The 282476-nt window shown below is 46.8% G+C and overlaps 8 protein-coding genes and 1 non-coding gene across 27 annotated transcripts; 4 read left to right on the top strand and 5 right to left on the bottom strand.

Annotated features, from left to right (window-relative positions):
- Positions 1-6857: 6857 nt before the first annotated feature.
- KCTD19 (potassium channel tetramerization domain containing 19) lies at positions 6858-26400 on the bottom strand. 4 transcript variants are annotated; one of them, XM_077309928.1, is made up of 16 exons: positions 26284-26400; positions 24217-24516; positions 22358-22508; positions 21138-21329; positions 20626-20748; positions 20092-20305; positions 18202-18362; positions 15838-15941; positions 14356-14498; positions 12669-12752; positions 11947-12058; positions 9535-10153; positions 8763-8957; positions 8250-8404; positions 7334-7435; positions 6858-6987 (listed from the first exon to the last, which is right to left on the bottom strand). In XM_077309928.1, exons 1-16 carry the CDS (start codon positions 26284-26286, stop codon positions 6874-6876), a joined length of 2772 nt encoding a protein of 923 aa, XP_077166043.1. In that variant the 5' UTR covers positions 26287-26400; the 3' UTR covers positions 6858-6873. The 4 variants fall into 4 exon arrangements, with proteins under 4 accessions (XP_077166043.1, XP_077166044.1, XP_077166041.1 ...); XM_077309929.1 differs by having other exon boundaries at positions 20617-20748; positions 21156-21329; XM_077309926.1 differs by having other exon boundaries at positions 20617-20748; positions 26284-26399.
- On the top strand, positions 26316-46644 carry LRRC36 (leucine rich repeat containing 36). Its single transcript, XM_077309931.1, has 14 exons — positions 26316-26476; positions 27819-27946; positions 28776-28968; positions 29661-29754; positions 34322-34407; positions 35060-35196; positions 36322-36373; positions 38612-39082; positions 42298-42533; positions 42994-43153; positions 43541-43710; positions 44522-44621; positions 45529-45643; positions 46339-46644. The coding sequence occupies exons 1-14, from the start codon at positions 26407-26409 to the stop codon at positions 46547-46549; spliced, it is 2223 nt and encodes a 740-aa protein (XP_077166046.1). The 5' UTR covers positions 26316-26406; the 3' UTR covers positions 46550-46644.
- A 5027-nt stretch (positions 46645-51671) lies between these two features.
- On the bottom strand, positions 51672-64144 carry LOC143823696 (C-signal-like). The gene is made up of 6 exons (XM_077310239.1): positions 63871-64144; positions 61984-62035; positions 57279-57466; positions 55459-55620; positions 54519-54629; positions 51672-51904 (listed from the first exon to the last, which is right to left on the bottom strand). The coding sequence occupies exons 1-6, from the start codon at positions 64015-64017 to the stop codon at positions 51791-51793; spliced, it is 774 nt and encodes a 257-aa protein (XP_077166354.1). The 5' UTR covers positions 64018-64144; the 3' UTR covers positions 51672-51790.
- Positions 64145-71686: 7542 nt separating this feature from the next.
- Positions 71687-123064, bottom strand: ST3GAL2 (ST3 beta-galactoside alpha-2,3-sialyltransferase 2). Of its 4 annotated transcripts, none has more exons than XM_077310673.1 (7): positions 122740-123064; positions 98952-100284; positions 87393-87586; positions 83757-83936; positions 81278-81323; positions 79551-79670; positions 71687-77090 (listed from the first exon to the last, which is right to left on the bottom strand). In XM_077310673.1, the coding sequence occupies exons 2-7, from the start codon at positions 99288-99290 to the stop codon at positions 76917-76919; spliced, it is 1053 nt and encodes a 350-aa protein (XP_077166788.1). In that variant the 5' UTR covers positions 99291-100284; positions 122740-123064; the 3' UTR covers positions 71687-76916. The 4 variants fall into 4 exon arrangements, with proteins under 4 accessions (XP_077166788.1, XP_077166789.1, XP_077166790.1 ...); XM_077310674.1 differs by lacking the exon at positions 122740-123064 and adding an exon at positions 122508-122656; XM_077310675.1 differs by lacking the exon at positions 122740-123064 and adding an exon at positions 115131-115721.
- Positions 123065-132375: 9311 nt separating this feature from the next.
- On the top strand, positions 132376-153882 carry FCSK (fucose kinase). Of its 5 annotated transcripts, XM_077309719.1 has the most exons (25): positions 132472-132509; positions 133672-133796; positions 134619-134728; positions 136068-136219; positions 136591-136641; positions 136878-137015; positions 137604-137676; positions 137876-137973; positions 139321-139401; positions 140342-140461; positions 141109-141280; positions 141616-141743; positions 142256-142357; positions 144087-144257; positions 144540-144610; positions 145697-146061; positions 146299-146509; positions 146633-146799; positions 147713-147940; positions 148500-148643; positions 149831-149950; positions 150837-151024; positions 151924-152023; positions 152348-152571; positions 153213-153882. In XM_077309719.1, the coding sequence occupies exons 2-25, from the start codon at positions 133765-133767 to the stop codon at positions 153306-153308; spliced, it is 3342 nt and encodes a 1113-aa protein (XP_077165834.1). In that variant the 5' UTR covers positions 132472-132509; positions 133672-133764; the 3' UTR covers positions 153309-153882. The 5 variants fall into 5 exon arrangements, with proteins under 5 accessions (XP_077165836.1, XP_077165835.1, XP_077165834.1 ...); XM_077309721.1 differs by lacking the exon at positions 133672-133796 and having other exon boundaries at positions 132376-132509; positions 134616-134728; XM_077309720.1 differs by lacking the exon at positions 133672-133796 and having other exon boundaries at positions 132387-132509.
- A 702-nt stretch (positions 153883-154584) lies between these two features.
- On the bottom strand, positions 154585-170330 carry COG4 (component of oligomeric golgi complex 4). 2 transcript variants are annotated; one of them, XM_077309723.1, is made up of 19 exons: positions 170168-170330; positions 168435-168517; positions 168206-168320; positions 167813-167987; positions 166876-167069; positions 166014-166119; positions 165706-165863; positions 164609-164667; positions 163424-163557; positions 162902-163020; positions 161952-162118; positions 160663-160828; positions 159985-160047; positions 159309-159425; positions 159052-159144; positions 157196-157279; positions 156827-156928; positions 155392-155520; positions 154585-154952 (listed from the first exon to the last, which is right to left on the bottom strand). In XM_077309723.1, exons 1-19 carry the CDS (start codon positions 170309-170311, stop codon positions 154818-154820), a joined length of 2343 nt encoding a protein of 780 aa, XP_077165838.1. In that variant the 5' UTR covers positions 170312-170330; the 3' UTR covers positions 154585-154817. The 2 variants fall into 2 exon arrangements, with proteins under 2 accessions (XP_077165838.1, XP_077165839.1); XM_077309724.1 differs by lacking the exon at positions 170168-170330 and adding an exon at positions 169914-170115.
- On the top strand, positions 170255-202940 carry SF3B3 (splicing factor 3b subunit 3). Of its 3 annotated transcripts, none has more exons than XM_077309715.1 (26): positions 170255-170463; positions 172044-172152; positions 172751-173077; positions 173953-174125; positions 175549-175690; positions 176163-176275; positions 177526-177663; positions 177773-177876; positions 178943-179108; positions 180408-180503; positions 181164-181236; positions 188361-188512; positions 189471-189626; positions 190119-190274; positions 191765-191908; positions 192709-192831; positions 194095-194249; positions 196733-196907; positions 197265-197470; positions 197897-198053; positions 198873-198998; positions 199640-199852; positions 200096-200194; positions 200551-200694; positions 201914-202018; positions 202230-202940. In XM_077309715.1, the coding sequence occupies exons 2-26, from the start codon at positions 172083-172085 to the stop codon at positions 202368-202370; spliced, it is 3654 nt and encodes a 1217-aa protein (XP_077165830.1). In that variant the 5' UTR covers positions 170255-170463; positions 172044-172082; the 3' UTR covers positions 202371-202940. The 3 variants fall into 3 exon arrangements, with proteins under 3 accessions (XP_077165830.1, XP_077165829.1, XP_077165832.1); XM_077309714.1 differs by lacking the exon at positions 170255-170463 and adding an exon at positions 170500-170821; XM_077309717.1 differs by lacking the exon at positions 170255-170463 and adding an exon at positions 170503-170663.
- On the top strand, positions 173430-173511 carry LOC143824115 (small nucleolar RNA SNORD111). Its single transcript, XR_013226699.1, has one exon. It is a non-coding gene; the product is annotated as a small nucleolar RNA SNORD111 (small nucleolar RNA).
- A 1161-nt stretch (positions 202941-204101) lies between the features above and the next one.
- MTSS2 (MTSS I-BAR domain containing 2) lies at positions 204102-281731 on the bottom strand. 6 transcript variants are annotated; one of them, XM_077309725.1, is made up of 15 exons: positions 280894-281727; positions 255855-255916; positions 248561-248634; positions 236279-236363; positions 233217-233308; positions 230539-230613; positions 223488-223645; positions 221043-221150; positions 220062-220159; positions 217752-217962; positions 215350-215424; positions 214838-214903; positions 212219-212395; positions 209628-209793; positions 204102-208616 (listed from the first exon to the last, which is right to left on the bottom strand). In XM_077309725.1, the coding sequence occupies exons 1-15, from the start codon at positions 280960-280962 to the stop codon at positions 207847-207849; spliced, it is 2286 nt and encodes a 761-aa protein (XP_077165840.1). In that variant the 5' UTR covers positions 280963-281727; the 3' UTR covers positions 204102-207846. The 6 variants fall into 6 exon arrangements, with proteins under 6 accessions (XP_077165840.1, XP_077165843.1, XP_077165842.1 ...); XM_077309728.1 differs by having other exon boundaries at positions 217752-217878; positions 280894-281711; XM_077309727.1 differs by lacking the exon at positions 215350-215424 and having other exon boundaries at positions 280894-281731.
- Positions 281732-282476: the final 745 nt, after the last annotated feature.

The raw sequence follows: 282476 nt of genomic DNA, 5'->3' as shown, positions 1-282476 counted from the left end.
ACTGATTAGACCCAACCAGCTCGCAAGCCCGCCATCGAGCCTCTTGGTTCTATTGGCTCCAGGGACAGAAGTACTGGATTCGGTCACCCATTAGTTCATCTGAACATTACACGTCAGTACCCCAGCCTAAGAAAGCCCATTCCAAGATCAAACACAAAGAGAAGCATCATGCCAAGATCCTCCCGGAATCGGTTAACTCTTTGGTTCCAGCCAGATCAGCTTTGATTCTGATGGAACAGAGGGGAGTCTCCTCACCATGATTGCCTTCCCTACGCTTTCCTGGCTCATTCTTTCTTGAGGAAATAGAGCCTGGACTGTGCGCTTTGGGGATTCCAGCAGCTGTTTGACCATTGGAACCATCCTCCCCAGTACTATGGCAGAGTTGTATGACTTTGCCTCCTTGGCAAGGCTACCCTTATTACTTTACTTCTCTGAGACCTCAAGAATGGGGCAACTGGCAATCATGAAAAACACCTCCAGAACCGAGGTGTCCATTTTCACAGAACCATGATGCTGTGGGCCCACCAGTTTGGAATCCTCCTGTAGTCTCTCCTCAACTTTGAGGGCTGACTCCCCTTTCTGATCTGGGCTCAGGCTTACCAACAGGCCCTTCCTCTGATGACACCATAAAGGATCCTGATCCAACATCACCTAATGAAGATCTGAATCTCTAGACGAAGCAAAAGATGTCAGTGGTCAAATTGTTGGATGTAGAGGAGGCCCCCAGCAACCCAAGATCTTGAGCAAGCTCTGTGTAGAGTCACCTGGTATAATCGCCTTCCCTATTCTTGGAGGGTATTGCTGACATCTTCAAGGCCCTGTGGCACAAACCAGCTGGCATAGCTGTCATGTGCAAAAAGGTAGAAAATGTATACAGAGTGCAGCATTCCTATTTATTATGCCATCCTCCAGCTTCATCCCTTATAGCCAAGGAGATGCAGGCAAAACAGCAGCCAGGTGTTCATTCCTTACTAGCTGCTAGAAAAGGATGAACAATCAGTGCGGTTGGCAGAAAAGTTTAGTCTTCTGCTACACTCAACCTGTACATTGTATAGTAGAGTCATGGGAGGATATCAGTTGTTCCTCTGGAAAAATACGGTTGCAAGAAGCCTCTGGCCAAACTCCTTCAAGTGGAAGCATTGTTCAGGCAGACACTCCACCGACTCCTCCAAGGCCATGGCTTCAGCACTTGTACTGAGAAGGCATGCCCGATTGTAATCCACAGTCCCCCCTCCTTACACCCGGCAGAAGGTGGAAGACCGCCTTTTGAGGGAGGTTCCAAATCCATTTATTTGTTCCATGGTAGACAAAGCAAATAGTGTTGTTCTCTCAAAAGGGAGGTCTTATTGATTTCTTAATCCATAGGCAATTATGTATTCCTTCTTTAATACCAATTATTTACAATTTAATATTTCTTTGACTTAAATTTGTATTCCACTCTGACACCAAAACTAGTGCAGCTGCAATACAAGTTTGATATTTCTGAATGTTAGAAAGTTTAAAATGTTGTCTTTGGGGTTAGTCCTATAATTGTTAACATTAAACTGCTGGTTTTGTGTACTTAACCTTCAGGATGCTTATTTCCATATAGCTATCCACCCCTGTAATCACAGATTCCTGCACTTTATATCATAATTCTTAACAACGTATTGTCATTCTGTTTGGGCTGGTGACAACCCCATGGGTATTTTCTAAATAGATTGAGATCTACATATGGGTAAAGAGAACAACAACAACCTTTAGATCCGAGCTTCCAATTAGGCTTGTGCACCAGGGCCCGATCTGGACCGATTCAGCTTCCATGCCCTTTAAACTCAATGGTGCTATTGACTTTAATGGGAATTTCAGCGTTCCTGCTGGGGGGGGGTCCAGCCTCCAAACTTTCAGGGTTGCTCTGGGAGGCTCTTCTCTGCCACCCCTCCAAATTTCACAACGATTGCACCATGGGGTCCACGCCCAGGGGTTTCAAAAGAGGGTGGCCCCATCCGTTTCATTCTGTCAATAGGGACGGACTCTTCTCTGGAGCTTCTATCCAGGCACACATTCCTTCCCTCCTCCCTGTTGTGAGTTCACACTAGACACTTGCAGTTTGTTAAAATGACCGAGGAAAAGGGGGATCTCCTCCCTGAAGAACATGTCAATGTTAGGTGGGAAAACAGCCTCTAATGAGCTCTGCATGGAAGGGGTTCCCCTTGGAATTGTAAAAATACTAGAGTAGATGTAAGAGAGCATTCGGTGACAGGGCAACTCAAGTGCAGTCGCAGTGTATGCCTGCCCAGAAGACACCTCGATGAACAGTAGTTAGTGCAGGGGGGTATTCCAGCCAGTTCAATTCATATGTAAATTGTTGCTGATAGAATCACCTCTGGCTATTGGTTGTTCCTGCCAGTCTAGTTGAGAATGGTTTGGTGGACACCATTTGAAAAGCATTCAGGGGTCCCACTTTGAGCTGTTAGCAATATCTGCAGAATCTCTCAGCAGTGCAGGAATTTGCCTATCACACCTGACTCAAGGATGCCATAACTTCCTGGCTAATAAAATCAGAGTCCAGTAGCACCTTTAAGACCAACAAAGATTTAATCAAGGCATGAGCTTTCGAGTGCAAGCACTCTGGTGCTTGCACTCGAAAGCTCACGCCTTGATTAATTCTTTGTTGGTCTTAAAGGTGCTACTGGACTCTGATTTTATTGTGCTACTTCAGACCAACACGGCTACTCATTTGAATCCTTCCTGGCTAATGTTATGGTTCTGTTCCTCTACTCTTCCTTTAAGGCTTTGAATGCACTTCTGCTACCTCTTGCATATTAACCAGATCCCATTTTCTTTCTGAAAATCCATGCGCTAAATATGACTCTTATTTTATACATTTATTTAATAAGCTGGATTTTTTTCAGCCTTTTTAAATTCTAAAAATGGAATTACAGAACCATTTGCCATTTTTGGTAGGATATTGGCCTATTATGCACACACAGTTTAATTTGGATTTTTACTGAAGTCGCCAGTAGGGCACTACTTCAAATGCCATGCCTGCATTCCAGACTTTTTTTGTTGTTCAGTTTTTATCATGGGATTTGCGGAGCACATATTCTGCTTACCAGTGAGGAAAAAATTGATAGTGCCACAGCGCCAAAATTTCCTTTTTGTGTTTGGCATGGTTGGTCTCTTAATTGGTTGGTTTCATGCTGGGCATGGTTTTTGAAATAGGAACTATTCTCCAAGCTGCATTTACTCTCAGTGGCCATCTTAGCAGAATGTTAGTGGTTCTCCCCCCTTCGTCATTGTACAAGCTCCACTATTGCTTATGCAGTTAAAGTTATGGGAGGTTTTTCTTTACAAGCAGGGAGAGTCTATCAATATGGGTTTATCACTAATTTTGGATCACTGGGGAGAAATTAGTTTCTCTGCATGTTTGTGGGCATGCAGTTTAAAGTTTGAAAAGATGTGTACCCTCAGGAGGAGATGCCAAACAGGTGACTGAGAAGCAGCTGCAGGTGTGCCAGGAAGGAAGCGAGCAAGCAAACAGCTGGGTATGTGTTGTGTTAGTATCCCCCCCCCAGAGCCTCTTGTGGCACAGAGTGGTAAGGCAGCAGACATGCAGCCTGAAAGCTCTGCCCATGAGGCTGGGAGTTCGATCCCAGCAGCCGGCTCAAGGTTGACTCAGTCTTCCATCCTTCCGAGGTCGGGAAAATGAGTACCCAGCTTGCTGCTGGGGGGTCAACGGTAATGACTGGATGCCATTTGTGACTGGGGAAGGCACTGACAAACCACCCCGTATTGAGTCTGCCATGAAAACGCTGGAGGGCATCACCCCAAGGGTCAGACATAACCCGGTGCTTGCACAGGGGATACCTTTACCTTTAGTATCCCCCCCAGCATGCAAATGAATGCCCAAGCCTGTCCTCTCACCAGCCCCATGCCAGAACTTGGTAGCTGCCCACCTTCAGACCAGGCTCCCACTTGGTACTTCTGGCCAGGTAATAGGGGGAGAGCTTTCCGGAGCTGCTGCAGCCAGGGAGATTTGCTAGCAGAACAGGAGGAGGCTTAGTGCCAGGATGCAGAGGATGAAAGACATATTGTGGTTATGCCCTGCAGGGGCAGGGACATGAAAGTTTTCAGTCTGGTTGAACAAGCGGTGACCAGGAACAGGAAAACAATCACCAAGCTGCCTTTTGAAACATTAGTGGTTGGTGAATTGACTGTAACTAACCCTGAGCCTCCTCTTGCCCTGCTAGTTAACCCACCTGACTGAGGGTGGAGCTTGTACATCGTTGAAGGGGGAGGGTGTCAGAAAGTGCGAAATGGCAGGAACAACCTTAATGTGGGCAGAGAAGTGGCCTCCAAGGGGCAAAAAAGAGCCAGGGGGAAATCCAAGGGAATCTATATGTTTTTGAATTACCTTTGGCTTGGAAACTAATCAAGGGGGGAAACCGCCACAAAACCACTCTCAGAAAACCCGAGGGAACAGCAACTGGAAAGCAAACTACGTGCTGAAGGGATGAAAATCAATCCAGAGCAAAAAAGAAAACTCTACAGACAAGTGTGGTGAAAGCGAGGGAAAATACAGAATGAAAAAGAAAATCCAGTGGATATGCACAATGAAAGTGAAGGAAAACCCTAGTGCACAATATGCCGTTATCTGGAAAACAGCTGGATGAGGACAAATCTAGACACTTCCAAACTCTTTATTAGTCTAACCTTTGCCTTTAGAGAGGAAGAGAGTTGAACAGAAAACTGGAGGAAATACGAAGAACTTTCACATTAACCATTTTCTGACCAATATCTGGAATTCCTCAAGTAAGGCACGTTTTTTCATTGCTCAGGGGAAATGCCTTAATGTCCTGTTAACATCAATATTGTTTTTTTTTTAAAGATTTGACTGAATTACTTAATAAAAGTTATTTCTTCCAGTACATTTTGGTTTGATTGCATCTTCCTATCTAAAAAAAATAGGTTATAAGTCACTGCAACACTGTTTCCATCTTGGCCTCAATACAGTCCCACATTGGGAGACTACCAAAGGAGGAGAGCTTGAGGCTCTTAAGAAAACAAGCCGTACGGCTCTGCCGTGTTTGTGAAGGTGCATATCTGTCATTGATCAGATTCTATGCACTGTACCAGATGCATCCCAGCCCGCTTGTGATAAGAATTTAAGTGCTCAAGCACAACTCTACTCACCATGCTGTCTTTTACCCCACTGGCTCAGTCATAGTTCATGAGTTCTTCCAAAGGCCCAACAACTTTCTGACTCCTCTCATAGGACAATACCCTGGCAAAACAGTTCTGTAAGACTTTTGTCTTCAGCTTCCTAAATGGAATACTTCTGCAGGAGATGTGCCATTACAAGCTCTGAATGCTGCAAGTGGCCTATGTCACGTCCTTATCTTGTTCCTCCTTAATGCAAAACCATCCCTGATACATTACATGGGAAGCAATTTTAGACTTTTCCAAATATACCGGCAGATGGGGCTGCTGATTCTTTTGGGTTCCTTCCTGAGACATACACTCCGACCCACTCACCAAACCTCCCGAAGAGCAAAAATGTGTTTCCCATACTTCAGGCAGGAACCAAATCTGCCCCTCCTGACTATGCTGTAATTTTATGTCTTGTTTTAATTTTACTGGGGTTTTAAATTGTGGACAATTGTAACCCTCCACGAGCCGGCCTCGGGAGTGGCAAGAAATAAAAATCTAAATAAATAAACAAATAAAATATCACCTACCAACTGATTCTTGTACCTGGAGATGATGTGGATTCAACATGGGACCTGACGCATAAAAACAGGCTCTTTCATTGAGCCATGGTCCCTCCCACTCCATCATCTTCATTATTGCTGACTTTAGTCCTGAGATTGGTGGCCAGTGATAATCAAGTAGGAAGACACATGGCAAGGATGCATCAGAGAAGAGTAGGTGCAGTTTGGAATTGCACATCATCATTCTGAAGCTTGGCATGCCTGAGCCAGTGCTTCTGCCAATAGGCCACATTACCCGTCGATACTTTTGCTGCCAATGTCAGAGTCCAGCCTTACCTGAAACAATATCCAGGAACCTGAAAGTTGGGCGATGCTGAGATGCAATTTTATCATACTTATCCGTCTTCGTGGCTGCTGTGCAGTCCCACACTGAATGTGCATCTTGACTCAGGGCTTGCAACAGAGAAGAACCCAGTAAGAGCTCCATGCAGCTAAGATGGTGTGGGAAAGCAGGCAAGTGAGAGGGCCAGGCTTTGGAACAGCCTGCCAGGCTCCTGGAATGCCTGCTACTCCCACAGCAGACGACATCCAGCAGAAGGCCTGCTTGAAGTTGACACGGTCTGATGGAGCAGCTGGCAGCAGAAGGCAAATGTATCCCAGTGAAAGGGCAGCAGATTAGAAGGTGATTCCCCACCCTGTGCAGACACCCATTTTGAGAAAGAAGGGAGAATACCTGTGAGCTTCTGCCAAACCTTCTGCTAATGGCAGGAAGGAGAGGATATTCGCATTGTGATTTTTCTGTTGTGTTCGTTCTCCAAATATCCCAGTAAGAGCCCTTCCTCACATTCTACAGAGTGTGGTAGAATTCTGGATGGGCTACCAGACTGCAGGTGGGAAACCTTTGAATGCTCTGAAATTGTTTCTCCCTGCTGCATACAGGGAGCTTTTTAAATGTGGGGGGGGGGAGCACTCAAGCTCCCAGCATGCAGGAGAGGGAACCCGTTTAGCACAGCCCTGACCCAACTACCATGGAGACTGCTTTTTAAACATAAGTGCACTCAAAGATAGGATCCCTCTTATTGTTTGAAGTAGAATAATACATGGCCTCTGTAGTCACTGAAACGGAGGCAAGAAGCTGCCAAGGTTTCCAAAGACGAGCAAATCGAAGGCTTAGGCTTTATTAAGACTTTTGTAAATATTTCCCTAAAACAACACGAGAGAGAGATTTAAAGTACCCTTTTCTTATTAGCTGGTCAATGCAGCAACTGTACTTCCAGGCAAATGGCAGCGTAAACTGAAAGAGAAAAAGAAACACACAAATAGCTGGAAGAGTAACTGCTCTGTTACTCCTCTGAACCCAAGGCCAAAAGGCTGGGAGTTAGCTGCATTCCATGTCATAACAGCACAAATTACATCCAGGAGCACCAGCATCATTTTGTCTGGGGCGTGTATGGGTTTGCGGGGGTGTTAATTTTTTGAGAGGGAAGGAAAGAAAGAGGAGGGACGCAATCAAAAGGCACAGGTGGGTTCGAGCCCAAATATTTGAAGTCAGCTAAAATAAGCCTTTCCATACATAAGAAAAAAGCCACAAAAGGGATAATCCGGTCCTTTTCATAAATGAAGCAGTAGCTCATCCTTACCTCAAGCCATTTCAACAACATCTCACGGGTATGACTCTTGGATTTAAAAGGAGCCATGCTCAGCAAGTCGGCCACAAACTCCCTCACTGTGATCTGTAGGGTCTGCAAGAAACGAAGCCACTCAAATGCTTGCAGAGGAAAGCCCACAGCCGCCTGGGTCCCCACTTGCCTTATCCCTCCAGGGATCCTCTAAGGGCCAGCTGACTGTCAGAGGGGCTTTGAAGAACAAGCCACCCTGCAGGAGAGAGGGGTGTGTGAGGGGCAGCCTCCCCAGTTTAGCTAATCAACCCTCCCCCCCCCCCAAAGAAAACATATCAGTCAAATAAGTGCTTCAGAGTGGTAAGGATGGGGATGTTCTTGTGATCTGTAATTTGGACTAGGGTTCAGCCTTCCCATCTCCTCTATACATTTATTTGATTTTATAGTGCTGCTCCCTAAAAGTGGGTTTGGGGCAGTTTACAACTAATAATAACAATAAAATGAAAACCAGTATCCACCACCATCCTAAGTTGTCCTCCACTGAGTTACCCAGATTGGGAGAATCTTAAACACGGAGTGGGGAGCCAGGGGAAGGGAGGGTGGCCCATATAATTCTCACTAACCAGCCTGGCCGAAGAATACTGTTTTGCAGGACCCGCAGAACTTGGACAGCTATGTCAGGGCCCTGATTTCAGCGGACAGCTAATTCCACCAGGTCCCAGCAGTGGGGGAAAAAAGAACCAGCACTGTGCTGATTAATCAAAATGCTCTCCAGAATCAATTCTCAAGATGCCAGAATCTAGACTAAGAGGCTGGGGAAAGCTCTGGCTGGCAGTCGTGCATCAGAATGTAAAGGGGCCAGCAGAGCTTGAGTTAAAGTCAAAAAAGGGCCAGGGTCTGTGTTATGCACCCACCCCAAAGATCTCCATACGCTTACCCACAACCTCTGTACAAACAGCTCCACCTGGGCAGTAATTTCCTTGGGGTCCTTCTGTCTTATAGAGTCCAAGATGACATCCGTGAGAAAGCAGTGGCACATCCGAGCATAAAAGATCTCTTCTTGAGACAATGGGAAGCTCAGGAAGACAATATCTAAGAGGGGAAAGAATTAGAGCTAAGGTGGGTGGCAGCCATCTCTGCCTCGTCACATTGAAACATTTGGGAGTGCCTCCAGGGCTACTGTGAGTCAGGGGAAAAAGGCACTAAAACCCCTCTTCCCCACCACTATCCCAATCCACACTGGTCAATGAGTGCAAGGAAGATTTTATTCCAAAAGTTTATTCTAGCATCAGCTCTCATGAGTAAAAACACACTTCTTCAAATGCCTGGGATTAATAATCTTTTACAAATATTTTTATAATAGATCACAGAAAGTGGAGCAGATTTTTTAAAAAAATATTTTTGGGTTAAGTATATGCACCCAAGGCCCATCTCAGTTTGCAAGATATACCTTTGGCCACCAGTCGTGTCTGTGCACTGGCCAGCAAGATACCTTCCTGGCATGTACTGTAGAGGGTGCTGTCTTCATGAGACATGCATGAACCATCGCCGGCCACAATGGGAGGGTGTTCTACTTTAAGAATCAACCCAGCGTTGCTGTCGCATAGCTCATCAATGACTTTCTTGAGTGGTTCACAGATTGTTGCTGTGGAGAGAAATATGATGCCGTTAAAACAAACCGTTTTGTAACTGGTGGTATTTTGCATCCCCTCAGTTAGAAAAACAGCATAAAAACAGCTTAAAAGAACAAAAATTTGAGTTGACAGGGTCCCAAACCCCTGCATTCTTGGGAAGAAGAAGAAGAAGAAGAAGAAGAAGAAGAAGAAGAAGAAGAAGAAGAAGAAGAAGAAGAAGAAGAAGAAGAAGAAGAAGAAGAAGAAGAAAGTTGCTTCTTAGATGCCGCTTTTCTCTACCCGAAGGAGACTCAAAGCGGCTTACAGTTGACTGCCCTTTCCTCTCCCCACAACAGACGCCCTGTGAGGTGGTGAGAGCCCTGATATCACTGCTCGGTCTGAACAGCTTTATCAGCACCATGGCGAGCCCAAGGTCTCCCAGCTGGCTGCATGTGGGGGAATGCAGAATCAAACCCAGCTCACCAGTCTGCACTCCTAACCACTACACCAAATTGGGGGCAGAAGAGAAACCCCTTCTTTCTGACATAGGCTGACCTCATCACCAAGTACCTGATACACAAGCAGCAAACACAGCCCCTTCACCCTCACCTTCCTCTCTCTGTGCCTGGCTACTCAGCTTCTTGCCTGGACAGTTCTCTTCCAGAATGCTTGGTCCACCAGCCTTGACCAGCCAGGCCCCTGTAGCTGGAGCGCCCAGCAAGCACTGCTGAACTCCTGGTACAGTTCCAAGAACAAAGCCATTCCCAGGTTGTTCAGGAGCAGTAGTCCTTGTGGCACTGGCTGGCAGCAGCTTGCAGGGAGCCATCCTTTCAGAATCTTTACCAAGAGGCCCTCCATCAGCCCGGAGTGCATCAGATGTAGGCACCTGTGGGGCTTCGTAGTGTTTGCGATTTGCCATATCCCAGCCTTGCACTAGGGAAATGAGCCTCTGGATAGGAGTGTCTTTGCATTCAGTCTTCTTTGGTAAGTTGCCTTTTGTCCCTTTTTTCCTTGGGGGGCTCCCCGGCTGTGTGTGCCCACAGGAATTTTCCCCCACGTCTGTGGCTTGGCTGTATCCTTCCCAGCTGTTTCTTCGTTTTGCCCCCTTGACTGGAGAAATCCGTGTGTATCTGTCCTTGTCCTGGTCGCTCTCTCCTGCATCTTCTGCTTCTCTAGTTCTGCTCCAATTATTAACATGTTGGTTTACATTCATGGCAATACAGGAGTTCTCCAAAAGAAAAAGAAAAAAGAGGGCAACGGTTTAAAAAGGAAAAGGTACATTTATTCATTCCAAGTGCACTGCTGGTTTTTAATTGGTTCTCTCAGCCAGAGTTCCACCAAGAAATACTAGGAATTGTACAATTTTGGTTTGGGTTGTTTTTTTTTTGTTTGTTTGTTTTGCTTTTTTGTTTTGTTTACTGTCCTGCAGAGCTCACAGAACTGCAGCTGCTGGATTTTTTTTTTTTTTTGAGTGGGGGGGGGAAACTATGGGGCTTTTTGCACGCCTTCAAAATCGCACAATGGTTGCTAATTGAAAACGCTACTGATTTGCCATAACGCACGACGTCGTCGACAATCTGCCACACACCTGAAACCAATCTGCAAAAAGCGCTTCCTTGTAGCGCTTTCAGGGAAATCCCCAAAAGTGGATTCACCCTCCGGAAAGCAATACACTCCTGCAACCAATCTGCAACACTAGCGAAAAAGACCTGTGCGTTAACATTGTTGCGGTTTCTACAAAGTCCCTCCCCCTGGCTCTCTTCTCTGATCTTCCGGCGAAGCGATCGCCATTTTTTTTTCTCCGAGCGAGCGGGGATAAATGCACCAGCGAGCCTCTTTCTGTTTAGAGGCTTCCCTGGCTTCAGTCCTTCCCCTTTAGTCACTAAGCACAAACCACAGAAAAGCCCGTTTGCTGATGTATTTTCCCATTAATTTTTACACATTCATTCAGCCGAAAATCGGGCCCGTGAGGGGGGGGGGATTTTTTTTTTCACTCGGAGGCAGCGTGGCAACGATCAAACGATCAAACGACAGCTCAAACACACCAGGCAGCTGGATGGGTCTCTCCGTTGCAACGAATCTACCCAGATTCGTTGCTATGGGTCTGTTTTTTTTTAAAAAAAACCTTTCTTAAAGGGAAAGGGCCTGTTTGGGAGCATGCTAACGGCTGCCCATTGGCTGCTTGACGGCCAGGGGCGGGACAGCTCGGCAATAGCGCTTCCTTTCTAGCGATTTCTGCCGAGACCGGAAGCCTGTGGGAAACGCTACAAAACGCAACTGGATTCCACCACAAAGGCAGGTATGCATAACGACGAATTCCACTACTTTAAATGGCGATTTTTCATTCAGTGACCAATTTGCAACAAAGATCCCGGTGCGTAAAGCCCCTATGAGTTGAATAATTTAGATTTTCATGGCAGACCTGCTATAAGCTAGTTAAGCACCAAGGAGACATACTCTGCATTTTCACATGACATAACAGAACAGCATCCTGTTAAGAAACTTCTACAAAGTCACACCCATTCTCATGTTTCCAAACTCCAGGCTTTACCTAACCAGTTTCCCAATCTCCCTGTTCCCCGGTCAAACATGCAGAGATGTATCAAGGGACACTTTCCCCAATCAGAAGCATCAAGGAGAGAAGCTTCCTCTAGACTGGTCCATGGCAGGCAGTGAATAGGCAAACCATTTTGTTGAGAACACCTTGCAGCTAGAAAGCTAGCCTGCTAGTGGAAAGACCAGTGTCAGTGCTGGGAATTTCTTTGGGAGATCACTCATCAGCCTTATCTCCAGCAGCCTGCAATGCATCAGTCCAGGAAACACTTTGCCGTTTGATAGTCCTGATTGGCCCAAATTGTTTCTCAAGTCAGGGCACTGTGAATATGCTCTCTGTTTGGAGAATACAAACCTGTATCTCTACCAAAGGAGGATAATGATATAGACAGGGACTTACCCACAAGAATTATATCTGGACGGCAGCAGTCTTTTCCTACATACATAGGGCTACTGAAAGGGAAGTACCTGTACATCTTGAGGGTCATTACCAGATCCTTTCTCCTTCTCTGGCACCGCAGGTTCAAGATTTCTAAATGGGAAACCTTCGCTGTGAGTTTCTTGTTGTTTTAGCCATATTCTGCAAAGCAATACATTTCACATACTCAGCAACATGCAGCAGGGTATCTTGTGCTGCCGTTCCTCCAAATATTGTCAGCACCATAAAGGTTGATCTTTTCCTATTGATGAGTCAATGGAGGAGAGGTGGGTGGTTATCCCTGTGCCAGCAAAAGCAGACATTTCACATGACAAGCAAGAACCGAAGGAGGAGATTGTGTTATTAGTTCCCCACCAGAAACTGTCTAATACTGGTATGGAATACCATGGGCTGTCCAAGGGCAAATCAATGGGTGCCTTATGAATGGGTGACCTTAGGTAAACCATTCTCAATAATACTTTTCAGGGTTGTTGCACTGGGGGAAAGTATGGAAGCATAACTAAGTGCCCTATAAAGAAGAATGGGGGTGAGTGGACCCTTTCTTATTGTAGGGGTGCCATTGTGAGGATTCTGCTCTGGATGTACATGGTTTGATGTAGGCCAGAAACTGCTCTTTTTGGCAAATCTGTTTCCTATCTCCTCATTTCTTCCTTCCTGTTCCTGAGCATCCCTTTTGGAAACGTTTTCCTATCCACTATCCGATGTATTGGTGGCTGAAGGAGGGGGAAAACAGGAAAACAGGTTTATTTACCTGTATGTGTCACACTGGGAAAGGGCTTCCACAAGAGACGGGATCTGGTATTCTACCACTTCCTGGCACAGAAGAGGCCATTCTCTATGAAACAGAATTCAAAGGCTATTCAGATCAGTTGTACATAAACTCTCTGTTAAACTGTACCCCAAAAGAATGCATTTTATATCTTGGTTATAAAAGTGCTTTAAAAAATATACAAATGCATGACTGAAGTTGAGTGTTGCTAGTCCCATCTTCTGGTTAGAGAATCTTTCAAGAGCTAGGGAGATGGTCTAGGAAGCCTCCAGTGAAAACACTCCTGTAGTGTGTAAGAAAGGATGAGGAAGGACCTTGCAGGGGTTATGGGCAGCTAGATCCAAACGAAGCCTGGAATCAAGAGAATGCTCGTACTAGCAAAACAGTAAGTGTGGCAAGGACAGATGGCCAACCAGCCTTTGTGTGTTCATACCAGGGTTGACCAATTCTAAGGCTTCATACTACTGCTGTGCTCGATGCGGCTTGAACTGAGCACAGAGGCCACAGTGGCTTGTCAAGGCCAAAGGGATGTGAGGCTCAAAGGCAAGGGTGTGCCTTGTTCGGAGAAAAACTTGTTTCTTTTCAGATTTCTCTCATGAACCTAGCCTTCCTTTGACAACTAAGACAACATTTCCTACAGCATAACTCATTATCTTTTCTGGAGGTTTTGCACCAGAGACAACTACAGTTGCTTTTTCACTCAGTCTGGCTCTCTGAGCAGTCTTCACTCCATATTGCTTTTGAATATACAGGTCCCATGACAGCCTTTTTTGGTGGCCAATGGAACCCACCCCCCTTCTTTTTCACCAGCAGAAAAATCCAATTCTATTCCTAAGAATTTTGTCCCCCAAGATTGTTCTGTCTTATATTTATACAATATGAAATAAAATCAGAATTTTCCTTCAAACATCTGTCTTTTCATCTTCATTCAAAATATTAATTTTATAACAATATGAATTAAGGAGGCGGGGAATCTATAGTTCAGTAGATGTGAAAAAAATAACATCCCCCCCCCAAAAAAAAACTACTCTAATTTTCCAAGTTTACCCTGCTTAATATATTCTGAGGTTTCCAAATGTTTGTACAGAGTCTAGTAGCTTGTTCATATTCTGAGAGGGAAAAGCATGATGAGTAACAGAGAAAGGACACATAGTACCCCAAATTATATTACATTTGAAGACCACTTACCAAACAGGCCAGTGCCATGAGAGTCCCAGTGCACATGGCCAAGAATGGCTTCTCCAGTAATACATACCCAAGCAATCATTTGAAGTGTTCTTTGCAGAACCATTAGATGAGAAGGCCTAGTGTCAGACAAGGATTCTTAGGAGTTCAGTGCAAAGCACTATTGTGCTGTTTGGCCAGTTGACCTTTGGCTGGATTCGGCAGCCCCAGCAAATGCCTGACCTCACCACCTAGGTGATCTCATCTGGATCATCAAGAATTTTTCTAGTGATGGCAGGTAAATACTTTATGGGTCCTCGCCATGGAGGCTAAGATTGCTGCACTACTTGACCCCATAAAATCCAGCAGCAACTCTTGTTTTGTCATCTTAGCCTGTGAGTCTCTGGAAAGAACTTATGATTTGATTCTGGGCCAACAAATGCCTGAGCAAAGAAATGCTCTGTCAATATACTGGAAAACAGCCCAAGGGATCATTTCCACTCACTTAAATTCTGAGGGCAAGAAGAGCTTGCCAAGCCTAAGGAAGTTGAGGATGTGTCGAAACATTTGTCCATCTCCATGGATGAAGAGACTTTGACCATGGACAATCCAGTAGACTTTATTGTAATTCAACAGCAGCTCTGGAAACTGGTGGGAAACAAAAACAGGACCTTGAGGAAGAAACTGTTGGAAAGCAGAGTCCTTTCCAATAATCCACTTTCCCACCAATTCTCCTCCTCACCCCCCATGAAGCCAGGGAAGTTAACGGTAGCTGAGGGATTCAAGCATTCCGATTTGGGGCTCTCTTTCTCCCCACACCCAAAAAAAATCCATGTTCCTCCAAAATGTCCACCAAGAAGGACAGAGTTCTTCCTTTGAACCCTCTTGGACTTCTTTCATCTTACCTCAGGGAATCTAACCAAACCACAGAATATCATTTGTTCACAAGATGACTCTGGGTTTTCTGAACCCGACGTGTTTTCCCTGCAATCACACATTCACTGCCACAATGCCATTTTAAAGATCAGAAGGAGCCTTTTGAGGTTTGAACTGCTGCTTGGAAGGAGAAAGGAGAAGATTCTGCCTTCCCCCATGCACTTTTCAGACAATAACACACACACCCCCACACACACCCACGCACACACTCCAGGTGTTTTATATAACATAATCCATGTGCCGCTCCAACTGTAAATAATTCCTTGGGGGGGAGTATTTCAGTGTCCAAAAACAACCTATAGGAGTCCCCCACTCACAGTAGTTCAAACCAGACATTCCTGCATCTGATGTGACTACAGTAAAAATAGGTCGTGTTCAGAAAACCCAGAGTCATTTAGTAAAGTCACAAATTTTACTGATTCCACGAAGAGTCTGGTGTCACAGGAGAAACCCTTTTGCTCTCTTGCCTACTACATTAACACACACACATGCTGGTATCCTGGGGGCCTGGCATATTAAAGGCCATTTTTTAAAATTCCATTGGCAACCTTTTGCCTGTTCTTCAAGGGAGTGCTCTATAAGAATTTATCAGACCAAACTGTAGCTCTTTTTTAAACACAGATACCTGTAGATTCATTTATGCAACAAGGGCTATGAGGAAAGCTATAAGGATCAATGCCTGATCCAAGACAAATGCTCCTTAGAATGCACAGTAGGAGAGGAGTATTAGATTGTCTCTCACCTAAAAAAAATAAAAAAGAGTTCCAGAGGGTAGTTGAGTTGATCTGCAGTATAAAAGGCCAGTTCGAGTCCAATAGCACTTCAGAAACCTTTTTCAGGTTATGTACTTTCGAAAGTCAAAGGTCCATTCATCTGATACTAGACACACTCAAAAACCCCATCGCTGCAAACTAAGAGGAATGCTTTTCTGCAATATGCTGGTTTTCAGAGCACATGACATTTTTGACGTGGGACAAGTGAACAGGCTATGAAGGTCACGTGCATGAGGCAAGCTGCAAAAAGATTCTGTGAACTTACTGAAGAACGGTACCTTCAATAACGTTTGCAAGTATGTCGCATACCAGTGGCTTCCCACATACACTTTGACAATGTGGTGGAGTGAAAAGACCTCAATCTCTGCCGTCCAATCTGCATCTACGAGACACAATTCCAAATTGTGCAGATCAGAATGTGACATGCATTGAAGCTTTGACAACACAGAGGTATGGGTTCATGGGCTAGGATGGAGGAGTATTGTCAACAACCTGATCCAAAGAACTTCTTGCTGCTGGAATTTTGGGGACAATAATTTTGCCCACCTTAGGGAAGCCACAGACTAGCAGAACCAACCCCCTGCTCTTGCCTCTGTTGTCCCTCCATCTTTGGCCTTTTCATTATCACTCCTAGGACTGAGGTCAATCAGTTCATGAGGGATTTATATACCGCTTGGATCGATTGAGGGCAAAAGAAGAGGGGGACGACAGAGAATGAGGTAGCTGGATGGAGTCACTGAAACAGTCAGTGTGAGCTTAAATGGACTCTGGGGAATTGTAGAGGACAGGAAGGCCTGGAGGATCATTGTCCATGGGGTCGCGATGGGTTGGACATGACTTCACAACAACAACAACAAAATATACCGCCATCCCTTTCAGCTCAGGGTGGTTTATAGTGAAAATAGAGAATTGTCAGTACAGTACAAGTTTTTTGCATAATAGATAAGCATTCATAAACCCATAACATATGTATAACTTGCAACTTAGAACGGTTTTGACATTAAAGGCATAACTTTACAGTTTTGTAGCTGGCTTGGAGCCGTATTTCAATAAATGTCATCTTACAGATTCTGCATTTGTGTAACGACTAACTGCAGTAACTAAAATTTACCAGACTTTGGAAGTGTTTTCCAAATTTCACTGAGTGCAACCTAGTAGTGGGAGGGTCTCACGTTTTGTTTTCATTGGCCCTGACCTTGAAAGGCTTGAGAGCAGGTACACTGTTTGTGTACATGCCGCTATCACATGCTGAAAAATATAACCCTTTGGAACCACTACTATACATGCTGGGAAAAGTGGCATTTGCAAAGCCAGGCTGATATCCAACCCAGGCTGAATGTACAGTAGCAGCAGATTCAGCTAAAAAGGCTGAAAATTTATACAAGTTGAATCCACAGTAACTTGAGAGAGATGCCATCCCCAAGTAAGTGGATTTTTGGCAGGCTGCATCTGTACATTGCTTGTATACAACCTTACCTCAACAAAACAGAATACCATGCATTCTTAATGGCAGCTTTTAATGATGTGAGACCCTTTGTTTTTTCTTTTTTTTTAAGGTGCCGGTAAACCAACTTTTATTGAAGTTTATATAGAACAGAAAAAAGAGAAAATAAGAAAAGATGCATAAAACATAGATGGCAATCCATTATGCCTTGCCATCCATTCCTTAACTAACTACCTAGATAGTCGATATAATAGCTCCAGAGTTCCTGGAATTCATCTGCAGAGCGATTGTTCATTAGGCTTGTAAGCTTCCCCCTTGGTTTGTTCAGTGCTTCTTGGTGGTCATGAAAAGTGCCATGGAGAAGCAGCTGACTTCTAGCAATCCTTTGGGGGTTTTCAAGGCATTCATAGGTGGTTTGCTATTGCCTGCCTTCACATCATGACCCTGGACTTCTTTGATGGTCTCTCACCAAAGTATTAACCAGGGTTGACTTTGCTTAGCTTCCATGATCTGACAAGACAGGGCTAGCTGACCCCATCCAGATCAGAACAAGCCTCTGCTGCAACATGCAATCTATCTGGGAGCTTGTACATCTGACTAAGGAGGAAAGCATGACGGTTCCACTTCAGGTAATATGGAGAAATACAGAAGTTTAAGGAAGGTCTTTTCTCTTCCCTATAAATGACCAAGTTCACTTTAAGAAAGCCACTTTTGTTGAGAGTGGGGAGTACGGGTATGTTTGTGTGTGCACTGGCATAGCCTTGCAAATATTTTAGAGTGGAAAACCAACCACTTTAAATTAAAAGTTTGCTCTATGCATCCCAGCGGAGTTTAGTAACTGCTGGTTTATTAAGCGCAAGAATGCAGAAGCAGCAGAATGTGTCTCCCTGTAGTCCCATAAGCACTTTCCATATTCTTGTGGAATTCTGCAGTGAATCTAATGCTAGGGCATTCTGAACATAACGTCTTATTATCTAGAATTGCAGTGGTATTCCTTACACAGTCACTGGAAACTTTTGTACCAATGCAGCAATTGGGGGCAAACAGTAGTTTGTAAAAGCCCTGATTCAAACAGACATGTCCTTACTTGACCCTTTATCTAAAACTGGCAGTCAGAACTCAATATTGTCCAGGACTCATCTCACAGAGCTCATACTGCTAAAAGTCAATGGGAAAAGGCTCAGGGCAACTGGCTTACCTTTCCCCATGGTATCTGTGGATGTCTTTTGTTTTAGATATGTTTTCAAAGCATCCTTCATGGGTTGATAAGTGATGTCCATTTGATCCAGATAGGAGCAGAGTTCAAGAAGTTCAGACATACTTCGTGTCAGAGGGAGCTTGGAAGTGCCTAACCAATTCCTTTGTACGCAAAGAGAAAAGAATTTTCAAGAAATCAATTATTCTGTATATTTATCGAAGATTCCTTCTGAAAGCACCCTTTTCTACATGGATTATTTCAGAGAAGAGCCTTGCTAGATTGGACCAGTGGTCCATCTAGTCCAGAATTCTGTCTCACACAGTGGCTAACCAGTTTATCTGGAGGGCCAAAATGGTAAAGAGACCATGTTTTTACTAGAAGCACCCCTCATGCTTGAGAATCAGGGTGATGGATTAGAATGTTGGATTAGGACCTCAGTCAAGTTTCTGTTCCTACCAGCCCACCTAACCTTTTATACCTTATGATAATCTGCTTGATAAATCACTTACTGCACAATCCTTAAAGTGTCTGTGAGTTTAGAAGGGCTTCACTGTGCTTCAGAGGGCACTCTTAGTAACTTTTCTGTTGTTCTTCTCTTCATTTTTAAAGGCTAATGATCATTCTATTCTTCTTGCCTGGATGGGCTAAAGAACATTTGTGCCTAATAGCTAGATTAAGAAGCTTGCAAATTGAACTTGCGCACAGGCACAGAGCCCTTCAGTGCAATACAAAGAGACTGCAAATGACTAGAAGCAGTTCAAGGTATTGGTATTAACCTTTAAGACTTCACACGGCCTGGGTTCTACTTATGTGCGGGACTACTTAATTACTTATGCCCCACACAGGACTCTTCGCTTTGTGGGTATGAACTTACTGGTTGTCCCGGGCCCCCGGGACATTCGTCTAGCCTCAACCAGGGCCAGGGTCCTTTCAGTCCTCGCCCCAACCTGGTGGAATGAGCTCCCAGAGGAGCTGAAGGCCCTGCCAGAGTTTCCAGCTTTCTGCAGGGCCTGTAAGATGGAGCTCTTCCGCCAGGCATATGGTTGAGGCCAGGGTGTCATCCTGGTGTTATCATCGGAGGATCCCCCCCCCCCCCATTGTCTGATTAGATCTGCTCCCTCGCTTCTAGTGTAAGAGCACTGACCTTTGTGCTGAACAGAGGGGAATAAGAATTAGGGCTCTTATAGGATTTAAATCGCCATCTGATCAATTGTGATTAATTTGTATTTGCTTGTTATAGGGTGTTTTCATGGGGTTTTATTGTATTTTTTACTATTGTTGTAAACCACCATGAGTCTTGTAGAGAGCGGCAATACAGAAATTTAAAAACAAAATAAAGAAAGAAAATAAGTAGCAAAGCTATTGGCATACCAGCAGGCAAAAGCAGGGAACCTTGGTCAGGTACAGGGAAGAAGTAGCAAAAGAGAGACCATTACGCATGAGCTGAGTGCATAAGCAACCTCTCTTTAACACAGGAAGTCCTGCTCAGCAGCAGTCTGGAGCCACACAGGGTCTTGTACAGCCCATTGCCCATTTTAAGATTACAGCAATTATATCCTGCTCAGGATCAAGATGTAAACTGTTCCACTCAGTAGGGAAAAAAATTAAGAGGGAATCTTGAAAAGGACTCTGCATTTGCTGACCGGGGGACAACATTGAGTCCAACATTTCATGTTTATTTCATGTTCACCTAGGTTCTTCAGTCAAACCTAACAAGAATCACACTCTGTGGCTTGGCTCAGTACAAGCTTACTGGAAAGACTATTCTCCCAGCCGTGAGATTTTGTTGTCTTAATGAAATGTTGTGTCCTACCAACATCTAAGAGGGAAGGGGAGGATGAACTAATATCCTAAAAATCGGTGCAACCTAATATGCAAATAAAGACATACATGACATGTTGAAAGAGAACTCCATTTCCTGATATATAGAGCCTATTCCCATCCAGGGTGTTCTCCATATGGAGCTGCCCCAAAGCCGAATCGGGATATTTGACTAGGAGACCAAGCACCATTGGATACAAGGGGAGGCTGGTTGCCTTCTGCTGCTTGTGTACTGTGCTTTTCACAAAGCCTTGCAAACCAGGCGTTCCCTCTGGGTAGGCCTCTGGAAGACAAAGGCAGGAGGAATCATCAACAACAAACAATACAGAATTCTGATCAGAAAAGAGATGACATTCCTCCTCCCACTGCACTGCATTTTTCTACTGCCAGAAGTGGGGTGAGATGGAAACTGGAAGCTTCTTCTCTCCTCTCCCAAGGCTCTTTTGCAGGGCTGAGCAACTGAACACTTTTCAGGGGAGTTTCCCCAATTTGTGTCTGACTGTGAGTTTAGTCATATACCCATAACTCAGCATGTCAGGAGTATCATGTAGTTTGGTAAGGTGGTTTACACTGAAAATGTAAAAAGATCTGCACCAGGCTGACTCTTATAGATCTTCATGGCTTCCATAAGTTCCGGGATTCCCAATGCTTCAGCTTCAGCTTCCAGGACATCCATGTTGGAGAAGTTGTCAGGCAAAAAAATCTTCCCTGAGCGTAGAAAATTAGCTGGAGGGGGGAGGTGTAAAAGAGAGAGAAAAATAATCATAATGAAACAACGAAGAAGAAGAGCTGGATTTTATTCCCCACATTTCTCTACCCTAAGGACCTAAAATCAGCTAACAGTCACCCTATGAAGTAGGTCGGGCTGAGAGAGTTCTGAGAGAACTGTGACTGGCCCAAGGTCACCCACCAGGCTACATATGGAAGAGCAGAGAATCAAACCCAGTTCTCCAGATTAGAGTCCATCACTCTTAACCACTACACCATGCTGGCACTCAAACCAGCTAACAAGGTAGTGTGGTTACTGCCATTTTATTTCATGTTAACATATTGATCTCAGATAGTTTCAGTGGTATTCTTCAATATTTGATATGGCTTCCCAAGGAAAAGTTTACCTATGAAACGGAACTCACTGCCTTCACATTCTATCAGAACGGAATTGTCAGAAAGCCACAATAAATTGTCATCGTTAACCAGGGAAGGGTATTTTTCCACCAAGCTGAGTGGCAGAAAACAGTAATGCACTTCTTCTTCAGTATCCAGCAATGGCGTGTCCATTAATCCAAGAGGAGCTTTCTCATGTAAACCTAACAGGAAGAAAAAGAAGATGTTAGCGTCTCTCTCCGATGGTTATCTGTGCCCACAGCTAACTGTGAGGCAGGATTACTCTCATAAAGCTCTGATAAGGTTTTCTTTGCATTGGTTGCATGGAAAACAACACTCAGCGACTATGGGTCAGTGGTGGGAGCCTTTTCCAAGATGCCAACATGTCATCCTATCGTTCACTTCTCTAGGTATTTTGTTATAAATCGCCTTTCCCCTAAAGCATACGAGATTATTTACAAATCTAAAATCAAGCTAGCAACAGCAATGTATTTAGTTTATCAGCGACGTTGAATTTGTTTCACGATTGTGCAAATTTTCATTAGGGATTTGTCAGATACCGTGTCAGGCCTGCTCACTTCTCTCCGGGGGACTTTTTAAAAGATTGTGCAAGAAGTATGTGCTGCTCTACAGGGACTGGGGGCAGGGCAGGGCATGACTCCCTGCTTTTCACTGCCCAAGGAGTCTCATAGACGCTTACAATCGCCTTCCCTTCCTCTCTGCACAACAGACACCCTGGGAGAGAGGTGAGGCTGAGAGAGATTCTGACAGGACTGCTCTGTGAAACAGCACTATCAGGCCTGCAAGAAGAAGGTGGACCATTCCAGAAATACAACAAAAGAAAGAAAGAATCTGTCCAGTGGCTTAATTAAAGATCAATAGTTTAAGAGTCTGTTATCTCTTTTATTTACGCTATCAGGCCTGCAACATGCTCAAGGCCACCCAGCTGGGCTGCATGTGGAGGAATGGGGAATCAAACCCAGCTTGCCAGATTAGAAGCCCCCCCCCCCCCCCCCCCTGAGGCTTAAGGAAAGCAAGCGGCCTTGATCTATACAAAAAGCTGTTAACTGACTGACACTGAATTGGAACTCCACCTCAGGATTTTGTCCATTAGATACAATTGACTGAGTGGAGCTAATGGCAGTTTTCAAAAGCAATTGGACATTTTGACGAATGGTAGGAAATGTGCAGTTTTGATCCTGAGCACAGGTAGTTCCTTCAATGCATTTACCAGTAAAGGCTGGGCTTTTCAGAGGAAACTCGGGTGGCTTGCTTATGCATTTCCGAGTTCTCCAGTAATTCATCGACGCTCTTTCGGCTATTGGTATATCAGCAGGTCGGATGCGCAGGTTGTGTTTTCCTTCCTTCAAATTGTCTAAAGTCTGTTAGGACAGATAAGCGTTTCTTTAGCGCATGTAAGGCTCTTATCAAGAATATATATATGCCGTTTTACCAGTGCTTTGGTCGTACTTATGCAACACAGAATCCCTGGAAGCAGAGGTATCCTATACAGCCAGTAAAGAAAATATTGGTCATTAAAGAATAAATGGATAGTCTGAGTTCAAAGCCTTTGTATTCGCACTTTGGTGATGTGCTTGAACTTTTGGAACTCTTGATCGTAATCTAGGGTCTATTTTATTGTAAACTGCAGTGAGCCCAAGGGGAATGGCGGTATAGAAGTGCAATAAATAAATAAATAAATAAGTAAGTAAGTAAGTAAGTAAGTAAGTAAGTAAGTAAGTAAATAAATAAATAAATAAATAAATAAATAAATAAATAAATAAATAAATAAAATAGGGTGACCAGCTCCCTGCTGGGAAATACCTTGTTGTTTGGGGGAGGATGAAGTCTGAGATGGGGCATGATTTGAGGAGGGGAGGAATGGGGTATGATGCCATACAGTCCACATTCCAAAGCAGCCATTTTCTCCAGGTGAACTGATCACTGTCACCTGGAGATGAGTTGTATCTTTGGGGACCTTCAGCCCCAATCTGTATGCTCTGTAATGTGTGAAAAGGAATGGTCAAGCTATGACTAGTGCTAACCTCCAAACCATGGCTTGCAAGTCAGGGTTGCACTGTGGTTTGGGGATGGGCACTAACCATGATTTGCCAGACCAGAAATTATGGTTAACAAATGCCAGGAAGTAGAAGAGGGAACTCTTCTGTGTCAAGGGAAGGAGGGAAAGGGGGAAGCAGGTGACCTTATAGGCATGCTCCTGATCACTGCACCACAGCTATGTCCGAATTGAGCTTCGGTGTCCAATTTGGGCTGTGTTTTCTCCTAATTTGCTCCATGCCTGAATTTCTTTCCCAGCCAGATGCTTAGCCTTTGCTCCTGACAGAATGACTCCAAGTAGGACTTCTGTGTGAAAACAGTTGTCCCTTTAACAGGTATGATATTCTGTTGCCATGTGGGAAAAATGGCTATTTGCGCAGCCCAAACTATAGCAAAGCAGATTTGGGAAAGTTTGAAGAAAAGCCACAGAAATACCAGGAAGTACACAAATGGACTAAGATGCTATGGGGAAACAGATAAAAACAACCCCCTTCTCAAACCCATTAAACCTAGAAGAGATAACCTATGTGGAAATTAGAGGATTGTACCTCTTAATATGGAGATAAATATCATCTTCTGGCTGTAGATCATATTTGCAGTGGAAGAGTGAGCTAAAGGTTGGCCACACTAACTGGGAAAGACAGCAGTCAGGAAAGAAAATACTGAATTGCCCTTACCAAGATACCCCTGGCAAGTCTGTTCTTGTCAGATCTCAGAAGCTAAGCAGGGCCAACCCTGCCTAGTATTTGGATGGGAGACCTCCAAGGATTTGGGTGGTAGTTCCTCCAAGGAACATTAGGGGTCATGATGCAGAGACAGGAAATGGCAAACCACCTTCAGTGTCCCTTGCCTGGTTGCCAGGCAATTCTCGGATCTCCTGGCTTCAATACACACACCATATGATAAATAAATAAATATTGAATGGTGCCATGTGTGGGTTTAGCATATCCCCCCTGGGTTTCTGCCAGACTTTGCCACTTCTCTATATTTCGTACTTATTATTGGAGAGAAAGCAACAAATTGGGGCGGTACCTGCAAGAGTGGCAAAAGCTGTAAGAACAGGGCCTGCTCGTACAGGAGGTTCAGTTCCGCACAGCTAGAGAAAGACAGTTTGGACGTGTGCAAATAATAATGGACGTGTCTGAAGGTGTATCCATCCCGGTCGATAAACAGCCTTGGGTTTTCGTTCTCAGTCAAGGTGGAGGCCTCTTTCCAGAGAAGGGAATCTGGAAACTGGGCCACTTTGCTTTTAGGGACTGAGAAACACCAGCCCCCGACATTAAAATGAACAATCTCTTCCTCAGAGAATTCAGGAATGATTTCTGGCTCTTCCTAATAGGGGGAAAAAGAGAAACAAAGCAAGTCAAGGATGTATACGGTAAAGATTCCCTTTCAAAAACACCCCCGAGCCCTGTTACTGTAGGTTTAGTCCAGCAGAGCACCAGTCCAGGCAACACCTGCGGAGTGTCACATTCAGTCCAGCCAGTTTGGTGTAGTGGTTAAGAGTGTGGACTTCTAATCTGGCATGCTGGGTTTTATTCTACGCTCCCCCACATGCAACCAGCTGGGTGACATTGGGCTCACCACGGCACTGATAAAACTGTTCTGACCGAGCAGTGATATCAGGGCTCTCTCAGCCTCACCCACCCCACAGGGTGCCTGTTGTGGGGAGAGGAAAGGGAAGGCGACTGTAAGCCACTTTGAGCGGCATATAAGAACCAACTCTTCTTCTTCTTCTATGGAGGAGCCTCTTTTTCAGTCCTCTGTTTTGGAAGGCTGCTGTCTGTGACATCTGGGTTCTGCTCCTATCCAGAAAAACTGGTTATAGAGGCTCAGTTCATCAGCAACTGCCCACAGACAGAAGAAGAGGTGCCCATGATAACTAGTCTTTTTGTGGTAAATTAAAGAAGATGCTTGTAAGAATGGAGAGTAGGAGGGCTCCAGAAAAGTCCATAGCTAGCACTTATCTAGCAGACAAGCAGCCACCGTAGCTTGTATGTTTATTTTATTTATTTAGATCATGCTTTTCTCCCAAAGGGGACCCAAAGCGCCTTATACGTGTTCCCTCCTCCCTTTTATTCTCACTTGCAATGTGATTTAGGCTGAACCAGGTCACCTAGCCGCCTTTCTTGGCCCATTCATAAATGTCAATTACATTGTGTCAATATCATCTTCTCCCCCTTGTAGGGTTGCTTGCTACCTTCAGGTTGTGAAATTCCTGGAGATTTGGGGGTGAAGATTGGGGTCTGGGGAAGGGGAGGACGTCAGCAGCATATAATGCCATGGAGTCCACTCTCCAAAGTAGCCGTATTCTCCAGGGGAGCTGATCTCTGCAGTGTGGATAGAGACTTCCTTCCTTCCTTCCATTACTCCTCTGACCCGGGTCTTGAGTAGTATCCAACAGAACCAGCTGGTAATAAGAGGAAGAAAGGAAGAATTCCAGCCAGGGAGAACAAGGGCATGCCCTACAGGGGAGGATATTCTATCACAGGCTGCTTGAGTCCTCATGGCCGGAACAAGGCATTTAGCTAAAAGACTAATGTTTTCTAATCTAGAATCTATTAAAAATTTAGTAGCTAAAATATCTGACGGAGAATCGTTCTCCTGATGCCTAAGGGACTTCATTTCTCTCCAGCCTCATTAGACCAGGGGCATTCAAACAGAACGCGGGTCACCGCTTCTCCATCTCGCCTGAACCGAAGCTGCGACATCGAACTGCCAGGGGCGTCCCTAACACGTGTCCTTCAGGCATTGCAGGCGGCAGCGTTTCATCTTGCGAGCACAACTGCTCGTCTGCACCTGGACACTGTGAGATATTTCAGCATGCCGAAAAGTGGTGGGATCCCCAGTGCCGAGAGATCTTCACGCCCCTGCCTGGAGGCTGGCAACCCTAGAGGCGGTCGCACTGCATGCTCAGAGGCACTCTTGTTCATTCACTCCCAACGGCTGAGGAGGCGGCAGGATCTGGCTTTGCCCTGTCCCCCACCCTACACCCCCTTGACAGGGGCTGCTTGTTCTCTCCCCCCTTCTCTGGCCAGGGGGGCGGGGAGGAGGGCTGGCGCCTTCCTTTGCCCAGAGCCCTCTCCGCGCTGCCATTACCATGCTGGCCAAGGGCGCATTCTGGGGGGAGGGGCGGCCGGGCAACGGCCGGGCAACGGCTCAACGGCCTCCCAGCGACCGACCTCGCCCGCTTTCGGGGGTTGCCTGGCAACGCGCGGCCCGATGGCGCCGGAGTTGGAGCTGAGCGAGGCCTGGTTGCGGGACCAGCCGGCCCTGCGAGGGCTCCAGCCAGGTAACCGGGCTCGAGGGCGGGGTGGGAGGGGAGGAAAGCGACGCCGAGAGAGAAAAGCCGCTGGCAGGCAGGGAGGGAGCGTCGCTCTGCACGCGCTCAGAGGCACTCACGCAGCCGGTCCCGGAGAGGCGGGACGAGAGGCTTAGGAAGCGTCTGAGCCTTTCTGCTGGAGCGGAAGAGTAGGGAATCACCCGTCCCCAGGGGTTGATCTGCAATATGCCCCTTCTGCTTCGCCTCCAGCCCTGGCCAGCGGTGGACAGAGCAGCCGCAGAAGTCATGTTTTGCAGCCCTGGTCTGCCAAAGTGGCTGCCAGCAGTCGAAAGGTTGCCTAAAAATACAAGGGAGGAAGGGAGAGGAAAAGCAAAGGGAGGAAGTCAGAAGCCTGTGAAATTATACACAAGTTGGAGAAAATGTGCAAAGAGAACTTTTTCGCCTTCTCCCATGTGAATGGCCATTAGATCAAGACCGACAAAAGGAAATGCTTGCTTTATTCCGTGAGCGATTAAATTGTGGGATCCACTGCTGGGTGGGGATGGATTTGTGGAGGAGAGGTCCATCAGTATCTACCGGCCGTGGTCCCTGCAGGTGGACCTCCACATTCAGCAGCAAGAAACCTCTGAAGACCAGCATCTAGGAAGCCGCGTCTCTTTTGTTTGTCTTCAGGGAAGACAGGTTGACTGCTCTGTAGGGCAAGGATAGTCAACCTGTGGTTCTCCAGACGTCCATGGACTACAGTTCCCATGAGCCCCTGCCAACATAGATGGGCCGCTGAACTGATCCAGTAGGGTGGTTTTTGTAAGATCCGTACATGTCATGTTCCCCCTTCCCTGATTAATTTATTCATTAAAACATCGAAACCAGTGGTTCTCAACCTGGGGATCGGGACCCCTTTGGGGGGGTCAAACAACCATTTCACAGGGGTTGCGGCAGGGCAAGCAGCTTGGATGGGGGGGCGCCATCCACACAACAGCCTTGCGGGGTAGATCGAGATAGAGCATTCGTCTGTCTGGAGCAGTGGAAAAGAGCAAGATTGGCATGGCGGGACAAGAGGCAGAACTGAACTGAGAAACCCCGGGGACAAAAACCAATTTATATACAATCATGAACAAGGGATCTTCACGCCATCGGTCAGTTTCGGTTTAATTTCTGTGAAAGAACATTTGCACAGTTTTATGGTTGGGGATCCCAACAACACGAACAACTGTATTAAAGGGTCGCAGCATTAGGAAGGTTGAGAACCACTGATCTAAAAGTTGCCAAAATGAAAGTGAATGAAAACTGTTGAGCGGAACAGCTATACAAAGAACTTAAAATACATTTACAAGTCCTCGTTTTTTTCCAGAACAGGTGGATTCCCTCTCACTGCAGGGAACCTATGCAGGCAAAATAGTCTCCGTGGCAGATGGTCTTAAATCTTTTAAAAAACTCAAGACTTTAGATTTGTCAAAGAACCTGCTTGAAAGCTTGGAGGTGAGTTCTGCATTTTGAGTACTGACCAGTACTGGTCAGACCACACCTGGAGTACTGTGTGCAGTTCTGGAGGCCTCACTTCAAGAAGGACGTAGATAAAATAGGGTACAGAGGAGAGTGACGAAGATGATCTGGGGCCAAGGGACCAAGCCCTATGAAGATAGGTTGAGGGACTTGGGAATGTTCAGCCTGGAGAAAAGGATGTTGAAAGGGGACATGATAGCCCTCTTTAAGTATTTGAAAGGTTGTCACTTGGAGGAGGGCAGGATGCTGTTTCCATTGGCTGCAGAGGAGAGGACACGCAGTAATGGATTTAAACTACAAGTACAACGATATAGGCTAGATATCAGGAAAAAAATTTCACAGTCAAGAGTAGTTCAGCAGTAGAATAGGCTGCCTAAGGAGGTGGTGAGCTCCCCCTCACTGGCAGTCTTCAAGCAAAGGTTGGATAAACACTTTTCTTGAATGCTTTAGGATGTTTAGGGCTGATCCTGCATTGAGCAGGGGATTGGACTAGATGGCCTGTATGGCCCCTTCGAACTCTATGATTCTATGATCTATCCGCCTGCAGTTCACAGGCCTGAAAAAGCTGGAAGAATCCACAGAAGAATCCTTAGTGGATGTTGACTCCTTAAAAGAGAACATTAAAATGTCTACGAATTATAGGAGCAAGGACTAGGTGATCACGTTTACTCTTTACCCTTGAGAGTAGAACAGAGAAGAGAGGCTGTGCTGAGTTAGAGAGAACCAGGAGAAACTTGCCTTTGAATTTGTTGCATAAAGCACTGCTCCCTTTGAAAACTATACTGCTGCCTTTTTCTCTGTGCAGGGTCTTGAGTCTTTACAGTTATTGGAGCGCCTGAATTTGTATTATAACCGCATTTCATCCTTGCTGGAGGTAGCCCGCCTCCAGACTTTGCCTCGCCTGAGAGAGCTAGACCTTCGCCTCAACCCAGTCACCAGGAACGAGTCTGATTATCGGCTCTTCACAGTGAGCAAATTACAAGCTCTGGCAAAACTAGGTAAGATAAAGAGCAAAGAAGACTATGTCACACAGCGCCACACTGGGATTTTGGGTGCTTCTCTTAAAGTGGCTGTTTGCATCTGCCATTCAATTTAACTAGAGGCTTCCTGTGGGGCTAAATTGCCTTGGGAGTTGTGTTTGCTATTTTGAGACCTGTAATTTCTCATGGAGTGGCATGCCGTTGACTCACTGTTCCAGCCTCCTACAGAAATAGGCAACAATTTTACACACTGCAGCGGTGTGCTTCGTTGACACCACCCTGCCTCCACTCATATAGAAACCTGAACAAGTGAAGATGCAAAGCTATGCCCTGTAGGAATCCTATCCATTCTAACCCGCTGAGAGCTCTACAAATGAGCCTTCAAGCCCCTTCTGCAAACATGCGCCCTTTTGACAGAGGAACATGCGGGGAAGGAAGCAGGGAAAACCCATATGGAAAGCACAAAGGTGTGGGTCTTGAGGGAAGATTATTACGAGGAACAAGGGATGGAGAAACACTAAGCCAGCAGCAAGAATAGAAAACTGCATTCATAAAAGACATTCTTGCCATCTCCCCAATAACTTCCATGAGTTAATACCAGCATAGGAGAATATTACCACTACAGAGGACCTTTTTGCTCTTTCCAGTGTGTGAATAGGACCTTTCTCTGCAGTACTGTCAAACTGTGAATTCATTCCTGTCCCCTTTAGATGACAGAACTATCAGGGAGAATGAAAGAAAAGCTGCCCACCTGCAATTCAGCCGTGAGAACAAAGAGAATTTGTCTCATGAAGAGGCATCAAGGTATTCATGTTGCTAGGTTTAGTTTTTGTTTCTGGGTTGTGAATTCCACTCGGTGTACACTCTTTGTTACGAGAGATGAAAAACACATAAGAATCCTATACTTTGGTTAGGTATATAGCAGCACAAGTCTGCATTATGCAGTGCAAAAATGTGCATTCTTGTACCGCAGGGTTTTGTGAAATATTGAGGTTTCTTGGTGGCCCTGGAAAGGTTTCCTAAATGGGTGGGAGTTAATTATCTTTTAGATATATGTTTTACATTTGTTAAACATTTATCAAAGAATATGACCATATATGGTCATATCGATTCACCTTCCCCCCCCCTCCAAAGTGGCCAACGATGGGCCTGGAGGGGCTGGGAAGGGGAGGGGCCCCGGGTGGGCATGTCCACAGCTATGCTTCCCAACCATATTCTGCAAAATGGCACCACTCCTGGGGCTTGTCGAAGCCTGAAGAATGTTTCAGGGGTTTCTCAACAGTAAAAAGTTGAGAAGGGTTGTTGTACAGTAAAGAAGGCCAAATGGTAGCAAGGTTATTTCAGACGTGTTGTCTGGGGAAGGCGTCTCTATTTTTTGTTGAAGGCTTTCATGGCCGTATTCAACTGGTTGTGGGTTTTCCGGGCTGTGTGGCTGTGGTCTGATAGTTTTAGTCCATGACCTTTTATCAGTAATTGTGGTTGGCATCTTCAGAGTGACTAAAACACAGACACACAGCCTGGAAAACCCACCAACACCCAGCCTTTGTATGGCTTGGTAGGTAGTACACGACTGGCAGGAGTTGATTTTGTAGAAATCCCTTCCTTTTTTTCATTCATAGCCACAATTCCTGAAGCAGACAATGTTCCCTGGGAAGGTATAGTCAAACCAAAAAGTATAAAGAAAAAGTGAAAATATCAAAAAAACAAATAGGTCTGTGTGCAAATGGTAATGACTCTGTAAATAAATACAATAAAATAAATAAACAGATCTACTATGAAATGAAACACTATATACGTAGTTTGTTCATTGCTCGTAGAAATATTTACAGACATTTTTACATACTGTAACAAAAATACTCGACAGGGTTTCGGTATTTAAAACCTGTTTTCAGTTCTCTTCCGTCAGTAACCAAAGCAAATTTAAATTGGATAACCCATCCCATAGGTAATTACCTCAAGCCAGGGTAAATTTCATATTCTATTATCAGCAACCATTGGAGTTATTCCTAGGCAGCTATCTGACCCCCCTGGTTGTTCCTAAACACTAGATTTGTTCTGAGTCATTACTATTTACACACAGACCTGTTTGGCTTTGGATACTTACCCTGTGAAGCTATGGCATCTCCGTCCTTTTGTACTAATGGCTACGTCTTGTGATGCCACTGTAAGGACACTACACTATGTTGCCCAATGCTTCTGGTGCAGCAGATTGTGGGGGCAATTTAAGAAGTATCTAACATTTTCAAACTGGCTTGGCCAGAAGTGTCTTTGTCATTGGTAAGCATCAGACTTGACTATAGTCTGACTTGCATCTCTGGCCTTATACTCTCTGTTCCCTTCTGCAAGCCTTAAATACATTGAGATAAATGGCTCCTGCAAACCCCTCTGTTCTACCACAGCAGATGAGAAAAATTGAGCATGTGTCCCAAACTACCAGATCTTAGTGAGAGGAATTTTCTAGCCTTATTCTGCCTCTTTCCCCCTTTTTACAATTTCCAGAAGCTTGTAAAGGTATACTGATTTAGTCCCTCTAAAAGTCAGAACCTCTTTTCTTTGTCTCTTTACAATTCTTATTTAAAATTTGGAGTTCCTGGCCTTTCCTGGCCCCCTTCCTTGAGACCATGTTGAGACCCGGTGTGGGGATGCTACATGACCACAATAGCTGGCCATCTGCTGCTGCAGAAAGAAACCTATTTTGTTCCCCTGGCTACTGGAGGGAATCTTCCTCCCTGTGGCAGGCTGAAAGCTAGGCTGGTGCTATGACTTTTATTCATCTGGGAAGGCTGCAGCCCTATACATGCAGCAGTGAATGTGGGCCTGTCTGTTCACCAGGAAAAGTCAACACCCACTTGCGTTTAAAAAATAAAACTGAGGATCAGCACCTGGATAAATTGGTGGGTCAAATTGTACATTCTGCCTTAGTATGCTCAGTGTAAGAAGAATCATTCACTTTGCCTACAGGAGAAGTTCACATTTACACAGGTTGTGGTGCTGGGCTTGAGCTGAAAAAACACTGTGCAGTTGTTGGGCTTGTACCTTCCCCTTCCTTATCAGGAGCTGCAGTGGAATTCTGCTGGGTTGCTCATTGAGCCCCCCCCCCCCTTTGAGATTATGGGAATCCAAAGTGCATGCCCAGCAATAGCAGTAGTTGGGGGTGCTGGCAGTCCCTCAGCAATACACTGGTGTGTGAGGTAAGACCTGCATGACGTCACAGTGGTGTCCTGCCTGCAACTCTCCAGAGGGACTACTTTGTCTGTACTCTGGTTACTTCTCCTGTGTCCCCTGGGAGGGAAGCCCTGCTACCAACTCTTGAGGAGGAAAGGCACTTGAGCTAATAACACAGTAGGTATCTTTATGGGAGAGAGAGATAGGTGCAGCAATCTAAGATTGAGGCAGGGACCTCCCTCCTTTGCTTACCTGGACTGAGTCCTTGCATCCCCAGCTGGGGGTTCCCCTGCTTCCTTTTTGTGCAAGTGCCTCTTCTTTAGAATGCTCCTTCCCAAAAACCTCCTCCAGGATGTGTATCTATGTATATTCCCAAGTAAGATTTCACACACTGAGTCAACATTTTCATCAAACTTTCCACTACAGCCCCAGGATTGCTTTCTTTCCACCACTGTATGTTTTGCATGACAATTCTTTATTTCAGTCTGCATCACCTTGAAAATTTGCCACACTGTTGCCAACTAACTTGGTTTAGAAGAAGAAGAGCTGGTTCTTATAAGCTGTTTTTCTCTACCCGAAGGAGTCTCAAAGCAGCTTACAATCGCCTTCCCTCTCCTCTCCCCGCAACAGACGCCCTGTGAGGGAGGTGAGGCTGAGAAAGCCCTGATATTATTGAAGAAGAACAGTTGGTTCTTGAAGAAGAAGAAGAAGAAGAAGAAGAAGAAGAAGAAGAAGAAGAAGAAGAAGAAGAAGAAGAAGAAGAAGAAGAAGAAGAAGAAGAAGAAGTTGCTTCTTAGATGCCGCTTTTCTCTACCCAAAGGAGTCTCAAAGCAGCTTACAATCACCTTCCCTTTCCTCTCCCCACAACAGACACCCTGTGAGGGAGGTGAGGCTGAGAGAGCCCTGATATTACTGCTCCATCAGAACAGCTTTATCAGTGCTGTGTGGAGCCCAAGGTCACCCAGCTAGCTGCATTGGGGGGAGGAGCGGAGAATCAAACCCGGCTCACCAGATTAGAAGTCGGCGCTCCTAATCACTACACCAAGCTGAGATCATCCTGTAGTTCTTCACAAACTACCATTGTGAAAACTGGCATCACCCACAGTCTTGGCAACTGGATTGCTAGACTGCTCCCTCTTGCTCCCTGCCACTCCAAATTATTTATATACAAATTAAACAACTTCCATCCCAATACTGCTAGTTGTTAGATTTCACTGCTCACTCCCATCCATTGCAAGAACTATCTATGCTCTGTTTACTTTCATTTAACCATGTTAAATTCACCAATGGGCCCATTCTGGGCCTCACATCTGGTCATCTATGCTCTGCTTGGGATTTCTGCAGTGCTTGGAAGAGCTGTGGTGGGCTGAGCTGCTCTCCTAAGATGAACCATGACAGTGCCGGCATGGCCACAGGGCAGTTGTCCTTTCACCTGCACTGTATCTTGTGCAAATGGTTATTCTTATGCCAGCGTTTTCACCACCATGATGTTATCCCAGCGCTGGGGCCACAACATGAGCAGAGGGGGATTTTATGATGCTGCTGTCTTGGGGAGCCTGGCAATCACCAATACAGAAGCCAAGCAAGCCAGTGCTATGTAAGTCTCACAGTAGATCCACATACCCTTGGGCATGTTTCAGCCATAAGGAAGTGAATAGACACTGCAGATGTATTTCATGTTTGGCACTATACATCAACAGTCTATTTCGGGCCTCAGTCTAAAATAAAAACCGAAAGGGATTGTGAACAAATGGAGAAAGGTCAGAGTGAGTGCCTAAGTAACCAGGGTTAGGATGGAAGTACTCCTTTTAAAATGAGATACATACTTTCACAATAAGTTTTGGGTGTGTAACCATGTTGGTCTGCAACAGAAAAGGAAGGAAGCTTTAATACTCAATAGTTTATACTCTGGAAATCTTAGCGGTCTCCAGTGCCCTAGTGCAGGGGTAGTCAACCTATGGTCCTCCAGATGTTCATGGACTACAATTCCCATGAGCCTCTGCCAGCAGTTGCTGGAAGGAGCTCATGGGAATTGTAGTCCATGAACATCTGGAGGACCACAGATTGACTACCCCTGCCCTAGTGGACTCAAATCTTGCATATCCACAGTCAGCAGAAGATGTATATTTGTATAGTTAAAGAGAGCCCAGTGCTCAAAAATATTTGAATTCTAACAATGCGCTGTTTTTGTGTCTTGCTGCTCTAGTGAACATACAATGAGGAGCCAGATACGAGACCAGGAGATCTTTGCAATGTCCGATTTGGATACAGAAAACGTTAGAACGGTTATGGGTAGGAATCATTGTTACTGAGTGTGATCTAGGACAGAAGTGTCAAATAGGTTTGTGCACTAAGGGCCCAATGTAGCCAATTTGGCTTCAGCGCCCATTAAAGTCTATGGCACCATTGACTACAATGGGAATTTCAGCGTTTCTGCCTTTCCTGGGGCCTGGGGTGGGGGTGGGGGGTTAAGTTACAGCATCCAAGCTATCAAGGTAGCTCCAGGAATCTCTTCCCTGACTCCCCTCCACATTTCAAAATGATTGGTCCAAGGGGTCTACTTTTAGGGGCTCCCAAAGAGGGTCTCCCCATCCCTCCATTATATCCTATATACTGCTGTTTTGAAGGAAGCCCTAAACTCCACCCCCCTCCCCCTGTATTAGTTGTAGCCAGAGCTGTCACATGGTAGTTCTGGCTGCTGTTAGTGTGCCATTTCCATTTTAAGTGAAAAAGGAAGGGTCCCCCTCTCTTAGGAAAAGCCCTGGGAGCTCAATGAGTCACAACTGGAAAATATGATATCCATATGCAAGCTCCCTGATAAATACAGGGGCATGCTGTGCTCCACCTTGGAAAAAAATCAACATGTAGAAGCAGTCATGACTAAACTTCCTTCTAGTTATTGTTATGCTGGAAAATCAGCAGTCTCTTTCTCCTTTGAGCACAGAACCAAACCTTTGCCACTCGCCTCACCACCATATGTCATACCATGACGGGAAGAACTCTGTAAAGGTTCCAGCTGCTTCCATGCTGCAATCCTGCAAGTCAACTAAAGAGCACATGCCACATAGCCTCCATATGCAGGTACCAGCAGGTGTATGCTCAGATTTTGTTGTATGTAACTAAAAGAAGGCAGATGAGTCTGGGCCAGAAAGTCATATGGCTGGAATTACAAAATGACAGTGACAAACCACATTTGATCATCTCTTGCCTTGGAAGTCCCATGGGGCTACTTTACATCAACTGTGAGACAGTAAAAAAAAAAAATAACCATAACATAATTTTAGAAATCACCAACATCAAAACATCAGCCCTTGTATCTTCAGATGGACAAACCCCCTAATTCTTAAGAAAATATCAGCTCTGAATGTGTGGTAGGGATGCCAGTTTCCAGGTGGGACCTGGGGATCCCCTGGAATTACAGTTCATCTCAGAGATCAGTCCCCCTGGGGAAAATGAATGCTTGGGAGGGTGAACTTTATGATATTGTACCCATTGAGGTCCCTGTCCTCCCCAGGCTCTGCTGCCAGATAATTTCCAGTCGTTCCTTCCAGAAGAAAGATAAAGCAATCTCAGCTTCTCATATGCATCAGAAATTTGTCACAACGCAATAATCTGTGAGTGCAGAACCAAGGGTTAGAAAGATGTGTGGCTGCCTTTGAGAAAAGCAGCCTCTTTCTATCTTTTTGTTCCAAAGCAAAGATGCACCCCAAACTGTCATTGTGTCTGCAGTTCCTTAGCCCTGCACGTGACAACCAATTAAATTGAGCTGGAAAGGGGAAACTTGATGGTGTCACGTCACAAGTTTTACTCACTAATTACTTTGGAGGGATTCAAATGGGTAGCTGTGACAATGTATCTGAGGGAGCGTGCGTGCCCACGAAAGCTCACACCCTGCATAATATTTTGTTGGTCCTAAAAGTGTCTCTGGACGCTAAATTTGCTCTGCTACATCATAGGGAGAGGGCTATGCTTTTCCAAGGGAGCAGTTGTGAGCTTCTACTCTGATATCCACCACCTTTCCTTTGGTCGGATTCTGCTTCAGGGAAGTACCATATTGAGCTAAACTTGTTAAAATAATGGCAACATTTGCTACGATGTATGATAAACTATTAATATTTATTCAAATCTTTTGACTCAGATTAGAAAGTAAATCAGTAAATATGTAACTGTGGCCTTTTTCATATGCTAAAGTCTAATATTTTCTAGGCAGATGATATAAAGGGAAGACATTTTCTGGGTCATCAGCCCTTGGACAGTGGTGAGTGTTTCAGTCAGTTACTCTCCCAGTTTGAGGGGAAATTACATGCATCCTGACCACGAGGAAATAAGAGCTCTTAAGATCCTAATGCTGATCTGTTATCTCAGGCTTATAATTCTTATAAACAGCAAATGAAGTGTCTGGATCATACCACTTCAGATTCACTTAACTGAATGCTGCTTCATACAAAAAGTATCCCTATGCATAGAAAACTAAATGTAAAGGAAAATATGATTTCTCCTTGATGAACAAGTTTTCAGGGTATAGGGATCTACGTTCAGAGAATGCAGTCCTCCACGTGAGACTTCTCCTGAAAGCTGAAGTAATATAGATCACTTGCACATGGGTGCTTGCCCATTTGGATGTTTTGGGAAATCAGTTTTTGTTTCCTCCTTCCCCTACCCTCCATGTTGTGGTGGTTCCATGCACCTCATAGGTTTCACCCTGTCATTTATGCAGTCTTTTCCAAATATGGAAAAGAGAGCAGTGAAGTTTGGGCAGCATCTATGTGGGTGGGAACATCCAAATCTTCCAGGTCCCATTTGCCCTGCGGTGCACCCATTTCCCCTCGCAATTGACATATTGTAATATGTTAGAATATTATAACACTGTCTGCCAGATCCTCTAAATTCTGAGCTTTAATTGAAATAAAGTAAATCTTTTTGGTGCAGAGCAATGCAGCAAAAAAGGGCTACATATTTACATTGTGAGATGAAAACTGGGGATGTTGCAGATTGTTGTAACACTTATATAACATGATAATGATCTGCCTATTCCAAGTTTTCTTCAAAATCTTTTTAAAAGGTTCCCAGTGGTGGAATAAGAGGGCAAGCATGGCTACTGGGAGAGACGTAGAGGAACTGCCTTGCGAAAGCCCTGCCACCACTGTGTTGTATCGGCAGCTGGAACCATAGCAGGTAACCACACTATCCCATCCCTGTTCATAGCCCACTTCAGTTAAGACACATATCCCAGGATGCCTCATCTCCTTTTTGTAAGGATGACGCTGTGACGTTTTCACGATTTATGAGAGAGAGATGTTTCAGTATGTGTGTGAGAGATTCTCACTCCTGTTACTGGATGCTACTGTCTCTGGGAAGAAGGGAACTTTCGGGACTCTGCTTTAACTTGTTAATAAAAGGTTTATTCATTTCGTTCAGCATAAAGATTTAGAAATTCATTCATAGATCTTTTACAGACTGTTACTTTGTGTAAGATATATTCACACTGGAGGCTTGTGTCACAAAACCAAATATGAGCATTCAGCTTCAACTGTCAGTTCTGTCAGAGACATGGGGCCTCCTTAAGCCCATAAGTTGTCTGTATTAGCTGTGAATTCTGAGGCAGCTGCAGTCCCCAGTCTCTATGAAACTTGCCACCTTGATGGCCCAGAGAATCTCCTGTATCCTCTCTCTTCCACCAAACCTTCTCAGGTCTCTCCCCAATACCAAATCTCTGACTTCCTATGTCCCGCTTTGACTTATTAACTCCCACTCTCTGACTGTAGCTGCCAGTGGATTTCTCTTCCTTAGAACCCTCCAAGTCCACTCCCCCTTTAGGAATGTCTCCTCCCACTAGGAATTCCTTGGCTCTTTGGCTCCTAGCTATGTGGGGAGACACCTACATCTAAAAAACATGGTCACAATCCAAGAAGCACATGCTAAAATTGGACTACTTGAATGCCCTATTATTCTCATTTAAAATGACTGGACATGTGCCTTGAGATTTTGTTTCATCCTCACCTCATTTTGAGACCTCTATAATGCCTTCTGAGTGGTTTCCTCTTGCAGCCATTGTAGTGTTTGCCACCTTGCAACTAATAAGCCAGTTTTGTGGCTGTTCGTCCTCGCTGCACATAATATCCTCCTCATCTTATGCTTCAGGAGATCAAACATGCATCTGTCACACATATAATCACGTTTAGAAATGGAACCTATGTATAAATACAATCTGATTAAGCATCTACTTCTTTATAACGAGCGTCTCTGTTCCAGAAAAGTTGATGGGCCAGAAGCATCTTGTGACAGAGACAAGCAAGGGCAGGGGCAGCACCGAAATAATTCTAAAAGGTTTTTTTTTTTTTCAAATGCAGTGAACGAGTCTGTGATGCATAGCACTGCTAAAAGCAAAGTAGGAGTGGATCTAATTATTTTCATAGAGGGGAGTCCCTATGAGAAAGGGGCTATGCCTTGAACAGAGTTTTAAAATGCATGTCCTCTCCCGGGTTGTTTTTTGCAGAGCACAAGCTCCTTTCCTCATCCCCTCAAGGCAGAACCTCCTTGCACTCCCAAGTAAGAAACAGAGCCGGGTCGGGTAAGGGAAGACTTCACGTGTCCTTTTCCGAAGACTGCTCTTCAGACTTCTCTCATGGCGAAAAAGAAACAGGGCGAAAACTGGACCTGCTTGACTTTGGCCAGGATGCTTCTCCAAGCAGGAGTCTGAATGATGGAGGGAAGCTTAACCCTCACGGGTTGACCAGAGACCTCCGGCCGAGTAGCTATGAGTGTCTGTGCTTCACATCCTCCACTACTCACAAGGAGCTGCTTAAGAGGCTTGCAGATGACAGGAAAGCAGCAGACAATATCCTTAATTATAACTCCAAGGTTGCTAAGGAAGCCCTGGCTGCTACCCGCTCCTCTTGCGGGGATTTCCGAGGACAGTACTTGGAAATAGACTCGGATCCCGAAAGTTCCCTGAAATACAGTTCAGGTGAAAATTTGTTGTTTTTTTAATTTGTTGGTTTGCTTATTTGTTTAGTGGTCTTCTTTCTTGCTTCTTAACTTCTTGAGGTTCTGCATACACGTGTCTTTGTGGTTTCTGTGCAGTCCCACCTGGGTCTGTGATTTCCCCAGGCCTGCCACCAAGAAAGAGCCAACAAGCTATATAACAATTTCTAGAAGCTCCCAAGAGTGCTCCCCCCTCCCTTCACAGAGGGTGACTTTCCAGCCCGACTTCTTATGGCTTTTTGGACTTCTCCTCAACAGAAATACAATCAGTCAGCAGCTGCTAATAAATTTCACGTGCATAGACTGGAGGAGAGAGAAGGCACAAAAAAAAAATGCTCTAGAAGCAAAACAAATCAACCCAGATACTTAGAAAGAGACTAGAACTGATACTTGCAACCAGTTTGGATAGAGTGGTCAATTCATGTAGGACAGACTTGCTTGGGATCTCCTTTCCCACAGTGTCCTCCAGGCTTGTTGCAACAGGAGGGGAGATTGTAGCTCCCTGTGCTCTGGTTAGCCTACTAATTAGAAGCTTTTTTCCAGAAGTAGTTGTGGATTTGCTACATGTCAGAGCAGTCAGAAGGCTGTTTTGCTGCACCAGAATTGTAGAAAAAGTCCCATTATGCTGACTACATCATCAAAAGAATAAGCCCTGGCTTTCAGGAAAACTTTTAAATACGTGGCGAGTGAATGAGCTCATTGTAAATGGCCAAATAGCGATGCTCAATGATACACATAATTAATTATGTGCTCCTAAGAGACAACAACAAACGTCTGTGAAGGGATGCTCGCTCTGGAAAGGAAGCAGAATTAAGTTTGAGCTTCTTGGTCTGTCCTCTTTCCCCTTTATGTCTTGTAATACTTTCCTTGTTGTCTGATTTTGATGTAAATAGCAGGGGGGTCCATGAAGAAGTTACGGGGTGGAGTGGGAGCAGGCTAATGATGAGGAAGGGAAATGCTGGTTTGGCCTTTCCTTTTTCATTACCCTTCAAATGCCTTGACCAGCAAGAGACTTTGGACTGGCTGATGTGTTCTATGAGCTCTCCTAAGAGCTCCCTTGCCCAGCGTTTCATGGAAGCTGGAGGCCCAGAAGACCCTGGGAAAGCTTGGTCTTGGGTCCTCCTCACAGTCTCTTGGCCTGGCCTATGTGATAACTTCAGAGGGGCAACATGAGGCAAGCTTGTTTCTGTGCCCCTGACATAATTGAGCTCGCCTTGGGCATAAAGAATGAATATGGCAGATTAGGTTGATCCCTGAACCCAAGGCATTCTAACTCCTACAGTGAGTTTGGGGATGAAGGGCAAATACCCCTCACTTTTGGGCTGAAAGGAGATCTGCAATGAGCTTCTTGCTTCTCTTCATCTATCCCACCTCCTGCTAGTTTATGGGATTTTCCTTGATACCCTCACTAACCTTTCAGAACTTCCAAGCTCCTCATGTGAGGACTTTTAGATTGATAGAGATCAATGCCCTTTTTGCATTTTGATTGGGCTGGGATCTTATGGATCTTCTCCCTCCCTGTATCCTTCATGCAACATGTGAGATGTGGTCAGTGCATCCCAAGACCACATCACCTTAATAATAAAATAAATTGTTAAATGTTGCCAAACAAGAAAAAATTATTCTGTAATATCCCAACTTTCTCTCCAATGAGGATCCAAATTAGCTTATGCCTACATTATGTCAAAACAACCCTGCAAGGTAGGTTAAATTAAGAGTGTTTGACTGTTTGAAGGTCATCCATCAAGCTTCAGTGACAGAGTGGAGATTTGAACCTGGGTCTCCTAGATCCTGTTCTGACACTCTAACATTACATCACCGTGACTCAAATAAATGTGAGGAAATTTGATCTCTGTTTTTGAAATATTTTGCTGATCAAAACACCAGAGCAAGTAGCCTGTCTACTCATAAAATTTTTATCCTCAATAGTTTCTGCACCCAATGGCCCCATCCCCTGCCATTTAACCGTGATTGGAAGACCAGGTACTCGTTACATGCCAGTGCATAAGACTATTGTGGTGTGCTTTAAAAACTGAAAATACATTTAGAAGAGAAAGAATTTAGAACAGAGAAGCAGCAGGAAAAAGGCTGTTTGGAAACAGGTTTGGAACCACTTAAGCTGCAGGGAAACTGGATGGTGATTTGGAACAGAGCAACAATGGGTGAGGAAAAAGTTAAGCACTTCCTCCCTCCCCCACTATAAATCCTCCTATAGCTTTTCCCCTCCTCAGTAAACAGCACTGAGTTACACCTAATGTGTAGTTTTGAGAGTTCCTTAGCTTGAGAAAGAAACCTCCAAAGTTCCTTTAGTCAGGAGTTAGCGCTGGCTGAATTCCAAAGTATGGCTGAGTACAATATTACACTGCAAACGATTTAATAATTGATGAAATATTTGCTTTCCCATCGGCTTCGGATGCCTTGTCCTTGTTGTCTCCTTATTGCTTTTCCTCTGGAAAGTCCAGGGTTTGAGGACAAAAGCCATTTCCCCAGCAACATCACTATTGGTGTCAGTAGCTGATGAATCTGCCTGTCTTTTGAACGCTGTAAGGCCCTTCCTTGGTTCCACAAGGAAGCTTTTTGAATAGACCTTATTCTGAGAGTCTGCCCTTGTGGCCTCAATAAGGCTGACACATCTTGAATATTAGGGATTACTATATTAAGCCACTTATTATGGACCAGGCACGCCCCTCTACTTTAGAATCTCTGTTTCATTTCCTTAGGGACCATCATCCTAAAATGACTTTGTTGATAGAGAAAAATGTTCAGTCCTTTTATCCCAACAAGTGAAGACATGTTCCCCCCTGCCACTCAATATTCATAAATGAATGAGCTTCTAAGGGAATAAAAAGAAAGGAAGGTCGGAGGGCCTGTGTTCATGTTTTCTCCATTGCATTCTTTGCTGTATGCAACACACAGACTCGAACCGGGAATTAAAGATCAGCAGGGGCTGTGGCTCAGTGGCAGAGCATCTGCTTGGCATTCAGAAGGCCCCAGGTTCAATCCCTGCTCTCTCTGCTTAAAGGATCTGGCAGTAGGTAATATGAAAGGCCTTTGTCTGAGACCTTGGAGAGCCGCTGCCAGTCTGAGCAAACAATACTGACTTTGATGGATCAAGAGTCTAATTCAGTATAAGGCAGCGGCATGCGTTCATGCCTCCTGTAGAAGGTAACTTTTGCTTCTTGTGTCCTCTTTCCCTAGATGCAAAGCTGAACAGTCACTTTCTTCCATTATCCATCCCTCCTTCTTCAAGCTTAGGGGACTTCCAGCCAAAGTACCGATCTTTATTGGATGAGATGCCGCTTGAGGATTCACAGCTGGTTTCAGGGCCATTATCCGTGGCCCACAGAGGGCAAGAGCCTCCAGTCAGCCGCTCGCTCAGCCCGTCCAGAATGAACCTTAAACACAGCCGAAGCCCTACACATTGCTTTAAAGAGGCAAATAAGTGCTTTGTTCTGTACAGCGGAGCAGATTGGTGGGAAATGGAACGTGTCTTCTAGGCTGTTCCACATGATGATGGGTCTCTGGGGTTTGCTTGTTGTCACAGCAGCAGCTGCTGATGCTACACGGCAGCAACTGGGCATTCACATGGCAGGTTTCCTTCTGTTTCCCCTGCCCAGGTCCTCAGAGCAGACCTCCCTCCTCCCCATGTCACAAGAGGGGGGGGGGGGTCCTGTTGTCTTTTTCTAATTTTTTTTTAAGCTGGTAATTGATGTACTGATATATACAGTTTTATCAGCATCTTGATACATCCGTTACTGATTTAAAAATAAATGTCAAAAACATATGATGATGATTGTTTCCCATTAGATATCCCTTTAAGTGAGATGTTTGCAAAGATCTGGGACGAGTTTGACTTTGTGTGTGTGTGCGTGTCTCTCTCTCTCTCTCCTGTAGTTTCAATGCAATGAGCAGAGGGATGGCCATTATCGGACAGAAAGTCCCCATAGCGCAGAGAAAAGTTCTCCTGTCATTGTTGTCCTGCGACAGCTCCTGGACCTTGTCGATCATTATTGGGATGGTTCGGGCTCCCTGCTCCTCAATAAGGATTTTCTCGGTAGGTGGCCTCTCCAGAACTCCTGCCAGCTCTTGCATTTGGGAGACAGGGACAAAGAGCTCTGCTTCCCTTTGCCCATGGGCTTGTGCCAACTTGCTGTGGGATGACTTGCTTGCTGCGCTTGCTGGCTTTTCAGCATACCTTCGTTTCTGATGGCCTTCACCAGATCTTCCCTTTGGAAAACAGAACCTGTTTTCAATGCAGGGTCCCACCCAGGAAACCCTATACCCAGGCCGACACCCACTGGCCTTGGGAAAAGAATTCCCAGAGTAAAAAGGAGTCTCCTGGGCAAGATCGAGCACAGGCACGCGCCATCAGTATTTTCGGAATTCCTAAAATGTGCCAGTTCCCAAATGAGACCCTCTTTGTATTGCTGTTGTTCTGTAGCTCCAGCCCGTGACTTGCTGATGTGTCTGATGACTGCTGCCCCCTCGCAACAGGACGGCCCCTCCACTGCTGTAGCCACACCAAGTTCAAACTCCACAGGCATCCATTATAGGATCCCGAAGGACCTGCCAAAGTGTCCTCAGCACTTCCTGGGTGTCGACAAGCCAAGGGTCTGTGCCTTTGTCTCTGATAAAACAGAAGCAACATCTGTTGGTTATATTTTTATCATGTTCTTTTCCCAAAGGATTCAGGGCAATCTGAAGGCATCTCCTTTTCTCCATTTTGGCCTCCCAGTAGTTCTGTGAAGTAGGTTAAGCGGAGAAGAAAAGCCAGGAGGGGGCAAGTTGGGTCAGGAGCATGGCACCCATCGTCTATTTGCCCCCCTTGCTGATTTTGCTATTGCCCCTTCGCAGGCTGTTTCCTCCAACAGGAGAAACATAGATAACAAACAAATATTTAAAGGGATTAAGGATCATGTATCTGTAAAGGTCAGATCAGAAATTTCATAAAGGGGTGCCACGGACAAAGATATTACAATATTTTAAAATGTGTGGGTTAGCCACCACCACCCCAGTAGCTAGTGATTTCTGTGCATATGCTTATTTTACCCCCAAAAAATCCAGCTGACATTTTGGGTTGCCTAGCAAACCAAGATGTCCCTTGAAAAAAAAGTCAAAAAAAGTTATGGATTGATCATGAAAGAGACAACACAGATGGGTGAGAAGGAGAAATCAGGTGATTGGAGGATGCTGAAAAGGGAAGGTAGGGCTGGGCTGGGGTGGGGGAGCAGAGGCAGAAGAAGGAAGGAAGTGGGGGTGGAAAGAGGGTGAAATTTCCCTTCCAATGTGAGTCCTGTTTTCTTTCTGTATTGCAAGGATCTTCTTGCCCTTTATCCTACCAAAGGAAGGTCCTTTCTGTCACAACTACTTCTATGAACAGCCTAGTCGAGCCCTAACTCTCTTGCCGCATCTTCCTCAGCAGAAACCAGAGGAGAGCCAGGTAGCATCCTTCAAGGGTCTTAGCGGGGAAGCAAGTGCTGCTTTGAATTACGATCCCCAAGGAAAATTTTCAGTCTCTTATGGTAAGTCTCAGCAGAGGAATCAGGTACTAGGGAAGGGGAGGACAGAAATACTTTAATAACAAAGGCTGAAGTTCCAGAGGGGTAGCTGTATGTTGGCCTGTCCTAGCCTGATCTTGTCAGGTCTCAGGAGCTCAGAAGACCAGACATCTGGTCTTACAAACTGATATGTTCCATGTATTATTGTTTAAACATAAATGTGCCAACCTCTAATCTGGCAAGCTGAGTTTGATTCCCCACTCCTCCTCCACATGCAGCCAGCTGGGTGACCTTGAGCTCGCCACAGCACTGATAAAGATGTTCTGACCGAGCAGTAATATCAGAGCTCTCTCAGCCTCATCTACCTGACGTGTCTGTTGTGTGGAGAGGAAAGTGAAGGCAACTGTAAGCTGCTTTGAGACTCCTTTGGGTAGAGAAAAGCGGCATATAAGAACCAGTTCTTCAGTTCCTAGCTTGTCTAGCCGGGTTGGGTTTTTGTTTCCCTTTTTGATTCTTTAGTGGATTCAGTGGGGACCAAGCCTGATTTGAAGGTTTATTAACTTGATTCAGATTCATCTTACTTCACTAATTCATCAATAGTTAGGAATGGTACCTTGTGGAACATCCATTCCTTTCGCTGGATCTTGTTTTCATCACTATGGTCTAGTATACTATAACCCAGCTATATCCTAGTAAACTGAGCCTTCTAAACTCTCTTTACAATAACTCTTCCCCTGCCTTTCTGCTGTCCATAGCTTGGAGTTGTCTGTGCGTGTATTTGCCAGTCTTTATCGTGTCACAGCTTTTGGTGGTTTTAATAGCTGTAATCTTTTGGAAAACAGGTCCCTTGGATCTATGTCTTTTACTCTCCGTGTTTGATCTGTGCCTTTTGTTCTCCTAGCTATGTTTGTCCTTTGATCTTACCTTGTAGATGAATTGCTAAGTCAAAATGAGCATCTGAGTGCTCAAGTGGATGTCTTAACTTCAGAATTAAAACAGCTTAAAAATCAACAGGATACCATCAACTTACTGCGGGAGAGTCAAAAGTAAGTTCCAACTAGCCATTTCCCGTGAGGCAAACAATGGTACAGAAGCGGTCTGCTTACACAAGCCCTTAGTGCCAACTCAGCGCACTTTTTCAGCCCAGTCTCTGCTCACAGAGCAAGGCCTGGTTCAGACAGTCTGTAGTGACAGTTTTATATGGCTGAGTCCTTGCCGACAAGGGTGGACTGCAGTACAGGTATTTCCTAACCTTACTTGGTATTCAAAGCATAATTCAAACCAGGGCCCATTCTACACATGCTAGATAATGTGCTTTCAATGCACTTTTGAAGTAGATTTTCCTGTTCTGCACAGGAAAATCCAGCTGCAAAAGCACACTGAAAGTGCATTATCCAGTGCATGCGGAATAGGCCCAGGAAAGAGATCAGCATCAAATGCAAGGAGAGGTGTCACGCAAACCCCCAGTCTGGATTGCCTACTTATCTGCTGGTGTCGGTATTTTCAGTATTTTATTACATACATTCTTGTAGGTAATGTTTTATTACTGTTGCTAAAACTGTTTTAATCTCCACCTGGGAATGGGGAAGATGAGCATACAAAACTTAGAATGGCAAGCAAGTTGTATAATGTCTAGTCCTTCTGTGCCAGTTTGAAGGAAAAGGGCCCTCCTGGTTTGGACAGCCAGGCTGTGTTTTGTCAAAAGTGGCATCATTTTACCCTTTCTGTCCATCTTGTCCAGGTCTCTGGTTTCCACAAACAGCTTTCTCCTGCAGCAGCTGAACAGAGAACAGGGCCCTTCCCCAGCCAAAGGAGCCCTATTTTCGGAGAAGACCACGACTTCCGCAAAGGCACCTTTCTTTGAGAGAACATTCCACCATTCTCCACCTTCTTCTGCCTTTGGCTCCAGCCATCTGTGTAGTTCACAGCAGCTCAGCAGCTGTCCTCTCTGACAGGGAGCCCAGAATCACCTTCCCGTGCAGAAGATCTCATGAATTATGGTTCGTTTAACATAAGAATAGCAAGAAATGATGCGTCTGCAGTTTGAGGCTTGTACTGATGTGATTTCTTTGACCTGGCAGAGGGAGGGCCTAGTGGATCCTCCATTCCAAGCTCCAACTCTGAGGGCAGAAAGAGATATTAAACCTGGTTGGTTCCCCACAAATTAAGGAAAGAAGAGACTCTGCCATCTCCACCAGAATTGGCCTCAGTTTTCCAGGATACTGAAACTCAGCCCACATTGCTGTATTTATCTTGTGTGTTTTCTCTTCAGCCCAGCTTTCCAAAGATCTGCTATAGTCAGTCCTAGAGCTCCATACTAGGATCAGATTGGCAACTGGTCTGGGCATTTTAGTATTGGTCTTTCCCTCCCTTCTCCTTCAAACAGCAGAAAGGGCCAAAGTTCCTCTCCAAGACAGGAATGGCAGCGGGGGAAAGATCCTTCCCCAGCAAAAGCAGATCTCCCCTGCTTTTCATTTATCACCTTTTTGATTTCTGTGGCTGAAGGTCTCCACTGTGAGCAACAGCTCTCACAGCCCAAACTGGAAACAGGCACCCAGGGAATGTGAATGCTGTTTGTCTCTCTGTGTGTGCTGATGACCAGCCCACTAGCCTGGTCTCAGCATACTGGTTTATATTTATCATTGGTTTATTTATATATAAAATTTGTATCCTGCCTTTCTGCCCCCTCAACGGCCAACAAGGCAGCTAAGGAATTAAAACGGATATAATAAAGTCACATTTTAAAAGCACCCTCCACTTCAAGCACAAATCATTAAAACAATTAAAAAAACAGGATTAAAAGGCATAAAAACACCAATTAAAATATTGGGCAGGAAGGAGAGATCCCTAGGGAAAAACTAAACAAAAGTTCACCCACTGGTGAAAGATGGCAACAGGAGGGGACAAATGAGTATCCCAGGGTGTTGTTGCCAAAATTGAGAGCACCCCAAGAACAACCTCCAAAGATTACTGTAATGGATGGGAAGGTTCATACGGGAGTTGACAGCCCTTCAGATACATTAGTTCCAAATTATACAGGGCTTTGAAGGTCAAGACCAGCACCTTGAATTGTGCTTGGAAGCAAACTAAGAGCTTGTGTAGATTAGCCAAACCTGGAGCAATGTGGTCCCTGCCACCCACTCCAGTCAGTATCTTGGATACAGCATTCTGCATCAACTGAAGTTTCTGAATGCTTTTCAAGGGCAGCCCCACACAGAGCATATTGCAGAAATCCAACCCTGAAGTAAGCAGGGCATGCACCCACAGTGGTTAGATAAAGGCTGCAGTCAAAACTGGTAACAGGCACTGCTGCCCACAGCTGCCACCTGCTTATCCAGTCCAAGAACACCCCTAGGCTAAGGACCTGTTCCTGCAAAGGAACCATTAGCAATTTATTGTGGCATATACAGCTAAGAGGTTCAGAACAGGCAGTTAAAAAGAAATTCTAAGTGTCAGCCTGTCTTACCTATATCTTTGAGTCTCAGGCATGCATTACATTCTGCAGAGATAATTCGAGAAACCGGCTGAGAGGCAGCCATCTTTCCTCCCAGTAAGTTGGCAGATTGTAAAAGGTTAAACAGGCTGTTCAGAGATGTGAATCCTAGGAAGAGCTGAAGCACCTCCTTAGTCCAATCACTTCCCAGGAGACACAGATGTTCCCTCTAGTAATTGGTAGGACCCCACAGGGGAAGATTTCCCACGGTTGGGCAACCAAAGTAGGTAGCATCTGTGAAGATAGATGTTATGTACATGGGGAGGGGGACAATAAGGGGGGCTTTCTGGGGTTTATGAGCTCAGTCATGACCTCTGGCTTGGTGTGACTCTTTCCTGTCATTTGGAAGGAAATTTTAATTACTCAAGTTAATTACAAATTCCTGCAAGTTGCCATGTTAGTCTGTCATAGCGCAGACAACAGTTGCCCTGTGGAATCTTAAAGCGCATTTCTTCCATGAGGAAGCGCAGCAGCATGCCTAGAGCTCCTAGAGGCCTCCCGTCATACCCCCCCCCCCCGTATCCTTGGAGGAGGAATGGTTCCCCCCCTCCCAGGACTGCAGGGGTTTCCCTCTGGCTGAGTGACGTTTCCCTTCGTTTGGAGAAAAAGTTAGTTTGACTCCGCTCCACAAAGCCTTGCCTGTTTGGTTTTTAAATGAGAAAGTCTACAACTTGGTTTGCTGGCCTAGATAGATTGCCTTTTAGATGACGCATTAGATAGCAGTGAAGGACCATATGCATTCCCCTCTTGTATGTATTCCCTTGTATATATACACATGCACGTGTCTACTTTGAAAATACACATTTATAAAGTGTTCTGCTTCCTGCCCTCAAAACCTCTTTATCTGTCCAGTAAGTACCCTGCCAGCATGGTGTAGAGGTTAAGAGAGGCAGCTTCTAATTTGGCAAGCCTCCTCCAGATGCAGCCAGCTGGGTGACCTTGGGCTCATCACAACCCTGATAGTGCTGTTCTGGCCAAGCAGTCCTGTCAGAGCTCTCTCAGCCCCCCACCCACTTCACAGGGTGCCTGTTGTGGGGAGAGGAAGGGAAGGCGGTTGTAAGCTGCTTAGAGACTCCTTCAGGCGGTGAAAAGTGGGACATAAAAACCAACTCTTCTTTCTCTAAAGAATTTAGGGCGCCTTAAATAATTATCTTCTGTTATCCTCACAACCACCCTGAAAGGCACAATGGTGAGATAAATGACCTGGCCCAAAGTTACTTGGAAGAAGGGATTCGAACCCAGATCTCACTAGTCCAAGTCCAACATGCCAGCCACTACCTCATACTGGCTGCCCAGGGTTTTTTTTTCCAATTTTTAAACATACACATTTTTCTTTCTAATATCAATCAATGATGGGGGAAATTGTAAAATTTATATTCACTGTCCATTCTGATGATTATAAACTTTGTTTTTTATATATGAAACCAATAAAGCTGTTTTTTTTTAGCATAAAGAGGCTTGGCTTCTTTTCTTCTCCCCCACTAAACACTTTTCTGTATGGTGTTTGCTTGAGGACTGATATGGCTGAGGTGTGTTTTGTTTTCAGAAGATACCTATTTGTCCAGCACATGTGATAATATGGTCTAAAGGTGTTGCCCTACCAAAACAGGATGGGCTGAGAAACACCACAAGCTCACCCGTCCATGCAGCACTACAAGAACCAAGTCCTGATGCAGGGGTTGCAGTTGTGTGCTTAGCCTGTGCCCCAGTTGCAGACTATGTCTTGTTCAAAAATTTCCAGGCAGCAAGGCCATCCAGAAACATGGACCTGAAAGCCAGATATCTTGCATTAGAATCAGAGAGAATTAGAATCAGAGAGTTGGAAGAGACTTCCAGGGTCATCTAGTCCAATCCCCCTCAGAATGCAGCAAACTCACAACTATCTGCCTGATCCCAGTGGCCAAAAATCCATGCCAAGAAGTTGCCCTCCCCCAAAAAACCCAGACTGGACTGGAAGAAATTTGCCTCCTGATCTCAAAGTGATGATCGCCATTTCCCTTTGCATGCAAGAAAGGTCCAGGCACCGTCACAATCCCTTCTGCCCACCCGCTCAATATCTGAGTTAAATTTTGTTGGTGTTTGGAGCAGACCATTTATTTGTCATGGAAGTTCAGAGCCACTACCAGATGCTTGATGGGAGGCGGGTTTGATAAGGTTCTGCTTTGGAACCATAGCCAACCATTCAACCCAACCATCTTCCCCCTTCCCTTTATAATACACTCTGACCTCAAAGATTGGGATTGGTGTAGGATTGGAGAAATCAGGCTGTCGTTCTTAGAATGGAGACTAGTTTAGGTCCAGTTCCATTTACCATAAGCATTTGGGATTTTCGCTTGACTTCAGCCTTCAGCGGAAATAGGGTAGTGCAAGGAACTGTGCACAAGCAGGCTACGTCTTGTTCGAAAGATTCCAAGCAGCGCGGCCAGCCAGAAACATGGACACGAAAGCCAGATATCCTTGAATTGGAATCAGAGAGCTGGAAGGGATTTCCAGGGTTATCTAGTCCAATCGCTGGAATCTGTTACAGCATAGGTCATGTGTGTTTAACTCAGCTAGTTCAACAGTATCATTTTTCATTTGAACCTTGCTGTGCTGTGTTCCTTTTCCCATATTATATTTTCTGCCTTTCCCCCACTTTTTGTAAACCAGCCACCTTTTTGTTCCCCCTCTGATAAAACTTTAAAATATAAAATTTATTTGGCTTCACAAAACTTCATCCTCTGGGATATTTCTCTTAATGTCTTCCTCACATGCTAGACTGTACAGGTGCTAGCGTGTTGGTTATAAGGCATTTTCTCAACTTTCGGCCTTGTCCATGTATTATTACTCTCAAACTGTGCTGGGAGTATGAGTGGGTCAGTTTATATATTCTCAGGAGGTCCTGAGTAGTGGTGGCAGGAATCCCTTGGTCTAAGGGTGTTTCCCCCAAGGAAAGACCCCATTTCCCTCTTCCAACTAGAACCCTCTGCTGTGAAGAACTACTGAATGCCTTGGACAGCTACTGATGAAATCCAGTGAGTCTTCTGATGCAATATTGCCTCTGGTGTCCAGTTGCCAGGTCTAAGAATTAGAAGAGGTTACACAAGTCTTCTTGAAGCATCCAAAATGCCCAGAGAGTGCCAAAGTATCTGATGGGTTATAAGACAATTCTCCAGGCAAGAGGAAGTTCAGGCTCCTTGACCCCCAAAATTACTGTGTTACGCTTGACAATGGTCTCTCTGTCTCTTCCATCACTGGGATTGGCTATTTATTGTGTGTGTGACATGCTATCAAGTCCCAGCTGAGACTAACATGTGGTTTGCCAGATCCTGGATTTCCTTGGTGGTCTCCCATCCAAATACTAATCAGGGTAGACTCTGCTTAGCTCTCAAGATCTGACAAGATTGGGTCAGCCTGGGCCATCCAGGTCAGGACAGCTGAATATTACACCTAAGTAATTACCTTGCAATTATTATGAGAGCAATCAGGCCTGAATGATTAAGGAAGCTTCCTTCAAGGGAATGATAGGGTAAGCTCAGGGGGATACAGATTTCAGTGTGTTTTCTTGACCGTGTCCAGAGACAGAAGGACTCGAGACCAAGACACCAAGATTTTATTTTATTTATTTTGAGAAGCCTCATTGTGCCGACAGACAGAAGTGCAGAGGTCCTTGTGTGTTACCAGCTGCATCTTTGATCCTTCCTGCTGGGCTCTGGGGCTCTCACCATGGCAGAACCTTCCCTTCCCAGGTGATCAGAACTCCGTGCTGTTTTTCACAGAGGTTGCAAAGTACTTTCATAATGCCATTCACGCTCTCCTCCACGGTAAGGTCAGCCTGCAACGTTCAGCAGATTGTCAGAAAATAGGAAAGGCAGCAAAAGTAAGGGGGGGGGGGAGTACCTTGATTGACATGCCTTGCTAAAGATATGCCAGTGTATTCCCTAGCCTGCTGGTGAACCACTTGCTTTCCCTGGAAGTCTAACATCAACAAAGAAGACATCACAGCCTCAAACAAACACCACCATGAAGATGTGGGGGGTAAACTGGAGAAATGTCAGGGTGGTGCCAAAAATAGACCACATTCTTCACCATCATTATACTCGCACTCTGATATCTTGCAGAAAGGATCTGCTGCCACACAGTGAATTTATCCTGGCCATCTTATTTTAGTTTCAACCTCTGGAAAGAGCTGGGGGAAAGGGAATAAATGATGGGGGCAGGAATGGTCACGTCTATGGCATAAAGGTAAAGGTATCCCCTGTGCAAGCACCGAGTCATGTCTGACCCTTGGGGTGACGCCCTCTAGCGTTTTCATGGCAGACTCAATACGGGGTGGTTTGCCAGTGCCTTCCCCAGTCATTACCGTTTACCCCCCAGCAAGCTGGGTACTCATTTTACCGACCTCGTAAGGATGGAAGGCTGAGTCAACCTTGAGCCAGCTGCTGGGATTGAACTCCCAGCCTCATGGGCAAAGCTTTCGGACGGCTGCCTTATCACTCTGCGCCACAAGAGGCTCTGTCTATGGCATGCCTCACTTCAAATTCTTTGTCTTACACAATCCAGTGTAATGTAGCGTACTGCTTAAAAGGATTAAACTAATATCTGGGAGATGAGTTCAAATTTCCACTTGTGCCTTGGAAGCTCTCTGGGTAACTATGGGCAAGTCACAAACTCTCCGCCTGACCTATCTCACAGGTGTTGCAATGGTAAAATGGAGGCACAGAGAATGATGCAAGCTGCTTTGGAGAAAAGCAGAGCGTAAATTAATTCAATAACTAAACAAACAAAGAGGCAAAAATGAACATTTGGATGCAAAGTCAACTGACTCAGACTTCCTGGGTTCATTTATGAATCACCTGTAGTTCGCCCTAACGGTGAATCGGGACCCCTTCCCACAATGTATTTGTTTTGCTTGCTTGCTTGTTCAAATTGTATGGCTTGAATAGGCTGTTTTCTATTTTGGAAGCTGCTGTAAGCCCCTTGGGGGGGAACCCCAGAAAAACAATAAATAATTAAATAAACCTGGTTGACAAAACAACACATGGTCTGTTATTCTCAGATTCCTGTCCAGCAGGTGTGCTCTGGAGGTTCCTGGGTAAGCATTGATTCCTAGGTGAGCAGGAGCCCAATTTGGATCAGAACCATGACTTGAAGAGAGAAGGGACTCAAGCCTTCCCTCTGCACCATTCTCTCAAATTGAAACAGCCTTGGTGATGTTGTCCTCTATAGAGGGCACCTTGCATGTTAGTGAGTTACATGTTTATGTCTCTAACGGGGCAACTAGCAGAACCATCAGATCAGGAAAATGGTGCAAAGGGGAGATTTATGGTTCTTCTCTCTACTCAGCTGAACAGATCCAAATCAGGTCCCTGCAGACTGGGGAATCTGAGATTTACTTTGGAACCCTCAATGCACATCTGCTTTTCACTTCCCCGAGCAGACTGCAGGAGATGGATTCTGGAACAATGTCTTATGCAGGTTGGCAGAAACAAGATCTCGCATGTATGGAGGTCTCTTAAAGCCTGCTTGAAATGTTATAATCAATGCATCTGAGAAAAGAATGCCATGCCCTTAAGGACAGCATTGCTGAGATGACTTGGCAGGCAAACGGAAGTGAATCACCTATGGAATGAGAGACAAGTGGACATGCTGAGAGAAAAGGCATAGACAGGTACATGTTTGTGCTGAAAAACCCAAGGAACAGAGAGACTCTCAGACATGCTTGTACTTACCTGGAGAGATCATGTGAATGGGTTGCTGTTTTTTGTTTTTTTTTTGCATAATTAAATAATAATAATAGTGTGTTATCAAATTGCGACTGACTCATGGCAACCTCGAACGGTCTAAATGGATATGTATTAATTCTGACACTGAAAACATGCACCAGCAGGGGAGAAAATAATCTACCTACTTAAGACAGGCAGTGTAAAAAGCATGGAGTTCTTTACTTCCTGTGGCAAGTATATCTCCTTCTTTTGAACCCATTATTTACAGGTGATCTGAGAAAACACCAATGCCGCCAGAAACCATTAGCTTTGTTGGACGTCAGGTTTATGCAAATATCCTCTGTCTGAAAGGGTATATCTTTGAGGAAGTAATATTGTAGAATCTGTTCTGGATGTGTTATTGTAGCCTTTATTCAGGGCCTCAGTCTGAATTGCTGGTGCCTTGAATTTCTAAACTTTCCAGTAAATCAGCCAAATGTGTGGTTTCAAATTTTCTTTTTGGGGAAAGATTATACTACCATTGGCCAAATCCCTGTTTATTGCAGTTAGAAGGCACTTTAAAAGAGTCAAGTCGATGTATTATGTTAAATTCTAAGGTCTGTTCAGTTTGGTTTGTGCTCTGTGAAGACAAGGAGATGGTATTCTGCAGAAATTCATGCTAGCGCTTGTGGCATGGCAGAACCCAAGCCCCCACTGCATGCAAGAGGCCATGGAGAAATCTACCTGATCACTTCCCAAGTCAGTTTTCACCCAGCCAGGATGCACTGCTGTGCACAAGATCCCATCGTCTTTGTAACCCATTGACTGGCACTTGGTGAGCATGTTCAGAGCAGCCTGGAAAAGAGACCAACACATGAATGAAATCAATGAAATTAAGTAAGAGATCAAATCGTAAAGCAGGAGGAGGGGTCAATTAACTCAGTCATTTAGATTACTGGCCAAAACCAGTTTAGTATCTTAAGAGTGGCATTGAAGATTTGCCTTTCCCAGGATATGGACCCAACTATCCCCTCCCACCTCCATGAATAAAACTGGGAGATGGCAATTCTTGCATGAATTGCGGAGCTTCATCTCGTAGGATGCAGGTCCACGAAGACACTTGGGCTGCTTGCCTGTGAAGTTTTCTTGCCATACAGAACACATCATGACTCTTCTTTGGGGAGCAACTTCCACACATGACTTCACTCTTTCTAAGTACAACTTGTGGAACTTCAAGAATTCCCCCCTTTAATCTAGTGTGAACTTAATTGGGTCTGACTTAAAGGGGAAAGAGCAGAGTAGCTATAGGTAGAACCTCTTGCTCCCAGCTGATCTGATGAGTGAGTGGAAAGAAAGATTTGCCTTCAATGGGACAGAGCTAAATTCTGCTTTTCTCCCACCCCCTCAATTTCAGCCTTGTGAAGGGAGAAAGGGAAGGGGTGTTGCCATCAGTGATTTTGCACTGGCATTATGAAGGAGAGAGTTGGGACAGCAGTGGTCACTTTGGGGACAAGGGGTACAGATCCCATCTGCCAGAACCACACCTGTGTGGAAATGGCCTTTACCTTATGATGACAACTCTAGATCATTGGCCACTTGAGATCAAGTCTATGTACTCTTCTATCATGGAGCCTAATTAACAGAAAGGCAAGAGTTGGTCCACCTTCCACAGAGGGCTGTTTACCTTACTGCAGCGATAGGAGACCACAGGCATGAAGTGATAGGTTTCAGGGGTCTTCTCAATCGATCCCAGGACGGTGGACATATTGATGATGGCGGCTTTCACACAGCACATGCCTTTCTGCTGGGATGCATTGGCAGCCTTCTTCAGTAAAGGCAAGAAGGCCTAGAGGGAGAAGGAAGAACCATGGATGCAGTAGCAAAATGGCTTTCCATATCCAACTGGTTTGCCCAACAACTGTGGGACATGCAGGCACTTCAGACAAAATTACAGACTCTTAAGAAGAGGATCGGCCACCCTGGTCCTGCCCGTTCCTAGAGTTACCAGCACTAGGTTGGGAAGTAACTGGAGAATGGGAGGAATAGTTAGGAAGATCAAAGTTTGCGTGGGAAGGAGCTCAGTGGGGATGCAATCACATCCTCCGAAGTTTCTATTTTTTTTCTGGGGAAGCTAATCTCTGTTGTTAGAGATTAGTTGTAATTCTGGGAGGACTCTAGGAGTCTCACCAGGAGGTTGTTCTTCACAGAATCCTTGAAAGAGTAACTTCACCTTAGTGATGACAATTGTTTTCCTTGAGAAAGTAACAAAAGAACTTAAAAAGTTCCTCATGGAATGCTTGCAAAAGTAACTTGATACTTTTGTGAGGCAATTACTTCTCTTGAAAAAATAAGCACTTGAATAAGGTTACTGGCTCTGCCCCGATTTTCAATCCTTTCCTCAGAAGTACGTTATTGGCTGTGCCATTTCAAATTCAGTTCTGTGCCCCAGCAAATAATGTACTTCTGAGGAAAGGATTGAAAATAGATGTATGGTGGCATATAGCCGGCAACCTATTCCTATGTGAAGAAAATACTCAAGAAACTGCATCCAGTTGCTAAGTAAAGAAGCTTGTTGCTTATACGTTAAGAAATAAATTAATTTTTGCCTCACACAGGATTGTTTATTAATTTCCATGTGACCGCATGGCCAACTTTATCTAATCTCTCCGCATGGCCAACTTTATCTAATCTGGCAGCCCTACTTTTTACACACCACCGTTTCTACACAGCCTGCTTTCACTGGCTCCTTCAAAAGAGAAGGGAGTAAGTTGACACAGCTTGCTATATCAGCCAAGGATTCAAAGGCATGGGAGGTACAGTTCCAAGGCCAGTCCATATAGTGCTTAGGACAGGGGTAGTCAAACTGCGGCCCTCCAGATGTCCATGGACTACAATTCCCAGGAGCCCCCCGCTGGCAGGGGGCTCCTGGGAATTGTAGTCCATGGACATCTGGAGGGCCGCAGTTTGACTACCCCTGGCTTAGGATATTGGAACTGGGCGACATGCCAGCATAGTGCCCTGCCTCTGCTGACACCACACCAGTGTAAACCTCACACAGAAGTGCTGGCTGGGAGTCAGAAATGGGCAGCACCACTGGCAGGCCAGGAGAGGAGCTGGGCTTAGTCAGTACCCCAAGCAAAAGTATAAAGTTGGGGAATGAAGAAAGGGGAAACTGCTGTTTCCGCACAAGGTACTTCTCCCCACAAGGCTAGTTAGTGTGGTGCAGTGGTTAATATTAGTACGCTCTAATCTGGAGAACTGGGCTTGATTCCCCATTCCTCCTCCACATGAAACTTGCTGGATGATCTTGGAGCAGGCACTGTTCGCTCAGAACTCTCTCAACCCCACCTGCCTCACAAGTCCCCTGCGGTGGCAAGAGGAAGGGAAGGACATTGTAAGCCACTTTGAGACAACTCAGGGTAGAAAAAAAGTGGGGTATAAAAACCAACTCCTCTTTTTCATCTCCTTTCCCCACAACTTTTACCCAAGAGTGGGGACACTGACCTTGGTGACTAACATCGGACCAACCACGTTGGTGTTGTAGACGTCCAGCATGTCTTTACTGGTGGCCGACTCCAGGGAACAAGCTGGCATGATACCGGCATTGTTGATGAGGAAGTTCAGGCCACAGCCTCCCAGGTGGACCTCAGCCTTCTTGGCAGCAGCCTCGACGCTTGCTGGATCCGTGGCTTCTAGAAAGGGAAAAGTGACTTCCTTTTGAGTAAGGCTCAGCGGGGCTAAAAGAAGAAGTCATTTCAGCCCTCCCCTGGCTGGTTGCCACCATGGGAGGAGGAAGTTAGTTAGGTCCATTTTTATTGTATTTCATGTTTTTAAAAATGAATTTATTAGGTTTATGTTCTAAAGGGAGAGAAGCATTGTTTCCAGTGAGTGTGGTTGAGACTAGGCAGAATGTGGTTTCTTGCAGCCGCTTATCTGCAGGTTTCTGAGCCCAATCTAGTTGGTTGGGGGGGGGTTCCCCTGACCCAACTCACCTTCCTTGCAGCCCATTGGTAGTGGTGAGGCACTCTCATTCACTTCACCATTTGTCCAAATCCTGCGCATGTAGCCAATTGGGCTGCGAATTGGGCTGCGAGAGCCCCGATCTAACATTTGCAAAAAACATTTTACCTAGTTTGGGCCACAGTATTTGTACTGTGGATGGTGAAAACTCATTTTCTGGGTCTGATGTGACTGGCCAAAAAGAGTTAGTCTTTCTGCCAATACAAAGGAGGAAAGAGAAAAGGCAATCAAAATGGAAACACATGAAGCAAACAAAACGACTGGTCCTTCTCTTCCCAAAGGAATCAACTCAAGCAGCTCCTGAAATTCTTTCTGCTTAGGGATGAGAGGAGGACATCCTTAGCAGAGACATCTCTAAGTAGAACTATGTAAAGCATCAGCTGGTCAGAATGAGAGCTGGAAAAGGTAAAGGACTTTTATTTCGGAACTTGGATGTCTGGAATGGGTGGTCTGCATGTTCTGTTTAGTCAATGTCATCGTGGGCCTTTTGCCAGCCCCAAGGGCACTCCCTGATACTGTCTAGAGTTGCACAATGTTCTTAAAAGCTGAAAAGCTAATCTCTTGCCTCCGGCACACTGCTCCCTGAATACCAATTTGATTAGGAATCCACAAGGGGAGCCAAGTTTGCCTTTAGCTTAGCTACAACCGACCGTTTACATTATGGACTCCAGTGGAAGAGAATGCCATCAATTTTTTAAAACAGAAGAAGAGGGAGGGGTCATCTTTCACATACAAGCGACAGAGCCAGTAAAAATATTTTGGTGTATACTTAAAAAAAAAAAACAAACAAGGTAGTTTTTTCATGTCAACTCAATGCCTTCCATTGAGTAAGATTATTTTAAGTGCCAAGAAATGCTGTCCTGTTCCCCAGACTATTATGGGAAAACATATCCCATCCCAGTCCCCTCATCCTTTACTCTGCATGCCCAGGTTTCCTTGCACTGCTGTTACCTGCTCACCCATGCAGGTGAAAGGGTCATATTGGCAAGACTTTGCAACTGTCAGTTTGTTCAGGCAGGTGTGTGAGTGTGGGTGGGGGAGAAGGATGAGCAGGGGTTATGTTTCCCATGTGATCTGAGCATGTTGCTAGTTCAAAAACAAAAAAAATCAGAAGATACTGGAAGCTCAGTTCAACATTTGCAAGCGGTGGAGACTTGTCAGGGCTTGGGAAAGAGGCCCCCTGAATGGCCTAGTTGCCTGCAGTGCAGTCCTGAAATTAGTTACACCCTTCTCTGTACATTGAACTGCTAATCTCTGTTGACTGATCCCTTGTAAGATCCAGCCTTTCAAAGAGTCAGCAATGTACAGTTGCCACGGTAGCCACACCCCATCCTTTTGAGTGCGAGGTAAGAAAGATACCCAACCAAGCCCACTGGCCTCAACGGATGATGCATTTGGCCCTTGGAGAAGGTTGGGTGACTGCCAGGCTGCCTTTCTCCTTTCCTGACTCAAATACAATTCTGTTTCTGTTTGCTTCTGCGGTAAATTGATTAAGTACACTTTAGCAAGAACATCACTGAGGAGATTCCTAACTACTGTGCTTCTTAGAAAGCAATGCTAAGTGCTGGCTTTATGAAAAAAATGTCGGGGGGGGGGTCACACAAAATCCAGGACATAATCCAAATAATACTTTTTAACTAGGGGCAAAGCCTGTTGCACCCAGGAAGACAATGGGTGCTAGCACATACACCTGCACTGTGCCTTTCCTGAGCTCTGCTCCCCACTCAGTCTTGGGATCCAGTGCGGTGAAGTGGTCAAAGAGTAGCAGACTCTAATCTCAAGAGCTGGGTTTATTCCCTGACTCCACCTCCATATGCAGCCAGCTGGGTTGCCAAATTCCAGGTGGGGGCCTGGAAGCCTTCAGGAAGATGAAAGAGAAAGAAAGAGTGGGGAAGGAAGGAATCAGCTCTCCTGAAGAAAACAGCTGCTTTGCAGGGACAATGGCCCTCCTACCCCCACTTCCATATAACAGTGTCTATATAGCTCACCACTGTCCCCACCTTCCCCCATCCAACCCCAGCAAAGGCCAGCTGGGCAGGCCATGGAAGGGTGGGCTGACACCTTCCCACCTCCACCTCCCCCCACCATCTTCCAAAGGCTGGGCCAGAAAGGCTGCTAATCTAAAAGGCACTACACCATGTTAGCAAGACAGTTGCTGATTGCAGAAGATTTTGAGTCATCACAGAGTGAGGACTGAGAGGCTGCTGATAGCCTATATTAACTTGAGGTTGGGACACAATCTGTGACCTGATCCTTTTGCTGATGCCCTTGAACGGCCTAATGGAACCTGAGTTAAGGTTGGAACATTCATTGCATTCTGTCTGTCCATTTTTTTTTTTTGAAATACTGATTATCTTTGACTCCCTTGCAGCTCATCTGTGTTTTCTTCCAGCAGAGAGCTGAAACCAACACAGGAGGCAAAGGAAGCAGCTGGCTTCCCTCCCTTGCCTGGGAGAGATGGAGGTTGGGAAGAGGCTGAGAATGGAGCAACTTACCAGCAGCAGGGCCTTTCAGAGAGACCAGCACCTTTTCTACCCAGCAAGAAACAAGAAGAGAAGCCCCACAATTGGCCCACATTGGAAGAGTGCTCTCTTCCTATTGGTGGCACGCCGGGAAGGGCCAGTCAGGTAGGGAGGGCATTGTCTGCATGCAATTTGACCCTCATTGGCAGATTTTCACTGCTTTGTCCTTATTGAAAGAGTGCAATTTCTACTGATTGACCCTCACTGGCAGAGCAGTATCTGCCTATTGGCAGCACACTCCAAGTGAAGGCCAATCAGGTAGGGATTAAGTTAAAGGTAAAGGTAGAGGCATCCCCTATGCAAGCACCGGGTCATGCCTGACCCTTGGGGTGACACCCTCTAGCGTTTTCATGGCAGACTCAATATGGGGTGGTTTGCCAGTGGCTTCCCCAGTCATTACCGTTTACCCCCCAGCAAGCTGGGTACTCATTTTACCAACCTCAGAAGGATGGAAGGCTGAGTCAACCTTGAGCCGGCTGTTGGGATTGAACTCCCAGCCTCATGGGCAGACAGCATTTCTGCTGCCTTACCACCCTGCGCCACAAGAGTTATCTGCATGCAATTTGAACTGATTGGCCCTCATTGACAGAGTGCAATTTGCTCTGATTGCCCCTCATTGAAAGAGTGCAATTTGAACTGATTGGCCTTCATTAGCAGAGTGTTATCTTCCTGTTGGCTGCACACTCATGGGGAGGGTTAATCAGGTAGGAATTGAGTTGTCAACATGAAATTTGAACTGATTGGCCCTCATTAACAGAGTGCAATTTGCATTGCATGGCCCTAATCATCAATTTGAACTGATGAGCCCTCATCGGTAGAGTGGTATCTCCCTATTGGCAGCACCCCCCCCCTTCAGGACCAATCAGGTAGGGAATGAGTTGGCTGCACACAACTTCAACTTTATAATGCTTAGTAGTGATGATGATGAGTCCACCCAAATGAAAACTTAACAGCATGTGAGCTTTCAGGTTCTCCAGAACTCTTCTTCAGGTAGGATGTTGCAGTAAAATAAAATACAATAGGTAAAAAAAATTCTCTAGGACATTCTCATTTAGGGGTATTATCCTTTCCTGTTTCTTTAAAACTGGAATATTAAACCTGAAGAAGAGTTCTGGAGAAGTTTGCACATTGTTATATGTCATTCAGGTATTAACAAAAGATATTATGCGGATTGTGATCTGGGCTTTTGGATGTTTAAGAAAAGCTATTATATGGATTGCATTGGGGGCTTTTGCATGGTTAAGAAAAAGTATTAGGTGGATTGTGTTCTGGGTTTTTGATAATAAAAGGTACTATATGGAATGAGTTCTAGTTCTGCGGATATTTCTATAAAGCTTTTTTATTCTATAAAGTTCTTCCTACAAAGTTTCTATAAACTTTCTATAAAGCTTTTTTGTACTTTCTACAAAATCAGTACTCAGTAAATTGCTATAGACTTGTCTACTAGTACCTTTGAATTCCAAGATTTTATGTGTCTGCCTTGTCCAAACTGTGAATTATGTTGACACTCAAGTAAAAAATAGAAGGAGCAACAGCTCCTAGAGGGCATTCAACACATTTCCTTCAGATATAGAAGCATATGAATGAGAGGGGAGGGAGATAAAGTCTTTGGTATGAATGAAGGGTCTTTTGGTAGAAAGGAGAGAAAGGAGAACTGGAGGACTTACCAAGTTGCAGAATTTTCAGGTTGGAGTGCTTGGAAGCCATATTTCTCAGTTCCTGTAAGGAAAAAAAATGTAATTTATAAAATGTTTAAGAGTGTTCTGTGCAGTTCACATACATCATTTTCTCAGGCAGGACAGAATCACTATCCTCATATCATAGATGTGTGTGTGGGGGGGGTCTCTTTCCATATGGCAATGATTCTCTGCATAACTTCCATTGATGACAGATATTTGCAGAGCGATGGAATCTGTCTATGGCAGTTCCACCCATACTTTCCTTGTTTCAGCTGCCAATGACTGCCATTTCTCCACACACAGAGCCAACACCACCGCTGGAGAGCTTACTTTCCACAAATCCCAGTACTTAATATATTGTTATAGCATTATAACGACTTGCCTACTAGTACTTTTGAATTCCAAGCTTATATGTTTTAGTGTGTATGCTTTTTTGTTGATATACAACAAAATGTGCTAGAAACTTACTCTTTTTAAAAATGATAGCTGGGGATTCAGAGGAAATTGTAGATAGTCATAATGCTATAGCAATATAGCAAGCATCACTTTTTGTGAAGTCAAAAAAGGAGATTGGGTGGGATGGTGTCTATTGGAGCTGAAGCAAAGTTAATGGTGTCCATGTGGGTGGAGCCTCCAAAAATGTGCACTCTCCTACCCACACAGCATGCAAAAGTTGGGATAAGACTATAGTCTGTCAGCAGTATAGCAATAACCCAACTATCTGTATTTCTATTAAAAGGTAGAAAGTTCCTTGGGGCGGGGGAGCAGATGGAGAAATGGCACTAGCTGTATGACCCACCCCCACTTTCTCCATGCTGATGCTGGATGTGATCTTTTGAGAAAGATCATAAAAAGGCGGTTTGGGAAAAACTCTGGTGGGGCTGGAGAAAACCCAAGGGGGGGCAATCAATGTCACCCAGAACCCCTGCCCCCATAAAACACAGACGTTTGGACAGCAAAGATAGTCATGTGTTCCATTGAAAGCAATCACAGGGGATATTAAATCATTTGTTGCCTTTGAATCTAGAAGGTTTTGCAAAACTACACAGTATCAACATTACTTCCCTTAGATCTTAGAATCATGCAAGTAAATTGACTGATAGTGGCCAGGATCTAACCACACAATTGTTAAGTGTTTTTAAGAGAGGGTCCAAGGTTTGCAGGTTCCTTCCGGCCACTGCAACCCTCTTAAACCCCTGAACTTTTGTTCTGGGAAGCCGGTGAACCATTGGGAATAATATAGTGGGGGGTGTGCAGTGGGAAACAAGCCAACACTGCTGCCACTTCTTAATAAAACCTAAGGGCATAAGTTTTCTTAATGCAGTTGGATTCAGGACACGTGCTTCAGCAGAGGCTATTTTCTTGCATATATGATTTACTTTCAGAATTCATTACAATAAGATGCTCAGACTTTAATAGAGAGATTTGACATATTAAAAGGAATAGGATAGCCATGATGGCTAAACCAAACCTCCTTACCCATGCCAAAGAATAGTAGTTGCAGGGGGTGGAGAGAGGACAATAGATGGGGAGGGCTGTTGACATTTTGCTTTACTTGTGGGCTTCCAGGAGGTATGTGGTAGATCACCGAGAGAAACTGGACTACTGCTTTGCTCCAGTTTCATAAGCAGGCAGCCTTTAGCACATTCTCTTTTAAAAAATGAAAACCTGCAATCCACTTTGAGTGCAGAAGCCAGAGTTACATAAGTTTCAGTCCTGGAGCTTATGAGACATTTGCACTGTTGAAATAGCTGGCTGCTGGGACTGGCCAGAGGGAACAGCAATAAGCCAAACTCCCAGCAGTGCCCAAGGAGCTCTTTTTGTCCCACTGCTCTTTCTGCCTTACAGGTTTGTTAAGCAAGAGCCACAACTCACCTGTCCTCTCGTCCCTTCTGGGTCACGGCAGGTTGCCAACACCATCTTGGGGGGGTTTGGTTTCCTAAGCCATTGTTTCACCAACTCCAGGCCGATGCCGCGGTTGGCCCCTGTCACCAGGACAGTGTAGCATTGAGATCCCTCCATGCCTTCTTTGAAAGCCGTGCCCTGTGGCTGGTGCTCTTGCCGATCCCGCTGACTCTCACGCAAAGATTCCTTTCAAGCGGGGCTGCAGGCACTTCCTCGCTGGGCTTGGCTGAAGCTCCCGCCTTCTTTTCTACTCGTGGTACAGAAATATGTTCTTTGTTATGAAAGCTCAAGCTACCCTTGCTAGGAAACAGCTGGGAAGATTGGCAGCTCAAAATAAATAGCCAGCTCTCTTACTCAGAGGGCAGAACTTGAGTTTTCCATGCTGAACTGCCAAGCAAGTGGATAAAGACGCCTTTGTGAATTGGGGGGGATCACCAGCCTTTAGGGATTATCACAGGCCGTGGCTTCCTTCAAGGTGTCCGATGAGGGTGTTTGTAAGTGTGTTGCATGTTCTTGGCTAGATATAGTGAAGCAAGACGAGGAGCCTAAATCTCTGCATCTGTTAAAGAGCAGTGCATTTAACTGAATGTGCCCAAAATTTCCTGTGTGTGTGCGCGCACGTTCGTGTGTGACATGTTCCTGGCACTTGTACATCATTCTCTCCTCCAAACAGGAAATTGGAATTTACAGAGCCGAGTGTCTATTCAGCAAGGGGACTGTCCTTAGCCTCTATCAACCTGGGCCTATTTAAATACCATTTTAAATTTTTTGTTTGTTTCGGCTATCTATAGTCTGCCTTTCTCACTGGGGTTCAAGGCAGATTCCACAGGATGAGTCAATATGATCAACAGGATACACAATTAAATACAACAAGGCTTGTAGACATTTGGAACGAACCAGAAATCTAAAAAATAGAACTGAAGCAGAGTATTAACATGGTGCATTAAACAATGCAACGATTACATAGTGGGTTCCTATTTAGAGCAAGCTAGACAGAGTAGTCCCTAGTAATTTATTCAAGTCATGTTGTAAATCACTTTGCCCAGTGCAACCCTATTACCTGTATAGTAATGTCCTACTGAATAAATCAGGTGTGCATCATTTGTGGAAAGCCAGGAGATTGTCAAAACCATGTCTACATTTGCCATTTGTTCTTTTATTGCCTTGCTCTGTTCTCTGTCCATGTAAGTGATTACCTGAGATGTCTTAGGTATAAATTATAGCAAGCTAACAGAAGGATGGCAATGGCATCTTGAAATCTTCACACCTAAATAAGACTGGTAGAGGGAGCAGGGGGGACTTGGAGGGCAACAACAGAGAAAGCATATGTATAGGCAATTGTTGGTTTTGTCCATTTGCAGGCTGGCACCTGTAGAAGAGCCTTCTCCAATGAGCAAAGCTGTCATGGTGGAGCATACAGGGAGAGGTGCTATGAGGGACCAAGATCATGAAGCAAAGCAAAAGATTGGCTTGCTGGATGAGCCAGAAGTCCAAGAGTAGACAATCAGATGCTACAAAGAAGAGCATGGCAAGGGCATACCTCATAATGGCACCTGGAAACTGGAGATGATATTTTTAGAGGATTGAAGGCAGGTTGAAAGAAGGCTCTGCTGTTTCAAAAGCCTACAAAGCCTCTCCAACTAGAGACCACATGAGGAGAAAAGAAATATTTGCCGGCACATGACACTTCTCTCAGATCATATTCAGCAGGTCTTCAAAAAACCCTATTATCTGGCTCCATCTCTTTCTTACAGCAATGTCAGCCTGAAGATCTACTTCTATTCCAACAAGGCATTGTCAGAAGGTGATGGGAACACAACTGAACTGCAGTTGCTCAGATGAATGTCAGTTATGATGATACTTCATTGCAGGAGATTGCCGAGGTTGGTCAAGGTGATAGTGAGCACTTCCTTACGGAAAAGGGACATTTCAGACGCCTTGAAGGGAACTGTCATGAGGTCCCTTCTGGAAGAAGAAATTCTTTAATCTGGTGTCTGGAGACAGGAGAACCCTTGGATTTATTGTGGCTACTGTGAGGAGAAAGTCCACTGCTGGAATATTTTGTGGCAATTGATTACATATGTTGGTGAGGTGTTAAGTGAAGGGTTTACATTTGTCTGTTGTATCCCTCCTTAACACATGGGGTAGTTTATTTTCTGTGTAAAATGAACCCACAACAGCATAAGCAATTTTTCCAAAGGATCCATTCATGCATCCAAACTAAATTTTCCATCATCTGAACTAGTTTTTTCCTGACTGCCCTTTCCCACTGGAGTCCACTGATCTCCATCAAATGCAGCTTCTGGGTTGATGGCGGACCTTGTAGAACATCATTGGGGGGGGGGTCTACAGCAGGAAGATGAAATTGATGGAAAATGCCAATCTATTGAATCCAACCCAAAGTGTATGATGGTATTTTTTTTATAATAACTTGACTGAAGAAAAGCAAACACTTTGGACTACTCATGGAAATGATTTTCCTGAGATATCTTTTAAAAGTGGTGGCCAGTAGGCACATACACAACCTTTTAGTAATTTTTATTAAATTTATTTTTACCTAATATTTTAGGTATTTGATTTGATTTTGTTTCCATTGGTTTTTATACCCTGCTTTTCACTACCTGAAGGAGTCTCACAGCACTTTACGATAGCTTTCCCTTCCTCTCCCCACCTACCTCTCTCTGTGAGGTAGGTGAGGCTAAGAGCTCTTAGAGAAATTGCTCTATGAAAACAGCTCTAACAGGACTATAATTAGCCCAAGGTCACCCAGCTGGCTGAATGTGAAAAAGTGGAGAATTAGACCCTGCTCTCCAAATTAGAAACCGCTGCTCTTAAGAAGAGTTGGTTTTTATACCCCGCTTTTCACTATCAGGAGGACTCTCAGAGCGGTTTACAGACGACTTCCCTTCCTCCCCCTCACAACAGACATCCTGTGAGGTAGATGAGGCTGAGAGAGCTCTGCATGAACAGCTCTGACAGGACTGTGACCCCCCTTCCACTGAGTAAGAGTACTTGCACTTGAGATCTCACACCTGGAATAAATCTTTGTTGGTCTTAAAGGTGCCATTGGCCTCTGATTTCATTGTGCTGCTTCAGACAGACCAACAGGGCTACCCACTTGAATCTATCCTTCCATTGCAATTCATTGATTTCCATCAAATGCTGTGTCATGTGCCATGTCAATCCTCCCTGGGGTGGAGTTGGGTCCCCACATTCCACCTCTCCCCTCTCCAATCTGTGTCTTCTCTCAGGCACTGCTTCTGCTCTGTGAAATGCAAATCTGCTATCTTAGTGTCCTTGCTGTGAGATGTAAACATCTGGGCCAGCTGCTAGATGCCACTGGGGTAATCTCAACACAATGGCAGACAGATTTTCTCCAAATTTCACACATACATTGACTGATCAAACGGTTTTGATCCTGGGAACTGGTTTCCCACCCATTATTTGGGGGCAGGAGCCTGAGTCTATATAAACCCCCCATGTTTCCTTTGTCCCCTGTCTTTGCCAATTCCTTGTTCTGTGTGTACCTAACTGTTTGTTCCTGCAAAGTGTCATCAATAAATACTAAGGGCCATTCCGCACCAGAGAAACTGAAATGCTTACCTTATGTAGACACCATATTTTTGGCGTTTTACACGACATCACCAACATCCAGCAAACCGGAATTACTCTAACTTTTGCTACAGTTCCCCTAACTCGGGCTCTGCTCTGTGGGTTTTGGGGGCTGGCTGCAAGACTGCCTGCTGTGGATCATGACATATTGTCTCTGGGGTGCCATGGGGTCTGCAGCAGGAAGAGGAAATTAGTGAAAGCGGCCAATCTACTGGATCCAGCACCAAAGTGTATGATGGTATCTTATTATAACAACTTGACTGAAGAAAAGAGGACACTCTGAGATGACTCACGGGAATGATTTTCCTGAGGTATCTTTTATAAGTGGTGGCCAGTAGGGACATACACAGCTTTTTAGTTTTCATTAAATTAATTTTTACCTAATTTTTGAAAATATAGTTTTTAAACACCAAATATATTTAATTTTCGTTTGTTTCCATTGGTGGGAATCTAATACTCAGGGAGTTGTACCCTTCACCCATGGATTCCTCCTAGTAAAAGTTCAGATGGGAGAAGCATCCTTTTACTACCCAAAGGAGTCTCAGAGTAGCTTACAATTGCCTACCCACAACAGGCACGCTGTGAGGTAGATGGAACTGAGAGAGCTCTGAGAGAAACTGCTCTGTGAGAACAGCTCTGACTGGAGTGTGACTAGCCCAAGGTCACCCAGCCAACTGCATGTGGAAGAGCAGAGAATCAAACCCGCTCCTCCAGATTAGAGGCCACTACTCCTAACCACTATCCCATGCTGGCTCTCAAAGGCTCACTTGTAGAGGAGACAAAAGGGTTTTTAAGACAAGAAGATGAACCAAGGTGGTTTCCCATTGTGTAGCACCCCAAGACTTCCTTGGTGGTCTCCCATCCAAATACCTTCCAGATGTGATAAGATTGCGCTATCCTGGGCCATTCAGGTCTCGGTGAACACAAGTAATAAATAACAATAAAAAGGGGGGGATCCTTGTGTGCTTACACCCATCTGCTTATTCCTGTGTAAAAAAACAAGGGCTTCTCTTTTCATTTATTCTACTGATTGGCTTCTATTTTCCTCCCTTTGATTTTTTGAATTGATACATCTTGTGGGTTTTTTTACCCCACTTTTTATTGAACTCAGAATTACCTCTTCCCTATTTTCCCCTGTTTGTATTTTCCCTTTACTGGCCAGTGAGCTGCACAGCTGGAACTTCCCTTTTAACTTGCATGTGGCGTCCAAAAGCCTCAGGCACTTTATAAATATTTTAAGCATGCAAAAATAATCACAACATGCATACTAGCTAAGAAGGCAGTTTAAGAAGAGGGGGAGGGGGAGCGGGATTCATATATCTAATAGCTGCTGAAGACCGATATTGGTCCGTTTCCTCCATAAGCAGAACTTCTCTGGAGGCAGGAGGCCAACCGCAAACACTGCTTATTAACCTTGCAGGGATCATCGCTTGGAGCCTATGAAAACTGGCCAGCACAAGCAGGGGATAGACTCCTTCCCTGTCATGCTTTCCCTGTGTAAGCAAAGAGTGGAGCCCTAGCTCCTGTCTCATGAGTAGACGGCTGCTGCTCTGTATCAGCAGGAAAACACAGTGGGATGCAACAGGGCAAATGTTGGGGTTTTGCATCCTTGCATACTGGTACTCTATATCTTGGAGGGAGGGGCAGTGCATGCTGGGATAATTCTGTTACATTTTGTCAGTTAAAGTCAGTTAACAGAATTTCTCTGCCAGCCAGTGTGCCACGGCATCTATGTACTTGTGTTAATTCAAGGGGGTAACCGTGTTGGTCTGAAGAATAACATATTTATTTGAGGTGTGAGCTTTTGTGAGCATGCACACTTCCTCCGACAATGGAACAGGGATCATAAGAGTACAGATATAAGGAGAAAGTAAATTAGTAGCAAATTATTAGTAAATTAGTAGCAAAGCTCACACCTCGAATAAATCTTTCTTGGTCTTAAAGATGCCATTGGCCTCAATAAGTTACTGAAACAAGTGTGTTATGAACAAAGTTTACCTCAGTAAGAATCTAGATTGAACCTGTGTCTTGGTGTTAGTTAACTGTGCATATAAGTAAACATGTTTAACAGTTACTGAAAAACATATGATTATTTCAAGAAAAAGAAAAGCTGCCCAGGTGAAAAAACAAGCTGATCTCAACTGACACAGCAACATTGTCCCAAAACAAACTTCCCCACTTACTCTGCCTGGGTTTCTGTGAAGTCTAAAGGCTTTATTTATTCTTATATTCAACAAGGATATTAGTTTAAATCACAAAACACAGGCAGGATAAGCTTTCTCCTCCAGTTCCTGGAAATGATCCACATGATAATGTTTATTTTTTAAAATCTAAATTGTTGTTTTTAATGATGTCACCAACCCTGAGCTGTACTGGAAGGGCAGACTAGAAAAATAAAGCATTATTTGCTTAATTTGATGGGTCACAAAACCAAGAGAGAGGAAAACAGAGAGGCAGAACATAGAGACTTTTGGTGGTAGATTTCGATTTGCTTCTGCATATTGTGTGAGATGGCCATGAATAGTAGCCTCTTGCTCAGTGACGCAGTCTATTTATGAATATTAAAAGGTGAGACATAAAATATAAACTCGTATGGTGTCAGGTTGATTTGAACTTCTTGCATTTTACCTTGCAGAGGAGAGAAACACTGGGATTGCTTTGCAGGTGGGCCCTGAAAATAACCTTTAAAAAAAGGCACTGCAGCCTAAGCCTATAAGTGCTGAAAGAGCTTTCCCCCCCTCATCCTCTTGAAACAATGTTTGCTCTAATTAGTCATAATTTCACTTGGGTGATGATGCAAATTATCCTAGGATTGTTTTCCATTTTTCTGCATAGTCACCCTCAACTTGAACAGAAATGTTTCCTGAAAAGCAGGGCATCACTGCTTCCAATCAATAAAATTAAATCTATGTGCACCAAGGGTGTGTCCTGGCAAGTAACTGATAGCAAATAGCTGATAGCTGGATGATGGAAATTTTTTATGAAGTGCACACTGTTTCACAAAGGTGAGCATGCTGCTCTTGCAGCTAATTTCTGGTAGTTTTGCAACCATGAAGTGAGCACTGGCTGCCTGTCAACGTCTCCTATGGTCACACTAAATAATCCATCCGACCGGACATGTTATTATGTTTACTCCTGCTGGGATGCTAATAGGGGTGTCAGCTCCCAGGTGTCGCCTGTGGATCTCCTGGAATATCATCTCCAGACTAGAGATCACTCTCCTTGGAAAAATGGCTGCTTTGGAGGGTGGACTCTTTGGCTGCTTTGGAGGGTGGCATCATACTTCCACTGAAGTCCCTGTCCTCTCCTGACTCCATCCCCAAATCTCCAGGAGTTTCTCAACACATATCTAGCAACCCTATCGCCCAGAAGCTGATTCTGTGGATTCAAGGGGGTGGCAGGTTACAGTTGATGAGCGATAGGGTTGTGAGTGTCCTGTATAGTGCAGGGGGTTGGACTAGTTGACCGAGGAGGTCCCTTCCAACTCTATTATTCTATGATTCATCCCTTGTTAGTGGCCAAGGGAGATCTGACAAATCTAGGTGCTAACCATGAAGATGAATAGAGAGAGAGAAGAGTTGATTTTTTTCATAGGCCAACTTTCACAGCCTTAAGTGGATATTGGAAATATGAGAGATCTAACTAATCTACATTTGGTAGTCAGGTTTAAGTCCTTGCTTTTCCACGTTCGGTTCAAGCTCATCATTGCTGAGCAACCCAGAGCAATTTGACATTTTATTTCCATACTGCAATCGCCGCACTCATTTTGTTTTCCAAGGAAAGAATACAACCTTAGTGCACTCCTAATCTTTGGCTGAGGCCAGGATAAGGAAGATCTGGGCCCCTCACCAAGGTCATCAGGCTCCCCCCTAGGAAGATAACTCCTGAGATTTGGTTTTCAGACATTCTGTAGACTGAGGGGGCAGGGAGTTTTTTCTCCGTCAAGAGGATTTGATATTGGGATTTTTATCATGTTTTATGGGTTTTATTTTTATGTGCTATAAACCGCCTCAAGACTTTCTTAAAGGGAGTGGTGGTATATAAACTTAAGTATAAATAAATAAGCTGATAGCTTTTTATTATTATTATTATTGGCCTACGCAGACCCACCATCCCCTCTTGGCAAGCTTGTTTTCAAGCCTCTAGAAACAAAACAGCAGAAATCAGCGTGAGAGATTGGGTACGGATTTTTATTTTGTACAACAGAAGGCAAAATAAATCCAGTCTCTTCCAACTATCATGTGAATTTTTTTTTTAAAAAATGGAAAAATGGAAGGCAGCACAGTTACATGTAATATTGGTACTGAAGAGTAAGCAAACAGAACGAGGAAAAAATAAAATATTTTTTTAAAAAAAAGTTTGGAGGCAGGGTTTCCCTAGCTTATAAACTGTTGATTTATAAGAGACTTTAATATGGAAGTAACAAGATGCAGAGGCAACGGGCAAGAATGTCATTCAGGCAAGCAGTGGCAGGGGAACAAACCCCTGTGTGGGTTTGACAAGGCCCCAAGCCTTCAAAGACCTCACCCCACAGGGTGGTGCTTACAGAGTCGCTACAGCCATTCAGTGGGGAGTTCTAGAATGCCAGAACTGGCCCCAGTTACTCAGGACTTTACCCTCTACCGATGAGTGCGCCCCTTCACTCTTCTCGGTCCACGCTGTGGCCTCTTATGATGGCAAGCTCAGTTCGGTTCAGAGCCAGCCATTTGGCTACCATGAGAAACCATGTTGGGGTATACTGGGAAGCACAGGGTGCATTTTCATCCTGAGACAGCCCTGAGGCCCAAAGAGCACTGAAGTACCCTTCTAGGTGGTCTTAAAACAACTTTTCACTCATGCAGCCGTCTGTACTCTTGTAACCCACAGAATGGCCAACAGGAGACAGAATCAGAGCTGAAAAGGGAGAGAGGGGGTCTCAACAGTGGCTTGTCTGGCAGGAAGCAGTGCAGTATTGTGCCTGGGATGTGTCTCCATCCTGACATACAGGCATGCTGGCTACTCTTTGAGGCTGTAGCTCGGCACGCTCTGATTTTCTGATGGGTGAGGTTCTCCACAGAACTCTGAAGCAAAGCCATCTGGGTAATACTTATTCAGCTAGTGGAGGAGCAGCCTAGTCTGAGTGGCAGGAGTGTGCAAACACCACCAGGATCCTTTAGTCATGCATTGGGAGGGTGGAGTAAGGAGGGAGGGCACAAGGTATGCAGGATGCAGCTGGTGGCAAAATCAAGATGGGATCTGGGAGATCCATGTTTAGGATTCCTTGTGGGATCCTGACCACTAATGAGTAGCCCGGCATGGAAGTCTTGAAGATGGGGGATAGAAGCTGAGCCTTTACTGCTCATGCTGCTAGTTGATGTAAACTCCAAGATGCAATCAAGCTTCATGAAGAGGGGACAGGGTCTGTTGCTTCCCTCTCCTCATGAAGTGATGCAAACAGGAGGGAATTTACATTGAGAAAACAGGCATGAGATGGGAGGGTTAACTCTCCTCCTTCCCTGATCTTCAAACCAAACAGGTGAAGTTGCTAGGCTTATCTCCCTGCCACCCCACCTGTCCAACCCTCTCACCGGATATTCCCATCACAGCTCACCTGAATTGATCCTTGCATGCCCTCAAGACTCCCTTGGGCCTTTTATGCTTTTTTCTTGGCAGTTCATCTCCTTGGGCATGCTGGAATGGGATGGGGAACCAATCACCTCCCCTGCAGCATTCCTACCTGTTGCCTCTGCAGACAAGTTTCCTCAAATGCAATCCAGTTCTTTTGGATACACCCACCCGCTCCCCACAGTCTTGTCTCCACTGGCCCCTTTGTTTCTGCATGCTGCTAGCAAGGATTAAATGACAAGGCAGAGCCTGGCTCTCCATGAAAAAGGATAAACCACTTCTTGTTTGCCTAAGAGGGTAAATAGGAAGAAGGGGGAAATGGTTTCCAGCTCCAGTGGACACAGGGAGATGACAAACTTGCGCTGGGTGCATGGCCTCAACAATGAATGGTCTGGAATGTCTTCTGTAGCTTACTCCCTGATTCTCCTGCTGAGAAGCCAGGCAGGGTCTGCTTGACAGAAGCTCTACTCTCCTTCTGAGGACTGGAAACTTAAAACCATCACAAGGGAATACAGGAGACCTTGGACAGCCAACCCCAACAAACCCCCCCCCCCATAAAGAGACCCCCCCCACATGGAAAAAAAAAAGGAGCAGCTGTCAAAATAGTCAACGTGTGTGTATGCGTGCGTGGGGGGAAATCACAGAGACTCCTGTGCGGCAAACAACTTCCAGGTCTGGTGCAAGAATCTAATGTAGCAGACAGCGCAAGTCAAGGCACTCTTTGTTGCTTGGGATTGGCTGGCCCCTGAACACCCACCCCACCCCCAAAACAGCCCATTTTGGAAACTTATTGGCAAAAAAAGATAAAGAGGTGTCGGTCTCTTTGTCTGATTTATGGGAAGGAAGCGTGAAAAGCACATTCCCGTTCATGCAAATCGAGGAAAGGGGCTTGCTTGTTTTGTAAATACGAGAAGAAGTTGCAGCTGAGACGCAGGGTGTCTGTGTGACCACCTGCAAAGTTACTCTGGTCAACCCTGACCCTCCCCAGTTGGCTTCTTGCACATAGTCATGCAGGACTGCCTTATAGGCATTAGCCAAATATTTCTAACCTTTTCTGCTATATTTAAAAATTCTTACAGATCTTGATCATCTTGCTCTGGCCTTAATGGAGAGGCAAAAAACAAAACAAAAAAACTGGAAAGATTTTGCCCAACCACCAGGATGGTCCTAATCTCTTAGGAGTTCAGTGCTGCCAAAGAAGCCCCAAAAGATGAGGTCTGATAGAAATTGGGGCTAACGTTAGCACATACGCTCTTCCAAGAGGTTTAAGTCCCTGTTGTGGCAAGCAGCCAGCGGGTTCCCTTTGGACCAATGATGTGCTCCAAACAACCAAAAAAAGGGAAAGAAAAAATCCAACCTGAAATAGAGTTGAGAACCTGAGTAGGTTGAGAAAACCGCCGCTTTATATAATAAAAACTGATTTCTTTTTAATTTTATTTATGGCGCTCAACTATGTAAAAGCATAAAAAACAATAAAAACAGCAGGGAGTGACACGTCACACATATATGTTAGTTACATCCTCATATCCAAAGCCCTGACGCTTTTCGATTCTTACAGGTCTTCCTCAGAGGTCAATATTAAGTACACACAATAATTTTAGAAACTCACACAGATATACATAAAATATGGTTTTATATCATTTTGCAACCACCAGGGTGGTAAACCAATTTCTATATTCAAGTGGAGGTCCCTTTTACACTGGATGATTTAACACTGGATGTTAAATGTTTTTATACAAATTTCAAGGGCCTGTCTTCAATGACCTCTCCTGGTTTTGAACAAAATCTGCTGTGCTCTTGTGTGCCTAGCACATGAATACAGAATATATACAGAATACAGAACCTCCACGTATTTTATGTATATCTGTGTGTTTTTTCTAAAATAATTGTATGTACTTATTATTGACCTCAGAGGAAGACCAATAGAGGTCAAAAAGGATTAGGGCTTTGGATGTAAGGACATAATTAACTTATATATGTGTGTCATTCCCTGCTGTTTTAATTGGATTTTTAAATGCTTTTATATATTTCAGCTCCATAAATAAAATTCAAACAAAATACGTTTTTATTATATAAAGTAGCAGTTTTCACAACCGTTTCAGGTTCCCAGTAATGTGCTCCTCCTGGCCTCCTCAGTTCAGCTGCGTTTCTTACAAAAGGAATACTTATTTAATACTGTTTGGCATGATTGCACTTCAAAATATTCATTGAATTCTTCTGGCTCTTGCCTTCAATTAAAAACAAAACAACCACTGGGAGAACCTAACCTTTTCCTGTTTTTTTCGGCTCCACCGTGTGTCCACATTGAAGGGACAAGCGAAGCCCTCCCCACCCTAAAGTCAAACTGACTTCCTCTCATGTCTTCTCCAGGTCGAAAATAAGGAGTTTCACCCCAAATTCATCCCCACCCCCAAATAAATGTGGATGAGCTGAAGACAGCTCTCAATGCAAAGGGAAGAAGGGACTGAAATAGAAATGCCACAACACAGTTCAAGGAAGAATCGCTAGCGCCCCTCAGCAATCCTGCCACTAAGAGTCTCTGAGGAGGGAAACAGCTCCTTGGCTGGGCCCCAAAGAGGGTTCTTGAGATACTGGAAAGCAGCTGACTGCAGCCCACTTTCCTTATTAAATGCCAACGCCACCTCAGGACCAATCTGAGCCAAAGTGCAGGGCAAAACAAGGTAGAGGTAGAGGAGGAAAATAAACCCTGCTTTGATGATGGGTTAAACACAAAGAAACTATTTGCCAAGAGAGAGAGAAATCCCCTGCTCACTCAAACCCAGGAAGATGGCAATCTTGAAAGTGGATGGGAATGGGAGAAGGGTTCAAAAGTCACAGGATCTACCAATTTCAGTGCCTTTGGCATGGTGTCTTCTTCAGTCCAAGGCGGGGCACCCTCTTCTTTCTCACCGCCAGTGGCCAGCATTGCTACCTGCGTGTGGCCACTCAGCTCATCCAAGACAGAGTCCTTCCGCTCCCGTCTCTCCCTAGAGCCCGCCCCAAAGAATCTTCCAATATGCAGAATACTTGGCTCTTGCAAGCAAGATTCTTCTGAAAGTTCATGATTGTAACCACAAATATGATCAAATCTGTCCTGCGTTTTAAACCTGATTGTTACAAAATAAATTCCCTGGGCGAAAGTGGGAACCAATTGTCAGTTTATCAAAGGAACGCTGATTGTGTGTGTTTGTTTTTTAAAAAAAGAGAGTCTGTCAACGTTTTAAATGCTTCTTCTGGCAGTTCTGATTGAAGCTTCCAAGACAGCCAAAAAAAAAAAAAAAAGCCTCACTCTTGGTGATTAGTCTGTGCTCAAGCATGCTGGCAAAGGGAGGATGAATGGCAGCCCTTGGAGACTTCAAGAAAAGAGGAGAAAAATCTGATTGACAGCTGGCTAATCTTTCTCTCCCACCTCTTTGGCTGCTTTGCATGTTTCTGCTTGTATCCTCATTCAAAGACCAAAAAAGTGCAGCATTTGGTTTTAATTCATGATGTTGGGGGGGGGACTGGAATCTCGCAACTTGATTGCAAAACTCAATTCGTTTGTAAATCCATTAGATTTAGGAAAAAAGAAAAAAAGTTCTGTTTTTCATCCTCTTATGAAAAGCTCCCTCGCTATGATTGCTTTTAGGAGCAAAATATCCCAGTTTGCTCCTTGGGGTCATCTTATTGGACTGGGGAGGAGGTGATGCAGCAGACAGCTCACCCCTCCCCCCCCCAAAGAAAGCATGCTATCCCAACTGGCCCATCCATTGAAGGCCAACCTCAAAGCAAAGCCAGAAGATGCAACCCCGAGGCGGGGGTCAGTTGCCGCGATAAACATCAATCTTGTTTGTCTTCTCCAGCATGTCAATGATACTTGCTTCGAAATCGGCGTTGTGCACTCCGGTTTTCCGAAACTCCCCTGCGTAGCGGTTGTTCTCCCAGTAATGGTGCCAGTTGCCACGACTGTCTGCCCCAAATCCAAAGACATTCACCTGTAACCGGTGACAGAGAACAATTCTGTGAGGACATCAGAAGATCCCTGCTGAATCTGACCACCTAGTCCAGCATCCTGCTTTACACAGCAGCCAAAACAGTTGCCCTGGAGGGCCAATGACAGCACAGCAGTTCTTTCCAGAGCACTGGGATTTCAGAGGTGCAATGCCTCTGAATATGGATGTTTCCTTTATTTACTATAGCTAGTGATGGATCTCTCCTCCATGAATCTCTCTAACCCCCTTCTAAAGCTCATGTCTCCTGCCCCTGAATTCCTCAGTTTGGTACATGAGACGTGATAATACATGTCTATCATCTTGAAAGCTGAAGTTTTACCGCTGAAGTAAAACACACTTCCTAGTTTGCAAGGTTTTGCCTATACTCACCAACAATGGCCATTCCTTAATTAGGCATTGCCTTGCAATTATTTGCCTCTGATACATTCTCACGCTTCTACCAAGCTGCTCAGGGTAGCTTACAGGCACCTCACATTGTCGAAAACCTGCTTCCCCACCCCACGAGGAAGAAGTCACTAAATGCAACCATCTGCACATTGGAGCCTGACCAACTCTGAAGCACAGAAGTTGGGGAAAAGCTATGAAACCTCAACTTCATGCCCCCCCCCCCACACCCACACACTTTAACCCAGGCCCCTTACAGAAGCAAAATGTGGACTGAAAATAGAAAATTAAGGACTTCATGTGATTTCTGTTTCCAGCCTGTGATGTTCCAAGATGACATTTTAAAAGATAAGACTGGGAATGTGGTACTATCTTATAATCAATTATACTGGTTGCTAAGGGTATTCCCAAACACCCCTTTCCCTGGGCATTCTAAATGGGATTTCCTTCTGATTTAGAATTTCTCCTACCAGACCTAGCTCACCAGTGATTTGCCCTTCAGTTAAACTGAGTTCAGTCAAATTATCTGAAATCTTTGCTTCAATGTCAGCTGTCACTCCTAAATCCTCTAGAGTCTGGCCATTTAAATCTAGAAGCTTATGTGAAATGTTTTTATCTGATTCTGTGAACTTAGGCAGGTTGTGAGTGGGTGGCCAGGAAGGGCTGTGTCAGTGCTTGGCCCTTTCTTGCATGCCCAGGGAAATGCCAATTGCCACTTTGGGATCGGGAGGCCATCATCTGGGCATTTATTTATTTGTATTTATATTCTGCTTCCCTTATGGAGGTCCCTGTGGGTGGGCAGGTAATGAATTTCCTGCATTCTGCAGGGAGTTGGACTAGATGACTCTGGAGGTTCCTTCCAACTCAATGATTCCATAATATGCCTGCCTTGCATTATTGTTCCCCCCTTCTAGGAAGACCCGAGTCAGCAAGAATTCCCTCGGAGTTAAACATACACTCTTTAGTAGCCAGATCTATAATGCCTCTGACAACCACAACAATGATGCTTGGATTTTCTCCCGGACATAAGTGATGTTGAACGAGGAGAAAGCAGCAAGGGAGCTCAAGAAGCAAGGGCAAGCAGCAATAAACAGCATGAAAGCGAGATTACTTAAGCACATTCCAGGTGTGACAGGAGAATCATCGTACTTAAATATACATCATATTTTCATTCAACAACATACATCACAAGATCTGTATCTAGGTTGATTAATGGAACTAAGTCCGCTTTTGCCTGCTTATTTGGTTTTACAGGCTGTAGTTGAAATTAACTTCCAACTTCATGGTATTTCTAAACAAGTCTGTAGCCACATTGCACTGTGGACTGACATCTCTATGTAAGGTGGCACCATTCTATGTGATACTCTGATGGATGTTATAAGATCTCGATCGATATTGCTTTCAGCCCTGCGGCTTCTAATCTGGCAAGCCGGGTTTGATTCCCTGCTCCTCCACATGATGCCCAGTTCGCTGATCGCTGACTCCCTTGGGCAGTGAAAAGCAGGGTATAAAAAGCAACTCTTCTTCTTCAGTCCATTTGATTAAGGGAGTAACACTGTTGTCCTTACCTGCTCTCACTAGGAAAATACCACATCCCCTAAATTGCCCTGCCAGTTTCCATAAAATATCGGACAATTTCCTCATTTGAAATGTTAATGACGATCTATTAAAAACTTATTTCCCTGGCAAAACCCCATAGGAATTTTGCCATAATTGATCTGCATTCGTTTGCAAAGTCCTTCTTTAATTTGATGCCTGATCTTTCCTCTAAGGGACCAGTCAGAAATGCTCCTTTTCGACTGTAGCTTGGGATACATCAGAGGCCGCGATCAGCAACATTCTTCTTATCTCCCTGCCTGGCTAAACTACTTAATGCTTCTGTTAGAAGGATAACTTAAGAGGACAAGCCATTACTTTTCATGTTACTTTTTGTTACTTTTCATTTCTGTTACTTTTCATTTCAGTTATCTTCCTGCTGTGGGTACTGTGGGACAGCCTAGGGCCTCAAACCAAAGAAAACCATTCTCGGGTACTTCTTGGGGGTATTTTAACGCTTACCTCGTCACAAACGTGTAATGCAAAGAAAAGCACCAGCATTCCCGTGGACGGGTAGCGTCCATGGTGTTCAGTCCATCGGTCATGGATGTATTTGAAGAAAGCTGGATTGTAGATCTGAACCTAAAGACACAAGATAGACAAAAGAGGTAACTCTTTAAAACACCCTCTCTCAAGGTTTTTACCACTGAGAAACCCCTGAAACATTCTTCAGGCTTTGAGAAACCCCAGAAGTGGAGCGATCCCGCAGCATACGGTTGGAAAGCATAGCTGTGGACACGCCCACCTGGGGGCCCTCCCCTTTCCTCCCTCATCGTTGGCCATTTGGGGAGGAGGGGGTAGGTCATCGCAACCATATATAGTCATATCGTCCAATAAAGGTTTAACAAATATATTAAAAAAATTAACTCCCACCCATTTGGGAAACCCTTCCAGGGCTCTCAAGAAACCCCAGGGTTTCATGAAATCTTGGCTGAGAAAGCCTATTTAACACAATGGTTGACCAACATATGTGTGTGTGAGGGTGGGTAGATGAAACTATCAGTGGAATGAATTCATGGCAGGAGTCAACTGTGGGTTTTCCAGGTGGTGTGAACATGGTCTGCTAGTTTTATGAATGAATATTTATTCACGGTCATTTAGAACAAAACAGCACGTAAAATATCAGGTTGGTACAGTAAACTGTTTAAATTGATGAAATACAAAATGGTCGATAAACATTTAAAATCCATCATAATCATAAACTGTAAAGATGGTACAGACAAAAAACGAACAAACACGTTACTCTATAAAAGAGCTACACAACTTAATGGTAGCAGCACAAAAACTGGCAATACAGTTATTTCGCTGTTTTCATCCACTTAAGGAGTTTTACTCCTTGACGTTTCACCAGTAACTGTGGCTGGTATCTTCAGAGGTAGGACACGGCAAGATGGGAATCTCTTTGCGCCTAAGTGTGGAGCATATGAACAGTTGCTGAGTATTTTATTTACTTCTGGGGATGGGGGGAGGGAAGGTGATGTGAATCATAATCTTATCTGCAAGTCTCCCAGGGGCTGAGCTGGAACTAGAAAATGCTTTTCCTGTGCTTGAGTGGACATAAGCATACACATGCACAGCCTTATATTGGGCCAGGTCATTGGTTTATCAACATCAATGCGACCAACTCTGAATGGCAGTGGCTCTCCAGGGTCTCAGGCCAAGGCCTTTCACAATATCTATTGCTTGATCCTTTGAACTGGAGATGTTGGGAACTAAATCTGTGACCTTCTGTGTGCCAAGCAGATGCTCTACTACCGAGTCATGGCCTCGCCCCTTAAGAGTGAACACATGAGCCTCCTTCATTCTAACTTAGGCCCTTAGTCCGTCAAGGCCAATGCTGCCTACTCAAGACTGGCCTTTGGTTCTTTGTGGCCGGAGGTCTTTCACATCACCTACTACCTCTGACCCTTTTAACTGGAGCTGCCAGGATTTGGACCACAGTGCACATTTAAACAGCTTACAGCGACTGTATAAACCAGGGGTAGTAAACCTGTGGTCCTCCAGATGTCCATGGACTACAATTCCCATGAGACCCTGCCAGCGTTTGCTGGCAGGGGCTCATGGGAATTGTAATCCATGAACATCTGGAGGACCACAGGTTGACTACCCCTGGTATAAACAACAGAGGAATCTATAATCCGTGAAACATTTACAGTTTTACATATCGGTGGCAAGGAAGCCAGCCTTACCTTCTCCTTGTCCACACGAAGGAAGGGCTTCACAGGTGCGTAGGTGCTGTAAAAAGAAGGGGAGAGATGTTTGCTTACCACTCTCACAGGGGAATCTCCTCAAAGAGGGACCCCCCCCAGGAAGCAATGGGCATGTTCAGCCACTTTTCCTGGGCTTCCTTCTACCCCTCCATGGGCCTGCTCCTCTTTGCCCTTTCCAGCACACCTACAAAAGTGGATGGGGGACTGCAACATAGGCAGCCATCACTGGAGAGAAGGTTGGGGATAGCTGGGCCATGCCCAAAATTGCAGTGCGGTGGTGTAGCAGTCATTATGCATTCAGGGCAGAAGAAATAGGACCATTTTCACCTCCTTTTTAAAAGCCCTTTAAGCAATATGTCCAGAATGAAACAAAACAAGCAAACAAACAAACAAAAACCATCGTGGAACCCCTGCTGAAGATCCTTAAGGCTGGTTAATCACCATTACTGTGTGGCATTCTTGCAGATAGTAACTATTCTGACCTGAAAGAGAGACTACAGGGGTGCAATTTCAGGAAAAGGGAAACGGGGAAGCAGCAACCACAAGGGGCTGTGGAGAGCCAGTGTGGTTAGAGTGCTAGGATCTGGGAGACCCAGATCCCCACTCTGCCATGGAAGCTCCCTGGGTGACCTTGGGCCAAGGACATGCTCCTGACTTCATCTAGAATCAGAGAACCATAGAGTTGAAAGGGGCCATATAGGCCATCAGTGCAGGATCAGCCGAAAGCATCCAGGATAAATATCTGTCCAACCGCTGCATGAAGACTGTCAGTGAGGGGGAGCTCACCACCTCCTTAGGCAGCCTATTCCACTGCTGGACTACTCTGACTGTGAATCCCCCCCCCCGATATCTAACCGTTATAGTTCTATACATAGTTTAAAACCATTACTGAGGGTTCTATTCAGTGCTGCCAACAGGAACCACTTCCAGTCCTCCTTCAAGTGACAACCTTTCAAATACTTAAATAGAGCAGTTATGTTCCTCTCAGCCTCCTCTTCTTCAGGCTGAACATTCCCAAGTCTCTCACAGCCTTTCCACGTAGGGCTTGGTCCCCAGGCCCCAATTCAAGACAGGAGAATAATGTAAGCCACTTTGGGACCCCTCAGGGAAGAAAGGCAGATTATTAATGAAATAAATAAGAGCCAGGCTGGATCTTCTGCACACTTGTAAACTCTGAAGGCTCTCAAAGGGGCTGCAAACCAACAAGCAAATTCCGTGGGGCAGGTGCCTCTTGACCTCGATGGCAAATTTCCTGCTTCCTCGGACAATCTGTTGGGTAGACAAGGCTGCCTGGAAAAGCCCCTGCCAGGCAGCCTCCTGAATAAGAACTGAAAAATCCCAACCCCGGAGGAACCTGCAACTTTATCTAAGCAACAGAGAAGAATGGTGAGAAAATAGCTGGCAAACTGTGAGTTCATTTATTTTTAACTCTTGTATCCCACCATTCCCCATGAAAAAGGACATGGAGCAGCTTAAATCAACTTGCCAGGAAGGTAGACCCTTTGGGAAGGGTACAGGATGATGTGAAGACTCAAACACAGTTTGCAGTCAGTCAGGCGGCTTTTGTGGCAGCTTCGTTAAGTTGCTTTTTCTTGAAATGAGACCACCGGTTTCTCATGTTGATGGGAGGGTCTCTGCAAGGCCTCAGGTAGGGACCTTTCTTATCATGTGATCCTTTTAACTAGACGGCCAGCTTGATGTAGTGGATAAGAGTGGTAGTGTCTAATCTGGTGAGCTGGGTGATCTTCGGCTTGTCACAGCCCTGATACTGCTGTTCTGACCAAGCAGTCCTATCAGAGCTCATTCATTCTCACCAGCCTCACAAGCTGTTTGTTGTGGGGAGAGGAAGGGAAGGTGATTGTAAGCCACTTTGGGACTTCTTCAGGTAATGAAAAGTGGGTATAAAGACGAATACTTCCTCTTCTTCTAGGCATGGCAGAGATTGAACCTGGGCCTTTCTACAACCAAGACAGAAGCTCTATCACTGAGCCATGGCTCCAGAGTCCAGGCCCTTCAGTTTTACTTCTATTGAATCAACACATCCACTAGATCAAGGATAGCCAGGACTCTATGTCCTTGGAGACCACTGTATTCTCCAGAGATTGACATGGGGCCAAAAGTGCAATTTTCTCAACAAGAACCAGTCCCGGGACATGCTGCGCTCATGTGCTTTCATAAAACTGGCACTGTCTAGCAAAAGCCTGTTTCAAACGTCATGATGTACGCAAACATGCTTTTCTGTACACGATGCACCTCTCTGGTTTTGGATATAGACTATGAAATAGCTCTAACTCCCCTCTCCTCTTTTTCTCGCACGAAAACTGTAGATTATTATCTAGCAGGATTATCAAAGGCTCTAGCTAGGAAAACCCAGTAAAGGACTTTGAACGCAACCATGTAGAATCAGCACAGCCTCCAAGGGCAACACGGGGGAAAAGCCTGCCTTTTGGATACATACAATCGGATCTGTCCCGTCGACAGGGCGCTCGCAATCCACAGCAGGTCCAGAGCTTTGAAGGGCACGAGGACAAAGCTGACATTGGCTGGCAAATTCTTGGCGCTCTCTGGGTACATGAAGTGATGGGTTGTCCTGCTCCCAACGTCTGCTTCAAAGCCCACTGTGGGGGCCTGGTTCATTCTGCGGGGAAGGAAATATGAGTGTTGAGACAAAGCTACCTAGATAGTTTCACTGCTGCAGAAAAAGGGCTTGTGGTTCATCTCCATAGCCCAGTCAGTAGGACGTTCCAGGGTCAGCCCACTGCAGGATTTATTTCCTTGTGATGAGATCACGTGGTAAAGATTTACAATGCTAGCATAATATCTGTTTAGTTATAAATACACAAAGCAGAGCATATGGATAGAGTGAGCATCCAAAGCAGGCAGTACAACTACTAATCCAGTTTATCCTGTTTTGCTGAGATCTTACCCAATCCTGTTCTCCTATGGTCTTTTCGGAAAGATGACATTCAAAGTGCCCTTGGCCACCAAGGAAAAGGACCCCCTTGCTTCTCCTTGCTTTAGCAGCCCCTTTGGCTGCCATAAACTCACTGGATAGAATTAAAAACAACAGCAACAGGGATTCCTATAACATTATTCTATGTGTTGCCCCACTCTTCTAAGTCCCAACTTCCATCTCTTAAAGAGTAAAATATTTCTAGTTATAATGTGAAAGGGGCAGGTGATACAATACAATAACATTTATTGTATATAGCCAAAGGCCCTGTCAGGATAACCCAAACCATGGACCCCTACTAGGGTTGTGTGCTCTGGTGAGCTCCAAAGCCCGAGGCGGCCAGCGCCGTGGCGCGAAGGGCCGTTGCCTGCACACAGGCACAGAGCTCTGCACCTGCATGCGGACACTGGCTGGCGTACTGCCAGTGCCCCTCCCCTCTGCGCCACTGGCTGCCTTGGGCTGCCTTGGGCTTTGGTGCTTGCTGAAGCGGCTGGAGCAGGCTGGAGCGCACAACCCTAACCCTACTGTTGGACAGCAAAATCCTGCTACGCCAAGATGGCTTCAGGACTCAAGATAAGACACCAAGTCTCCTAGGCTGCAATGGGAGGCAAACTCCCTCATGTGGCCCTTGGTGCAGGGTCGGAACAAGAACCAGAAACCCTCAGCAAAGCAGCTGTAAGAGAAGCTGCACGGGTTGAGTCCTAAAGTGGAAGTCACTCTGACCAAGATGAGATGAGCCCTGTCCTCTTCCAAAGAAACAATCTTTTCCTGTGCAGGTGGAGAAATGTCAGCCTGGGCTGCAGTGGAGTGAATAAGAATCTCCTGTGTGTTTGTAAAGTGCCATCTCATCGGCGTTTCTAGGCAAGAGACAGATGTAAGTGGTTTGGCCTGCCTGTCCCTAGACTTCCGTGGTGGCCTCCCATCAAGGTATGGACCTGGGCTGACCTTGCTTGGCTTCTGTGACCTGACAAAACTGAGGTAGCCTGGACCATCCAAGGCCAGGGCTCTATTCCTGTAGCTCTCCAGAAAAGAGCCTTGTTCTGAATGCTTCCATTCAAACTGTGTTTTATGAATCCGCCACTAGAGAGCAGAAACCAACATGGAACCTTTCAAGAATGCTACAGAGTAAAGAGACCCAGCAGGTACTTGTGTTTTATCTACTCCTAGTACTTAGATGACTAGCGGTGCAGGATACCTCCCCGCCTTCTCAATCTAATTTAAAGCCTTTGCCCTGTCACTGCACCAGAAGCTGTGCAAACCAAGAAAGCTCATGATTTAGCTAGACTGAAGAATTCTGGTTTTCTTAGCAAAGAATGGGCAAATTAGGCAAAGAGATAAATACATCCTGAACACAGCGGTATTGTCCACAGTGCCTTTTCTTTTATAAAGCGCCTTTCTGCAGCCGTCTTGCCATAGCATAGCCCTATGTCATCATGACCCCCTTATAGGGTCATGCCATCAGGCCTGCACATATGTGGGTGAATCTTCTCATGCCTTTGAGGAACACCCTGGTTGTTGGGAAGGCCTTCTGATAGCTCCCAAGATGGGCCCTTGCACAGCTGATGTGATAAGGGCCTGGAGTTTGCCTTGTGATCCAGTCTCATGCCAAGTTGTGTGATTATGGATTGCTTTGAAGTTGCAAGCTGAACGGTATTCTTTATCTGTGTGTCTAAAAAGGGAGAAACTTGTGATTCATGTTGTATCTTTTAACGGTTATAAATTACATCCTGGGTACAATTTGGTGTGGGTGTGTTTGTGTAAGCTGGCCCTTTGAGAAGGGCCCTGGGAAGGGGGGAGGCTGCTTTACTGACCTGCTAAGTGATGGAGCTGGCTCTGGCCTTTTGAAGTGGCCAGCTGGAAAATGTCAAGACAGCCCCATGGTGGACTGTCAACTTATTTACTCTAGAACAGAAGCCCTGTTGAGGTCTTGCAACTTAAAGCGGACAGCTGATCACAGCAGCCAGTGCCTGGGAAGTGTAACCTGATTTATTTAATCAGAGTCCAGTAGCACCTTTAAGACCAACAAAGATTTAATCAAGGCGTGAGCTTTAGAGTGCAAGCACCCTTTGTCAGACTTCGCCATGAATAAATCTTTGTTGGTCTTAAAGGTGCTACTGGACTCTGATTTTATTGTGCTACTTTGTTTAGATTCAAGTGGGTAGCCGTGTTGGTCTGAAGTAGCACAACAAAATCAGAGTCCAGTAGCACCTTTAAGACCAACAAAGATTTATTCATGGCGAAGTCTGACGAAGGGTGCTTGCACTCGAAAGCTCACACCATGAATAAATCTTTGTTGGTCTTAAAGGTGCTACTAGACTGGGGCAGGGGGGGGGAGAGAGAGAGAGAGAGAGAGAGAGAGAGAGAGAGAGAGAGAGAGAGAGAGAGAGAGAGAGAGAGAGAGACTGACTTCCTTCTGATTTCCCCCCTCCTGGCCCAAACTCAACATCATGCTGTTCTAGAGAATGTCAGGTTTCCTCAGAGCAACATTTCAAGGAGACCAACACAAACACACACAAAACCCAAAAAGAAAAGAGGAAGAGGAGGTAGAAAAGTTCCATCCTGATGATGGAAGGGCCTTACCCTCACAGAAGAATTTGCCTAGATCCAACTAAATAATTCCTCAGTCGATGGCTAGATTACCCAAAACAGCCAATCACTTGGCAGCGAAAGAGAAGCTGGGAATCAAGTTCCCTCTAGCAGGAGGCCAGAAACCCAATTTAAAGATTTAATCAGGAACATGTTCATGATTTTTTTGTCAAGCTAGCAATGCTTGGATATGAGAGCTGGCCTAGTGGTGGGGGAACTGGGTTCACAGGCTGTCATCGCACACGCAGAAGAAGAAGAGTTGGTTCTTATATGCCGCTTTTCCCTACCCAAAGGAGGCTCAAAGCGGCTTACAGTCGCTTTCCCATTCCTCTCCCCACAACAGACACCCTGTGAGGGAGGTGAGGCGGAGAGAGCCCTGATATCACTGCCCGGTCAGAGCAGTTTTCTCAGTGCTGTGGCGAGCCCAAGGTCACCCAGCTGGCTGCATGTGGGGGAGCGCAGAATCGAACCTGGCATGCCAGATTAGAAGTCCGCACTCCTAACCACTACACCAAACTGGCACACACATACACAAACACCACTGCAGCCACTTACCTCATGATGAAGTCATGGCCATTGATTTCCCTGCCATAGCCGGAGCCTCTCAAGTTGCCAGAGTTGCCCACCACTGCACAGCGGCGGCACTTCTGGGAGTCTCGGGAGCCGTACGGGTTCTCCCCGGGGACAATCTGAAAAAGCTTGGTCAGGACTTCGTTAAGGTTGTGGGACTTGAACTGGGGCTGTAACATCTGGGGAAACAAAGGAGAAGTTGGTTTTTATACCCTGCTTTTCCATGTTCCATGGGAAGGAATCCAGCACTTCAGCCGCTTTGGCGATCATGCTGCACTGCCCCTCCCCTCTGTGCTGCGGTGCTGGCTGCCTCGGGCTCCCATGATCGTCAAAGTGGCCAACCCTAAATCCGGACTTTTAGTCTTTTCTTGATCTGGCAGAAGCCTCCTCTTCTGACAATAGCCGGATCGTATGTCGTGTAATTGCATTGATTATAAAGCACAGCAGTCATTGTTGCAATACAATTGTGTTTGTTATAAAACACAGTAGTCTTCACCGTTTGTTTGTCTACTTCAGTGTTATTAGAGCAACAAGAGAGGGATGAGGTCAATAGGTAGCTCTTGCTTCCACTCCACCCCCCCCCCCCCACACACACTCCACCTTCCACTTAAATTCTATGGAGCTGTTCCATCTCTAGATCAGGCCAATTGTGCTTGTGGTCCAGCATGCAGTTTCCCACAGTGGCCAGGCAGTTGCCCTGGAGCAGGGGTAGTCAAACTGCGGCCCTCCATATGTCCATGGACTGCAATTCCCATGAGCCCCTGCCAGCGAATGCTGGCAGGGGCCCATGGGAATTGTAGTTCATGGACATCTGGAGGCCCACAGTTTGACTACCCCTACACTGGAGGGTCAAACAAGGCAGGGGTATCAAGGATTTCCTCCTCATATGGCCACTGGAGTTCAGAGGCTTCCTGATTCATTCTTTCTCAGACCCACTTGTCCCACATCCTCTATCCCTTTGGGCTTTTTTCCCTTCCCCATACCAGGACCTATTCTGCACACATTGGATAATGCACTTTCCATGTGCTTTTGCAGCTGGATTTTCCTGTGCAGAACAGGAAAATCTGCTTCTAAAGTGCATGGAAAGCACATTATCTAAAGCAGCTGTCCCCAACCCCCGGTCCGGGGACCGGGACCGATCAGTGGATCAGTCAGTATCGGGCCACGGTGGCTCCTCGTCCTCCTCCCTGGCTGCTGCCTCGGTGGCTGCCCTGCCACTCTGCTGCCGGCTCACCTTTGGTGCTCCCCAGCGGCTGCCATGGCTGGGGCTCCCCCTCGGCATGACACTGCGCAGCTGCTGCTGGCAGCGCCCCTCAGCGAGTGGTCATAAGTCAGGGGCGCCGGCAGGAAAGCAAGTGGAGCAGGGGCTCAGGTGGCTGCAACGTCCCTCGGCAAAAGACTACCCCCACAGGCCTCAGGAAAAGCGTTGACCAGTCCCCACTGATAAAAAGGTTGGGGACCACTGATCTAAAGTGTGCAGAATGGGCCCAGGATTCACTTTCACAGTAAATTCACTGTCTAGCATGCAGACAACCAGAGGTATGGTCTCTTGCAAGTTTGCCCCCCTTCAGCAAAGGGGGAAGGGAGGAGGCTCTTCTGCCTCCCCTGCCCCAATGCCTGCTTGCATATGGCACAATCCATGTGATTGTGGTTTCTGTCGACACCCTCCTTGTATAAGGGGGCCGATAAGAGCCTCTAACATTTCCTCCAATTTATACGCAGATTGCTTGCCAGACAGTCCCCAGGAGAGTAAAATATTAAAAGGGAGAGGTATTTGTTTTAGGCTTTTATCACCACATTTAAATACACACAGAGAACATGCCACTTTAGATCGCTGGCAGGCAAATCGAGTCAGGGCAATTAAACTCCATAGCAACCGGTCCTTTTAAGGCCTTTAATTACCACATAACCCACTGGTAATTAATAATACTTGGGTGCTTTCAAGTTGCAACTGACTCCTATCCACCCCAGGATCATGGGGGGTTTTCAAAGTAAGCGATAAGGAAGGGTGGGTGGCCGCTGCCTGTCTTTGCACAGCGTCCCTGGATTTCTGACATGGTTTTCCGTCCAAATACTGACCATGGCTGACTCTGCTTAGCTTCCAAGCTCTGATGCAATCAGACTAGGCTGTAGGATTGCCAACCTCCAGGTGGTGGCTGGAGGTCTCCCACTCCGGCAACTGATCTCCACGCAACAGAGATCATTTCACTGGGTGAAAAAAATGGCCACTTTGGAACATGGACTCTATGGCATTATACCCCACTGAAGTCCCTCCCCTCCCAAAATCCTGCTTTCCTTGGGCTCCACCCCAAAACTCTCCAGGTATTTCCTGGCCTGGAGCTGGCAACCCTAGTAGGCTGGGTTATCTGGCTGTTTCGAGGTAGTTAAAACGATGCCTCCACCCACTGGCTGCCATTCAGTTAAATAAAACATGTCCAGGGGTACTTAAAAGACTCACAATATTTATCTCAGTTGCACCTTTAAGCCCAGTTGCACCTTTAAGTCTAACAAAGTTTTATTCGAGGCTTGAGCTTTTGTGTGCATGCACACTTTATCTCAACAATAGTCTTTAAAGGACACGAGTCTTGTATTTTGCAAGGCAGACTGACGTGGCTACCCCTGGGCAGCTAACACTCAGTTGTCGCAGACACACGCACAGGTGCATTACATTCCAGTTCTTAAAAACTGGAAGCCGTCTGTGGGCCCAGGAGCTGTTAACACCGTTAAGGCAAGCATGAGAGAAATGTGTCATGTGAAATGTGGCCTTTGGCCATCCGCTAACTCTCAATCCAGGGCTGGATCACCCATAGAGCTTCCGCTGCACAAGTAGGCGACCTTCCCCTCCATTCCAAGCTGCTCTCACCCAAAGCAAACTCCATGGTTATAAAACATTACATCCACCTAGCCTTCAGCCATGCCCCAGAAAGTACACCGGCAGTGCAGTGATATGTCCCAGCCTCTGAGCAACACTCTTGGGATGTGGAGAGAAGAAATAGGGCAGAGATGGGGAAGCTGCACCTTTGTTTGCATCCTGGGCGCAAAGGCAGTTGTGGATGGGGGCGGGGGGCAGCAGACACATTAATAACAGCACCAATCCGGGCCTTCTGAGAGAGGTTAGAAGTTCAGGCCCTGCAGCAAATCCAGCCTCATTTCTGCTCTGCGGAAAAGCCTCTGCAGCTTTGACGAAACAGATGGAGCTTCGGGAAAGAGAGCCCTTTCTGACTTTGGTAGGAATTAGCAGTGGTTTCCCAGGCAGCACGTTCCGAGCTGGGCACATCTGGATGCCCAGTGCTTAACAGGCTGCAAGCGCCCCGTGTGCAGATGGGCAGAGGTAGGGCTGCTACCTGAGGTTGGAGATTTGGGGAGTGGGGCATGGGGATGGTGGGAGTTTAGGGAAGGAACAGACCTCAGCGGGGTATAACGCCCTGGTGTCTACACTCCAAAGCAGCCATTTTCTCCAGGGACCCTGATTTCTGTAGCCTGGGGATGGCCAGGTCCCACCTGGAGGCTGGCAACCCCAGGCAGAGGAAAGAGCCCTGTACAGGAAAACCACAGAGGAGTGGCCGTCACAAAGTCTAGCAACGGAAGGGAAGGACTGGAATTTCTGGCAGGCTCCCTTGCTTCTGTTTCCTCCAGATTCAGCAAAGAATTCCTCCAGCAGCAAAGAATTCAAATCAAAGCAGCTTTGGAATTGCGCTGTTAGCTGGCCTTTCCAAAGTTCTACAATTGGTTGCACAGGTGTGGGAAATTCTCCTCCGAGAGGTTACAGATTCCAACTATATTCAAATGTACAGCCAACCTTATATGCCTGGCCCCTACCGAATAACCAGTTTGTGTTCGCCAAAACACTGGGGAATAACAACAGACTATAGAGTAGTGGTTCTCAACCCTGGGGTCTTTCAAGAAAAGCTTTTGTGCTACCCAGAATGAACATCTTTCCTAATTTAATGAAAGGCAGATATAATAAGATCCTTGTTTCTAAAGGGCTATGTCTGTATGGGTGCCCCACTCCAGATACACTGGATCATTTAATCCAGGGGTAGTCAAACTGCGTCCCTCCAGATGTCCGTGGACTACAATTCCCAGGACCCCCTGCCAGCATTCGCTGGCAGGGGGTCCTGGGAATTGTAGTCCACAGACATCTGGAGGGACGCAGTTTGACTACCCCTGATTTAATCTGAGACTGCCCTCACTTTGAAAGTTGTCATCCAGTTTTAAGAGTATCCTTATGCAAGGCTAACATTGTCCATCTAGATAGGAAACACTGCATTGGGATAGCACTGAATGAGAAGGACCCTACTAAGATGTGTACGATTGCACTGATCTTAGTCCAGGTTGTAGTTGCCAATTTGGGACGGATGAACGCTACAACTGCTGTAACCGAAGATGATTGTCTGTAATGGTTTTGTTTTGCAAACCTGGTTCAGACAATGTTTGTACCAGACTTTGTTTCTGTTTATTCTTTCCTTCTGTTACGCCAATAAAGGCTTTGTTCTTGTTGTTGAACCAGCTCCTTAAGGAGAGCCTGAAAAATTTCAGCCTCAGCCAAACACACCAAGAATGGCCTGCAAATGCTGTTTTTCCTGGGCCTTCAGCCAGAACTTTTGAACACTCTCCAAGGGCCGCTCCACACAGAAGGCAATACCACAATCTATTCAAGGAGCAGTGGTGGCCAACAAAGTGCATTAGCCTGCAATTTCCACAGTGATCGATGTTCTACCACACATAATAAACTTCATTTCCTTAGGATAGTTTTCTAGCGGAAGAGAAAGATTGGAGTCCAGTGGCAACAGATCTTTCTGGTCCCTAAGGTGCTACTGGACTCAAATCTTTCACTCCCACAATACATGTTAGTGGCCACTAAATTAGATACTCACTGAAAAGGATCAGGAAAAGGATATGGGAAATTCCATTCTCCTTCTTGTTTTGAGTGCATTTCCTTGTGAATCGGCAACACGTGCAAATATCTGCATTAAATTTCTTGGAGGATCTCTTGATCAAATGCTATTGTGGAACCTCCATGAGCAGAGGTGGTATGCCTCTGAATACCAGGGCTGGGAACACACAGCAGAGGAGAACTGGCATCTTCCTGCCTGGGGGGCTTGATTCTAAAGGCATCTTGTGGCAACCCGCTGGAAACAAAACAAGTGGAACAAAGGGACCCTTGCTCTGATAATGAATTTTCCCCAGGCTAGTCATTAGCATCAGCTACTTATCTGGTGGAAGCCTTGTCCAAGGGCTGATCACTGTTGCAAGGAGAAACAGCTGCAACTCCGAGAACTATCACAGTTCGGAGCGTCATAATTACAAGTCAGCTGCCAAAATGTTCCCCTTGCCCACACTGAGCCATCTTGTTTTGTGCAAGATTGAGAAATCCAAGGAGTCTGGCATCCGTGTCTGTCAAATGAGGAAAAGGGACAGAACAGCAGAAGAAGGGTGGTTGCCAGGAACCAAAGGTCATCTTTTGACTTTGACTATTAAAACCCCCAGGTGCATTGTCCTCCCCTCCTTTTTGCCCTTGGTTTAATTCAGGCTAGTAGAGAAAAAACAGGACACCCATTTATGCACCACACCCATCTTAGGAACTCACTTTAGGACAGGCCATAGAATTCCTTAAACAAATTCAAAGAGTGGTGCCTGGATGGAGACATGTTACGTATCCCTTTCATTCGGGCAGATCTTTGGGTCTCTGAGCAAAGCAAAGCTGTGAAATGGAAAGCTCAAAACCAAAATCTAACCTTTATTTAAGACAGAAGAAAAATCAGAGCAAGCTGCGGGCAAGCGGGGCTGGATTGTTGCTGGATGGGTAATAAACCGGCAGCTTGTGCAGCTTATAAAACAAAACAAAAAATGACACACTTCCCTCACTACCCACTTTGGCACACAGGAATACACTATCGCAGTCTAAATGTCCCTTTCTTGGCCTTATGCAGAAGACCCTGCAGAAGTCTTATAGCATGGGAGTGTGTATGGCCAATGGTGCTTAGTTTCCCTCCACAGGTGATAGGGATAAAGCACACAGGTAATTCAGTCCAGGGACTACTCGGGTGATCCCACTAGAAAGGAGTAAGTCTAACCCTCCTGTGGAAACAGAAGGTAATGAGGCTGCAAGAATCCCAGAAGGGAAGAAGTAAGAAAACAAGAGTCTTGCAGCATCCAGAAGGCTAACCAGATGTCACTCCAGCAGAAGTTTTTGTGGATTGGAGCCTATGTCCTCAGATACACGCAGCCGGCAGAAATTTTATGTATAAAGTGTATTTAAAAATACCAGATAGCAGTTGTAAGGTATTATGAACTGCAAGAACAGGTAACTACACAAAATTCAAATTCAAAATTCAAATAAAGAGATAATTCACAGTGGTGGTAATTGGCAGTCACCCTAGTTTTGCCGAAGTTTACACAATAGAACTTTAACTTTTACCATCAGGCATAATTAGTGCTTAAGTCTGCACACAGCAATTTTGTTGTCTTTTGCAAGTGTTCAAATGCCACGGGAGAAGCATTGTGCTTAACAAATCACGACAAGCAAGTCAGCACAGAGGAACAAAAAGTCCACGCTGTCTTGTTGCCCACAAATTACTACATATCAAAAAGTTTATTTTGGTGCCAAGCACAATGCAGTCCTTAAAAAAAAAGTTTTGTGAGCAGACAACCTCAGCCTCCACCTCAAGACAAAAATGCACCAGCAAACAACTCAGAGCTTCTACGGAATTTCAGTACATCACTTGCTTGGGAAGAGAATTGGCATTCAACTTTTCCAGCATGATATGCAAGCACATGACAGGAAGTCATGGGGTATCACCTCCATGTGACTCAGGATTAGGAACCCTCCCCCCCACACACACACACACACAAGCATACAAATAGCACTAACTGTGGTGGGAGTTTCAGCAAGAACATGTGGGAGAGTTTTCTGCTGGGGAATGGGGAAAATCTCTGAATAGGTCTGTGTTAGAAGAGAATTCTTTAAATTCATGAGCAATTTCATGCTGTTGGTCTGCTGCACATCTCAGCACATGGCCAAGAGAGGCAGGCCTGGTGGCCTCGCTTTCTGTGCACACTCAGTGCCAGCAATAAAATATGGAGGGTCCCTTTAAGTTGCCAGAGCACAAGTTGAAGACAACTGCTTTGAAACATGCATTGACTTGAAAAGTTTGCTTGTGGGGGATTCCGTGCATAAAATTCTTTGACCTCTGGTATGTAAGACCTGGGTTAACATTTTTGAAAAGCAAAATAATTTAAGAAGAGGATGTATTTTCCAACTGGCTACTTCAAACAAGTGATCACTAGGACAAATCTTATTTTCAACAGCCCTACTGTTTAAGCCATGAGCCTCTTGTGGCACAGAGTGGTAAGGCAGCCGTCTGAAAGCTCTGCCCATGAGGCTGGGAGTTCAATCCCAGCAGCCGGCTCAAGGTTGACTCAGCCTTCCATCCTTCCAAGGTCGGTAAAATGAGTACCCAGCTTGCTGGGGGGTAAACGCTAATTGACTGGGGAAGGCACTGGCAAACTACCCCGTATTGAGTCTGCCATGAAAACGCTAGAGGGAGTCACCCCAAGAGTCAGACATGACCCGGTGCTTGCACAGGGGATGCCTTTACCTTTAGTGTTTAAGCCATGATAATTGCTACTAACTAGGAATATTCCTAAACTTCCAACCCCCCAAAAGAACATTTTTAACACTTTTAAAAATAGAGCCCAAAAGAGCGCAGACACACAAAAAAAGAGGACATGTCCACTAAAAAGACGACATCTGGTAACCCTAGTGTGGTATGTGGACACCCCAGAATACAAGGGAAGACCTGCTGAATTAAAATGGGGGTGATGGTGGTCTCTTTCCTTGCCCGTGATCCTATTTCCTAAAGAAATCAGTCGACAGGTGCTACCAAAACATCATAAGAACCCACGAAGGTAACAGAATCCTCTTTTGTGCCCACAGCAACTGATAAATGGGAATATACTGCCTCTGCATCCTGAGTTTCTCTTTTGCTGTCCTGGCTAACACCCATTGACAAATGTGTTACCTTATATAACTATGTCAAATCCATTAAAAAAACATCCAAGCTAACATACAGGCATAGATAAGATAGCAAAGGCGTTTTTATGAAGCACTTCCTTGTCAACTGTCCCAACCTTACCATTAATCCTTTTAAGTGAGTGACTATAAATTCAATCCCAAGAACAATTACACCCTTTTATGTTGGGGGGAAAGGAACGGGCTTATATATCGGCTTCATTTATACGTTGCCCTTCTCCCCAGTAGGGACACGAAGCAACTTACCCCGTTCTTTTCTCCTCCACTTTATCTTCTGTGGTTGCTAGGCTGAGAGACGGACTGGCCAAAGATCGTGTAGCAATGTTCCATGGCCAAGAGGGGAAATGAACCTGGTTGCACCAATTCCTAATTCAACGCTTTAGCAACCACTGCCCCACACGAATTCTCCACACTTTTAGGGTTCATGATGGACAATTATCACTGTGTATTGCAAGGGTGGCCAAACTGTGGCTCTCCAGATGTCTGTGGACTACAATTCCCATGAGCCTCTGCCAGCCTGTGTTAGCAGGACCTCATGGGAATTGTAATCCATGGACATCTGAAGAGCCATTGTTTGGCCAAAGGACATATGTAGAACATTACTGCATGCAGGTTTGGCCACTGCTGGAGTACTGAAAACCCTTTATTGGGCCTTTACTTTCTTACAGATGACCCCTGTCCTTGAGGGTTCCAGACCCTACAACCAACCAGATGTCCTCCCCCCCCCCCTTCCATATCCACTCAGACAGTGCCTCTTGCTACAGGCCCTAACAATGTCAGCTACAACTACAGGAGCTCATTTGTGTGCTCATCCTCCAGTGTAATCCATGCCATCATGCATCAAAAATGCTCTTCTGCCCACACAGGTCAGCACCACGCGAAAGAATAAATGGACCTAAATCTGACTTAAAAAATGACAACACAGAGAAACCAGTGGGAGGACATTTCAGACTACCAAGAGATGTTCTTGCTGACCTAGAAGGTACCGCTGACCAGCAAAAGGGAAACTCCAGCATGAAACTCCTTAATTATAATTTACCAGGAAGTTTGATCCTATCTCTTTCAACGCCTTAACAAGGATTCAAGGCTTCTCAGCCAATCCAGATATTCATCTGCCTGCTTTATTTATTTCATACATCCTCTCCCGTTCCAGCCTCAGGAAGCTCAGGGCAGCATCTCCTCCATTTTGTCTTCACAGCCACCCTGTGACCTAAGACAGAGGGCCAAACTAGCCAAGGCAATCACATCTCTGAGAATGCACCTCCATTGTGCAGAAGGGGAGCACATACATTTCTCCCATGTCGTTTCTCTGACCTGAAATGGAAGTGGAGCGTAAAACAGCACAGCGTGGAGACAGGAGCTTCCTCACACACACCCCACAATCACAAGCAAGGCCAGGGCCTCCCAGCGTTTTTAAAGCAAGAGAATTCCTCCAGTAAAATACTAGAGCCATCCCCACTTTGTACCAGGGTACGTATGTCATCTAGTTATGTCCCGAGTTTCATGAATAGTGGTAGATTTGAAGTCGGACACTGTAACCATTACACCAGTGGTTCTCAACCCTTTGGGGGTCGAATGACCCTTTCAAAGAGCTCATGACAGGGCAAGCAGCTTGGCCGGGGGGGGGGGGGGGGCACCATCCACACAACAGCCTTGCGGGGTAGATCGGGATAGAGCGTTCGTCTGTCCGGAGCAGCGGGAAAAAAGAGCGAGCAGCATGGTGGGACAAGAGGCAGAACTGAACTGAGAAACCCCAGAAAAAACCAATTTATATACAATCACGAACAATGGATCTTCACGCCATTGGTCAGTTTCAGTTATTGTCTGTGAAAGAACACTTGCATAATTTTATGGTTGGGGGTCACCACAACATGAGAAACTGTATTAAAGGGTCGTGGCATAAGGAAGGTTGAGAACCACTGCACTACACCATACTGGATTCACAGAACTAGGAAGAGTTAAAATACTACATGCATCTCATGAAGTGGGCTCTAGTTCACAACAGCTTATGGAAAAGAAAACTATAGTGTTAGCTTGTCTCTCCACACCACTCCTTTATAGAACCTCAATTTTGCCTCCCACCTTCTACCCCTCAAAAAAGCCCTAAAATGCCTCACTTTCCTTGTGGAGAAAGAGCTCCACATCCGGATTGCTCCGGCTGCCCTTACAGAGTGAGTTTTCCAACAGCAGTGCATCCTTTTTTAGAGGCATCAACCACAAAGGCAGCAGAATTGTTATTAGGGAAACTGTCAGATGATATCACAAAACGTGACAGACAGGAGCTGGATCGCATTTCTTGAGCGGAATTTGAAGGACTGTTTCCTTGAAGGAGTTGGAAAGGAATTAATCATCAACAGAATACATAATATCCCAGCTAAAGGGTTTTCTTTCTTTTTTAACGGCAATCATTTCGAAATATACAACTAATCTAATGGGGCGGGGGGAAACAATTTTCTTGAAAAAGGGTGAACCTTTTATGATGGTACCATGGACGGCCAAAGTTACCAATAAGAGTTTTAGAGAGGAGCAAACCAACTCTGTCATTAGAAGGCAAGATATTATGACTAAAGCTTTGGACACATCATGCGATCAAATTCGTTAGAAAAATCATTAATGCTTGGCGTGGTCAGCGGCAAAAGGAAACGTGGTCACCAAAGGATCCGCTGGCTCGGCACAATCAAAGCCGATACAGGGATGACCATGAACCAACTCAAAGAAGCGGTCATTGACAGAAATATATAGTGAAAACTTTCTTATAGAACTGCCAAGGGTTGGACACGATCGATCGGATAACATCAGCATTTATGATGGTGGATGTACACTTTTGCAAGCTGGAATCTACAGGAGCTAGTATGAAATATCTAAGAGTAGCCTCAATAGCAAAGCCCAGCCAAATCTCTATTTATTTATTTAGATTTTTATGCCACAACTCCTGGGGTCACAGGCTTGTGGCGGCTTACAACATATTAAAATGCAATAAAATCCAACATTAAAACCATAATTAACCCCGCAGCGTCATCACACGGAATATGACCTACTATAAATCATAATTCTAGCTGCGGTCTTCTATCAGAATATGGCATCAAGGTTTCAAGGAGGGGCCCGAGATGAAATATGTCGCCATCCTGGCCTCAACCAAACACCTGGCAGAAGAGCTCCGTCTTACAGGCCCCGCAGAACTCTGAAAGTTCCGTCAGGGCCCTCGGCTCTTCCGGGCTCTCATTCCACCAGGTGGAAGCTAAGCAGCATCAGCCCCAGTTGGTACTTGTATGGGAGACCAGCTGCTCTGCAGAGGAAAGCAACGGCAAACCCCCTCTGCTCATCTCTTGCCTTAAAAAACCCATGACGGGTTACTGTAAGTTGGCTGCAACGTGACAGCACTTACCTGGAGGAGCATGAGAGTCCAAAAGGCTGACTAGCTTGGCTTGCACAGCCTCTTGTCAAGTTCCTCGCTACTCCAAACCCCTCAGCTTGGTCACAACCTCAAGGGAAGAAATCCTAGGACTCACCATCCACCACTGCTGCACATCCAGCGGCAAGTCCATGTTCTCCTTGGTCCACACCGGAGATATGCGTTTGTCGTAGCGGCTGTCGAACCACTCGGAATTGGCTGGCTCCACCATGCACCTGCGGCAGAAGCAGCTCCTCAGGAACAGCCCTTCCTTGCTGAGGCGTTGCATGCCGGCGTAGCCGGGCACCAGCTTCACCCGATGGAGGTCGTTGAACCCGTTGGGGTCCAGGTAGGCGATGCTGTGGTGGGAGTACGTGAAGAGGAGGGACATGATGAAGACTAGTAGAAAAGCGGTGGACAGGAACCAGAAACGCAGGGAAAACTTCATGGTGGGCATGAGAGGAAAGGGGAGGTGGGAAGGGTCACCGGGGCAACGGCGGCTGCTCCTCCACAGCTGGCCTGCCTGCCTGGTTGGTACTGACAGTACACTGTCCACAGTCTCTATTACGGCAGAGAGAGAGCATAGAGCACGCTCCAAGCGAAGAGGTCACAGACGGCAAGTGGTTCAGCTCCTCCTCAAAGCTTCGACAGGGCACGGCCAGAGTTCTCTGGAGGCTGCAGAGACTCGCTTTGCTGCAATAACTCGACAGTTAAGGATAGTGGTGCAACACAGAACTTCCAGTCCCTTTGGGCTTTTCCTGCATCCACAACCCCAAACCCCAGCTTTTTGGGAACTCCAAAGCTTTGGCTGTAGAACAAAAGCAGTCCATGACTGTCACAATCAAAGACTCCCTCTCTGTTTAAGGTTTCTTTCTTTTTTTTTCTTCCACAGGAAATTAGGCTGTCATCGCTGCCCTAGTAGCTTCCCTTCGGGGAGGTTGGGGAAGAGGGGAGAGGAAAGGGACATAAAACAGGAAGCAGAACATCATGTCCTCCTTGACTCCTTAGCATGAATTCCACCCGCTTTATGTCAGGAGGAGGAGAAAAGATCCTATATCAAAGCGAGGCCATCCTTGGAGGTAAGGAGCCACGTTCCCTCACTACCTTGCCAGCATCCAGAAAGGTGCTGCTTCCCATCCTGGGGCTCCTCTCTAAGAAGGCCTTCTTGCAGTTGCCAAGGAGACGGCTGCACATCTGTAGCAAGGCCCAGGGACCGCTGCAGCTTGGGTGGCCCACGCGCTCTCTCGCTCCCCGCTGTGCACGCACGCCACAGTCCGTGTACGCAGCTCCCACTCGGCCCTTCGGTGGCTTTGTCCACTCGGCGCCCAGCGAGGCACGGAGCCGCGTCCTCCCCCCTCTTCCTCGGCTTAGGCTTTTAAATAATCTCTTGGCAACTTTCCCTTCTCCGCTCGCTTGCCCAGAGACGATGCTGCTGCAACCGAGCCCTGAAACTGGGGAGAGAAGAGAAAGCATTTCAATGTTTTATTGTGACGGCGATGATTTATTTAGTATGTTTTTACCCTGCCATATTGCCAAGGAGCTCCGGGCGCCGTACACTCACGCTCCCTTCCTCCACTTTATTCACGTGACAATCCTAAGGAGGTACGTTTGGTTGAGAAGGAGTGTCGGGACCAAGGCTATCCACAGCAGAGCACGGATTTGAACCTGGGTCCTCACAGATTCCAGCCTGGCACACTAACCACTAAAACACACTGTCTCTTTCCTGAGTGTAAACTATCAGCCATGAGGAGCCAGGTACAATGAGGACAAGACCATCCGCTCCGCCTCTTTCTGGAAGTGCAGTTTTGCTGATGCAAGAGGGAGAACAGGAAATTTCACCCATTTCCTCACTGCGGCCCTCCCCAGCCCTTATGAACACACCCTGGGAATTTCAGCCAACACCTTCCTCCCTGCTACCCAAGTTGCATAAGCCCGGCAACCCAGGATACCCCGTTGTCTCAGGCGTAATTGCTGTAGGGGTGTCTGGTTATGTACACTCTACACTTTTGTGCTATGGCATCAGCATGCCCAGTTCCTTGGTCAGTACTAATGACTTCCTTACACTGAATCAGAATTTTTGGTCCACCAGGATCAGTACTGTCTCCTCAAACTAGCTCTCCAGTCCTCAGCAGAGGTCTTTCACATTGCTTACTGCCTGGTCCCTTTAACTGAAGATGCCAGGGATGAACGTGGGATGCTGAACAGATGATCTGCAACTGAACCACAGCCCCCCCCCCCCCAATCCATTTAGGCCATTATGGATGCCAGGTCCCCATATACCAACATCCCCCTTACCCAAATAGTCTACAAGCCAAGAGCTGTCAGAATATGCAAGACCTGTGGTGTGCATGATTTAATACGGGGTATCTGAGGAGATATGTAGCAGATTTAGATAAGATAAGGAACTTCCTGATATTTTCAAAAAAAAATCCTCCTGTGTCTTGTTTGGCTTCTAGATCCTTTGAGTATGCTTCCTTCCCTCCACAACAGTTAGTCAGGTGGACAGTTAGAACTCTCTCTCTCTTCTCTTTTTTACAAAGTTGTTTCTCTCGCAAATAAAAATATTTTTAAGCAGATGGAGCTCTGCTCCTCCTTTGCATATTTAAACCTTACCACCCAAAGCCCCCCCATCACTCGTGCATTTATTCTAAACCTTCTGCCAGGGACTCTTCCTCTGAACCATTCACAACGAACATTCTTAGGATTACAATAAACACCCAATGGAATAAAGAAACTGATCAACGGAACCAGAACAATACCCAGGAAGAGCCTAAAGGATAAACCCAAAGGACATAAGAGCAGATTACTACCTGGTCTCATCTACAGCTTGCCCCTCCAGCCAGCCTAAAACATTAATAACCAGCAGACCTTCCTGGACAGTGGCGTTTCTCTTCCTAGGCCTTGGGTGGAAGAACCTTCTGACATAAACATTTCTCAATGACAAAGGCAAACCACTCAACGGAGGCACAAATTCAGGATGCAGATCGCTGCAACAAACCTAGATGCCAATTTTGTTCTTGTATACACCTGAGCGAGATCACTGCAATACCTCCTACTATCTGGTAGGCCATCTGGGGCTTGTCTGCTCACTTATCTTCTGATGTAATATGGGTCATCAGGTGTCAACAATGCCCATCTGCTCTACAGGTTAGACAAAGAGGTCAGACCTCAGGCAAAAGAAACCCAAATCCCACAATTTTCATAAATTAGTGGATGAACATTTTCAGTTTTCCAGGGCACTCTGTGTTGATATAAAAGCTGCTGTTCTCTAACAAGCAAACTTTTAGCCACCTTGTGATGGATTCTCCCCTTTGAAGGAGGATTTGTGACTAGGTTTCAAGGCTATCTGTTCTCCAGGTCTTCAGAGGGATCTGGGGTGGCTTACTCCATACAGGTACTCATATCTTGGATTGTCTACTGTGAATTCCAGTTTATTTTGGCTAGTCACAGTCCTGTTAGAGCAGTTCTCACAGAGCAGTTTCTCTTGGAGCTCTCCCAGCCCCACCTATCTCACAAGGTGTCTATTGTAGGGAGAGGAAGGGAAGGCGATTGTAAGCTGCTTTTAGACTCCTTCAGGCAGTGAAAAGCGGGGGAATGAAAACCAACTCTTCTTCCTCTTGATCTAAAATGAGGCAACAGGTGGTTAGAAGCTCCAGCTCGGAGACTGATTTTTTTGGAGGGGTGGGATCTAAGATGTAACACGTGTATGAATACCAATCCAAAGGACACCGTAGCAGAAGCTTTGCTTTACTGCTAGGCTTGTCCTGCTGACTGTAGGGCTCAGGGTGGGAAAGGGTCTTTCCTCTGACCCTCGGTAACAAAGGACAACATCATGAAGTCAGAGAGGCAAGCCACCACCTGCCCAGCAAGGCATTCTTGGCCTCAGGAAATAGATTTAGAATAACTGTGCTCAAATAACTGGAAGTCGACAGACAATATTTGCAAAGTACTTTTTATTGACTGCCTGCGGCATGCCAGATTCTTGGGCTAAAGCCTGCCTCAGCTGCAGTTAAGAGATGCTTTTACATGGAGGTTTTAGAGCAGCCTTTCTCAGCTTTTTTACCCTTGAGGAACCCCTGAAACATCCTTCAGGCTTCAAGAAACCCCAGAAGTGGTGCAATGGTGCAGAATATGGTTGGGAAGCTTAGCTGTGGACATGCCCACCAGGGCCCTTCCCCTTCCCACCCACTCCAGGCCCATCATTGGCCATTGGGGGGGGGATCAACAAGAACATATATGGTCATATCACTCGATAACTGTTTAGCATATTAAAAATATATTAAAAATTAACTAGCTCTCACCTTTTCTGGAAACTTTCCAGGGCCGTCAAGAAACCCTGGGGTTTCACGAAATGCTGTTTTAGGGACTGGATTGAAGCCAGGGCAGTTTAGAGACAAGAGGGAAGCAACGGGACACAAAAAAAAAAAAAAGGAAGGCAAAAATAGACTGGAGTTGAATGGAGGGAAACAGTGGATCCCTGAAGAATCTTTACTCCAAGACCAATGCTATTTAACATTTGTAAGTGATCTGGAATCCAGAGCGAGAGGTTAAGCAGCCAAGTCTTTGGAAGCGAGAGCAGATACTGAAGTGCCCCAAGAGAAACTCTGAAAACTGGGAAAAACATAAAGCAAGGGGGTTAAGAGTCAGGAACCATGCATATACCTGGATGTGGTCTGGACTAGCAGTGGCTAACCGAGGAAGGAATCTTGGCAGCCTTGGCAGGTTAACTTGATGAAAACGCAGACTCTCTGTACGTACTCTTTGTAATTATTAGGAAACCGACACTATTGCAACACGTTTGCACAGACTTCCAGGGAAGCTGCATCTCGTGTACTGCAGTACAGTTCCTGGGGGCCAGATCTCAGAAAGGACCTTGCACAACTGTTAAAGATGCAGGGAAAAGGCAACCGAGATGGATAAGGGGTGCGGCATCTTTGCTTTAAGGAAAAGCTCCTCCTCCCAATTGCTGCTTCCCAGTCTGAAGGACAGAGGACCGTGTGGAGATCTACAGAGGCTTATATGACCGTAACACCAGAAGCTCAGAACAGCCAATGAAGTTGATGGGCAATATATTCAGGGCTTCTCCCGTAACAATCCACTTAAAAGAATCCTCTGCCACAAGATGCATATCGATCATTGCGAAAAAAGAGATGGGGATACTTTTACAAGCTGCCGACATTTTGCTGATTGTACTCTCCTAGACATGCTCTGCAATTATTCTCCAGCCCATTTAATCCAAGATCCCCCCCCACCTGCCGCTAAAGTCCTTGACGCAACATAAATCCCGCAAGACAGACTTCTCAAGTGTGCAATAATGTAAAGAATCACCAGGATTTATCGTTTTTGCAGTTTTAATCTGCAAAGTGCTTTGCAGTGTTCCATGCTCTCAAAAAGCCAAAGGCATAAATTATTCCCATTTTAAAGGTAAGTCCACTGAGGCTGCAGCTGATTTTTCTAACCCGTGGAAATTGCATTTCCAGGGAAGCAGACTACCAGTTATGCAGTCTATATATGCATCCTATATATATCTGGCGTAGAGTGGTAAGGCAGAGACATGCTGTCTGAAAGCTCTGTCCATGAGGTTGGGAGTTCGATCCCAACAGCCGGCTCAAGGTTGACTCAGCCTTCCAGGCTTCCATCCTTCCGAGGTCGGTAAAATGAGTACCCAGTTTGCTGGAGGGTAAACGGTAATGACTGGGGAAGGCACTGGCAAACCATCTCATATTGAGTCTGCCATGAAAACGCTGGAGGGTATCACCCCAAGGGTCAGACATGACCCGGTGCTTGCTCAGGGGATACCTTTACCTTTACTTTTATATATCCTATAGTCCATCATGAATCTCACTGAGAAAGGTGGAATGCAAAGTAAATAAAAATAAATTAAATAAACATTTATGCCACTCCTGAGCCCACTGATTTCAATGAAAAGTTAGTTTTTATACCCAACTTTTCACTGCCCAAAGGAGTCTCAAAGTGGCTTATAATCGCCTTCCCTTCCTCTCCCCACAACAGACACCCTATGAGATAGATGAGGCTGAGAGAGCTCTGAGAGAACTGGCCTGAGATAACAGCTCTAAGAGAACTGTGACTGGCCCAAGGTTGCCCAGCTGGCTACATGTGCAGGAGTGGGGATTCAAACCAGCTTAGAAGCCGCCACTCTTAACCATAACACCAAGCTGGCTCTAGACTTAGATGGGTGCACCCATGGCAGCTCTGTCTACAATGTCAGTGCTTTTCATCCCCTCTGGCTCTCAAGAGTTCAGAGCAGGTACTGACAACATGCAAAAGCCAGAAAGGGAAAGTCCAGCATTTAGATGGGACTGCAATGCAGGAAGCACCAGAGCCTCGTTCCTTTACGCCTGTTGGGAGGGAGAGAAAGCCTGTTTATTTGGGCCATAAATCACTTCCTTGCAAATTCCTCCTACTCCCCATTCAGAGGCAACATGACAGGTTCTTCCTATCAGCTCATCTCTCTTGAAAAGAGGTTCGTGCGGGTCTTTTGTACAAGCAGATTCAAAGCAGTTTTTGCCCAGACAAGGCAGCCGGCTATAACCTACACCCACTCGTTCATATCCAAAAGGAGAGGCGAGGCATTTGGAGAAGAAAGAGCTGCCATTTGCAGTTTCAGCCGCAGCAGAGACAACCCCAGAACTCCCTCTGAGAGGCAGAGGGGGAGAAAGCCAGAAATTGGATGCAGTGCAGCAGCAAAAATTTAAATGGAAGAATACATCAGATGGGAAAGCCCTTTTTTAGAATGGGGAAAATACTTTCTAAGAGTAGGCTTTATTGACCCAAAATCTTTTCTAAGACTGTGTCATGCAAAGATTGCTGTGTGAGTCAGTCTTCGGTATTAATCAATCAATTGCATTTATATATCACTCTCCCCCTAAGGCTCAGGGCAGTTCACATGGAATGTAAACAAAGAACAATACATCGAACTCCGAGACTATATCGAATAATGGTAACAGTAATAATAATAGCAATAAACAGAGAAAATAAAATTCTAACTGTTCTTGATTATTGCATAGGTATACGTATTTTCCAAAGCTGTGCTTGTTTCAATGTGGTTAATTTTGCCTGATGCCCCAGGCTAGTTCAACCTCATCAGATCTCAAGGGCCAAGGAGCTTCAGCCCTCCTTAGTATTTGGATGGCAGGCTACCAGGTATGCAGAAGCAGGAAATGATAAGCCACCTGTATTAATCTTTTGCCATGAAAGCCCTACAGGGTTGCCCCAGATATATATATAGCTGAGAAACCAAGAGGAAGTTTTAAAAGCCCAAACACTTCAACTGCAGTTTGGATTTATGGTGGATATCAGAAGACTGTCAGAAATCATACATCAGAAAATAGCCTTTCTTTAATTTTTGTTTTTAAATACAGAGATGAGATATGAATGCTACTAGTACCAGATCATGGTTGCCGGCATGAGAGAGAGGGCCTTTATAATAACAAGAAGAGACAAAGTGATGAGTGGGAGCTCGAATTAATAGCTTGATGCACTTGGAATAAGTGGAGACACCGAGCCAAGAATGCTGAATGAACAAGCGCTGACATGGTAGAACAGTTAGAGCAGCCTTTCTCAATTTTTTATCATTGAGAACCCCCTGAAATATTCTTCAGGCTTTGAGAATCCCATAAGTGGCACAATCATGAAGAATATAGTTGGGAAGCATAGCTGTGAACGCACCCACCCGGGGCTCCTCCCCTTTCTACCCCCTCCAGGCCCATCATTGGCCATTTTGGGAGGGGAGGGGAGGGGAGGGCAGGTCAGTGCAACCATATATGGTCATATCATCCAATAAATGTTTAACAAATTAAAAAAACGTATCAAAAATAATCAGCTCCCACCTATTCAAGAAACTCAGGGCCAGGGCCATCAAGGACTTATTGGCTAACCTGAACCAATTCTGAGGCAGCTGCATCATTTTACTGGGACCCTACTAGAGGAACACTGTCAAAGAATGTTCAGCTTCACTAACCGCTACAGTAACTTAACGAAGGTTATTTGTGTTTGTCTAAAGAAAAAGTACATCTTCCTTGGTTATGAAGATGACTCGCAAATCAACCAACAAGGTTAAAAAGTATCCTAGTACTCACACACTCTCTCTTATAGAAACCATCTTAATGGAAAGAAAAGGACTCAGCAAATCCAGGTATATCCTAGCTGCCAAAAGAGCTTCATCCAGGTTGATGCTTGGGATTTCTCAGATGAGGTTCTAAAACAACATGAGACTGGGAAGAGATAATTGAGAACTGTGCAAAAAAGTGCACAGATCACAGACGTCGCCCATTTTTCCATCCGTGCCAGGCATGGCAACTTGCGACCTCTCTCTCAGTAGCAGACCTGGCCCGGGTAATCCACGCAATGGTCACATCTAGACTAGACTTCTACAACCCATTCTACACAGGCCTTCCCTTGAGACAGCTCTGGAAGCTCCCGCTGGTAGAAAACACAGAGGCTTAGGGTCCTTGTGGGGAGGGCACACATGACCCCAACACTCTCCCAACTGCATTGGCTCCAGACTGGAGGCCAGATCAAGGTTTTAGTATTAACCTTTAAAGTCGTAAATGGTCTAGGATCTGTGTATCTGTGGGACTGCCTATTCCATCATGTCCCCCTCCAAGATCACTGAGGTCAGCTGAATAAAATATGTTTAGGATCCCCAGCCCAAAAGAGGTGAGACCAGCCTTGGGCCCGGCCTGGTGGAATGATCTGCTGAAGGAAAGCAGGGCCTGTGGGACCTCAATTAGTTCCCCAGGACCTGTAAGACAGCTGTTCCACCAGGCCTACAGCTGAGGCCAGACGAAACACCAGATACATCAAGAAGAACTGACCTAATCGCCAATAGAATAGAAGGAATATTGACACACACACCCCCCGAAAAAACTGGAACCCCCAAATTTTATTGAAGTGGGGCCGTAGAATGTTTTAAATAATATTTATATTACATTTATATTAGTACATTGAAACCCACCCTGAGCTACCAGGAAGGTCAGGAGATAAGAATAAAGATTTGTATTATATTATTTTTACTATATTATATTATTAAACAGAGAAAATGGCCTTAACCTAAAACAGACAACTGGGTATCCTAGCATCCTCCTGTCTTCGGCCTTCAATGTGGAAAGGGCTTTCCCTCCATCTGGTCTCACCACCACTCCAGAACTTGGTACTCTGAGTATGGCATCATTTCACGCTGCAGAAACACATGCGTGTGAAGAGGAGAGAGAGAGAGAGAGAGAGAGAGAGAGACAGAAGTTCTGACTGTTGCAATATCTAGGAATAAATGCTCCTGATTTTAAACCCAGCAATAACAAAGTTCCTTGACTATTAGAAATTTGGGGAAACTCCGAGCAAGGCACCGGGTTTTTTTAGCATGCCCACCGTCTTGCTGTGTTCTCTCCAGAGTCCATATTTCACTGTTAATTTGTTCCACTGTCACTTAAAATGAGATTGCTCACACTGCAGCCAGATCTTTGCCTGTGCCTCAATTGGCAAGTTTTCAGGAAAGCTTCCGGAATTTCCCCTGCTGCACTGCACCAGGAAGAGGTGATCATGCAGGCATTCAAGCGTTCCCTGCCAGATCAGTGACAGCCGCTGCCTTGGGCTGGGAGGAAAGTGCCAACCTGGAGCAGGTTTCAGCCCTGGCAGACAAATTGCTGACCTGGCAGCAATTTGATCCTGAGTGTAGCTGGAATGCATCTAAGTTCATTTTTATAAACACAGGCATACACTCACTCATGGGTAGAGATGTCCGGACCAGGAACCCACCCACCCCTTCCCGGAAAAAAACGGATTCTTCTCCCTCTTATACAAGGGTGGTTGTTTTTTCAATTTATCCCATGGAAGAATTTTGGGAAGAACTGAAAGTAACTCCGATGAAATATTTTTTTTGTCTCTTTTGGATTAAATAAAATGTTTTATATAACAAGGCTCGGTCACAATGGAACAGTTTTATTCAAGACAATCTATAGCATTAAATAACAATTCCTATATGGATTGTAGGCAGATACAAACCTATTCTTTAAAATGTTGTCTGTTTTAATGTTTTAATTTAAACGTAAGTACAATTTGCCAGATGCCCCCAGATGTCCCTCCAAAAGTGGGACAATCTGGTCACCTTACTTGAATGATATATGCACAAATAAAAATGTTCTAAGGATATATTAAATGTACCAGAATTCTGAATTTTTTGTAAAGAAATGAAACCTGGTGATTTGGAATGAGCAACACCTTCACCCAGAACTTGGAAGGGAAGCTAGGAGTCCTGACCCCCCATCCCCAGTGAGTAATTCCATACAAAGGTCAGTTGGTGGTGAGTTACACGAGCAAGAAAGCATAATCTCTCCAGGTGGGGGGAAATCTTAAGAGGGCAAGGTGGAATAGGTCCTGCAGGCCAGAGAAAGCCTGTTTCACCACAATTATTGATAGACAAAGTAGTACATGGATAAGACTAATGCCATTATTGCTGCTTGGGTTTACAGCTCAATTTAAATTGTGGTTTTTCAATTAACTATATAAAAGGTCACTGTTATCAAAACAGGAGATAGTCAAGTAGGTAAGGAGACATGATGTCTGAGACTTGAGCAGAATACATGAGAATTTAGCTGATCAGGCAAAACTGCTGACAAGGAAACTACAGAACCATAATTTTTGATCAGTCTACAGAAGGCTTTCTTAACCAGGGTTTCCTGAAAACCTGGGGATTCTTGACAGCCCTAGAAGGATTTCCCAAATAGGTGAGTATTAATTAATTATGGCACCATGAAGTCAGATGCAGATCCAGGGAGTTTTGGATGACTTGTTAAAAAAGCTTTTAACATATATATACCTCCACCCTAATTAAAGAATTAACAACCCCGGACGTTGCTTCAAAACAGTCTTGAAGAAGAAGAGCTGCTTTTTTATACCCCACTTTTCACTACCTGAAGGAGTCCCAAGGCAGTTTACAAACACTTTTCTCTTCCTCTCCCCACAACAGACACCTTGCGAGGTAGGTGCAGCTGAGAGAGCTCTGACTAAACTGCTCTGTGACAACAGGCCTAACAGAACTGTGACTAGACCAAAGTCACTCAGCTGGCTGTGTGTGGAGGAGTGGGGAATCAAATCTGGTTCTCCAGATTTAGAGTCCACTGTCCTTAGTCACTATACTATGTTGGCTCCCTTGACATCTCGAGGCCAGTTTTAAAGATTTCTACATCCTCTTTGCCAGTAAATCTCTGCTAAGAGCTGGAGTCAACCAAACGCTGAGAGAAGAAAATGGCCACAGCAGAGACCGATTCTGGAATAGAGGGTGCGATTTCTGATATATCAGGCCAGGAATTTGAGACTAAAAGATCACCTTGGAGAAAAGATATTACACATGTTATTGACTCAGTGAAGGCAGTAATATTGGCTGGCATGGTGAATTTGCTTGACTCTAAATTGGACACACTGATGAAAAAATCAAACGATGTGAAAACTACGGCAGCAGAAGCCTTTGCACTGGTAGCCACTAATAAGGATGTTTAACAAAAATGGGGGGAAAGCTGTCTGATCTGGAATGAGAAAATACTGTGATAAAGAACAAATTAACAGAGAAACTGAATGGAAAAAGGCGCAATAATAACCTTGTGGAATGGAGGAGCTTTTTGGGGGAAGGATAATTCCCCTGAGTTTATGTCGAATGGTTAATCTCTTTGCTACAAGAAACTCTGATAGCTCCAATGGACTTTGAACATATTCATAGAGCTATTGGCCCAAAGGTTCAATAAATAAAAATTCAAGGCATCGAGATTTTATCTGCTTTTATCAATTTACTGAACCTTAAAGCAACACCAGGAACTACACTGGTCTTAAAGGGAAAGAACAATTATCTCACAATATGGAGAAAAAGAACATCTGTTCAAAATGTATGTGGACAATATGCTGTTATCTCTTATAAATTTGACAGAAGTTATACACCCTTTAAAAGGAGTACTATTAACATTCAATCGAATTTCTGGGCATTTTAGGTAACACTTTATTCAAGGAGGGGATTTTCCAAATATCTTTCTTTACTATGACGCATATCAATTGAGACATCTAATCCCTTGTTTAACCTCTTTTAAGGAAATAGGCAGGCTAGAGTTAGAGAGATTTACTTTTAATGAGATTTCACTTATTATATGGTAATACCTTTTGAACAAAACTAAAGTTGAATTAATTGTCAATGCTCTATGGCCCTATTGCAGTATAGAGGAAATGGGAAAGGAAATTTCTCCACTGACCCCCCTTCTGTATCATCCAAAAATGTTCTTTATTGGTTGGAACAACACCATAATATGATGGTATTACTTCTATATTGGACATGAGATCATTGTATGGTTTTCTTTCATTGTGTTTTCTTGTTGTGGCATTTGTGTGTGTAAAGTGATTATTTAAAAAGAAGGAAAAATCACGTTGTTTAAAGATTCTCCTTCCTCAAGTGAATTCATAAATCAAGGTAACATGAGACAAACTGGTTTTCTCAAGTCACTTTATCTGCCTCTTAATTTACCAAAGGTGGAGACAGAAATTCAGATCCAGAGATAGAAGTCTGCATTTATTACTACTCCAATTTTCCCTTAGACTGGGTGTTAAGACATTACGGACTTGCTCTATTTCCCTTTCTTTTTATGATCAATGGCTTCAAGCTAATTTTTATCTTTGCAGTCACTATATGTCACGTGAAGTCTGACCTCGGGCACTTGCCTACCAAAAAACAAAGAGAAGATGGGGAAAACCCAGTCTAGGGCTGAATGACTAAGGAGGGTTTTCTACAACTTGCCCCTACTTTCGAACAAACTGTAATAAGTGGCTAGGAAGCACCCGTAGCATTTCATCTGGATAAGAATGTTTAAAGAAACACAAGAAGGAAATGGCTTTGTTTGCAGGCAGACTAAAGTAGCATTTGTATAAACCCTTCTGTGGCAACAGCAAACTGTGACAGGAAATTTCTACAGGATGTGATGGGGGAGGGAGAATAGGGTTGCTGGGTCAGTGGTTCTCAACCTTCCTAATGCTGTGACCCTTTAATACAGTTCCTCATGTTGTGGTGACTGCCAACCATAAAATTACGCAAGTGTTCTTTCACAGAAATTAAACCCAAACTAACCAATGGCGTGAAGATCCATTGTTCATGATTGTATATAAATTGGTTATAAATTGTTATATAAATTGGCAGGCGCCTTCAAAAGGAATAGCAACAGTGGTGCCCCCCGGCCAAGCTGCTCGCCCTGTCACAACACCTGTGAAAGGGTTGTTCGACCCTCAAAGGGGTCCCGACCCCCAGATTGAGACCCACTGCTCTGGGTGGAACCTGGGGATACCCTGGAATTACAACTCATCTCCTGTTGGCAAAGAATGAGCATTTGAAGCAACAAACATTTGTGCTTGGGGAAAACATTTCAAGATGATTTAATGCATCAATTGCATGTGCTCAGAAAAACCAAACTAAAAGGGGGACATGGCAATCTCAGAAATAGCAAGGTGATCACTCTAGAATTATTTCAGTTTTTTCAAAATCAATACTGGAATAGCATTGGTGGGGGGAATAAAGCATTGGTGGGGGGACTATGTCAAATATACAAACCAATATGGTCTTGTCAGCATTCTAAATAAAATGAATTAAGAGTAACACAACTATTAAAACCAACTAAGGTGAAATACCTTGTTATCTATCCCTTTGGGACAGCTTGGTGTAGTGGTTAAGAGCACTGACTTCTAATCTGGCAAACTGGGTTTGATTCCCCATTCCCCCACGCGCAGCCAGCTGAGTGACCCTGGGCTCACCACAGCACTGATAAAGCTGTTCGGACCAATGAGTAATGGGTTTAAACTACAAGTACAACGATATAGGCTAGATATCAGGAAAACAAATTTCACAGTCAGAGTAGTTCAGCAGTGGAATAGGCTGCCTAAGGAGATGGTGAGCTCCCCCTCACTGGCAGTCTTCAAGCAAAGGTTGGATACACACTTTTCTTGGATGCTTTAGGATGCTTAGGGCTGATCCTGCGTTGAGCAGGGGGTTGGACTAGATGGCCTGTATGGCCCCTTCCAACTCTATGATTCTATGATTCTAAGCAGTAATATCAGGGCTCTCTCAGCCTCACCAACCTCACAGGGTGTCTGTTGTGGAGAGAGGAAAATAAAGACAATTGTAAGCCGCTCTGAGACTCCTTCAGGAAGAGAAAAGCGGCATATAAAAACCATCTCTTCATTATCTCATAAAGGTATGCATTGTGAGAACTCTGTTAATGACACATTTGTCTGGGTAAATCACTTACTGCTAGGGAATGTATTTTCAAATTTTTTTCTTTTTAAAAAACATGGGAATATAACTTGCAAAAGTAGATATACCCAGGCACGTTATAATAAAACACATGACAAATTGTTATAAAAGCATTTTGTTACAAAAAGTTGTCAATTCAAACAAAACAGCTTAGACTTTAGTCTCCAAAAGAAATGTCTTATGATGTTTACAAATTTAGTATTACTGTACAGCAGAGGTAGTCAAACTGCGGCCCTCCAGATGTCCATGGACTACAATTCCCAGAAGCCCCTGCCAGCAAATGCTGGCAAGGGCTTCTGGGAATTGTAGTCCATGGACATCTGGAGGGCCGCAGTTTGACTACCTCTGCTGTACAGTCTTATACTCCTTATACTACAATTGGGGGAGTTCCATTCTTCTGCCAACACTTGGCATGAAGAATCCTAGCTGACATTCCCATGCAGCAGAACAATTCTCAAAGCCTATTTGTTTACCACCATATGTCAGCAGACGTAAGGGTTGAGAAACTTCTTTAGTACAGTAATTCCTTTAATTGTTGTGCTCCTATGGAACAGAAGTGTTTTGGCAGTTGGACAAAGCCATAGATGAATCCCTAACATAAAAGGCTACAGTTAATCCAATCTCTAAGATTTTCCATGCCAACTAGTCATAATTTCCTTCCAGATTGGTACATTGTAAAAAGTTAATGTTAGGTTTGTAGCTTCTTAATGTTATATGTAAGCAGTAAAGTGGTCCTTGTTTAGATTCACTGAGCAACATGAGGGACAGCCTTCGTTCTGCAATGTGGAGCAATATTTTTTCCCATTGGACCTTTAACATTGTTAGTTCAATAGCCAAGACAGTAACATCTGAAAAACATACAACTAGATTTAAGTACTAGCTAGTTGTCCATGTGTATTTTGTGTATTGACCACAAAAAAGGCCTAATTAAAATGTGCACGAGCTATAAGCATGGGGTAGAGATCAGAGGGTTGAATTAGGACTCAGAAGACCCACATTCAAATCCCTACTCTGTTGTGGAAGCTCATTCACTCTGGGCCAGTCACCCTCTTTCAGCCTAACCTGCCTCACAAGTCGTGAGAATAAAAGGGAAGAGGAGAGAGCGATGTTACAAACTGCTTTTGGGTGCCCAGTGAGGAGAAAAATGGGATATAAGGGGACATCATGCCAATTTAACATGGAATGGTGGTGCATATTTCACACTGAATATGAAACCTAGTTCATTACAAGAAATGACAGTCCCATGTGGTCCGTCGACTAATTGGAGGTGGGCCGCGAAGGACGCCTTCTCCCCCCCCCCCGGCCCTTTACTTCATCCCCCCCCCGGCCCTTTACAACACACTTCGAGTGTCATTGTCTCCCATCACTCCCAGATGGGACTATCTCGTTGCAGAGAAACAAGCTCAGGGTTCCCATTGATTTGTCATTGTCATGAGTTAAAATTTCCATGAAAATAAAATGTTCCTTATGTTCATTGTTGTGGCGTGTCTGTATCTTATTTTGAAGGGATGTTTAAACATTACCATAGCGATCAGAGAGCGTTAGGGCAGTGGTTGAGAGTGGAGGAGTAAACTACCCCCCCCCCCGCCACCGGGCCTCAGTAAAATTGTCAAGTGTTGAGTGGTCCCCGGTGATAAAAAGGTTGGGGACCACTGTTTTAGACCATATAAAAAGCAAATTTATAGTCCTCATGAACATGCACAGTTTCTGAAGACTGATGCAATTCTGGCCACATATACGGTATAGGCGGAAAGCCAATTTATTATGCTGCTGTTCCGCTACTGCACCTATTCCGCTGCTGTACTGATAAATGCAACGCGAAGGAGAAAAGCTGAGAGGACAGGGTGGAAGTAGAGGGAGGGGAGCAACAATAACCCGAAAGGAGAATCCTTGCTACTAGGACCGCTTCAGAAAAGCAGCAAAACTAAGCTACAAAAGACCCAGGTAAATACAGTACTGACATAAAAAACCTCTAGGCTTTTGGAACAAAGGCTGCACACTCACCAGAGATCCATGAGCAGTAGGAAGTGTTGAAGTGCAGAGCTGAAAGTCTCCTTTATTCTGTACCAGAATTCACCTTGGAGCAAAGCTGATGAAGCACCTTGCCACGCTTGCGAGCAGAAAGATACTGGGGCAGAGGTGGCCAATTAAGGAGAGGGGCAGAGAATTCGTTCAATTTGACTGCCTGCTGCTAGCCTGCCCACAGCCCTCAGATCACACACAGCAGAACTCAGCCAACTGTGCACGCAGGGCAGGGAGCGCAGCCAAAAATGCAAGAGAAGTCCCAAAGCAAAGCCATTTTCATCATCCAGCTTAGAGGATAACCAACAGAACGCAGGAATGCTTTGCCCGGAGAGGTTCATTTGGCCCCGCTTTTAAAGACATTTCGCCAGCAAGTCCAAAAACCTGTTTTCCCAGTGATTTTAATTGACGTCGTCGCTTCAAGCCGGCTTCGGGGTTCTATAGCCCTGCTTGCTTTATACTGAGGCTGTTCTCAAGCAAACACGACTGGGCTCATCTTTTAATTATTTGTAGTTTTAGCCCTGTTTTTATGCTCGTTGTATTTTATTTTGCTGTAAGTCACTTTGAAAAATCACCAGAAGCAGCTAGTGCAACTTTTAAATAAGTAAACAGCTTCTGCAAGGAGAACCCCCCCACACACACACACACATTGTTTTATGCTACTGGGGCGGAGGCAGAAAAGGCTGAACACTTTAAAGAACATTGCAAGAAGACTGTTGTATTTTTGCTAATACTTCTGTTTTCCTGAAGGAGCTCAGAGCAAAACCAGGGGAGGTTCTTGTAAACTCCCCAGGAAGCAATTTTTACCATCAGCATCAACCACCTCTTTGCCATGGGACTCAGTGAAGCCCTGCATCATACCCAGCAATGCTCCTGATCGAAAACGATAATTAAGTTTTGCTGAAATGTCATGTCTGGCTGTGACTGGGAACCAGCTGCTGTCCCAGCGCCACCTTCATTTCCACAACTCATGCATATGTCATTTGGGTGTGAATCAGAAAGAAGCCAGTGTCGCCTTTTCTATTGTGATCTCTGCAGGAGTATATCTAGCAATGCCTGGAAGTAGCAATATGTGGACAACTGAAGCCGCGTTGGAAGAGCATCCAGAATTACCACCAACCCCAGTAAAGCCACAGATCTCCCTCGTGAACATTCAGGGATGCTTTAATTTCAAATGAGTGCAAAAAATAAAATCAAAAACAAAACACCCACCCCAGGAGGACTACATCATAGAATCATAGAATCATAGAGTTGGAAGGGGCCATACAGGCCATCTAGTCCAACCCCCTGCTCAATGTAGGATCAGCCCAAAGCATCCTAAAGCATCCAAGAAAAGAATGTATCCAACCTTTGCTTGAAGATTGCCAGTGAGGGGAGCTCACCACCTCTTCAGGCAGCCTATTCCACTGCTGAACTACTATGACTGTGAAAAATTGAAAGTTACACCATGAAAGTTACATCATATAAGCTTCAAGGTTCAGAACCCAGAACAACAGCCACCTCCTGTTCTGGACACTAGACAAAGGATGGAAATTGGTAGCCAACAGAGCAAGATCTGTCCCCAAGCTATTTGGGCTTGGGCAGAGACTAAACTTTGCATCAACAGAATACACAGTTGGCCTACCCCACTTTGATTGAGCTCCATAAAATACTGCTCTTGGGAGACAGGATACCCTGAAGAATGACATTTGGGGGAGGGAGGTCTGCAGTAGGAAAGGGAAAACTGGTGGAAACTGCCAATTTAATCTGCATCTAACCCTTCAATGGGCCCCAGGTTATGATCAAAGTATGATAGAAAGCCAACCAGCAGTTTTATCCAGTGGTTCTCATTTTAATCTTGACTCTTTCTATATTATTGATGGTGTGGATGCCATTAAAGGTTTTTGTATTGTATTGTATTGTATATTGATGATGGTAGTGGAAAGTGCCACCAAGTCACTGCTAACTTATGGTGACCTCATGGGACCTTCAAGGCAAGAGATGTTCAGAGGTGGCTTGCCATTGCCTGCCCCCATGTTGGCACCCTCCCATTCAAATAACCAGGGACAACCCTGCTTAGCTTCTGCGATCTGACAAGATTGGGGCAGCCTGAACCTTTTTGGTATGTGACCCAATAGTCCTGAAATGGTTTGTACCGGGTGGAGGAAGAACTTTCATAAAAGTCTTTTCTGCACAATATAAAAGAACAGGAACATTTACTAGATGGTTTCACAATGTTAGACAATATTAGCCGTTCAGAACCACTGGAAGAGTATGCTCATTTTGAAAACTTCTCAAAAATATAGGGAAGGGTGGAGCTGGTTGGTTATGAAACATGATTTTTTTTTTTAAAGTGTGAAAGTGTGCATGTGGCGTAAAGCAAGTACTGTCTATGCTGCGAAGATTACCACATTTTGCCCCACAAGCCCAGCAAAGAGATAAAATTTGCAATTCAATGTGGCTTTGGCCGCTCTTAAAGCAGCGCCGTCCAGTGTAAGACTTAAGTATCTCGCAACCAGAGGAGACTTTAAGAAGCACACGCACACATGCACACATCAATTCAGCCAGGTGCATATCCTGCAAGAGAAGCATCAGCTGGCTCAGCAGATGAAGTAGACAGAAGGCAGCTGTAGAGACCAGAGCACCTTGTTCATCCAAAAGAAAGACAAGTCCAGACTGACACCAAAGCTGAGTAGCTTTGCAAACAGGGTAGCCACCTGTTTGAGGCTACTCAGGAACACTGACCCAAAACAGTGCTGCATCATAATTTACAAGAGGATGTTTTCTGGTTGCTTGGGTGCCCTTTGGTTGTCACCTCCAGCTTCTCTCGGGGTTGTTTCACATTCAAGCCATTGGTAAAAATAGGCTTTATCAACAGAAAATCTACTGTGACACAAGCATTTCTGTTGGGAATCTGATCTTACACAAAATACCAGTCCTTTTGTTGTTGTCGTTGTTGTTGTCTAACTCACCATGTGGCCACACTTTGGTTACTTATTGGGAATTGATCTTAGCTGATTCTGTGGCATATTCACATCGATTATTTGAAAAGCTTTTGCAGTGTGGTATGGTTAATGCATTTACGTTCGACCCTCTTATTCCTTACAATATGGGACTGGCTACCCAAGGAATTCCAGATTTTATTTAAAACACCAAGGAACAAGCCCGTTGCATTCAGGAATACAATGGGTGCTTGATTGGGGGGTGGAATGGAAGAACTCTGCAGACGGCCTGATGCATTTCTCCACTAGAAACAGGCAAGTAGGTACATATGCATATCCCTTTACCAACTTATTAGACTGATCAGGCTCTGAACTGGTAAGAAGTAGTGATTCACATACTTTCTAACAGTCAAGATGTGCCCCATAATAGGATGTTCACCATGGACGGACAAACACAGTAAAAAGGTTCCAGATTGTCTAGAGCAGAGAAGGGGAGAAAGTGCACAATATAGATAGAATGGTCTTGGCAACGCAGATCACTGTTAAGCTCTGCAAGTCAACTGTACTAAAGGCATGGACTTGCCACACTTGCAAAGAACGGTGTTGGCATGCTGTGCCAGCACTGCAGGTGTGTTATGCTGATGCTGCAAACAGATATGCCACAATTCAGGACATTTCAACTGCTCCAAGAAGTGCAACGGATGCAAGACTGCCAAGAAGCCGTTGTTTTCATTTGGTAAGCGTTTCTGCTCCTTATCACTGGCACAGCATGAGCAGGATGTTAGGTTACGGCAGGAAGGGAAACTGTCACACTGCCACTTTGACAATTATTTTGTTATTCTCAAGCTCCAGGTCTTGCGGTGCTGCTTTTGTTAAATGCAAAAGAACAGGTTCATATGCCTCTTGCTTCAAAAAGAGTGTTCCGTGCCCCTCTGCAACCACTTTAGTACCTCTTCCCTAGTCTCTATTAGAGCACCTTACAAATCTGTAGCCTGGAATTTCTAGCAAATTCAACCCAAACTTCCCCCAATGTTCTTCGCAGTTGCACTTAAAACATTTTTTTAAATAAGGATTTTTAATTTTTAAAAAGTTATAAAAGAGAGATCAAGAAGAGAGATTCAAGAACCAATGGAGTGATGCCACTTCCAGTTCACTCCAGAAATGATGCGGCAATGTGAGGGCAACCCTGAATCCTTTCTCTGTGGCACCATCAAGTCACAGCAAGAAACAGGGGGGCTGGAGCAGAGGGAATTCCAAATTCAGATTCTTAGTTTATCGACTTGCAAAATTTCATCAAAATTAAATTAGAGCAAAGGATGGTAACTTCTCCAAGACACACCAATAAGGGAGAACGAGAGAGCTTTCCAGCCAAGAGCACCAGCAAAGCTTGGAAGTCTGAGGAAGGGTGCTTGCACTAGAAAGCTCACACCCTGAATAAATCTTTGTTGGTCTTAAAGGTGCTACTGGACTCTGATTTTATTGTGTTCCGACCTTTCAGGCAGTGTTGCCAAAGCTGGCCCTCCTCCTGCCAAAACCCACTAAACAATGGGAGGGGAAAACCAAACAATCTCTATGTCAGTGTAGCAATCTCTTTTGGACATAATTTAACACACACTCAGGCACATCACCAACTTCACATTATGTTTTACAAGTAGACTCAAGCACATCTTGGCAGCCAATGTAGATTTTGGCCCTCCCTCTTCCTTGCCCAGGAAAGCCAGAAGCTTTTTAGCGATGCCCTGCCCTAACTTGATTTTCCCCATTTCCCTGAATACGTTCTGTGCTTTGGCACCTTAGAGATCTACCCAAAACGCCTGCTCTTCACTGGAACAATGCAACTAAAGTACTCCCGGGTTCTCAGACCGATCGACTTGGACACAAACTACTTCTGGCCAATATGTATTCTGCTGGGGTCCTCATAGGCCAACAGTGGCCCATCTGCTGAGGTTTAAGTTGACCCAGCTTTCAACCCAACTCAAAAATCCCTCCTGCTAACAAGCAAACCCTGTTATTCAAATAAACCCTCCACATTCCCCACCTTCTGCTAGACAAGAATACACCCCATTAAATGTACTTGCTGATAGCGGAAAGTATCACTGTTGAAGCTGACTTATGGCAACCCGGTAGGGTTTTCAAGGCAAGTTTGGGGCTGCTGTATCTGTAGGACTGCCTCTCCCATTACATCCCCCGAAGAGCACTATGGCTAGTGGACCAAAGCTTGCTCAGGCCCCAGAGAGGTGAAATTGGTCTCAACCAGGGCCACGTCCTTTTGCACCCTGGACCCAGTCTGGTGGAATCTAGCAGACCAGGCCCGGCAGGACCTTCACCAGTTCTGCAGGGCCTGTAAGACTGAGCTATTGGTTGAGTCTGGGAATAGAACACCCGTAACATCTAATTGACTGGCCTCCCCACTGAAACACCTATTCAAACCTCAAGAGAAAAATCTACCATCCAAATAACAGAGCCCTCCTCAGCATGCAACTAAATTGGTGGATATATCAGAGCAGCTGAGAAATTTTTCACTGTTTTGGGATGCTATTTTAATGTTACGTAAGGCTATTTTATTGATCTGATGCTCCCTGCCCCAAATCTGACAGGAAGGGCAGGTTATAAAAATAAAGATTTATTTAAGAGGCTCTCTTGTCTGCTTCTGTACTGACTGGTTGCTTCTGATCTCACTACTAACCAGGGCCGACTCTGTCTAGCTTCCAAATTCTGATGAGATCAGGCTACCTGCGTCAGGGCAATTGTAACAGGGAGAACACTGAGCTGACAATACTGTAAACGCAGAATGCCAGAGTTGGATGAAGGCGAGATATAGCAGCCAGCGCATCATCCTACATTCAGCCTAGAACAAGGTTGGGGCCAGGACCGGTTTGACAACCGGGTATGACAGGGGCACATTGTTGTCTGCAGTCGAGTTCTTCACACCCCTGATTGATAAAAACTTACAGTGAAATGAACACGGATTCAAGTGTCTAGCTGCGTTGGTCTGAATCAAAACAAAGTCTGAGTCCAATGGCACCTTTATTACCAAGTTTTATTCAAGATATATGCTTTCATGTGGATTGACGAAATATGCATGCACATGAAAGCATACACCTTAAATAAAACTTGGCTGGTCTTAAAGGTACCACTGGAATCAAATTTGTTCTGAAATACACATGGTTAGGTTTTAAGGTGCAACTGGATGTGGGTTTTATCCTGTTCCTAAACCTCTCAAATTCCCCCTTTTCTCCATGAATTGGCTTACCAAGAACTGTCAGCCGCAGAATTAAAGGGCTTCTCTACATTCTCAAGCCATGTATTGCCACGTGCCAAAACCCTGCCTGTGGGCTTTCCCTGAAATGTCTAGCTGGCCACAGTTGGGAGGAAGCTATCCCAGCAGGAGGGACCAGCAGGGCAACTTGGGGTGAGAGAACAGAGGAATGGAGAGAAGACAATTATATAGTTCCATTTGTGACAAAGAAGTGCTAAGAGCCAATGCTTGCATATTCACACAGATTACAGCAGGACAGGCATTCGGGCCAAGATACCCCACAAGGCACTGGCAAACCACCCCGTATTGAGTCTGCCATGAAAACGCTAGAGGGCGTCACCCCAAGGGTCAGACATGACCCGGTGCTTGCACAGGGGATACCTTTACCTTTTACCCAACAAATGCAACATCTACTTGCGAAGAGGCTAGAATGCCAGGGAGCAGGGGCGTGTGGAGGGGAGACAGTGGTTGTACCTGACTAGACACAGGGAGAAAAGCAAGCAAGCCACAAGGGCTAGCCCTAAGAGCACTCACTGTTTCCCACGCTGCTGGCTCCCTCAAAGCTGCCGGCACCCCACAGGCACTCCTCAACGGCCTGGGTGGAGAATCAGTCCCATGTGCAGAGCACGCTATTGTGTTTAGCGGATGGGCCTTATACTCTATTTGCCACCCTAAAGCTCTGTGTATGACAGGACTCCAAAGATATGGGCTAATCCTGAAAGCGGATGGGTCTACCTGGCAGGGGCACCACAGGGCACATTCTGCCCCTACCCAGAGAAATGCATCCCCCTGCAGAATGGGGGCAGCCCCCAGCCCACCCAGCAGCGCTGAGGCTCGGCAAAATCAAGCCCCAAACGGCCCAAGGGGAGCAGCTCCGGCCGTCCCTCTCTTCTGGAAGGCGCCAGTAGGAAACTCCCTTCCCCTCGCTCAGCCGAGCCGACCTCACAGGGGTGTTGTGAAGTTAAAGGTTGAGAACCGCGGGCGCTGCTCTGGGCGCTTTGGAGGGAGCAGAAAGGAGCCGGAAAGCCCAGACTGACAGGAGAGAACAAAGGGCTCGGCCGCTCTTCTCCTCTCTCCCCCTCCCCTCCGCCACCCTCTGCCTGCCAAGACCGCCCGCGAGGCGCCTCCCGCGTCCCCCCGAGGCCGGCGGCCGCAGCTGCCCGGCTCGCGACTCCCAACCTTGGCGCCAACTTCTGCCGCGGCGCCCGCGCGGCTCCTTCGGCGCAGGAGGGTCTGCTGGGGCCCGCGAGACCGCCGGCGGCCGCCAAACGCCGGCCACCCGAGCTGCCCTGCCCCGCCACAGGCCCGGCCCCGGGGGGGCAGCAGCGCTCCAGTCCGCCCCAGGGCGCAGCCAGCAGGGCGCGCGAAGCAAAGGCGACCTTCGAGCCCGCCCGCCCAGCCAGCCCAGTACCTCCTGCGGCGGGAGACTGCGGCGGGCACCATGCTGCGCGCTCGGGCTGGCCGGCCGACGACCCTCAGCGGGGCTCCTCCTCCTCGCGCTGCGCCGCCGCCTCCCTGCCCGGCTGGGCATCCCGGCCCCGCCACCCTCCGAGCTCCATCCTCCGTCGTTCCAGCAGGCACTCCCACCCCGGCGGCGGCAGGGGGGGGGGGGAGAAAAGACGGGGGACGCTGGGAGTTGTAGTTCGGGGGCCGCACCGGGCGCTGCGGATGAACGGCCGGGCTGCCGGGATTGCGCAAGGCTTCGCGGGCCTTGTAGTCCACCGCGGCGAGTGGGGTGGAGGGATGGGCATCCCCGGGCTCCAGTGCGCCGCCGCGGAGCGCGCTGGGCTGATGAGGGGCGTGGTTGGCTGCCCGGAGAGTCCGGGGGGGGGGGGTGTCCTCGCGGCGCTGGCGAGGGAGTCCTGCTGGAAGCGTTTCGGCGTCTGCGTAGTCAACCCGTGGTCCTCCAGATGTTCGTGGACTGCAATTCCCATGACCCCCTGCCAGCGTTTGCTGCCAGGGGCTCATGGGAATGGTAGTCCATGGACATCTGGAGGACCACGGGTTGACTACCCTATGTCGTTTCCCTGGAAATCCTGCCGCAGACAACTGCTTTGGGCGTCACAGCCTCCGGGCTCGACGCCCGTGCGGATGCAGAGCCCAGACCCCTTTTCTGCAAGCGGGGAGTGGGCGGCGGTGGCTGGGCGGTGGCGCGGGATAGGGGCCCCGCGATGTCTGCCCCGAGGGATGCAGGAGACCGGCAGTGGGAAGATGCTTTGGGAACGGGGGCGAGGGGGAAGCCGGAGCTGAAGGAGCGGGCATGCATGCAAAGGCCTCTCCCCGGAATGAAGCGTGCTTGGACCCCGACCTCGTCCTTTCGGGGACAGAAAATGAAAGGAGGCCGCGCCAGCCCTACAAGCCGAGCCCAGCCCTGCAGAGGTCAAATTCCGGGGTCGAAAATGGGTGATGATAACAAGGTTACCCAAATGGTAACAGAACTCAATAAGAGCAAAGGGGGCTCCAGGGAACAATGACCCCAAATGTCTGGGGTACGTGCATAAGCATTAGGCTGTTAGACATTCTGCTGACCCAAAGGGGGCCTGTGCAGGGACCCATCATGACATAAGCATGAGGATATCGCCAGCTGCCTACCTGATGGACATTATTTATCCATTTTAAATGTATTAATAATTGTTCTGTATTTTAACAGTGTTGTGAACTGCCCTAAGACAGCCATGCCAATAGGGATGGTCTAGAAATCAGTTAAATTATTATTAACTTTGTTTTCATAATCCCAATATTGCCTATTAAGGTACATCTTTGCCATGCTGACATTTAAGCAGCCTTTCAGGAGCACTGGCTTTCCAGCTTCTCTTATCGTCCCTGTTACAGGTTCCTTTATCTGTCCCCAGCCCTGCTCCTGCTTTTACCACATCACCTTTCTTCACTTTTGCTTGCTGTTCGCCTAAAGCTAGAAATAACTTGTGTCGAATCCATGGGTCAAGGGACACAGAAGCACTGGGATCTTTATCAGCGATCTCAGCTCATCATACACCAAACTGAACAGCTGCGAACAAACCCCCCGATATATACAGTCCAGAACAAAAGGGGTAGGGTGTTTTTAAATCCAGGCAGTTGGCAACCCTCCTTCCCCACCTCCATTTTATAAAAATAATTCATGTTCTCTTTGAATATTCCTGCATGGAAAGGGAACATTTACTGGGAAGCTTCATAGGATGAATCATATCTTGTGGTAGAAGAAACTTACTCAGACAAAGCGGAAGAGGGCTGTTTCGTCAGAGCAGAGTATTAAGGCGATTACTCTGAACATGCACAGGCAGGGCAGAAATGTCTTCGGCCCCAGGAAATGGAGATGTGCAGAAAATGCCAGCGATCCCATCATTTTGCTGTACTGCAGAAATTTGAACAATACTCATTGCTTACAGCAGGGGTAAAACTGCGGCCTTCCAGATGTCCATGGACTACAATTCCCATGAGCCCCTGCCAGCATTCGCTGGCAGGGGCTCATGGGAATTGTAGTCCATGGACATCTGGAGGGCCGCAGTTTGACTACCCCTGGCTTAGAGGGTGCTGTTGATAATGCCAGAGAAACATATGGAGACTGCTGATGAAGGATGCTACTGTTGGCTGTCTGTATTAATAATGCTGGTTTGTGCTTGGCTGCGATCCTTTGGCAGTGTTGACATGGCCGTATCGGCATTGTGGGCTTGATTGCTTTTTAAAAAGAAATTTGCCACCTTGGCATCTTGCTAGCTCCCTTGACTCTCAGGAGAAAGGAGCAGTGGCAGCAGTTAAAGAATTAAACCTTCGACTGCACCTAGACAAACAGATTATCGACATGATGGACTTGTCAAGGGGCAGCGATGAAAAGCAAAGGAATGGAGTGGGAAGAATATACTTTTGTTCGACACAGCTGAAAGAGCTCTGTGTGCATTTTACTCGAGCAGAAAAGGGAAATGTAAAAAGCTCTTGACCGGCTATTTAAAAGAAACAGTATTTACTGCTTCTTTTTTAGCTTTTTCTGTTCTTTTTTTAAAATTCCATACATCCAGTACATGAGAACATATTTCATGCTACACAAATAGTAGCATGCAGTTTGGACACTGCATAAAATGTTTCTAGCCACCTAACAGATTAAACCAGAATGGAGTAGTGGTTAGAGCAGCCTTTCTGAACCTTTTTGCCATTGAGAAACTCCTGAAATATTCTTCAGGCTTTGAGAAACCCCAGAGGTGCCACGATTGTACAGAATATAGTTGGGGAAGCATAACTGTGGACGCGCCCACCCAGGGTTCCTCCCCTTCCAACCCCCCTCCAAGGCCACTATTGACCTTTTGTGGGGGAAGGTAAATATGACCATATGTAAAAAACAATTAACTCCCACCCATTTGGGAAACCCAGGGCTGTCAAGAAAACCCAAGGTTTCACGGAACCCTGGCTGAGAAAGCCTGGGTTAGAGTGCTGAACAAGGATGTGACAAACCTGGGTTCAAATTTCCGTTTTGCCATTTGAGAGTAACTGGATGGCCTTGGCCCTGTCACTCCCAGCCTAGAAGAAGAAGAAAAGTTGGTTCTTATATGCTGCTGTTCTCTACCCAAAGGAGTCTCAAAGCTGCTTATAGTCATCTTCCCTCCCCTCTCCCCACAACAGACACCCTGTGAGGTGGGTGAGGCTGAGAGAACCCTGATATTACTGCTCGGTCACAGCTTTATCAGTGTTGTGGCGAGCCCAAGGTCACTCAGCTGGTTGCATGCAGGGGAGCGCAGAATCAAACCCGGCTCGCCAAATTAGAAGTTTGCAATTCTAACCATGACACCAAGCTGGCTTTCTAACATAGCTCAGGGGGGATGCCATTGTGATAATAAAATGGGGGAGAGGGGAACAATATAAGCTGCTTTGGATCTTCATTGAGCAGAATTATTGGGTAGAAAGGAACATAAATAAATCCACCCCAACAACTCTTACCTTGTGTTGAAATCTGTCAAGATGATGGAATTAAAAGGAAAAATCTTCCTAGTTAGAATTTTGGGCTAAGTTGCAGTCACCAGTGTGTACCCTGTTTTGCAATTCACTTTGTAAGAAGAGAAATTTTCCTCTGGCTTTTCATCAGGTGGCCTTACTTGTCTGGTGCAGCTGCAGAGAATAGCTACACCCTCATCATTCTCCTTGCACAATCACAAATTGCTGGTGGTAAGTAATTTTTTAAAGGTGATGTTGTCAACTCATATTGATCCCAGGAGTGATGGCATATAAATCCAACACCAAGAGTGGTGGCATATAAATCCAAAGAAATAAAATATTATGTTCTCTGGATTGTGGCAATATCTGGCTTACCTTGTCTTCCTTGTCAACTGTGTTAACCTGACAAATATTTAGAGAAAACAGATCCTACCCCCAACTGTCCTACTCACATGATGGTAGACCTCAAAATCTGTGGACCTGAAAGTCTCAGGAAGGCAAGAGCCATATCCAAGTAATGATTCAAGGACAGACTTCAGGGAACCGTTTCTTCTGACAGCCTAATTTAGCCATGGTTGCCATTTGTCCACCTTCAGGCAGAAAGCAAGGACCACCTCCCATTTTGTCCTGTCCAGTTGTAGAGCTGGTGGATTCAGCGCATACAGGAAGTAAGTCTTTAGTAACAGAAGTCTCTCTGGGCTGGAGATAGATTCCAAGGACCCCTGGTTTGCCAGCAGAAGTTTGAAACAGAAACCCCAGCGACACTTCAGGTCTGCATTATATAGTGATTCCTTTCTTCTTTCAATTTTTTTCTCCTCAAATGTTAAGTATGTTCCTGTGATTGTCTCTTGGTTGGGCAGGATCAGCAGGCTCCTCTCCATGGGCATGATGAAAGGCAGGATAGAATTGTTATAATTAAGAAATAAATAAAGCATCAGCTAGCAGGTCTTCAAGGAGAGAAACCTAGTTCTCTGTAGCAACAAAACTGTACTGCACGCCAGCCCTTCTTACCTCATAAAGCACCAAAAAGCAAAGCCAACAGAAATCTAGGTAGAGATGAATCTGCAGCTACTAATCTCATGGTGGGGGACATCCACATTTTACAATGTCCCTCCCACCTGCCCAACTACAGCACCCACTGGCATACCTGAAGGACTATCGCCCCCTGTATTGTCCAGCCTGCCTTTTGAGATACCCTTCTCAAGCTTTGCCCTCAAGTATCCCCACCTGCAGAGATGACAGGTAATGGAGACAGCACTTTCCCCATGGTGGCATCTCACCTTTGGACTGTCTTTATCACCACCCCGTGATGCAGTTACAGGAAATGACCTTAGGCAGTCCTTAGTAGAAAGTCCCTAAGGGGTTTTATTTTAGTCTATAAGAGAGCAACAACAGGCAAATGATCACAACATGCAATCATTGTTAAAGAAGGAATACAAATGTAGGGTCAAGATACAAATAGGCTTCAGCCCATACCTTCCTTCAACTGGGCCTTTTTGCACCAAAAGTCGGTCCCACAGAAAAGCCCTTTTATTCCTCAAAGTGAAAGCAACTCAGGATTGACACCTGGCTGGTGAAGCTTCCCCAAGGATGTTTATTTCCCTTCAGGCACTACACAGGCCTTCTGGAGAGAGAACAAGCTGTAAACAATGTACCTTGCAATGGAAGAATCCAAGAGACAGAGAGGGGTGGGATGAAAAAGTCACAGCATGGAAAAATACTGAGAGAGCCCTAAGAGCCCTATTGAGAGGGAGTTTCCAGATTGATGGCATGGTGCCAATGGGGTGACATAGTCTTTCCTTGTGAGGTTTGCTTTTCTTTCCTTTAGGTGCCCAGCCAAACCTTCCTCAGGCACTTAAGGCTGTTTTTAATAGTCCTCTCCTAGGCCCATTCTGCACATATAGGATAATGAACTTTCAATGTGCTTTGGCAGCTGGACTTTCCTGTGCGGAACAGGAAAATCTACTTCTAAAGTGCACTGAAAGTACATTATCTATTTGTGCAGAATAGGCCCTAGTTTGAGAACTATTTAATGGGTATCATTTAAGACTGCTGCATGTTGTTCCGAGCTGTTTTAATGACTCTGGCTTTGTTTTTAATGGCTGTCCTTTCCATGGTTTTTAATGTTTTAACTGGAAACCACCTTGAGCAGGTCTCTGAAGAGGTGACGTATTCCCCCCCCCAAAAAAAAATCAATAAAACTAAATCATTTTCCGTGTTTCCTTGAGTGTCATTTACAGAACAATGCCACTGCAGCACAATTATGCAAACGAGTTCCCATCAGCCTTGCTGGGTTCTTTTTCCTGGCATCCTTTCAAACATTATGACAGTACCTGTATAGGGTGGCATGGGCGGGTGTCATTGTCATGGGCTACCCTTGAGAACGTCTGGAAATTTCAATCAGTTTAAAGTGCTCTGGCTTTGGTAAGGCATTAATAGACTTTATGACATAGTCCAAGCTTTAATGGCCAGTGAAGAATGAATCCTGGTTACCTGAAGAAACATGTTGTTGTTAGGTGCGAAGTCGTGTCCGACCCATCGCGACCGCATGGACAATGATCCTCCAGGCCTTCCTGTCCTCTACCATTCCCCAGAGGCCATTTAAGCTCAAACCGACTGCTTCAGTGACTCCAGCCAGCCACCTCATTCTCTGTCGTCCCTTTCTTCTTTTGCCCTCGATCACTCCCAGCATTAGGCTCTTCTCCAGGGAGTCCTTCCTTCTCATGAGGTGGCCAAAGTATTTGAGTTTCATCTTCAGGATCTGGCCTTCTAAGGAGCAGTCAGGGCTGATCTCCTCTAGTACTGATCGGTTTGTTTGTCTTGCAGTCCAAGGGACTCGCAAGAGTCTTCTCCAGCACCAGAGTTCAAAAGCCTCAATTCTTTGACACTCAGCCTTCCTTATGGTTCAACTTTCGCAGCCATACATTGCAACTGGGAATACCATAGCCTTGACTAAACACACTTTTATTGGCAGGGTGATGTCTCTGCTTTTTAGGATGCTGTCTAGATTTGCCATACCTTTCCTCCCCAGGAGCAAGCGTCTTTTAATTTCTTTGCTGCAATCCCTATCTGCAGTGATCTTGGAGCCCAGGAAAATAAAATCTGTCACTATCTTCATTTCTTCCCCATCTATTTGCCAGGAATTGAGAGGGCCGGATGCCATGATCTTTGATTTCTTGATGTTGAGTTTCAAGCCAACTTTTGCACTCTCCTCCTTCACCCGCATCAACAGGCTCTTTAGTTCCTCTTCACTTTCTGCCATTAGAGTGGTATCATCTGCATATCTGAGGTTGTTGATATTTCTCCCTGCAATCTTGATCCCAATTTGTGACTCCTCTAATCCCACCTTTCTCATGATGTGTTCCGCATACAAGTTAAATAGGCAAGGCGACAGTATACAGCCTTGCTGAACTCCTTTCTCAAGAAACATATTTTTCCATAAATTCCTTTTCAGATTTTAGCTTGGTGGATGATGGTCAGCTCAAAGTTCCCTTGCTCTCTGAGGTCCAAAGTCTACTTGGCTAGGGCATTTTACCTGTGGAACTCCCAGCCTATGTGGTGGGTTTGTCCTTCCAATTCTTTAGGCAACTGGTGAACATTGCCGCCTGGTGGCTCCTAGTGGCACTGATATGATGGCACTCAGTGTCACAGAAGGCACTCTTCTATGCCTGTTAAGGATTGCTGCTTTGCTGTTCTGATTTTGCATGGCTCTTAATAATTGTATGTTTCCTATTTTGTCACCAAGGGAACAGATAATGGATGACTTGGTGGGATAGATATTTTAATATTGGTCAGTTTTCATTTATGATAAGTGGAGATGGCAAAATTCTAGATGATACACAAGCAGGGACTTGAGTTATATTTCATTTATGGTAAGTGGAGACTGCAGAATTCTGGATGATACCTGAGCAGGGACTCGAGTTCTGTTTGATACTGCACTTTTCTGTCTGACAGGGACCAAGAGTGCCTTATAACCTTGTTCTACCCTCCTTTTGTTCTCACAGCAACCATCCTGGCAGGCGGAGGGTTAGTCTGAGAAGGAACAACTAGGCCCAAGGTCATCCAGGAACTTCGATGATGACAGAGCTGGAATCTAAATGTTAGGTGCACCAGATCCTAGTTTGACAGTGTAACCGCTGTCTTATTTTGACTGTACCCTCTGAAGCTAGAAGAGCTATTCCATCCAGAACAAAAGGACTACATGATCATAGCTGCACGAAGGGTTGTCCCTTCTGCCTTTTGTTTGTTTTGCATTCAGCCTTCATACTGAACTTGAACACAGTGTTGTGTCATTTGGGTTGGTCCTAATAAAAATTAAGACATGGCTTTTATTATGGACTCTTGAGAGCCAGCTTGATGTAGTAGTTAAGAGTGGCAGCCTCTAATTTGAAGAACCGGGTTTGATTTCCCTACATGGGCAGCCAGCTGGGTGACCCTGGGCCAGTCACAGTTCTCTCAGAGCTCTCTCAGCCTCAGCTACCTCACAGGGTGTCTTGTGGGAAGAAAAAGGGGAAAGTGTTTGTATGTAGCTTTGAGATTCGGGTAGTAAAAAATGGGGTACAAACCCCCATCTCTTCTTGTCTCCCCCACACACAAAACAACAACAACAAAAAAACATTGTTGTAATTTTCCACAATAGTTTAGTGCCCTCCTCAGGGAGGTGCTGGTTTCCTACAAGAAGGTGTTTTTAAATGTCCCCTCCAAATAAGACATAACTGCCCTTGAGGTCATTGTCTGAGCCAACCCTAGTTTGGGCTCTGATTTTGATACCCAGCATGAATTAACTTCTTTGGGCCCTAGATCTTTAGGACTTCTTCTCAGGTTCCAGGGCCCCCTGCAGTAGGCGAAATGAAGTAGGCTAAAAAAGATCTAAGAAGTTAAGCATGAATTACTCACTATACTTCACATACCTTGTCAGGACAGATTTCTAGAACATTCAGCCAAGAGAAGCATGTGCATTCATTTTTTTTTCTTGAATGCATAAATTCAAGCATACACAAAGGAACAGATTACATTATTTCTTTTCCTTGAAGAAGATTGAACTTTTTAGCAATGCATGTCACATGTGACAAAAAGGGTATTTAATTGGTCCAGTTACCAAGACCCCCATAAATCCTTTGGGCCGCCATTGAGAATGGCTGAATTAGGATTTGTAGCTCTGGGCTGGAAAAATACCTGGGCATTTGAGGGCAGAGCCTAGGGAGAGTGGAGCTAGAGAGGGGAGGGGGCTCCACAGAGTCCTCTTCAGCTGTCATTTTCTCCAGGTGAACTGATCTCTGTTGTCTGGAGCTGAGTTGTAATTTTGAGAGAACTGCAGGTGCCCCTGGAGGTTGGCAACTCGTCACTTGAATAGTCGCAGGGAGTGGTGGAGGTTTTATTCTATGAGTCAGGGAATCACTCTTGAGTGACTTGATGTTTATACAGAAAGATAATCCACTGAGACCCAGATGGTATGCTTCTAAGCAAGCATGCATAAACATTTAAAACTATGCCTATGCATTTGGAAGTACAACCCACTAAGCATTGAGTTGGCAAAGGGGCAGGCCAAAGTTTGCTTACTTGGGAGAAAGCCTCCTTGAATCCAAGAGGGGCCTCTGTGAGCAAACAGTATGAAGGCATTTAGTTTGTTAAATTCAATAACCATTTATGTACATTTTATCTCATCCTTTCTATAAGCAGCTAAGAACGGCATATTATTCATTGTCTCAATTTTATCCTCACAACAGCCTTGTGGAGCAGGTTAGGATGAGAGAGAGAGCATCTCCCGGCAAGCTTTCATAACAGAGTGGGGATTCGAACCCGAGCCTCAGATCCTCGTCCCGCACAAAGGTTGCCAACGATCTGGAGACGCCAGTCCTTTTAATACGTGGGAAAGGGCAATTGACACTTTTCCTAGTCCCAATAATATTATCTAGTAAATAAATCCCATTAACCCTGTGCTATAGGAGGAGGATATTTTCCCCCGCCGTGATGTTGGCAACCCTACCGCTGAGGATCTTAATTTTTTTTTTAACAACGCAGAGAAAGCAACTCTTTAGAGTTACTTCTGCGAGCAACCTCTGTCTTTAACGAACCGCACTTCCTTCTTATCCGAGGCGCAAGGGCTTCTGGGAAGTCGAGTTCTACTCTACAGCTCTTAATTGTTCCTTCTCCGTGTGCTTCCCTACAATTCCCAGAATGCAGCATTCGAGGAAAACCTGGCGAAAAACTACTCTGTTAAAGGGCCAGCGCAGGCGGAGGGTATCGTGGAACGGGAAGGAGGTAACCAATGAAGGAAAAGAGGTGTGGGGGTGTTTTGTCAAAACTGATCTTTGGGATGTTTACTCAGGAGTAAGTCCCACCGCGTTAGATAGGACTTATTCTCGAGTGGGTCAATGTGCATTGGTAAATCTGCATCCCTTGGGTGCCCTGCTCGGGGGGTTCAGCCTAAAGCCTGGATAGGCAAATGCCCTTTGCAGCTTGGAGGGGCTGCAGTGTGGGCTCGCCGTCGGGGGCTGCGTTTCGGACAAGCCCTCAGCGGCTACGTCGGGTGGCCGCTGGCTGGAAAGAAATCCATTCGCTTTAAAATGTAGTGGAGTCTTGCAGCACTGTGGAGGGTTAACATACATCTAGCCCCGCCGATGTCTCTCCAGACTAGAGCAACAACAGATTGCTTGCATTTAAAAAAGGGTCCAGTCCTTGCAGTGGGATCACCGTCCGTGGAAGCAAAACGAAACCGGAGCCGAGTGGCAGCTAAAGGATCCGGAGTCCTCAGGTCCATGAATCAGATAGAACTCTTTGTCAGCTCTGGGTTCCAGTTTCACCCTCCCAATGCTAAATGAATTTTTGTGTTAGAATACAGACGGCTAACACACAAAGCACATGTACAAAGCTGTGGCAGGTTAAGGAAAACAGATCTCGGAGTAGATGGGGACTTGAAAGAGCATGATAAAGTTTGTTTGAACCAGGAGCCACATTAATTTGGCCTCTGGGAAACAGTAATGATGTCAACAGGGTTGGTATCCAAGGTGCACTGAGATGCAAATGCTGTGATTCAAGCCTTCCCACAATCTTTTATTATCGCTCTCTAAGGGATGGTGAAGAAATAAGAACTGCGGCATCTTCTTTAAAACCTGCCTTCCAGCCGTTCAGACATTATTAACATGCTTTGTAATAGCCTGGATGTGGTAAACCATGTTTAATAACTCTTGAAATGCACGTCCTCCACTCAGCATCTACAGAAGTGGTAAATTTCAGTCTGGACCAGGTCTGCTAGGCAAGGTTGCATTGTTTTGTAAATATCAATTACTGTTTTATCTAATAGGGCATGGAGAGTCCAGGCAGGCTTGAGCTTGTCTGTTTTTGGAAGCTAGGCAGGGTTGGCCTTGCTTGATGTTTAGATGGGAAGCCACCAAGAAAGTCCTTCTGTGTTGCTACTGGACAGATACTTTTCATGGATGCTTGAGGCTGAACCTGCATTGAGCAGCGGTTCGACTTTTCAACTTTATGATTCTATGAAAACCGGACCATCCACAAAATGAGTTTTTGTACACTGTGGAAAGACCCCAGGTATGCAGAAAACGGTGGCTTGGTAAACTAGCTAAATGAAAAAGATGCAGATCCATGCGACGGCCTGATAGGCTGAGCATCCTCACTGACTGCATAATATTGTAGGCATCTGAGAGTCAGTTAAAGGAGGCTTTAACTTTGCACATGTGTACAAAGTGTCCAAACAATTTCTGTCCCTCCTTCTTTTCATTCCTTGCAGAAAGAAGCCAATGGCCACCAGGAAACCTCTTGATGGGCTTCCTGGCACTCTTGGGAAGCATGTTGGGGATTACCCAACAAGATTCATGACTGAGCCAAGGTTTCTACCTAATTCTAGATTCAGTGTTCAGTCTAGCACAACACGGTGGCTCCAGGAATCTCATTTACCTGTTCCTTATAAAACCTGCCAATTGGTTTTTAATTTCTGTATACTCTTATAATTCCCGTAGAGGATAACTTGAATTTGATGAGCAAGTTCCCCTCCACACTTTATCATGCATTTATTTATGAGATTTTTATGCGACCTCTCCAAAGGCTTGTTTAAGGCAGCATAAAAATCTCCTTCTCTCCAAAGTCCTGTTTATTTACAACACCCCCCACACAAAAAAACAACAGTAAATTGTCAACAGAACAATAAATAAGCCATTTAAATTATTTTCAATGTTAGGATTTATTATTTTAAAATATTAATCTATATTTGTTCTGGTTTTGATCAGGTGTATATATGATACCAACACTGTGTTTTCCAAATGACTGGTGATTACTCTTTTTGTAATTAATTTGTATTTCCAAGGAGGAGGGGGGAAAACAGTTTGATGGACTCTCTTTTGCCATGTTCAACAGCACCCAAGGGCCAGAAGCTGGTTTTGTGCCCATGGCTAGAGACAAGGTGGAATGGACAGTCATCGTCCTAACATGCCAGTATAAGGACAGCGTCTTTGCCTTCCACAAAGGTACGAATTGAAGCCACACCCCTGCTTTGTACCTGGGGATCAAACCCAGCAAATGACATGGTGAACGTGGGTCACCATTTGGGCTAGAATGAAGCTGGAGCAACGTTGGAGCTTAATTCCATTTTAAAAAATACATCTTGGCTCGTGCCTCCTTGAAAGCAGGAATTTTAGTAGGAATTCTCATAACTAGAGCGGGTCCCTGTGCAGTCTTCATGGTCCCCTGTTCCAATATTCAATTTCCTCTTTTATTTAGCAGTAATTCTCCAAAAGGATTCAGTAGTGATAATTCTGTTATAAGGTTTCTCCTGCAATCACCTCCGAGTGACGGAATATTTTAGTTGTCTGCTGATGAGAACCATTTTTTAGGACACTCTGTTAACAAGCTTTACAGATGAGCGCAATGGTGTATCTGTGTACCTACGAAAGTTCCCACTGGCTGAACGAGGATCAACCTGGGGCAGAAGAAAACCTGGGTCAACCAGAGGCCTTGAAGGGGCTGGAGCAGCACACCTGTCGTGGCATGTGAAACAGCTCTGCCCAGTGATAGCATTTTGTAATTCAGTTGTCATGATCTCACAAAAATAAAAGCCTCTCTGAGAAAGCCGTTTGTTTTTCCTCAGTTGGCAAGCTAACACTGCCATCCTAAGGAGAGTCATACCTTTCTAAGCCTGTTGACTTCAATGACCTTAGAAGGGTGTAACTCTGTTGAGGAGGATGCTATAAACCAGTGGTCCCCAACCTTTTTATCACCGGAGACCACTCAACGCCGGGGACCACTCACCGGGGACCACTCAACGCCTTTTACTGAGGCCCGGGGGGGGGGGTAGTTTACTCCTCTACTCTCAACCACTGCCCTAACGCTGTCTGATTGCTATGGTAATGTTTAAACATCCCTTCAAAATAAGATACAGACACGCCACAACAATGAAGTGTGTTGTAAAGGGCTGGGGGGGGGGGGAAGAAGGCGTCCTTCGGGGCCCACCTCCAATTAGTCGAAGGACCACATGTGGTCCGCGGCCCACAGGTTGGGGATCGTTACTATAAACAATTCAATGGGAGACAGGCAATTACTTGGTCAAGATGCTTATGGATGAGCAGGGATTCAGAGTCAGATTTTCCTGGTGCAAAAACATGCCTGGATTCTTCAGAAATCACAGGAGGGTCTGAAGAGGTTCCCTGGGCCATGGCATCAGTGATTAGGTGAATTCTATTCACCTTTGTAGTCCTTCTTTAGTTTCTTAGGAGTTCTGGGATTTCATGGGTGCTTCCTTGTCAGGCCTGCTTTCTGCACGCTGTAGCCAGCATTCAGGAACAGGCCCACCATATGTTTTGCTTCCAGAGCTTGAGGTCCGTCGGGATCGGGGTGCCCTGGGCCAACACCCTATCTTGCTCACTGTTGAAGACCCCAAGGTCCAGGTTGGCAGTGGAGGTGCCACTCTCAATGCTCTCCTGGTGGCAGCCGAGCACCTGAGCGCTCGAGCTGGCTATACGGTAAGAGAAGGTTCACTGGGCAACTACAGCCCCCGTGATGTAGGTGGGGCTGAGCGATTCCTGATATTACTGAGAACAGCTCTGTGAGAACAACTCTAACAGGGCTGTGATGAGCCCAAGGTCACCCAGCTGACTGCATGTTGAAGAGCGGGGAATCAGACCCGGCTCGCCAGATTACAAAACCACCACTCTTAACCACTGCACCAACCAGCTACGCCCAGCTGACAGTATGCAAAGGGAGCCAGACCTCTAGGAGCCCGAACCTGACTACCCTTGCACCAATCCAGGCACCTTTTCCCTTATGTGCCACAGAGATTGTTTTCCAGTGCCTTGCTGTACAACTCAGATGTCTTCTCTTGTTTCCCTTCTAGGTGGTTGTATCCGATGTCTTGCAAAAGGCCTGGGTTCTCATCCTGCACATGGTGAGATGCGAGGAGACTGCTCTTCCCTAATTTGTTGGGGGGAGGTGAGCTGCACCTGAGTGGGTGGGGTCCTCCAGGTAGCATTGCTTTGGGATAGGTCAATGAGGACGAAGCCAGCTAGCCACATTCTTTTAAAATACAGCAGTAGGAAAAGCTGCAACCCAAAGGCAGTAGGGGAAGGGGCTCTAGAGTCTTCCTTGTGCCAGGGGGTCTGCTCTTTGGCCTGTGCTTGCCAGCCTTCCTTTCAGGGCCGGGACTTCTTGTTTGACGACTGCAGCCGAGCGTTCACCTGCCTCCCCGTCGAGGATCCCGCTGCCCCTGTTGAGGCACTCACTTGCAACCTGGACAGCCTGCTGGCTACTTTGACACACCAGGTCAGTTTGGCAGGACCCCCACGAGCTCCTTGGTTGCCTCGCCTTCGGTGGAGTTGCTGCAGCCTCTGAGATCAGCGGCACAGGTGATGGCCCCCTCTGGGCAGTGCAGGCCAGCCAAGTAGGAAGTCTTCAGAGCTGCCATGAACGCTAGCCGGAGCTCAGTTCAGATTGGGGGGAACTGTGGGAGGATGGCTGCTGGCTGTTTGTAAAAGCCTGACGGAACACATGTTTCTGGGTGACTAGCGGTAGCTGAAGTGTGCGCCTTTTAAAAATGCATGCAAGTTTTTGAGGGCAGGTGGGTAAAAAACGAAAAGGAAGGGGAATGGGGCTGGGGCACCTGGCAGGACTGTACCACCTTTGCGCATCGTTTGCTGGTACAGGTTGCCCTAAAAACACCTCCCCACCTGGCTGCTTTGCCACTCTGCTTTGGAGAATTAAGTGGGGGAGAGGCCACGCATATCCACATTCTGCTTCTGACTAAGGTGGTAAAAGGTTTCCAATAAACACATTGGGGGTCTCTGCTTGGCTACATGGGCAGAGCAAGGTACCTCCAATCCCCCTTTTTGCATCCACCTGTTCCCTTTCCAGGTGTGCAAAGGATCCCCACCGGGGGTGTGGGTTTGCAGCACAGATATGCTTCTTTCGATCCCAGCCGGGTCAGGTGAGTGAGCCTGCGGTGTCCCGTGGCCCAGGTAGGAGACAGATGTTGAGCTGTAAAGTGAGCTGGGGAGCTTCCCTGTGGCCTCCTCTCTTTCCCTCTCCTTCATTTGGAGATGCTTGCTTAGTTTTAATTTATCTTTGATGTGGCAGCCTGGACAGAGAAGGATTTCGGCTACAAATTCACAAATTTCCTCTCCCAGAGATCGATTGGCATGGATTCCAGGGTGCTAGAGTCATTGCTGTGCCTGGAAGCATCTCTTATGCTCAGAAGCATGGAGTCTACCTTGCTGACACTCAGGTAGGCAGTCAACAGGTCTCCCCCAGCCTGAATTTTTAGTGATCTAGGCTAAACGTTAAGGAAGTCTATCCGTACAGTTTGTCTAGGGCCAGGGTTTGGTCTCAGGAGATAAAGAATGCTCCTCTGTGCTTATGAATAGCAAATTCCCTGATTTGACTTGAAGGCTGCAGTCTGGACATGGGGCTCATTCCTGCAAATGGCAGCATGGAGCTATGGTGATTGGAGAGATCAGCTCCAATTGTTACGGTGCTTGTCTCATTTCTCATCCTCCTGTACCATTTTTGCCTGTACGGCGGCATCTGACAGCCTTCTAAATGGGGAAAGCTCATATTACCTGCCCGCAGGGCCAGTAGAAGACTACAGGACAGAATCTGCTTCAGCAGATGCACTTGGGGAGCTTGTTGTTTTGAACTGGGCATATGTGAGCAGATGTCCTTTCAGAGAGCAATCTTCCAGCAAGCCCCATTGGTGTGTCTTGTTGGCAGAGTTTAAATTATGCGCAGGAGTGACTTAAAAGAATAAAGTAGTTTTATTATGAAGAGAAACAATTTTGTGTAGAAAGGAGAGGGAAAGAGAGAGAGACCGAACTAACCGTTCTAATTGTTTTTGGCAGCCGTTCTGTCATTTGGCTGCAGTTCTGGAGGCAAGCAGGGAGGAGGGTATTCTCAAAAGAGCAGGAAGACACCCATTGAGCCAATCAGGAACCATCAGGACGTTCCTAGTCTAACTATGCTAAATACACATCTCTGAAACCCCCTGCAGGATACTCTTCATATTCTGCTCAATCATGTATACTGCAGATCTTGCATATGACTGATGGCCAAACTAGACATGATTACACCCTTGTGGCCTTCATGAAGATGCCATTGAAGGACTTAGAGTCATTTTGAATGACTTTGAATCCTTTGCACACAATAGTAATTTTCTCTAGTGGAAATGTTGCCAAGAAACAGCTGATAGTAGGGTTGCCAGCCTTGCCTTGGGAAATTGTTGGAGATTTGGGGGTGAGTTCTCACAACGGCAAATTTGGGAAGGGGAGGGACCTTAGTCCAGTTTATTGCCTGCAGGGGTGGGCAGCTGTGACCCTCCAGATGTTCATGGACTACAATTCTCATGACCCCCTGCCAGCCAATGCTGGCAGGGGCTCATGGGAATTGTAGTCCATGAACATTTGGAGGGCCACAGTTGCCCACCCCTGCCATAGAGGACTTCTCCCCAGCAGGCATTTTCTCCCAGGGAAATGATCTGTCATCTTGAGGTTAGTTGTAATTTTGGGAGATCTTCAGTCCCCACATGGAGGAAGGTGGCAACCCAAGTGGAAGGCTAACAGTGGCTTCTTTCCGACAGGGGGTGGTTCATGATATTCTCTATCAAAGCTCAGAAGATCAGATCCAGCGGTGCCTGGGGCTCGATAAAAAAGTCCCCTTGGTAAGTCGGGCTCCTGGGGCTTTATAAATGTCTCTCTTGGGACACTGTAGGTTGGTCCAGCGAGGTCCAACCCTGTGGCTAGACTGAGATGCAAAGTGAGCTGCAGATGGCTAGAAAACCAGGGCTGCAACCCATGTTGGACAGTAGTCCTGATTAAGAGAGCTTGGTCTGTTTAGCTTGGAGAGAAGGCGACTAAGAGGTGATATGATACCCATCCTCAAATACTTGAAGGGCTGTCCTAGAGAACAGGAGAAGTCAACCTGTGGTCCTCCAGATGTTCCTGGACTACAATTCCCATGAGCCCCTGCCAGCAAACTCTGGCAGGGGCTCATGGGGATTGTAGTCCATGGACATCTGGAGGACCACAGGTTGACTACTCTTGCTATAGAGGATGGAGCAGAGCGTCAGACCAGAATCAATAGGTTGAAATTAATTTAAAAGAATATTTGGCTAAACTTCTGGAAGACGTTCCTTACAGTTAAAACGGTTCCTCAGTGGAACAGGCTTCCTCAGGACGTGATGGGTTCTCCCTTGGAAGCTTATAAGCAGAGGCTAGTTAGTCGTCTGGCAGAAATGCTGATTTTATGAGCTTAGGCAGATTGTGAGCGGGTGGGCAGGAAGGGATTGTGTCCGTGCTTGGCTCTTGTGGCCCTTTCTTGCATACGCAGGGAATTGTTGGTAGCCACTGTGGGACAGTAGGTTTTTGGTGGGGGGAGGGATCACTGGGGCATGAAAATGGGGTCACTGTGGGTGGGTAAGTAGTTGTGAGTGTCCCGCATTGTGCAGGGGGTTGGACTAGATGACCCTGGAGGTCCCTTCCAACTCTGTGTTTCTCTGACTGTTGCCAAAGCCACGTGCCATGATGGAAGACCATCTGGGCTGCTGCAGAAGAGTCCCTTGCCTCGCACAACAAAGCACTGTCCTCTGTTTGATCCGGCAGGTCTGTGGGGTCGTCTTCTTTTCCGCAGAGACAGCTGAACAGCTTCTGGCCACCCACGTCATTCCCCCCCTTGACGCCTGCACCTATTTGGGGCTAGACTCAGGTGCACCACCCATTCAGGTGAGGGGGTCAGCTGCCGTCTCCCTCAGACTGCAGGCTAAGCCTGTGAACCTAGAGCCAAGAGGGCTTGCTCAGAGCCTCAAGGTCCTCCTCCTGTTCTGAAGACATGCTGGCAGAATAGCCAAGGGCATCGAGCAGTTTCCTGTCTGTGGCAGCCTGCCTTGATACAGCCTCTCTTTTGCCTGGTGGTGTGGTGGTTAAGAGTGGCAGCTTCCCCGCTCTTCTACATGCAGCCAGATGGGTGACCTTGGGCTAGTCATAGTCCTCCTAGAGCTGTTCTCACAGAGTAAGTCAGAGCTCTCACAGCCCCACCTCACAGGGAGAGGAAGGGAAGGTGATTCTAATCTCCTTTGGCCAGTGAAAAGTGGGGTATAAAAACCAGCTCTTCTTCTTCTTATGTATTCTTGGTTTGGTTTCTCTTCCTTGGTTGATGATGGCAGTTCCTATAGAACAAAAAAAAAAAACCCTTAGAAATCCCATTAAGGTAAGGGTGGCCAAACTGTGGCTCACCAGATGTCCATCGACTACAATTCCCATGAGCCCTTGATGCTGACAGCTCCCAGATTTCTGCTCATTGGGTGCTCCATGTTGGGCTGGATATTTTTGGGCATCTGATGGCCATTCTCTTCTCTTTGTTCCCAACCCAGCTGTCCCTGTTCTTCGACATCCTGCTGTGCATGGCCCAGGGGGTGACTGAAGAAGCATTTGTGACGGGCCAGAGCCCAGGAATGGGTAGCGGAGATGCCCGGAAGGCAGCAGCGACGAGGAACGCCCGATCTGTGCTGTGGAAGGCCCTCCATGCGGTCCCACTTACTATGGGTGAAGCCGTGAACTCCAGTGTGCTTTGCTTGTCACGAGACCAGAATCAAAGCATGATGCCAATTCCAAACTGCTGACCTTGATTGAGGACTCTTGCTGCAAATGGAGCCACCCTGTCCTCTAGGGGGTGCCAGGGAAGGATGGGAATGGCAGTGCATACCTGGGTTTGATGCGCAGAGCTCCGGCACCCAAAACAGAGTCTCATCTGCTGGACCAAGAGCTGAGGTCTCGTGCTTGAGAGTTGAGGTCTCTTGCAGTTCCCAGGAGTCTGGTATTTTGAGATTCCAAAGCCAAAATGTTCATGCAGCATTGCTTCCTCTCTTCTATTCTTGCAGCTTACATCCCTGGTGGCCGCTATGACTACATGAGCATGTCGCCCGGTGATCACATCCTCCACTTAACAGCCCAGGAGCACACGGCTTGCATCCAATCCTTCTGCAAAGTGGCCCATTCCGATGTGGCCGTAAGTACCTTCCCATTTCCCTTCTTGTTCCCAAGACTCTCAGTAGCGTCAGCATTGATGCTGTAGAGTCACCTGCGTGTGCATCTTTCCTCCACTCCCAGCACTATACGCAGCATTCTGCCTACTTCTGCCTCTGTTGAGATTTTATAACAATTCAGAACTTTGAAATGCAGGTGGAAAAGAGGGGAAAGGAAGGAGGCTTAGGGGCAAAGACCTCACCTACCTCACAGGGTGTTTGGTGGGGAGGGGAAGGAAAAGATGTTGTAAGCTGCTTTGTGACTCTTTGGGGCAGTGAAAGGAGGGTATAAAAAAAACAACTCTCACTGCTCATGGCTCTGCGAGCTCAGACAAAAGGACCAGCATCTTGCTTTGTTTTCTAAAAAGGCCCAGCTTCCTTGCAGACACAGAATGCCCACAGATTCAGCTGAAGAACCCCACCATTGTGGGCACACACCCCTGTCCCAGGACCTTCATGTCCCCACAGTGTCTTTGTCCGTGTCTCTCGCACACAGGAGCCTGCACTCCTAGCAGAGGGCTGCTCGGTCACAAATAGCCTGCTGGAAGGAGCAGTTTCGTTGGGGCCTGGGAGTGCTGTTCAGCACTGCTGCTTGAAGGTATGTCTGCCTGGGGTATTGGTTATGTTTCTGTATGCTTGAATTTTAAATAAATTCACTTAAAACAAAAAAGATAGTACATCTCCCTGGAAAAGTGGGGGTGGAGTTTCCTGGTGTTCTTTGCAGGAAGCTGCCAGTCTCCGTTTTGGACGATTCCAAATAGTGACAAGAGAGAAACAGAATCTATCCAGTGGCTTAATAAAGCTTGAAAAGATAAGGAGTCTGTTATGTTATTTATTCAGGCTTCGACTCTGCCAGAACGGTCTCTAGATTTGTTTTCCGTTTTCAATCTTTCGTCAGTGGCAGTAAGTCCGTCCTTGTTAATATTTGAGTATAATTAGGCAAACGCTCCTGTATCATGGAGAGTCAAGGCTGTGAGCTCTTGATCTCAGAGTCGAAGCCTTCCATCCTTCCGAGGTTGGTAAAATGAGTACCCAGCTTGCTTGCTGGGGGGTAAACGGTAATGACTGGGGAAGGCACTGGCAAACCACCCCGTATTGAGTCTGCCAAGAAAACGCTGGAGGGCGTCACCCCAAGGGTCAGACATGACTCGATGCTGGCACAGGGGATACCTTTACCTTTACGCAAACGCTCCTGTATCATGGAGAGTCAAGGCTGTGAGCTCTTGATCTCAGAGTCGAAGCCTAATAAATAACATAAGAGACTCTATCTTTTCAAGCTTTATTAAGCCACTGGATAGATTCTGTTTCTCTCTAGTCTCCGTTTTGGGGCTGCCATGCCAGGAGCTGTTGGGGAGGGTGTGCAGAATCTGGTGTTTATTTGCTTATTTGGTGTTAGATTTCTAGGCCCCCCCCCCCTCTCCAAGAAGGTGTTGGGGTAGCTAACAATAGAGGAGAATAATTTCACACAATAAAACATTTACAACCTTAAAATTAGCTAATGAAACATTACTTCAGTTGCTCTGTCAGTTAAAACAGGGGTAGTCAACTTGTGGTCCTCCAGATGTCCATGGACTACCATTCCCATGAGCCCCTGCCAGCATTTTCTGGCAGGGGCTCATGGGAATTGTAGTCCATGAACATCTGGAGGACCACAGGTTGACTACCCCTGAGTTAAAAAGTCTCCCAGGCCAGACGTTAAACATTCATATAGGATAATTGGCCCAACCCAGATGAGAGGGGGGTGGTTCTGGTGAAAGCCTGGATGGAGATTGGGCAGGGGGTCCCATTAGATGGTAGAGTGCCTTAGCCTTAGTCAAATGCCTGGCGGAAGAGCACCCTTTTGCAGGTTCTTCAGAAGAGCCCGGATCTCAGTTGACAGCTCATTCCACCACGCTGGAGCCAGGACCAAAAAAGCCCTGTCTTCGGTCAAGGCCAGGCGTACTTCTCTGGGGTCAGGGACCACCAGCCTGTTGGAATTTGCAGGGCAAGCAGTTCTTTGTGAGGGCATATACCATGTTGACCACGGTTTGGATTCAGGAGCAAAGCATAGATCAAGAAGTACCAGTGAAGGGCAGAGTGAAGGAAGGACTGCAGGGTTGCCAGCCTTAGTCTTGGGACGTTCCTGGATATTTGGGGGGGGGGGGAGGTGACCCTGAAGATCCCCAGCTCAAATGTATCATTCTGGGGGTTGGACTAGTGGCAGCTCAGAGAACTGGGATGAGGGACACCACTGGGGAGCCGTGTTTGAGCTCAGTGGGCACCAGTTAGGACAAGGCGAGTGAATGGCCCGGGGCTATCGAAACACATTGCATGTGTCCTTCCTTCAGGGTCCCTTGCAGATCCGCTCTGGTTGTCTCCTCACTGGGCTGGACGTGGCCTCCTCTGAGGACCTCAAGGGCCACGTGCTGGAGGATGTGGTAATTCAAGGTCACGCCCTCCGACTGCGGGACATCCCTTGCAAAGTGTTCACCTTGAGCGGACGGCATGACAACTGGCAGGTGAGCAGAGCCATGGGCATGTTTCTCCAGGGTGGGAACTTTCTGCACACCCCGGAGAGTCCTTCAGTGGCTGGAAAGCGGGTCGGTGGAATCGCTGTTGCTGCTAGGACAGAGGGATGTCCCTTTCCCAGTGTGGGGAAGGTGCTGTTGACTAGGCCTGGACCTCACTCCTGAAATTCTGACACACTTTTACCCAATTCTGCCTTCTGCTTGTTTCTTTCTGTTTCTACTCAGAGGAGTTTCTTTGAAAATCCGAGACTGATGCTATTCTCTCCCGCTTAGTGTCCAGCAGAGAAAAACGGCACCTATCTGAACGTGCCATGGGCTGAATTATTCCGCAGGACGGGAATACAGTAGGTACCCAGGGACTGCTCCATAGCAACGATCCAGTGGGTACCCCCGCAGCGCTCCTGGTCAGTGGCCAAGCCCTTCATGACCTGTGCTGTTGCCTGCTGCAGGGGTAGTCAACCTGTGGTCCTCCAGATGTCCATGGACTACAATTCCCATGAGCCCCTGCCAGAGTTTGCTGGCAGGGGCTCATAGGAATTGTAGTCCATGGACATCTGGAGGACCACAGGTTGACTACCCCTAGCCTACTGTGCTGTTTCTTGTGTTGTTTCTATGTTTTATGTAAACTGCCCTGAGCCTCTGGGGAGGGCAGTATATAAATAAGAATAGAGAAAGAGAGAGAGAGGGAGAGAGAGAGGGGGGGAGGGGGGGAGGGGGAGGGGGAGGGGGGAGAGGGGGAGAAGGAGAGAGATAGATATACTTTCATGGTGTGGAGGAACAGGTGCTGGGTCTTGGCCATGGGTTCAAGTGCCAGCTTTTCTGGTGATGAACTAGCAGACAGTTCAGACAAAACTGGCAAGGACTGAAAAGTGCTCTTTTAATATGTCAAATACAGCTGGAGGGAGGGCTTCAGCTCCTCTCTACGCCCTTTTTCTGAGCTGAAAGGGCTCGGGTGCATTATATGCCCTGTGCATGACTGTATAACCACAGGCTGTGAGGCTTTCTTGGAAAGCGTCATTTTGCAGTGGTTTGCTGTGTGGTGGCCTCTCTTAAAAAGGTAAAGGTATCCCCTGTGCAAGCACCGGGTCATGAAGGGCTTGGCCACTGACCAGCAGTCATGTCTGACCTTTGGGGTGATGCCCTCTAGCATTTTCATGGCAGACTCAATACAGGGTGGTTTGCCAGTGCTTTCCCCAGTCATTACCGTTTACCCCCCAGCAAGCAAGCTGGGTACTCATTTTACCAACCTCGGAACGATGGAAGGCTGAGTCAACCTTGAGCCGGCTGCTGGGATTGAACTCCCAGCCTCATAGGCAGAGCTTTCAGACTGCATGTCTGCTGCCTTACCACTCTGCGCCCAGTGGTTTGCTGTGTGGTGGCCTCTCCTATTTCACGTCAAATGAAAAACCATTTTTCTTCCCACTGACTAGAAACCAGGACCTTTGGAGTTCAGACATCCTCCCAAGCGGCCGCTGCTTGCTGAACGCCCACCTGTTCCCTGTGCTGCATGCCTCTGAGCCCCTGGTGCTTGGGGATGTTTTGTGGCTCTTGGGCTCACCTGGGGCCGGTCAACTGCAGCGCTGGAGAGCTTCCTGGCGGATGTCCTGGGAGGAGCTGCGGAGCTGCCTGGACCAGGAGACGGAGCTGGCCTCCCGCAAAGCCCTCTTCTTCCTGCAAGCCCAGAACAAGATCCAGAAAGTTCTGACGGGACACAGCAACTTCAGCCTGCTGCCACTGATCCGTTCGGCGGTCATCGAGGGCTACCAGGAGGCTGTGCTGAAGACCCTGGATGAGGGTAAGTAACGGCTTGGGCGTTGCACACCAGGTTCGATTCCCCCACTCCTCCTCCACATGCAGCCAGTTGGGTGACCTTGGGCCGGTCACAGTTCCCTCAGAGCTCTCAGCCCCACCTGTCTCACCGAGTGTCTTGTAGGGAGAGGAAAGGGGCAGCAGTTGTAAGCCGCTTTGGGACTCCTACAGGTGGTGAAATCAGGGTATAAAACCCAACTCTTTCCTTCTCCTTGCATCACAGTTGCCTCCACTGCCAGTGACCCTGGAGTGGCTGCTCGGGCTCTTGCCTGCATTGCTGATGTGCTGGCCTGCATGGCTAAAGGAGAAGGAGGCTTGCGGAGTGGGCCGGCCGCCAACAAGGCTTGGACCCCTGCCTTCCAGCAGCTCGAGAGAGGCCGCATCGGGGAGGGCGTGAAGGAGCTTGCCAAGGAGAGGAAGAAATGGCTGAGCAGGTACCGCTGGGCTGGGTATAGTGCTGGTGAGCCTGGCCCTTCTGAGCTCTCTGGGATGCAGTGGAAGCTGCACAGACACCAATCAACGCCTTTCCCCACCTTCGGCTCCCCTGGTCTTCACAGGCCCATCCTGTTGGTCCGCGCTGCTCGGCATTACGAAGGGGCAGAGCAGATCCTCATCCGCCAGGCAGTGATGTCCTCTTGTGAATTCATCAGCATCCAGCCGGTGGACCTGCCTCCTGTGGGCCGCAAGGTGCTGGTGGAGTGCCCTGCCAGGGTAGACCTCTCCGGTAAGTGGCTAAGCAGCACCTTGGGTTCTTTCACGGATCTGCGGGCCTCTTTTAGCTCCAGCTTGCAGAGTAGCCATGGGGTATCGTAAGCCTCACAGGGCCAAGATACTCAGAACTGTGCAGTGTTTGGGGAATGCATGGCCATTTCTTTGCAGTCGTGCATGAAGACGGGCCCTTCCCCTCCCTGAAATGTAAACTGAGGACTTTTGTGCAGCAGGGACAGTGTTGTGAAATGTGGGAGGAACAGGGTTGTGTCCCTTCCCTTCTGAGCTCATGCTTCCTGCAAGGAATGTGATGGAATATCCACTCTGCTCAGGGGGCCAAATAGAGCAAGGGTAGTCAATCTGTGGTCCTCCAGATCTTAATGGACTACAATTCCCATGAGCCCCTACCAGCACCATGTTGGCAGGGACTCTGGTAATTGTAGTCCATGGACATCTGGAGAGCCACAGTCTGGCCACTCCTGCAGGTCCGGACTCAGAGAGGCACCCTAGGGCAGGGGTAGTCAACCTGTGGTCCTCCAGATGTTCATGGACTACAATTCCCACGATAAGGTGATGCTCTAGGGCAGGGGTAGTCAACTGGCAGGGGCTCATGGGAATTGCAATCCATGGACATCTGGAGGACCACAGGTTGACTACCCCTGCCCTAGAGCATCACCTTATCTTCCCAAAACTCTACCCTTGCCATGCGGCCCCTCCCCCAGTAATAGAATGAAGTCTTGGAGTCAGCAGTATTTTCAGGGCCACTAATGGAACAATCATATAAGATCTCAAGAGGTGGACTCCAGTGCTACAAGGGAGGCTGTGACTGCACAGAACTCGTGTTTGCTGGGTTGGGATGTTATGATGGAGCAGCTAGAGGGAGACCGGCTGTCCCAGCCTGGTGTCCCTGTGTACCGCTGTTGTTCCAGGAGGCTGGAGTGACACGCCTCCGATTACGTATGAACACGGCGGGGCAGTGGTGGATCTTGCCATCCTGGTGGACGGACACAGGCCGATTGGCGCTCAGGCCTGGCGCATCGCTGAGCCGGAGCTGCGGCTGGTTAGCGCCAGCGGCAGGCTGGAGGGAGAGGTGGTGGTGGAGTCGGTGTGTCGGAGCCTGGAGGACCTGCAAGATTACTGCCAGCCTCACGCCCCAGGTGAGAGCCTCCCAGGTGAAGGCAGGGTGGGGGTCAGGGCAGGACCGCAGCAGAGGTACATCATGTGGCAGAGCTACTTGACGTGAACTGACCTGCCACCTTTGTGAATTCAGAACGCCCAAATGGGAGTGGGTTGTGTGTTGCTCCTATCCAGGAGATGAATTGGGCCATCACAATTAACCTTCCCTTAATTCGGCTGTTAGAACTGCAGCCTTGTAGCGTGAAAAAGAAATTGCAGCACAACACGTGTTTCCTAACTGATTTGCTCTTCTGCAGTTAGCTTGGTGCCTTGCAGCAAACCCTGCCAATATCCCTTTTTTCCAGCACTGGAATCTGACTTAGGGTCCTCCTTTCACTCCCGCCCAAACACTTTTGCCTCCGTTTTGGGGCATGTGCCAGAACTGCAGCTCTGTTCTAGAGTTCGAATCCCATTCTCAATCCTGGCAGCCCTTGGGTTTAGCCACCCCCTGCAGGAGCTGCTCAGATTCCAGATCTTCGTGCCGGGAGGCCAGGAGGAGCTTAAAGGACAAGGTTTGCCATGCTTCCTCTCTCCCTGCAGGTGCCTTGCTGAAAGCAGCATTCATTTGCACCGGAGTTGTCACTCTCCGTTCTGAGAGGAGCTTGCGAGACCAGCTGGAGGAACGTTTTGGAGGCGGGTTCGAACTCCGCACCTGGTCTCGTCTGCCTCATGGATCAGGGCTGGGTATGTTTGGCCATCTCTTGGCAAACCTCGTGTCAGTCAAGGAAAGCCATGCAATGAATGCCTGCCGGCTGTTGCTGTAGATGAGTTTCCACGGTAATCTGATTCAGATGATTTTGAGAGCTGAGCCACCTCCCTCTCTGCTGCTGAGGCAGCCTCATCCCACTCTTAGCTGACTGCCTGTGAGAACGTGCAGAGGGCCCTTCGGCTCTCCTTCAAGACCTAAGCCCTCTGTCATTGGATTCTGCTGATCCCAAAGTCGCATCCTAGAAGTTACAGCATGAGTCCTACCCTTTTGCCCTGCAAAGTCAGAAACTTTTCCCCTGCCTGGGAAGCCTCTTTCCAACTTAAGTAGTTTTTTCTTCTGCAGGAAAGCTCCATGCTTTCCTGAACAGAGTGGAGTTTCCCCCTTTTCCCCTACTGAACAGAGTGGAGTTTCATGGAGAATGGTGGGAGTTTTGTGCCTAATTTGAAGGGGATGGATGGGGAAAAAATAGGAGCTTGTCTGAAATTATGATTAGGGCTCCCCCTCCACATCACCTGTCTCTGGCATTCATGGCAGGTCTGGGCAGAAGACCAGGAACATGTGAAGAAAGGTCAGGATGCTGGCAGGGGTGGAGGTGGCAGGGGACAGAGATTCAAGTCAGGGATGATCTGGACACTGAGGGGAAGGGCCTGAGTCTTCCTTGGTTTATGGGAGCCCACCTTGTTCCTGTAGTCTGATGCTTCCCAGTTAGGAAAAAGTGGAAGCCCCACACCTAATCTTGTGCTCTGTTTTATCTATTTAAACTATATTTATAGATCCAAGTCTGAATCCAGCAGCACCTTTAAGACCAACAAGTTTAATTCTGGCTATAAGCTTTAGTGTGCATGCACACTTCTTCAGATCTGATGAAATGTGCATATACACAAAAGCTTATTCCTAGAATTAAGCTTGTGCCAATAAAGAGACTTTGACCTTGTTGGTCTTAAAGGTGCCCCTGGACTCAAACTTTATTCTGTTGTTTCAAACACCTACCTGATTCTATTTATAGATCTGCCTTTCTCCCAAGCATCTCCAGAACTCGGGGTGGACATCAATCATAACAAAATGTCCACTGGATAAAACAATAAATGTTAAAACAGCACAGATTAATTAATATGAAAATGATATATTTTTGTTTTTAAAAATTGCTTGGTTTCTTCCGCAGGCACTAGCAGTATCTTGGCAGGTGCTGTGATAGCTGCGTTATACTGTGTCTCAGGGCACTCTACCAGCGTGGAGTCCCTCATTCATTCAGTGCTACACCTGGAGCAGGTGCTTACCACAGGTAAAAGTGGGTAGCCTCGGACAGTGAGCCCACCTTCTCCCATCCTGAGTTCTGGATGGGAAAAGGTGTGCATGGGGAAGAAAAGCGAAGAAAGGAGTCCATGCGGGATAATGTCTAATTCCATGGGGTCTCTCCTTTCTTTAGCTCTTCTTGACTCCAAGTACAATAATAAATGGTGAAATTAATGGGGGGAAAGAGGCTAAAGGGAGAACAGGAAGGCAGTACGGAGGCCCTGTTGGGTCAACAGCTGACTCCCTCTCATTTTTGAAACTGCCTCCTGTTTTGCCAGAGTGAATCCATGTGGTTGTTCCCAACACATTTAGCAGCACTTTTGCCTTTTCTTTGGCTCACGTTGTCTGACCTGCTTCAAAGTTCTTTTGATTCCCCCATGTTTGCAAAACTATGGTTCAGACAGATCTCCAACCCACAGCAGCTTCTGTTCCTCCCTTCTCTCCAGTGGGGAGTCTGCAAAAGATTCACACCATTTGCAATCAGTGGGTCTTAAGGGCTACCTGGTTTCTTAGAATCTTTCTCCCTCACCCTGTGTTCATTCTGATATGCTGTGAAGGCCCTTAGGAAGTGAGGCACATGATCCTTTCTGTGCTGTCCCACAACTGCTGGGCCCTCTTCTCTAGATTTATGTAACCATTGCTTGCCCTTTTAATCTCTGGATGACAGGGAGAGATAGATTTGTTCTCTCAAGCCTTGGCTGGATTTTTCTTCCACTTCTCTCCATGAATGCTGTTAGAATGGCTTTCTCACGATTGTCCGATGAATGTCGCAAACCACCTTGGATACCTGTATTGCTGGGAAGGTGGGGATATTTTTTAAATGAGTAAACTATCAGGTAAGTGATTTTCTCAGCACCTCTTGCCATTCCTTGCAGGTGGTGGATGGCAGGACCAGGTTGGTGGGCTGGTGCCCGGCCTGAAGATTGGGCGTTCGAAGGCTCAGCTGCCACTGAAGGTGGAGGTGGAACAGATTGCCGTTCCGGAGGGATTCAGGCGCACCCTGAATGAGCACCTGCTCCTACTCTACACAGGGAAAACACGCCTTGCCCGCAACCTGCTCCAGGTACAGCCAAGGGAGTTTGTGCTTGAGAGGTGGCCTCCACCATGACCCAACAGCCCTGTTGTGGCTCTCGCTGTATTATTCTGATGAGTGATCCGAATGAGTCCTGAAGGACAGCCATACTAGCCCTTGTCCTGGATTGCTCAGGCTAGCCTGATCTCATCAGATCTCAGCAGATAAGCAGGGTCAGCCCTGGTTATTATTTGGATGGGAGACCACCAAGGGTCTCTACACAGAGGCAGGCCATGGCAAACCAACCTCTGAACGTTTCTTGCCTTGAAAACCACGTGGAGTCAGCTGCAATTTGACAGCTCTTCCCACCCAAATCAGCCATGCTAGTCTGTTGTGGCAAAACCAAATAGGGGTCCGTTGGTATCTTAAAGACCAGGACAACCTTTGACAGACCAGACTCCACTTCTGCAGATACAGAGAGTGGACCTTCACTAGGAAAACACTTTCAGGTGTTCTGCTGGGAGAATAGTTTAAGCGGTCGCATTTAGAATGAGCGCAAGGAAGGGGGTTAATTCCTTGCTGTGAATCATGGGTTCTCATATGAGGCTGGTTTCACAATGAAGCAGATTCCATTCAGTAGCAAGAATACAATAAATAATACCGGGAGATACAACAGGATGCTGGGGAGGGAAATGTAACTGCAGATTCAGTTAGACGCATTCATATACATTCTATTAGACATATTCATATAGATATTAGAAGGCAAATGCAGTACACTTTTCTTATGAGCCATTTTTCAGTGGACAGTAAGGAATCCTTCAGAAGATCCCAGGAGAGAAAATGGGTATTTGGGGACGGCAGGTCTCGGAGTGGGGAGAGACCTCAGCATGAGATAACGCCACAGTCCTTTCCCCAAATCAGCTGGTATGGCTGGGTGCCTTTCCTTGCAGGATGTTCTGAGGAACTGGTATGCCAGACTGCCCACCATCGTCCAGAATGCCGATGCTCTTGTGAGCAATGCAGAGGAGTGTGCCCAGGCCCTTCAACAAGGTACAGTACAGTCAAGATCTGCAGCCCTCACCTGGAGGTTGGCAACCTTAGGTTTATGTCAGTCAATGAACAGGAGGCTGCAGAGGTATCCCTTAGAGTGGCATGCAGGTGGAAGGTACGGACATCTCTCCTACCGCTATACTGTTCAGCCTTTCTACATCAGAAAGGTGTCCTGACTCATTAAGAATAAGGAAAATGGCTCTCATTGAATGGAGGTGGTGGTGGTTGTCATCAAATAGGGCATGTCTCAACACAGGAAGTTCTGCAGAGAGCTGCCTGAGTGTATGGTCTCACTTTTCTTCCTCTTCCTGCTCCCCTTGCTAGGAAACTTGGCTCTCCTGGGCAAATGCCTGAACACTTACAGGCTGCAGAAGAAGATCATGGCTCCTGGGTGTGAACCGTTGGCTGTCCAGCGCATGATGGAGGCACTCCAGCCTCATGTCTTTGGGCAGAGCCTGGCTGGTGCTGGGGGCGGTGGCTTTCTCTATGTCTTAACAAAGCAGCCAAGGATGCAGGAAGCCTTGCAAAAAATCCTGGCTGAAACAGAGGTGAGTTCAACCAACCCTGGAGTTTCCCATCAGTCATGATCTCCCCCATCCAGGATGGTGAGGAAAAAGCCCTCCGTAGCCATGTGCAAGAAGGGAAATGGAGTTCATAGGTGTCGTCGCCTCCAGGTAAGAAAAAGAGCCATTATCCATTCCATCCCAAGTTGAATGCTCTACCAAGCTAATTTTATATATACATATGTATTATTTATGGTCCATTTAAGAGTTTTCAATATTTTATATTTACATTCTAGATGCTTTTTAATGTCTGAAATGTTTTAATGTTTTGTTTTATTATGTATTGATGATGATTTGTTTATAATATTTCTGTGCTACTTCTTCAGTGTCCTCCTTGTGCTGGCTTACAACTAAAAACCACAGTATTAAAAGAATCTGTGAAACATAAGCAGCATACAAATGACCCACAAAACAAAAGCCGACCATTAAAAAGCTGGTAAAAAATGTAATAGCCTAATTAAAAGTCTGGGTGAAAAGATGTGCTTTAATAGTCGCCACCTTGAGGACCCTGAATTGGGCGGAAAAGAGGTACAGAAATGTTGTAAACAAAATAAGTAATGAAATGTTCAGCTCTTTTCCTGTTGCAATATGAGTCTGTATTCATCATGGATGTGCCTTCCTTTTAGGGACTAGGAAACTTCAGCATCCACACGGTTGAGGTGGATGCAGCTGGTTTTCAAATGCAGCTTCTGGAAGAAGACCAGCCACTCCGTCCATTATAACTGACTTGTACATTACCTTTGGGAGAGGAAGAGATTGCTTTCAAAGGACACTGCCATCAAATCTGACCCCAATGATCAGGCCCCATCAGAATGTGATGATCCACATTCTCTCCGTACTTCGGCCCCATTCATGGTGAGAAATGCTGGAGGGGCCTTGGGAATTTACCTTGGATTGTTGAAAGACAAGTACCGATAAGACCCTGGCGGGCCGGGGGACAGCTGCTGAGCCCCTTGGCCTCTGGACTGACTGCCCCCCCATCTTGTTCCTTATGCCCTTCCTTATTTGGAGGTGCATCCACAGCACAGGTCCCGTATATGGAGTGATCATATGAGGGGAGAGAATCAACACCTGCTGATCTATTATAGAAACTGATGATCTGTCGTAGAAACACATGCTGAAGCAGTGAAATCCATACTGCCTCGTTGCTCGCAACCAATCACAGAGGGACATGGGTAGAACTTACAAAATATGGAGGCCGCCATCTTCACTGTGTCAAAGAGAATGCTTTGTCTGATTCTATATGAACATTTCTTCCTTTCTGCTAGCAGAAAATAAAATTCTTTGCTACATTGAGGTCTCAATCTCACTTTGAATTTGGTTGGGGAAGCAAGAAGGCACCTTTATGTTCAACAAGGTGGTGGGCAACTCTCCAGCCCGAGGGCCTTGCTATTGGCAAAGTAGTACAAAAGAGGGGCCTGGGTCAGGGGTCATGACAAAGACCAGCAATCACTTTCCTTACATGGCAATTCCCCCAGAACCTTGATCCACCTCCCCACCAGGTAACTCAACTGATTGGCCAGCCTGCTTATCTCCTTCCTTCTTTCCAAGCCCAGGGAGAATCAAGCCGCTTGTGCTTGCATTGGGCCAGTACATGTCTTCAAGCCTGCTCAAGAAATGAGAACTAGCAAGGTATAGTGGGGTTAAAGAGTGACAGACTCAACTCTGGAGAACCAGGCTTGATGCCCCACTCCTCCACAAGCAGCCAGCTGGGTAACCTTGGACTAGTCACAGTCCTGTTAGAGCTGTTCTCACAGAGCAGTCCTCTTAGAGCTCTTACCTCCACCTACCTCACAGGGTATTTTTTGTGGGGAAAGGATGGGAAAGATGTTCGTATGGGATGGGTCCATTTGGATAGTGAAAAGCAAGGTATGAAAGGCCAGTTCTCCGCCAGGAACATGGAAACTGGCAGGGAATCAGGACACTGGTCAAGGGGTTTCTGTGGAGTTCGCAAGAAATATGGTGCGCACATATTCAGGCACATAACCAAGGCAGAAATCCATCTGAACTATTATTTAATGCCTTGTATCTGAAAATATCTGCTTCAGTGTCCAGCATGAAAGAGCAGAAGTCTTCATTTCTCGTGATGAACAAAAGATCAGCTGGGCCTCCAGGTGACCTGTTACGCCATTTTCCTGTTAGGAGATGACTTAATTCATCTCTTAGTCCTTCCCAGAAGCTGGTGGTAACAGGACGGGGGTCCAGGCCCTGCAGGGAGACGTTCCAGGTGGCTACAAGCGCAGCCGCTTGATATCTTCACTGCGGAAGTCTATTCGGAGGGCCAGCACTTGACGCACCTCGGCTGGAGTAAGACGCCAGGTCAAGGGGCCTGAGTTTGCCCCCCAGTAGTCCAAGATCTCAGTCACCTGAAAAAAAGAAATGGAAAGCCAAGGCTATGGAAGTGGCAGAAGAAAAAAGAGGACTGTGCCACTTAAAAAACACAGAGGAGTGAGGCTAGGAGGGGTAGTCGTGCTCCATAGAATCATAGAGTTGGAAGGGGCCATACAGGCCATCTAGTCCAACCCCCTGCTCAACGCAGGATCAGCCCTAAGCATCCACCTGGGTGACATTTGGCTGAGTGTGATGCTGGCCTCCATGAGGGGCACCACTTAGAGATAAATGAGGAATGTGCACTCTGCTGCACTCAAAAATGCATGCTCTTCAGCCAATCTGAACCCCAGAAAGTGTGTGATATGGGAAGCCTCAGATGCTATAGGCCCCATGTAGGTATTTGGGACCCGAATGCCACGCCTAATCCCTCCCTCTTCCAACCCAATGCTTGCAGATAGCAAAAGCTGGCCTTACTCTTTCCAGGTTGAGGATGGTTGCCATCTGGGAGAGACGAGCAAATTTGTCACGGATGGTCCAGGTGGTCACCGTGGTGAGATAGGCAATCAGCGACCGCAGCTCTTTGTCAAACTGCAGGCCACCAAGCTGGGGGAATAAAGGGGCACTTGGCTTAGCATGCATTCCACCTTTCAAGGAAACAACCTTGTGATGGGCAAGTGCAGCAGTGGGCCGCCTTTGCAGAAGGAAGCTGAAAGGGCCACGCTTGGTGCTACTCTCGGCTCAAAACTACACAATGGCACAATTAAGCCGCTGTGGGCAGTTTTGCTCACTGCGATATTCGTGCTGCTTCCCAGGTTCACAAACCATTTGGAAAGTTCACTTGCTAGGACTAGTTGAATAAAAAGAAGGAAACCGGGGAGCAGTGGCTGTTAATGAGCAAGAAGACGGAGAATTATCGAGATAGCTAGTCCTCCAGATTTTGCTCCCAGGAACTTGCTTTTAATTTTCAGCTTCAGCTCTTCAGAACTCCTAATTCATTATTCCAAAAGATATGTTGAATATTGATCTCCAGGCATTCTTTCTCTCACACACAAATAGATGTTTTGACAATTTCACTCAGTCAACATGCTTTGTAGTTGAGCATGCCTCTCTCTGATCAGTTCTCAATACAAATTATGTAGATTAGGCAAAACTTCAAAATATCTTCCTGATTTGTAAGGGTTTTCTGAAGTACGCTTTTGAAAAGGAACCATAAGGGCAGAGATGGCACAGGAGTAAGGCCTAAACCATGGGGAGGAACAGGAAGTTGAGGGGGAGCAAAATGATTAAAGGCCTGCTCAATTTCCTTCCAAAATCAGTTGAAAACCAGTTCCAAATGATATTTTTCTAAGTAGGAAGGAAAGATAAAATCCTCAGCAGTGCAAAAATCAGTCTTGATCCCTGGTCTTTTCAGGGACTCTGTCTATTAGCATCATCATCAAAATCTATATCCCTCCTTTGTGCTCTCATCAGAGGTGGCTAACAGGTTTCTGCATAAAGAACACATACTTTCTGCTGCAGGCAGAAGATGGCAACAGAAGGGGATTTCTAGGCAGGCACCACCCTGCTGGCCCTATGAGAGGCAGAGGTGGCATTCTGCATGTGCACATCTGAAGCAAAAGCACCAAACTATATTCTACCTCATCAGGGTGTCACACAAGGGAGCCCTCTCAGAGATATGCCTGGAGCACAGAACAGGAGATCAAAGGCAGGAAAATGACCCTTTGTGTCACTTCACAGGAAAGCTGACTCAGATTCAGAGGTCTGACGGAGGACAGCCAGCATCAGTGACTAAAGCACAATGGCTGAACGGTGATTCCTAGAACCACTGGAGGGCTCTGCAGGGGCAGGAATCCACTCACAAGCTCTTCCAGGCCCTTTCCATGAAGTCTGGAGAGTAGCCCCTGCTTACCCGGCTAAACGTGGACTTGAGGACCACCTTCTCCATCTCCACGGCAATGAGTGTGGTCATCAGGCTGGTCAGGCTGTCGTAGATCACTGATGAGAGTCCCGCCTGTAAACAGAGAAGGCGACCTTGACCTCAAAAGTGCCCAGAGTGATGGGGTAAGAAAGAACAACCCCCACAAGAAAGGTCCTTTTCTTTAGCCCCTTTACCTCTCTTCCTACCCTGAGAAGCACAAGGGAAGCCACTGCAGAAGAGCCTCAGAGGGGCTAAGGCCTGCTCATTTTCCCATTGGCAAAGTGGAACTGTGGAGCACCTCCCAAAGGAGGTTCAATGGAATGGTTGGAGGGGGAGCACTTCACGTCTGACCTCACTGACCTTGAACTCTGCCATTTGCTGCTCCAGGTTGAGGATGAACTGCTGGACCCAGGGGTCATTGGCTTCGTAGTCGTTGAACTCTTCCTAAAAGGAGGACAGAACGCATGGGCGGACTTCAGCAACTCCAAGGGTTTTCAGGCAAGGACTTGTGTGGTAGAATGGTTAGAGTGTCAGATCAGGATCTGGGAGACTCTGGAAGCTTGACAGGTGAATTAGGGCCAGTTACTCTCAGTCTAACCTACCTCGAAGAGTGGTGGTGAGGATAAAATGAGAACAAAATGGGTCCCTATTGGGGAAAAGGAGATTAGATAGAAGAAGAAGAGTTGGTTCTTACATGTCACTTTTCTCTATCTGAAGGAGTCTCAAAGCGGCTTACATTTGCCTTCCCTTTCCTCTCCCCACAACAGACACCCTGTGGGGTGGGTGAGGCTGAGAGAGCCCTGATATTTCTGCTCAGTCAGAACAGTTTTATCAGTGCCATGACAAGCCCAAGGTCACCCAGCTGGCTGCATGTGGGAGAGTGCAGAATCGAACCCGGCTCGCCAGATTAGAAGTCCACACTCCCAACCACTACACCAAGCTGGCTTGATGGAATGCTGGAGGGCTGCTGTTTAAACAACTGCTGTTGCAATTTTGATGTCCAATCAAGTCTTTGACTGAAAAGGTCTTGATAATGATTTTTCTTTTTTTTTAATGTCCTGTATTAGCCACCTTGAGCTTTAGGTGAAGGTGGGGGGAAATGTCTTAATAAACAAATTTTTAACACACAAAAGGACCCTCCAGGGTCTCTGGCACCAGAGGTTACACCCAATGTCTCCTAGTTAAGATCCTTTAAGCATGTGCTGGCAGGGGTTCATGGGAACTGTAGTCCATGGACATCTGGAGAGCCACAGTTTGGCCACCCTTGCTTTAATGGAAGATTCTAGGGAGTGAAGCAGGGAGACTCTGCATGGAAAACAGCTTCTCCAGCAGAAAGCGGCCTATTACAGATAATGAGTAAAGAGTGGTCTAAATTCACAGCTGGATATGGACAAACAGGCCATATAAGGAAACCAATTCACGTGATATAGACTACAGTTTCACTGAGAATTGACTTGTTGATCAATAATTCTTCAGCCCACACACTGGTTGTTGTGAGTCCCTTATTAGGAGATGGCACACACAGACCGTTTATGCACTGGGAACTTCTCTGCCCCAGCTCCCGTGCAGGAGTACAAATCAGGGCAGATGAGGTGCACCAGGCCAAATGCTTTCCCGTGTGGGTGCAGGAAGCGGTGGGGCAACCTGCTATGACTAGAATTGCAGCCTGCAGCCTGGCATGAAGCCTCCAGTGCATAAACGGTCACACATGAACTCTCCCAACAAGTAATAAATACATACGGAATCACCCTGCACAATTGTTTTAGTACAAGGGCGTAAATCTACACATGGGTCCCACCTGGATTCCTGGCAGCTGCCACCTCTCTAATTTTCCTTTTTGTTTCACTAAGAAGCCCCTGAGTCCATTAGAAAACTTTGCCTGACATTCCCTTTAGGTAGTGATTATTCCAGCCATCCCATCTACCTCTCTAATGTCCCTTAACTGAAAATCTTTCATTTTGTCTTGTAAAAAGCTTTATTTGGTTCCAGACTGAACCAACATTTGGCTCTGGAGCCATCAGTTGCAAGCCCTTCCCTAGGCACAAAAGACCATGACCTGCCCCATTCTGCAATGTTCATGACAAAGAAGAAAAGAAGGTCCCCTGCCCCTGCTTTAGGTTTTTTAGAGTCCTCTGCAAGCTGGGAAGGTGCAAGGCATGTACAACTCCTTTTCCGTGCTACCCAAGTGCTTCTGAAGTGCAAGGAGCTGAACTTACCTCCTCAATGTTGTGGGAGACAGAGAGGAAGAGATTGATCCAAGGCTTCACCTGTGGTTTGATAGCTGAGTTGGTGAGCTCACTTAGCCCTTCCTGGAGGCAAGATGGGGAATGTGCGTGTTAGAAACACAAGGACAAGAGGGCCCCTAGAGGCCTCTACATTGAGGACAGGACAGCCATCCCAGGCGTGAAGCACACAAAATCTAGGAGTCCTCTGGCTGAACTCTGGGCTACAGTCTTGATAAACAGAAGCTTACCTGCAGCAGGTCTCGAAACTTGTGCGAGACGGCAGCCATGTCGGAGAGGCAGCTGTCAATCTTGGGCTGTGCTTGCTCACCTCCAAAGCCCTGCTGAAGCAGCTTTGCACAGTCGCTCTGCACAGAAGCACAAATCCAGGGGCCACTGAGAATTGTCCCATTTAGTAACAGGAGCTGGCCTCTCAACCAAAAGATGTAGGCTAAGCATGAAGCAAGTTAAATTAGCCAAATGGAAAGGCAGTGCAATGTAGCCATTACCATTTTAACTAGCATCTGTAGACCCAGGCTGGAATCTCCACTCTGCCATGGAAGCCTGCTGGGTAACCTTGGGGGCCAGACACACACTTGCAGCCTCATCTACCTCACAGGGTTGTTGTGAAGATAAAACAGGGGAAAGGAGAACGCTGTAAACTGCTGTGAGTACGCACCACGAAGAAAGGTGGGGTCTAAATATAAATATATTAGCCAGCTTGAAACCTCAGAGAAAAGGGGGATAGAAAGGGTTTATGAATTAACCAAAGGTGAGTGTTCTTAACTGAGCATCCCAACAGCGTTCTTGACTGAGACGGAGGAATTTCAGTGCCTATTTTAGCAGGTGGGAGATGATACACTAGATAGAATGTAAACAGTAATAGAAAAAGTGGCCACTGGTGGGGGAGGCAGAACAGTTCAGTACCTCTAGGGTCTTCTTTAGAGTCATGATGTTTTCACTGCACACCTCCACGTTGTTCAAGGTCACCTTTTAAAAGACAGAGAGGGAATATCAGAATGTGGCGTTTTCCACCCATGGAAGATTTGTAACATCTACCCTGCAAGCAGCAGCAGGAGGGACGGGAAGAATGCCAGATAGAAATCCCCTCCAAAAGACTTGCCACTAGCTTATCACGCAGACGCTGCTCACTGGAAGAGAGTGGAGCGGCAATAAAGACACTAGCCTGGGGGGAGAGGTTCAGTAGGAGAGGTGCTGGGAGAACTGGGGCGTGTGTGCTAGCATTTGCAAGGAGAATGCACGAGAAGGTGGAAAAGGGAACTCCTACCAGTAGTTGCCTCTCTTCATTCTACCCCGGAGGTGGCAATGAATCCTATCTCTCCACTATGCGGAAAATAACCGCAGATGGCAAATTTTGTTGCAGCAGAGAAAAACTCAGCCTTTACGAAGGATCAGTTGAAAACCTGCCGTGCCCCAATGAAGAAGAGGCAGCTTTTTTGGCCTCCTGCTCCCAAAGGCCTCTGGCTGGAGCCAGTCCTTGAGCCAACCCCACTCTTATCATCCTGGCACCATAAATCCTGGCCACTGAGTCTTTGCTCCCATTTCCCCACCTTGTGAAAAACATTAAGGATTAAGCACACCTACCAGGAAGGACTGTTTGGCCTCATCTGTGCTTTCAATGCCTTTGGTGTCGAACTTGCCCTGCTGCAGGCTGCTGTGCATGAGGCTCACTGCGCTGGTCACACCCCTCTGGAAGTCTTGGAAAGTGGTGGCTGGGAAGCCCATCTTCAGCTTGTTGCACAGGACCTCCCTAGGAAAGGCAGAAGAGGCCACTGGGGATGAGATTCCTGGACGGCCCTGAGAGTCACCCTCTCACGTTGGGATGAGGCGGACTGATGATGTAAGGAACATCATTGCTAGTGGACTCTAGCAATGAACTCCAGCCATTAGACAAAATGGGGTGTGTGTGTGTGAGGAGGAGAATAGGTGATCTATTAGAGCAATGTTACGTGGCTCTTATGGCCCCTGCTGCCCATTGTGACCACCCCCACCCATGTTTCCAGGAATAGGGAGTTCTGGTCAGCAGATGGTTCCCACCATGAAACAGCCATAGCCAGATGAAAAGGTAAACTGTATGCCTCCTTGAGGTGCAGGCCTCCTGTCAGGCATTGAAATAAATGTGGGTCTTTTGGTTGATGGTCACTGTAATCATAGATCGCCACGAACCACAAAGGGAATATTATTGAGCTACTCTTAATTTTACCCTGTCTGTCGATGGCAGGGATTCTTAACCAGGGGTCTGTAGACCCCCAGGGGTCCGCTGGAGCTCTAGAAGGGGCCTGTGCCATTTCCCCTCCTGTCCTAATGGACTCAGCCATAAGCTAGAGAACCAGCCACTTCCATTGCTCCCCCTCCTGAGCATGAGTGAGTTCTCTCGTGATTTCTGGGGGGCGGGGGGGGGGGAGCAGAGCCTGCATGCTTACTTTTGCCATAAGCCATGTCCTGTCTCTCCCCTCCTCAATCCTCCTCAAGAATGCCTCTGTTAAAGCAGGTGGTGATGTCACTTCTGGTGACACGCAACTAATGGGGGCGTGGCCAGCTGACATCACTTCTGGGGCTCCTTGAAGCCTGGAAAATTATTTCAGGGGTTCATCCAGGGTCAGAAGGTTGAAAAAACACACATGGTTCCTCCCTCACATACACCTTGAGAGGGAGGGCACCATCAAGACAAGAGACAATCATAAAAGCTGTTATGTGCTGAAGCAAACGAGCACTTAGTGGTAATCATTCAGGGTGGGGGAGTCTTTGTCCAAATGGGACTGAGTTTTCTTAATTTTTGCACAGACTAAGCTGGGGCACCATGAAAGGCACGTGGCCTGGAAGGCACATGCTGCCACCACCATCACTGGGCTTTCCCCGCCCCGCTCACACACCTGAAGTCCGATTCCAGCTGGGTGATGGAATGGTTGATCATGGCACAGAGGCAGTCGATGCTGGAGCTGGAGAGGGCCCTTCCGATGCATTTCTTCACTATGTAGAAGACGTCATCCACCATGCTGGAGGTCAACTGGCCCTTCTCACATGTGTCCATAGCCACAGCCTGGGAGAGAAGGCAGAACCCAGTGCTGATTCTCCATGGACACATCCTTGGCTTTCAAGAGTGAAATGGTCATGCAGCCCGCCCACCCCCAACAGAGAGCCATACTCTCCTGCCATGATTTGCTTGACCGAAGTCCCAGAACTCCCCATGGGGAACAGATCTGAAGTTGTCTTGCTCGTTCTCCCCTCCCTTTCGTTCCCATACTCTGGGTCTATCTAGCTCCCAATTGTGTGTTCTGTTGTTGTGGCTGTTTCTTCCTGCATGGAGGGGTCAACTGTACTACCCTTTGACAATAAGAACTGATCTGTGTGACACTGAGTTGTGTAGGTGGGGCAGTCTTTTGCTTATATAATTGCTCTACGTTTCTGCTTTCCTTTGTCTCTGGCAACACACGAGTCTTGTGAAGCCGTATGTACTCTATTGATTAAACTTTTAAGTTTCTAGACAGAACTTTGAGTCTGCTTTTCTCTGGGAGATTTACCACAGAATATGACACTGTGGAGGGAAACTCCAGGGCATCTCCCACAGCTGGACGCTTTTTCTAACTGAACTCCAGTGAGAAACCCATCAAACCCCCAAATACCAGAGAGTCAAAGCACTGCTCCCAATATCTCTTTCCATGGGAACCTTCAGCGATGTGCTAGTAACTAGGCAGCCACACTCAGAATGCTCAATCCATTCCTCATCATCTCTCTGATGCTAGAAAAGCTGAATGCCATTCAAGAGGATTCTCCAAGCTGTAGAAAGAGAAGGTGGCTACTCTGAGCAGACATAGACCCCCACCTTGTTGACTGTCTCTCTCATGAAGTACTCTTCCATGGTGATATAGTAGCCAATCAGCTCCTGCATCGTGCGGCTCAATAAGCAATTGTTAAGCAGTTTGTCCAGGCACTTCTGATGCTCTGTGGAATATAACAGAGAAGGCAGGCATGGATTAAGAGATGGCAGCAGCATGAGACTTATACAGGCCCTTCTGATACTCCAAATCCAACTTAGTTGTTCTGCAATCAGCAGCAGATTTCAGTATGGGGAGGGGGAGCAGGCTATAAAAAAACAGGTGAGAGGATGACCAACTATGGGTTCCATGCCAAGAAAACTCAACATCTGTGCTACCAATCACCTCAGAAATTGACCTGATCCCCAAAGGGATCTTCAATGTGGACAAATAGGAGTACTAAATGAAATGCGAATTGCACACAAACGACTTGTTTTATTCTGGAAGTTCACAAAAGTAATTCTGCAATACCCCCAGCCTCGCATATTTTCTGCTTTTTAATGGATGAGCTCACCATTTAAAACCTTTACCTTGTTTGACCTCCTCCGAGGCCATGGAATCCCCCACTTCAAAATCAGAGACGATGCGCCTCTTAATGAACCTGAGGTACAATTCACTTCGAGCATTCATCAGCGTGACCTCAGTTAAAATCGGGTCGAGTTCTCTGAAAGAAGCAAGGCAAGGATTAGCAGGATAGCCATGGAATGGGATCAACATCTCAGAACAAAGAATGTAGCAAAATAAAGCCGCCACAAAACTCCTGGGCCACTCACAAGAACGCTAAGACCCTAAGTTCCCAACTACAAATGACGTTCCTACACCTCATGTTTGCAGCGTCAAATTTTAACACGTGACTATGGCATTTCCAAGAGTGTCTTCCCAGTCTCTGCTCTCGCCATTCCCCACTCCCATCCCTTTGGCTGTAGTTTTTTTTAAACAGTGCCTGGAATGTACAATATGCCTGCCTCAGAAGCACATGGTTAAGGAAAGAGAAATGAATTCATGCCAGTGTCGAGCAAGGGATCTACCACAATTCTCAAGTATTCCCAACATCTGCAAATCAACTGCTGGCAAAACAAGCTTCAACCAATCAATGTGTATTCAAAAGCTGCAGGTCATATGCTCATCTAACCTTGACTAGGATTGCCCATGCTAGTTTAATCTCATCAGCTCTTGGAAGCTAAACAAGACCCTGGCTACTATTTGGATGGGGTTGCTATGCAGAAGCAGGCTCTGCCAAACCATCTTTGTTCATCACTTGCCTTGAGAACCCTATGGCAGGGGTGGCCAAACTGTGGCTCTCCAGATGTCCATGGACTATAATTCCCATGAGCTCCTGCCAGCACTATTCTGTCAGGGGCCCATGGGAACTGTAGTCCATGGACTTCTGGAGAGCTGCAATTTGGCCACCCCTGCTACAAGGTTGCTATAAGTTGGCTGTGACTTGATGGCACTTCCCAGCACCATGCTCATTTTCTGAGGCACACGTTTCCCACAGTTTTGTAAAGAAAAACATCCCACTTCACCCTGGCAGGGATTGTGATGGAAGCCAAAGTACAAGAGGGCACTGTCACCTCCCAGGAAAAGACCCTCTTCTGAAAAGACCACAGATGAGTGCATACCAATGGGTCACTTTGGCATGAATGTCCGTGCAGTATTTACTAATAGATCATGCAACTAAAAGACAGAAAGAATAGAAAACGTCGTTGACATACCTTGGCTCAATCTTTTCGACAGCTGAGCTCCCCATCATGCTGTTCTGAACATGCTGAAACTACAAGCATAAAAAGGGGAAAGTGACACTTAAAAAAAAACACGCTCCTCACTCATTCACAAGTTATCTACTATCTCCTGACTGAGCAGAACACAGCAACTCTGGAGGAGATCAACCTCTCGGGTGGAGCTGTATTCAGTAGTATGTGTATGGTGGTGGTGGGGGTTCATAATGAGATCTATGAGAGTTCAGGACATGGACAACATTGAGAGGGTGCAGAGGAGAGTGATGAGAATGATCCGGTGACTGGGGACCACACCCTATAAGGAAAGGCTGAAGGACCTGGAGCCTGCAGAAATAGATGTTGAGAGGGGACATTAAGGCTTTCTTTAAGTATTTGAAAGGTTGTCATTTGGGGCAGGGAAGGTTCCTGTAGGCAGCAGAGGATAGGACCTGCAGTAACGGCTTCAAGCTACATGTAGAATGGTACTAGCTGGATATCAGGGAGGGGTGGGGGGCATATTTCACAATCAGAGTAGTTTAGCAGTGGAATCAAGTGGAATCCCCTTCACTGGCAGTCTTCAAGCATTGGGCGGATGGATATTTATCATGGATGCTTTAGGCTGATCCTGATTTGAGCAGGCAGTTGGACTAGATGGCATGTCTGGCCACTTTCAACTCTATGGTTCTAAGAACAGAAAGTCCTTGACAGAGTACTTCTACAGGAAGCAGCTGACAGGAGACTGTGAGCATAACCTGTGCTTGCTACTCTAGGCAGAAGATATCCAGGTTGAGCATTTCAGAAGCTGTTACAGAGCAAAAGTGCTGCAGTAAAGACAGCATGTCTGGATCCAGCTTAGCCCTGATGCTCATTGACTGGGCAATTCACTTCCCCCTCCATTTACCACATCCTGAGAGCCACTGGGAGCTTTACACAGTGACTCCCAGGCCAAGCTGAATTTCCTGCATGCATCCTGTCCAAGTCTGATATAAATGACTTTTCTGTAAATTCAAGCAATTGGGGGCGAGGGGGGATGTTGTTTCTAAATGCTGAAGGAAAGGCAGGCTGTGCTCAGCCTTCAATGACAATCTACTCACCTGTCTGTGATAGTCTCTCTGCTGGATAAATTTGTCCACGACCTTTTCTACCTGCCGGTCGCATTCCACCTGTAAGTGTTTGATCAGGGTATACAACCTGCCTGGTCCGTAGTAGGTCTCCACAATGGGCTGGTGGGTCTCCACAATGCGTGCGATTCCTGCAAGAAAGCACAGTGCCCTGGGCTACATACATGCCCACCATACAGGTTGCCTGAAAGAGCTGAGATTCTGCAGGTCAAACAAAAGGGTCTGGCATGCCGCTGTTTGACACGTTCCAGGAATTGCCTAACCCCGACATAAAGGATTACCTTCAAAAAGGAGGGTCAGTGTATCCGCAAAGATGACAGCAGCCCTGCGGTCACCCATGTCTGTCTTCATCACCAACTGCAAGTTCTCCTCTGCCTTATTAGCCACCTGAAGAAGAAAGGAAAGGACTTCGGCCTGTAATACTCCTGCACAGCCCTAGCCTGATGCCATCCCTCATCCCAGACCCCGCACAGATGCCTGCCCTTTCCTCTCTACATCAACCAAAAGGCAGGATAGCATAATGGTTGGAAGCAGATCCAAATCAAGTGTCCCATGCTAGAAGGGCTTCATGGAGGAGGGCTTGTGGGAGGAGGCCAGTGACTTGAGGACTGCCCTAGAAGAGGCCTTTCCTCCTCTGCTTCAACTTTAACAGGCAATTCGTACAGTGGGTGAAATAGCTGGCACGGCAAAGATCTCATGCGGTGTAGTAGTTATAGTTCCTACATGGGGAAACCTGGGTTTAAATCCTCATTCAGCCACTGAAGCTCACAGGCAAACTCTGGCAACAGCTTGCAAATCTAATCCATTATATACAAAAGACTGGGATCAAGGCAAGAGTTTTATTTTAAAAATTGGTTTTAAAAGCAAAGCTAGTGAACTAAAACATGTTTTAATGATCTGGAAATAGACGGGCCAAAATAGGTCTTCTTGCCTGCAAAAGATACTAGTCCCATAACTTGTTCTTCCTAACTCAATGGGCAAAGGAAGGCAGCACCAGGGGACAGCCAGCACCAGCACTTGCTGAGTCTATGAGAGGGCCAAACCACTAGAATGGAAATAGTGCAGCTCAGAATGAGTCCCAGCAGGGGAGCCCCAACCACTCCTGGCAGAACTGCTACTGGTGAGCTGTGCAGCTTCAGTTACCTGTTTACAGAGGTATTCCGAGAAGTTGCTCAGGCCTTCCTCATGCAAGCCCAGCAGGGGGAAGATCTTGAAAAAGCGTTCCACCTGAGGCAGGTCTTCCTGCCTTGTGGCTTCGTCAAATTTCTTGGTCACAATCGTCTTCAGGCGCTGTTCGGCCTCTTGCAGGAGCTTCAAGTTGGCGTCAATTATGCTGCCTGCCCAGACAAAAGAGAAGGTCTCAGTGCCGTGTTTCTCAACTCTCAAAGTGGAATGTAGACTTCCACACCCCCGCCCTTTGCTTTTATTAAAAATAAAAATATATATGAATGGGAAGTCTGAAGAGAGATTATGAGCTGAGGACATACACATTTCTCTCTCTCTAATGCCAAAGCTCAACAAATGTCTACTCATTTTTATGTACAACCAAAACAGGCTAGAATCTTGATTTCTCAAGAGATTATCTGCTGCAGGCCAGATACTCTGACACAGGGGGAAAATGCCATGTGCCATCTCCCAGGACAGATGCATGCATGACTTCAGTAAGAATTCCAGGACTCTTTATTAACAGCTGAAGACTACAAGAAATTGGACATTTCCCATGTCCAGAAAACATTTCTGAAGACTGACTCCATGAGAATCGGCAGTGGTTTCTCTTTATCCTGCCTTGGATATAATTTTATGAAAGGAGAACAATCGAGTCAGGGCTTAGAACTCATGGCAGATTCAATGCACTACAGACTTATATGTAGAAGGAATCTTGACAGCATCTTGCAATAATGGCAAACATGGAACAGGGGGCATGGGTTCAAATTCTACTATGAAGCTCTTTGCTATGAAGCTTTGGGCAAATCATTCTCCACTTAATCCACATCATGGGCTTGTTGTGGTTGTGGGATAATTTTCGGGGTTGTTTTGAAGAAAGAGCTAATACATGGAATTAGTAAATAAAATTAGGTACCCTCTCGGCCTTGCCTACTCAGCTCAATGACTGATTTGTCCAATGAAAGGTAGCGATGGATATGAGCAGCTGCTTGTTCGTAATCTTCGTTCCGTAGGGCTGTCTGGACTCCATCCATGCAGAACTTCAGGTCCAAAATGTCATCTGCTCTCTGGATGGCCTGATAAAGGCGGTTCTGCAAAAAGAAAGAACTCCAAGACTTAACACTACCCTAAACAGCCCGCTAATAAGAGAAGAGAAAATCTGGGACTTGAAGACCCTGACCGTATACCACTGACAGATAACTTTTTAACACATGGATTGTTGACTGAAATTCAGATCCACCTCATCATACCCTCAACCGAACCCCACTTCTGTACTTTGATATCTTGAACCCCTGCTCTGTCTCCTAACCTTGGCAAGATCCAGCTGCCGGACTTTACTGCTGACATTCTCTGCCAGATTACAAGTGAAGGTAATCGTCCCTGCTAATTGCTTTGCATCTCCTTCAATCAGTTGCAAGTTGGGACTGGAAAGACAAAAGGGGGGGTGGGGGAGAAAAGATAGTGATTAAAATTCAATCTGGCCACCTTCCAGTTGTGCATGAGGCCACCCTCTCTAGGACTTGTTACGTGTTACTAACCCAATGCGATGAAGGGCAGTCATTTTGCTCTCAATACTACCTTGTTGGTCCAAGAGCATTTCGAGCTCTTCCTCCACAGCTTTCTGGAAAGAAAAAAAAACAGGCGCTGGAGAATTAACCGATTTCCAAATTGTATTAACTCTGGAACCCAATGGGATGCCAAGGAGAAGATTCGGAAGTAACAGTTCTTAGTGGGTGCAACACCCTGTCCTCGGAAATTCACTTAGTTTAGTGATCCACTATTATATCTGTCATCTCTGTTTACCTGCTGATGTTCTTGACTGTTTAGTTTTATGATATTTAAGGAAGGAGGGGAAATGGAAATAGGGCAAAAAGAGATACAGGACAGTTGTCATCGTATTGTGTTTTTTTGTGAGTTGATATTTGTATATGGTGGTGATTGTCAAGGACAACCCGGAAACTGCAAGTGATTCAGAACATAGCAGGGGTTGGCCAATGGGAACTCATCATGTTTGTTTTAATACAGTTCTAGTGGTTACTGTATTGGTTGTGAGTTGTTCAAGGTGTGGGTTACGACTTTTAAAACCCTTCATAGCCTATGAACCACATGTCTAAAGGCTCCTGACCCCATATTTTGATGGATCCCACACATTAGCCTGGCATGCTTTCTATCCAATCCTTCTCACTAATGGGGACCCAAAACTGGCTTACACTCCTTTCCTCCACTGAATCCTCACTACAACTCTCTAAGGTAAAAGGCTGAAAGTGTGTAACAAGTCCAGGGTCACCCAAATAAAATAAAAGTCCGGTGGCACCCTAAAGAATAAAAATATTTATTTTATTAGAATAGGCATTCAAACTTGGGTCTCCCAGATCTTAGTCTGAAACTTTAAACCAGGGGATCCCAACTTATTTGAGCCTGTCCAGAGAATATGCCCTGCAGTTTATAACTTTCCCACATAAGGCTAGTCCAGACATAGATCTATGTCCACAAGCCCACTAAACTGGCTGAATATTACCACAATATTCTCTCCTGACAGAGCAGGGACTACCTGTTTAAAGGCTCCATTTCTCAAGTGAACTGGTTAAGCTGACCAAAACTAAACAGTCTCTGGCAACCACAGCAACAGACTGCAACAGCAACAGACTGGGGTTCCTCCCAGCAAGGCTCATTTACTTCTTGACTTCGGGAGTCATTAAATTCACAGATCCTAACTCCATCAATGGCTACTATCAGAGATGATGAAAAGAGATCTCCACAACCAGCAGAAGACCTGTGCTAGGAGGCAATTTCTTCGCATTTAGGGCAACTGGTCAGATACCATGTGAAACAAAATGTTAGACTACGTGGATGAACTGCCTGATCCAGAAGAGCAACTTGGGTATATTATTTTTTATCTACGAGAACGATGACAGCGAATGACAGATGTTGAAGGATAGATCAGTTTCAAAGCATCAAGGCTGTTTTTGTCAACTTTTGACTGGGGGAGGCTCTCCAGCAGAAGTCTTCCACGTCACCTGCTCTTTTAAATTGGGTAGGGCAGAATTAGAACCCAGGGCTCCTGCCCACAAGGTAGCTTTTCACTCTGAATGGGACCCTCGCTCCACCGAGGCCAGGCTCGCTTGGCAACCGCTCTGCATGGTCTCAGATGGAACTGTTCGCCTCATTCAGCTGGGGCGGCGGGGGCCGCATCCGAGGTCTTCTGCATACCGAACCCACGCCCGGCCACAACCCCCATCCCGTCAGCGACAGTCCCCGGGCAACGCCGCACCTCCTCCGCGCACAGGCGGCTGTACGCTGCCTCCAGGTCGGGCAGGTCAGTGAACGCGCGGATCTCCTCCATGGACAGCGCGGAGGAGGAGGAGGAGGAGCCGCCGCTCGAGAGAGCCAGCGGCGTCGTTGCTGGCGCCGCCATCTTGGCCTATCGCATCCGGATACTTAGAAGGGGTGCCCCGAGAGGAGCCTAAGGAGCCGCCGTTGCGCGTCTCATGCCGAGACGAAAGAGAGGAGTATCCTAGAGCAGCGCCGGAGTGAGCGAGTGAGGCTGGCGAGCGGCCATTTTTGAGCGTGAGTGGCACGGGCGCGCAGGCATCGTGAGGGACAGCCTGCGTCGCGCGCGCGCCGAGGGTATGGAAGGACCCGGAGTTGGCTGGGGAGATGGCGGCGTCTGAGCGCGGGCCCTGGAGGCAGTGAAGCCGCGGAGAAGAGGATCCGCCGCCATCCGCGCCGCCCTTGCGGGTCACGCCGCCCAGAGCCCTGCCACTGAGGTCAAGGCACCCAGCGGCGTCGAAGGGGGCGGGAAAGCTTGCGGCCCGGGGGTTGCAGGAGAACCCGCGCTGGCGGCCGTTGCCGAGCGACGCCAGAGCGGGAATAAGCGCGGCCTAGCAGGCCCACGTGTGGCCTTTGCCGCTGTGCAGGGAAAGAGGTCTGTATTGCTGGCCCCGCGGCCCGGTCGCTTTGCTCGGGAGGAAGCTTCGCGGAGTTCAGGGGGGCTTCCCCGCAAACCCACTTGCATGTCTGCAGGGCCGTGGGTAGTTAGCAATCCCCGTTGAGGCCTGGAGTCAAGAGTGCAGAGGCCTGCGCGTTTGGAGGAAATGGCGGCTTTGGAGGGCGGGCTGAACGGTGTACCGTAAATTCTAGGTCACATCTCTCCCCAGATTTCTCCAGCAACGGCTCCAACTCCAAATCGTCAATTTTAGCCTTGCTGCCTTTTGTTTTACTTGGAAACTTTGCAGTTAGAATTCAAAAGTTGTCATATAGTCAGTTTATCGCTGGACACAGTAGTTCTGTACTTGTAATCTGTCTCTAAACTCAGTGAGAAATAGGCAGTATAAATAACATTATTAATAAATGAGTGGGTGATGAAGTTCATAAAAATTAATGCTAGCAACAAGTTTTTATTTATTTCATTACCTTTTTATACTGCCCTCCCTTGCAGTTCAGGGCAGTTTACAATGGGTTTTCACGGCTCCTAATTCACTCCAAATTTACTGTGGCACTAGTCCAGTACAAGAAGCATTGTTATTAACAAATATAATTTTTTTAACATTCTGAACATTGCAACATTAAAACCTTATAATTGAATAGTATAACTGTATCACACTCAACAATTAACTGCACAACTATAAATGCAAACTTTACAGAGTTTGTGACCAGATCAGGAGTTGCCCTGTGCTGTAGCTGATGTGATGATGATGGTTCTGGGGGCTCCAGTTGGTGTAGTTTCTTTGGCCTTGACTGAAAGCTTGGTTGAAGAGCTGTATTTTACATGCCCTGCAGAATTGTTTTAGTTTTTATTTTAAAATAGAATTCTCATCCCGTTTTTCTGATCTTTGCACTTCTAAGGCGTTTTAGAGTTTTGCGCAACGCTTTGAGGGGAACTTTATTTCCTTCTGCTTTGTAACTTGTGAGTTTGTGTTAACATACCAGTTTTTATTAAACATAGAACTGGTAGAGTTGCAGGGTTTTTTTTGCGTGTTAACAAGTGGCTACCTTTTTAAGACTGTTTCATTGCAGGAGGACTGGAAATACACATATTGATTTGACTTGGGAAGATTTGAGCTTTTGAGCTATTGAGCAATATTCACAAGCACGTTTCACATAAACTCCAAATATCTAAAACTGTTTTATGTATTTGTTTCTGCCAGGTGGACTGAGGTGAAGTGAAAGCATAATCTGTTGCCACAATGTTTCTTTACAACCTAACTCTGCAGAGAGCTACTGGCATTAGCTATGCTATCCATGGCAACTTTTCAGGTACTGAGTTTAATGTTACAGTGTTTGTTTTTTCTAAATCTCTATATTTTTCCCCCTTCTGATTAGAACAGTAATGATGTTGCAAGGTGGAAGGGGTCAGGAAGTGCATTCCGAGGAACATGGTGGGCACCATGCTGGGAGTTGTTGGCTTAAGGCAAGAGAGACCAAATGGTGGCTCTCCAGATGTCCATAGACTACAATTCCCATGAGCCCTGTCAGTTGGTCATGCTGGCAGGGGCCATTGGGAATTGTAGTCCTTGGAAATCTCGAGAGCCACAGTTTGGCCACCCTTGGATTAGAGAGTAGGAGATTGAGGGTCTGTATGATGCTTTATGATGGAGGAGCAAATGCTTTTCCGAAGTTATTATACAGCATTTTCCAAGCTTGCCATGTAATTAAAGTACACCTGCTCTTGCATTCTCTGTTCTCTTCTTTACGGTTATGAAAACCAGTCTGTTTGAGTACTTTGGAACTTGATTGAAGAGCAGCATGTACATTTCAGTCTTTAGATGTCACAAATGGATGCCTTATAATGTTCCTTCCTGGTGGCCGTTTCCCGTGTTTTGATCACTAATCAGTTTCTCATTATTTTGCTTAGGCACAAAACAGCAAGAGATTGTTGTTTCCCGCGGGAAGATCTTAGAATTGCTGCGTCCTGATCCAAACACTGGAAAGGTTCATACTTTGCTGACGGTAGAGGTGTTTGGAATCATCCGCTCCCTTATGGCCTTCAGGTTAACTGGTGGGACAAAAGACTATATTGTGGTGGGCAGCGACTCGGGGCGCATTGTTATCCTGGAGTACCAGCCATCCAAAAATGTATTTGAGAAGATTCACCAGGAAACTTTTGGCAAGAGTGGCTGTCGCAGAATTGTCCCTGGCCAGTACTTAGCTGTGGATCCTAAGGGACGAGCTGTCATGATAAGTAAGTAAAGGTTAAACTAACAAACAGGCTTACAGTGTAAAGAAAGCAAAAATAAACACTGAAAAATAACTGCTTTATTTATATAATAATATGAGGGGCCAAGCCTGTTGCATTCAGGAATACAACAGGCGCTAGATTAGGGGAGTGGAGTGGAAGAACTCTATGGATGCCCCCCCCTCCCCAGTAATAACCCAGAATTCTTCCTTGTTCTCTTATGGTTCTTGTTTCTGCAATGGTAGTCTATCTGAGATTGTGAAAACTGGGTCAGTAACATAGATTCATTATTTCTTCTTTAAAAGTATACAAATAGCCTTGATTTCAATTGGACAGAGGTTAGTTGACCCCCACCCTTTGGCCTGAAATGATGATTAGGTATTCATGTCTCTTCTCTGAAATATGCCTTGAGGACAATGAATCCATTTCTGATCAGGTTATCAATATAAGTAAAGGTTTTCCATTTGCATGCAGCTTCCCCCCCCCCCCCCCCAAATAGTAGAATTGCAGAGATTTGCAGCAGTTAGTTGGAAAACGAGAACTGAATGGGTGGGAGTGTGTCATTAATGTTTTAAATAAAGCTGGCCTGTGAAAACTGTCTCTGGCTTAGGTTTGTAATTAGCCCCTTGCCCGTGAGGGAAGAAAAAGTAGGCACAAAGGTGATAAAGGGTTATGTATGTGGTCAACAGAACACTGCTGTTCATTGACACAAGATTGCAGTCCTGATGACTCTGTATAGCTCTCATGTGGCAAAGGCCCATGGGCCTTGCTGGTTGCTCTTATATAAGCAAGGGGGGAATACTTATTTGCATAGCTAGCTCGCCACACTGCATATTTAATTCCTGACATGGAAAATAATGTTTCCCTTTTTTTGTCTGTAGGTGCCATTGAGAAACAGAAACTAGTGTATATTCTGAACAGAGATGCCGCGGCTCGACTCACCATTTCTTCCCCATTGGAAGCTCATAAGGCCAACACCTTGGTTTACCATGTAGTAGGAGTTGATGTTGGGTTTGAAAATCCAATGTTTGCTTGTCTGGAAATGGATTATGAGGTACTACGAAAATGTTCTTTCCGTTAGTGTTACTCTAACTACACATCTGTTTCTGCTTTGTCTCGTCTCACTTGCAGCTATTATTTAGATTATTCTGACTTTGTACATTAACTGTTGAAGATTATTATTATGTGCCATGTTAGTTATACGTTTTCTGTAGGTTGCTTGTCTTTGTTGTAACTTTCATGAAGTAAAAATAGGGATCAGTAAACATGACGTGAGTTTAAGATATTTGGCTTTTTAATGATAAATTAGCTCTTTTATTAAGGGAGTTTGCAGTAGCAGCTTTACATTGGACTGGAGAGGCTGGTGTTCCAGGCCCCCTTTTGCTTCTTAGATGACCTTTGGCTGGATGCTCCCTGTCAGTCTAAATTACTTCGAGATCGTTGTGAGAATGAAATGTTGGCATGGAAAATCATGTACATTTTTCTGAGCTTGCAGATAGGGTAGGATGTTTGTCAACATAATATTAATTTACATTATGTGACCAAACATCTACAGGGCAGCGAATCATCTCATCTGCGAGTTCTTAACATTAATTGGTATTTTGCATATATTTACAGCTATGTTATAAAACTTAGGATTGTAGAATCAAAAATTTGTAAGGTACTCCCAAGGCCATCTATTCCAATCCCCTGCAGAATGCAGGAAATTCACAACTACCTGCCCAGTACAGTAATCCCAGTTCCATGCTCAGATGACATAGGAAATCTTGACATAAGGCCTTTTGGGTGAGGAGGAAAAAAGGGTCTGTGAGCTGTATGTAATTTGTAAAGTTGAGAGTGGAGGGTTCCCTAGCTGCTGACTAATAGGAAGCTGGATAGGGAGGGAAGAACTGGACTCGGCACCCAAGAGCCTTGCTACCTTCCTGAGTGTGGTAGCAGTAGTTGCCAGGAAGTTTAGTCCAACTTTCTAAATATTATTAAGTGTTTGGGGAAACTCCGTCATTGTGGCTGCATTTTCTTCTCGACCAGAAATGCATCAAATGACAGTAGCCCCTGAGGAACTGGCAGAGCTCTGGAGCTGTTGCATGTATCCTGGGAGAAGAGAATGTTCCCTTAATGCTTTTGAGGGTCTTGGCAGAAGCTCAGTGCAGGTGGGAACTGCCAATCTGACCAAGAATGGCTTACACAGGCAGGCAATGTTGGTTCTAGTGGTTCTTTTATGGAGGTGGCTGCTGCTTGCATCAGGTGAAGGTGTTAGTGTTAATTTTGAGATCAGTTATTCAGGCTTTGAATTGCTGGATCCTTGCACTGACTTTCATGACTGTTGTGCTGATTGGTATTTTTCTAACCCTTTGTTAAATGTTACTGTTTATATATTATTGGTACTCTCTTTTAAGTTTGTGTAGATTTCAAGTGTTCTCTGTTACAGTCAAACTGTGAAATTGATTCCTAGCTGATTTTTTTAAATTCCCTACCAGGAAGCTGACAATGATCCCACAGGAGAAGCAGCGGCCAATACCCAGCAGACGTTGACATTTTATGAGCTAGATCTGGGTTTGAATCACGTGGTCAGGAAATACAGTGAACCCTTGGAGGAACATGGCAATTTCCTTATAACAGGTACCACCATATCCATGGGAAAGGACATCAGACCTGTTCTCTGGGAATTGCTCCAGATAATTTTATTCTCTGATCACACTTGATTTGATATAAGAGTAGAGATGTAAAATTTCTATAAATGTTTGGAGCAAAAGGAGGGAGGGGTTCTCAAAAATGGACATTTGTGGACAAATTGAAATACACAGAAAATGATGTAATAGGATTTTTCAGAGCACTCCCACATGTCTCCAGTTTTTCATCTGGGTCTTGTGTGTCAGTGAAGTTTGGAAGGAGTGGATGATTTTGGGTCTGGGTTGCCCAGCAATTTAAGTGAATGGTTGCTGAAGAAAATTTTGGTTTCATTAATTCCTCATTCATTTAACACCTCATCCAAGAATTAGCTTGTGCAAATATTAAACAAGAAAGAAACTTTTCTGTGAGTTATGTCTAGGATCTTTCAGTTAATTTCTTATATAATCTTAATGTTTTTTAGTCCCTGGAGGCTCTGATGGTCCCAGCGGGGTTCTGATTTGTTCAGAAAACTACATTACCTACAAAAATTTTGGTGACCAGCCAGATATTCGATGTCCTATTCCCAGAAGAAGGGTAAGAGTCTTTTGGAATCTTGGATACTCTTTAGGCAGCAGGAAAAAAGGAGTATAGGGAATTTATGTTGTGGGAATGCATTACGGCTTAGTTGTGGGAACAGAAAATATGCCTAAAGTAGCAGAAGGGCACATTTAGTTTCTACCATTGAAGAGACTTTAGAATCCTTGAGTACAGCAACTCATCTTGTTATACTTTCTCTTACTCCAGTGAGTGAGTTAACTCATAATGTGGAAAGGCTACAGGGTCCTCCTATGATGGTTACGCTCTTAATCAGAAAAACTTTAAAATCTGAAACAATAATGCCAATTATATAAAGCTTTGCTTTACTGATATTTTGGCTAGTTGAGATGGGAAATCCTAATATTTAAATATGCATACCCTGTTTTCTTCAAACGGCTTGTATGTCATCTCACAACTTAGCTCACCATTAATAATCAAAGGGTTTGGGCAAGATTCAGTCCATTCCCCAGGCAGAAGTTCTTGAAGAACCTTGGGCAAAGGGTAGGGGAGGGTTGAGCATCTGATCTTGCTCAGCCCTGTCTAGAACTTCTGTTCTTTCCTCAAGAAGCAGCCACATCTAAGAAAGTCTTACAAGGGGAAGAGCTGGTCTCAGCTCACTTATAGATGGAAAAGCTGTTCCTGTTTGCAGCACAGCCAAGTTTGCAACTTTGGAATGGCATGATATGATGAGGTTATGTCTCTTCTCTGAAGTTTGCCATGGAGATGACATTCCCTTCTGATCAGGCTACTACAAGACGGTTGCATTGGAAGGGAAAGTTTGAGTATTGTTACTTAATGCTTGTGAATGAGTCTTGTGGAAGAGAGGAAGGTGGTTTGATAGGGTTTGGAGAGCTTATCAGAAGGCGCAGAAATTAGAGTAAGAAGTAAAAAGGGGTGAGGCAGCAGAAGATTAGTTTTGCAGAACAGGGAATGAGGAAGAGGACTATGATGGGAGAATAAGAAAGAGGATGCTAAGGAGCTGGAAGATGAGTGGGCAGCAGTGTTCAATGCCAGAGATATGTGAAACGGAAAAACCTTGGTGTAGAAATGAGCTTTGAGTAAAGTCATCTTGAAGAAAGTGTTTGGAGACTAGGGGATGGTAGAGGATTTTGGACTTGGGAAGATAGGAAAATTCATCCAAAATGGATGCAGAAGCGTTGGAGTGGCAATGGCAGGCAGCTTGGAGTGATGATCCAGTTAGGCTGTCTTTTGTTTTGGGGTGTCTGATACTATGTTCCCTGTAACAGAATGACTTGGATGACCCTGAGAGAGGCATGATCTTCGTCTGCTCTGCTACACACAAGACCAAGTCCATGTTCTTTTTCCTGGCTCAGACGGAGCAAGGCGATATCTTCAAAATCACACTGGAGACTGATGAGGACATGGTAAGTCTCAGTGACCCTTTTACTGTGGTGCGAGTGGGAGAGAATCTGGATTGTTTCACTGAGCCAGTCCCATCTGATTCACGCAGTAACTCCTTTGTGTTGGTTTCAGGTCACAGAGATTCGACTGAAGTACTTTGACACGGTTCCTGTAGCTGCTGCCATGTGTGTGCTGAAAACTGGCTTCCTCTTTGTGGCTTCTGAATTCGGCAACCAGTAAGGAAAATCTTCAGTTTCCTTCTCAGGCTGTGCTCAATGTTCCAACTTGGCATTCTGCAGGCATAAATATGCGTTTAGCTACCATTAGATTGCCCCTTCCTTCAAATCAGGACATTGTTAACATGTGGTGGATGAGGGATTAAGGGAGGGAAATGCTGCACCCCTTCATCCTGTCTTGGGGGAAGAGAAGGGACTGGCTAGATAGGAGGAAGAGCTGGAGCTACTGGTGAAAGCCTGGTCTCTTTGTTGGTTTTTAAAGACTCCGTTCAGAAATATAATCCAGGGCTCCACAAATCAGCTCTGGGCTTGATAAGGCAGACCTAATCTGTGGTTGGCAGGACACTGCCTCCTAAAGCTTTATGTATAAGCATTATGTATGGTCCCTGACTTTTGGTTGTGATAGAGCTGTATTAAAATGGCCAGGAGGATGCTTTAATAAAGGGATAATCATTCATCTCTGTGCCTTCAAGGGAAGAGATTTCCTTTGGTGACATTCTGCTTCTCAGGTACTGGGAATGTCTTGGAAAGTGAAGTGCTGTTCTCCAGTTCCATTCTGGACAAATGGGGTTCTTCATTCTTCCCAGAAATAAGAAGAGGGCATTTGCATTAAGCAAGCCCACAGCGCTCTGCTGTAGCTGCGTGATGAAAATGTCACTCTTTGACAGAAAATAAAATAATGGCCATTTGTTCAGCACTTGCAGGGTTGGTTTCTATTTTAAGGCAGCCTTTTGCATGACTGCTGTTCTTGCCTTCCACTTCACAAGTGGTGGTGTTGAGCTGCCATAAGTGAAAGAGAAAAGACTAAAGTTCTACAGCTCCCTGTCTTGGTTACCCTAGGAGGAGTTCAACTGGGGATTTCAGTGCAGACAACTTGGTCTTTGCTTTGCTCATACTGTTCAAGCAAGCAGCCTTGATGCTTGTCCAGAACTGAAACAGTAAAGTGTTGAGTTGGATCCAGCCAGATGTTTCACTGGTGCAAAGGGGGGAAAGGGTCTTTGACCACCAAAGCTTGCAAATTGACAAATGAACAACCAATAGCTGATTAAATGTCTCATCTTGGCAGTTACCTGTACCAAATTGCTCACCTGGGAGATGATGATGAGGAGCCAGAGTTTTCATCTGCCATGCCCCTGGAAGAAGGAGACACATTCTTTTTCCAGCCACGGCCTCTCAAGAACCTGGTGCTGGTGGATGAGCTGGACAGCCTGTCTCCAATATTGTGCTGTCAGGTATAGTGCATTTTACAGTTCATGTCTGTCTTCAGGGTTATGTTTTGCATTTAATTGCCCATTATCAAACTTATACTGGCAGCAGTAGAAAAAAGAATTGCTCTTTGAAGAGTTGTTTGTCATAGATTGTCTGAGGATCTGAGTGGTGGTGCGGGGTGTTGGGGGCCATGAAGATCAGATTTAGTCTGCTGCGCTACACCAGACTTAATTTTTGAACAGGAATTTCTAAGGGCTTTGGAAGGGAGGCATGGTTGGGGTCTGTTTTCATCTTGATTCTGCAAGGAGCAGTATTATAATGCTCTTAGTGTAATTGATGTAGTTCTTCCACCCCTGCCAGTTGGTCTTTGGGCACTTTACTAGAAATAAGTGTGGGAAGGGACTAAATTCTCTCACAGCAATAGAAAGGCAGCTACTGGCTTCTCCTAACAAGATTCAAGAGCTAATCTAGAAGGCAGAAGTTGGCAGCCCTGAAGTCGGTAGCTGTGTTTTAAATCCAGTCTTTTGCTGTTGTATTGTTTATGATCACTGAAATTGTGTTATTGGATTGTTGTTGTTTATGTTATGTACTAATTCGTTCCATGTATCCCCCATGTTGTATGTAAACCGCTCTGAGCCTTATGGAAGGGCGGGATAGATAGATAGATAGATAGATAGATAGATAGATAGATAGATAGATAGATAGATAGATAGATAGATAGATAGATAGATAGATAGATAGATAGATAGATAGATAGATAGAATACAAAAGCATGTGATATGAGTGTGGAGTGCTCACACTTCGCTTAAGCCATTAAAACTAACCAACATCTGGTTGACATTTTACAATTCAGCCCTCCAGCTCCTAAGAATGCTGTGGGATAACTAGACTTGGTGGCTGATAGCTGCTCACCATGGTGTTGTGTACTACTTCTTGTGAACTTGTGTGTCTAGCCAATTGCACTATGACTTTTTCCACCAATCTGAGTGTGGGTATTAAAACACCAGTGAAACAGAAATGGAAAAATGTCTCATTACTTCTGAGTGATAAACTACCCGTGTGCAGTTGCTGTGAGCTTAATTCACAGTAACTGTCCATTGCTATCTAATGATGCGGCGGATCCTATCAAAGGCTTGGGTTTCTACTGAAAGTATTCCTATTATTCTTAGCTTTTGCAGTGCATAATATTAGTGTAATAATACATGTTCATAACAGAGTAAAATATTGTCACTTTCCAGTAAGATGATCTTGAAGGAGTTTGTAATGGGGCAGCCCCTCCTTCCCGGTTGTTTATTTTTGAATCTCTTTGACTTTGTTGACAGATAGCTGATCTGGCTAATGAAGACACGCCCCAATTATATGTGGCCTGTGGAAGGGGACCTAGATCATCATTGAGGGTCCTAAGACATGGACTTGAGGTAAGAAGGCCAGTGGAGAAGTGGGTGGCTGCTGATGACCACAGTAGACGCCAGTCTTGCACTATTTTGATGGGTTATTGGTGCAAGCTTTTCTTAGGGGTTGCATCTTCATTCTGTCTGCCAGTCTTGTGGAGCAAATGGCATTGCTTGATACTGTAACCTACTGGCAATGACAGGAGAGGCAGGGTGCAATATTTTCGATCAGAGCTGTGGCTTTATGGATCTGTGTCTGGATTTTCTTCTGGGAGTCAGGCCCACCTGTGTCAATTGAGACAGGAATTTGCCAGCTTTCTTTTGAAGCTGGTTGCTGTAAATTGGGTTATGTGTGATTGAGAGGAATGTATATACCTTTATTACGACCTAGACAACCACCCAACTTATTCCATCAGAAGACATGCATGACCTGTTGCTTAGCTGACTGGCACATGCTTTGTAAACAGAAGGTTCAATCCTTGACAGCCCCCATTCTGAGGACATGGCAAGAGCAACTAGGTTGGTAGGCCAATGACCTGATGGTGCAAAACAATCTCAGGTGCATAGTATTGCTCAGAAATGAGAACTGCAGGTTCGGTTCTTGCCTTTGCAGCACCAGACTTCGTTTGCTGGAGGAAATGTCTGATCTGAGCTTTAGATCCAAAAGGAAATGTTCTGTCTTCCCAGGTATCTGAGATGGCTGTCTCAGAGCTGCCTGGTAACCCCAATGCTGTCTGGACAGTGAGGAGACATGTTGAAGGTAAGAGCTTTTGTTGTGTATGATGCCAGGAAGTCGTCGTTCTGAGTTAATATACTCAAAGTTCAGAGTTGGGGTCTAGAATTTCGGTGGTGACTCAAGAGTCACCTTATTTCATTCAAACTGTTTGCGACCCTGTGTTGAGAGAATGCCTTCTGTGCCTCCATGTCAGTTTTCAGGGCTGCTGCTGGCATTAAGTTTAAAAATGCAAGCTTAAGTCCTGTGTTTGAAAGAAATTGGAAATATTTCGTGAAAGTTACAAAGCAGACCAGCTGGCATGGAGAGAAGTCTGCAATGTTTGAGATCTGAGAAGCTGTATGCAGCTCCTCTGTCTGGTATTTCTCATAGTATGTCAACATCTGCTGTCTGTGCACTATAAAGAAGCATATGTTGTGTGAAAGAAACCATGTTGTCTGTAGTCTAGGATTCTGGGGAACTGCTGGTGATGTGGTATATTCTGTTCAAGGCACATTTAGTAATGTTCCCCTCAAAAGTCATAGGCATGATCATCTTTGTCTACTTTCCTTGCATCAATCACTAGTACCTATGTTCACAAAGCCTATGTTGACCCTGTGTTGACTGGCATTATGTCCAAAAAGTCTACCCAGCAGGAATTGCTCTGTGGACACCCTTTGGCTTGCTCTCCACCTTCTGCTCCCACACCCAGTTCTTAAAACCAGTGCTAAGGCTGATGAAGCTGTGGGCCAAGTTCGAGAGACTCCATGTTAGGGAATATGCAGTAATATGTGGTTTGGCCCGATAGTGAAAGAAAAAGTATTAAATGCATGGATTTTGCTGGTAGCACAGCTGTTTGCCTTTCATGGACAGCACAGAGAAAGACAGTGTTTCAGAACCTGCTTAACTGCAGACAAGATGTTTATGCTGAGATGTCATGACTCAGTAGTAGAGCTTTGTATGGAGAAGGTGGCCAGTGGTGGCTATTTAGTTGGCGTAGCTGGTGTTCATGGAGTCCTCTTGAGACTCTGGGGATTTACTTTCTGTAGGTGGGGTTGAGTTAGGTGTACCATTGGTATAAAGCAGCTTCATTTAGCCCATGTTTAGTTGCAAGACCTATTTTTGTTTTGCTTAAGGAAAAAGGTAAATACAGCAGATCCCTCCCACTGGTTCTCATTCAGAATTTTGGTGCTATTTTTCTTCCTTACTGCAGGTATTCGTGGTTATAAAAAGGGGGAATGCTTCAGTTTTGAATGTAAAATAAATATGTTAACGCAAATAAAATAAACTTCCCTAGTTATGTATGTTGAAGGCTCTTCTATGGTGTGTGTTAATTTGTTCATATGCTGTTTAGCACACTATGTTTGAGTCAGAGGAAGATGGCATTCAAGCAGGGCCTCTGTGTTGCTGTAGAAATTTTCATCAGCTGCAGCAAACCAACATCTTCCTTTGCCAGTCGCCATATTAGGGATGTCAGCCTCCAGGTGGGGCTTGGCGAAATTACAGCTCATCCATCCCCAGACTGCAAAGATCAGTTCCTCTGGTGAAAATGGATGTTTTATTTGGCATTGTGCTCCACTGAGGACCCTCTGCTTCCCAGGCCCCATCCCCAGATCTTCAGAAGCTTCCTTGCCTGGATTTGGGACCTCTGCCTCCCTATCCCCTGCTGGTGGCCAGGAAGTATCTAACAATTCTACTTCATATATAGATTCAGGATATTTTCACGTTTCAGATATTGGTTTGGACGAAGCTTTCCTGATACAGAAGAATTGTCTGATACCTAGATCCCTTGTTGATGGTCTAATAAATGCTGGAGATAACATTGATAGGGTTTCCTCTTCTGCATTCGTTGACTTTGCATGAAGCAGAACCTGTTCCACACAAACCTCTTTCCCGTAAAGTGTGAAATGTGCTGCACGTAGACTTCTGCCTCTCATAAATAAATGTGCAGTCAGGGCCAGTTCTCTTTACAGGATGATGGAGAAGAGAGACTCCATGAGAAGATTTTTCTTTTACCGTTGATGTTTTAATGCATCTCATGACCATGCTTAATCACTGATAGTTTACTTTGGCATGACATACACCAACATTCATCGTGTTGTAATGCATTAAAGCAGCATGAAATTTCATTGTTGCACTGCTATTAATCATATTTGTATGCCATTTTTGAAATTCTGAATTTCCTTCTCCCAAATATATATACAATAAAGCACTTCAGGACGAATACTAACCTTGGCTGGTATGTGGTCCATCATACTACCAATACCAAGCCTTCTTTTTTCTTCCACAGGTGGCTGGTGGTGGAGGTGCTGATCCCCTCCCACAGGTGTGTACCTACAGCTAGGGGCCTTTGCACAGTGCCACAGGTTAACCAGGGAAGAGAGAGAGAGAGGCAAAAGGCTCTTCTGTGTTCTTAGAAACAAATCCTACCAATCTCTCTGCGTATGGACAGGCATGGATATTTGTCTCTTGTACTGCTATGTCATCAGACCTCAGCTTTTCCCCTGAGATTTTAAGATCAGAATGGCTTTCACCCTACTACTGCCCACACACAGATGCTTAGCAAGATCTATGTTTGAGCTTCACATAGCCAGGACTTTTTTTGTTCAGATATGCATCTGCCTTTTTTTTTTACTAGCTTGAAACAATCATCAGCTCTGCAATCATCTCAGCCATTATTGAATGTAAATGCCTGTACATGATGGTTCTTCAGTTAACAGTTTGAATCACACTGGGATAACAGTTTGAGTCACAAGGGATAACTCATTATGTATTAATGAGGTGTGCAGGTCTGTTCAGTTGTTCATATTTGGAAATGAGAATGGTCCACTTAGATTTGTTATTAATCTAACTATGACAAGACAGGTAGGAATATACTATGCAGAACAACTGTTTAATACCAGTACTTCAGCTATCTTGTAAAGCCAAGAACTTTTTTCTGCAAGAAATTGCAAGGACACGGAGTGGGTCTTTTTCTATAAACCCTTGCTCCCTTTAACTAATTTTTGCTATTGGGATGTGGGGGACACACATCAAGCCTATGAGGATATTTGGAGGAAATTAGCAACAACTAGATGTATTTCCTACTGTGGTTGCTCCTGGCAATAGCTGACCTTCTAGGAGTAGCCTAAAATGACGTTTTTCTTTTGGGGTCATTTTTCCAAGTGGGGGCCTCAGGTGACAGGTTGGACTCCAGTTTTGCTTTGTCCCCTGCTCCCCCAAGAGTTGGGAAAATCCTCACCCCTATCCAGGTGGCTGGTCAGTACTGGAAGATGAAGATGTGTGCACATGTAGTGGTGATTATGGTATGTTTCTGTGTGGTGCTTTTCTTCCCTCACCCCTACGCTTGATGAGCAGCAATAGTTTGTTGAGTAATTATTGGAAACCTAATTCAATAAGGAGTTTTAGGTCTACCTGTTACTGTATTGGTTTCTAAAGGAAAACACAAACTCTGTGTGCAAAAGTCTCTCCTTGTTGCCGTGTTTAGAACAGGCAATTCCCTCCAAGTGGAACCATAAAAACACAACTGGAAACAGTTATGACCTTCAAAGGTTGAATGTCTGTATTATTATTAAAATTATATTCCTTTTACTGTGCACAATTTAAAAAATAAATTTAGGAATTAAAAACATATATCCAGGTCATAGGCTACTGCAAACCAGTATGCTATGCACTATGCGAACCAATAGAGTGATGCGTTTCGGCCCTTTTAGGGCCTTCTTGAAAGATCTGGTTTTAATACACCCCAGTTCTTAACCCACACAAAATATGTATAGCAGCCAATAAAAGCTCCAAAATAAGAGCTGTAAAGTATCAGTCATTTAATGAAAGAAGATGTCTAGTTGTCAGTCATTAGCTCTCTTCCAATGGCTGCCCCAAATTTCCAAGCGTGTGTAGTGCATGTATTAGTGCCTGTAGCTGGAGAGTCCTTTCCTAGCTCATACCTCATCACTCTTGTTACTTTTAGGTGAACAGAGGAGGGGGAAGTAGATGATGTCCAGCTTAGTTTTTTGCTGTTTGTCTGGCTACAGCAGCACTCAGCACATGGCTTTAGATCTCCCAATCCCATACATTCTGATGGCATGGGTCTGCGGAGTTTGGTGGTTAGCTACATATGGATTACTGGTTGGTTTTTCCAAGTCTGGGGAATGACATGGGGAGAGCAAGGCGGTACTTTTTAAAGTATGAGCATCAGCATCAGAAATTCAAGTATGCTTTAACCTTGTGTTTTGATAGTGTAATCCATTTGTGTCTTCATTTCTGTCTGAAAGTTGCAGTTCTCTCAGAACTCTCTCAGCCCTGCCTATCTGAAAGTGCCTGTTGTGGGGAGAGAAAGGGAAGGTGATCATAAGCTGCTTTGAGACTCCTTAGGGTAGAGAAAAGTGGGGTATTCGTAGCCTGGCAGCTGCTGTCTTTCATTTCGCTGTTGCTTCTTGTCTCTAGTAGCAGGGATCTTTCAGGATGAAATATTCATGCATACATCAGGTAATGCACTCTCCTTAGCAGCCAAAACTGATACTGCAGTTGTTTGTAGCATGACACAGGAGAGAAGACGCTTTTTGATGGGGAGATAAGTGTGCTGGCACACTTAAATAGTTACTTACTTGTGTTGGTTGGGATTTACTATATCGGTTTTGTTTGCTGATGCCAGTCACTTCCTAACTGTCCTATTTCCCTTCTCAGTTCTGTTGTTGTCCATGAAGTGATGCCATCTTGGCCCCAGTGTCTCACTAAAAATATAACAGAGCCTTCAGCCATGTTTACAATAATACAGATGCTCATTAGAATAGTTAAATGCAACATTCAGCCAAGAATGCAGTGATGACAGATATGTAGCTGAAAGCAGTTTTTGAGGCTGATTTTCTTCAGAACTCCCAGGTTGTTCGCAGTCTCTCGCATTCTTATTCAGAGCCCTTGGGTCATCCCAGCAAGAATTTTCAGAGGTAATAGTTGCGCAGTTCTGTATTACGCCAATAATAAGGAGGCATTTGAATTCTTACAAAGATAATGCAGCCATTTTCAGCTAAAGCTCACTACATGAGGGAGCAAAAAATGTTGGGGTTCATGAGTGTCTATATTTTTACATGAATACTCCCATCTCCAAAATAAATCCTTGATCTTTGTCCCTTGACTGAATGTTAAGGCAGTGTGTTAGCCAAGGGTCTGTGAAAAAGCCAGACCTACTTCTGGCTAGTGTCGGGAGAGTAGAGGATCCAACACTATAGGGAGGGGTGATGATTTGTGATCCTACAATCCCTGTCCATGTTGCTAAATGTCAAGGGGGCGGTCTTGGCTTAACATGGTGATAAGAGTACATAAGGGCCTTGTGAAACGTCTGGTTTGCTAATCTGGATATCCGGGATCACATTTTAGAATTTTAAAGGAAATCTTGTCGTAGGCAGTTGTGGCAACCAGAGAACTTTAGGATTTAGTCAAACCTTGAAAGGGAATCCCTGACAGCAACTGGTGCTGATGTCCTCAGGGTCATGCTTCATTTCCACAGAGTCCTTGATCTATAGCTTGGAAGGCACCATTTGCTGCCTTTGTTCTTATCTAGCATTCTGCTTCCTCAAGCAGAGACTGAAGGCCCAAAAAGCTCAGAGTTAGCAATGGTTTGCTGATCTGATGTTGGATATTCCAGTTTCTTGAAATTGCTGTGTCTCTTGAGTAATTCGGATAGGATGATCCACAGGCTCTTGATATTGACGTGTCTGCATTTCTTGTTTGAGCTGATATTTGATCGTAGTTGTTCCTAGGCAGCATTGAGTGGCCCCTTTAAGGAGCTGCAGGTTGCAACTGGACCAGACTGGCTAAGCTATCAGGCAAATGGGGAACAGGTATAGGGAGGTTAGAGAAGGGTGTTTGGCATGCTCAGGAGTAAACCCGGGCTATATGAGGGGCTGGGGAGACTTGGAAAGGGAGGAGAAGGAAGAATAGGGCAGCTTAACTGCCCTTCCTCTCTGTATCTTTTTTTAAAATATAGTTTAATTTATTTCATGGAAAGGCTGGGGGGTGAAGGGATTGATGTACAGTATACAGTGCAGAGAAGGAGGGAGAGGGAAATAGATGCTTACAATACTCTCAAGGGTTGAATTTCAGATCTCTGCTGTGTAGGGCTTTGGTGATGGATGCATCATTTGCCTCAGTTTCTAGACTTTATGGATATATATGGAGGAAAGGAGAGCTTGAACTCCTTAATCCTTCGTCTTCCTCTGGTCCTCGCATTAATAATGGCCCCTAATAAATCTCTCTTTGCTTATGGACCCATTCATTGTCAGGGGAAGACCTTTAGCATCCCAGATGCATGTGTTGAATTATGCTGCCTTGAACTAACACTGGTGTTCAGGGTTTTTGAATGAATGTACATAATTAATTTTCATCTGCAGTTGGGGTTTTGCTTCACAGCAAGTGAGGAAAAAACGAACTCTGTTTTCTATTTTTGACTTTGGGGCCTCCCTTTTCTTTCATCCACAGTACCAATTAAACTAGAAGGGGAAACAAATACACAGTTGTGGGTGGAGGTAGGAACTGTATTTTACTCCATTTGTATCCTAGTCTGGAAGTTTTGGAAGGCAAATCAAATGGGATTACTGCATAAATGGAGAGAAGACCCTTGTCTCAAATACCACCATGCCTCACTTCCGAATGCCTTAATTTATCATTTTATGCCACTTACTCAACAGCATGGTCTTGTTACCTGCATAATATCTGGCATGAGCATCAGTTTCTCACAGAAAGCTTGATCTACTAGTAACATAACTAGATACTAGCCAAGTTTTTATCGCCTGGGCTGTTGGTGGGTTGGACAGAGTCATGCAGGCATCCTTGGGGATTTGGAGCAGGATGGTCTGGCTTGGAGCTAGAGTATAACCTGTTCCCCCAACAGAGGGATTAGTATGAGCTGTTGTATTTTTGGTGTTAGACTTATCACATAGTTGCCAAACAGTGGCTTCAACCTGCATAATATGTTTGTATGTTGAGAGGCCATTATTGATACATTCTGGAATCCAGCATAAACCTTTTGTTATGAACTTCTGTGTAAGGGTGTTGATGGGAGAACTCGTGTGTTCCAGCATTTGAAGAATGTTTGCCCATGTTTACTTAACACGCCCTTTTTCTTGAGCCCTTAATATTGATGCTTGTCCTCTCTTCTCCCCCCTTTTTCCGATTAGATGAGTTTGATGCCTATATCATCGTGTCCTTCGTCAATGCTACCCTGGTACTGTCTATTGGAGAAACTGTAGAGGAAGTGACAGACTCTGGGTTCCTGGGCACCACACCCACTTTGTCCTGCTCCTTGTTGGGGGATGATGCTTTGGTGCAAGTAAGGATGTATCCCTTTATACATTCATCTTCTGTCCCCTTTCACTGCCTGCCTTCCAGGTTACTTCAGTTCATCAAATGATAATGTGTTCTCTTCTGAGGGATCAAATGGCTTCACTGTAAAGATGTTGTCATCTTTACTCTTGACTAAATAATATGTTTTCTTCCTTGCCTCATTCTGTTTTTAAAAACACCACATAACAGTGTAAGAATAATAATATGCAAGCAAGCTAGGGGAGAAAGTTGTAGGATCACATGTGACCATAAGATGGACAGGTTGTGGAAGTGAAGGTTGAGCAGGAAAATCAGCCAGACCCCTGGACCGGCAAAGGGTCATTGAGGTTGGTTTTGGTCAAATGGAAGGAAGCTTTTGTGAATGCTCAGCACCCATCTTGCAGATGTAGCAAAGACCTAAAGTTGGTCCCTAGGCACGAGTGATTGTTGATAATCCCTTGAAAATGAGATTACCCTGGTTGTGCTCTCTGTATATAGTCCCAGTGTAGTGGTTAAGAGCTGTGGCCTCTAATAGGAAGAACTGGATTTGATTTCCCACTCCACATTCAGCAAGCAGAATGATATTGGGCTTATCACAGTTCTCAGAGCTCTCTCAGCATCACCTACCTCACAGGGTGTCTATTGTGGTGAGAGGAAGATAATGTGATTGTAAGCCACTTTGACTCCTTGAGGTAGTGAAAAAATGGCATATAAAACCCAACTCCTTATCCTGAGCTAGTTTTAGAACCTTCCAGATCCAGAAAGCTGGTGCTAACCCTTGCCCTTGGAGGCTGTGTGAGCTTCTTCCCATGCAGCTCTCCTATTTAGAGGGGATGGGCAGTTGGACTTTTCCTGTGATTGTATCCCAGATGCAGCCTGGTAACTTTTAAATGTATTGTTGACATAATAACTAGAAGGTGGAAAAGGGATTGGCTGCTAACAGGCCCCTGTTTTCTTCCGTTCAGGTTTATCCAGATGGCATCCGGCATATCAGAGCAGATAAAAGAGTTAATGAGTGGAAAACGCCAGGCAAGAAAACTATTGTCAAGTGTGCTGTGAACCAGAGACAAGTGGTGATAGCGCTGACAGGAGGAGAGCTCGTCTACTTTGAGATGGACCCGGTACGTGATCTAATACTGTCTGGGGATGTGATCTGGCTTCTATCATGGCAAGCAGAACAGGGCTCCTGACATGCTGTTGCAGTGTGTTTGGTAAAAAGTAGTTCTTGGGATGCATTTTGAGCAGAAGCTTCATGTTGCCTTTTGAACAGTGAACAAAGATGCCCAGATCTATAAGGAGCTCAATTTAAAAAAAGAAAGAGAAGTGAAAAAAGCCCAAAACTCGGCTGGAGAAAGCAGTTAGACTTTGCCATGATTTTTATTTGTAAAAGGCTTAACTTTTATTGGCTGATATAGGGATCTGTCCAAGGAAACTCATACCACAGTAAACTTACTGATGGTTTCTAGGGTGCCCCAAGAATGTTGTTTCTACTTCCAACTGGAGCAACTGAGGCGACCTCAGTATCAGTTCTCAGTTCCTTGTAATTAATGCATAAGTCTATATTGGGTGCAGCTTGCTATTGATGTGTCAAAATGCGCATCTTTCCAATTCAGTCAGGGCAGCTGAATGAATACACGGAAAGGAAGGAGATGTCTGCGGATGTGGTGTGCATGAGCTTAGCCAACGTTCCCCCTGGAGAACAGCGCTCCCGTTTCCTTGCTGTTGGGCTGGTGGACAACACTGTCCGCATCATTTCACTCGACCCCTCGGTAAGTCCCTACTCAGACTTGCTTTTGTGTGCATATATTTTGTTCTTTGGAGCTGCTCATTTTGTTATGGAGTGGCAGGAAGATCCAGGATGGTGTCTTCTGTCAGATGACAGTGAGGTGGAGACTTCTGGGATCTTGGAAATACACTGGTTTCGTAAACATTAACAGCATATTGGAAGGCAGCATGCTACTAAAGCAGACAGAAAAACTGCTAATCCTGCCTCAGATTTCCAAAGAGTATATATCCCCCTGCAGCTCTTTCAGGGTGCTTGTAAGTCAGTCCAGGCTCATTCACACCTACTCTGTGAAAATGCAGAAACCGCCTGCTGTTTGTCACCTTCCTACTGTCAGAAGGCCGAGACACTCAAAGATTAGTGCCCAAATAGTATCAGTAGGGACAAGAGGAATGCTCCTTGTCGTTTCATTGTTTGTAAATCTGCTCAGCAAATACACAACCATTTCTCAGGACTACTGGCTATAGTCACCAGAGATGGGCTTTTTGCCTAATGTTGGTCAAGCTCTTTTCCCGGTTGGCTTCTTGAATAAGAGCTAAGCAAGCTGGGGAGTGTGACTTGGCTTACAGCTGTTCTCATAGAGCAGTTCTGTTAGAGCACTCTCAGACCCATCTACCTCACAGGGAGTATGTTGTGGGGAGAGGAAGGGAAGGCGATTGTTAGGGTAGTGAAAAGTGGGGTATAAAAACCAACTCTCCTAGAAGTATACTCCCATTTTCCAGTAGCTGAAACTCAGTATGTCTTCATTGCTTCACCACTGTTGACTAAGTCTACCCAAAAGTGGATGTTAATACTGAGGAAGGAAGCTATTAATTTTAACTGGATGTAAATATATGAATTAAACTTAACTTTGTAACTTCTTTATGAACGTATTTGGCTAGCAACTGCTTATGAGCTTTAAACATATATGATTCAATAAGCTTTACTTACATACATATCACCCCATTTGTTATAATGTTTTACAAAAGGATTTTTTAAAATTGTGTTTTAAAGCCATGGCAATAAAACATACCCCCAACAATGCTGCTGTGAATATTTCCCCTTAGTCTATGTGATAAATATAATAAGAATGTGCCTGTAAACATGCAAATGAACATGGGTTCTGATAGCATGACTGGGGTGATGTAAGCTATGAGAGGTTGAGAACCCCTTCTCTAAGGATCAGATCCTCATCACTCCCGTGCATAGTCTCAATGAGACGTGTCAGCTTTGATCACATTCGTTGGGAGATAATTTGCTTCCCCTCATACAAATTTTAGTGTCTCAGATGTGAGGTTCTGGCTTCACTTCTCCCCCAGATACAGGCTGTGAGTGCACAGGGAATTTTTTCACACAAGTGAATGTCCACGCATACAGTTCCTCTTCTGTAGTCTCAAGTGGGAACACTGCAAGCTGAGAACCGGAGTCTTTGTCTCGTCAGAACATAAGTCTTTCCATAAAGGTGATACAATGAAGTCTTCCTACTGTCTTGCACAGGACTGCCTGCAGCCACTGAGTATGCAAGCCCTCCCTGCCCAGCCAGAATCGCTGTGTATTGTTGAGATGGGTGGCGCTGAGAAGCAGGATGAATTGGGGGAGAGAGGGTCCATTGGCTTCTTATACCTGAACATTGGCTTACAGGTAAGGCATTGGCGACCTTGGCTCTCTTGGGAAATCATTCTTGCTTAAAAGGAAAGAACAGTTGCTAAGTACTTATATGTCTGTCCCCTCTGCACACTTCCCCAATCTGAGGTGCATTTCCTGTCTGAAATTGTCCCACTCTTTCACTGCTAGATCCCCTGGCCTCAATTCAGCGCTTGGAACTTTATTTTCAAAGTACTGTCCTTCACAGCTTACGATAGGGGGCAGCACTGGAATCTTTGACGTTGCCCCCCCCCCCTCAATAAAGCACCTTCACAAACCCTTATTCCATGCATTATACACCCATGTGGAAATCTAGCCTTTTCTCCATTCTGCTTTCTTCTGTCTCTCCCTGCCCATCCCCATGGATATCTTCTTGGGGAAGGGAGGGGCGTAAGTTCCTTCTACTTTAAGGTGGTCTCAAATCCCGCAACAGGTAGGGCTGGGTTGATTTCTCTAGCAAAGCAGGAATTCTTACAATGAGGGCTTGAGGTGTGGGCTCTAGGTGTCTCATAGCCTAGGTCAGGGGTGGGCAAACTGTGGCCCTCCAGATGTCCATGGATTGCAATTCCCATGAGCCCCTGCCAGCGAATATAGTTGTCCCCTGGCCTATATAGTTCCATGCCTGCTTTTTTGGCGTGGTAAAAAGAACAAGGCGCATCTTACTCTGTATTAGAAGCTGGTAACGATCTGGCACAGAAACTGGGAGGTGCAGAGCCGTTGCAGAATCTAACCTTGAACTTACATGGTTCATCTTCCTTTTCTCCCTGGGGCTCTCCTTCTCTGCTTTCCCAATCCAGAACGGTGTACTGCTGCGAACTGTCCTTGATCCAGTCACTGGAGATCTTTCTGACACAAGAACCAGGTACCTTGGCTCTCGCCCTGTGAAACTCTTCCGGGTCCGCATGCAAGGACAAGAAGCGGTGAGTATGGAAGGAGCTGGAAGATGGAGGAAGCATAGGGTTTGGTTTCTTGGCCAGGTAGAAATAGGGAAGGGGAATCACTTGAATCTAGTCATTCAAAGGTGAGGGTTTTACAGATATCTATGTTGGCCTGATGGTGAACTTGGATATATTTGCTTAAAACAAAGTATTTTATTTAGGTGTACAGAAAAAAATGTGCAAGTTGTGTTAGTAGAGGCTTGGGAGTGAGGCAGCTAGTGGGAGAAGAGGCAGTCTCTCTGCCTGCTTCTGTGTACTATTAATGTACAAGAAGGGGGAAGAGGAGGAAGCTTCCGTGTCTTAGTTACTCTTAAGAGGTGTTCTGGAATGTAAACATTGCTGACTGCAGCATGCTAGTCTTAAAAGCATTGTGGTTGTATCAGTCACAGTGGAGCCATTTTAATTCTGAAACTGCCAGGAGGGAGTAACTTGGTCATGTATAGCAGATTTATTAGCGTGTGTGTGATTTTTGCAAAATTGCCTACCCAAAAACCAGTGAGGGTGATGTTTTGTTCAGTCTGTTGGTGCTATTCCTGTGTCCACAGTTTCCTTGCATTTTTTGCTATGTATCTGTTTCTCCTGTTTCTTTGTCTGCCGTACCTTTTAAAGATTTGCATGCTAATTTTCGTGCATGTTCAAAGCAGTCCAGATAGGTAATCCCAGCAATCTGTACATCAACCCTTTAAGAAGTCTGCTCCCCATAGTGGGTGGACCGTGGCGGAGCATCACCGAGTTCACAACTGTGGTCAAAGATGATCCAGGGATATCCCAGCTTTTAATGCCCCCGTGACACTAAAATTATCCATGCCCTTGGGCAGGCGGAATAAATCCAGCAAAGTTGGTTCCAAAAAGATGACGGAAGCAAGGAGCACAGCCAACCTGGCCGGCCTTTTTTCTGCTGCCCTAGTTGGCCCTCAGTGAGTTTGCTGACTTCATAGTCTCAGTTCAGGTTTCCAGTCCAGCAGCATTTGGTGGTGAAGTAGTAAGGCAGGCACGTGGAAAACTGGTTGGAACAAACTATTTGAATGTTGTCCGGAAACCTTTGTGTCGCTTTTGGTTTCTGCAGCCCCTGATTTTGGTGATGTGTTGGTAGACTGCCAAGGACATAGAGACTTTGCTTTGGGGCTGTGCTTGACTACCAGAGGCAAAGTGCTTTGGGCAGAGCTCTTTCTTACATGCCGAGCGGCCACAATGCTTGGGTGAGATGGCTTGCCCCTGAATTGGCTCTCTGTCCTTCCGGTGCAGGTGCTGGCCATGTCAAGTCGGTCGTGGCTGAGTTATTCCTATCAGTCCCGCTTCCACTTAACCCCTCTCTCCTATGAGACGTTGGAGTTTGCTTCTGGCTTTGCCTCCGAGCAGTGTCCAGAGGGCATCGTCGCCATCTCCACAAACACGCTGAGGTACGTATTAGTGGAAAATTCTAGGGGAGGGCAATGGAAAGAAAGAGTAACTGGGGCCAGCATAAGCCTACTGTCTGTCCCCAGTTCTTGTTCAAGCTGAGTGCTTGGGATCAGAATCCTCCACAATGTGCAACTGCTGTGATCTGTGGCCTCCTTTGCAGGGAACTGCGCATGCAGCTGCTGCCACAATCCTGAAACTGCCCTAGGGAGGCATGCAGGGTGGGACCCCTTACTTTGATGGTCAGGCATGGTTGCTGAAGGTTTGAATGTTATCTTTATTTTTCCTGTATGGATATAAAATGTTTCTGAAACAGTGCCCTTAATTTCCCAGTCTCTCATGCCAGTCAATTTATTTTTGTTCAGAGAGCTGTGTTAAATGTCACATGGGGGTTGAATGACCGACAAGTATAAACGGAACCTTGTAAAATGAACATATGTCGGCAAAATGCCAAGCGTTAGGAAATGGCCTTGTGTACTTAGTTGTATTGGGGGGCGGGGGGCAGAGTTCAGTTACGTGGTAGAAAAAATCCTGGATCACAATAACTTCCATTTCCTTGGTAGAAAGAAATGAGAAAAATTGCTTAGCACCCGAGTTGACTGTCGGGGAGTTTGTATTGGTTGTGAGACTGCGGGAAGCTGTAACTGTAGACAGATGCCCGCCCCCGCCCCCCATCTTTGTTCCCTTTCCACTGCCAGGCTGGTGGTTCAGGTGAACAGCTTGATGAGGTTTCTCAGACAACGCACGAGACAGAATCCCTGATCTTCAAAGGCTACTTTCCAGTACAGGCAAAATAATTATTTTTCCACGCTACCATGGCCGCAAGACTATTGGTTGCTCAAGTTTGGAAGAATCAGAACTTACTGGACATGTCAGATTGGATGGATGAGATTGGAGAAATGTGTTAAATGGCAAAACGTACTTGTTTAGGTAACCGAAAGCCAACTGAAAAATTTCAGGAACAGTGGCATTTTTACATAGACTACGTTGATAAGTAGCTATTTATAGAGTGTGTTTGTTAAGATGAAAATCTGATTGCAAAAAATAGAGTTGGAGAAGATTACTAATATGACACATGTTGTTATTCTATTCCTTTATTCTTTATTTTTCTGAAATATTAATAAAAGCATTTTTAAAGGCTCCTTCTTTGTAACATCATGAGAACATTCAAATTATCTTGGCTCATCTCTCCCCATCTTTAGTTTTGTTCAGAACTGTAAACTGTCCGCTATTTTATCTGCATGCCATTGAGAGTGGTGTAACTTTCTGATTGGCTCACAGAGACCATGCTCCTCCTCAGTCTTTCCCTTTATGACTCCCCAAACTGCAATTGTGGTTTTGGAGAAGTGCTCAAGAATTGCAGGGCTGATTAATTAATGATCTTTCAATAGGACAGGTTAAGGCAGGGGTAGTCAAACTGCGGCCCTCCAGATGTCCATGGACTACAATTCCCAGGAGCTCCCTGCCAGCATTTGCTGGCAGGGGGCTCCTGGGAATTGTAGTCCATGGACATCTGGAGGGCCGCAGTTTGACTACCCCTGGGTTAAGGTATAAATATCTCTTGGAATCCCTCTCAGCCAGTACACTTCTGCTCAGTGGCTCTTACTTGCAAGAAATGTTCCTAAACAGCCTATATTCAATTGGGTCCAGACCCAAAAGAGCATCAGGGGCATGGCATTGGGTCCAGCAGCCAGTATCTCTTTGAGGAAGGCTCTGGCATAAATATCAAATGGAATAGGAAGTGTTGGTGTTTTGGGGCTGGAGTATCAAGATGTTGGAGAATTACAGTTTCCAAGAGCCATAGTAGCCTGCCTCCAGGTACTCCCATCAGTTCTGTTTTTTTTTAACAAAGTGGTCTAGGACATGTCACCACTATGGTGACCTCTCGATTTTTGCTTCAGTAGTATATCTCTAATGGGAATTTTAAAAATATACTCTTTTTTCTTAGGATGTTCAAAATCTACATTTTCAGGCAATATCATTGGCTTATGTTAGTGGCAGGTACCCACTGCTGTGGTATGTGTGTATACAGGATATTGCAGTTTATTGAAGCGCCTCAGAGAGGGTTTCTTCTTTCCTTTGTCAGTCCCTTATGGGACTGGTCTCATGTCCTAGTGTTTGCCCTCAAGTTCACTTGCAGGCCAGTTTCCTTTTCTGTAAGGAGACTAGCTGATTCACCTTCAGTGGAGGTGTATCCTGGAGAGTTCACTCTGCCAGTCACCTCTAAGGTAGAGCCATGCTGACATCCTTTCAAGCCCTTCCCTTGTGGAGCTGAATGGTCCCATTTAGGGACAGCACCACCAGTTTTCCCTGGAAGGGGCTCGCACATTCTGTATTTCATGTGCTTTATATGCACTGTGATTTGCATAATGTTGGAGTACTACAGCTAGATTGTATTGAACAATGGCTGGAAGCAGCCCAGTATCAGTGAGGCGCTTGGGGAAGTCCCTCTGCTAACTTTTGACCTTGTTCTTTTGCCCCGTAGAATTTTGGCATTAGAGAAGCTTGGCGCCGTCTTCAACCAAGTGGCCTTCCCCTTGCAATACACACCCAGGAAGTTCGTCATCCACCCCGAGAGCAACAACTTAATCATCATTGAGACTGACCACAATGCTTACACGGAGGCCACAAAAGCCCAGCGGAAACAGCAGATGGCAGAGGTAACGGGGATGTTCCCGTCCACAGCAGCAGAGTAGAGAACTCCAGATCTCAGGATCCGGGGCTCTTTATGCTTTGGCATTGTGCCGGTTGGCTGTAAGGCACTCTTTCCCACTGCTGCAGACAGACTAACATGGCTTCCTATCTGCACTCATGGTTACGCAATTTATTCTTTACATCTGCTGTCTCAAAGGACTCATCCCAAAGAGTCACATGAAGATATTCTAGCATCCCGCTCTGCTCAAAATGTCTCTGTCACTGTCTCTTTTTATATAGGCTGTTTGGTCGGACTGCAGTTCTCTGATCCTTTGCCTCGGGGCGTAATTAAAAAATAGCGATTTGATTCCCCCATGTCACAGGAAATGGTTGAAGCTGCGGGTGAAGACGAAAGGGAACTGGCCGCAGAGATGGCAGCAGCGTTTCTGAACGAGAACCTCCCCGAGTCCATCTTTGGTGCCCCAAAGGCAGGGAACGGGCAGTGGGCGTCAGTCATCCGGGTGATGAACCCCATCCAGGGCAACACTTTGGATCTGGTCCAGCTGGAGCAGAATGAAGCTGCCTTTAGGTAAGGAGGATCCCATATGCCCCCCTCCCCCCAGTCAAAAGCATCTCTTGGGATGCTACTCCTTTTCCTTTTGCTGAGCGACTCTGGAACGCAGCTCCCTAGGAAAGGCGGCCAACTGTCTGACATGTCTAAGCATGCCTTGTAAAGGCACCTGTCACAGAATCACTCCTGATGTTGCTGTGAGACGATGTCAGCATCTGTTAAAAGGATAAAGGGCATATTTTTGAACTCGTTAGGGACGAGTAGGATAATGGACCTGTCAATTGATGAGGCTTAACAATGGCAGTCCTGTCCCATGTAAAGTCTCACGACTCTCCAGATGTCCTCTCCCTTCTCTTCCAAAGCATCCTTTGCTAAAACTTCCTGGGAGAGGCGGAGCTGTCTCAAGGCTTTTCCGGTCACGCTCTCGATGATCTCGTTCCTCAGTGTGGCCGTGTGCCGATTTTCCAACACGGGCGATGACTGGCATGTCCTGGTGGGAGTGGCCAAGGACCTGATCCTGAACCCCCGCTCGGTCGCTGGAGGGTTTGTCTACACCTACAAGCTGGTGAACAGCGGAGAGAAGCTGGAGTTCCTGCACAAGGTGGGTACCTGATGGGGGCCGGGGTGGGGTGGGGCGTTATGTTGCTGAAGTTGCTTTCGCTTAGTCCACGTTTGCAGCAATGTTGCTGCTGTGCAAGGATTAGTGACCAGACCTGTCACTCCGACTGGAGACTTGAAGCAATGCTTGCAAGTCTGAAATGAAAGCTGCTGGTTGGGGATAGCAGCCAATTCCAGAAGCCCCGGGAATGTCACTGGGATACCTTCGGGGGGGGGGGGGGTTATTGCTTAGTGACAGAGCATGTCCTTTATGTGCAGAATGTCCCAGGTTTAGTCCTCAGCATTTTTGGCTGAAGGGACTGCAGGAGGTGTTGGGAAGGACCTGTCTGTGTTCTTGAGACTGTGGAGTTCCACCTCTAAGTCAGAGCCGAAGGACCAGTAGTTGGCCTCTGTAGAAGGCATCAGGTTCACTTGCGGATGGATCTTGATCCCTCCTGCCAAGGAAGTTCTTGAGACAGCTGCAAGATTTGAATTTGGTCTACTTGCCTTGGGTGATCAGTTTTTTGCCTGCTGGGGAGGATGACTCTTGTAAAGAGGAGCTCAGCTCTGTGTGTGTGTGGGGGGGGGGGGGCTAGGAGCTTTTTTGTGAACAGATAGGCTTGTCCATTGTTTTCACTTCCAGTAGTGCTGTCAGGAGCCTCTGCCACATACTGAGAGGCTATATGCTTTTCCTGCTAGTGCTTGGAGGGCGTTTTTCCTGTGCTCAGGAAGGAGTTGGGTGTCGAAAGCTTTGGGCTGGTTTTGCAGTGGCCCTTTGTGTGTTTCTTTCTTGGCTTGTCTAATACCTGCTGCTTCCGTTCAGACCCCAGTGGAGGAGGTGCCGGCAGCTATCGCCCCGTTCCAAGGCAGAGTGCTGATTGGTGTGGGGAAGCTGTTACGTGTCTATGACCTGGGCAAGAAGAAGCTGCTCCGGAAGTGTGAAAATAAGGTATTGACATCCGACCTGCATCTGGGGAGGCTGAAGGGCGCTTCAGCTGTGTTGTTTGCTTGGCATGCTAAGGTTTGAAACAAGTGTAGGAAGTTGGAGGGGGAGGGGCTCGCTTTGCATTTCAGTGTTGTTGTCTCTACCTGCCAGATCTCTGTGCATACTAGTTGCTGTTGTCCGACTGCCAAGCAGCGGGGGCGTCTGCAGCAGATGCTTCCCTTTCTCTGTCAACGGAGGAAGGTATCCTTTGAGCGCTGGGCTACACCTCCCACTTGCTCTGCTCGACGGCGTATGCCGACGGGACCACTGAAGCAGCATGTTGTTAGGAGCTATTCTATAGGAACGCTCTGTGCAGGAAGTGGCAGGTGGGTGGAGGGGGCCAAGCAAAGGTTGGAGTCCACGAAATTTCCTTGCAGTTGCTGATCTCAATATCCCACTTTAGAGCAAAAGTAACTTCCTTGCCGTCTGCAACGAAGTAAACGCCAGCCATGACTGAGCCTGAATCTCAAAGTTTGGGGAGAGCCATTCGGGGATGGAATTAGGACCCCCTCGGTAGGAGGTGCAGTAAGCAGGCCCTTGCGATGGAGGACAGGCCCCCTCCTGCTCCTTGCTAACCCGCCTGGCATTTCCCCCCTTTGAACCAGCACATTGCCAACTACATCTGTGGGATCCAGACCATCGGGCACCGGGTGATTGTCTCGGACGTTCAGGAGAGCTTCATCTGGGTGCGTTACAAGAGGAACGAGAATCAGCTCATCATCTTTGCAGACGACACCCACCCACGCTGGGTCACCACCGCCTGCCTCCTGGACTACGACACCGTGGCCGGAGCCGACAAATTTGGCAACATTTGCGTGGTGAGTCTGGCTTTGAGGACAGGCAAGAAGGGCTGCTCTGGTGCTCTCCTTTTGTTTCCATGGACCGCCAAGCACGGGAAACTGGGATGCTGTGGAAATGCTCTCTCTCGACTGCTGCCCAGCTGTGAGCCAGTGAGGCCTTGGCTTCTACTAGATTAAGGCTTGCTTTGGTTGCATCTTCCATTGGTTTGAGCGATTCTCCTGCTGTCCATAGGCCTCACTCTGGTTTGTTCCCCGGCACAGGTGAGGCTGCCTCCCAACACGAACGATGAGGTCGATGAAGACCCAACCGGCAACAAGGCTTTGTGGGACCGAGGGCTTCTCAATGGAGCTTCACAGAAGGTGACTATGAGGCAGGAGCCCCCCTGCTTTGGTGGGCCAGTTTTTGGCTGGTTCGCTGGATCATTGGGGTGTTTTGCAAGAGAAATACTCTTGCAGTGGGAGAAAAATGCATTGAAATGCTTGGTCTGTTTCCAAGGATCAAAGCAACAGCAGCCTCTGTGGGGCTTCGCCTTTCAGCTGTAGCCAGAGAAAGCCTTTGGGGCAGGAAGGTGCTGCCAGGAACAGATGTCCTGACTGCTCTTGCTCCTGTCAAAGGAGCCTGTGCAGCTGGGGTGAATTGGGGGGGGGGGGTGAGTGGCCTAGGCACGAGAGGAGCCCTGAGCTGTCTACTGAAGCACTGCTTGTCTGACTTCCAGGCAGAGGTGATTATGAACTACCATGTCGGAGAAACAGTGCTGTCTCTGCAGAAGACCACGCTGATCCCAGGGGGCTCCGAATCACTGGTCTACACCACCTTGTCAGGCGGCATCGGCATTCTAGTCCCGTTCACATCACATGAAGTAAGAACAAGGGAGGGGATTGTGCTGCATTACGCTCTGTTCTGAAAGACTCGAGCCTCGGAGGAAGGGGAGGGGAAGGTTCTGGGGATGAAGCTCAGCTTTGCTCGCTAGTGGTTCTGGGTTTGGTTTGCTTGTGTTCCATCTCCCCAGGAAGGCTGTGTTTGTCCCTCCTGGCCTGCCCGCTGTGCCTCTGTCATGTGCAGAATCTGATCCTGACAGCTTTTGTTGACATGAATGCCAGCCAGCTCCACCCACATTAAATAAGATTGTTGTGTCAACACAGCCGCTTTGGATGGACCTCAGTGGTGCTATAGATGGTAGTTGATTTGACCACCCCCAGCTCTGTAAGACCCTTGAAGCTCCCAATTCCTACACACAGTAGATTACATTTTCCAATTTTTCCTCCAGTTTTACTGTGTTGCGAGAGGGTCACTTGGGTGTGTTTGTCAACCCTGCAGGCTGACCTGGAACTTATAACTAACGATGGCTACAAAACCTCTTCCCAATCAGTTCCCTGAATTTTGAGTTTCCATATCATTTGAAATGTTTGCCAGAGCAGAGCCTGTGATGTTGGACTCTGGGGTTCTTCGGAATGCTTTCAAGGCCGTCACAGAAAATTTGTGTGTGCGTGTGTCCCATTTTCTGCAGTTCGCGCAGTATGAAAAAGAAACCCTTTCAAAATGAAGCCTTTTGTGTGTCAGACATCATAATTATCTTGCCTCTGTGAAGCGGGTTAGTGTTGAAGAGGCTTATTTCTTAATGATGTGTGTGGTGCACACTGCAGGCACAAGGTTAGCTGAACACTAGGGCTTTCTGTCATGCTAAGATGATGAGGCTTTTATGCTGCATGTGCAAAGAGAGCACTTGGGCTTATCTCCAACAAAAATTATTTTAAAATTTTTTCAGTCATCCAGGGATGATTTTAAAAGTCGGTTTCTGACCTGATTTCAGGGCCGTTGCTGTGCTGTTTATACTTCAGAGGAAGGGCAGCAGAAATAAGTTCAGTTTCCCTCACTTTCAAACATACACTCATTTTTCCTGCATGCAGGAAATCAGTTGCCAGCTCTCCCAAATTGTTTCTCCAGCAGAGAGCCAGAGCGGAGTGGCAGGAGGTTGAGAAGAGAGCAGAGCTGAGTGTGTTCTTTCCTCCAGAGCTCTGTCAGGCCACTCTGACTCCTTGAGAAATTCCTCCCTTACTCTTGTTCTTTGCTGTCTTCAGGATCATGACTTCTTCCAGCATGTCGAGATGCACCTCCGGTCTGAGCACCCCCCTCTTTGCGGACGGGACCATCTCAGCTTCCGCTCCTATTATTTCCCCGTAAAGGTAAGCCAGGCTCTGAACTGACCGGGGAGGAGGGGAGGGGTTGGCCTCAATCCCTACCCTGCAGCGCTTCCAGGCTTTTTGCTCCTCTTTGGCAGACCCTCGAGTCCCTCCTTTTCTGATCTGCAATAACCTGCCCTACTGCTTTTGCCCAGAGTCTTGATTGCTTGCATATATACTGATTATAAAATGGTTGCCTTCTTCCTCTCCCTAGAATGTCATTGATGGGGATCTGTGTGAGCAGTTCAACTCCATGGAACCCAACAAGCAGAAGAACGTGGCCGAAGAGCTGGACAGGACCCCACCCGAGGTGTCCAAGAAGCTAGAGGACATCCGCACTCGCTATGCTTTCTAAACAGGAGCCCATTCTGGGCCTTGGCTAGAACTCTGTTCCAAAGATGCACGGTGGAGCATAACATCCACCCTCCCACTCCTGCTGGATTGTCCCATTTGGGGTCCTGGACCCCCGAGTCCCAGCTTGTCATATGCATATTTTGTACATGCCGTTCTAGGTGTGGGTTAGGCTCTCCCAAGAGGCCACAAGACCCTTTTTAGGAGCATTTCAGATTTCCCACCCCCTTTCTGAAGACCGTTGACTTGCTGCGTATACCGCCTGGCTGCCTTTGCAGCCCTGGAGAAGTCGCTCCTTGTCAAAGTGAGCCCCCTGAAGCGTAAGTTGCAGAGCAGTATGAACAGGGCGGGGTGGGGAATGCCAGGTTGGAGTTGGTCTTTGTGCTCCTGCTCCCATGGCCAGTAGCTGGGAAACATGTAGTCTTCACCCCTGTACTGTTGGCTCTGTGCATGTTTGTAAATATAGTTTCGTACATCATTAAGCTCTTGTCAGTTGAAGAGATGGCTGAGGCGAGCCGTGTTGAGATTTTTTCATAATGACTGTGGCACATGAATTAAACGCCTTGTTGATAAACTTGTTGCATTGCATACTTTCAGATGAGCCTTCCACCTGATTCTTTCTGGGATGAGAAGGGGGAGTCACCTGCCTTTCTAAAACTGGCTCCCAGGAAAGGATTGGGTGCAAATGGCACTTTGAGCGAGTCAAACAAAGAGAGGGGCCAGATCTGTAGACAGGTAAGGCTCGGTGTCAAAGCAAAATGAAATGTAGCTGTGTGGATCCTCGGACGACGGTGTTTGCTTGCATTAGCAAAACTGCTAGGCTGCACTAGCTGTTAACAGAGCACAAATCTTTAACCTGTTCTTATTGGGCACTGTGCTTGCACAAGAACGTGTACCTTCCCCAAAGGTGTCCCTGGCAAACCCAAATTGCAGCAAAAAAGGCCATCATCTCCTCCCACAGACATACTTAGAAGCTTTCTTTCCTCCCCCAATTGCTTATAGCATAACAGGCAGGCCTTTTTTAGGGCTTTTGGTTCCTTCATGCTCAGTTGCAATTTAAAGTGCTTAAGTGAGGGGGAGGGGGTGGAATAAAGCTAGTCCAGTTAGAGAGGGGAGGGCAAACAGAATTCCTGATCTGTGATCTGTGATACTGCTTCTGGGCCCTTGTTTGCAGAAACAAATGCCAATTGGCCAGGTAACTGTTTTGTTACCTTCCTTGCACCTAGTAACATCAGACTGGTTTCAGGAGGGGGCCTCTGGTAGGGCCAACTGCTACAATGGGCTGTACAATTTTACAGCAGCATTCTCCTTGTCTAGGGAATTTTGGCTGGGCTTGTATGGCCTGGTGGCAGCTCCTGTACCTTTAAGTCTTCTGCTTTTGTCCTTTCCTGGGCAGGGCACAGAGGGCTTCCTTCTCTGAGGACTTTGCTCTCTTAGTGGAAAACCATCTCAAGAACTTAAGCTTTAGACTTACCAAAATATGTAGAATTATGCGCGTCATAAAAGGAACAAACCTACTTTCACAAGTCCAAATCTCAAATCAGAATAAATTGGGCAATACAGTGTCTATGTGTGTGGGAAAGAACTTCAGTGGCATTGCCAAACAGGGAATGCGGGGCAAGGGTGTTTTTTTGTTTTTGTTTTGCTTATGTGCTTCCTTTCTCAGGGAGGAAAGGGCAGGGAAAGAACAGCACAGGCAAGGGGGGGGGGGAGAGATGGGGAGAGAAGAGACCCCTTTGTATTAATTACAGTACAACTTTTATTAATACTGGAATCTTCACAGTGCATTCGTTACTTGTAGCAGTGACTATTTTAAATGGAGGAGGAAGTCGGGGGTAGAATAATTTTTTTTAAGTAAGACAAAAAAAGTCATGGGAAAGGCTAGAGGAGTGCTAGGAGGGGCAAGGGAAATAAATTAAAAAAAGAGCGAGAGAGAGAGAGAGAGAGGAACAAGTTACAACAGCACCAGAATAGTTACGTCAGTTGAAAGACATTTTAAAGGAGGTGGTTTTTTTTTTTCTTCTTTGTACAAAAATGAAAAATAAAAAGCAAAATGCAAACATTTGTCACGGTCGTAATCTCTGGTCATGACACAGCATGGAGCACACAGGAGGGCTGGCAGGTTAGAACTAAACTGTTATTACTACAACAGTCAAAGAAGAAGGAGGGTTACATGACACGTACGCCGCCATTTCCCTCCCCCCAGCGTGGGGAGGGGGAGGCCAGGGATTTCTGCCTTGCAGCTATGTACATCAGCTGGAGTGCTGTACTTCAGCAGTGCTGGGGGATGGTTGGGGAGGGTGGGCACAGCAAGAAGGGGCGGGGGAGGAGCGGGTGTGCTTTCTCAAAGGCCTCGGGCGAATGGCTGTGCCCAGTCAAGTGCCCACACGGTTGGGTCCTCGGTGGCTGTGGGGGGGGCTCTTGGCAAGAATTGCCCCCATCTGTATTTCTAGAACTCTGTTGAGCTTGGATTATAGCAGGGGTAGTCAAACTGCGGCCCTCCAGATGTCCATGGACTACAATTCCCAGGAGCCCCCTGCCAGCATTCGCTAGCAGGGGCTCCTGGGAATTGTAGTCCATGGACATCTGGAGGGCCACAGTTTGACTACCCCTGGGTTATAGGGTGCAAATGCTTCTCATGTGGACATCTGCCTGCAGCTATTTCAACCTCCACTCCTACAAACCCCGTTTTTTCCCCACCCACCTTTCGATTGCAGGCCATCGCCATTGGCCTGTTTGGGAGGACTGCAGCCAACATAGATGGAACCAGGGTTGGCACCTCTCCCTGTCTCTGTGGGGCAGCTGGGTGTTAGCTGGTTCTGACCCTCTTGTCCTGGCAACGTACAATCAAACTCTGAAGAACGCATTTTCCTCCCACCAGAAAGAGATAGAGGGAAGGAGCACAGTGGATCAGGGCTGCTTTCAACCAGCTTTCCTGATCCCCTCCTCATCTTCCAGCAAGGTGGGTGTTCCCACATCCTTCCTAGCCAAACATGGGGGAAAGCCAGCCCCCCCCCGAACCACCACCTCAGCACATACACACATCCACCTTCAAGTAAGCCATCTGTCTTTCTCCTCTGCTTTCCGCCTCCTCACCCTCTGCTTTCCAGGACTGTTTCCTCATTCCCAGCATCACATTCCATTTGCCAGCCACCTTAATTGCTAGACATTCGGGGGCGCTGCAAGAGCAGGAGCTGTTGCCTCTACGTCTTGAAAAGGCAGGCAGGAATTAATGCCCAGTTCCACCCCTTGCCTGGCAGATGGTGCCCTTTCTCCTCCAGCTCTAGACTTCCCTTGAGCAGCTGTACTCCCTGCCCTATGCAGCCAAGCCAGCCAAGCTTCCCTTGCCCCAACAAAACCCTTCCAAAAGTGTGCCTGAAGGACAGCAGAACAAGGGAGCCCACTTCCCAAGCAAGAAGTGCTAAGATGACAGGCTTCAGCGGCAGGCAAACAGCTCTGGCCCAACTGTGTGGAAACGCTAGTTTCGGCTACACATCTGTTTCTCAAGTCTGAAGCTCGGGGCAGCATCTACCCTGGAAACCGGCAGGCTCAACAGTCTCCCAAGCACCCACAGACCCATGTGAGCTGATGCCAGATGTGCAAATGGGATTCAGTCACTGGCTGTGAGCCCTGGGAGGCCAAGACCTGCCCCCTGCCAAGTCCTCCATTGTGAGTAAAGCATCAGCTTTGGTGGCCGACCTTCAGTCTTCAGGTCATGAAACATTTGAAGGAGCCTGATTGTCAAAGTAATGCCCATTTCACTCCCAAGAGCAGGACTATGACTGGGAACCAGGGATGCTGCAAAGGTATTCAAATTGGGCCGTACTGCATCTTCTCCTTGTTCTTTCTGAGGTCCAAACATCACTTTAAGAATCGGAAGGGGAACGCAACTCCCCCTCCCCCAAACCGTCTCTGCTTCTCTCAACACATTCACTGCCATCTTGTCTTTGAACAGCTAGTTTGATACCCTTTGTTCCATTTTTTTTTCTCCTAAAAAAGGACACCACTTCTACAGGCAATCCCAGCCAACCAGGGATCACCAAAGGGAAGGTTTTAAGTGGATAATCTACTTTGGTAACGCTGCCAGCAGCTGCCACCGGGCTCTCTTCTCTCTGCAAATACCGTTGCCTACTAAAGGGGAAGATGCTTTTTTGACACACTCAAAAATATCTGCAAAAAGCAGCTCTGCAGCAATCCATGCTCATCTGAACCAATGCAATTCTGTACAAATGCAAGAACTGCAGCTTTCTGTGGCACCAATCCAGGGAGGACGGAATGCACCCCTGTGGTTTCATCCTTCAGCATGCTTCCCAAGACCCTCTCGGTCCACACACTGGCCTGAAGTACCACAAGCATCCACCCTTCCACAGAGGCCTCCACCCTGCAGTACTGCTGACCGTCCACTTGCACCCACGCATGACTGACAGGCTCCTCTGCCATATCCATTCTATGGCCACACTTGCACTCCCAGGCCACGGGAGCCAGGGCTCTGTGGAAAGTTTGGGGCCAGGCCTTGCAAGTATCACTGGAACAAGGCAACAACAAACCTGCCTCTTGGCTTTCCTGAACTGCTGATATGCAACCACCGGGGGTGGGGGGACCTGGTGAAAAGGAAAGCGCCCTTCTTCAACCCAGAAGCCACCCACCCCATTCCCCACCATGCAAATGGGAGCGACGCAGACCAAAGTTTTGTGCCCATGACTCTGTCGAAAGCCTAGCTGCATCCGGCTGGGAAACGCGAGCTACTTCCGCTGGATGGGCACGTCGCCCTGAGGCTCCCACCGGCAGCTCCTTGCCCGGCCTGAAGTCCGGCTGTGCTCTGAGGAGCCATCTTTGACCCGGGCCGGATCCTCTGGAATCGTCCGTGTTGACGTAACCGCTGAGGAAGTCTTTTTTTGTTTTTTTTTTGAACCAGAGGATACAAAAAACAGATGACAGGAACACAGAAAAGACAACAGTGGAGAGAAGGACTTGACGGCGTGTCTATTCCGAGGAGGCACGAGCACTTTTGGGAGGAGACGTCCCCTGCATTGCACTACGGCTGCACGTGTGCCTGACAGCGGATAAATCCCGTCCAGGATTCCACTCCTCCCTGACAAAACACAGAACAACACGGATTGCCTCTGGGCGATGCTGGCAGAAACCGAGGTCTATAAGCGAGGAAGAAGGTGCAGAACAGGGCGGGAGGAAAGGAGACCCGGGAGGGCGGCTGTTGAAAAACAACATATAAAATAGGTTCCGAGACCAGTTCAGTGTCAGGCTTTGTACCCTTCCGAGCGTGTTAGCAAAGGTGTTTTTCGTTTTAGTTTCCACTTAAATCTACCCTCCGAGGCTTTGTCCATAAAGTGGCTTTGCCTTTTTTGCGGTTGGTTAATTCTCTTCTATCTTTTTTTGTTTTGTTTTTTTTTGTCGCGGTGGTGGTTCCTGGTCCAGTCCTGACTCCACGCAGGGCATCGGGACAGGCAGCTGGGAAAAGGCCATCACAAAATCCGCGGCGCTGACCTGTCGTTGGTGATGGTTCTGCGGAGGCGTACCCCGCGGCGGATTGCTACTAACATGTCTTCGGCAGGGGGGTCGCTGGAGGCTGCTGGCGGGGGGATGGGCGTCTCCTCTCCGGGGCCGTGGGTAGACAGTGTAGTCGGGAAGGGGAACTGGCCCTCCCCGAGCGCATGTGCACTGGCCACCAGCTCCCCAATCTTTTCCACCAGGCTGTGGCGGTTGGCTGCCAGCTGCTGGTCTTCCTCCTCCATGGAAAGGTGCTGCCCAGCCCCCGCGTACACCGAAATCTCCATGACGTTGCTGCCCCAGGCAGTGTTGGGCAGGCTCAGCCTCTTCGGGGAGGCTTTGGAGAAGTCCATGGGGTTGGGGGAGGCATCGTCGGCATAGAAAACGCATTCCTCACTGCCCACCCGGGTGGGGCCAGTGTAACCAGGGGAGTCAGGCACCGTGGGGGTCTTGACAGGGACTATGGGTGGTCTGATGGGAATGGGGCCAGCGTTGGAGAGGGTTCGGCGTACCGTGGGCTTCGTGGAAGGCGTGCGGCGGATGGTGGCCACGCCCGGAGTGGTCCCCGACGGCAGGGCAGTGCCGGTGGGCAGGCCCGCTGTAGAAGCAGGCCGCTTGGTCTGGATCATGCGGCGGTAGTTCTGGGCGATGTTGCTGTTGCGAGGGATGGTTGAGGATTTGTCAAAATCACTCTGGCTCTCGCCTTCGACGTCGCCGTTGACCGAATAGCAGTCGTAATCCGAACCTGGGGGAGGAGAGAAAGGCAGTCAGCGGACTTGGGATTGACTGCGCAAGACTGGCACGGCAGAGATGCGCCAGACGGCCCACCAGCTGCAACACTGCCAGATACAACAGCAACCACACATGCTTCCAATAAATAGTGCACGTTAGTATTGTCTCCTCTGACCAGCAGTGGCTCTCCAGGTTCTCAGAAGCAGGACTTTCATATCCTTTACTACTTGGAACACTGGTTCTCAGCCTGGGGGTCGAACGACCCTTTCACAGGGGTCGTGGCAGGGCAAGCAGCTTGACCGGGGAAGGGGGGGGGTGCCATCCACACAACAGCCTTGTGGGGTAGATCGAGGTAGAGCATTTGTCTGTCTGAAGCAGCAGGAAAGAGCGAGATCGGCATGGTGGGACAAGAGGCAAAACTGAACTGAGAAACCCTGGGGAAAAAACAATTTCTATACAATCATGAACAAGGGATCTTCACACCATTGGTCAGTTTCAGTTTAATTTCTGTGAAAGAACCCTGGCATCATTTTATGGCTGGGGGCCACCACCACATGAGGCACTGCATGAAAGGGTTGCAGCATTAGGAAGGTTGAGAACCAGTGACTTGGAACCATTAACTGGAGATGCTGGGGACTGAGCCAAGGATAGACAAAGCAGAGGTTCTACCACTAAGCCACACACACCTCTCCACTCTAGGCCTCTTTCTCCTGGGGTCTGAGTGAATTTTGAGCTTCTCAGCTCTGAACTTTTACCTCCTAACAGATAAGGTTGGAAGCGACAGGAAGGTGGACTGCTAGAGGGGACAGGGCTAATTTTGATCTTTTAATGGGCTTAGTCCAGGGATTCCCAGACTTTCCCCTATATCCTGCCTTAATGAACTCAGCCACAAGCTATTCCCGGCATTGCCATGAAAGCAGGGAACCGGCTGCTTCCATCGAACACAGCAGCCCCCTTCAAAGCGGCGTCAGGCCACTGGCCACACGCCATTTCTTCCGCTGCTACACGGATCGGGGATGGATACCTTGCGAGGGGATGGTGTCCTCGGAGCAGGAGGGCGTGGTCGTCTGTGTGCTGTAGCCGCTAGAGTACTGCAGGGAGTCCCGGCTGCTCTTCTGGTGCTCCAGGCTCAAGCCGCGGGTCAGCACCATCGCCAGATCACTGGCCGCGGGGGACACCTCCTCACCGTGCTGGGGGTGCAGAAACAAAAGGGGCTCGTGAGCAGCTGGACCTGGCACAGAGGAAAGCACACCCGGCCATCACGCTGGGGAATTCCATGCCCAGGAGCGGCAGCTCACAGGGCCAAGTCATTCCGTTCACTTCATTTGCACCCCGCCTTGCTCCCCAATGGGGGCTTGGAGCTGCGGACATTGTTCTCCTTTCCTCTGTTTTATCCTCCCAACAGCCTTGTGAGCTGTGTGAGTGGGCCTGGAACGCCCAGCGAGACTCCAGGGACAGCACAGACGTGCAGCAGGCATCCTTCCCCTGTCCACCTGCCCTCCAAAGGCCAGAAGGAAGTACGCCCTGCAAGAAGGTAAGCAGAGACTGAAGGCCTGGCCTCTTACCCTGGGGGTGGGGGATGGGCTGTTAGGACACAGTGGGGAGAATCACTATGCAGCACTATCCCCCTCTTCCCACATGGTCTTTCCCCCACCAACTGGCCCTCTGATTCAGAAGTGGCCAGGGAGGGGGGGGGCATTTGAAGAATAAAAGCCTCACTTCTGTGCCCCTTCTACCCAATTCTGCCTTGTAATTCCCCCACTTGCCTGAGGGAGGCAGACTTCTGCCTGCACTGATTTCACCCCAGTAGCCAAGCCCCACTTCGGTGCCCCCCCTCCCCCAATTCCGCCCTGTAAGTGTCTGAACAAATTCGGATTTTTTCCAGGGCCGGGAAGATGGGGGGCCAAAGAAGGAGTTGTGTGGAGAGAAACGCTAGGCATCAAAGCAAAGCTTGGCTTGCTATTCGGCCTTCTCCAGCCATTGCCCGCTTCCCTGTTGTCCCAAATAGGTGGCCAGTAGAATGGTGACCAAATATTAATTATGCTGGCATTTACTGCAGCAACCCCCCCCCCCAAGTGTGAACGATGGGGGTCCATCCCCCATATATATAGGTCCAGGGTATCTTCAGAGAGCTTTTCCCCATCTTGTGCCATCTTTCACAGGCCCTGAATGTGGGTGGTCATGGAGAACCAATTGCTCAGAAGCACGGTGGATTCTGCAACCGACACTTAGACAAGCAAGATTTCTGGAAAGCTGGCTGTGAAGTCTATCAACCCACTGGTTCTCTTGCGATTCCCAGTGCCTTTCAGTCATACCAGCCATGGGATCCTCCTGGACAATCTATCGGGGAGGGGAGATGGAGCACCCAGGTTTCCCACCCTTCCTAATGGAATGGGTCCAGAAGACAGAGCTGGACGGCTAACACTCCACCCCAGTACTGCAGGATTTCTTCTTGTCCCAGGTGGCATTCAGCATCTTCACGAAACGTCTGGGAAAGGTTATCCAGGCGTTTGGAGCATGGAGATCTGGGCGTAACTCTGTCCCCTTCCCCTTTAATTACAGGAAGGTCATGGAGAATGTTTCTGCCATTATTTAGTGATGTCTATGTAGCTAGGTATGTAGAGTGTCAGCCCTTTAGGGTAGATTCAAATGGGTAGCCGTGTTGGTCTGAAGTAGCACAATAAAATCAGAGTCCTGTAGCACCTTTGAGACCAAGAAAGATTTATTCAAGGCGTGAGCTTTCAAGTGCAAGCTCTCTTCATCAGACCTGTAGGGGTTGGAGGTAGCTTGTCTCCTTTGCTTTATGACCCTGATGCTCCTTCCTGTATTCCACCCCTCCCTGTCCTTCTCACCCCTCTCCGATTCATCTCCTTGCACCGCCCTTCCCCTTAGAACAGGGGTAGTCAAACTGTGGCCCTCCAGATGTCCATGGACTACAATTCCCATGAGCCCCTGCCTTTAGCCTTGAATTCCCTTATTGGATTGTTTGGCTACTGGATGCTCTCTTGCTTTCTCTGGAATCTCTGGGAGGGGGGGAGCAGGATCGGGTTATATGTGAAGACCTGCATCTTTGGCCTCAGTTTCAGCAATGTCTGGATGAGAGTACTTTCTTACTCAATAAAAGAACCCTTTTTGCTTCTAGTCAAGAGTTTGCTTTTCTGGGTAACTGAAGCTCCTCACACCTGGGAGTACAGGCTGGCCCCAGCCCTGCTGTCTGAGAGATGGTTGTGGAGGTGGTCAGAAATGCATTAGACAAAGCAGAGCCGGTCCTTGGACGAGGCAGAGCCATCTAGGGCCACACACGCTCTGGAAACTTTCAGGCTGGATGACGGGAAGACCTATTTCGTCTACTGGCCTTCGAAAAACGCCCAGAAATCCCAAGCACCGTTGTAAAGGTCTTAACTGAGATCTGCTGCAATAGTCATATTCCACCCATATGGTAGCATCTGCACAAGTGACTTCTCTTCTTCTGGGCTCTACTGAAAATGCTGGAATTGACCTTTAAACCCCCCAACCTTGCTTTTGGACAGCAGTGCCTACAGGGCTTGTCTCCTCCCCAACAAACCTCCCTGTGGCCTACAATCACCTGCCTCCCCTAACTGAGCCTGGTCGTACCTTGGCAGCGATGGAGGCTGGGGACATGCGCGGCCTCGACCCTTCTTCCAAGCTGACACCCGGATACACCAGGGTGGCAGAGCCCATCTCTGCCTCACGGAGATGCTCGACACGGTCTTTCCTTCGCTGCAGCGTATTTGCCACCGGCTGCTCGTACAGGGTGGCTTTAGACCAGTCCTGCAAAATCCAAGAGGAGCTCGTTATAACAGCCCCGCAAAGGCCTCAGAAGAACACCCCAAATAGGCAAATAATGGTGAGCATGGAAAAGGGCAGAGATGGGAGATGCAACTGGAAGGAAGGATGGGGGGTGGGGGTGAGGGGTGGCAAAATGGCAGAAGGAGCAGGAGGTCAGGGCTACTGATCACAAAATGGCCTGAAGCCATTTTGGGTTGTTGGGCTGGCTACTAACGAGTGTCTCGATTCGCCACTTGTACAAAACACACACAAAGATGCTTTCTCCATATACCCAGGAAGATTACAGAGGGCTACTAGGCAGGGCTCTGAAAACCTGAGGGTTACTTGCCAAATGCCCAAAGCAGCTGAAAATCAGGTCTGGCCCTACCCTAGCAGATGGTGCCCCCAGTTTCGGCACAAAAGGCTCCACCTCAGGCTGTCCTGCAAAGATGCCCATTTCCTTGACTCATTTATGCAAAGCCGAGCAAAAGCCACCATTCTCTTTACAATGCCAATCTGTAAAAGGTGTGAGTTTTGTAGCTGGCTTGGAGCCGTATTTTAATAAATCTACGAATCTTACGAATCTACGAATTCTGCCTTCAGCTGGGTGACCTCGGGTTCGCCACGGCACTGATAAAACTGTTCTCACTGAGCAGTGATATCAGGGCTCTAGCAGCCTCACCCACCTCACAGGGTGTCTGTTGTGGGGAGAGGAAAGGGAAGGCGACTGTAAGCCGCCTTGAGACTCCTTTGAGTAGAGAAAAGCAGCATATAAGAACCAACTCTTCTTCAGTAATATCAGGGCTCTCTCAGCCTCACCTCCCTCACAGGGTATCTGTTGTGGGGAGAGGAAACGGAAGGCAACTGTAAGCCCTTTTGAGACTCCTTTGGGTAGAGAAAAGCGGCATATAAGAACCAACTCTTCTTCTGGAGCGAGAGAGAACACACGGCCATGGGCAAGGACACCAGGACTTAATGTGGAACCATCAAAGATAGATGTAATTCAATCACAATGGCTGTGTTACGTACAACTGAACAATCCCTACACTTTTAACTTCCCTCTGTTCTCAGAGAAAGACCCCGCCTCTTCCCCAGCACGCTGAAGGCTGCCTGAACTTTACACAAGGGAGCCCTTTCTCCACTGACACAAACCTGAGGGAAAGCCATTCTGCAGATGCACAAAGGAATCCTTGCTGTCCTAGAGTGGAACCACCTCACTGGGGAGGAGGGGAGACTCCACAGCATGGTCTATGGTCAGGCGGGACAAAAACAGCCAGCCTCCGGCTCAAACAATGCTCCAGCGTTATAGTTTTTCTTGAAAGCAGAGCCACATAGATTTCCAAGGCACCCTCCCAAGTCTAAGCATTATCATCCTTGGCAAGGGAGGGAGAGAAATGCACTTTCCCTCGGGTACAACAAGGGGACTTGGCGAGCAGAACAGAGGCTGCCACACATGGGAGGCCCCTGCAGAGAGACTCCAAGCTTGGCTGTCTTTATGAAGAGCTGGTTCTTATATGCTGCTTTTCTCTACCCGAAGGAGTCTCAAAGCAGCTTACAATTGCCTTCCCTTTCCTCTCCCCACAACAGACACCCTGTGAGGTGGGTGAGGCTGAGAGAGCCCTGATATCACTGCCCGGTCAGAGCAGTTTTCTCAGTGCTGTGGCAAGCCCAAGTTCACCCAGCTGGTTGTATGTGGGGGAGCGCAGAATCAAACCCAGCTCGCAAGATTAGGAGTCCGCACTCCTAACCACTACACCAAGCTGCACAAAGGGCACAGAGCACTACCAGCAGCAACGTCTCCACCCTCGCCTCTTGCGGGGGAACGGGAGTCCTTATGACTAGGGGTCCCCAGGCCTTACTGAATCTGTGGGCCCCTCTATAAATTGAAGAATAGTTCCCACAGGGTGGGCGGGACCTCATGAAGGCTGCCGTAGGGTCCTCAAGCAGGAGCTCCCAAGACAAGCAGCCCCTGACAACAGAGGTGGCATTCTCTGATGTGTGCCTCTGCCAGACAAGGTGATGCCTCCTGAGCTCTTCTAGAGCAGGGGTAGTCAACCTGTGGTCCTCCAGATGTTCATGGACTACAATTCCCACGAGCCCCTGCCAGCAAAGGCTGGCAGGGGCTCATGGGAATTGTAGTCCATGAACATCTGGAGGACCACAGGTTGACTACCCCTGCTCTAGAGCATCTCTCGCTCCAGGGAACAGAAGGAAAGTCACTCTTGGTTCTTTGCCGGGGGGAGGGGGGGAGCAGGCACCACAGAGAGATGGGCACCACACTGGGGGTCACTCCCCGAGACTGACGGCGGGTAAGCCGGAGGGGCTCTGCGGCCAAGCCCGCGGGAGCCGAGGAAGGCAGCAAGCAGCTCCCGCTCTGCCCTCGGAGGAGAGGACTGGCAATCCCCCGGCCAGGGTCTGCGAGTGGGGCCCCCATTGAATACACACCAGACTGAGGCTTCTTCGGGAGCTTCCTTCAGGCCTGGCCCCAAGAGCTACATTCAGCGGTTTCCACTGAAACACAGTAAGAAACCACAGTGAAGAGAACCCGTAACCCAAGGCCGTCTGTTGGCACACCGAGACAACCTGCGTGGGGGGGATGGCGGAAGGGGCCGGTTTGGGGCTAGAGCTGCAGAGGAAGCCAGCATCGCACCCCACCAACAAGCCGGTTAAGGTAGCTTTTAGGAAAACAAGCACCAAGCACAAAGCCAGCCAACGAGGGGGTGGGAGCAGATCAGGAGTGAAAATGGAGGAGGAAGCGGAAGTTAATGTCGGTTTGTTTCCCAAGGTCATGCTAAAGGCCGGTGGAGCATCAGCCACTGGAGGGGGGGTCCCGGCGTCCTGGGAGTGGGGCAGGGGGGAGGAAGAGGAAGGGGGAAGGAGGCTGCCAGTTCAAGCTTCACCTTTCCCCGCCTCCCCCCCCCCCAGACCGCACCCCCTGCAGTTGTGTTAGCACTAACCGAGGTCGGGGAGTTGCATTCACTAACAGACTGGCAGGTTTCTGAGGCCTCAGACGAAGCGGAGCTGGAAGACTTCTGCCATGCCCAAAGTCCAATCAGCAGGAGCAAATGCAGAGAAGGGAAAGAAAAGAGACTCGGTTATGCAGCTGTGGGCAACAAGCAGCAGGCAGGGAGACAGACAGAGAAATCCTACTCAAAGCACGGGACAGCTGGCTTGCACGCTCCTGCCACAACGGGTGCACAGTGCAAATGCCACTGGACCAATACATGCATTTCCACACTCCCTGGCAGGAGGAGGACGGGGGGGAAAACACTTAGGCCGGACCTGGGACAGGGAGAAACAGACCTACAGGGGCTCGAGGGCGAAGACCCCTTCTGGGAAAAACCAATGCGGCCACGCAGGTGTGGCAAACCCACTGAGAATATCTTCTTCACATTGCAGAAGCTGACATCTGGACTCCCCTTTCCCTCCCTAACCATTCACGTGTTTTAAACTGCTTCACTTATTAACCATTTGCACCGATCTTTCATATTTCCAAACCACAATTTTTAAACAATACTGCTCAAAGCCATCAAACTTCTCCTGTGAAAGTCTGAAATCAATAGGGAAAAGCCTGTTTGCTTTCTGTGTTGGGGGCCAGGTGGGGTGAGGAGTAAGGAGTCTTGAGAGAGATCGCTGCGAACCACGGAGCACAGGAGCCTGCGCTTTGGGTCAGGGGTAGTCAACCTGTGGTCCTCCAGATGTTAGAATCATAGAATCATAGAGTTGGAAGGGGCCATACAGGCCATCTAGTCCAACCCCCTGCTCAACGCAGGATCAGCCCTAAGCATCCAAAAGCACGGCATTTGCTGGCAGGGGCTCATGGGAATTGTAGTCCGTGAACATCTGGAGGACCACAGGTTGACTACCCCTGCTGTACAGGTTAATTCTCATCCCACGTTTCCTCAAGAAGCTCCTTGTGTGTGTGGTTCTTCACTTTCCCATGTCAGACTCCTGATAACCCAGTGCCGTGGGGTAAAGAGCATCATGCTGAGGTGGCCTCCACATAGACAAGGAGGGCCCCTGAGCAGCTCCAAATCCACCTCACTCAAGGTGAGCTGGAGACGATCCTGCTCCTGGATGCCCTTCAGTTCAACCATCCTCCCAGCAACTCGTGCACAAGAAGGAACACATATTTCCTAGATATGCGGAGACAACCCTATGCGTCTGCCCATGTCCGAAATAGGGGTGTTTGAAGCCACTGCAGTTCCGCCCAACCCACTGGGCTTTCAGTATGAGTTAATGTTTAATTTTTCTATGGTTCCATGTTGCTTGTTGTTTCATTTCATTCATCATTGTTAATCTAAGCTATCTGTACTGTTTCTGTTCCGTTTCTTGTGAACTGCCCTGAGCCTTCAGGGAGGGCGGTATACAAATATATAATAAATAAATAAACAAACAAACTTGGAAAGTGCCCTGGGACTTTCTCATCCATCAGATCCTATGGCGCTACTTTTCTAATCTTATAACCATAGCTGAGAGGAAGCTGTTGAATCTGGCTGGCATAAAACCCAGTTGCAAATGATCGCTGGAGGGCCTTAACCCAACGTGTATGAAAACAGCCATCCTGTTTGTGCACATCATTCTCAGCCCAAGAATCCCCTCAAAGAATACGAACGTGTTGCCCACAAAACCCAGTCTCAGCAACGAGGAAAGCCCTTCACTGCACTTGGGTCTCAAATATGTCGAATGGCTAGTTGGCACACCTGGTCCCGTCACAGAATCTGCAGCCCTTCTTCCACGGCTGCTCAGGCTTCCATTTTCAAAAGCAGAAGACTGACATCATAAGGGACTCTTCCCTTTCTAAAAAAACTAATCTCTGATCCAAGCCCACTGGGTCTGGCTCCCACTGGGACCCCAAGACAGGAATGTGACCTCCCTGGGATACAAACCATCCCACCCCAAATCATACACCTTGGGCAGATGCAAGATCACCTGGCCTATTTCAACACAAGCTCTATAGAGCCAAAAGAAGAAAACAAGCCGTGTTCCACATTGCCAGCAACCCTGGCTGCCGACTCTTACCCATTCTTCTGAAACAACTGGGGAAAGGAAATGGGAAGGAGCAGGTGACTCATAGAATCTGTCATCTGTGCTGTTCCTCTAAATCAGTGCTGTTCCTCTAAATCAGCGGTAGTCAACCTGTGGTCCAGCATTTGCTGGGAGTGGCTCATGGGAATTGTAGTCCATGAACATCTGGAGGACCACAGGTTGACTACCCCTGCTCTAAATGCTTTACTTTGGTCACTGGATTTGGGGTAGTAGCAGGAAAGGAACTGTGGTGTCAGTGTTGACAGGCAAGGGCAATCTTCCTCTGGTCTACAATCCCCGTTCCTTTATCTTGCCTCCCTAGGGAATTTACCTGACTGGTGATATCCGAGGGCATTGGTGAAGGCGGCTTGGAGAACATAGCATCCTGGGAAATGAAGCCAGAATCATGTGACGAGACACTGGACAGGCGGGTGTTGGCGTTCACAGGCTGTGCCAGGCTGTGGGAGCGACAGATGGAATCTGGTGAGTATGTCTGTTGGAGAACCGCGGGCGGGAGCCTGCCTGTTGCACTATTAGCACCACTAGAAGGGTGGTGGGAGAAGAAGACAAGGAGAAACTGAACGTGAGAGCAGGCCAGCGGGAAAGACCAAAGTATGCATGGGGAAGTGCAGAAGATAGAAAAGGGAAAAGGAGACAGGGAGGAAGGAAGGGAGGAAGAGAAAGAGGGAGGGAGAAAAGAGGGGGAATACAGCCAGGAAAGGAGATTAGGGGAGGAGAGGGGGTGGGCACAGGTCTGACCATCCAATTTCAAGGCCAGCCAGTCCCCAGGGCTTGCAAAGCCATTCAGGCTGCTTATTGCTCCAACTCAGCTAAGAATCTAAGTACATTTAATTATCACAGTGATTACAAAGCGCTTGACCTTTCTTGAAGTCCTCTTCCACAGCAGGCGAAATACAGCATATGATTCATAAGCCTCACACCTCCTCCTCTCCTCTGGCGAGAATACATGCCAAGCAAGAGGAGCCTTCAAGTTTGGTCATCTCTTGCAAACAGTTCTGTGAGACACCAAGCTGCAGTTCTGAAGGCAAGAGAATCCTAAACCCAGGTTTGCCTTTTTCCTCGCCTGCCTTTGTACACGCCCTGATTCCATGGGCACACAATCAGAATTCTTTGGCAGCTTGAAGTAAGGGGGCTATTCTCTGACAACTGGACATTTCCCAACTGCTCCATTTTGATTCATTTTCGTCACCCTAAAAATAAGCCCTCATAATTTATGTATTTTACTGCCAGCTTTACGCATGCTATATTTTATCAATGTAAGTATTTCAAAATTAGACGGAGGAGGACGATCCACTGAGGGTTGAAATCCATCAGCATTAAGAAGCTCTAAGACCTAAGATTCTACAGTGATAATTTTTCGATAATGGCCTATGGGCTTGGTGTGTGTTTTTAACCTTAAGGTTGTTTTTTAACGTTTATATATTTTTGTAACCTGTTGTCCAATTTGCACAGATATCCCACCTTTCGGGTCCTAATTAATTCCAGTTAGTTTTTTTGTTGTCTGTTGCCTTTTTCTGTCCCACACTACACAACCGTCCCCGTCATAAAACAGGTCCAGTTGGAAGGGGATGCTGGTGGGACAGAAGGGCCTAGGACCCAAAAAGGTTAGGTGTCCACTAAATATAAATATTTAAATTATATTAACATTTATTGTTATTTATTTATTGTGCACAACTTATGAAGTTAAAAAGTTAATAACATAGATGCAGCCCATGTGCTATTGATTAAACTCACAAAATATGTACCATACAACACTAGACCTAGACCTGAGTAGTGCACAATAAATGTTAATGTAATTTGAATATTTATATTTAGTGGGTAAGGCAGCAACATGCAGTCTGAAAGCTTTGCCCATGAGGCTGGGAGTTCGATTCCAGCAGCCGGCTCAAGGTCAACTCAGCCTTCCATCCTTCCGAGGTCGGTAAAATGAGTACCCAGCTTGCTGGGGAGTAAACGGTAATGACTGGGGAAGGCACTGGCAAACCACCCTGTATTGAGTCTGCCATGAAAACGCTAGAGGGCGTCACCCCAAGGGTCAGACATGACCCGGTGCTTGCACAGGGGATACCTTTACCTTTAACCTTTTGGGGTCCTAACTGCCGACTGCTTAGGTTTGTTGTTTTCTGTTACACTCTCCCCTTTTTGGTTTTCTTGGGACAGGAGGGGCTGTTTGTGTGAAGCCACACATGCTCAGTAACTTACTTAAACCAGGCCTTCATCTGCTAAACCCACAATGTCAACGGGCCAGAGATCTGTCACTCAGGTGGGCATTTCACTGGCTGGCCAACATGGCCCAGTCTTCAGGAGACTTTGAGTGTGCATGAAGCTGACACAGGTAGGATCCTGCACCCCAGCAAGGTGAAGTTCAAATCCAGCTGGTCAAGCAGGAAGCCCTCACATGGTAACTCAACCAGGAGATAGCCATGTAACCCCCGAGACCCAAATGCAGAGAGCTCCCTCAGGACCAGATCATGAGCTGTCACCAAAGGGCTGATGGAAAGCACCCGTAAACACCTGAAAAGCAGCTGCAAATTCTTCTCTTTGTACGGTGTCCATTCTGCATTTCCCTTCTCTTGAGCTGTGAGTCATATCTCTTTCCTACCAGTTGGATCAAACATACCTGCACATGCTAGACTTGCGAGACCCAGAACTGCTAGGAGATGACGGTGGAGTCTGGTAAGACCAGCTGTAATCAGAGCCCTTCAGATCTTTGATCACCTACGAAAGATTCCACATGGCAGATTGATGTCATTATTTTTTTTAATCCAATTTATTTTCACCCAGCCTTTCTCCCTAAAGGGGACCCATCGTTCTCAATTTTATCCTCACAACAACAGAGACAGATCGGTGCTGCTCATGTTGCTGGCCCTCCCACAGCAGCAAGAAATTAACCCACTGCTTAATGGCTCCCGAGAGCATCTTTGAATCTTGACATCCTGGGGTGGGGAGAAGCAGAGTCCAAGTGTTTCAATAATGAATACTCCCTAGTGGCTGTCCACAGCCTTTCTCCAGGACTGACCAATCCGGTCTTTCTGCTGGCTTGGTGTAGTGGTTAGGCGTGTGGACTTCTAATCTGGTGAGCTGGGTTTGAATTTGTGCTCCCTCACATGCAGCCATCTGGGTGACCTTGGGCTTCCCACAGCACTGAGAAAACTGCTCTGAGCGAGCTGTAATATCAGGGCTCTCTCAGCCTCACCCAACTCACAGGGTGTTTGTTGTGGGGAGAGGAAATGGAAGGCGAATGTAAGCCGCTTTGAGACTCCTTGGGGTAGAGAAAAGTGGCATATAAGATCAAAGTCTTCTTCTTCCTTCTGACCAGCAACCCCTGGGAGCAAGCAATCTGCACCTTCTCGACTGGATTATTATTCAGCAGAGAGTACCACTGTTCTGGATGTGCCGCCTTCCAGTGGTGAGGCATATCCATTTTCATCCAGTGAGTAGATCTCATGGAAATCATGTGTTTCTGCACTCTGCAGCCACAAACCAAGAAGACTGCCTCACATTTCAGCTCGTCCCAGTGGGGAGCCCCGAGAGAGGTGTCCCTTCCAGCCCCTCCAACCACTCCTTCCCATTGCCCGTCCGCCTCCTTGTGCCTCCTTACCTGCTCACTGGCTGGCGGCAGCTTGTGAGGCTCTGCAGTCAGCACCACCAGATCATCAATGATGCCCTGCAGGTGGGTGATCTCCCCCAGCATAGTGATCTCTCCATTCTGCAAAAGACCAAGGAGAGAAAACAGTCATTGGAGCATTGATTCTCGCCAGGCTAAACATTTTCCCATTGGCGGTGTTATCAAGAAGCTATAAAGGTGGTCCTTTAGAGCAGGGGTAGTCAACCTGTGGTCCTCCAGATGTCCATGGACTACAATTCCCATGAGCCCCTGCCAGCGTTTGCTGGCAGGGGATCATGGGAACTGTAGTCCATGGACATCTGGAGGACCACAGGCTGACTACCCCTGCTTTAGAGGACAGGTTGTGCAAGCTTTGCTCAACTGAGATGGATTCCGTATCTCACGTTTTACTGCACTGTCTGCCACTCTCTGAGCTCCGACACCAACTAAACCCAGACCAACCTCGGGATCACAGTTAATACGTTCATGTCGTTAACACGAGTTACTGTAATGTTATTGTAATCACTGTTGTTACAGTTGCTTCATTTGACATTATGATTATAATTATGATTAATTATAATTGTGATTAATTATCCTGAACTTGCTCATATGTTCCCTCATCTTCTATGTAAACCGCCCTGATCCACGATGGAGGGCAGTATATAGGAAAATAAATAAATACATTTAGGCAGACTGTAAGTGTCTGAGCAGAAGGGATTGTGCCCATGCTCAGCTCTTGTGGCCTTTTCTTGCATGTCCAGGGAAATGCCGATCACCATTTTGGGGTCAGGAGGCAGATTTCCTCCAGGCCAGACTGGCCAAGGATTCTGTTATTTATTTGTTTATTGGGGGGGGGGGGAGGTCACCATCTTGGCATGGAATTGGGACCACTGTGGGTGGGCAGGTAGTTATGCATTTCCTGCATTGTGCAGGGTGTTGGACTAGATGACCCTGGAGGTCCCTTCCAACTCTAGGATCCTATGACAGTATTTATTTATTCATTCATTCATTTATTTATTCATTTATTTATTATTAAACTTTGATGTTTAAATAACATTTAGCATTATTAACTCTTCATCATTTAATGGGCTTAATTTCACGCTGCTCAGTTTTGTTAGTTCGGGGGGATGTGTGCGCAAAATTTAATTTTGCCCCCAGCAGCAAAAAAAATCCGACTTGGGCCAACTCTGGGAGACCTGATTACTGGGAGTGCATGAGAGGGACTCCTCTGAAGCCTAGGGCTGGCTGAGCCTCCTTCTTGGCTTCTTCTGTTCCTTATCTGGCTCTCACAGCATCGTCTTCGCTTGTTCCGAAGGAAAGGGGCTCTCTCCCCATTCAGGAGCTCAGGCAATGTAATGAACAGGCCACACTGCGTGCAAAGTGAGTATTGTGTCCCAGAGCAACGCTGAGTTCTGGGCGCAGGAATAATTATGCAAATACCTCAACACATACACAAACGTGCTTACTTTGCCCGACCGAAGCTCGGAAGAGTCTATCAGCGCAAACTGCAGCAAGGAGATTGCTGACCAGCACAAACCCCTGCAAATGCATCTTGCCTGCATTATAAGAGCTGCACACTGGAGCACAATTTAAAGCTCGGAAAAGATTGGGGGCCAGGATAGTTAAAGGAGCACTTCCCTAGCTCAGATCTTTGGCAAGGGCTCTCCTTTGAGTGACTCCCCCCCCCCCTTGAAAGTATAGTGGGGTAGCTAGTGGGGAGAGCCAGTTTGGTGTAGTGGTTAGGAGTGCGGACTTCTAATCTGGCATGCCAGGTTCGATTCTGCGCTCCCCCACATGCAACCAGCTGGGTGACCTTGGGCTCGCCACGGCGCTGATAAAACTGTTCTGACCGAGCAGTGATATCAGAGCTCTCTCAGCCTCACCCAACTCACAGGGTGTCTGTTGTGGGGAGATGAAAGGGAAGGTGAGTGTAAGCCGCTTTGAGCCTCCTTCGGGTAGGGAAAAGCGGCATATAAGAACCAACTCTTCTTCTTCTTCTACTGAAGGGGGGGGGTTCTACACAATGGCACCTCCCCTCTGGAAGTCCCCCAAGTGCTCACTTGAGTCTTGTCCTTCTGGTTTTAGGCACCTGATCAAAATGTCCCCATTCACGTCATTATTTTGCTGGGGTGCTTTTTTGTTCAGACAATTTCTTTGTCTCATAACAGGTCTCATTCCACTGGAAGCTATGCTGTAATTTTTTAAATGGTTGAAGTAACAGCACTAAGCTGCCTTGGAATCTGCAGCTGACACACTTCTGGATTCAAGTTCACAAATTAACCAATGAATTAACATCACCGCTTGCCCTTATGCCTTTGTTTATACACTTGTGAAGAAAACCAGGGCGGTACAACCAGCAAGGGAAGGAAAAGGAGCTCACATTTTTAAAAAAAGACCATGCAACTTAGTTTTGAGGGAGCAGAGGAGGCAACCACCTACCACCACAGGCTGCAAGTAAGCGATGAAGGTGCAGAATCGGCCACGCTCTTCAATGAGGGCCTTGCGGACGGCCTGTTTTTCTGTCTCTTCCAAGAGGAGGTACATATCGCTGACATCCTGGAGAGCATTGTCCAGCTGCGGCTGCAGGTCCCCCTTCCCTGCAAGAACAATGCCGACACAAAACACATCACCCCCTCTTCACCCACCAGCCCAATGCCCATCCTAAACGCCCACATCTTTGACAAGTCTTCCTTGAATGGACACAGATACTATGGATAGCGTTAGGGAGCATGCAGACATCTTCTCAAGAATGGGATGGGAGTGGGGAAGGAAATGTCTCAGCCCAAAAGTCAAAGATGCTTTCCTGGGCTTTTAATTCACTTTCCCTGGTGTCTTTTGGCCCTTTGGAGATCTGAAACAAATGGTGACACCAAGCACGGTCATCATGGAGGAAAGGCTGGGTGGCATGACTAACCTGGGGAATGACTTTGTCTCTCAGGAAATCTGAGGAATTGATTTTGTCACAGGAGCTCTGGATTAGAATGAGGAAGAGGCTCCAGTAGGGTTAGGAAATGCCTGGGGGCTTTGTGGTGGCAGCCAGGAGTAGGTGGCATTTGGGGTGGGAAGGAACCTCAATGGAGTATAATCCTATGGAGTCCATCCAGCATTTTCTCCAGGGGAACTGATCTCTTTAGTCTGCAGATGAGCTATAATTCTGGGCTCCAGCCATTCCCCAGCACTGTTATCCCAGCCTGGAGGAGAGCTGGTTTTTTGGCCCTTTGAAGACTATTTAAGGTTGGGAAAACAGTGCAGGAAGAGGCCCCTTCGCCAAAAACAGGGATCTAAAGCAGATCACAACTGCAGAGAATTATGTTGCCTGCTTTGGGTCCCCATTGGGGAGAAATTTGGGATATAAATAAAGTAAATGAATAAAAGTCTGAAGTGCACCAACTAGGAGAGGCAGAATATTTCAAAGTTATCTCTCAGCTGAGGGGATTGATTCTACACGGACTGCTATAAGATGCCATTGTACTGATGCTCATGGAAGTGTACTTGGACCACACAAACCTCAACTAAGTTGGAAATATAAATAGAACCCAAGGAATTATGGCAACATATGTCATTAATCTGCTCACACACATGCCCGGGGGCCATCTCAGAGTCTGAGCGACTTCTTCAATGCCAATGGGTTTTTACATGTCTAGAATCTTAGCCACTGTGAGACACATAGTGGTGGATCGGATGAGACACTGGACTGATCCAACATGGCTTCTCTTATGTTCTACAGCTCTACCCCCTTCACTGTTCTCCCTTCTTTGCTTTGCTAACTTGTTGAATACTCACCATCACTTTTGTTCCACTGGCCTCTCCAAATCAAGCCCAGTGATATCAGAATCCCTAATCTTTCCACTGAATTCCCCACTCCATAAAGCCATCCCTGCTTCTGGTGGAGACACACTCTCTCATGTCAATTTTTCTTATAATCTTGGGTCAACTGGGACTCAGGCCTTAACTTCCATCGTTAAGTCCTGCAGTTTGTCCCAACCTCTACCCTCAACAAACACCTGGCCTTTTCTAGGCTTCTGTAGTACAGACATAAAGCAACTGTGACTTCTGTTTCCTCTCTCACTGAGGCAAAAGCAATATGGCCGAGGACCAAATTGCATGAACAACCACATGATAGCAGTTTTGATATCTTAGAAAAGTGGACAACATTTACTAATATGGCGGCCCTTCCAAGAAACATGAGGAAAACCCGTGAGGCAAAAAATTCAAGATGGCTGTCACAAGAGAGTAATTTTAATGCATTTTACCTTCCAGAGGTCCCAGGGAGCTGCTCTAGGTGTCTAAGTAGAAGTTATTTGAGGCCAACAAATCAGTTTGTTAACATACAACATTGGAAGGATGTCTAGAATTGTTTGTTTTGAACATTTACAAAAATATTTTCCTGCTGAAACGTCTGCCGTTTTATATTTCTGATACTGCCTGCACGGAGGCAAATTACTGTGATCAACCAAGGACTTAAGAATCCATACTGCAATCAAAGTTGTGCAGGGGGTTGGACTAGATAACCCTGAGGCCCCTTCTAGCTCTATGATTCTATGGAAGTTTACACCGCTTCTGAATGGTGTAAGATATTCTGACAGATAGCCGCATCTATATGTAGGTCAGCCGTCTTCTCTGCAGTATGCCTTAAAAAAAATTCTCTTGCTCTTTATCATCACTCATTTAGAAGAGTTCAGTTTACCCATGTGGATGTTGCACCAGATCATTTCCCAACCAGAGGCAAGAGCTGGGGTGCTCAGCTCCCATGCTGAAGCTGGTCTCCCCCTCCCCCCCTTGAGTAGCTGAAATCTACCACCATCTTCCAATATCCCATCCTATTTGTGATACCATAATAATTCAGAAACGAGGTTCAAATCCATCGCGGGTACAATCCTTAGAGCTAAACCGAGTGCAGAATATGGTTCAAGAGGGTTTTTTTATTCACCTTTTGCTGGAGAACAAGAAGGGCAGGGAGAAGTGATGGGGAGGGAGAAGTGACAGGGGCAGAGATTTAGGCGGCTCAGGAACTTGGAAGGGTGTTGAATGTATTCTGAGCAATGTGGGATCAGGAATCCAGGGGCAATAGGGAAATTATGCATGTACACAGGTATGCGCATGGTCTCACCTCCACACTCACATCTAGTCCAAAAAGTCTGCAATATCACACAAGCCAAGGAGCACCCTTGAGACCAGGGATCCCCTCGGACTCCTCTGTACTAATAAACACAACCTGCTCATGGGCATCACAAAATGCAAGTGTTGGGTGCAATCCAGTGCTCAGTCTGACAGATACAGTATTCTGCATCCCAGCACCGGAGATCAGTCTTTGCGCAACCATGCCAGGAAGCCAAGGGTGGGTGCCGTTGTCCCTCAAATGCCCCAGCACTGCAACCATCACCGCCATAATGCCACATGCAAAGAAGGTAAAGCGAGATGACTTGAGCAGCCAGGTGGGTGAAATCTCCAGCATGGGAAGGAAAAGTGAAGAACTGGTGTAGCAGTGAATTTACTTAATGGGAGAGTCAAGGAAAACAAAAAACAAGCCACCAAGACAGCGGGGCCCAGGATGATGGGGAGAGCAGGCTGAGATCCTGTTGCCCTGCTTGACAGCTGCAATGGAACAAGCAGCTGTCTCCAGGCAGATGAATGGCCCAGGCTAAGGGCAGGAGCACAGCCCTGTTCCAAGGCAGGCCCCTCCCACGGCTCGGTATTTGGCACACTCAAGGAAGAGCCGGGGAAAGTGGATCTCAGCATCTGCCCCACAGCTATCCTGGAGAGGTACAGCAGAGTCACAGAAATGAGATGGGAAGAGGGGACCAGTGATGGTGTAGATAAGGCCTGAAATGAAACCCTACTGAATTCCAAGGGCTTTTAAGTGCCTGTCGCCCCCCCCTTCCCCATCACAGCAGTGTCTGAATCCAAAATGTCAGACAAATAATTGGCCAAGGGAGCAGCCCTTCAGGACCCGACAGCCAGAGGACCATCCTGGTGCACCTCTCGGCAGCCAGCGAGATGCCACTGCAATTAGTTTGGAGAAAGGGCAACAGAAGGAGGCCACCTTGAACCTCCATGGGCAGTCTTAATCCAAACGTTAAGACAGCTGCTGTAGTTACTTAAATGCAAGACTAGGTTTCCATGCAAGATCAGTTGGGAAGAAATAAGTGTGCCATCTTAAATTTGTGCACAAGTTATGTCCAATAATAAGCATTTTTGAGTGTAACATTTTAGGGGAGGTGGGCATCTTACACTCAGGCTCACCTGCCTTTTGAGTAAATATGGTAGGTCTACTCTGTATCCAGAAGGGCAATAATTATCTCATGTGGGTGGCAGAATGTTTTTTCCTCACTCCCTCACCTGTGGCCTTCTTGCATGAAAGACAACATAAAGACTACCACATTTACTAGTCAAGAGGTGACCAAGATGCTCCCCCCCCCCTTATTTACAATTTTAAGGACAGTTGGTGTGGGGTAGTGCTTAAGGCAGCAGAGCAGGACCAGGGAAATTCTGGCCTCTTAGGCAGGGCATTCTCCCTTGGCTTTAGTCCCCCTCTTGCAAAAGGTGATGATCAGCTTGTTGTCAGTGCTACTGAGAGCCACGCTCTAAGACCAACCTGCCTTGCAGAAGTGGAAGAAAAGACAATTGTGCATGTACTGCAACAAACTCCCTGGAGGCAGAGCAGGAGAAAACTGCGCAAAGAAACACAGAGAGTGGCCTTCTACTGAGTTACCCCATTGGTCCATCACAGACAGACAGCTCTGCTCACACGAACAGTGGCTCTACAGCAGGGGTAGTCAACTTGTGGTCCTCCAGATGTTCATGGACTACAGTTCCCATGAGCCCCTTGCAACAAATGCTGGCAGGGGCTCATGGGAATTGTAGTCCATGAACATCTGGAGGACCACTGGTTGACTACCCCTGCTCTACAGGGTCTCAGCCAGAGGTCATTCACATCATCTGCTACCTGGTCCTTTTTAGCTGGAGATGCCATGGGGTGAACCTGGGGCTTTCCTCCAAGCAAGGCAGATGCTCCAGTACTCAGTGCTCCATGCATGAAACGGTCCCTCACTTCTTTCATGCCTCCTGCAGCCGTGGCAAGTGGAAATGGCTGAGGTGCTTCTGCTCAGGAGAGGAGGCAACGGCACACTGTCTCCAAGAGAGCCTGGAGTTGAGGCAGAGAGCCCTGGACTTGGGGCAACCTTGGCCTAGTTTACCACAGGGATCAGGCTGGTCAGGACATGTGTGTGTAGCACAGTGCACACTATGCTCACATGCCAGCAGGCTGGGAAGAAAGAAGCTTGGCCAACCGTTTCTCAGGTTTCAGAGGCTAACTCTGCAGGTTGCCTCAGGCAGGGCATTTACTCTGGGCTTTAGTCCCGCACTTGCAAAACGTGATGATCCGATTGTTGTCAGTGCTACTGAGGGAATGGGAAGCAGTCCGAAACCCTGTAGAAACACTCGATGTTTGGCTTCCCACCACTTCCCCTGTCTGCACCCGGCACATTCCTGTTTGGCGCACTGTGATCTTCTGCAGGGTGCTAACCTGCCCTCCGGTGCTGGGGCTGAGACCAGAGAGCAAACGCCATCTGGCCGGCAGCCCTCCGTTCGGCTTCAAAGGGATGCCCCACTTGTTGCTCAGAGGTTTGGTTTCATTTCAAGCCCAACCTAGATTTAGAGATAACTAAAGCAGAAGGCTATGAAAGGGTGGACAGGGAGGCTGGATAAAGCTAGGCTGGCAACGTCTGACTTACCAAGAAGTTCTACAGGAAGGATGTGGAAAAGAGGGGAGAAGAGAAAGAGGCAGAGAGAAGAATGTGTGAAAGACAGGTTGATGTAGAGAAAGACATCATCTGACCCCAAACGGGGAGCCACAACCCCACCCAACAAGAAAAGCCCCCCCATCATCATCATCCCTCCTTTTTTCTTCTCCACTTAGGCCAAATATCAAGGAGAAAAGAGAGCTGGTAAGCTGCAATGTCCTTTGCTAGGTAGGAAAGGGCAGCTGCCAACCAGGGGTGTGGGATCCCCACAGCAGGAAACCCCCACCACCTGGGCTTTATGAGAACAGCCAACCCACGTCCTAGTAACATGGCATTTCGTCCTTGCACAAAGTATCTGTGCCTAGCAAGGGGCAGGGGGAAAAGTACAGCAATGAGGGGGGGGGGGAATTCTGAATGCAATAACATAGCCTTTCCCTAGGAACCACCAGAGGTCTCCCCTTGCTCCATCTAGTTAGGACCTTGGTGGGTTCACTGTGGGAGCAACGAGGCCGTTGTTACTCAGCCGTGTGAAGTGCCGCTAGGAGTTGTTCTTTAGGAACGCAGCCCTTTCCTTACGGAAAAAGAACCTAGCGTCTGAGAACTGTTCCCTGGACTGACTGGCCCAGAGGGCTCACAAGCCACCTTGCTGTTAGTGCCTGGTACACCAAGGGGCACGTTGCACTTCCCAACTATGCTGCTTCATGGCTGTGGACACAGAAAGACAAGACTCCAAGGGTCAGCCAAAGGCCGGATCCACAAAACCAGGACTTATATGGACCACCGTTATAAAATGACTTGGCAGGCAGTCAAAAGCACTCATCAGATGCATGGTCCACAGAGACAGCAGTCCCCCTGCCCACAAGACAAAGGCAGATTGCCCCACACACGGAAGCTAGCGGTAACTAGACGTTCCTGTATGTACACGGACATTCTGTGTTGAAAAAGTTGGATTCTGGGAGCCTATTATTCACCCTTCTCCTTGGCACCTGAGATTTTCAGCAGGAACTTCCCACATCCTTTCAAGTGTAGCTTCATATCTGTAAGAGCTAGAAATACTAGCATGCCCCGGGAAATGCTGATCACCAATTTAGGGACAGGAGGCAAATTTCCTCCAGGCCAGGCTGGCCAAGGATTTGGGGGGCTTTAGGGGAGAAGGGGCATCATCTGACCACAGAATTGGGGTCACTGTGGGTGGGCAGGTAGTTGAGAGTTTCCTGCATTGTGCAGGGGGTTGGACTAGATGACCCTGGGGATCCTTTACAACTCTACAATTCTATGAAATGTGTTTTTAAACAAATGTGAAACTTTCCCTGCTTTTACAAGGAGTTACACTGTAACAGCAACGAGGGACACTACCCTTTCCCCAAACAGGGAAACGGTACCAAGGGAATATTTGATTCCTAGATAATGAGTTCGTAGTAAGAAACTCCTGCACACTTTCTGGTCTCTTGCCTGACAACCCAAATGCCAGTTCATTTAACATATCACTTAGCCCAGCTTTGCCTTATGGAGACTGTGAGCCCAGCAACTTCCTTTGACCATCCACACCAGGTGCAGTGGGGTATCTCCTGACACGGGGCAGGGGCTAGGAGATCTCCGCAGACATTCTGCCCGCTCTGGGAATGGTCTTTCGTAGACGGCTCTTGCTGCTCCATCACTCTTGGTTAGAACAGCCTTCCTTCCTTCACAAGAAGTTGAATGTGCACAGATCGGTGGAAGCTCTCGTCAAGCAAGGACAGCCATCTTACCTTTGCGGGCCTTCTTCTGCAGCTTCAGCGTGTCAGAGGATTTCTTCTTTATCTCGTGACGGGCTCGTTTGTATTCTAGAATGAGAGAAAAAGCACAATGGAGTAGTCTTCGTGAATGCACATCTCCTCTCCTCTTTGCGCTCAGCATTTTCCTCCTGCCCTGATTGCTCCCTTCCTAACAGCTGATTTCCCCCAAATCCACACTATATTTTCAAAGTCCTTTAGTACAGGATTTAGGTAACATGGAGTCAGCCCGAGTACTAAAAGTCCTCAGAAAACTACGACTCCCAGAATTCCATCTGGGTCAGTCTCAGAAAGATTTCACATGGGTAGTACCGAAGGATCCTTAAAATGTCATACTGGCCGAGGTCTAATAAGTGAAACATCTAGGAATGATATCCAGTTATTATAATTCAGTGATTCAACTAACACAAACTGACTGAGCTCCAGTCTCATAACCAGTGTTTTTAAAAAAGAGAGTGTTTCAAAATGGGCCTGCATGCAAATCATAGTAAAATTATATGCAAAAAATGTCCTGGTTACAATGTTACATGCTAGTTCTGTACCTTTGTGCACTTAATCAGACCACTTTTACTTAATTCATCAAAAAAAATATGACGCTCACAGCTTTAAAAAAAATATTCACAGTTGGTTTTGACTCCACCTGTTCAAAGAAGCATTGTAGGTTGGTCGGTCAACAGACACATAAATTCCCTGAACAAGAGGTTCTTATTTTATTCTTCTGTCATCAAGTCACAGATGTTAGGGTGACCCCTTAGGTTTTCATGGTAAGAGACGTTCAGAGGTGGTTTCCCATTGCCTGTCTCCGTGTTATGACCCTGGTATTCCCTGGAGGTCCCCCATGCAAATTCTAGCTCTGCTTAGATTCCAAGATCTGATAAGATCAGGCTATCCAGATCAAACTAATGACAGAATAATTCCTTTTTATTCAGATCAACCCAAATGACATACAACAATGATCCAGGACTCTTCTCTGTGGGGCTTGATGTTCAGCACAAAAAAGCACTTTAGGGGAGAGGCAGGAGATAACAGCACTGTATATCATCATCATCAATTAGGGCACGATGGGATAACTCCCAAGTCCACCCCTTAAAGCAGTCTCAAAATGGGGCAGCCTTTGTTAGATTCGAGGGTGCTGAAAGCCAAACAGCTTTCAAGAAACGCTAGAGTCTCCAGGGATACAGAAACAGAAATCTGGGAATTTATTTACTGTGAATTCCTGTTCTCCGGAAAGGGTTAGGCCACAAGGAGAGCTAAGGACAAAAGAAAAAGGGTGTGACTTCCTGAGCTCTACCCTGTAAGGTCACTTGGTGTTGTGGACCTTTTGACTTTTCTTCTGTGGTGACGTAAACTTGGGACACTCTGTCGGGACACACTACATCGAGCTCCTTGGCCAGTGCCCAAGGTATTGGTGTTCTTATCCTGCCACATGAAACTGGGACGGGTCTGGTCACTGGAGGCAAGATGCCTGAATTGCCCGCTCTCCTATCCTCCTTCTCCTCTCTCAGGGGCTGTCTGTGCCCAGGAATTAGGCCAGCCAAAGTTATCACCTCTTTTAGTTCTGCCCCAGCGGAGCTGTTCTCTTTCTCTGTGCATACTTGGAAATACTGAAGCAGGGAAGACATGTCTTCTACAGACTGCAGGTATCTGACCTTATCTCCTGCTCTAACAGTTGCAAAGTAGGGGAGCAGAAAGACTCTTTGGAAGAGGGTCCTAGGGCTCTGGGGACCCCACATGGCACCACTGCAGCTAGGCCATGCTTTACCTGCCAAGTCCCTAGGCAACTGGCTCTGGTGAGATCTGGGATCAAGAAGAACCAGCAGGTCCCTAAATGCTTGGCAGGGGCTAAAGGCATTCCACTGCACAGCCCAACTGACTCAGGCCTTGTGGTAGATGAGCCTCAAATATACCCACTCCTCCCCACTTTTGAGCTAACTCCAAGGAGGAGGCAAAGGTGGAGGAAGCATTAGTGAAGACTCTTCCTCCATCAGCCCAGCAGTAAAGAACTTCCTCACAGTCCTGCATGGCCCCCAAAGCAACTCCCTTTTCTGGAAGTAGCGACCTTTCTACTACCACTTAGTGCTTCCACAGTGCAATCCGAAGCAGAGTTACCCTCCTCTAGGTCCACTGAAGTCAATGAGCTTAGAAGGGTGTAACTCTACTTAGGATGGGGCATTCCATATATAAAAAGCTTCACATGCATTGTCTAGAAATGAAGTCAATAAATAAATTACTGTCATCCTTACAAAAGCTTGGTAAAATAAGGTAGTAATTCTTATGCCAAGAAGAAATATTGAATTTTTAAAAGCTTTTGGGTTGCATGATTGTACATGGCATGGAACGTGCAGTCTATGCAAATAATGGACGTAGTTTTTTTAAAAGATTCCTTTCCTATCTGCAGCTTTGAGACAGGAAAAGTATATCCTGTAGATCAGGGGTAGTCAACCTGTGGTCCTCCAGATGTTCATGGACTACAATTCCCACGAGCCCCTGTGAACATCTGGAGGACCACAGGTTAACTACCCCTGCTGTAGATTATACGTGCACCTCCCGAATGAAGACACATGAACAGTTGATGGTCTGAAGGTCTGAACGGTGGGGTGCTACCTGTTCATATACCACACGGCTCAGACTGTGGTCTGTTCCTGAGAGGTTACCTTTTGCATGGTCTTTATCAAGCTGGTTAGCAGTTTTCTTCCAGTCCTCTATCCTATCCTGCAGAGGATTAATCAGGCTCTCCATCAGGGCACTGGAGCAAGGAGAGAGAGCAAGGACAAGTTAGATGCACAGGCAGGGAGAAGAGTGCAGAAGTGGAGCTTGGTTTTAAAACTAACACCTCTCCGTTTCATAATTTCCTAAGGCAGGGGTAGTCAACCTGTGGCCCTCCAGATGTCCATGGACTACAATTCCCATGAGCCCCTGCCAGCGCTTGCTGGCAGGGGCTCATGGGAATTGCAGTCCATGGACATCTGGAGGACCACAGGCTGACTATCCCTGTCCTAAGGGACACTGTCATGCCCACTCCGGGAGCAAACGTCCTGGTTTGTTCTGGAACCCTTGACTGAAAAGTGGCCCTTTAAACTTTTAATGAGAATGGTGTATAGCATAAGGTAATAACTGCCCAGCACCGAGATGTAGAGGGAATTTGGAGAGGAGATGCACTCCTAGCCTAAGGCCTCCACAAAATTTAAACAAGCATCAGAAACTACTGCTTGACTACTTACTCAAAACTTTCCGACTTTTACCATACTTGAAAGTATCTGCTGTACTTCAGGGCTTCATGGTTCCCACTCCTCAGAGGAGCGAGACCTTCCCTAATTCCTTCTCACATTGTGGCCTCTTTTATTACAGCACTAGATTCAGGGACTCGGACCATCTCCTCATATTGATTTCTCTGACCAATGGAACACCCGTTGGAAGAAGAAGAGATGTTTTTTATACTCTGCTTTTCACTGCCCACAGGAGTCTCAAAGTGGCTTACAATTGTCTTCCCTTCCTCTCCCCACAGCAGACACCTTGGGAGGTAGGTGAAGCTGAGAAAGCTTGGAGAGAACTGTGCCATGGGAACTATGGTATCATGGCTGTGACTTGCCCAAGGTTACCCAGCTGGCTGCATGTGGAGGAGCAGGGAATCAAACTCGGCTCACCAGATTAGAGACCACTGCTCTTAGCCACGATACCACACTGGTTCCTTTGCAATCTGGCTTCCAATGCAAGTATCTAACACGTTCCACTTAAGAGCGTCACATTTAGGATTACAGTAGTTTCCATGGCAGGGTGCCTGTCTCACAATTCACACATTACAAAATCCTCATCTCCCCCCACAAAGCCTGTTGACAGACATGTCCTGCAAGAGCTGTGCCAGGTACTTGATTCCTAGGGGACCAGTTCAGACTGGGGACAGCAGGAAGAGGTGGGGCCTTAAGCCCTCCTCCTGTACCATTTTCCAGACCTAAATGATGCATAGAAGGAGGAAAGCTTGTCTCATTCTCCTTGTGCACAGCCGTCCCAATCAAAACCAGTCTTCTGTGTGTTTGGTAATTAAGTTCCAACTAAGGAACTCCGGGAGTATGCTCAGACATATAGGGCTGGAACCAGAGTAAACGTTCTACTAGTGGAAGTGGTGGGGTCATCATCATCCATTTCCTGCTGTGATCTTTGGATACAGAATTTCAAAAACTTGGTAGTGTAGCAAATAAAACTTGTTCTCCCTTAAGACTGCGAACCTTATTAAATCCAGACCATATGGCCTTTTATTTGAATTACTTGCATATACAACATCTCTTCCTAGGTTTTATGTGTTGCCATCAGCAATTCTGTCAGGGAGACTCCAAAAAAACACCATATCCAGGCAGGCATTGTCCTTGTGGAACGAAGCATGTAGAAACTACATCTCATGCCTTTTTTACTGTCCTTTTAATATGTGAATATTAGTTTTAAATATTTAAACCTCTTTTTGGTAAACAAGAATGGACTCTCTGACTCCTCTAAGACCTCATTCCTTCTGAATAATTGTATTCCTGATATTATTGATAACGTGGCCAATTTTTTAGCAATTTGCCATGTGCCGCGCAAACAAAAAGGTCATGGCATGCATTTTAAAAATATTATCCTGATTCCCAAATTATTCTTATTAACTGTTATTTATCTCTGTTATATTTAGGCTTTCGATATTTTGCTTGATGAATATTTTAATCGGTCTTATATGCTATTAAAGGATTGCTCGCCTGTGCATTCTGCTGCAGACCTCTGATTTGCTCCCATGACATTCCAGAGGGTCCCTGTCTCCCAGGAGCTGGATTTTTTTTTTGCACAGATCAGTGGTCTGCAATGGGGTGAGGGAGGAAGGGAGACAGGAAGTGCCTTGCACCGGCAGAAAATGTAGTCTGGATCCAACCCACAGCCTTTGTAACTTGTGAACTAGCCCCCAAGCTCCAGCTCCACTATTCCAAATGGATAACCAACAAGAAGCCTGATTGGTGTAGTGGTTTGGTGTAGTGGTTAGGAGAGCCAGTTTGGTGTAGTGGTTAGGAGTGCGGACTTCTAATCTGGCATGCCAGGTTCGATTCTGCACTCCCCCACATGCAACCAGCTGGGTGACCTTGGGCTTGCCACGGCACTGATAAAACTGTTCAGACCGGGCAGTGATATCAGTGCTCTCTCAGCCTCACCCACCCCACAGGGTGTCTGTTGTGGGGAGATGAATAGGAAGGCGACTGTAAGCCGCTTTGAGCCTCCTCCGGATAGGGAAAAGTGGCATATAGGAACCGTCTTCTTCTTCTTCTGATGTATTCTCAGGCTAAGATCCGACAGACACGGACTCCTCCAGCACATTTACAAAGGTACACAGAATGGAGATGCTTCACATTGCCCCAGAGGCCTGGATTACTTTTCCTTTCCCTTGGAAAGCACATATCGGCCTTGAGTCTCAGCAAACGAAGGGGGACCAGAAGTGACGTAAGCAAGTAAATAAACAAATCATACCTTATGAGTGGGCTGGAGGTGGGCAGTGTGTGAATGGTCCAAACCAAACAGAACAGGTCCCTGGCCTCCTTGCCATTGACTGGATGACAGTCAGTCTCCACTGGTATGAATGTCTGTCAATCTGAACTTCTTGTCTCTGTCAGCACAAGCTGGGCATCTTCCCACGGCAATTCCCCCTCAGAGAGAGGAGCCCAGGGCCAGGAAAATGTTCAAACATAACTGAAAGGTAACTTACTTGGTAAACTGCCTCAGCTTGGCTTCAATGCTACGGTGGCGCATGCACATCCGGGTGAGAGCTGAGCCAATGTCTCTTGTCGCTCCTGAAGTGAGATAAGCCAAGCCTCTGATTAAAATTGTTACTAGAAAGTGGTTTTAAAAACAGCATTTGGGGTAACTACTGGGCCGGGCATGACCCTGCAGAACAAAGCAGCAAGTGTTAGAATGTATTTAGGATAGTTTTTTCCCCCTCTTTGCTTTTTTCCTCTTTTTTTGATATTTCCTAAAAACGGCATTGTGTTACCTTTTCCTTGTTTCTTGAGTAATCAGTGTTGAAAGAATGAGACACTATTGACAGGTGTTTTGAGGATGTTTCCCCCCCCCCCCCAAAAAAAAAATGGAGTACAGTTTCTAACATGCCCACACAAAACATCTCCTAGGAAGGATGTACTGCTACATTATCATATATCTCTTAAACCGTTTATGCACTGGGGGTTTCATGCCGGGCTGCAGGCTGGAGTTTTAGTCGTGGCAGGTTGCCCCACCTCTTCCTGAACCCACATAGGGGAGTATTTGCCCCAGTGCACCTCATCTGCCCCTGATTTGTGCTCCTGCATGGGAGCTAGGGCAGAGAAGTTCCCAGTGCATAAATGGTCTTAGGGATGAATGCCAAAAAGAGGTGAGGTAAACTCCCATCCTGCCCGTCACCTTCCGCCAGCCTCCTGCTTTGAATCCCCACTTTGCCACGGAAATTCACACGGTGACCCTGGGCCTAGCCTACTTTGCCGGGTTGTTGTGAGGACAACATGAAGGCGAGGAGACGGATGTAAAAGTTTGAGGGAGAAAAATGGAATATCCATCTAAATAAATTGCAGTTTTGCACTCAGCAAAAACTTGGGCAATTTGTCTGCAGGCTTGAGAATGAGACTCTCGGCATTTAAAGCTCCATGCTGACTTGGCTGCAATCCTCTTCAAACCTTTCGAAATCAGCCAGAACTGGTTTTGAAGTAGGTGTGCAAAGGATGGCATTGAAAGCCTTGCATTTTCCATTTCAAACACCAGCCTTCTCGAAGTAGTGTAAAGGTAAAGCCAAACGTCAGGAAAAAATGACACAAAATGTTGGGATAAGAGCAAGCAAGAGTTCTCTGCAAGGGAAGAAATACACAGCAGTGCCTAGTTGCTACCTCCCCTTCCCTGGAATGGCCTCAGCAATCACAACTGCAAGGAGGGATGCTTCAGCTGGAGCTGGGTCCTGGCACGTCTCATGCAGACCATCCCTCAGGTGACTTCCACTAAGGCTAGGCTGGGACTGAGTTTCAATTCAAAAAGAGAGGCAGGCGGAACAGAGGAGAACTCCTACTCTCCTATTCCTTTCCCAACCCTACATGGTATTTCCCAGGAGTACAGGAATGCAACATTAAAATTTTTGAAATGTTAGCAAACAATTTGCATAAGGTGCAAATTACACTGCCCCAACTGTGGGATATGAGATAAAGCACCTTTTAAATGTTGTGGGTGGGCAGGGAGGCCAGGCTGGGGAAAGAGTTTGTTTTTATACCTTGCTTTTCACTAACTGAAGGAGTCTCAAGGCATCTTACAATGGCCTTCCCTTCCTCTCCCCACAACAGACAACCTGTGAGGTTGGTGGGGCTGAGAGAGCTCTGACAGCTCTGGGAGAACAGCTCTAACAGGACTGTGACTAGCCCAAGGTCACCCAGCTGGCTGCATGTGGAAGAGAAGCAGGGAATCAAACCTGCCCCCCCCCAGATTAGAAGCTGCTGCTCTTAACCACTACAGTAAGCTAGCTCTCAGTAGCATCCCTCAGGCCGTGCAGCAAAGAAGATGTGAATCAGGACTTCTCAGCTCACACCGATCGGAGCCGCTGTGAACTAGTTGGAGAAAACTGCAAGCTCTTTGGCTAAACACAGAACAAATAGCAGAGGAGGTTGCCTCTTTCCCAGTAATAAAATGCTGAACATTACACTACTGGAGACATGGAGATTTTAGAGACCACCAGGCAGCTTACGGCTTAGTATTTCAAGCAAATGTTCCCACCCATCATTAGGATTAAAGCTCACTTCATTTCTAGGAACTGCCAAATGACCCCAACAGGTCAGGCGGAGGCTCAAAACCCAAAGGGACATCTAAAGCCACAAATTCATCTTTTATTATTGCACCAGCAACTGGCGCACGTAATGAGAAAAAGACACTGATGATCAAGGAATTAAAAATATAATTATGCAAATGTAGGAGGGGGAAAAAACCCTCACGGAAAAGCACCGAATGACCTTTTGCTCAAAGGGGTTAGAAACAGACACCCGTGCATCCCACGGCAGTCTCTTTTAGCAGCGAGAGACCTGCCTCAAATCTTGCCGCTGGCGACCTCCCAGCAGATTCAGGGCACCAGCTTCAAGGTCAAGCTTTGCTAATTGCTTTCCGTCCTTCATCCACATTTTGACAAAGTCCTCCAAACCCTGAAATTATAAGATCTTTTGTGCCACAATCAATTCACAAAACGGAAAGCCCCATTTCTACCTTACTTTATCACTGTTGACCGGTCCCGTCTCAGCCTTCTTAACATTTTCAAGGGCCTGATAAACAGTCACAAGGATTTCCTTAAAAAACACGCACACATAACTTGCCATTCCATGAGTCCAGTGTTCTTTAAAATCCAAAATATCATACCTCTAGGCTTGGGCTCCCCCCCACCCCCCTTCAGTGCCTTCAGGGACTTCTGTTATTCGACTTCCTTTGAAGTCATTGCCACTGACTTGTGATGTGAACCGACACAGGCAGGAAATGTCCAAATCCCTTCCTCCAAATTCGGTCAGGACATATCCCACATGGCTTCCAAGATTTTCCCCAAACCAGAAATGGTCAGTCCATCGCCAGGAGGGCCTGTTTTGTTCTCAAAAGCAAACCGAGTCAAACCCAGATGGAAGAAGAACAAGGTACCAGTCAACACCCCTAGGTGGGATTCAGGGTTCCAGAAACCAAGTGAGGTTTGGGGGAACTTCACCAGTTCTCCTCTATGTCCATCCACCAAACGTTCTCCATGCAAATTCCACCACTGAACGCTACTCTGTGTCTAGCCTAACCTTTCTCAACTTTTTGACTGTGGAAGAACCCCTGAAATATTTTCCAGTCTTCAAGGAACCACAGAAGTGGTGACATGCCCCTTCAGAGAAGTGGGCCCATTGGGAAGATGTGGGAACCCACCAATCAATCATTTACCATTTCAAATGTGGTGAAAGAGACCATGCCTGCAGAGCAACAGGGGAAGTGGGCTCCAGTGAGGTCTGGCGATATCAGTGGCCACCCAAACGTCTGAGAAAGGGCTGCGTAACCCCTGGGGAGCTCTCGGTTAACCTCAGGGGTCCCCAGAACCCTGGTTGGGAATCCTTGCTCTAGCCCGTTCATGACCTTGCGTTCATGTTTCTAAAAGCAGTCCTAAAGCTGCTTTTCTTCAACAGCAATTTCTCAGGCACCTGGCCTTGGGAAGATGTTGTGGCACCAAAGGCTTATACGGCAGGAGCCAGACAAGGCTGCCCATTCCTATGGGCCAATTTTGACCATCCTTGAGTACCATTCCTGCAAGGAGTCCTTTGGTTATCAGCTGAGCTGCCCTTGTAGCTTTCATTACTAGGAAGATATCTGAGGCTTTTATATCACGGATGGTTTTCCCTTTATTATTTTTCTGTGCTGTTTTCAGACAAACAAATGGCTCTCGCTTTTTCTCTGTTCCTGCTGGGGAACTTGCTTCTTCCCTGGGAAAACTGCAACAAGCCCTGTCTTCAATAACAACAGGGCGCTTCACACACCAGTCTCTTGCTGTGGGGTTACGGAGTATCCAGAGTCCAGCCACACCTGCTGTGCAGCTGTAGCAGAGGACGGAAGGAGGCTGACTCACTTCCTCCACCGGCTCCCTCAGCTCCATGGCCATTCACAAAAAGAATTGAATTCCACCCACTCGCCTTTCCTGGATCTGACAAAGAGCTCTTCCTCTCCCCACTTCTCTGGGGTCAGCTCAGCACATTTTCCCCTCCTCACCCCCAGCTGAATCACAGAACCTACGTCCCTTTCCCACTGCAAAACCCTCCCAGCAAGGTTGGACCTCTCAGATAGCACACATTTCACGGCTACCCCCCTTTGTATGTGCAAGGGCTTGACTCAGAGCACACTCTCCCGTTTCCTTTCTTCAAACTTCCTGTCCGAAAGCTCCTTTTTTTCACAACACTGAGTAAAGCAGGGCAATTTCAAAGTTTGTCTGTTTCTTTTCAGGGATGTTTTGACCCCGCTAAAGTTTAAACACAGTCCTGCCTTTCTCACCAATCCCAACGATAGTTTCACATTGAGAAGAAAGGGATTCAAGACAATTCAAGAGAAATGACTTTGAATATTGTAAAGAGGTCAGCAGCTTTGAGGTGCCTCCTATTAAAGATAGTGGCAGGAGTTTGGGGGGAATGGATAACTTTGGAAGAAAGTGAATATGGAGGGGGGGGGTCAAGGATGGTTCATGATAGAATGGTGAAGTGTTCACAGCAAACATAAAAACAACGGAGATGAAAAGACCGTGTCAAAAAGATCTTAGGAGAAACAGCTAATTCTAGGAGGCCAGGTGAAAAGTGAAAGAAGCATGAACTGGCCCCATAAACTCAAGGAGCACCAACCTCTTGTCTTTAGACTTCTGGGTGCAATGACTGTTTTTCACAATTACAGCCCTCAATATATTTGGCCCAGTACCCACAATATTTTGCCTGTTTCCTTCCATCGTGGAGCTACCACCTCCTGAAGCCCACTTAAAACAGCCTCTTTATCCACACGGCAGATTCTCACATCTGTTTCTATGGAACTGTGGGGTTTCCTCTCAGAAATATCCCACCTTGCTTCAGAAGACGTTTATTAAAGACAGGTCTTGTGTTTAAGGTCTCCACACCTGGTAAATCACTGCCCCACTGGGCTTTTGTGAGAGATTTAGGGGAAAGCACTAAGTTTCAGCCCCTTTGATTATCTAGAAATTAAAATGGGAAACAGAAGATTCAGCTTAACTCAGCGCATAAAAGTGCATGCATGAACATGACTGGGGAGCGCAGCATGCCAGATTGAGTGCTTCTTCCTCAACAAAAGTAGTGATATAGCAATTGGGATGTCAGACTCGGAACTGGGGTACCCAAGGTTTGAATCCCTGCTCTTGACACAGAAACACTCTGGGTAAATTTGGGCCAATGACTCTGTCAGCCTAATTCACCTCACAGGCTGGCTGGGAGAGTACAGCGGCTAAGAGTGGTGGCCTTTGATCTGGAGAGCCAGGTTTCGTTCCCTGTTCCTCTACATGTAGCTAGCTAGGTGACCTTGGGCTAATCACAATCCGGTTAGGACTGTTCTCACAGAGCAGTTCTTCCAGAGCTCTCTCGCCCCCACCTACCTCACAGGGTGTCTGTTGTGGGGGAGAGGGTGGGAAGGAGATTGTAAGCTGCTTTGAGACTCCTCCTGGAAGTGAAAAGTAGGGTATAAAAACCAACTCTTCTGCTTCTTCTAAACCTCTTTAGGTCCCCACTGGGGAGAGAAGCAGCATTTAAATAAAAAGGCCAGACACCCTCTTTCCTTTCCATTCATGTTACCGGACTTAAGGCTGTCACTACACTCTTTCTTTTGTGGCTACCTGAACACAAAATGACAGGGCATTTTCCTTTGCTGCCCAGCCCTACAGAAACCGACCGCCTCATTCAGACACCAGGATAACAGAGAAAGGCTCAAGAACAAGGATCAGCTCAGACACACCATATTTAGGAAACGGGCTGAGAATCAGTTCTCTCTAATTTGTGGCTGATTCTGTCATGCCAAAATCAGAGTTTGAGTAGAAGGGGGGAGAAAGAGAGAGAGAATGCTCACTTGGAACATGTTCTACCCCGCCTAGCTAACTGTAGCTCAAATTATGCCTTTGCTATTCTAAATTTGGGCCTCTAAAATTTTGTGTCATCTTATCCTGCGGTTTGTACCCTTCCCCTTTAAAGCGCTCTTTGTCATCTTCAGTGTCATGTGACTTTCCCCCTTCCCTTTACCACAGGGGATGGTGATCACATGCTTTAACTGGATCTTCTGTTCTCCTTCAAGTCTGTCACCCAGTGCACCTTCTCTGCCAATGTCCTTGGCTTATCAAAACTGTGAACATTGACTATTTTCATCCTGTTCCTCATTGTCCTTGCCTTTCTTTCAGCTACCAACTGAATAATTTCACCCCCCTGCTGTTCTACCTATTACAAAGATAGAACCAGAATGGCAATGGCGTTTATTTATTTACTTTATTATGTATTATTTGGTTTGTTTAAAACAACGCCCCAAGGCAGTTTGTTTATTTATTGTGCTTGTATACCGCTCTCCCAGAAGATTCAGGGAGTTGACATAGAACGTAAACAAGAACAATACATCAAACATACAGGCTATGTTCCAAAATGGGAATACCCTTCAGCCTGGCAGCAGCTTATCTCACTACACTCTGTAGAAAGTGGTCCTTGAAATACCCTAATTCTAGGTCATTGAGAGCTCTGTAGGTGTAAACTAGCACTTGGACTTGTGCATGGAAACTGACTAGACCCCTACACAAATCCCACTTAATAATCAAACATGTCCCAAAGGTCAGTCTGGGTCGTATTCAATCCACATCAGGAGTACATCTTGAAGAGGGCCTTTTGAGCTTTGGTGTATACCTAGAAGCCAGTTTGTTCAACAATTTGTTCCAAGAAGAAGAAGAATTAGTTCTTATATGCCGCTTTTCTCTACCCAAAGGAGTCTCAAAGCAGCTCACATTGGCCTTCCCTTTCCTCTCCCCACAACAGACACCCTGTGAGGGAGGTGAGGCTGAGAGAGCCCTGATATCACTGCTCAGTCAGAACAGCTTTATCAGTGCTGTGGCAAGCCCAAGGTCACCCAGCTGGCTGTATGTGGAGGAGCAAGGAATCAAACCAGGCTCTTAGCTATAAGGACCTACCCAACTGCTCATGTACAGTCTCCATGTGTAGCTGCACAGAAAATCGATAGTAAATATGAATTTACAAAAATATGCAATTTTCTCAATCTGATTTTACAAATTTACTTCTTTGCCGCTCTATTTTTCTCACCGATGGGGAACCAAAGTGGCTCACAACATTCTCCCCTCCTACAACAACCCTATAAGGTAGATTATGACTGGCTCAAGGTCACCCAGCAAACTTCCACAGCAGAACAGGGTCTCCCAGATTCTAGTCCAGCAGTGGCCAAACTATGGCTCTTCAGATGTCCATGGACTACAATTACCATGAGACCCTGACAGCATGCAGGGGCTCATGGTAATTGTAGTCCAGGGACATCTGGAGAGCCACAATCTGGCCACCCCTGTCCTAATCTAGCATTCTAACCACTATACCAGTTGCACAGGGCACCAATAAGATGCTTGATCAGTTTTCTTCAGGTAGAACAGCCAGACACTGTATTTTCAGCTTAACGTCTGAATGCAAGCAAGACAGCCCCATGTCTCACGGACATCTCTCAGACATGTGGCTTGCTCACTACTATGAAATTTATTTTCCTTTGTCAAACATGAGTTATCTTCTCTGACTGCACCTCCACCACAAAATTAGCCTGGCTGACACAACTACTTTCAATTAATGCCAAGAACTGTAACTTTGCGAAAATGCTACCAATTATTGGGTAAATACTCCTGTGCATCACCTTTCCACAAAAAATCACAGTTCCCAAGGATTCTGTGGGTCTGGAACTACAGGGTGTCCATTGTGAGGAGAGGAAGGGAAGGCGATTGTAAGCTGCTTTGAGACTCCTTCGGGCAGTGAAAGCAGGGTATAAAAACCTTCTCCTCCTAAAGAGCAGGGTATGGGGGATAGAAAAAAGTGAAAGAGAGCAACAAGAGGTCACAGTGATGAAGGCTATATGAAGCCATTTCTAGGGCCAGATCCAACACAGTAGACATGATTCTTCTATATTCGGCATCAGACATGTGCCCAGCAGAATTATTACATTGGAGGATGTTAATCTGCATCAGGGCAGTGGGCTAGTGTGTCTGCACACAAATCTCATCCCTCTCTATGTCACCTCCTCCTCCTCTTTGCAGAGTTCCAGATGGCCTAGATGCAAGAAGGCGGCTGGAAAACAGGAAGAGGCCATCTGCTGTAGAGAAAGCCAGCCAGGCTTGTACAGAGCAAGGTCAAGTACAGCCAAAATGGGAACCCACAAACAGCCAAATAAATCTCCTAGATGCATAAAGGCTGGAACCTGAGCAAGGAAGCTCATCAAGCAGAGCTGTGTGTGTGTCCCCTTGATGGCTACCAAGGGCTGCTGATTTCAGGCTGTTATCAAAACCTTTGGGATATGTAAGCACATAATATTAGAGCCTTTCCCTCCCATGCCAGATAAATCTCTCTATAGAGTTCTTAGTTTGGTACCATGATCTGAACAGAAGGGTGTTTCTCTCTTTAGCTGCACCAGCTGGAGTACACAGTGAAGAATTGGGAATTATCGCCAGCTCTGCTTTCAGGAAACACCCCCTTTATGATAGCAGTTCTCAACCTGAGGGTCGCGGCAGGGCGAGCGGCTTGGTGATGGGGGGAGAGGGTCACTGTTGCCATGAGATCGGCATGGTGGGACAAGAGGCAGAACTGAACTGAGAAAACCCAGAAAAAAAACCCAATTTCTATACAATCATGATCAAGGGATCTTCAAGCCATTGGTCAGTTTCGGTTTAATTTCTGTGAAAGAACACTGGCATAATGTTATGGTTGGGGCCACCACAACATGAGGAAATGATTAAAGGGTTGTGGCATTAGGAAGGTTGAGAACTACTGGTTTAGGCAAAGGTAGGAGGAGGTGTATAAACAGCCAACTCACAAATAAGGGCCTTCCCTAATGAGCTCTTTCCCATTATGTCTAGTTTTCTATGTTCTATGGAGGAGCATCAATCATGCAACCTGGGTATGGTAAAGTTAATTTTTCCATCTTAGCTACTGGCCCGAAGCCACTGTGTTTGTCCTCACTGCAGAATCCTCAAAAAGTCACTGTCCGCAAGCAATCTCCCGATATCTCTTCCACATGTGCCGATTTTTAGAGTTAACCTTTCCCAAGCTTCCCCTCCTCCCCGCTGACCTCCTTTCCAAATACGAGCCACGTGGGCTCACTTTTCTGGTTCCTCTGCTGCAATCTCGGGTAATCCCCTTGCACATCTGCCCAAGGCTTCCCTTAATTCCCAAAACCTTAGCAGGGAATTCTGCCCAGATGGGGGAAGGGGAAGCCACACAACACAGAATTGGCAGAGTCAAATAATTGCCCCAAAGGCCTTGCAGCAGGAAAAGCCAGAGTGAACATGCATTTGAAGACAAAAGTAAATGCAATGTGTAGGTGCAGATGGAGCCAAGGTATGCTAAGGGGAGGCCAAGTCCTCAGGAATGAGGGAAAGAGCTCTCCGCCAGCACCTGAAGTCCCACCAACTATTTCAATGACATCTCTCAACTATTTTGAAGCCCCTGCCCCTCTGTTAGTGGCACAGGAAAGAGAAACTATGCATCAGAACAGTATCCTCCTCCTCCTCCAAGAAGTTCAGGGCAGCAGGTGTAGTAGGGTTATGTGACCCTCACAGCATAGACCAGTGGTTCTCATCCTTCCTAATGCCGTGACCCTTTAAAACAGTTCCTCATGTTGTGGTGACCCCAACCATAAAATGATGCAAGGGTTCTAAACCGAAACCGACCAATGGTGTGAAGATCCACTGTTCATGATTGTATATAAATTGGTTTTTTCTGGGGTTTCTCAGTTCAGTTCTGCCTCTTGTCCCACCATGCCGATCTCACACTTTTCTGCTGCTCCAGACAGATGAACACTCTATCTCAATCTACCCCGCAAGAGTGTTGTGTGGATAGCGCCCCCCCCACATAGCTTGCCCTGCCACGACCTCTGTTAAAGGGTTTTTTGACCTCCAAAGGGGTCCCAACCCCCAAATTGAGAACCACTGGCATAGACAGAGGTGATGTTTTGACCTAAGCCACCCAACAAATTTTGAAGTCGAGCAGTGAGTCAAATATCTATTGTTGACACACCTTTTGAATTCTCAAATACAGCTTTGGACTTTTACCTACAGGACAAGGCCAATTTCCAGTAACTGCAACTCCACGGAAGCCGCATATTCTAACATTTTCATTCCTGTATCACTTTTAAGGGCCTTCAGGCATCCTCCTGCCTAACAACTACAGCACCAAACTTGGAATGAAAAAGGAAGTCCACCATAGGAAAGTTGCTGGTCATTATAGGCTGTTATAGAATTATAGAGCTGGAAGGGACCTCCTGGGTCATCTAGTCCAATCCGCTGCACTATGCAGGACACTCACAACCCGCTCATCAAATGTAATCTGCAACCCCTGTTGAAATGACCATCAATGGAAAAGCAGAATAGCAGCTGCTGCCCTCCCACTGGAACATGTGGATCCACAGTGGTTGGCCTGGGGCAGCCTTTCTCAGCTTTCTCAACCACTGAGAAATCCCTGAAACATTATTGAGAAATCCCAGAAGTGACGCAATCATGCAGAATATGGTTGGGAAGCATAGCTGTGTGCACTCTCATCCGGGGCCCCTCTCCCTCCCATCCCCATTATTGGCCATTTGGGGGGGGCTCAACATGATCATCTATGGTCATATCACCCAATAAATGTTTAACAAATTAAAAAAATATATATTATAAAAAATTAGCTTCCATCCATTCAGGAAATCCTTCCAGGGACATCAAGAAACCTCAGGGTTTCACGAAACCCTGGTTGATATAGCCTGCCATGGGGACCACCAGGAAGACTAGTTTCTACGATGAAATTATGGTTTCTCAAAGCTATACTGCTAGCGTTTCTCTCTCCAAAACAAACTGAAATTGCGCCTTGGACAAACAGCACATTCCTGAAGCTTTTGCACCTCTTTGCTTCAAGATACAATGGTGAGAACTTTCAGACTTTCCCGGTGGCCACAGCTATGTTACAGAATGGGTTTCCTGAGGATATGAGGAAGGCCCCCAATTACACCAAGATTTCTGGGGGACTGTAAAGTGCAGCTTTGCCAATATTACTTTTGGTGAATCATGAGTGAAGGTAATGGACTGTTTCTTTTCACCTCTATTTCTGTTGAACTGAGAATTTAGTTGGTTCAAAACTGCTTTGGTCCTGACCTGGCTAGCCCACCCTCATCAAATCATGGACGCTAAGCAGGGTTGGCCTTGATTACGATTTGAATGGGAGACCTCCAAGGAAGTCCAGGACTACTACAGGGAACCAGGTGATATCTCTAGCCTTGAAAACCCTACAGGGTTGCCATAAATTGGATGCAATTTGACAGCAAAATAAATAAAGGAAGAAGGGGAGGAAGCTGCTTTGAGTCCCACTGACCAGGTGAAAAGAAGGATATAACTGTTTTAAATAAAATATAGTGAACACAAGCATTTTAGAGTGGACTAAAAAGAAAGGCAGAACAATTAAAATTAGAATAAAAGGGGGCAAAAGTCCTCAACTTACAGGATTGCTGCCCAAAATGCCAACACTCCATCCCAACCATTTTGAAGTGGTTGCCACGTGGATCTCTGCTGTTACACTGTAAGTGTTCCCACTACCACAAGTATAACCAAAGGGAGCAAAGCCTTGCTAGATATAATAGAAATGGAATTTCCATGTTTAGAAGAAGCATACCTCTGGTAGATTCTAGAGACAAACACAAAGGAACAACCTTGGCCTTCATGACTTGCTTAAGATGTTCCCAGAGGCCGTGGGCTGGTTGGCCATGACTAAAGATGGGATTAATTCAGTAATCATGACCTTGCTTTCCTCAATTAAGGCCCAAAGTGGCTCACAACATCATCCTGTCCTCCATTTTATCCTCACAGCAACCCTTTGAGGCAGGTTAGGCTGAGGATGTGCAACTGGCCCATGAATACCCCAGCAAGCTTCCACGGCATGGCAGGGACTCGAACCCAGTCCTCTCAGATCCTAGTCTGGCACTCTACATCACTCCACCCTTGGTATGATCCAACGAGGAATCTCAAAGATAAGAAAAATTCCATTATTTGGCTACCCTAAGTACGATGTGTAGCTAAACGTGGGTTACGGAGCTAATAGGCAAGAGAGCTGGCCTTAAACGGTCTACCAGTTCGGAGACTGCTTTTCCCAGGTGCCATTCTGTTCTCCAAACAGAGATTTAAGCAAGGAGCCTTAAGAACACATGGCTGGTTAGCCAACCAAATGCTAGCCCTCCATAGCTACCCAAAAGACTCCCTGTGATATTGTCCTACCTCGTGTGTTGGTGGCCATGTCTGCCACTTTCTGGAAAGCATCCAGGAAGGCTACTGCAGCCAGCACAGTTGTCCTAGAACAAAAAAGAAACACAGGCATCAGAAATGTGGCAGTGAAACTCTGGGTGGGCCTGTGATGCGTTGCCTCCCTAAGCAGCTACACAATACAACCAGAGAAGAGCACCCTCAGATGGAGCCCAGGTCCACAGGCACCAACATTTGAAGAAGACTGATCCTGCATTGAGCAGTGAGTTGGACTAGATGGCCTGTATTGCCCCTTCCAACTCTATGATTCTGGAACTCTAAATTACTAGTATTTCAGCCTAAATAGTACCTTCTTTAGTAACAGCTGTGAGACAGATGTCCCTCATTTGGTTGAGGCTGACCAAAACATCTACTGGGCTCCTGAACCTTCCCTCCCTTCCTTGAACCCATATGATGGATCTGACCAATCATGAGCCTGTTAGATTGTTTACTGTTAGAATGTTACTTTCTCTGTTTATTATTATTATTATTATTATTGATGTTGTTATGTTTAATTTGTTATAATCACTGAATTCGATGTATTGTTCTTGTTTACGTTCTATGTTAATTGCCCTGAGCCTTAAGAGAGGGCGGAATACAAGTGCAATAAATAAATAATTAAATAAATTTAAAAATTGCCTTTAAAACTGAAGACAGAATCCGTGGCAATCCCCGAGGGTGGACGCAAAAGACTTCCTGAAGATGGGAAGCTTCCAAACAGGTTGTAAGAGGCTACACAGGAAAGCTTCAGAATGTCCACAATCGCCACATTCAGCAGAACTTTATAATTGCAGAAAAACGACTTATTTAATAGAAGGGGGAAATGTGGCTTCAACCCTGCGGCAAAAGAAGCTTCACAACTTACTTGTTCTGGATCTTAACATCAGGCAGAATGCTTGCCAAGGTAGGTCCACTGCTGGACATCAGAAAACCCACAAGCTCTTCAGAGCAGCAGATTTGCAGCCTATTAAAAGGCCTCCAGCTGCGTATGACTGACTGGTATAATGACTTTTATGCCTGAGAGAAGTATCTGGACCCTTCTCTTCCAATTAGCTCTGGAAAAGGATCCAAATACCTGCTTGCCTCTTCAAGAAGAAGAGCTTGCACTGCGTTCCTATGGCAGCATGCAGATCCCTTTTAAGCACCGAGCATGATTTAATCTAATTAAGCCTGAGCTCCATCTTTAATACAGTTACAAGTTACACACTGAGCCAGCTTTTTCATTGATGCCCAGAAAGCATCTTTTCCTTCCTCATCATTCCCTCCCTTTAAAAGATAAAGCATGGTTAAAGACGAATTCTGTGTAACTCAAAAGCTTGCAGATTAGTTTGCAACGCATCAGTTCAGGGTTTTCCAACCGCAGTACCGTGAAGGTCCCTCAGTGGCACTATAGCATAGAGGTTATCAAAATGGCAGCTGGGGAGAGCCCTCCCACCCTCTGCAAAGAGGAAAGAAAAAGGTGCTTTAAATTTAAAACAAAAATTCTACCCTTATTTGGGCAGATTGATCTGCCCCCTCCCAAAGGGGTCAATGATGGGCCAGGGATGGGAAGGGGAGGACCTCTGGCCCTTTAAACCTTTGCTGGCCAAGGCTCCTCTCACTTCAATGGCAGAGAGGCGTGGCTAGCTGACATCACTTCCTGTTGCCTCGCAGCCTGAAAAATATTTAACTGGTACCTCCACAGCAAAAGGCTGAAAAATGCTTAATTATTTCATCCCATTAAAATCACCAGTGCTGATTTTGAGCTTTTAGAAATAAATAAGCAGATTGACATGACTGCCTGAATTTTTTAAAATCTTGACACTGGGTTAGATTTACTTTAAAATCTACCTTAATATTTTGGTTTATAATATAATAGAACGTGGAACATGTCAATACAGACCGGTATCCCCATACCTACGTGAGCCTGTGGCCAGTATTATATTATTATTATATATAAGGTTTAAATTCTCAATACTTATAAAATTGATAAAGTCAGAGGACTTGTCACTGATGAAAGAATCTCACTGAAAACGGATATCACCTGGATTCCGTTTTGACAGAAGTCCTACAGAATAAAGAAATAAGGAAAACTACGAAAAAATATGACACTTTTCTTTCTTTTATGAATATGTTTATTGTATTGCCATTGGATAGGTCTGTTTCTCTCTGTTTGGTTATAATATAATAGATACAACCCAAGAAACTAGGCCTTCCCATAAAACGGCGACACTCACTCTATGGTTCAACAGCCTCATGGGGTTCTGACATGTTGCCAGTGGCTCTTCCGAGCACCATCAACCCATGCAGCAGCCACCTTCTGGTTCAGGAAGGTGGGCGATGCCTTGCCCAAAGGGGACTGCAGCTGGCACTGGGTTCCCATCCTGAAAAGCTGCCTCCCCAGAAGCTACAAGCCTCCCTGAGATGCAGCCATCGTGCCAGGGACGGGAGGAAAAATGTGGCTCTTTGGGTTAATAGAGATTACAAATATAAATCTCTATTAGCATGAGTACCATGGCCATAAACGCCCCAGCCCCAACCCTAAACAGGAAGCAGAAACAGAAAATAGGATGCATTAACCTCTAGCAAGAGAAGAGGAAAAGGGTGAAGTTAAGTAGAGAACAGTGAGCCGAACAAAAAGGGTAAGAAGAATGAAACTGAGTCTTAATCCAAGCAGTTCCAAGTAAGTACAGTATTATATGAAAGTTTCATAAAGTTCTAAACACTCAGTCTAAATGATACCAAATTTCCTTTGTACTTTTGGATTATGATATACTATTTTCCTGCCCTGTGTGCTGTTATTTTTCTACCCAGGTGTCTGTAGGCAATGGAATTGCAGCTTCCCGGTATAGAAGAGAAAGGCTTTCAGCAATAAAAACAGGCCTTAAGTCCTCACCTTTCCTTGGGGGCCAGCTCTCAGGCACAGGGTTCCGAACTGAGCAGCAAAATGCAGACTGAGTTCAGTCTTTTCCCTACCTTTCCCCAGACTGGTGTTATAAGAAGCAAGGCTGAAAATGAGTATGGCAGGCCCAGTACCTAGCCAGGGATTTTTATGGGACCTAAGCCCTAACCAATAGAAGCAGCAGAAACTCACAAAATGGGTTTCCCCCCCCCCCTCTTCAGTAAAGATGCAGTGAAAAAGACAGCTTGGCAACTTTAAGAATGAAAGCTGGGTGACCTTGGGCTAGTCACAGTCCTGTTTTTATAGAGCTGAAGATAAAATGGAAGAAGGAACAACAGAAGCCCATTCTGGGCCTCCTTTAGGGAGAAAAGCAAGCTATACGTAAATAAATAAAGCATGTTACATCTTGTGTCAGGCGTCCCTTGCACAGAATAAGAAGAGTTGGTTTTATATCCCGCTTTCACTACCAGAAGGAGTTTCAAAGCAACTAACAATTGCCTTCCCTTCCTCTCTCCACAACACTCCCTGTGAGGTAGGACGGTCTGAGAAAACACTGACAGATCAACTCTCTGGCAGCAGCTCTAACAGAACTGTAACGACCCCAAGGTCACCCAGTTGGCTGCATGTGGAAGAGTGGGAAACCAAACCCGACTCTCCAGATTAGAACCCACCACTCTTAACTACAACACCATGCTGGCATAAATGGCTTCTTTTGGAACCACAAAAATAGGCAGAAGACTAAGAAGATTCAAGGGGGTGAGAACAGACAGTGGCTGTCCATTCACAGAACAAGAATAATGTTAATTATTCTCAGGAAAACAAACTCAAACAGCTTAGTAGCTACCCAACTCCAATACCACCCCCAAACCTGGGCAGGCTAATGTGCAGTGTGTTGTTAATGGCTTGCTAATTATATACATCAAGCACACTGTTGGTTGCATCATCTTCCAGTTGCTACATCACCCGGAGAAGTGAACCAAGGATCAGAACAAAAATAGAGTTCAATAGAACCTTTAAGACCAACAAAGATTTGAATAAAATCTTTGTTGATCTTAAAAAGATGCTACTGGACTCCCTTTTTGTTGTGCTACTTCAGACCAACATGGCTACCTTTAAGACCAACAAAGATTTGAATGAACACGGCTACCCACTTGATCAACACGGCTACTCACTTGAATCTATCCTCAAGGATCAGAGGAATCATATTTTACTTGGCTCGTGCTTCTCAGGCAATGCAACGGCCATTCCAAAGTATTTTTCTACCCAGACCAAGGTAATATTTGCTGCCGTTTTTCCTGCCATAAGTTCCTGAACAGCACAACATGAGTTGATGACTAATAACCTACAATACTACCTTCATGAGGCTGCGGACCTGCGGAAGTGGGGAGGGCCTTGCATGCGCAATGGGCATGTGCGGCCGGGTCGTGCATGCGCATTTGCGCCATGTGTGGCTGCAAACGTGCATGCATGGCACTCCCGCGCATGCGCACACGTGCGGGAGTGCCGCTCATGCACGTTTGCGGCCATGCATGGCGCAAACACACATGTGCAACCCGGCCAAGCATGCCCATTGCGCATGCGAGGCCCTGCTTCCCTCTCCGCCCCTCCCATATAAAGAAGCTTGCTGGGCCGCTTTTGCGGCCGATTTGCTTGTGGCCTGGGAAGTTTCTTACTGTGGGGGGGGGGCGGGGAGAGGGAGCTGTGGCCCGGTGCTAGGGCCTTCGTGGCTTGGCATTGGGCCACGGCCCGGTGGTTGGGGACCACCCCTATAAAATACATCAGCATCATGCCCCCCCTCCCAATGCAGATGAATGGCTTACCCTAGGGTCGTCTTTTGAGTTCACAGAGAAAGCTCTTTCCCCAAATATTTCACAGCCGTTCCTGGGGGCCAATTGGGTTCCAAGAATTGGAGGGAACAGCTAAGAGTGTGCTCAAAAGCACAACGCTTGATTCAAACTGATTCAAACTGCCAGCTAGAGAACACTAGAAGCCTTACTAGACAACTTATCCAAAATTAACCATCTCTAATTCTTCTCAAACATAGCGCCAGCTTGCAGGGCTTGAGAGGCAGCACCACTGACTCACCCTTCATTTCATGGCACACAATAATAGTCGGGTGTGCCATGAAACCTTTTTATATACCAGCCCTCCCTGCTTGTGTTCATCAGATCCCATCTTTTTATAGAACCACAGAGTTTGAAGGGGCCAGACAGGCCATCAAGTCCAACCCCCTGCTCAATGCAGGCTCAGCTTAAACTAAAGCATCTGTGATAAGTATCTGTCCAGCTGTTGCTTAAAGACTGCCAGTGATGGGGAGCTGACCACCTCCTTAGGCAGCCAATTCCACCGAAATCCCCCCCCCCGATATCTAGATCAGAGGTAGTCAACCAGTGGTCCTCCAGATGTTCATGGCCTACGATTCCCATGAGCCCCTGCCAGCAAACATGAGAATTGTAGTCCATGAACATCTGGAGGACCACAGGTTGACTACCCCTGATCTTGATGGTGCGTACTTTAAAGTCATTGCTGCGGGTCCTATCATCTGTTGCCACAACAGGAACATTTCCCTGCCCTCCTCCAAGTGACAACCTTTTAAATTCTTGAAGACGGCAATCTTGTCCTCTCTCAATGATGTCTGAACATTCACAAGTCCCTCAGCCTTTCCTCATGGTCCCCAGGCCCCAGAGCATCCTCGTCGCTCTCCTCTGCATCCTCTCCATTTCATCCATGCCCTCTTTGAAGTGAAGCCTCCAGACCTGCACACAGGACTCCAGGTGGGGTCTGACCAATGCAGCATTCTCTGAGCTCCTATGCGGCTCCTCCATGCGTGGGAAAACCAAAAGAATCGCCAGGCTCCCTCTCAAGATAGCCAAGGAATACAAAGGCAGCATTGGGAGCGTGCAAGAGAACACACAACACAGCGGCTGGGGATGCCGAGGGGGAGGAAAAAACCACACACGCACACAAGAGAGCTTTTAAAAATGAATGGGAGGCCGAGAAACACAAGCAAAGCCATCGGGCTATTAATAGGGTGGCTGAGCAAGGAGTATCCGGCTACTGGAAAGTGAGTGCAGGCAGGCTGAAAGGGCCCCTTTGTGGCTGTGTTCGGTCCAGGGGAGGAGGTGGCCTGCAAGGAGAAGATCTCCTAAATCTCCCAGGGAAAAGCAAAGCAGCGGTAAGGAATGAGGTTAAAGGGCAAGTTTGGGAGGAGAAGAGAGAGCTGGCTTTTCTGTGCCCCACTCTTGACTCCCTGAAGGAGACCCAAAGCGGCTTTCAAACACCTTTTCCCTCCTCTCCTCACTACAGACACCCTGAGAGGTAGGTGGGGTTGAGAGAGCTCTGAGAGAACTGTGACCAGCCCAAGGTCACCCAGCTGGCTGCCTGTGGAGGAGGAGTGGGGAATCAAAGCCAGTTCTCAACCATAATACCACGCTGCTGGTAAAGGAAAGCAGGGAGTGAGCAGAACCAGTGACTCTCTGCTGATGAGATTGAGGCTGACTGGGGGCTGCCCAAACACAGCATACCAGAGGTGGGGCCAGTATTCTTTGCCACACATTTTTGGGGCTCCAAAAACCATCCTTTTTATATCTGTGGGGCATGCGTGGGCCGACTGGTGCGCCGGTGCCATGCCGCCCCTCCCTCCCGTGCCACGGCGCTGGCTGCTTTGGGCCGAAACGCACAACCCTAAGTCACCTGCCTCTGTCTCCCACTTTCTGGTAGGAGCAGAACTCTGCCTCCTCGCCTCTTTTAGAATCTCTAGAACAGGGGTAGTCAACCTGTGGCCCTCCAGATGTCCATGGACTACAATTCCCATGAGCCCCTGCCAGCAAACGCTGGCAGGGGCTCATGGGAATTGTAGTCCATGGATATCTGGAGGACCACAGGTTGACTGCCCCTGCTCTAGAGAATTAGGATTCGCACAACAATTCATCTTCATGCTGGACCAGCCAGAAACTGAGCCAGAACACAGCCTTGCCTTGGTATCTATGGCAGTGTTGGATGCCCAGTTAATTACGTGGATTTGGAAGAGGGCCAGGGAGAAAACAGACAGGAGCCCCTCAGCTGCCTAAAGCACCCTTGCGTGGCACAGAATGGCCCCACTCGACAGTCAGGAGAGCTTCCTGTGGGGCGGGGTACAGTGAAAATCAAGATGCCCAGTTCTGGGCAAGACACCACATTCTGAGAGTAATCCTGTGCTTGTGGGACGGGAAAGACTTATTTTCTCTCTGCACCCAACACAATCAACAGCTCAGTTTCCGTACAGCCATATGACACAGAAGCGTCCTTTAAAATAAAAGCCGGGAGGAGGAAAGACAAACAGGCTGGCAGTCCCTGGGGGGAAAGAAGCAGCTAGTTAAGTGCCCAGGCAGGCTCTAGAGAGGAACTCACCGCAGCTGGGAGTGGAGTTTCGTTGCCTTGGAGTTGAAATCTTCCCAGATGGGATAGGAACTCTGGAACAGAAAATGAGAGGGGGGAGAAGAGAGGCATGAGAAAATACGTAGGTGCTCTGCATTCACGACCCTAGCACCTGAGAACAAACGTTAAAGCAAACAAAACCTGTCTTACGTTAATATGGAAAGCGCAGCCGGTTTCACTGTTTGGTGCTCCCTGCTTGGGAAAAGTCCAATGCTGACCACTTTTGCAGCACAGATGCCCCTGGAAGAAGCATCCTTTTTGGTCTGTGTTCCTGACCTCTCCTGGGGATGCAAGCCGGCCGTTCTTCAATGGCCCATCGAGGATGCTGGGCTTTAAAAGGGAAGCCAGGCCAGTTGGCAAACTCAGATTAAGCAAAGTCCAATAAAACGGAAGCCCTTTAACGCACCACTTTGCACAAGTCCTCCAGAAATTTCCACCAGGCTCGTTGTTTTAAAAAAATCCACAAAAAAGGGGGGTGCAGTGGGATACCTGCCAGCCACACCCTCGGCTCCCTGAACTCAGCAACCTGCACGGCATAAACAACCTATTTCTCTTGCCCACGTTCTTTGCCTGGGGTAGTTATTTCATTCAGAGTAGCTAAGGAAAGGTGTCCAAGTCCTGTGCCAGTCTCTGCTGGCAAGGCCGAGGAGGGGATATTGAAGTGATTAGACTTATCTGCATTAATACTCAAAAACTAAGAAAAGAAAAGTCACAGCCTGAAGGTCTTTGGGTGCACCATGGGTGGGGACTTGGAGGTTCCCTAGAATGACAGCTCATCTTCAGACTAAAGGGATCATTTCCCCTGGGAAAAATGGCTGCCTTGGAGGGTGGACTCTATGGTATTTGTGCCGCATTGAGGCCCCTCCCCACCCCAAATCCCGCACACTCCTGCTCCACCCCCAAGCTCTCCCCGTATCTCCTAACCCAGAGCTGGCAACCCTAAACATGGAATAATAGTGAGACTACGATATGGGAGGCCTGCATGCAAATCCCCACTTTGTTACGGAAACCTGCTGGGTGAGCTCAGGCCAGTCACACACCCTCAGCCTAGCCTACCTCACAGGGTGGTTGTTGGGATGTTAAAACAGAAAAGGGGAAAGCTGCATTGGTTCCCCACTGAAGAGAAAAGAGGTGCATGTATCAATAAAAGGCCAGAAGCGAGCAAGCTACTTCTCAAAATACTGTCTTTAATTTTTCCCCACTGAAAGTCTGGGCACATTGGGTGTAGGGGGGAGAGAATGAAATGAAACCATTCTTTCACCTTCTGTTCTCAAACACTGATTTTTGATGTGCACATACTGGAGAACCATGCGACCACATCAAAACTAAGTTTGTTTGTTTAAATAGAGATTATTCAGTAATGTTCTAATCCCTAAAACAAAAACTGAGCATGCCCCAATGCAGACACAATGCACCCAGAAGAACATCCTAAATTGAGAGGAACACCACATTTTCCTGAGCACCAGCTGCTTTGCATATTGCAAACTCAGCATGCTGCCCTTCTCCAATGAGACCGTGTGACAGAGTGGGGGCTGAGTTTGGATTGGCTAGTTTCAGTTCCTTTTCTTTTACAGCATCTGGAGATGCTATTTCCTGCCCTGGTGTGGAATACTAGGATTTTCCACGATGACTTCCCAATATTATTTTGTAGGGATGCCAATGGACCAAAACATTTTCGACTGCCTCACTTCTGTGCCTTTAGTAGCCTCCTTGGAGACCCAGGGTTGTATCGTGGTTAGAACGCTGGACAAGGATCTGTGAGATCCAGGTTCAAATCCCCCCTCTCCTGTGGAATCCCACTGGGTCACTGGGACCGCTCATACACACTCACCCTAATCTACCTCACAGGGTTGTTGTAAGGATACCATGCAGGAGAGGAGAAGGATGTAAGGGGTATAAATGAAATAAATAAACTTAGGAATCCAAACTAGCAGTTGAAGCTTTTGCTGCATAGAAACATCCTCGATTACTTAAGTCTGGAGATGAAGCAGTTGCTAAAGGTAAAGGACTTATCAGAAGCTGGCAATGCTGGACAGAACTGAATTCATCCACCTTAGCTGTGGCGAGTCTATGAAGACAGCTAGATACAGCTCAGGTGAAAATGGAAGCGTGATAAGGTCATCAGCAGGGACGAAGGAATAAATGAAGAAACAGATGCCATATTCCTTGTTGGAAAAGATGGCGGGGAGGGGAAAATAGTACGCCTTTCCTTGCCAAGGACTCTCACTATTTATTGCTTGCACTGGTGAAACTGAGCCCACTAGAAGAAATTGCAGAATCAGAACTTGAAAGTACCAGATGGTCCCATTTCCGACAGACAAACTGGCAGCACGCTTTGAAGAGAGGGGGCTGTTTCCATCTGGGCTTTCTGCGAGGGACAGAAGTAGGACCACAGCAGACCTAAAGAAAGACTTTAATACAGGGGTAGTCAAACTGCAGCCCTCCAGATGTCCATGGACTACAATTCCCAGAAGCCCCGGACAGCAAATGCTGTCCGGGGCTTCTGGGAATTGTAGTCCATGGACATCTGGAGGGCCGCAGTTTGACTACCCCTGCTTTAATATCATCCCTCTTTCCTGGCTTCATTGCCAGAAGCCCATCCTCTTCACAGAAGATTTCTTCAAAAAATAAATGCAAAAATGGTTATACTGGAGGGAGAAGGCAACTGCGTCCCTTCTGGTGATACCCTCTGTTTCAAAGCTACGACACCTAATTATTGATATAAAAGGTAAAGGTATCCCCTGTGCAAGCGTTGAGTTATGTCTGACCCTTGGGGTGACGCCCTCCAGCGTTTTCATGGCAGACTCAATACAGAGTGGTTTGCCAGTGCCTTCCCCAGTCATTACCGTTTACCCCCCAGCAAGCTGGGTACTCATTTTACCGACCTCGGAAACATGGAAGGCTGAGTCAACCTTGAGCCGGCTGCTGGGATCGAACTCCCAGCCTCATGGTCAGAGCTTCAGACTGCATGTCTGCTGCCTTACCACTCTGCGCCACAAGAGGCTCTATTATGGATATACTCCCGCTTTATCTCTAGTGTCACAGCATTCCAAACTTCAGTTCCTACCTTGCTGGCAGAATGTTCTCTCTCTCTCTACCCCCCCCCCAACTATTTTGCAAATTATTTTGAAATCTTGAAAACTACCGGGAACTGGATTTAATGTCAAACGGGGAGGGGGCAAAACACAAGCTTTGTAGTGCCTAATTGGAACAACATGTGGTGCTGGGATGGTAGACAGATGTACCTCTTGCAGTCAAGTTTTCCAGATGCACTTTGGTTGGGAGGCAACACTTTTTGGATGTGCAGGACAGCGAGCCATCCTGCAACTCTGCAAGTAAAATCCTCCAGAGCGTAGCTGATCTGGTCAGAGTCACACAGCGGGCTTCTGCCAAGGGACTTCTGCCCACTGTCCACACTTTGCACCAAGTATCTGAATCGGCTTGGAGCAGCAAGCACACCATTCAAGACACAGGGGGCTACCCAATCTGGCAGCTGAAGAGACTGAGGCAGCTTTGCCTCCAGCAGTTTCTGGGTCTCACCAAAGGGATTTCATTCATGCTTGCCCTCGCTCTGTACAGCTCCAGAGGAAAAATGGGGGTGAGATGGGGTAGAGAAAGGGAAGAATTCTGGGCCAGCTTCAACCGTGGTCTTGGATCAAACTGCTCTCGGGTCTCTGGACACCCCTGCTATGGAAGCAATACAGAGGGAAGGATTGTTTGTGGATTCCTCTAGAAAGGATTGTGAAATTTCCAGAAACGATGAATCTATAGAAAAGATCCCCCGCTCCCCCATTTCCACTGGAAAACACAGACCCTTGGCAGGAAACTGAAATATACGCAACACTTATTTTCACAAGCCTAAACTTAGTTTTACTACTTGAACAACAACAAAAATGCACCATTCTGAACTCGGCTGTAAATAGAAAACAATCTCAACACTTCAGAGAAAGCCAGAGCTGCAAATGCCTGCATCTGTTGCTATCACAACACACTGTAAATCAATTTTTGCCATCTGAGAAATGGGGGGAGGGGGGGAGACTTGAAAATCAAAAGCACCAATTTTGCAGCTAGGAGAAGGAAGTATTTTGTTTGGACAGACAATCTTATGAAGTCATAGTAGGATTACCAGCCTATTTTGCTACTGGATTACATGTCCTAACTTTAATACTGCATTTTCACCACATATGTTATGATTGCATACTAGGGGCCAAACCTGTTGCATTCAGGAATACCAACGAGTGCTAGACTGGGGGGTGGGTGGAAGAACTCTGTAGATGGCCTCCCCCTCCTCCTCCCCCCAGGACCTGGAAAGGCTGAAGGCACCTGTTAGGGAACTCACCAGCAGGGGCAGCTCTCACTCAGCAGGGATCTGCAGCCTCCAAGCCTCAGAGGGAAGTGGAAGGAGGAGGGGGTGGTCATGGGTGGGGGACGGAAGGTGATTGGCTGGCTGCTGGACAGACAGGCAAGCTGGTTGGAGGAGGAGGCACTCAGGGGTGGGACAGCCACCCTGAGTGCGCAGCCACAAAGCTTCTAGCAGGCAAGGAGGGAGGGATAGGACCTTGGATAGTCTCCTCCCAAGAGGCTGTTTTCCAAATATATAAGGGAGCGAAATAGTGTTAAGGATTTTTATATGAGTGAGTAAAATCTCATCTTAAGAGGCTTTTCACCACTCATTGCCAAGAGGGGAATTAGCAGAGGCTTCTTTTACCTCCCTTAGTACACCTCCCAATTTTTAATTTTTCTGTTGGGGGGAAAAACTGGAAAAACAAACCCGAAAACTCTCATTCCTCAGTCTAATTACTCACAGTAACTTCAGTGTGTTTACTCATATTTTGCTGCCAACTGAAGTTGGACATTGCATAAGCACAAATTCTGGGACATGACCATAATACAAACGAGGGCCTGTGGGTTATCGCTCTATTCCAGACTTCTAGGCTATGCATTTCTGCCCATTCATGGACAGCTTGAATTTCAAGGGAGGGAGAAGATGGATCCCTGTGGAAGCCAACAGAGGCTATCCCAACAAAGCAGCCATCAGAATCCCAAGAGCAGCCCTGCAGGATTGGGGCCATCTGATCCAGCAGAGACCAGTTTGATCAGGGGTAGTCAACCTGTGGTCCTCCAGATGTCCATGGACTCCAATTCCCATGAGCCCCTGCTAGTATTTGCTGGCAGGGGCTCATGGGAATTGTAGTCCATGGACATCTGGAGGACCACAGGTTGACTACCCCTGAGTTAGATGCCTCTAGAAGAAGAAGAGTTGGTTCTTATATGCCACTTTTTCCCTACCCGAAGGAGGCTCAAAGCGGCTTACAGTCGCCTTCCCATTCCTCTAAAACCCCCACAGACATGACATGCAAACAGCCACACTCTTCAGCACCTGCTTCTGAGTAAACAGAATCGCCATGTCCAGAGGCAGTAAAGCAGGGCGCACATAAGAGTTTCATGCCATGTGCAAGCAGAACCGTTGAAGAACAGTCCTTTAAAGATCTCAGCTACCCAAACATCATGCAACACAACAGATTTACTAATATCAAGAATACTATTTTGCCAACCATTTCCCAGGTGTAAACTGCTGACCGTATCATTTCCATCTTCATGCCCACGGAGGATGCTCGATTACCATGCAAGCAGGAAAGAGGGTACCAGATTACTGCCTGTTCAGCAAATTCAACCCACAAAAGGGCAGAGAAGACAGTCATGTGCTGGGAAAGGAAGACAATTTCTAGGACATGGGCTAAACTCATGATGTCTGGCACTCTGCCCTTCTGCTATGCATCCAAAGGGGCATTCGTCAGCCAGGATGGACACACCTTCCCCACAGAGGAAGTCATCTGCACAACCGCTTCACTCCTGCAAGTTTCCAATTTTTCCAACGGGCAAATTGGGGGAAGCCCTCAGATTTTCAAACTTTCATCCTGCCCTTCCCCAAGGGTATAGGGTAGGTTACAGAAAAATTAAGAGCACGATCCAAACATTTAAAATCTCAGCATGGTTAATTATAAAATTACATTATAAAATACATCATCATCATCATCATTATTATTATTATTATTATTAAAAATGTAATAAAATCCAACTAATTATAGGCTAACTATATAGTTTGCCCTGTTCTGCCTCCTGTCCAGGGAGACATTGGGGCAATATGAGAGTCGGCTTGATGGAATCCGGACTGGAATCAGGCAGGGAGGTAAGCTGAAATTAGATAAAACCCCAGGTCTCAACCGTAGGCCTGGTAGAACAACGTTTTCCAGGGCCTGTTGAACTGCTTAAGGACCTGCGGGGCCCTGGTCTCACCTGGCAGAGTGATTCCCTTGCCCGTCCCCAATTCATCCTCACTACAACCCAGTTGTTAGGCTGAGTATCTGAGCTATTTCACTGCACAGCAGGGATCTGAACTTGCGTGCTTCCAGCCCCATCATCACACCTGCTCTCCGCTTAATCTCATAGAATTGCAACCAACAACATTCTTCAGACTAGAAAGGTGGTCTGCAGTCAATGGATCGAGACCCTCAGTAGGGTCACCAGTCCCATCCCCACCCTGCCTTTTGGAAGCACGTGCTATTAACAGAGCGATGGTGTTGAGCAGTCCCCAACCCCTGGTCCGCGGCCCAGACCACAACTGCATTTCAGCCCCATTCACAAGGCACAGTGAGCGCATGTACAATCTGTGTACAATGCACACTTGATTTTTCTTTGCATGCACATTGAGTTATCTTCAAGTTAATCCGATTCACATACAGCTGAATGTGTCATTTAAACCAGGGGTAGTCAACCTGTGGTCCTCCAGATGTCCATGGACTACAATTCCTATGAGCCCCTGCCAGCAAACGCAGGTTGACTACCCCTGATTTAAATCCCAGATTAATCTAAGTAGTGGTTCCCAGTCTCATTTCTTATGAGCAGGTATAAGCAACAGCATACAGGCTGTAGGTGTTCAGTGTAACTTGAGAATGGGGCTTTTATGATGATTTATTCGAGAATCAGAAATGCAAACTAGAAGATTTCCTTGGGATTGTATGACAAATGCAAGTCGGAGAAAATGTCACTGCAGCTATCTCCTAGCTAGACACAGGCTTCCAAGAAGGAAGTTACTCCAAACTAATTTCTTTAAAGTACAGTGCTCTTTACTGAGGATTGCAGAGCACCATTCTGTTTGTGGAACAACATTCCCTCCAGAAAAATCTGAGACAATTTACAAATGCAGCAGGCCAGGCAGTCGGTGTTGCTGGTAGACTGGCCTATGTCAGTTTAGGAATGGGGCAACTCTTGAACGCTGTTCCAGTAAAGGGCTTGATGTGCAGAGGAAATGAGCTACTGCCAAAAATAAAAAAGGGGGGAGGGGGAGAAAACACCACCCAGAAATGATACCAAGAAACTTTACAGTGACAAATTTGGCACACTGAAGATGGGCCAGTTGAAGGTGACATTTCAGCCCTCACAGAGGGGTGCGGAATGGAATCATACCTGCTGGCCCATCTTCCACAAATTTTCCGCAAATGTAAGGAACTTCCGTAAGCAGAACAGAACTTTCCAGCCTTCCGCTCTCCCACTGCAGAACATACGTGGAGTGCAAGAGATGCTTAGAGACAGCATGAAGGGCTAAGTGTCTGTAGCAGGAAGGCAACATTGGGGGAAATAACATCTCCCCATCTCTCAGATCTTGGAATTTAAGTAGAATCAGTACGTAAGAGGGAGACCTCCAAGGAAGCTTCTGCAGTGGAAGGCAATGGCAAACCACCTCTATTCATCTCTTGCCTTGTGAAAAGCCCTTGCTGGGATTGCCATAAATCAGCTGTGATTTGACAACACCCACCCATCCGCACTCCTTCCATTAGCAGAAAATTTAGGCTGGTTCCAACCCCTTGTGTTGAACTGGTCCTCTGTAGAACAGGGGTAGTCAACCTGCGGCCCTCCAGATGTTCATGGACTACAATTCCCATGAGCCCCTGCCAGCGACTGCTGGCAGGGGCTCATGGGAATTGTAGTCCATGAACATCTGGAGGAGCACAGGTTGATTCCCCCTGCTGTAGCAGACCTGCTCTTGTTCTTCTGCATATGCAGAGTGGGGACTTCTCAATCCCCCAAGACTGGTAGGTTTTGTCTGTTACCCCTCAACCCCTTTCAGTCCAGGCAGGTGTCCAAAGCCCCCCCCCCCCAATTCCACTCTCCCCTGCAAGTGAGCAGGAGCCAGGCCTTTAAAAGGAAAGGCTGCCCTGGCCCCAGAGGCATCTGTTTCTCTCTGCCCAAGCTGGTCTCACGCAGCCAACAATGTGCCTTTCATTCCCACTGCTGCCATCCTAAACTCACGCTTCTCCTCTAGACAGGCCAGTCGCCCTGTCTGCAGCCCAGACTCTCTGGAAAGTGTGAAGTATCCCGTTTCCCCCACCCAGGGGAGGGCAACCGAACAGTCAGGCACAGAACCCTTCATTCCCCAGCTCCTTGGCTGAAATAACCCGATTACAGAACTGAGGAAGTGAGAAACGATGCCCTGTAGCCGTCAGAAGAACTCAAGAGCATTGGCAGGGAGAAGTCCTGGGAGCTCCTGTCTGTACTTTCCCATTCTATTCTCCACTGCTGTTTTCTTCTCCAAACTGTTCTTACTTCCTTTGCTCCTCATATGCTCCATTTCGCACTGCTGCAAGGTAAGCCACACCACTGAACTGATGAAGCAGTCTCAGCACAGCATACAGCGGCACTGCTTGCAGAAGGGTGCTTTGAGCCACCAGGTATCCAAATCACAGCTGCAAGAGACCCCAAAGGGCCATCCAGTCCAGCCCTCCACCTTCTTGGAGCCTTAAAAAGGACACACTCCTGACAGGTGCTCATCCAATCTGCTCCTAAAAAGTTCCACAAAGGAGATTCCACCACCCTCCAAGATAGCATCTTCCATCTACAAGCATCCCTCACCAGGAGAAAATGCTTTCTAACATTTAAGCAGAACTTTCTTTCCTGTAATTTATTTTATTTCATTTATTTGGATTTTTATACCGCCCATTCTTTACAGCTCTGGGTGGTTTACATGGAACATTATGTAACTTTACATGGAACATTATAATAATCTATAACATTATATTTGAACCCATTGGTCCTAGTCCTTGTCTCTAAAGCTGCAGTAAACATGTTGGCTGCTCTTCAACACATCTACCCTTCACGTAGTAAAGCACAGCGACCCTACAACACCTTGCCTTGCTTGTCTCCAAGCTACACATGCCCAACCTCTCCTCCTAAGGCCTGGATTTCCAACCCCTTGACCATCCCAGGCACCCTCCTCTGAACACATTCCAACTTGACAATATCCTTGAACTGCAGTGCCCAGAACTGGACGCAATATTCCAAATGAGGTCTAATCAATGTGGAATAGAGCGGTATTATAACTTCCCTTGCTTTAGATCAGGATTTCTCAACCAGAATTTTGTGAAACCCTGGAGTTTATTGAAGGCTTTGGAACGGTTTCCCGAATGGGTGGAAGTTAATTAATTTTTAAAAATTTGTTAAACATTTATTGGGCGATTTATTGAGTGACTAGTAATCAAGCCCGCTGCAGCTAAATGCAGCGGGCGCTAGGACTCACCGACGGCGGCGGCGGGCTGGTCGTCGTCGTCGTCGGTGGCGGCGGCAGCAGGCTTCTTTGGGCAGCAGGCAGGCAAGCTCCGTCGGGCGGCGGGCTGACGCGGCGAGAGGCGCTTCGCACCTCTCGCCGCGTCAGTCCGCCAGGCAGGGAACCCTCGGCAGCCGCTCTTCGCGCGACTGCCGGGGGCTCCCTCGGGCGGCGGGCTGACGCGGCGAGAGGCGCAAAGCGCCTCTCGCTGCATCAGTCCGCCAGGCAGGGAACCCCTGGCAGCCGCGCTTCGCGCGACTGCCGGGGGCTCTCTGGGGCGGCGGGCTGACGCGGCGAGAGGCGCAAAGCGCCTCTCGCCGCATCAGGCCGGGAGCAACTGCAAGCTGCGCTGGGCGCGGCTCGCAGTTGCTCAGGCTGGGAATCGGAGGGACCAATCGGCAGGCGCTTCGCGCCCTCCGATTGGTCCCTCCGATTGTCTGTCGTGAGGAAGGGTCCAACCCGGACCCTTCCTCATCACGGACAAAGCCCACCTCAAGGGGGCTTAACGAATTATTTAGTCCGTGGCGCCACGGGCTGTTTAAAGATATGACCCTATAGTGTCACCTTGACCTGCCTCCCTCCCAAAATGGCTAATGGTGGGACTGGAAGGGGCGGGAAGACGAGGGTCCCCAGGTGGATGTGTACAGTTATGCTTCCCAACCATATTCTACACGATTGCGCCATTTCTGGGGTTTCTCGAAGCCTGGAGAATTTCAAGGGTTTCTCAATGGTAAAAATGTTGAGAAAGGCTTTTCTAGATTCTATGCTAGGTATGTTCTGCCTGCCCACCCCTGTACAAGCTGCTGTTCACCCAGATGATTTCAAAGGTCAGCATGCAGCTTCCATCAAGGAAAAAATAAAACAGGAATGGTTTTAAACCCCAGCAGTCAGAAGTCTCACATCTTCAAGGTGTTTCTAGTGGTGCTTCCTGTTGTAGTGCCACAGTTACAGCTTGGAGTAACACCTGGAAACTTCCTTGTCAGCTATCTCAGCAACAGCTAGTTTGAGAAAGAATTCGACACATACACACTCTCTGCAAGACAACACCTGGCTTGCAAAGGACTTTCTAATTTGTCAACTAGAAAGGCCATTTTTGGGTTGCTTCTGCGGTTGATGAGTTTGGTGCAAATCAAGCGGAAAAGGACACAACTCAATTTATTTTCTTTACAAGAAGCTTCAACCTTTGGTGGCCACTCTGCAGGGGCTGCTGACTAGCACATGGTGATTAGAGAAATGTCTGAAGATTTTGAAGCCATGAGGAGGAGAAATGTGAGGGGTTCTTTTTGCTCTTTTTTTCTAGGGGGGATGGAAAATTCACAATACTTATTTTCCTATCAAACGTAAACATGTTTTTCGATTTAACCAAATAGCATGCATAGTATATAGCTTACTTAACATGTACACAGTTAGCATATTTATGGGATTTAGGAGCATAAATGCCTTTCTACAAGCAAAATTGCAAACATACCCACCAAATGCTAAAGCAGGAGAGAGTTGCATATGCCATACTCAGTGCTATCTGGAGCACATTTTATTTAGGGAAAAGGAAAAAAATACATTTCAGAGGAATTTTATTTAAAGCTCCATTAATTTATCCAGTTTTTCCAATGGACAAATTGGGGGGTGGTGGGAGGGGGGAGTCCTCAGACTGTTTGCTGCTATATGTTTTGAATGAATAAAAACGTATCTTAAAAATCATTTCACTGCTCTCAAAAAAATTAAAATCAAAGGTGTTGCTTCTAATCCCTTCCCCCCTTTCCTTTATTCATTATTGGAAACATCAGCAAGAAAAAAATAATTCATAGGATTTTACAAAATTGTGTTTCTCCCATTTCCCTTTGTATCAGAAAAAAATCAAAGAAAATATTTTGGGGGAAATGGCAGGTAGATCTTTTCTCTTAGCAGTGATCTACTAACCAAGAATGTTTGATGTTTTGAGTTCTACCAAAGGGAGCTTCAATGCTGGGTGATTTTGTTTTGCTTTTAATCTGAAAATGGAGTGCCTTAACCCAGATACTAACTATATCTACAGTAGAAGGACCCACTCATTGATAAATAATACATTTACTTTTTTAATAATTCGCAATAACTATTTAGCCTATTTATTGACTACTTCCCTCCCCCTACAGTTCAACAACAACAACAATATCAATACAATATTAAGACCAGGAAAGAAGTCCTGAGATGAAAAATAGGGCTGTGTATTGCTAAAGCCTCTCCCTAATTTTCAGCAGTGGGACATGCAAATTCTCACACAGATTCTCTGAGCAAGACACAGATCTAAGCCCACTAGCATGAAGGAGGCTTCTTGATCCATGTGCCGTTGTTCCCTAGATGTCTGAAATGTGTTGCTCATCGTGTGCTCCGTATCTGCCCATGATGTAATTCCCAGGGTCCTCGTTTGCAGTTAAGAACCTAACAAATGGCCAAAAAGTCTGCTTCATATTACTGAGATAATGAATACAGGAGCACAGCTAGAAGCCAGCTTTGGCAGGCCACGCTCCGACTGCACAGCTGCAAACACTGGCATGCTGCAAAATCTTGTGTACCTGAGCTACACTGCAAGCAAAAGTTCCTTCCCTAAGTGGGGTGGGAGAATGTTAATTTCCATGGATGGACACCCCACTGAAATCATATTAATTCATATTACAGATAACAAAATATTTATTCCTAAACTTACATTATCTTGGGCAAGTGGATACATGCTCACTTATGGTGAGTATTTTCTATGGATAACAAGGAAAGGGGGCGTTTGCAGGTTGGAGGTGACTTCTGTATGGGCTCCAAACTTTTGCTGGGTGATTTTGCAGCATGAGAACATCAGAAGAGCCTTGCTGGATCACACTGGTCCATCTGGTTCAACATCTTGCTTCACACAGTGGCCAATCGGTTACCCTGCAGGGCCAACAACAGGGCACAGAGAAAGATGCTGCCTCCTGTCACTGGCATTCAGGGTTTTTCTGCCTCTGCACACGGCAGTAGCATGCATTACTTTGCCCCTGCATGCATTTAAATAACCCCCTCCTCAAGAACATTTTAAAATACAATTTGAGCTTATAATTCAGGTTTATTATTCTTCCAACATCAGGAGTAGATTCATTCAAGGTGATGCCAAAGCAAATCTGGTATTCTTCAACCAGCCCTGATAGGTCATTTTGGAGGATTCGGTCAGCCTATGCTATCCATTTGATGCAAAGCACAGCACCGATTTGGAATCTTTTGAAAAAGCTCACCTATAAAGGGCATACAGCTGTGCCTCCCCCAGCCCTCACAATTTTGTGTCACAATCCAATTTAAGGATTGAGGGAGTCAACAGGCCAAGGCTGTATGCAGAATATGCAAACTTTCCCAGCTGTTTTAGGGTCCAGGATAATAAAAAAATCCACCTGTCTTCTCCAGGGGCCCAGAAAAACTAGACTCCTGGAGTTCACCACGACGGATACAGCACTCGGACCTCCTGCCAACAAGACCGAGCCAGTAAGCCACAGCCAGATTCTTAGGAATCTGGAAGATGCTGGCTCCATCCGTAAGAGGAGGACAAGCAACCCTTCCTTGGCCGAGTAGCCTCATCTCCTCCCCGCTCCATCTTCTGCTGCAGGACAAGACAGAAAGGCAGGGAAGGATGAATGACTAGGGATCGCTGCCACATCACCACTCTGTGATCTGGCAGGCAAGAACTTCTGCTAAGCAATACAAACAAGCTGATGATGATGGACTGGAGAAGAACTGCTGCTAAGCACTCCTCAATTCTTTTGGAGATTCTGGAGTGCTGCAAAATCTTGTGCACCTGGGCTACACTGCAAGCACAAGTTCCTCCCTCTCTGTGTGGCTACACAGGCAGAGGTGGCCACTTTTCAGACATGCCAAGTCACAAGGAGATTTACGGGGTCCCCAAAAAGTTCAAGGGTTGTATGTGTGTCTGTGCTTTCCAAGAACGCTAAGGTGATTTTTAATATTCCCAGCCCTCAAAAGTCTCCACATTCAAAATGGATCCGGGAGTTTGAGTCGGAAATCTGAACAGCACCAATGGCTAATTTGTGGGTCTTTCCATTTCTGGCCCTTGAGGCGTTTATTTCCATAGCTGAGGAGGGGGACCATGCAGCTCAAGACAGACAGGGGTTTGGAAGGAGGCACGTGAGGGTAGCAGACCAGGGCACTCCGGCTGACACATTCCAAGAATCTGAAGATTTGCAGGCGGAGAAGAGTTTCCATTTCTACAAGGCAGAATGCCTAAATATATCCATCCACGGGTATTTATAACATCCATATGAGGGAGTAATAGACATAGAAGCTATAAATAGTCTTGGGATAACGCTGATGTCCTGCTCCTAAAGCAGCATCTGTGCAGCATTACAATGGATGCTCCAAGAAATGAGCACATAAGCACAGGGCTGTACGTGAGTGCAGTTGCATACATCTCTGTATGCAATTTTTTTCCAGCTCTGAAATGCACTGTGGCCCTAATATCCTTTCAGCACTGAAATATTAGCCTGTTGGTTCTTCCTCAACCCAAACAATACTTTTCCCTTCCAGAGTGAAGTTCTGAAAACACCTGCCTCCATCAAAAACTACCAAGGAGAGTGCTGACTGGCCAGCACCTGTTACATCACCCAGGCAGCTTTCTTTCCCTCTATATTGCATGTGGTAAAGGTAAAGGTATCCCCTGTGCAAGCACCGAGTCACGTCTGACCCTTGGGGTGACACCCTCTAGCATTTTCAAGGCAGACTCAATATGGGGTGGTTTGCCAGTGCCTTCCCCCACCATTCACCCACCAGCAGCAAGCTGGGTACTCATTGGAAGGCTGAGTCAACCTTGAGCCGGCCGCTGGGATTGAACTCCCAGCCTCATGGGCAGAAGTTCAGATGGCATGTCTGCTGCCTTACCACTCTGCGCCACAAGAGGCTCAACTGCATGTGATAGGACCATATAAATGAATAAATGTACATGTGACTTGTTAAAGGTGGGCAACCCATGAAGAAGGTCAAGGCTGACAACAGAACCAGTTATACCTACATGCTCACGTATATGCTTGCCAGCCAAAGTGACAAATTGAGTGGAAATCAGGCTCGTACAAGGACTGCGGGACCAGTGACATTCTCATTGCAATATTTCAGTTATAGCCACACTTAAAGGCGCCATTTTTGCATTACCCCAAAGACTCCAGGCATGGTTATTGGGTGTCCCAACATCTCCTTGTCTCCTGCTAGGGCTGACCACCTGGCCTCTGCAACCAGACAGATGGCTCCAATTTCAGTTCAAAATACTCCCTATCCAAAAAGAAAAGAAAGCCATTTTAGGCATGGATTTTGCAGCCTCTTCCCTGTTGGAAGAAGGTGGATGAATAAGCCACCCACTTGTGGCTTCTGACACACCCCACACAGAACACATCTCAGTGTCTGAAATTCCAGGTTGTGGCAGGGACCAGGAGCGCTTCTGACCAGCTCTCCCTTGCAGGCTTCTGATGGTTCAGGCCTAGCAAGCATCATCTATGTCTGTGTCATCTGTAGACCAGACTAATAAGTAGGGCTCAGCAACATTTGAGATAACGCAAAATGCAGAAGCATGCTCACTGGGCATGATGCTATTGATTTCAAGTGGCCACTGGAACCCAGAACACTTAGATTGGGATACCTGCCCTATACTGTGTTAATATGCCGCTTTTCTCTACCTGAAGGAGTCTCAAAGCGGCTTACATTCGCCTTCCCTTTCCTCTCCCCAAAACACACACCCTGTGAGGGAGGTGAGGCTGAGAGAGCCCTGATATCACTGCTTGGTCAGAACAGCTTTATCAGTGCTGTGGCGAGCCCAAGGTCACCCAGCTGGCTGCATGTGGAGGAGCGGGGAATCAAACCCGGCTCACCAGATTAGAAGTCCGCTCTCCTAACCACTACACCAAATTGGCTCTCTAGCACATGTACTAAAAATGTACTAATGTACTAATAATAACAGTCCAAAAAGTTTATTTTGGAAAGGCAGAAATCCTTTGGAATGGCTGGGAAAGTACAAGTTCCCACACCTGCTCTCTGTAAACACACTGGCATAACCCACAGGCTTAAACTTGTGTTTCCATTCAAAAAAACGACACGTATTAGGACAAGCCAGTCTTTTCTGCAGAACACTTCAAGCAAAAAGAATCATGTCTGAACAGGCCCTCTGCCATGGGGTGTTTAAGCATCAGGCTGCATCAGGCACCTATTCCCTTCACCTGTCGACTCAGCTCAATATTACTGCTGATCATGTTATTTTACAGACTTGGTACGGAAAAGGTGTGATTTCACTTACCAGGGCAGCAGTGAACACCCTCCCCTCCCCCTCTGAGCCAGGCCACTGCTCTGCCCGTGCAAAAAGAACACAGCTGGGCCTGTTGGCCCCAGCCAAAACCACCCAGAGTCTTGCAGCACCTTAATAGCTAGCATGCAACAAAGCCAAGTCAAGATCTGAGCAACAGGAACCATTCCAAATGAGCGACACAGAGAGTACACTCGAGAACTACAAAAAGGGTAGACAACTGAACTCTGGAGTAAAGCAAAGCCAGGAAATAAGAGGGATCCTAACTATGAATGACATCAGCATCTCCAGAAGATGAACATAAACAAAGATAAGGCATTTCTGGCCTTTACAAGGGCTTGCCAGAAGGAAGTCTGCTGCTTCTAAGGCATTCTAATCCACAGGAATATTTCTCTACATAAATGCAACGAAGGATCAAAACTCTATGAGGTCAGTGCCTTCCAAAAAGGTAGATTCAAACGGGTAGCTGTGTTGGTCTGAAGCAGCACAATAAAATCAGAGTCCAGTAGCACCTTTAAGACCAACAAAGATTTAATCAAGGCGTGAGCTTCCTCAGACTCTTCTGACAAAAAGCTCACACCTTGAATAAATCTTTGTTGGTCTTAAAGGTGCTACTGGACTCTGATTTTATTCCAAAAAGGTAGTTTCCTTTGCTAAACCCTATGGCTGCCCTTAGGAACCACATAGACAAAATAGGATTTCACTAACTGAAACACTAAAAAATGTGATAGACGTAGCCTGCCACCCTACAACAAATTTAAGTAAGTCAAACAATGAAATTAGGAGAACACAAAAGCAACATTCAAAACAACTGCACGGTCAAATTGCTAGAGAAATATTTTTAGGAATTACAAGTCAAGATATACTTTTGGGGGGCAGTAGAGCTGGTACCTTCTAGGGATGAAAAGGCAGCCCTTGGGATATTTCCCACAAAAGTTTACAGAAAGCTTTAACTTCTCTCGTGGCTGATATTATTTCTTCTTTATTAAAATATTTTTAGCCTTCTTCCCACTCCCAAAGTGGCTTATATCCAGATAAAAACCTCAGCCACAAAATACAATAAGCAATAACGCAAACAGAATGCACACTAGATCAGTGTGCAACCAGGCAACATATGCTTTTGTGTGAGAAACCCAGACTGACAGATCTATCTACCAGCTGTGCTTATCTCAGGGTCACAATTAAATAAAATGAAAGCCTGTATTTTAAAGCCTGTCCATGGGGTCGTGATGGGTCGGACACGACTTCGCATCTAACAACAACATTTTAAAGCCTATAAGCCTTATAAAATGTAAATGGCTGGTGACAGATTTGCTTCCTGGAGAAAGGAATTCATTCATTCATTCATTCATTCATTCATTCATTCATTCATTCATTCATTCATTCATTCATTCATCTTATAAAAATGTAAATGGCTGGTGACAGATTCATCCATCCATCCTTCCATCCATCCTTATTGGCATACTTGGAATTCTGTCACCTTGGTGCCACCACAAAAAAGGCCCTGTTGTATGTGGCGGCCTGTCAAACCTTCAATGGTGGGGGGAAATCACAGAATCATAAGAGTAGCAAGAGGTCATACAGGCCATCGAGTCCAACCCCCTGCTCAACGCAAGGTCAGCCGAAAGCATCCATGAAACTGGGCTTTTATAGACATCCTCAGTGCCCAGCAAGCAGCTCCTGCTGGAGCAGACAGCCCTTAAGATGCCCTGATTTCAAACCACCTGGGGTTTTAAGGGTCCAGCTGAACACTCTGAACTGGACTCACAAACAGGAAATGATACGGTCTGAGAATTGGTGCAATATGCACCAAGCAAACTGCCCGAGAACAGCACTCAAGCGGCCGCATGGTCAAACACCCGAGATTTGAGAGCAGACACATACAGGGTATGCTCTGGTAATCCAGTCTGGAAGCTGCTGAAACCTTTGTGTAACTGTAGCCAGGCCAGATTCTTGGCATTTGAGTAGGCATCAGGATACACAAACCTTCGTGAGAAGCAAATCTGCAAAGCCAGAGAGCCATGAGAAACTCACACTGCCTCCACTCGCTGAAGCTTACGGCTTTCTGCTGTTAAGTAGGGTCCCACCATTAATAGTTATATTTCTCTGAAGATGCACATTGTCAAAAATAACGCTCTGAAGCAAGTGGGCTCCTTGTAGCAGGTGGAGACTGTTCCAGTTTAGAAAAACATCCTTGAAAAGGAACTGTCTAGTAGCTTACTATGCCTTGCATGTGAAAGCCACTCAGCAGAAAACATCGAAAAAGCTTTAACACACGGAACATCTGCCTTTCATTTAAAATAGAAGCGTTAATTCCCCCCCACCCCCAAGTCTACCACAGTCTGACAAAAGTCTATCACAGAGAAACGTTCAATGTATGAAAAGGAAGGAAACCTGAGCAAGAATTGTCTGCACGTGATTTCCCACAAGCGTGGAGAAGCCTCCTCTTCTGGCCACTCCCCAAAAGGAGGATCCCTTTATGCAAATGAGCATATCACAATATGGGTCTTGTGCTGAGTCAGCACAACACCATCTCCTCTACCTGGCAGCAACTCATGGAGACCTCAGGAGGACAGAAGGTTGGTCCTTCCTTCCCCTCCGATGCCTGCGACCCAAGATCCAATCACTGACGATGCCAGAGACTGAACCCCAAATCCCCTTGCAGCGGGCTGCTTGAGCACCAGCACGTGGGCTCACCGATTCACTGGCTGCCTTGTTGCACTCAAGAGGGGAATTCGTACTTCAAGGGGCTTGATAGGAATCCTGCCCCACTGGCTTTGCAGCAAAGCAGCCAGCACGAAACGGCAGGGTCCCAACGTCAGAGGCAACCCCCGCCGGGGAAGCCTAACTGCTCACCTGGCGCCAACCTGGCTCAGTTCCTGCTCAGGTGAACACCTTAAAGCTCTCTGATGGCTGCTTTGTCACTGACTACAAGTCTCTTCCTCACACACATACACCTTTGTCCGCAACACTCCTAGTTCTGAGCAAGACTGGCCCTGGAGAAAGAGGGAGGGGTGACCCCTCACCCTGCTCCACAAGGGATCAGACTCGTGAGCATTTTCTCCATTTTACCTTCTCCCTTGGAGGCAGAATGCACTGTGCTGTGCCTACGGACAGGGCCACCGTATGCAGCGCAGCCTAGAATCCGAACGCTGGCACCAAAGTGGGCGGCCTGAAAGCAGCAACGGGTGAAGAATCCTTTGTTCAAATTGTAATTTGGTTGCAAACCTCGAGGAACACTTTAAAAAAGTTTTCTTTTTATCAGACCCCTGAAGTTATTCTACATTGTACTGGGAATGTTTTGAAAACTTGCACTCTCACAGGGCTTCCCTGCAGCTGTTTCCCATTCTGGTCTCCATCCACCCAGTTAGAATCATAGAGTTGGAAGGGGCCACACAGGCCATCTAGTCCAACCCCCTGCTCAACGCAGGATCAGCCCAAAGCATCCTAAAGCATCTAAGAAAAGTGTGTATCCAACCTTTGCTTGAAGACTGCCAGAGAGGGGGAGCTCACCACTTCCTTAGGCAGCCTATTCCACTGCTGAACTACTCTGACTGTGAAAAACTTTTTCCTGATATCTAGCCTATATCGTTGTACTTGAAGTTTAAACCCATTACTGCGTGTCCTCTCCTCTGCAGCCAACAGAAACAGCATCCTGCCCTCCTTGAAGTGACAACCTTTCAAATACTTAAATACTTTCAAATACAGTTGAAAGAGATTATCTTATAAAAAGAGTCCAGGACCTGAGCTGCAGAGGCGGCCGGGGCGATATTGGAGCCGAGAGGCTTCTCTCTCGTATTCCAACCTTGAACGCTTTGCATGTCCAAAGGAGAGTGCTTGATTAATATGAATGCATCCTAAATGGGTCACGCACACTGCGCATCCTCACACAACCACCTGTAAGCAGCAGCTTCGTGCAGCTTCATGCACCTACCATGATAAACATGGCTGCCTGTGTGAAATGTAGCAGATATAAAGTTACTTTACGATGATGCATAACCTACCCCCCCCCATGACACTGGAGCACATGTAATCCAAAACAACCAGCATGCTTGGGTTGCCACATGTTCATGAAACTACCCAATCAGCTGCCAAGCCGAATGCCAACAACTGAGAAAAAATGATCAGTGTATTCATTTGCTTCATTCATTGTCCACATTTCGCTGCAATTTAGAATGAAAAGTGGCTTAAGGCATTGTTCTCTCCTCTGTTTTAAACTCCTAACAACCCTGTGAGGTAGACTCAGCCAACCATGTGCGACTGGCCTAAGGGTACCCAACAAGCTTCCATGGCAGAGCAGGGGTTTGACCCAAATTTTCCTAAATCCTTGGCCAATACTCTAGCCACTACACCAGTGGTTCTCAACCTGGGGGTCGGGACCCCTTTGGAGATCAAAAAACCCTTTCAGAGGGGTTGCAGCAGGGTGAGCAGTTTGGCTTGGGGGGGGAAGTAGAGCGTTCATCTGTCTCGAGCAGTGGAAAACTGTGAGGTCGGCATGGCAGGACAAGAGGCAGAACTGAACTGAGAAACCCTGGGGAAAAAACAATGTATATACAATCATGAACCATGGATCTTCACGCCATTGGTCAGTTTCGGTTTAATTTCTGTGAAAGAACCCTTGCATAATGTTAAGGATGGGGGTCTCCAAACATGAGGAACTGTATTAAAGGGTCGTGGCATTAGGAAGGTTGAGAACCACTGCACTACACCCTGCTAGCTCCCTAAATCTACACCATGCCACTGTATGGGGTACTGAACCCTGACATGCAGAAATTACAAATTCCAGGGAAGCCCAATGTAACCGGGAGATTCCGGGGAACGTCTGATGGGACAAGTGGTCTTTCTTAACTTCTTTATTCTTTAGAAACCTCTGAAACATTCTTCAGGCTTCAGAAAACCCCAGAAGAGGCGCGATCATGCTGAATACGGTTGGGAAGCAGAGCTGTGAACAAGTCCCCCCTTCCCATCCCCCCCAGCCCTATCATTGGCTGTTTCGAGAAGAGGCGGGCAGGTTGACATGGCCATATATATGGTCATATCATCTGATAAATGTTTAACAAATGTATAAAACATATAAACAATTAATTAACTCCCACCCATTCAGGAAACCCTTCCAGGGCCGTCAAGAAATCGCCGGGTTTCACAAAAGCCTGCCTGAGTCCCTCATTCCTGGCGATGAGCAATCTGTGGTCCAGAAACATGCCAATGAGTCAGGCGAGAAGTTCTCTTTGCTCCTCCGCGGGGCAGCTCACAGAGAAGGCTGTTCCTCTGCCAGACAAGCTGTTTGAACAAACTGAAGGCACCATTTATTAATCTACACTCCCCCTCCTGACCGAGCAGCGGCTCAAGGCTGGCTTAGCAAGTCTAAGTCACACCCCATAAATGTGTTAAACAGTTTGTGCCCTGCCTCTCTTCACAGGACCCGGCCAGGGCAATCCATGTAACAGTCACCTCTAGGTTAGACTTCTGCAACTCAGTCTACACGGGGCTTCCCTTGAGACTGCTCCGGAAACTCTAGCTGGGTCACAATGCAGCAGTGTGGGGTCCTCGCGGGGACCCTGTGGAGGGCACACATGACACCAGTGATTGCCCAGCTGCACGGGCTCCACATTCAAGTTCAAGGTCTTGGTATTAACCTACAAAGCCCTAAATGGTCTGGGACCAGTGTATCCATCGGAATGCCTTTCCCACTACAACCCCCCCCCCCAAGAGGTCATTAAGATAACCGGACCAAAACTGGCTGGTGATCCCTGGAGGTGAAATTGGCCTCGACCAGGATTAGGGCCTTTTTGGTCTTGGCTCCGGCCTGGTGCAAACGCTGGCAGGGGCTCATGGGAATTGTAGTCCATGGACATCTGGAGGACCACAGGTTGACTACCCCTGGAGTACCACCTGGATTTACTGTATTTGGATCTCTCAAAAGATAACAAAAGAGAGAAGAAAACAGTAGAGAAAAAGAACAAATATATACCATGCTGTTGCAGATGCAGCATACCACAAAGGGCTGAAGGATAGCCAGCCAAAAATACTGGGGGGGGGGCATTGTTCATTCCTTTTAAATTGTCTCCAAAAGGGTTGGATGCTTGCAAGAAGCTCTTCCAGCTCCATCCTGTCTGGTGTAGGGGCTGAACTGCTGGATTAGGAAATGGAAGATCCAGGTTTGAATCCCAGCTCTGCCATGGAAGTTTGCAGGATGACCTTGGGGCAGTGCCCTTCCTGGGCCTAATCTACCTCACAGGGTCATTGTGAAGTTAAAATGGAACACAAGAGAAGAAAAGTGGACTATAAACAAACAAGCATAAGCACCTTGCCCTCATTTGAATAACAACAACAATAATAGCTGCAAGACAAAAGTGATGCAATGCTCCAGTCGGAGCAAGAGGAAGCACAAGGCCCTGGATGAGACCCAAAAGGCGGAGGGAGGCCTGCCTGGAGCCTCTTAGCTGGCCACTCACATCAGGAGGATCCAGGCATCAGCCAGAGGCCAGATACTGGCTCAGTGCTCCTTTCCAACCTCAAGGGATCTCACTGCCAGCTAAAGCAGCCAAGGGCCAGAGGAAGGGAGATCAGGAATGGGCAGGCAGGCAGAGCAAGAGCTGGCACAGACCGCAAAATCAGGCAATCTGCCACAACACGCTGCCCTTCCCCCAGAGTCCACGTTTTTCATTTCTGGAAAAGAGAACAAGTTTTGGGCCTTCATGTTTGAAGGGTGATTTCTAGTAAATGCCTAAACCCCAAACAACTGAGGGGAACGCCAATTTCTTTTACTTCTGGTTTCCCCACACAGACAGCACCTCTTAGAATGCCAACAATATACAGCCCAAAATAACCGCAATTCCTGTCAAAGAGAAAATTCCTCCAGACTGAACAAAGAAAAAGGAATACGCGTGTTTCTCGATAAAACTGATGACAGCTACAGCATGCTGTATTTTAACACCAAGGCGTAGACTTCCTGGTTTGGAAGGGCTGATTATAACCTGGCACAATCCGGAAGGTGTGGGCATCCTGCACCCAGTTTACCCTCCAGCAAGAACCGCAGCTGAGGTTGTGTGAAAGGGACAGAATCCGGCCCTCTCGAGTCCTCAGGGGGCAGAACAGAAGTCAAATCCAGGACTAGTCAAAGTCTTTATTATTACGGTACTAGACCAGTAGTGAAATTACAAAATACATAAAAACATCTGGCATTGACAAGGTACATAAAAGAATCATTGGTAACTAAAATAGTATAAAATTTTAAAACATTCCAGCTCTAAGAATCATTCTAATTTTAAAACTCACAAGCATTCTCTCGAGCAATTGAGACTATCTCTGCCTAAGTTGCTCAGGAATCCACCAGAGGACCGGTCCAGCCCCATATTCTGATGCAGCAAAAGAATCTCTTTCCCACAAAGGCCCTGAAACCCCAAAACAGAAGCCAAAGCAGTCCAGAGACTGGAGCGCCTGATCAAAACAGAGGAGCCCCAAGTTCAGATGCCCATGTGGCCACCTCAGCATGATGCTCTTTACCCCACCGCGCTGGGTTATCAGGAGTCCGACATGGGAAAGGGAAGAACCACACACACACAAGGAGCTTCTTGAGGAAAGGTGGGATGAGAATTAACCTGTACAGCAGGGGTAGTCAACCTGTGGTCCTCCAGATGTCCATGGACTACAATTCCCATGAGCCCCTGCCAGCGTTTGCTGGCAGGGGCTCATGGGAATTGTAGTCCATGGACATCTGGAGGACCACAGGTTGACTACCCCTGCTGTACAGCCTCCCTGAGGGCATGGGCTCCTACTTCATCCTTCTTCCGTAGGTCCAGTGAACTTCCGGGGAATCCCTTGGCAGCAGTGCTCCTCCTGACCCTGAGAAATACACAGCTGGGAAGCCCGTGGTAAAAGCACAACTGTGTCAGGGAAAAGCCCACACCTCCTTGAGAAACAGGTAAGGGAGGGTCACCTTCTTGTGCTGCAGGCCTCAGTGCCCTTGACAGGTCTGAAGAGCTACAAAGCAAAGCTGGGCTCATGGGACTCTCAACCAGGGGAAAGTATCAGCACCAAGCACCTCCCCAGGCCAAAGGACCATCTGAGCCAGCCCAGCCCAGTCACTCCCTGGCCTCCGTCCCTCCCGGATCACCAATGGCTCCTACTAGAGGGTAAACTGGAGGCAGCAGCCTTGGGCACGAGAGTTTCTGAAGCGCCCAAGGAGTGAGAATCCGGGGGAGGAAGGTCAACTAGAAGGCACGGAAGCTCAGTTGCCCCCAAGACCCCCTGGATTCCCAAAAGTTGGGAGGAAGGTTCTGGTGTTTCTAAAGCAAAACGGAGTCTGTCTGCCTCTTTTCCTGCACCTGGTGGGGCTCTGGCCCAACCTCACGAGCAGCACCAGCCCTCCGGAAGAGCAGGGTCCTTGTGCGAGTGGCCTGGCCAGGCACCAGGGCATCTCGCTGAGGCTGGGGAAAAGGGAGCCCAGCGGCCAGGCCCCACGGAGAAAGGGGGCACCAAAGGTGCAGACCCGCCAAAGCAACCCGAACGGGGCAAACTTGACGATTCCTTACTCCAAAACTAACCCGATTACCCACCCCCCCCTAACAATATCCAGTATGTCGTGAAGGTCTGCTGCTTTCTTTGAAAAAAGCCTGTACAGAAGACACCCCGGCGCCAGGAAAGCTCTCTGCACATGCCCAGGGGCACTCTTTTTGTGTTGACCACCCAGAGGGCCTCCAAAGTTGGCATCAAAGCAACCAGCAACCCGGCTTCCCCAGGCGGAGCCCCCAGCCCGTTGCAATTGACTTGCCCTGCCCACCGACCCTCCTGAACGGACAGATGGGGTCTGCCTGCAGGCTGCCCCCGCCGCCCACCAGGAAGCCCCGATGGCGGGGAGGCTGGCCGGCCTCCTCGCCATTCCGCTGCCTGGGCGCGGGGCGACGGCGGGAGGAGCGCTCGGCAGCCAGACCCGCCCGCCGAGCCGGCAAAGACGAGCAGCAGCAGCAGCAGCAGCTGCGGGAAGCGGCCGGGAGGAGGCAGCGCTGCCCTCCCCTTCCCTCCCCCGGGTTGTTTACCGGGCTGGAAGAGGCGCTCCTCCTGCGGCAGGCGGCCCCCCCAACCCCTGCCCCAGCCCCCCCGGCGGCAACCCCTTTGCTCACCTTCATGTCGTTGACGATGGCTTGGAAGAGGCCGCCCAGCGCGCCGCACTCCTTCTCCACCGTCTCCATCGCGCGCCGATGCCCGCAGCCAGCCGGCCAGCGAGGAAGGGGAGCGGCGGTGGCGGCCCCCCGGCGGGCGGGCGGGGACGGGGCGGGAGGAGGGGCGGCGAGGCCCCCCCGGGCGGGCTCCCGGCGGCGGCGGCAGCAGCAGCAACAGCAGCAGCGGCCGCACCTCGCCTCGCCCTGGCCAGCGCCTCGCCCGGGCTTGTGCTCAGCGGCGCGCCTCTTTCAGGCGCGGGAGGCTGCGCGGCGCCCCGCGGCAAGAGCCATGGCGGTGCGGGCCGGAGGGCGGCAGCCTCCAGCGCACAGGGGGCCTCGAGTGCCCGACAGGGAGCCGCGGAGGGGCGCACAATGGAGCCGAGCGCCTCGCGCGGGGCTCGGAACAGCCGGCCGGAGGAGCGAGCCGTAATCCGAGAGGGAGGAAGGAGGGCGAGCGAGGGAGGGGGGGGGGGCGCCAGTCACGTGGGCGGTGCGGGCGGGGGGCGGGCCGCAGTCGGAGGCTCGCGCTCCTTCCCGAGGCAGGGCCCGGAGCGCCGCGGACCGGGCGGCTGGGCGGGGAGCGCGCTGGCCTCTGCGGCTGGCGGCTACTGCGGCTGCCCGGGGGGGCTTTGGGCGCCGGTGCTGGGCCCGGTCAGGCTGCTCCTCCCCGGGCGCTCCTCGGCCAGGTCGGCCGCCGCTCCTCCGCGCATCCCCGGCGCCGCGCCCCCTCCGTCGAGCTGAATGGAGCCGGATTCACGCCCTCGCCTCCGCTCGCCTCCCGCATCACAGGCGAGCGGCGACGGGATTCGTCCCCGTGCCAGACGGGCGGCTCCCGCGCCGCGGCAGACAGGCTGCCAGACCCGCTCATTAGGCGGCCGAGGGGCTGGGAGGCGAAGCGGGCGAACGAGCAACTTGGGGGGCTGCGCAAGCCTCAGAGGCCCACAGCGCTCTTTGGCAGATGGCAAGAGAAGGTGCTCGCCCACTGGCGTCCGGCTCTGGGCTGGACTGCTGAAATACTGACCCGACGGGCCGTGACTTGGGAAGAGACTCAGTTTTCACTGCCGCGAGCTTAGCAGCACGCCCCATTGGATGGTTGCCTCCTGAACGGCCCAAATGACTTAAAATCTACAAGAAGCAGCTCCCCCCCCCCAGCCAGGGCCCTGCAGAATGGAGAAAAAGACAGTGGTGTGGTGGTGAAAAGTGGTGGCCTGGGAAACAGGGTTTGATGCCCAATTCCTCCTCCACATGCAGCCGGTTGGGTGACCTTGGATGAGTTACAGTTGTATTAGAGCTGTTCTTATATAGCAGTTCTATTAGAGCTCTCTCGGCCTCACCAACCTCACAGGGTTAGTTGTGGGGAGAGGAAGAGAAGGTAATTGTAAGCCGCATTGAGATACCTTTGGGTAGTGAAAAGCAGGGTCTAAAAACAGCTCTTCTACCAGATTGTGGCTGGCTTGGAGGAGGGGTGATGATACTCCTCCAAAGACCATGGTTGCTCATTCATTTGCTCCCACTGCAGAGAGCAGAGGGCCTTCCTGTTGAGT

The sequence above is a fragment of the Paroedura picta genome, chromosome 14 (assembly GCF_049243985.1).
Source record: "Paroedura picta isolate Pp20150507F chromosome 14, Ppicta_v3.0, whole genome shotgun sequence".
NCBI lineage: Eukaryota > Metazoa > Chordata > Lepidosauria > Squamata > Gekkonidae > Paroedura > Paroedura picta.
This window is presented reverse-complemented; position numbering and strand designations above follow the sequence as displayed.

Bases quoted from the DNA above. Each gene is read 5' to 3' on its own strand.
- ST3GAL2 (XM_077310673.1), bottom strand. From the start codon at position 99,290: ATGCCCACCATGAAGTTTTCCCTGCGTTTCTGGTTCCTGTCCACCGCT. The intron at 87,587-98,951 runs GTGAGTCCTAGG...TTGTTTCCCCAG, and splicing joins ATGTGCAGCAGTGGTGGATG to ATGTTACAGCCCCAGTTCAA. The intron at 77,091-79,550 runs GTAAGCGTTAAA...CACCGGTTACAG, and splicing joins CATTACACGTTTGTGACGAG to GTGAATGTCTTTGGATTTGG.
- KCTD19 (XM_077309926.1), bottom strand. The intron at 15,942-18,201 runs GTAAGCCAGTTG...TGTGTCTCGTAG, and splicing joins CACAGATACCATGGGGAAAG to ATGCAGATTGGACGGCAGAG. The intron at 8,405-8,762 runs GTATATCTTGCA...TTCCCCTCTTAG, and splicing joins GACACGACTGGTGGCCAAAG to ATATTGTCTTCCTGAGCTTC.
- MTSS2 (XM_077309725.1), bottom strand. From the start codon at position 280,962: ATGGAGACGGTGGAGAAGGAGTGCGGCGCGCTGGGCGGCCTCTTCCAA. The intron at 214,904-215,349 runs GTTAGTGCTAAC...ACTGTGTTTCAG, and splicing joins AATGCAACTCCCCGACCTCG to TGGAAACCGCTGAATGTAGC. The intron at 208,617-209,627 runs GTATCCATCCCC...CTCCTCCCCCAG, and splicing joins GGACACCATCCCCTCGCAAG to GTTCGGATTACGACTGCTAT.
- FCSK (XM_077309719.1), top strand. From the start codon at position 133,765: ATGAGTTTTTGTACACTGTGGAAAGACCCCAG. The intron at 134,729-136,067 runs GTACGAATTGAA...TTTTGCTTCCAG, and splicing joins CGTCTTTGCCTTCCACAAAG to AGCTTGAGGTCCGTCGGGAT. The intron at 151,025-151,923 runs GTACAGCCAAGG...CTTTCCTTGCAG, and splicing joins TTGCCCGCAACCTGCTCCAG to GATGTTCTGAGGAACTGGTA.
- LOC143823696 (XM_077310239.1), bottom strand. From the start codon at position 64,017: ATGGAGGGATCTCAATGCTACACTGTCCTGGTGACAGGGGCCAACCGC. The intron at 62,036-63,870 runs GTGAGTTGTGGC...TTTTCCTTACAG, and splicing joins CAGAAGGGACGAGAGGACAG to GAACTGAGAAATATGGCTTC. The intron at 54,630-55,458 runs GTAAACAGCCCT...TCTCTTTTCCAG, and splicing joins TCTCCTATCGCTGCAGTAAG to GCTGCTCTGAACATGCTCAC.
- SF3B3 (XM_077309715.1), top strand. From the start codon at position 172,083: ATGTTTCTTTACAACCTAACTCTGCAGAGAGCTACTGGCATTAGCTAT. The intron at 177,877-178,942 runs GTAAGGAAAATC...TCATCTTGGCAG, and splicing joins GCTTCTGAATTCGGCAACCA to TTACCTGTACCAAATTGCTC. The intron at 188,513-189,470 runs GTAAGGATGTAT...TCTTCCGTTCAG, and splicing joins GGGATGATGCTTTGGTGCAA to GTTTATCCAGATGGCATCCG.
- COG4 (XM_077309723.1), bottom strand. From the start codon at position 170,311: ATGGCGGCGCCAGCAACGACGCCGCTGGCTCTCTCGAGCGGCGGCTCC. The intron at 168,321-168,434 runs GTTAGTAACACG...TTGTCTTTCCAG, and splicing joins ACTGCCCTTCATCGCATTGG to TCCCAACTTGCAACTGATTG. The intron at 160,048-160,662 runs GTAGGTGTGCTT...GTCTTTTAAAAG, and splicing joins AGGCCAAACAGTCCTTCCTG to GTGACCTTGAACAACGTGGA.
- LRRC36 (XM_077309931.1), top strand. From the start codon at position 26,407: ATGGCGCCGGAGTTGGAGCTGAGCGAGGCCTGGTTGCGGGACCAGCCG. The intron at 27,947-28,775 runs GTGAGTTCTGCA...TTCTCTGTGCAG, and splicing joins ACCTGCTTGAAAGCTTGGAG to GGTCTTGAGTCTTTACAGTT. The intron at 35,197-36,321 runs GTACCAGCAGGT...AATATTTTCTAG, and splicing joins CACATAGCCTCCATATGCAG to GCAGATGATATAAAGGGAAG.